This window comes from Harpegnathos saltator, unplaced genomic scaffold, assembly GCF_003227715.2.
Source record: "Harpegnathos saltator strain DR-91 unplaced genomic scaffold, Hsal_v8.6 scaffold100, whole genome shotgun sequence".
In the NCBI taxonomy this organism is placed as follows: Eukaryota; Metazoa; Arthropoda; class Insecta; order Hymenoptera; family Formicidae; genus Harpegnathos; species Harpegnathos saltator.
In genome coordinates this window covers 115,001-349,360 of record NW_020229874.1, presented here as the reverse complement: position 1 = coordinate 349,360, position 234,360 = coordinate 115,001, and the positions used below count along the sequence as shown (strand labels likewise).

At 45.5% G+C, this 234,360-nt stretch overlaps 15 protein-coding genes and 1 pseudogene across 24 annotated transcripts; 10 read left to right on the top strand and 6 right to left on the bottom strand.

The window, feature by feature from the left end:
* Positions 1–547: 547 nt before the first annotated feature.
* Positions 548–43,093, top strand: Ser (protein serrate). Its single transcript, XM_011140746.2, has 6 exons — positions 548–1,018; positions 18,911–19,201; positions 33,549–33,840; positions 39,489–40,107; positions 40,417–41,057; positions 41,269–43,093. The coding sequence occupies exons 1-6, from the start codon at positions 971–973 to the stop codon at positions 42,984–42,986; spliced, it is 3,609 nt and encodes a 1,202-aa protein (XP_011139048.1). The 5' UTR covers positions 548–970; the 3' UTR covers positions 42,987–43,093.
* A 4,176-nt stretch (positions 43,094–47,269) lies between these two features.
* On the top strand, positions 47,270–49,617 carry LOC105182975 (leucine-rich repeat-containing protein 74B). Its single transcript, XM_025298098.1, has 3 exons — positions 47,270–48,476; positions 48,798–49,202; positions 49,323–49,617. The coding sequence occupies exons 1-3, from the start codon at positions 48,104–48,106 to the stop codon at positions 49,529–49,531; spliced, it is 987 nt and encodes a 328-aa protein (XP_025153883.1). The 5' UTR covers positions 47,270–48,103; the 3' UTR covers positions 49,532–49,617.
* Arl2 (ADP ribosylation factor-like 2) lies at positions 49,613–51,065 on the bottom strand. Its single transcript, XM_011140748.3, has 2 exons — positions 50,674–51,065; positions 49,613–50,442 (listed from the first exon to the last, which is right to left on the bottom strand). The coding sequence occupies exons 1-2, from the start codon at positions 50,736–50,738 to the stop codon at positions 49,953–49,955; spliced, it is 555 nt and encodes a 184-aa protein (XP_011139050.1). The 5' UTR covers positions 50,739–51,065; the 3' UTR covers positions 49,613–49,952.
* Positions 51,066–51,885: 820 nt separating this feature from the next.
* On the bottom strand, positions 51,886–58,301 carry HSPBAP1 (HSPB1 associated protein 1). 3 transcript variants are annotated; one of them, XM_025298085.1, is made up of 6 exons: positions 53,659–53,919; positions 53,454–53,542; positions 53,259–53,384; positions 52,748–53,129; positions 52,242–52,669; positions 51,887–52,058 (listed from the first exon to the last, which is right to left on the bottom strand). In XM_025298085.1, the coding sequence occupies exons 1-5, from the start codon at positions 53,860–53,862 to the stop codon at positions 52,319–52,321; spliced, it is 1,152 nt and encodes a 383-aa protein (XP_025153870.1). In that variant the 5' UTR covers positions 53,863–53,919; the 3' UTR covers positions 51,887–52,058; positions 52,242–52,318. The 3 variants fall into 3 exon arrangements, with proteins under 3 accessions (XP_025153871.1, XP_025153870.1, XP_011139059.1); XM_011140757.3 differs by adding an exon at positions 54,022–54,206 and having other exon boundaries at positions 51,888–52,058; positions 53,259–53,542; positions 53,659–53,929; XM_025298086.1 differs by lacking the exon at positions 53,659–53,919 and adding an exon at positions 58,251–58,301 and having other exon boundaries at positions 51,886–52,058; positions 53,259–53,542.
* On the top strand, positions 54,246–55,426 carry mRpL9 (mitochondrial ribosomal protein L9). Its single transcript, XM_025298090.1, has 2 exons — positions 54,246–54,435; positions 54,671–55,426. The coding sequence occupies exons 1-2, from the start codon at positions 54,340–54,342 to the stop codon at positions 55,373–55,375; spliced, it is 801 nt and encodes a 266-aa protein (XP_025153875.1). The 5' UTR covers positions 54,246–54,339; the 3' UTR covers positions 55,376–55,426.
* On the top strand, positions 55,881–58,499 carry LOC105182942 (uncharacterized). 2 transcript variants are annotated; one of them, XM_025298077.1, is made up of 6 exons: positions 55,881–56,067; positions 56,437–56,569; positions 56,696–57,203; positions 57,324–57,533; positions 57,664–57,887; positions 57,983–58,499. In XM_025298077.1, the coding sequence occupies exons 1-6, from the start codon at positions 56,012–56,014 to the stop codon at positions 58,145–58,147; spliced, it is 1,296 nt and encodes a 431-aa protein (XP_025153862.1). In that variant the 5' UTR covers positions 55,881–56,011; the 3' UTR covers positions 58,148–58,499. The 2 variants fall into 2 exon arrangements, with proteins under 2 accessions (XP_025153862.1, XP_011139055.1); XM_011140753.3 differs by having other exon boundaries at positions 56,720–57,203; positions 57,983–58,498.
* l(3)L1231 (zf-C3Hc3H domain-containing lethal (3) L1231) lies at positions 58,342–64,685 on the bottom strand. Of its 3 annotated transcripts, none has more exons than XM_019841329.2 (3): positions 61,494–64,685; positions 61,126–61,311; positions 58,342–58,408 (listed from the first exon to the last, which is right to left on the bottom strand). In XM_019841329.2, exons 1-2 carry the CDS (start codon positions 62,866–62,868, stop codon positions 61,142–61,144), a joined length of 1,545 nt encoding a protein of 514 aa, XP_019696888.1. In that variant the 5' UTR covers positions 62,869–64,685; the 3' UTR covers positions 58,342–58,408; positions 61,126–61,141. The 3 variants fall into 3 exon arrangements, with proteins under 3 accessions (XP_019696888.1, XP_011139052.1, XP_025153855.1); XM_011140750.3 differs by lacking the exon at positions 58,342–58,408 and having other exon boundaries at positions 60,073–61,311; positions 61,494–62,899; positions 63,640–64,684; XM_025298070.1 differs by lacking the exon at positions 58,342–58,408 and having other exon boundaries at positions 60,073–61,311; positions 61,494–64,684.
* Positions 64,686–65,336: 651 nt separating this feature from the next.
* On the top strand, positions 65,337–68,118 carry CaBP1 (Protein disulfide-isomerase A6 homolog CaBP1). 2 transcript variants are annotated; one of them, XM_011140758.3, is made up of 6 exons: positions 65,337–65,553; positions 65,853–66,046; positions 66,143–66,367; positions 66,524–66,730; positions 66,817–67,142; positions 67,500–68,118. In XM_011140758.3, the coding sequence occupies exons 1-6, from the start codon at positions 65,505–65,507 to the stop codon at positions 67,813–67,815; spliced, it is 1,317 nt and encodes a 438-aa protein (XP_011139060.1). In that variant the 5' UTR covers positions 65,337–65,504; the 3' UTR covers positions 67,816–68,118. The 2 variants fall into 2 exon arrangements, with proteins under 2 accessions (XP_011139060.1, XP_011139061.1); XM_011140759.3 differs by lacking the exon at positions 65,337–65,553 and adding an exon at positions 65,560–65,740.
* Positions 68,119–68,310: 192 nt separating this feature from the next.
* LOC105182946 (uncharacterized) lies at positions 68,311–70,169 on the bottom strand. 2 transcript variants are annotated; one of them, XM_011140761.3, is made up of 3 exons: positions 69,931–70,168; positions 69,533–69,744; positions 69,343–69,413 (listed from the first exon to the last, which is right to left on the bottom strand). In XM_011140761.3, exons 1-3 carry the CDS (start codon positions 69,968–69,970, stop codon positions 69,402–69,404), a joined length of 264 nt encoding a protein of 87 aa, XP_011139063.1. In that variant the 5' UTR covers positions 69,971–70,168; the 3' UTR covers positions 69,343–69,401. The 2 variants fall into 2 exon arrangements, with proteins under 2 accessions (XP_011139062.1, XP_011139063.1); XM_011140760.3 differs by having other exon boundaries at positions 68,311–69,744; positions 69,931–70,169.
* A 6,257-nt stretch (positions 70,170–76,426) lies between these two features.
* On the top strand, positions 76,427–101,179 carry LOC105182947 (uncharacterized). Of its 2 annotated transcripts, XM_011140762.3 has the most exons (8): positions 76,427–76,995; positions 91,401–91,667; positions 94,610–94,876; positions 95,327–95,622; positions 96,060–96,361; positions 96,523–96,706; positions 96,809–96,987; positions 97,256–101,179. In XM_011140762.3, exons 2-8 carry the CDS (start codon positions 91,505–91,507, stop codon positions 97,704–97,706), a joined length of 1,842 nt encoding a protein of 613 aa, XP_011139064.1. In that variant the 5' UTR covers positions 76,427–76,995; positions 91,401–91,504; the 3' UTR covers positions 97,707–101,179. The 2 variants fall into 2 exon arrangements, with proteins under 2 accessions (XP_011139064.1, XP_025153842.1); XM_025298057.1 differs by lacking the exon at positions 91,401–91,667 and having other exon boundaries at positions 76,428–76,995.
* Positions 101,180–102,941: 1,762 nt separating this feature from the next.
* Positions 102,942–112,316, top strand: Tango1 (transport and golgi organization 1). 2 transcript variants are annotated; one of them, XM_011140765.3, is made up of 18 exons: positions 102,942–103,169; positions 103,293–103,426; positions 103,594–105,577; positions 105,685–105,852; positions 105,928–105,998; positions 106,665–106,796; positions 106,944–107,060; positions 107,164–107,241; positions 107,314–107,538; positions 107,651–107,671; positions 107,842–108,009; positions 108,123–108,345; positions 108,443–108,581; positions 108,671–108,760; positions 108,930–109,026; positions 109,662–109,785; positions 110,247–110,774; positions 111,407–112,316. In XM_011140765.3, exons 1-18 carry the CDS (start codon positions 103,046–103,048, stop codon positions 111,460–111,462), a joined length of 4,479 nt encoding a protein of 1,492 aa, XP_011139067.1. In that variant the 5' UTR covers positions 102,942–103,045; the 3' UTR covers positions 111,463–112,316. The 2 variants fall into 2 exon arrangements, with proteins under 2 accessions (XP_011139067.1, XP_011139068.1); XM_011140766.3 differs by lacking the exon at positions 107,651–107,671 and having other exon boundaries at positions 102,961–103,169.
* Positions 112,317–112,372: 56 nt separating this feature from the next.
* Positions 112,373–114,403, bottom strand: Syx5 (syntaxin 5). Its single transcript, XM_011140767.3, has 5 exons — positions 113,998–114,403; positions 113,490–113,746; positions 113,121–113,312; positions 112,926–113,047; positions 112,373–112,813 (listed from the first exon to the last, which is right to left on the bottom strand). Exons 1-5 carry the CDS (start codon positions 114,401–114,403, stop codon positions 112,654–112,656), a joined length of 1,137 nt encoding a protein of 378 aa, XP_011139069.1. The 3' UTR covers positions 112,373–112,653.
* Positions 114,404–117,275: 2,872 nt separating this feature from the next.
* On the bottom strand, positions 117,276–148,299 carry LOC105182951 (virus-induced RNA 1). Its single transcript, XM_011140768.3, has 4 exons — positions 147,984–148,299; positions 129,632–129,727; positions 119,564–119,670; positions 117,276–117,646 (listed from the first exon to the last, which is right to left on the bottom strand). The coding sequence occupies exons 1-4, from the start codon at positions 148,048–148,050 to the stop codon at positions 117,422–117,424; spliced, it is 495 nt and encodes a 164-aa protein (XP_011139070.1). The 5' UTR covers positions 148,051–148,299; the 3' UTR covers positions 117,276–117,421.
* Positions 148,300–156,207: 7,908 nt separating this feature from the next.
* iav (transient receptor potential cation channel subfamily V iav) lies at positions 156,208–187,380 on the top strand. Its single transcript, XM_011140811.3, has 13 exons — positions 156,208–157,352; positions 157,622–157,847; positions 164,227–164,342; positions 167,572–167,808; positions 170,930–171,081; positions 179,269–179,485; positions 180,685–180,846; positions 181,177–181,374; positions 182,032–182,141; positions 183,452–183,786; positions 183,982–184,227; positions 184,465–184,801; positions 185,627–187,380. Exons 1-13 carry the CDS (start codon positions 156,531–156,533, stop codon positions 185,805–185,807), a joined length of 3,339 nt encoding a protein of 1,112 aa, XP_011139113.1. The 5' UTR covers positions 156,208–156,530; the 3' UTR covers positions 185,808–187,380.
* A 5,039-nt stretch (positions 187,381–192,419) lies between these two features.
* Positions 192,420–196,511, top strand: LOC109503814 (venom allergen 5.01-like; annotated as a pseudogene).
* Positions 196,512–211,075: 14,564 nt separating this feature from the next.
* On the top strand, positions 211,076–211,972 carry LOC112588398 (uncharacterized). The gene is made up of 4 exons (XM_025298163.1): positions 211,076–211,129; positions 211,254–211,316; positions 211,490–211,531; positions 211,812–211,972. Exons 1-4 carry the CDS (start codon positions 211,076–211,078, stop codon positions 211,905–211,907), a joined length of 255 nt encoding a protein of 84 aa, XP_025153948.1. The 3' UTR covers positions 211,908–211,972.
* Positions 211,973–234,360: the final 22,388 nt, after the last annotated feature.

Sequence of the window (234,360 nt, the reverse complement as noted above, 5' to 3'; positions counted from 1 at the left end):
GCTTCGATTAGTCTCGCGCGCGCAAACGCCATACCGGTATCGAGTATAGAAAATGGCGAACGAGTGAGTCGCGCGAGGTGTCTGCGCGGGCAGAGGTGAACGAAGAAGAAGAAGAAGGAAGAGAAGAAGAAAAAGAAGACGAAGAAGAAGAAGAAGAAGAAGAAGAAGAAGAAGAAGAAGAGGAGGAGGAGGAGGAGAAGGAGGAGGAGGAAGAGGAAAAACAAGAAGAAGCGCAGCGCGAGGATCGTATTCTCGCGGCGATATCGCGATAGCCGCTCGCTCGTAGCGGCGATCGAGGGAAAGGTACCTGTCGACGCGCCGCGCCGCGTCGCGTCGCGAGAGCGCGGCCGAGACGCGTACGCGAGAGCCTCCTCACCTGCCTGCCGTTCGACGTCCTCTTCGAGCACGAGCTCATCGTACTCGCTCTTTCTCTCTCTCTCTCTCTCTCTCTCTCTCTCTCTCTCTCTCTCTCTCTCTCTCTCTCTCTGCCTCTCTCTCTCTCTCTCTCTCTGCCTCTCTCTCTCTCTCTCTCTCTCTCTCTGCCTCTCTCTCTCTCTCTCTCTCTCGCATCTGCTTCGCGTCGAACTCGATCCTAGCGGATGACCCGGGCGAGAAACCGCGGCCAACGACGGTGACGCGCAGCACGGGCGCGTGCTCGCGCATAACCTCCCCCGAGTGTTCACGAGTGTTGAGTGTCGACGGAAGGGGTCGAGGGGGACCGACGCGCGGCGACCGGAGTGGAGCGATATATTCGGTGTTGGTGCGCCGACCGGAAGGAAGATCAGCAAAGTGCAGTGTGCCGGGAAATATCATCGACCGATCGTAATCGTTCGGTAATAATTCGGTGAGAGTGGTGAGAGAGCGACGGATACGCGCGGCAGTTGGAGTGCTCGGGAGAGCGACCGAGGAGCAGCAGCGGCAACGGGGATCGGTGATATGCGGTAGTCGAGGGAATTCCCCAGGGAGAGACATGAGGACGGCCGCCGCCTACGTCCTGTTCCTTGCCCACCTCATACAGGTAAGCGCCCCACCACTTTGTGCTTCCCGCTTCTGCTTCTCGTCAGAGTGGTCTCCCGATCCCCCTGCTTGCTCTAAGAGGCCTGCAAAGAGGATCGGCGGAAACGGAAGTCATCGAGGCATCGATCACATCGCATTGTGACTGATCGCTGTTTTTTAGCTCGCTGTTCATTTCAGTGCAAACTGGTCAAAGTGGACAGGTGGAATAACGCGAGCTATATTTTGTTGTCGAATTTTGCAGAACAGAAGAATAGAGAGTCGGAGATTCTCGTTCTCGACATACTTTATACAAGGTAAAACTTGGTATAACCGAAGAATGTCAGTTCTACTCGTAAAAATTCATTACTCACGCCTGTTCATTGTGATCGCGACTCGAGTCTGCGAAGCATGAATATCCAATAAATTATACGCATAGAATCGCTAAGACAGATAGGAATCTACGATCGATAGTCTTTGATGGTCGGTGACGCAAGTCGACGGGAGAGTATGACGTATTTTTCACGAGATCTATCTCTCTCTCTCTCTCTCTCTCTCTCTTGAGAGAGAGAGAGAGAGAGAGAGAGAGAGAGAAAGACGACTCTACGTGAAACGACGCTTGCGTGAAAGCAACTCGCGCTTCTGTCGCTGCGCGCAGCCTAGAAACGTGAAGACCGCGCTGCTACCGCGGTATCTTTCACTCTAGACATTTAAGCCGGCATTTAAGAGCCGTAAAAAGCACAGCGTGCGAGAAGATCGCGCTGCTATTTATATATATATATATATATATATATATATGTATATACCCGCGATCGCGCGCAGCGCAGACAATCGTATTTTTCGGGGCGGCGCGAGTGCCCGTTCCTCCGCGGTCATCCGCAGGTGCGACACGACCGCGTAACGTCGCGAGTCACTTGTGCTAGTAAAGCACGACGAAGTCGCAAATTTCGTGCGCGACGGGCCCAGCGAGAAATGTCTCGTCTCGTTCCTTCGTTCCTTCGTTGGCGCAGCAATAACGAGTGAGATCGGCAAAGAGTCAATGCAACGGCACGACGAGTATTCGAACACATGTGATGCAAGCACACGTCGGAGCAGCCTGTACGAGCACCCCGGGGCATGTGTGCTATTCACAAAAGTGTACAGTTGCAACAAGAGAGCGATCATTCGCGATACGTTCGCGAGCGGCTGTGAACCCAAGTTTCTTTTAGCTTAAATATTACATATACAATCGAGGAGGCATTCTAGCTCGAGGCAAGTACAACTTGCGCGAATAAACACACCGATTCGTTCACCGATAGATGTGACAGTCTGAGTACGTCTGAGAAAGCTAATAATTGTCTCCAAAGCGTACTACGTACCAAAGCGTAACACACACACACACACACACACACACACACACACACACACTGTGGTGGTTTTAGATATCGATCGCGTTATCGATCGGAAAATTGCCTCAAAGACGAGACAATACGTCTTTGCGCGCTCGCGTATCGTATGTAACCGCAAAGTATGGAAGAAGATCGAGTCTCTAGTCGTATACTCGCGCGTATTTTATCATCTGGAAGCAACAACGCGACACAGAGATCATCCGTTGTCGATCCGAAGCGCGACCGCGCTATCAGTATGATTCGAGCGAGATTTAGCACCCGTGCGTGACGTTATCACGCGTATATCGAACGTTAATTTGCGCGATATCGCGTGCGCGCGCGCGCGGCTCTATTTCCATACCAGTTTCTCGACTATTTATTATATAGATCGCCGCGATCTCTCGGTGCATAATGCTCCGGCTCCTTTCGAGCGTGGAATTCGAGCCGCTCGTTGCATCATCGCGCAAGGTGCTATCGTGCGTGATGCAGCATCTACGCGAGGCTGTTCTCACATATGCGTTTCCATCTCGCGGGCTTCCGCCTTGGGGAACAACTATCGGCGCTACGGAGAGCATAAAGAGTGCAAGAAGAAAAAAGAAAAGAATGGAAACAAAAAGGGAAAATATTCTGTATTACAATTAACAAACTGTCACGTGTGTGTTATATCACAAGCTGTTAATAACGAGCACGGTCGCAGCTGATTCACGGGCGAGCTTGATCAATATGCGTGTATATTTAAATACACGTGTGTAGTACATTTCTATTATTATTAGCATAAATCTAGATGCGCATTCTGTTCCTCGGGACACATAAATTACGTCACAGTCTTGCCTTGGTCGTCGCTCGGTTGTTGTTGTCTTCGCCGTGAGATACCTTCTGTAATCTGTAAATCCATCGAAATAAAGTCACGCATCAAGTAACGATCAATAATTCTCCCCGATGAAGTAATGAGACATTCGCCGCCGACGATCGACACTCCGCGAGGTCTTTCTCTTTTTTTATAGTCTCATTAGAGACTTGTACCGCTATGAGGCCGGCTTTTGCATAACGCACGCGCGCGGTTCGTTACGTACGTAACTTAATTAGCACCGAAATTATTCGCCGATGCGTTGTAACACGTGTCGACGTTCGGCAGCGTAAACTGGAAGGCTGCATTAATTAATTAGGAAAATTAATGCGTCCGCTAGAAACGTGTTCGCCTCGATGCGTTGACGTGGGTAAAAAACGATTATGTATATTAATCGCACACATTAAGACAAATCAGTAGCAAACTGCTGTAAAGTGGAGCGATTAGATAAGTAGCGGCGGCCGCGGGCGATGATTCACCCGACGCGGTTTATTAAGTTATCCGTGCCCTTAGATATTGTGACGCGATAGGAACCTCCCTCGCAGCTTTCCGCCACGATGTACGATGTACGATGTGTGCCGAGGGAAGTAGTTGGGCTCGCCACAGCTGCTCTCGCTGCCATAAAATTCGCGCGTAAAAGACGCGCGTCGTCGTCCGCGGTCTCTCGCGCAAAGTCGCACGTCAGAATCATCCGGGACATTACACGAGACAAGCTCGCAAGAATGAACCAGACACGTTCGCACGAAGTAAGAAAGAAAAAGTCGAGTCTGTTGTCCGTTGTTCGTTTCAGAGGCGGTATTCGAGAGAAAATGCGTGACTATTGACACACTTTGCGGCAGAGGCGCGGTCGGAAATGTAATCGAGTTTTATCACAGCAAAAGACTCGGTTCCGTCCGTTAGATAACGATCCTTACAGTCGGAATTTGCTTCTAATTGATCAGCTCGTCGGCGTCGGCGTCGGCGTCGGCGTCGGCGTGTTTGCCCTCGTGATCCTCGTTTTTCTTCTTTTTCATTTAATTCTTTTTTATTGTCCCGCGCCGTGTCGCGCTGGACGGCCACCGGTCTCTCGCAACTCTCTCGCGACTCTCCCGCGAGTTGCACAAGGATAAGAGAGGGCGGTACTACACACATCCTTCTCCTTGTTCTCAGCCGGGAGGTACATACTTACGGCTACGTAAGTACGGCTTTTTTGCGGATGTTGCCCCGTCACTCGCGCTTTATAATTTTCTTGCTGCGCCCCCCTCCCCCCGTGCCGCGCGTTCTCGCGGCCAGCATCGAGCAGAAGCGGCAATACAATAATACCCCGCGTTCGTCTTCGCCGTCGTCGCGAGCTCGCCCACCGCCGCCCGTCGAATCGTCACCTTGAAGTCTTCCGCAGTACTCACGCGGTACTACTAGTCGGCACTCCGGAACGGAGCAACCACGAAAAACTGAAGCTACCTAGTCGAGTCCATGCTCTATCTGCGGATCGCTTATCACCATTATATTCTGCTAGGAGCGCATGTTAATATCGCAATTAACGTCGGACATGGGCGCCACAGTGCGCGTTCCTCTCTCTTCGCATGAATTACAATATAATTGTTCAGCCATTCATCGTGCCGGAAGCGCGCTGATACCGCGCGGAATCTTAGGCGTTCTATTGTTACTCGCAGACATGCCTGTGAACCCGTATTAATTCGTATTAAAGACCGTTAAATTTTCGTGAACCGTTCGTGAACTCCAAGCGGCAACGAAACAGCAAACTTTCGAGAAGCTTCCGATATGTATCACACACGCGAATGTTTTAGAATACATACATCCGACAGAGAGAGAGAGAGAGAGAGAGAGAGAGAGAGAGAGAGAGAGAGAGAGAGAGAGAGAGAGAGCCAAAGATAGAAATTGAGAGGCAAAGCGCGTATTAAAATTCAAAGTATTACAACTCGTTCTTTAGCCGTCCCGTCTCGTCCTGTAATATCTCTCGGCAAAATAACTGAGATCACGAAAAAATGATTAAATTATAAATATCAAATGTAAATTGCTGGGTTAAAGTACGGATGTGCGCGCGTTCACATGTGTGTGTGTGTGTGTGTGTTCGTTCGCCGACGAGGAGGCAAATCCACGCTTCCGTAACGATCGACAATTTCGGTCCAACCCGGCGAATAATGGGAGCTTAGGAGCCGTAGCGTTCCTCGCCGACCCGGAGTTACCGGGGGTCACCTCTCCTGGCCCTCTCTCTTACAAACGACTTTCGAAGAACGGCCGCGGCAGTAGAGAAGAGGGTTCCCGCGCCGTCGTTCCCTCGATGATTTCGACCTAGTGCAATTAAGCGCGGCCACCGCCGCCGCCGCTGCCGCCGCCGCTGCCGCCGCCACCGCCGCCGCCACCGCCGCCGCCACCGCCGCCGCCGCCGCTGTTGCTGCTGCCGTTCCCGCTGCTGCTGCTGCTGCCGTGTTGCTCTCTTTCAATTACAGTCCGAGCGGGATTACCGTTATAACGCGCGATGCCTCCGCGCGAGCGAGCACCGAAAAAAACTCGCCCGAAAGTGTACCAGAGAAGCGCACCCCAATTTCTTTTACATGTGTGTCTCTTCCGCATTGAAGAATCTCCTGTCCGTTTTAATTCGAGAAGCGCAGCCGCGGCACCGCCTTTCTCTGGTTGTGCGCGAAAATTTGAGATAGAAAGAGAGAGATGCCAGAGAGAAAGGGAGGGAGAAAGAGAGAGAGAGAGAGAGAGAGAGAGAGAGAGAGAGAGGGAGGGAGGGAGGGGGGAGAAAACGCGATCGTGAGAAAGAGAAGTTTATCGCTCGCAGCCTTCCTCACGCGCGTCTCCCGACGTTGCGTCGTAATTTGCAAAGCGATTACGCTCGCGCGCGATTTCTTGCGCGATTGTCGACCTTCCGCGCAGCTGACGCTTCCTTCGACCACGGCGCGGCGGCAGCGATCGATGAGTCCATGATCGAGATCAACCCGGAAGTAGATTTTTCACCGTGTGATTTTTCATCGACCAAAATAGCGGAACCAGTTTACCAGCTCTCCTATGCTCCTGTACACTTGTAAATCGTTACTGTAACATTGTGTAAAGTATGATAAACTATCCCCATTTCCGCAAATATTTATGCGCCTCGCGGCGTTTGTTTGCTTCTTCTCTTCGTGTTAGTTTGTTTCTTTTTCTCTTCTTATCGATCGGTCGTCGAGTCCTTCGGAAACGAGTGCAACGAAATTTCGTCGACGTTCACGTGACTTTCCGCGGATCTTGAATTCGATCTTCGTGCCTTGCGCTCCCGCGTTCCTTCCATCCTGCCAGCGAGCGGTCTTCGCAACGATCCTCCGACGTGGAGATCGCAGCGACGCGATCGGCGAGGAATTTTTATTCGTCGCGGCGCACGGTCGCGGTTAATCGAGCGAGATCGACTCCGGGCCGCGTCTGATTAAAGGTGATTTCACGGGAAGCCGCGGCCGATCGGAAGGTGTTGATGCGGCCTGACTAACGAATACACGAACCAGAGATCGCCGGAACCCTTTGTCATTGCGATTTTTCGCGGCTGGCGCGATTCCGCGCGAGGATGCACGCAGAGCGCGGAGCAAAAGAGCAAAAGGGAGAAAGGAACGCCCGTCTATTAAGCTTGAAATTGCGCGAGGCCTCCGACAATTATCGTAAACCCCCGTTATGGACGGACGCCCGGTGCCGAGAGAGATCGATCTCTCTCTCTCTCTCTCTCTCTCTCTCTCTCTCTCTCTCTCTCTCTCTCTCCTCTCTCTGGTCTGCATACGTGCGGCGGAGCGCGCAGGTTGCGAAGGGATGCGCTTGAGGATTCGCCTCGGCGACTTTTATCGACCGCCTCTCGCCGCGATGATAATTCATCGTCTCCCATCGCCGCGGCTTAATTATCCGCTGAACGTGCCGTGGACTATCGGCTCTCGTTTAATACGAGAAATGCAGTTTATGCGACCGGTCGCGCGGCCGCCGTCAACTTCGATTCCTACCGTTAACACGCTCGCGTCCGCGAGCTTTCCTGTTCCCGCGCAGCGCGGCAGCGGCCAGACGCCCTGCCATGATGATATTCTGTCATTGTTATTACCGCTATTATCACAACATACTTAATGTAAACGCCGTTTTACACGCTGTAACGACGCTGTAGTCGACGTTTCGACCAACTTTGCACGCGCGTATACAATATGCATTACATAACATACAGCTGTGCGCTGTTACTCGCTCATACAGCGACGTGTCTCTGCCTGCGAACATTATAATAATCTTGTCCGGTAATTCGAAGAGCAGGCGCGGCGGTTTTGAAAGCCAACCAACACTCTCGACTCTCTTGTGTAGCCTCGAGCTACCTATTATGCGTAACGAGAAAAATGTTACAGTGGAGAGTATTAATTAAGAGTATTAATTAAAATGTCCAAGCTCACACGACACGATGGAAAAAAGCGATTATTGGCAGACCGCGAGATGGAGAACAAGTAAACGCACTTGTTGGAAACACACGGAAGAAAGATGTTCTTGACGTGTGTTCCCCCCCCCCCCCCTTGACGTGACTTTCCCAGCTACGGTCGATGTTTCCACCGATTTTCATGGGAGACTTTCCATCGATATCTTCTCTCGCCGAGAGGGGAGATCCATCATGAGAGAGAGAGAGAGAGAGAGAGAGAGAGCTCACGTTGCGGATCTTATCTCGGCGAAACACTCGCGCTGTCACAATTTTCTCGCGCACTTCTCGTACGGACCTTCGCCCCGCACCCGCGGGCCGCCGCGGCGCGGGGCGAAGGAACGTAGCCGTACGATCAACAAGAACGCGTCTTGTTCGACGCGCGAACGGGGCATAATTAATCGAGCGTGATTGATTAACCGGCCGATCTCAATCGACTCGCGGAATCTCGGACACGATCGGACCTCGAGACTCGTTTAGAACGCCGGTACGGCGTCACGTATACTCGCGCTTGGACAAGTACAAAGAGCGACTCCACGAATTTTGCGAACCCTCTGGATACGCAACTATATAATCGACACACGCTCGTTAGGATCGATCTGTCGCGCGCGGCTTGATGAAAACGTACGCACGCACGCACGCACGCACGCACGCACGCACGGCGTTCACGGAACTGAATCGCAGCGCAGATCGTTTTCTTTCGTGTGACGGAGGCTTGAGATAAAGCCGAGAGCGGATGTACAATGTCCTAACAGCGATCGCTCTTCTCGCTCTAACTGGCGTCTCCTTCCGCTTTCGTCCTGGGAACCGATCCGCAGCTTCATCTCGCGCATCCTTTTCTCTCTTTCTCTTTCTTTCTCTCGTTTCACGCCTATCAGCATGACCAATTATCGGCGCCAGCAGGACGAGCAGGAATTCACCGCGTCGAGAGTGAAAACGATGGTTAACTAGGAGGCGATGCTCGTTCTCTCGGCGATCTCGACGCTCCTCGATTCACACCGCGGTGCAACGACGAGGAACGTGGAAGGATCGGTAACGACGGGTCGATGCGGCCGGACGGCGAGAGAGACGATCCGATCCGCGGCAAAAGAAAGTCAAACAAAATATTAATTCCCAGCCCGGCTGGAGGATCGAGGAGGTCGGGAAGCGAGAAAGGGAAGAGAAAGGGAAGGAGAACGGAAATAACGCGGAACGCGATGATGGCTGGGGTGAGGTAGGAGTAAACAGGGAATCCTTCCCGAAGACGGGAGAAGAAGAAGAAGCCTTCCACGCGGACGCAAGAGCAGCCGGGCGGAGAAGCAGAGCAACGGCGGCAGCGGGATCGAGGAAAAAGCTGAGATGCTGAGACGGAGGAGAGAGAGAAAGATGGGGAGCAGGAAAAGGGAGAGAGAGAGAGAGAGGTTGGAGGCAGAGATGAAAACAGAAAGCGGGTGCACAGCAGCCCCGAAGTGGAGTCGGGGCGGGTTAAAGCGAAGCGTTTAGCCGACGGTCACGCGAACCTCCTATAAAAATCAGCCCCGAGGCGAAGAAGAGACGAGCCACGGCGAACGCTTCGCAGATAGACAGATAATGCGGTCCGGTGGCGTTGCCCTGTGCAGTGCGGTGCGTTGCGGTGTGATGTGGTGCGGCATGGTACGGTATGGTGTGGTGTGGTGTGGTGTGGCGTGGCGTGGCGTGGCGTGGTGTGGTGTAGTGTTGCGTTGTGTTGTGTTGTGTTGTGTGGCGTTGCGGTGTGCCCGACACGATGCGGCGGTACTCTATGGACCGTGGCGCACAGGTGCGTGCCTGCGAGTCCTTTTTCCCGTCGGCTCGGCATCGCCGGTAGTAAGTGAGGGCAGCGGCAACAGGCGGAGAGGAGAGCTTTTACGAGTTCGTGGAAACGAGCCGCGGACGCTCACGAGTTTCGAAACGCGCCGAGCGTAATGGGCTACCCTGATACGGTACGCGCGGCGCGCGATGGGAATCGCCGAGGAGGAACAGCAGCACGTGACCGCCGTTGCGCGCCCGTGCGCGAGTGCGGATATTAATGTAACGCGCGTTTTACCCCGACGAGAGAGAGAGACAGAGAGAGAGAGAGAGAGAGAGAGAGAGAGAGAGAGAGAGAGAGAGAGAGAGAGAGAGAGAGAGAGAAATCTCAAGGTGCAGCTTAGGCTTTTGGGATTTATAGGCTCCGGACTATTCTGCACGCGTCGCGAACGTTGAGTGTGTATTTGTAATGTGAAATTTTATTTTTACGCAAGAGTCACGCTTGTTCCAACGGGAAGGCATATTTGGTGCGCCTGCGATACGCCGCGCCGCGCCGTCCGGAACAGAGTCCTGGGTATCTCACGATTGGTCGCACGAGCACATGGAGATTGCGATAGAGTAGCGTTGACAGGCTACGCGAGAAAGATACTTTACTCGGCGGTGATCCGTTCGGCTAGATCTCATCGCGAGACGGTTTTTCTTGCCGCGAAGGCTGACACAGTTTCTTCGAGTCCGCGTTAATCGGATTTTCTTCGAGTCGAACGTCTCCGTTATCCCCGCGATGGAGAACCCGGCGAGAAGAACGAGCACGAGAAGCTCATCGGTGCGAGAACGACGCGAATGGCATTCTAGCTCGGAGAAGAAAGATGCGTTCCTTTTTTCACGAATACCTCTGTGCTTCATTGACCACCTCCGCAGTTGTTGTTGCCTCCTCGTCGCCCGCCGACGACCACGAACAAAAGAGTGACGGTGGCCGCGCGGACGCGCGACGTGGGCAAGTGCGACCGGGTGAAATACTGCGGCAGCTTATTAACAGTTGCTGCGTGCTTTCGCGCCGTGTTCCGCGAGGAAACGTCGCCTCGCCTCGCGGATCGTACCGCGCCGCGCCGCGTCGCCGAAGGCAAGGAAAGGCTCGTCGAGCTCCGCGGAACAAATTACACACACGGTGTGACGATACGAGGGGATTTAATAATCCTTTATCTTTCAAGAAGATACACAACCCCGTGGTATCGGTCATTGCACGCGGCATGAATAAATTATCCAGCGCTGGTTGGCTGACCGACCGATCTCGGTGCTGGCTGCCTGCCTGCCTGGCTGGCTGCCTGCCTGCCTGCCTGCCTGCCTGCCTGCCTGCTTTAAAACGATATTACGGTCGACGTGTCAAATCACATATTTGAACTCCTTCTTTACCTCATCTCAAATGCATAGCATGTGCATTTTGCATGCTGCGTTTCGCAACGCGCAACGAATAACGCGCGATGGAAATATGCGACGAGGCCGTTTAGGAGGACGACATAGCGGGATTTATCACCGGTAGTTTGTTTTGTTCGGGAATTTCAATAATGAGACCATCTGAAATTCAAACTGGGAAGCGAGGAGGGACCCGGTCGCGTCCCCAGGGGCCCCGCGTTCGCGAACGAGCGGAGCGGCCGCGGCGGGTACCCTCTCGCAACGTGGCTCGTTGCTCATTTTCGTGTTCACTGAACTCGAGCAGCGGCGCGCCGCAGCGTCGATTATGATTAAGTGCGCGCCTTAACGCTTAGTCGCCATCAACGAGGATGGCGGGAGGGGGGGAGAGGAGGGGGGGAGAGGAGGAGGAGGAGGGACGCCGTTTTTCTTTTTAATTTATTATCGCGTTTCGCCCCACTCGATTTACCGGTATAATCGCCGCGGCCACTGTCGCGCGTACTTACACAACGTGTAATCGGGAATAATCGCTCTCGTAATCTATAGTCCGCTGATTAGAGAGCGCGGCCACCGCTTTCTTTTCGCTGCGCGACGGCCTTTTGTGCTGGCCCCCCAGGCGGTCCTCCACCTTGATTGTTTTGGATACGTTGGACTCTCCTTTATATATATATATATATATATGTGTACCGAGTGGGAAAGAGATGCGAAGTGAGACGAGTGAAACAAGGGGAGGTCACGATTTACGAAGTTACTGTGCTCGCGTAATTGATATTCTTACGGACTCGCGAAGCGCGCGACATTCGAGAATTCGGAGGTACGGTGACGGCGATTCGAACGCGACGAGGTCGATCGGTCGTAATCGTCGCCTCGCGGACTCATTACGCGCAACCGTACGAAATTTCGCGAAATTAATAACACACCGCGCCGCGTCGCGTTGCGGTCACCGACACGGAATTAATCACGGCGGACGTGAGAACGGACTATCTTCCGCTGCAGAGGGTAGGATAGGAGTACGCCGGGCGATGATCGCTCGACCGGAATGAGCGGATCGTTATGAGAGAGATTTTATCGTACGTTGTACACACTTATTATTAGTTAATAGAATAGAACGCGAAACCGATATACCTGCCCGCGCATCTCTCCTCCTCTCCAGACGGACGCCTGGCGTGGAGGCGTACGGGTCACGACGCACACCTGTTCCCGTCGCGTTTCGGTCACGTGATTCTCGTGAAGAAGAGAGAAAAGGAAGGCAAGTAGATGATCGTGAACCGAGAACCGACTCCAGCCTTCGATCGAGTTTCCTCCGGCTGGCCTAACAAAAGCTCATCGACAGCATCGGTCCGTCGCGTCGTTTCCTTACCGACGGGACAAGTTCCCATGAGTCTTCTCGTGGCGAACACGATACACCCACGCATCGATCGCGTCCGACTGGGATCTGGAGTCACTTGGGAGAGCGAGGTGCGGGCGCGTGCATGTGTGTGTTCGCGAAAACGCCTTTTCTCGTCAATGGACGTTCTCGATAGATGATGATAGGACGTACGACAGATGGGGGGAGGAGGAGGAGAGCAGTTGGGCGGGCGGGAATAACAGTTTTACTGTTTTATAATTGTTTTAATCGCATGGGAAAATGTGAGGCATGCGCCTCATGAAAATTTAATCTTGCCGCCAAGTGGCTGCGAAACGAGAACTACCTGTTTTATAATTATCGCAAGAGGCAAGGTATTATCTTTCAAGTTTTATTTGCTCGATCAATGGAGTGTCCTAAACAAGCGACCCTTCACGGCTAAATCGAATTAATAATCCAGTCGCGGAAGAATGTGAAAATAATAGCTCACTTCGGGCTCTCGTCGCTGCGATTAATCTCGGCGTTTCAAAGACCCCCAGCTTACTTAAGCTTACTTCATCTTATTTAATCTTACTTAATTTTACTACTCGTGTAATCACTCGGCTCTACTTCAACGCATTCGTCGGATAAAGAATATTTCATCCGCGACCGCTGGTGGTGATTTAACGAAAGAGAGAGAGAGAGAGAGAGAGAGAGAAGTATTTAATCGGGAGTCAGACGATTTGTATCTCGATTCTACCCACCTGTGTGATGATAAAGGAGCGAACGCGACGCGGATGCAAGACTTCCCACGCGAAGTAAAAGTTTTTAATTATTTCGGTAATTTGCAACCGACCCATGGTTAGAGGAAGGGAAAGAGAGAGAGAGAGAGAGAGAGAGAGAGAGAGAGAGAGAGAGAGAGAGAGAGAGAGAGAGAGAGAGAGAGAGCGAGAGCGAGCTCCGGCAGCCTTGCCGACAGGGCCTCAGAGAGCGGGTAGCAAATAATATTAAGTATAGGTCTTCCTATTCCTCGGTGAGGAAGGAGAGAGAGATATATGGACCGTAGGGACTAAGCTCGCGTACCGGAGCAACACAAGCCCGTAAAACGCGAGCGCGCGCGCGAGCACGCGAAACGCAACGGTGCGCCGTTGCAGAAACGAGACGTACGATACAGGCGACTAGAGACGCGCACACGCGCACAGGAACGCATACGCAGGCACACGGGGGCGATTCGTCGGTGCAGATTCTACGGTATAAAATTAAATGGTGTTCGGTAGGTCTATTTCACTCGGGCAGGTAGCGGCCACCGGTAATTACTACCTACGACTTGGGAGCTCAGAGATAAAATGAAAGGCCCGGACGATTTTCGAAACCGAAATCGCATCGGTCGTCGGCGCGGCGCGGTGCGTTGTTGCTGTTGCCGTTGCCGTTGCCCATCTTGCTTCTCCTTGCCTTGCCTGCTCTTTCTCACACGCGCGTCCCTTTTCCCTCCCTTTTGCGCGAGTCGCGCGATCGATCGCAACATCACTGCTTGCCTCACAATCTGCGATGATTGGCGAGATAAAGGCGGTTAATAAAAAGGAACAATTCACATTCGCTTTTTTTATTAGCGCGCGGGATGCGGGAGAGAGAGAGAGAGAGAGAGAGAGAGAGAGAGAGAGAGAGAGAGAGAGAGAGAGAGAGAGGAAGAGAGAAATCACGTTCGCGTAATCAGTTTTAGAAAATTATTACGTCGCTCTCTATTACGAGTATCCCTTTTCTCTCCGTGCTGGTGCATCGATTATCCGCGTTCAGGCTCGTTCATTGCGCGCTATTTAAAGTAACGCGGATCATACATATGTAACCTGGCCAATTTTGTGTATTTAAATGGAAGATTTTCGTAGTTCGCGCTGCGCCGCGCACTTTCCAATTAGCGTTCGCATCTAACGACAAGATACGGGGCTACTTTTGTCGATGCGTCCCGCTGCGACAGTACGGTAGCAGGTTCGCAGCAATTAAGATATTAAGAACACTTCTTCCGCGGATTTACATAATCATAGCCGGCTGTAATTACGTATTTACATAATTACATATATTCCACACGCGTCCATTTTCCCCGCCTACGTTTAGTCCGCGCTAATGAGATCGACGATAACAATCGACCTGCACGACCCACCTTCTTCTATACTTACCCGCTTCTTAAATCGGTTTATCATCCTCGAGTCAAGTAGCGATGACTACTAACTTTCTGATCGACATCGATACGATATCTGAATCTCTGTTTTCGACTTTTTTCTCTTTTTTTTCTCTTCAATTTTTCTCGTCGGTCGATAAGGGTTACTAATGACGTTGAGACACTCAACTTGTAACGCAACACAGCGCGGGAACGCGTCACGGTCTTCAAACGAGAAGTTTTACTCTTTCATTATTCATTTACTTATTCATTGTATAATCGAGACGCGCGCAACCAGGAGGAATGTGCGAACGGCGGCGCGGGATTCCGCGCGATAATTGCCGCTCGTCCGTCGGCGAAAGGAAAATCGCGCCCGTTCGTCGGCTTCTTTTCGAAAGCGGCGCCGACGGTTTTCGCGAGCGCGGCTCGCGAGGTGAGTTTCCTCGGAAGAGGGCAGAACAAAGGCAGGAGAAAGAGAGGACACGGTAGAGTCGTTCCTCAGTATGCGTTTCGCGGGCGTTTTTTTTCGGCCGGCCGGCCGGCCGTCCGTCCGAGCGAATTATTCGTACTAGCCGCGGCGAAGTTCCACGAGAGTATATAAAAGTAGGCGCACCGAGGTATGGCTCGCTGCACCTTGGCTATGCGGAAAGGAAAGGCTCTTCTCCGGCGAACCGAGCGGCAGCGCGAACGCTCACGCACACACACACACACACACACACACACACGTACACACGTACGTACATTCGCGCTTGTGTTCGAAGCAAACACCAAAGGACGCCTCTTTTGCTCGTCTCCCGTGCACGTAGACGCGTACGTATACACGCCACATACATACGTGCGCACGTACATGGTACGGAGTGCGTTGTAACAGGTTACGAAGGTGTGTACGCGCTGACGGCCACGGTAACACACCCCGCGATGGGGATAAAATGCCCGTAAAACACTCCGCTGCACGTACCAGGTGTCCAGAAATCAATCTCGCAGGCCGAGCTGGACCTCACGCTCTGATCATCGTGGGAACTCGACTCGGGAGAGTCGAGTCCGAGCGCCTCTCTTCGGGAGTGTTCCGCGTCGCGAGCGGTCGCGTTGTCGTCGAAAGCGCGCGATGCTGATTAAAACTCGAAGTCCGCCTTTCTCGTATCAGGGAGATTTTACCTCCCCTGTTGTGGATCGCGTGGATTCGAGGAACAAGTCGCTTGGCTCGCGATATCATTGTAATACACCGGCACCAACGTATGGTTTTAGAAAGGGATGAACTTTCAACCTAATAACCGCGAAAGAGCCGAGTGTCGCTGCGAAAGACGAAAGAAGTGCTCGCTACGAAGTTAGAAGGCGCGGCGCAGGATGGGGAAGTGGCCGCTAATACGAGGTGTCCACCTTTATTACACCTCGACAGCCCCGGGGAACTTCAATTATCGCTGGGTGGCGGTCGGTCGGGTACGACCATGTGGGAAAATACTAGGATAGACAGAGGAAGAAAGAAACACACTCGACACTGGGTCAGGCCTCTTTTTTCAACTGTCGTGAACGTGGTCGAGCGCGAAAGCCTTCGGTCGTGATCGAATTCTGGCGAATTCAAGCTCAAGGAGGCGGGACGCGTTTCTCACGTTTACGAATCGACGCAATCGGCTAGGAATTTGGCGAGTAGAAGAGAAAGAGCTTGAGGAGGACGGTGGGTGGGTGGAGAGGGACAGTGAGTTTTTCCGTTTTCAATATGCGTCTGGTGAAATTATTTAGAATTTATTCTAGTCTGGCGGCGGTTACTTGTATAAATTTGCAACTCGTTCGTGTATATTTTATTGAAAAAACAACGATAGCAGCAAACGACGCAGCTGTTACGCAGCAATCGTTGCGTAACGATACGTATGTTGTAAAGGATATTAACGTATCGTTCTACTTGCGCCAAGAAATGGCGCACCGAACGAAGTCGTTGGCGTGTTATCGAGCATATTTGCGTTATATCTTCTAACTGAGTGTCGAAATTTCATCGGATATTCATGTCGCGTTCGTGCGGGCGATTCCCTCGAAGGTATCTCCCGCCGGGAGAAGGAGAGAGAGAGAGAGAGAGAGAGAGAGAGAGAGAGAGAGAGAGAGAGAGAGAGAGAGAGAGAGGGAGCGAGAGAGAGAGAGAGAGGGAGAGCGAGAGAGAGAGAGAGGGAGAGAGAGAGAGAGAGAGAGAGAGAGAGAGAGAGGGAGAGAGAGAGAGAGAGAGAGAGAGAGAGAGAGAGAGCGCCTCGTGAGCGCCCATCGGCGGCTCCATCGCGGAGAGACTCTTCCGCGTCGGCTCGCTTAAAGTATCTCCGGCAATTTCTCGCCGGCACGTGAGCGGACTGTGCAAAGTTTGCGGAGTGCGCGCTGCTCTCTCGCGGCCCGGGGTCTTCCGCGGCTGGTCGGAGGACCCCGCACGGAGGCAGGAGGTTACCGGCGAAGCGAAAGAGCCTCCAGAATAAGTATGCTCGGCTAATAAAACTCGGTGTACGAGTCGTCGCCGGCGCGTTCGCTTTCCAAATAAACGCGCCTTTACGCGCGGAAACGCTCGTACCGCGGGATTTATCGTCGTCGTCGTCGTCGTCGTCGTCGTCGTCGTCGTCGTCGTCGTCACCATCGTAAACGAACGACGAGAAATGTGACGACGACGTCGACGTCGAAAATCAAGGGAGAAGGGGACTGGGAGGGGGGGAGGGAAGAAAAGCGAAAAGTAAGACTGGCTGCAGTCTGGTCAATCTTCAAACAAGTAGAAAGCGCAACAGTCTCTATTAATTAATGTACATTACGTTGTAGCGATAATTATTGTTGTTGGCGAACAGGGCATAACTCGGGCATAAATCGCGACTTTATTTTTGCGGTGCTAACGAGGCAAGCTCACAGATGGAGGTTGTATATATACGCGAGGCTGCTTCGGCGGCCACCGTTCGGCCACCACCATCGTGAAGCGCGCAAAGTGCTCGCTGAAATTCGCTGAAAGCACGAGTCGAGAGCGTATCGCAGGCGGGAACGGATTACTACGTGCTACGTAAAATCGCGGCGGTTTGCCCTCTTCGATCACTCTCCGGTTTATTCGACACATGATTCGAATCGTGGCGGATTACCTCGACCGCGCGATCCGCTAAAATGTCACTCGCGAGATCGGCGGCCTTATATAACATAGAAGGAAGCGCGTTATGGAAAGCAAAGGCCAGCAGACGATCCTTTGCGCTTTCTACCTTCGATCTTACTCTTACGGTAATTACGTGGGCTCGTGCATGCGCACGAACAGCGCACACGTGTGTGTGCGCACGCGCGTACAAGCATGCCTACCCCGCACACGCACCGGCGCGTGATCGTTGCGATCCCGCATTGCCACTCGCTCGTGTCCTCCTCGAAAACATGCGCTACTGTGACAAAACTCCATTTTTCGAGACAGCGATCTCTCTCTCTCTCTCTCTCTCTCGTACGGCTTCGTATCACTTTCTACGAATAACAAGGCGTATGAAATAATTCAAATTCTGTTGAATCTTACTCAAAATTCGTTAACGAGAAAACTCGCGATTTTCGAGATTTGTTTTCTATTTTGTTCCTTGAAAAATTAGAAAATTAACAATTAGAAATTGCTCTCATTGGCTAATTTTTTTCGCAAATTACGGACCCCTTCTGCTGGTGTTTTCGATCGAGACGGCGTGTCAGCTCGACTCGAATGGCCCGAAGGAGAAGCTGACGTTGCGAAATTGAAGAGTGTAGCAACTTGCTAATTTCGACTTACGCTCATTCGCTCTGCACTCGCGCACATTTATTATTCGGAGATCGCCTCTTATTAAAACCCCTCGAACGAATCGAACCGTCGCGTAAGGATTGCACGTGCATGTGCATGTGTGAGAAACGAAGTAAACCGTGTCTACGTAGAATGTGCGATGTGTATCGCGCGTAACGGCACGCAGTATTGGCGCGGCGAACTCGAAAATTGCCCGGCCGCGATCGTTTCGAAAGCCGCCCGATTTCTTTCCCGAGATTGGCCCGAAGCTACTGCTGCTGTTGCTGCCGCCGTTGCTGCCGTTGCTGCTGCTGCTGCTGCTGCGTTCGGTGCGTTCGCCCGAGGCCTCCGTCTCTCTTTCGAGATATTAACACGAGACTTCCGTTTCCACGATACGCAATAACGAACTGTAACCCGAGGCTCCTCGGGTCTCCGCGCTCGTCGGCACCGAAGTCGAGCCCGAATTTTACGAGAGGATCTTTCGCAACGCATATTTCCCCTCCCTCCGTTAATTACTTTCAGTTCGTTTTCTACGGTTTATGCAATAGCGCAACGCTCGACGAGTCGTCGCGCGGTCGAGCGCCTTCTAAAACTTTGTTTCTTCTTCTTCTTCTTCTTCTTCTTTTTCCTCTTCCTCTTCCTCTTCCTCTTCCTCTTCCCCCTCTTCTTCCCTCTCTTTTTTTCCTCTTCTTCTTCTTCTCCTTCTCTTTCTTTTCCCTCTTCTTTCTCTTTTCCCTCTCCTTCTTCTTCTTCTTCTTCTTCTTCTTCTTCTTCTTCTTCTTCTTCTTCTTCATTTCTTATCTTATGAAACGTTAATTCTACAAATGTTTATCGCATACTAGGATATCTTTTGTAGCCATAATGCAGCGTTCGTATCGATACTGATGAGTAATATGATTATTGCGATTGTTAAAGATATCTTTATTCACACTGTCGCAGGCGACAACCGCGAGCGGATACTTCGAGGTGCAGATCCTCTCGCTATCAAACAACAGGGGCACCCTGGTGGACGGTAGATGTTGCGGCGGAGGAGACGGGGGAGGAGGGTTCCCGCCGTGCACGAAGCCCTGCTCGACGGCTTTTTGGCTATGTCTCAAGGAGTACCAGTCGAATGTCACCGCCATCGGCACCTGCAGCTTCGGCAACGTATCTAGTCACGCCCTCGGCCCGAACACCTTCACCCTCGCCGAACCTGTCACCCTGCAGCTTCCCTTCACCTTCCGATGGACGGTAAGTCGTATCTCTTGACGATCGGTCACTTTATTAATATACTAATTAACTTTCGAAGCTGTGTCCTGAGCTTCTCTCGAATGCTTGTCCGCGCTTCAACTTGTATTTTCAACAAATGTTGATTGACGGACCAAACTCCAAACTTGTTCCCCCCTCCGTACCTGGTTCACACCAGCGCTCTATTCGCCCAAGTACGCGAAGGTCGCGTACAATATCACTGAGCGCGAGACGAGAATCAGACGCTCACATTTAACGCGTAAATGAACGTGGAAAGGATACGAGCCAAAGGCATTCCGAGAGTTGTCGAGTGCCAAAACGTCTCTCTCGTGCGCTCTCTCGCGGCCTGCACCTAATATCCGTGGGAACGCGCCGCGACCGACTCCGAAAATCCCGCCGCCAACCGCCGTTACACGAGAGCCGAGGGACGACGCGCGCTTAATTTGATGTCGCGCGATTAATAACGCGCCGCCGGTGGGACCCGTAATTTTGTTTGGTCACCGGCACAATGGCCGCGTTGCCGGGCGACGATGAAGACGTAACGAGGGAACGACACATTCGGACTCGAATCGGCCGCATGAATCATTTATCATCGACGCCGTGACACACGACGCCAAGAGAGCGTCTCATTAGCGACGCACCGCACCATCCTCTCCTCCTCCTCCTCCTCCTCCTCCTCCCCCCCGGGAGAGCGCCTGTGTTTGCGTGCGTGTACGTGCGTGCGTAGTCTATCGGCGCTCGCAGTTTTGTTCCGAGCTTCCCATTCTCGAAATCGCCGAAAGCCGGCCGAGTGAATCGCGAGCGCGCCGCTCTTCTTTCGCAACGACGATGCTAACGACCGCGAAGGTGGAGGTGGCGGCGGCGACGGCAGCGGCGGCGGCGGCGGCGACGGTAAAAGTCGCCGCTTATAACTTTTCACTTTGTATCCATCCCCGGACGAATCGCGAATTTCTCGTCCCGATTCCTTTGTCGGCGCGAGGCGTCGAGGAGGCTCTCGAATCGCGCGGGATTTCCGGTTCGCTGGTCTCTCCCATCCGCGGAATCGTTGCGTAGAATTCCAGTTCGGTTCCAGTCGCTTGGGGCGCGACTCCCTCTCGCTTCTCCTCTCTTCCCTCTCCCTTGTATTGTGTCCTCGTCTGCATCTTTGTTTCTTCTCTGTTTCTCTCCGCTCCTCGGTGCCCGGTGTGTTCGCGCGCGCGGCGAATTTTTACGGTCATTCGCCCATGTTGAAGTTACCCGCTGCTTCTTCTGTAGTTATGAATCAGCTTGCTCGGCCGTGAACGACCGGCGATTTTATACGCGAATTTTGTACACCCGGTATCTGGAGAAAATTGCCGCCGCTGAGAGAGCACTCGACCGCGCGCGGTTGTTAATCGCGATTCGTTTCCCACATTCTTCACCGACGAAATAACGACGCCCCACGTGTAAGTCTTGAGCGGGCAGGACGCGAAGACCGAAAGAGAAGAGAAAGAAGGAGCAAGAGGAGGAGGAGGAGGAGGAGAAGGAGAAGAAGAAGAAGAAGAAGAAGAAGAAGCAGAAGAAGAAGAAGAAGGAGCAACAGCAGTAACCTCTGCTTCGAGAGGCACCCCCATTTTGACCTCGAGTGTTTACCATTTATCGTTACAACATCGACATATTATAAACCTCGCGCGATGCTGCGGAATATTCAAACACGGTTCGCCGGAAAAGTCCTGTCCTTTTCGGGAGTCTCAAGTATGTCCGCACACTTGTGCCTCTCTCCGCCGAGGCAACGTCAGTACCTAATTAGTAGCGCGCCCACCGCCTACCGTTCGCCGTTCGTGGTCGTCCGACGTAATTACGGCATAATGTACGAGCGATTTCGAGGGGGTCCCAAACAATCCTCGAGAGACGCTGGAGTGCGCACGAGGCGTGCCCTCGCGAGAGAGCGCGCGTACACACAGGCACACCGTCGAGAGTGCCTCCTTCAGGCGACGGTTCGGTGGATGGCTGACGGGCCCCGAAGGGCACCGCGTTTGTTTGACACGCATTCTCGCGAGCCGAGTCCGAAAGCATGCCCGTGTGTTGTGCTCTCTCTCTCTCTCTCTCTCTCACCCACCTCTACCTACCTACCTACCTCTACCTCTACCTACCTACCTACCTACCTACCTACCTACCTACCTACCTACCTACCTACCTACCTACCTACCTACCTACCTACCTACACACGCATATTGTAGGTTGTTTGAAGAGCGCCATGTACAGCTAGCATTTTATGTTTGTATATTTCATAACTCGCTCGCGAGTATCCTCCAACAGAAGAGGAGGCGGAGGACTACCATCGCGACAAAGGACTACGGGTTCTGCCTTCCTTCCCGCCCCTGTTTTCTCTCTTTCTCCCTCACGCGCGCGTTTCTCCAGAAGGATCCACCGCGAGAGACACATAAACAGAAACCTTTAAATTGCTTCCTTTCCGCGAAGGGTTCCTGCGCGTCTTTCGGCCCGCCCGCGCGAGAGCCATCTTCGATCGTTTAGCGCTTCGCCGGTCTAATTCAATTATGCCGCCGCGGGTGCGTAATAAAAAGGAGCGTGTGATATGTGGGAAGCGTACACGTGGGTGCGAGAGTGTGTGGGCTCATTCGTTGTGCGCGACGATGAATAAGGCGACGAAGAGGAGGGCGCGGGGCGTAGATAAAAGCCCGGATGAGCCTCGCTATCTGGCCGCCACGTTCGCCACGTGTAATAACTATATAGAGCCGTTTTCGCGCGGCGCCTGCCATCCTCGAAAAACGGTAAACGCGCCTGACTTTCAACGCTCTTTCGCGGATAATGCCGTCATTATCGTCTCTGCTGATTGAATACGGTATGTATAATCTCGCCGTCGCCGGCGTGCGCGCTCGTCCGCGAGTGAGCGGCGAGCGGCGCACTCTTGCGCGCTCCCTCGCGCTACCGAATGCCACCTGTGTTTAGCGGCTGGCTCGAGAACACTCGAGGAGAGAGTCGAGAGAGAGAGAGAGAGAGAGAGTCACCTTTTCGACGATAGAAATCACCGGCTGATCCTCGGCGAAGAGACTCGGTGAACAGCGAGTCACCGCTGCCTCGATCGCGCTGCGCCAGCCAAGACGTCGCTCAAGACGTTAACACATACGGTATTATATCGTATATTACATGCGTATCCCTCGTCGAGATCGCGAATCAGTATCCGATAAAGTGATTCGCGCGCGCGCGCATTACCGTGAGCATGAAATGCGCAGCGCAACTTGAAATTGCACCCGAAACTCATCTCGTCCCGCTGATTGAATCGTCGAGTTTCATCAGACGCACGGAAAAGCGTGCAATATATCTTTGACATCTCTTGTTACGCCGTTGAAAGAAAGAGAGAGAGAGAGAGAGAGAGAGAGAGAGAGAGAGAGAGACTGTGAGAGAGTCCCCCCCTCCCCCCTTCTCCCTTCGCTCCCGTTGCACGTGTGTAACTTTCGATAAGTCAAACACGCGGATATCGTTCTCGCGCGCGCGCGCGGGGTTTTCTAACAGCGACCTAGTTTACGCGAACGTGATGCGGCGGCGAGAGCCCCGGCCGCGTCAAACGTTGTAATCGTCGTCGACTTTCCCCGCTTCTAATTTCAATACCGATGTAAGGAGGAATACGGCAAGGGATAAGCGCCTCTCTGCCTTTCTCTTCCTCTGTGTCTCTTTCCCTTCGGTAGTGGTATAATAGCACGGGAAGCGATCGGCGAGATGAGAGTACGGCGGAGCTTTTGCACAACCTTCTCTCGATGCTATATGCATCTTCGAACGGCACGTTTCGCGTCTCCTTTCTCTCCAAGTCGGCGTCCTTCCCTCGCGCCCCTCTCGCTCGTTACTGTCCCTCCTTCCCTCTCTCTCTCTCTCTCTCTCTCTCTCTCTGATCCTCTCGCCGCGGCCGGTCGTCTTCGATAATTTCTCTCCCGGCGTTCGACTAATGCCAATGTGTGCTCGCGCGAACCCGAGCGTCATCCGACTCATGCAACGGCGGCAGTCGGGTCGCAGTCGCAGTCGCAGCGCTCATATACGCGCGACTTGTTCGCCGCGCTTTGTATGCACCGGCACGCACGAGCGGCCACTATGTTGACGCGTCGGAACACATATAGACCCGCGCGCGCATAATGTCTCCAATCTGGGCGCCACTATGAATGGCGGGAGACGTCACGAGACTCCGCCGCCGGAATCCACGTGGACGCTGCCGGGAATTGTCATTCGAGGACAGTGTGCGTGCATCCGCGCTTGGTCGGCCGAGCGAGATTCGCGCGCTCTCTCGAGGCTACTGACGACGATTCTGTCGCGCGTTCAGTTTCGCCGGCGGATTCAGTATTCGATCTCGAGTATTCCCCTCGTTATTGCACGTTGCGATGCGCATTCGTTCATCACAAGAGCGCGCGCGCGCGCGCGCCTGTGATCGACGACGGTGCATTTCCACGTTCTCGCTCGCGATCTCACTCTTGGACTTTTGGAGTTCGCTTCTGGAGATTGCTTCTGGCGAACGAACGGCTGCGCCGCGCGCGATACTCGGACGGGGAACAAAAAGGAGAAAAGCCTGCCTGCGGATCGAGTCGGAAACCGTGTCCGTGGCGCGTTTAATCTCCTTTCCCTGGGCACGTGATTAATTCCGACAATCGTACTTTCGATAATAGACGTATAATGATAAACGATGCTCGAGCGAGCGGCATTCATCACGGCAGGCGGTGGCTACGGCGGCAACACGAGAACGAGAGAGGGGAACGGAGAACGAAAATGAAGGAGCCCGTTCGAGAAGACGCGTCGCGCGTAGAACGCCGCGGGGATCGACGTGAGTCAGGGCCGAACAGGTGTACGTCCGCGTCTCTCTCTCTCTCTCTCTCTCTCTCTCTCTCTCTCTCTCTCTCTCTATATATATCTATCTATCTATCTATCTGAAAGGAAACGGGCCCAGCGCGCATAGCCTCGTAAACGTTTTCCATTCCCATCGATATCCACGTTGTGCCTTGTGCCACCGGCGCGTCACGAAACTACCGTTTGCCCTCGCAGCTATACCGCTCCCCCGGCCCGTGTCTTGTGCGTTACTTCATTCTTCCTCTCTGATGTAGGTTTAAATATAAAATTCGGAGGACCGGCTCTCCTCTTTCGCGCGGCTCTCTGCCGTACACACAACCGGGCGGGGGGGGGAGGGAGGGGGGCTGCCGCCATCGTTCACCGGCGGCGGCAGCTTGAAGAAGAAGACAGAGAGCAGCGCTGGAAAGGCGCTGCGCGGTTTGCTGGAAGAATTATTTGCGCCTACGCTTTCTCTTTTTGTGTTTTCGCTTCTTTTCTTCGACGCTTTAACGCTCGCAACGACAGATTAGAAAGAAACGTGAAATTGCGTCATCAATCTCGCGGCAACAACGAGCGCGCTCGTGCCTCGCATTTTGCCACGCTTGTTCAGATACACGGAAACGATTTGGTGGTAATCGCGAGACATAACGAGATCTAATGACAGCTGCGCTTTTCGTGAGGATGGCTTTTTAGCGTTTCACTTGGCCGCTGCTCTCGCGGAACCAAGCGACTGCGCGCGGCTCCACGCCGCGGTCATAGCGCGCGCGCGCGCGCTTTAATAGCGTCATGAATAAACCTCGCTAAGCCCGCGAGCGGCACCTACGGTTGTTCAAATATATTAGCGCCGTTAATACGCGACGCTAACGAATAATGAATAACGCCCGGGGGATTTACATCGCGGACGGACAGACGGACGGCCGTTCGCGTCCCGGCGAGAGTCGCGCGCGCGCGCGCGCGCCGAGGCGCCCTTTTTCTAATCGCACGGCAAATTGCGCCATTTCGAACGCGGAAGCGCGAGCGATTTGTCAAAACTTCCGCGCAAACCGGTCTCCGGGGAACGACGCTCTCCGAAAGTGCTCTCTTTGCAGCGGCGATCGCCCGCGGGGGTTACAATCACGGCGCATCGTACGCCGCCGAGATTTACGTCCGCGCGAATTAAAGATTTCCTGATTGCCGATCTCGGCCGACCGTCGCGCGATCGAGATGGCGGAGTTCTCGCGTCGCGTCGTCCTCAGGACAATCTTCCCGCTGAAAATGGACGATCGCGACGACAACTGTCGCGCGGCGTGACTCCCACACGCCGGCATTAATCTTGATTCCATTAGCGTAAGCATGCAGCGCCGTCGATATAATAACCCGTACACGATTTGTCATCGGCTGTCAAGCGATTCATTTCCACGTTTATTGTCCGATCGTTGCTATTATCGCTACGACCAAACTGGGGAACTCGATCGTGTGTGTGTGTGTGTGTTTTATTTGTTCGCAAATTGCTTTCTCAAAGCGATATCAGCAGACAGGCTGCAAAGGGAACGAAAGATTATACACGGCGTTTGGTTCGTGACTGTAAAGGCAATGTCCGATCCTTCTCCTCAGAAAGACACATGTACAGTCCGAATAGCTCTATGAATTATAATGATATGAATAATTACAAAGTGCATCAGGTGTTACAAAGAGACAGGCGATTGATAGGAAGTTAATACAACGTTTATGCGCGCGGCCGCGCGCATAAACGAAGAGCGTGCGCGCTCGAAAGTCTCGTGCGGTTTATGTCGATCCGTGAAAAACGAAACTCAAGCGGAAATTGCGAAGATGGGATAGAGGCTGCGTGAATTAATTATATACACGGCGATACGCGAAGAAGAAGAAAACAGCTTTTACACGTGCGCATTACGCACGCGGAACGGAGGAGACGAAGAACGTCCGCACGCACGCACGCACGCACGCACGCATACACGCACGCACACGTATGTACACGCGAGCGTACAACCTGCCGCCGCTCGGGAACAAGGGAACAAAGAGATAAGTCTCGCGCACATAGTTTGCACCTTGTTTGTTCCCTTGTTTCTACCGTCTTCCGTTGTTTCGTTTGCGCTTGAGAAAGGAAGGAAGATGCACAAAAGTTGGAAAACTATCTAACTATCGCGCGCACCAACGAAGAAGAAACGTCGTACGTAAAATTCTTTAATGCTCTACCGATTGTTGCACCGTTTTGCGGGACTGTGTCTCTCTTTCCGGAAACTCTCGAGCGCTGCAGCAAGCTTCAAGATTCATCGGAAGGGACTGACTTTGTCATTTGTTCTTCGAAGTCCAGAACTTCTTTTTCGTTTGTATCGGCAGACGCGGCAGGTGATCGCGCGGATCGCGATGACGCGCACGAGGCGAAGCTACTTTTTATCGCGGCTGGAACGAGCCTGCGCACGCGGTTTCCTGCTGACGCCGCCGCGCCGGTAGCTCCCAGATCAACGAATCCTCTCCATTGAAGCGCGATTCACGAGCACCGGGGCGGATTACACCGCGGGCGCACAAATTGCCCCGGTCTCTTAACGCGGAAGCGCGCGGCCGATCCTCGTCGAAAGTTTCGCGCGCGCGCGAAACGATCCTCGTTGCCTCGCCGCGCCGAAATTGCCCCCTTTTATGCCGATCGCCTCGAGGGTGGTTGCAATCACGGCGCTCCCTCTCTCTCTCTCTCTCTCTCTCTCTCTCTCTGTTCTCGCTATAGCTTCCTTCCCTGCTTCTCCACTCGAGAGAGATTTACATTCGGCCGCTCATATTATTAAATACGCAGCTGCGGGCGCGCGTGTCGGCGTCGGTGGACGCGCGTAAACACAGGCAGGTGCACAATACAACAGAATGCACACAAGCGCGGTGGGAGCCGCGAGGGCGGGGGGGGGGCGGGAGAGAATGTCGCCACGCTTTGGGCGATGGTTCTTCGCTCCGATGATTCCCGCGTCTGCGGGGGGCTCGGGCGCGGTAGAGTGAGAAAAAGGGGACCCTGAGGCTCTCTCCTTTGGGCCGGTCGTGTGTGAACCCGCTGCGCGGAGCGCATACCAAACTCGTCTCTCTTTCTCGCTCCTCCCTCTCTCCTTCTCTCCCGCTTAAATCTCCCTTCTCTCGAGAGCCCCTCGATCCGGACGAACACGGCGCCGCGCCGCGCCGGCACACGGAGGAGTGTCTCTCGATTCGCGTTTTCTCCGAGACACGTCGCGATTTCCATGATTCGCCGATATATTTATTTGTTTATTCTTTTTTCTTTTTTTTTTTAATAAACTCCGGAATGCGCGCGAGGGGGAATTTATAATCGGATACGTGTATTCCCGTGGTATTCTCGCCAACGACTGGCATGCCTCCGGTGGAAATCTCGCGTGCACTTTCTCGGGAGTCGTCGAATCGGCGATTTCGGAGCGCGCGAGCGACTCTGCGCGTGGGAAAGCGATCTCCGCTTTCGCGACGATCTTGTTCACGTTTCTTCACGCATCCGACGATCACGACGACAGTGTCGTCGCGACGAGAGAGGACGAGATAACAAACACATCCCCATTGCAGCACGGTGTCGCGCGAGAACCTCGCGAGTCAACTCACGCTCGACGTAAGTACGCGGCCGCGGCCGCGGCCGCAGCCGCAGGCGTCAGTCGAGGAGGTCTGGCGGCGTTTAATGCGAGGCGTAGCGTCTCTCCCCGGGCTCTCTCGCCTTATATTATGCAGGTAACGCACCACTACCACCAGCACCGCGCGATCATCAGCATCGCCGTGACTACGCGACTACGCGGCGTTTCCACTTTGGTTCCTTTAAGCGGGAAGAAGGCGCAGAACCGTGTGTGCACTTGGCCTTGTGCCCTCGCAGATAGTGGACGCCTCTCTTCCACGAGCGTCTTCTCTTCGTCCACCGACGACGGAGGATCCTCTCCCTCTCCCGTCATCGTCCTTTCCTCTCCTCTGCCTCCTTTTTCTCTTCATCCTCTATCTCATCTCCCTCCCGCCTCCTCTCCTCCTTTAGCTCCCTTTTACGCAGGGCTTTACTCTTCCTTCTCCTCTCGTTCTCCCTCACTGGCTTCGAGTCTCTCTCTCTCTCTCTCTCTCCCTCTCCCTCTCCCTCTCCCTCTCCCTCTCCCTCTCTCTCTCTCTCCGCGGAGAGTTCTGGGTACGCCGTGAGATTTATTAGCTACCCGGCTAATTGGGAAGCGAGGACGGTCTCCGGGATACCAGAACGGAGATTTCCGCCGCCGAAGGGAATGCGCTACCGAGAGGTGGACGCGACGCGACGCGACGCGACGCGACGCGACGGCATACCGGACGGAATCTGTTGCGACGAGCGAGCGGAGGAACGAGAGCCGGAGCTGCCGGAGTCGAAGAGCCAGAACCAGAATCAGAACCAGAACCAGAACCAGAATCAGAGCCGCCGCGCGTACCTTTTGCCGCTTCTCTGTTCGCGCCGCCGCGTTCCTCGGCGTCGCAGCGTTTTTTCAATTACGCGCTGTCCGGTGTTCCGGCTCGGTCAATTAGCGAGATTGATTCTCCGTTGCGACGAGCGGTTCGAGCGTTACGCAACGTTACAGCACACACGTACACGTGTCCGACCGATCGATATCCGCGCGCGCGCGCGCGCGAAGAAAGATCCAGCCGAAAAGTAGAGATTTCAGAGAGCGACGGACGATTTTGTTTTCGTCCACCCGCGCATTCGTCATCTCGTCAAGATGCCGAGTTTAATTCTCTGCGTCGACTATGCTGCGCCTTTCAGAGATTTCACCGTCTTCGACGTAGCCATCAAATTGTATTAACCGATACTTTCGACACGACCCGCGGACACTCTGGCACCATCGCGTTACCGCGACCGGCTATAAATCCTGCGTCGGAAATTAAAGGGAATTGCGGCGGTAGCGCGCGAGCGGCGGATCGCGGCGCGAGGAATCGAAGCGCGGGAAGCCTCGATACGCGACCCTCGTTCGAAGGTACGTCGACGGACGATCGTCGGTCCTCGCTTTTGTACGCGTCCTCACGTACGACTCGTTCGATCTTTTCCGCGAAGACCTAAGACGCGTCGTATCTGACGTAGAAAAGAGAGAGAAAGAGAGACTCGCCGCGCTCTATTCGGCGTACGTAAGTACCTATCTACCTGCCTCCGCGCGCGCTTACCAGCGTGCACACACGCATACGTACCGCGCACGTACGTAAGTCATAGTCTCGATAGAGTGACGGACGACGAGGCAAGCAGGCAGGCAGGCAGGCGAGCAAGCAGGCAGGCAGGTAGGCAGGTAGGCAAGCAGGCAAGCAGGCAGGCAGGCAGGCAGGCAGGCAGCTAGCCAGATAGCCTCGCAGCGGGATTCTACGTGCTTCACGTGTCCGCTCGCTTCCGTTGATCCCTTTGGACTCGCTTCGAATCGGCCTCGCAGCGATGCTCTATTACGCCGGATATGCCCGGATTGTACAGATTCCCGACGGATCAGCCGACGACGCTCGGACGAGTAGAGTTTGTGACTGGTGAATGCGAAAAATATTCGCCGACGACGGAAGTCGGAGAGAGAAAGGGAGATTTCTCTCTGTGCAAAATGTCTCTAAACAATCGAACGATAGAAAAGCGTGAAAACCAGCCGATTCATGCCCGTTGCATTTTACAGTTTGAACTGAAACGACGAAATCGTTCGTTGATGACACAAACTCGACGGCCTCTTTTATCTTTGGTTTTACGCTAGATTTTACATGTATATTCATCGGATATTTAATAGTCGGAGAAATTGTCCATCCACAAAGTATGTAGAGACTTGGAACCTCGCGACGATCGCCGCGGCCGGCTCGGAGCCGACTTTGCTCGCGCAGAAAATTAATTAATTGACCATTGCGGGGAAATAGACGTGCATCGACTTATCCGAGAGTACCGCTCGGCTTAATTGATTTCCTACGCCTACGTGACTTGGTCGGCGCGGCAGTATCGGCTATTCTATCGGCATCGCGCGTTCGGTTCGCACGCGCGATCGTCGGCGGCCAACGCTTCGACCAACCGCGGTTGGTTTTACGATTTTTCCGCATTCGTCCTTAACGGCGGAAAGAGGGAGATGATGGTTCCGTCGCGAAACGCGACCGAGCGACGATCCTGCTCCACGATTCTCGCTGCGTTTCGGCGCATTCATACGCGCATTCGCGAATAATGGTTTACGCGTATGTACGCGGCGTTGTACGATTTGAGGAGCAGGATAATTCATGCTACGTACTGCTGCACGACCGTGGAATACGAGATGACGCATTCGACCGCGAAGCAACACACGTATGCGCATCCCACGCTCGTGTCTCTCTTCCGCGTTATACTTATTATATTTCCTTAAAGGGTCAACAGAACGGAATGGGTCGATCGACGAGGCTCTCGGATAAGCGGAAAACAACGCGATGTAATTTATCAATGATGAGACGAAATTGATATCTGTCATTTCACCACGATTTCCCGATTTGCCTTTGTCAAGTATGGTCGTTATTAATTTCGTCATTATAACACCGTCATATCGTACTGTTCGTACTTGTGAGACGGCCTCAATCTCTCCTCTCCATCTCTTATCTTGCTCGTCGATATTTTAGATAGAGACTCGGTCGTTCACCGCCTTCATCCACCGCTTTCCATTCATCGCTCGATTCGAATCGTCGCGGCCAGGACGAGACGAGACGAGCTGTTTCTCGAGAAGAAGTCTACTTGGCTTCCAATTTCCCCGCAGTATTTAACGGTGAAAGGGGAAATTCGTCAGGTCTACGCGAGGCCGCGTGGCTCTAAAGCTGCGAGCTGAGTAGCGAAACACCCACGCGAATTCCTAGATCCACGATTGCGCCGCCTTCGGCGTTGCTTCTCGGCTCTTCTTCGGCGCGCACTACGCACGTTCGTTTCTTTGTTCCGGGACTGCGGGACGCGGTAATAATTCTCGCGGTAACAGTGGACATTTAGAGCTCTCGCTCGCTGTGCAATCCGAAAAGTGAAAAGTGGCAGACCGCACTTGAGGTGCGGAGCCCGGAGCTCTTTCAAGATTTCACCAAAGGTCATTTTCGCGTGAGGCGTACATTAAATTGGTTCGAGAGTCTTTTCCCACCGACAAGTATTGATATGAAGAAGGTTGAAGAACATTTTTCAGATAAAAATATTTATACCAACGAGTGACACGTGAATTCTGTGGGAAAATATTTCTGAATTAATTTAATACTCTGAATTGATTCAATACTATTTTTAAAGAGAATCACACTTTTACGTACAGACTATTTCCACGTCACTGTAACATCGTAAGTTCCGATGTGTCGTATAACTTCAATCAAACGCGACGAGACACGACGACACGACGTTTTATGAGCATGTAGAGTTGCCGCGACCGACTTGATGCATCTATCGAGCAGCAGAGGATCGAAAGATCTAACGCGATATTGGTCACTTCCTTCGACCTTAACCTTAAACCATTTACGTCTCAATTATCAACAAACTCGTCGCGGAGGAATAGAACGGCGCGACAAAGGAAGTGTCACGACGTGAAGCACAAAGAACGTTCTTTTCACGGGGAAACGAGCGCGACGCGGCCGGTCAGTCGCATTAGAATATACATGTAAGATTTACATATATATACGTATACATACATACATACACACATACACACACACACACACACACATATATATATATATATAAAATATAAAAAAGCGAGCACGAAAGTCGCGGGCGTGGGAAAGCCGGCCCTCGGGCGAGCCACCAATTAACACCAATTAGTGCTCATCTGCTCTAGGTACTGCCGGCGAGCAGAGCTGACTTTACGTTTAGCGCGAGACGTCTGACTCGTCGCGGATTGACCACAACATGTTCTTTGTGCTGCGAAGACTGCATCATCGTGGTATATCGCTCTTGTCGTAATGAGATGGGAAAAAAACACGCGACGTTCTTGCAATTTCGACACAGGTCTTCTAGTCATCACAGATAAACGCTTTTTTCCGCTTTTAATTAAATAGACGAGAACGAGAGAGAGAGAGAGAGAGAGAGAGAGAAAGAGAGATTACGCGTGCGCCGCCGAGTGCCGAAGCCGAGACTCCCTCGCGGATTTTGCATTCGTGCTCATTGTCTATCTAATTCCGAGGATCGTCAAGTTCGTTATACCTAGCGCGAGCACGAGCGCGAGCGCAAGCGCGAGCGCACGCGAGACGCCAATGCGCGCGCTGCTGCCTGGTCTTTTTCTCGCGGGACCGGTTCCGTCAGGAACACTTCCAGCTTTCTACCATCGCCGGTCCGACTCCCGTGTTGTAACCCCGTCGAGTGGCAACGCGCGCGGCTACACGAAGCGGACAGCCGCGTCTTCCGCGCGGCCGGTGCGCGCGATTCGAATTTATTTATTGCATTAGCCTGCCGTCACTCTCACGGCTCTTGATTGGTGGTACCGATCGGACTCCCCTGCCTCGCGAACAACTGGGACGCAACACGAGAATGGCGGAGATACATCGGCCGTGTGAAGGACGAGACTGCACCGGTCCTCGTGCAAATCGTCGTAATTATCCCGATCAATAGTGAGCCGCTCTCGCGCGTACATTGTCACCGCGAGCATTACGAGTGTATTTCAATGCGACTCGGCGATCGTCTCGATGTAGCTCACGATAATATTCGAGTCCTACTCACGAGGATGTTGCGACTCTCTCTCTCTCTCTCTCTCTCTCTCTCTCTCTCTCTCGTCGAGCTTAGCCGCGCGAGATTGCGCGCGTGTATGAATTACGCCGTAATTTGTGAAAATGATAACGAGATAATTTACGTGACACGTACCGGTAAACGAAGAAAGCAAGAGAGAGAGAGAGAGAGAGAGAGAGAGAGAGTGAGGGCGACGCGACAAGTTGCGACATTGTACCTTCGTCTTATTTCCCATTATCGAATTTATCGCATCAGAATCGACGCAGGTGTTTACCATGCCGTTTACAACGGAAGTTGTTCTCCACTCGCGCGCAGTTCTGTACGACGGATGCGCTTTCGTGTAACTCTCCCGGTTACATAAGCGTCGGAAATTGGTAACCCTACACTATCGTATAATTTAAACCGCCCCGAAAGGTCAGCAGACGCTGTATAAATTTGCAAAAGCACCAGCTCCGAGGGTCCCACTTAGGGCCGTGTCTGGCGAGGAATTATTCAAGCTGGGCAAGGGTTAATTGCCGCCTTCATCAAACCACCTCCCTTCCTCTTTCGAACGAGCCCTTGTCGTCCGTGACATCACCATTCTGTATTTAATCCGATTCGGTTGCGTCACGACGATCAGTCCGGGCAGTTCCGTCGTGGTGGCGATAATTTTATTCCGGCCGTGATTCTTTGCGCGATACGTGTATCTCATCGATGCAAACATTTATTCGACCAATTATTCAAATGGCTAAAAATGAGATGATGATTTAAGGGAATACAGCTTTGAAGCGGCAAAATGAAATTCAAACTGATCTCACACGTGCAGCGTGTAATTTGTTTTTCTTACAACCGGTCATCCGGTTTGAAATGTATTCGTTACATGAATCTATTATTATCTATTAGCAGATCGTCTCTGTTACGACGCGCCTTGAGAGATCATTCTGGGAATATTTTTCGTTGCAGAGGCAATTCACGTTGATCCTGCAAGCGAGGGATGTGCCGAGTGCCGGCGTGATCGAGGAAACGAGTTACAGCGGCATCGTTTTGCCCGAGTCCACGTGGCACACCCTCAATCATCAAGGTAAAAACGCTCACTTAGCGTACCGGATACGTGTCCAGTGCGACGAGCATTACTACAACGCTACCTGCACCAAGTTCTGCCGGAGTAGAGACGACGTTTTCGGTCATTACAACTGCAGCGAAGACGGCGACAAAGTGTGCAATGACGGATGGACGGGCAACGAGTGTAACACGGGTGAGTCAGAAAGTCCTTCCACCATTCCACTACCAATACCATCGTATCCGTCGCCGTGTTAAAAAAAGAAAAAAAAGACTCGGCAGAGTTTTTGCTTCGCGACATTCTCCAATCCTCTCTCCTGATCGTCGCGGATAATTTTTCGACGACGCGGGAACTCGAGGAGTCGAAGCACCGTCGTGAGAAACCCTCAACGTATTTCAATATTAAAGGCTCCAGGTGCGCATCGACTTAGAATGAATTATCGCCGATTAGTTACCGCTACCACAGCGCGTAACCACGAGCACCATTACTTATAACCCGACGCGATGTAACATGCGCGCGCGTATAAAAGAAATCCGCGCAAATCCGCGTTCTCCCTCTCCTCCTCGTTCTTCCTCGCAGAAAGAGCTACTCGCGAGTAAATTGCCCTTCGTTACGTCACACGCGCGCTCACGCGCTTACCTTTGCATATTATCGTGTCGTGATTTTTAAAGCAGTGCGTGTACGTTAATTACATGACGCGCGAGCGACAACCCCGTCTCTCTGCTCCTTCTTCCTTTACTTCTGATGATGAAAGCCAACCACTTATATAATCTGCGGAGGAAACTTTTACGCGACATTTTTTTACCTCGACGAACATGTTCGGTATCCGATAGAAAAATGTATCTCCCCTGAAAATGTCTAAAAATCAAATTCTCTTATTGGATACCGGACGCGTCGCAAAGTTCATCGACATAAAACCAAAGTGAGACAGAGAGCGAGAGAGAGAGAGAGAGAGAGAGAGAGAGAGAGAGAGCAAAGTTTCTTTCGTTGATCGTGCGACCCAAAGTCTAATTAGGAGAATTCGCTCGGCTAACGAACTCGCCTATAGAATTTCCTGATCCGGAAGAAAACTCGTTCGAAAGATGAGCCCGAAGCTTATCGCAGCGCGAGCCGCTCGCACTGCCTTCCTCTCGTCATTGTTATCATCTCGTTACGCGCGCAAGCATCGATATCGATCGCGGAAGGACGCGCGCACGCTCATTTTTCCACCTTGCCGCCGCGCCGCGCCGCGCCGCGCTGCGCCGCGCCGGAGGAACAACCAGAACCCGATCGGCCGTTGGAGCGTGAAATCTCACGGCTGGGTCAGCGTACGTACCGCCGCGCATGTATGTCGTTTAACTCTATTTCTCACGGGACGCACGCACCTTCGGGCCTAACGAGGCCTTGCGATTCGATTACCGGGCCATTAATAATCGCCGTCGTTCGCCGCGAGACGCTCGATAATTTCCGAAGGGAGGAACGAAAAATTCCGGTTCGCGTCGAGCACCGGCACAAGAAAAGCGAGAGGTTTATCTTGCGTCTTGCTTTCGATGCGTCCACGCGATATCGTCGACGATGTGCATTTTGCAATGTTACTAATTGCAGCGTGTGTCATTTCCGTTTTTCTTTCTAGAAAATAAAATAGACTCTAACATATAGACGTTCCATACACACACACACACACAAAGATAGATTTCCAAGGCGGAAACGGACGGCGTCTCGAGAGAGACGAGCGACACAACGGAAGGTCGAAGGGTCGGGAGCGCTGGCCACGTTCGCGATTTCCATCTCTCTTTTCACCGTTCCGGATTCTCGTGCCCCCAGGCACGCTGCGACGAACGATTCCGTCACGTCCGCGATTTAACGCGCAGGAACGCCGCGTCGGATCAAAAGATGATCGAGCGCTGCCGCTGCCGCCGCCGCCGCCGTCGCCGTCGCCGCCTCCGCCTCCGCCTCCGCCCCACCGCCTCCGCCTCCTCCTCCTCCTCCTCCTCCTCCTCCTCCTCCTCCTCCTCCACTACCATCTCTCTTCTCCGTCGCCTCCGTCGCCCTCCGTACGGTCCCGTACGGATCGTAAAATACGCGAATTATCTCGAAGCGTGCCTCAATGGGCGGACGTTAGACGCATGTCGTACGATCGCACAAAGGTAGCGACACATCACGCCAGGTCCCGTCGCACAATGCTGCGCCGACCAATATAACAGCTCTTTCTTCGCTGCTTAATCGTTACTTCCGCCTCTCCGTGACCCCGCGTGTGGTTACTGTCGTCCTTCCCCATCGCGACACTCGGGGCACAACGCGCATATAAGAGATATATAATCGATCTCAAACGGACCGACGGGACGCGCGCGGAGCAATTCGAGCCGTTAGTTGGACACGTAAGCTCCATTTTCCGCGTCCACCCTCGACGACGAAACCCTCGTTCCCGCTGCGATTTCGCGATCTTGACGCTTCCGCGTGAAAAGTTTCGAGACGCGAAGAGCACAACACTGTACGCGCGTTGTGTGGTACTCTCTTTATAGGTGTCTTCTTGTTCGATCTCCATACGTACGACCCCCTTCAAGTTCTAAAGCTCCTCACCGAAGCGAAATGTGTCGCGAATTCTTCGTTTACGCGACACACTGGAAATGCAAGAAGTTGCACTCGTTTTAACAACGAGCCGTTTTAATTACCGCTCATTTTGATCGCGACGAAACCTTCTGTAACATACATGCAGTATATATCAAAATAATGATGAGTCGATCGGGGGAGGTGGAAAAAACTTGGCCTCTCTGTCCTCTCTGTCGCGTGTACGCCACTCGGAAATAATACCTCTCGCTTGCAGCACAAGGTACATTTCGCGTTTCACAGTCCGCCACGCTTGTGATATTATGCCAATGGAATTCAAATAACACACGGCTGCTCTTCGCGACGAGACTGCTCGTTTTCCTTGGCACTGTGAACTTTACGGTTTTACCATTTGATAAGCATCAGGAGGCATCGACGCGATCGTCTCAAAAACGGATTGACAATTCGCCGACAATTCGTATCATGCACACGTGACACGTGATTTATTCGAGCGCGTTGCGCTCTCAGCTTTGCTCGTGTGAGGAAAATTCCGACAGCGCGCCCCGCGTCGCATCGCAAGGCACGCGGTCGTCTTGATACGCGGGGCGCGAAACGTGAGAAAAGAGCAAGAAGAGCAAGAAAGAAAGTCTCTCTCTCTCTTCCTCTCGCTCGACGATGCAGAAAGTTATCGAGTTATCGAGAGTTTTGAGCACGTTCTACTTATATATATATATAGACGAGGGGAAAAATGCGCGAACCCCAATTAGAGAGACTATCGGCGGAGATCGCGTGCTCGTGAGGCTCGATGAGTCGCGCTCGCTTATACGAGAAGGAGAGAACTGGCTCCGACATTTTTGTCGCGCTTGTGAAAGGTCAATAGGAGAATTTCACTCGTGCATCCTCTTCACACGATGCGCCAACCTGGTCGCGCAGCGCGAGAAGGTAAAATCTCTGCGGGCTCGAGCGCACACATACACACACGTACAATCGCGCGCGTACATGCACACGCGCTGATACTCCGATGAACATCCGGCGACCACGAAAGGATCTCGCGGCCCGCGGGTTCAACGAACGGGTTTCGTCGCGCGCGCGAAATTTGCGCGCGCAGCTCTCTGTGGTGTATTTCGACAAATTGATACGACGACGAATGAAAATGAGAGATTATCGAGTTTCGCGTTCGCGGCTCAAAGCGACTGGCTCCTTCGCGAAGTAGTTGTAAAATTTATATCTCGCGACGCCCTGCGAAACTTTCGACTTTCAACTCGTGACGAGCGGTAGCCATCGGTCGAGTTCCATCGACGAGAAGTCGAACCCGAGCAACCAAGTTCAAGTGAGAGGACTCCTTCGCGCTCCTTGAAAAATCCCGCGTAAAATTAATAACGCAGCGACCCATGTTATTTCGCGTCGGGATAAGTTTGCATCTTGCGCGAGCAATGAAACCATAATTACACTCTCATATAGGGGAGCCGCGTCACGAAGACTCGACGAAGGTGGCGCGGGTTATCCCGACGAATCGGGATTTTTTTCGCGCGACCGACGCGACCGCGGAGCGTAAATTTTCCCGGAAAATGCTTCCGCGTCGAATGACGCAACTCCGCCGTGTAATCGCCGTATACGTACTTATATGCACGCACGCACGCATGTACAAAGTGAAGAGGTCTTTTTGCGCGAAAAATCGCGAAACCGCCGTCCCGCAATCCGCCTCTTCGCGCAGCTGTCCCGTCGTCCTGTCGTCGCGCAAAAAGGATCGCGGGAGAAAGAGTCGCCGAGAGAGAGAGTGAGAGAGAGAGAGAGAGAGAGAGAGAGAGAGTGAGAGAGAGAGAGAGAGAGAGGGAGAGAGAGAGAGAGGAGGCTTCGGGAAGGCTTCGCGAATTGCGCAAGTTAATTTACCTACTGCCGGCGTATTAATCAACCGCGGCCCGTAGGCATGAGTAGCAAAGCGCGTTCGTTTGAGCTCGGCGGATTTATAGTTTCTAAAGTGCGAAAGCCCGCGTAGCGAGTCGACGCGCGAGGATCTCTCCTCGCAGGATCGTAGTAAAAGTACCGGGCAAACGGCTGATTGGCTCGATCGTCCGGCGAGAATGACGGCGGAGGAAGACGACGAAAACGACAATAACGACGACGGGGGCAGTATACATACAACGTGCGACGCCGTGGCCGTGGCAAGAAAAGCCTGTCGCGAATGCGTCGTCATTTAGGAGTCCCCCCGAAGTATCATGCGCGAGATGCGGTCGTATAAATATCCACCGTAAATGTCCGTTTGTTCATGCACGTACGAGAACGCAGGAGAAAGATGGAAAAAGGGGGGGAGAGAGAGAGAGAGAGAGAGAGAGAGAGAGAGAGGGAGAGAGAGAGCAGCGGGGTTATTAATCATTAAGGATGCCGCGGGCGATATGTACATGCACGCACCGTATATACGTGTGTGTACGCGCAAATGTACAATAATTGCGTGTACACACGACGGCGACGTGTACGCGAATATAACGGTAAAGGTGTAAAGGTGCGCACGACCGACAGAAATCCCGAAAGGATACGTACAAACACGCGTGTCGCGAGCGCGGCATGAGTTTTCGTTTCATGGTCATGGGGAGATAATCCTTCTCTCTGTCACTTCTCATCTGTCTTTCTGTCCCACCGGCTAATTGAGTTGCCCGGTCCCGGCGAGATCTCCGTCACGTTTGTCCCGTCCCTTCCTGTCTTGTCTTTTTTCGTCTCACCACGGGGGTGGACGTAGGGAGAGGGGGGAGAAATCGAGTCGTCATCATCGTCGTCGTCGTCGTCGTCGTCGTCGTCATTATCGTCGTCATCGTCGTCATCGTCGTCTCTCAAAGGCAAAGTGCTTTGATCGCACGAAATTCGATTTCGTCAGCCAACCATCTGTACGGAGAGGCGGCCTGTTACACCTGTTGCGCTGTCCGGTTGCTCTTTCCCGCAAGGCGTTACGCACACCTTGGGATGATCCGACGGTCGTGTGACAATCTCCTAGCCGAATCTGTCGAAAGCAGCGTCTTCTTCCGCGTTCGCCGTCTTCGCAGCGTCAGCGTACAGCGTCGTGTGTCTCGTTCATTACCGCACATCTCCGCGCTAATTACGCTTGCTCGGCTCAATGGCTATTACACGTGTCACATGCTGCGCACGGAAGACGGATAAGAGGGACGGCTAATCCGTTCACGTCATCATTCAAATGTCCCCCCCCCCCCCCGCTCGTCTCGCGCTTGTATCGACGCGACCGCGTGTACCGTCGGCGTCGAGATAGACGGATGATGGAACGAATCCAACCCGCAAATAACCGGAGAATGTCCTAAAAATGTGTCCAGCCGTCTGCAAGAAGGGCTGCCATCCGGTGCACGGCTACTGCGAGGTCAGCTACGAGTGCAAGTGTCGGCACGGCTGGCGTGGCGACCTGTGCGACCAGTGCACGCCTTACCCAGGTTGCAAGCACGGCTACTGCAACGGCTCGAGCTGGCAGTGCATCTGCGACACCAACTGGGGCGGCATACTCTGCGACCAAGACCTCAACTACTGCGGCACCCACGAGCCTTGCCAAAACGGTGGCACGTGCCTCAACACCGCGCCGGATCACTACCTGTGCACGTGCCCGGACGGTTTCTCCGGGCCAACCTGCGAGAAGATCGACAACCCGTGCGCCACCAATCCCTGCCTGAACGGCGCGACCTGTCACGAGCACGGGGAGAACGCGCAGTGCGTGTGCGCTGCGGGTTTCACCGGGCCCAGCTGCGCGACCGACATCGACGAGTGCGCCTCGCAACCCTGTCAAAACAATGGCACTTGCGTGGACGGCAAGAACAGCTTCGTGTGCAACTGCCCGTCATCCTGGCAAGGCACGCTCTGCCAGTTTGACGTGGACGAGTGCGCGCTCAAGGACCCACCTTGCAAGAACTCGCTCACTTGCTCCAACTTGGCCGGCGACTACAGGTTAGTATCATCCAACACTTTGTCACACTTGCTCGTACCTCTTCGATTTCGAACAGATTGTGACAACAGGTTACTTCGGAACACGATTTACGAAATTAATCTCCTCTTTTCTCTTCTGTAACGTATAAATTGCATCTGTCGGCCAATGATACGATCGAATACAATCGTCGAATATCTTCATCGTTTTTACATACTCAGAATACATATGCGACACATATTTGTATGAAATAGCGCGCGCACGGGTATTCCTTTTTACCGCCAGTTGTGATTCCATCACAAGCATCTCACGATCTCTCGACGCGTTTGCAGCTGCCGGTGCCGAAGCGGCTTCACCGGCAAGAATTGTACAAGGAACATCGACGATTGCATCGGCCAGTGCCAGCACGGCGCGCTCTGCATCGACCTGGTGAACGATTACCACTGCAGCTGCACCGCCGGTTACTCCGGCAAGAACTGCGACGTCGACATCAACGAGTGCGCGTCCAAGCCGTGTCAGAACGGAGGCGAGTGTCGGGACCTGGTGAACTCGTACAAGTGCGTGTGTCCGGTCGGCTTTACCGGCTACCAATGTGAGATCGACCGCGACCATTGCAGCCCGAATCCGTGCCGGAACTCGGCGCCGTGCTTCAACACGCAGACCGACTACTACTGTCACTGTCCCGAGCAATGGCAAGGCAAGAACTGCTCGGAACCGGCCGTACACAACCCCGAGTACGGCGTGACGGACGAGCAATTCGGCTGCGGCAGTGAGAGCACGCCGTGCGGCGGTCGAGGCCGTTGCAGCGGTGGAAGATGCATCTGCGACCCGGGTTACACCGGCATGCATTGCCACGAGAACATCAACGACTGTCACAGCAACCCCTGCCTGAACGGCGGCACCTGCGTCGATCTGGTGAACTCTTTTCAGTGTATCTGCAGAGAAGGCTGGAGCGGGGATCTCTGTGATCAAGGTAAGAGCCGCTAGCAGAGAGCTGCTTCCTTGCTGTCTTTCTTGCCTTGCACTTTTCACGTTGGGTGTGTTTGTTGTAGCTCAACGATCGACAACAAAGGCATATTGTCTATTGTGTCAGAAGATTATCTCTCTCTCTCTCTCTCTCTCTCTTTCTCTTTCTCTCTTTCTCTCTTTCTCTCTCTCTCTCTCTCTCTCTCTCTCTCTTTCAGACGTGGACGAGTGCATGACGAAACCTTGTCGCAACAACGGCACCTGCATGGACGGCGTGGCGGACTTCAAGTGCTTGTGTCGCGGCGGCTGGAAGGGCAAGACCTGCGCACTGCGCGGCGGTCACTGCGAGCCGGGCACTTGCCGGAACGGTGGCACCTGTCAGGATCGCGGAGATGGCTTCGCGTGTCACTGCCCAGTCGGCTGGGAGGGAGCAGCCTGCCACATCGCGTCGCCGGCGTGCGCGAGCAACCCTTGCGAGAATGGAGCGACCTGCGTGAACACCGCGGACGGCAACTACCGTTGCGTCTGTCGTGAGGGCTTCGAAGGGCCGAACTGCCGGCGTAATGTCGACGATTGTCAACCGCTGCCCTGCCTGAACGGCGGCAAATGCGTCGACGGCGTCAACTGGTTCAGATGCGAGTGCGCGCCCGGCTTCACCGGCCCGGACTGTCGCATCAACGTGAACGAATGCGCGAGCGGCCCGTGTTCGGCCGGGTCTACCTGTGTCGACGGTATCGCGAGTTATTCCTGCATCTGTCCACCTGGCAGAACTGGCATACGATGCGAAATCAGGACCGCCGGCGGGCCTGGCTGCATGGCCGCCACGTGGGATGACGATTGCAACGTGTGCGAGTGTCGAAACGGCAAGAATCAATGCAGCAACGTCTGGTGCGGTCCGGGTAACTGCCTCAACGGTACCTCCTGCTTAGCCCACGAGGTATGCGTTCCTAGTCCGGGCGAGAGCTGCTTGGCACCGCCGTGTCCGGCATGGGGTGAGTGCCGGCCCATCGAAACCGGCAGGAGAGTGGGACCACCGGCGTTACCGGCTCCTCCATCTTGCTGGCCAGGGCAGTCCACACCAGGACCAACCTGCTCGAGACTCACTATACTGCTGAGGAGGGACACCCTGGCGGCCGGTACGTCGGTGGAGCTACTGTGTCGTCGTCTGAGAAGACTCCTCGCTGATCCGCGTAGACCGCAGTCGGTGGTGCTGCTCTGCGATCTGAAACCCGGCGACAACGACACGGTAGAAGTGACCATCTTCTCCGAGGCGGCAGCCGATGCAGCGAGAGACCTCGGCGAAGCCCTCAGCCGTCCACTGGCAAGACCTCTCGCTCTGGCCTCCGTGTTGGAGGTCAAAGTGGAGACGGCTTTGCTCAGCGAGCCCAACTCGTCGGGTGCGAGCAACGCCGGTAGCTACGTGGCCGTTCTCGGCGGCGCTCTAGCGGCGATACTGGTGTTGGTGCTGTTCGGTGGCCTCTGGTACCTCAAATCCGTCAGGCACAGATCCAGTCTGACGGCGACCACCAGCAGCGAGACTTCGTTACACCGACATCGCGGCGATCTGGATGAGAAGTCGAATAATCTTCAGAACGAGGAAAATCTGAGGAGATACGCGAATCCATTGAAGGATCAAGACTCCAGCGAGCCCAGAGTATCGGTCGTGAGACCGTTGTCGGGTCCTTCGCTCGGCAGTCTGACCGCCACCGAGGAAAGCCTGGAGATGGTGTCCGAGGAAGGTAGACACCGCTTGCCGCCGCTCTACAAGCCACCCAGCGCCGAAGCTAGGAACAACACGGCTAGTTTCAGTTACGAGGAGGGCGCACACAAGCCCTACAGCAAGCCTAGACTGCAGGAGCCGTCGTATCCGCATCAGCAACCGGGTACCAGCCAGACCCCATCGGGACCGCATCAAGTGCTGACGGTGCATGTGTGATCGAGTGTTTGAACCGTCCAAGTGGAAACAGTTCCGAGGTTCCGCATGTTCCCCGACGCATGTTCCCCGAGGATTCTCCCGGATTTCTCCCGGCCGGGGGGGGGGGGGGAAACATACGGAGCGTGGGGACCGCGCAACGGGGCGGGGATTCTTCTAGAGCGAGGAAGATCTTTCTGAGGACGTAAGAGATATAACGCTAGAGACGGAGAGTAGATCTACGATACGCCCGAGACTGAGAGGTTTACCTGGACAATTTGATTCTTATGTGATAACGGAAACCGCGACCCGTTTCGATTTCGGGATAACTCCCCGGTAAGTTTGCTCCCCACTGAGATTATCCCTCCGCGGTGGTCGAGACAGCGTGTAGACTATACTAGGGACGAACGAGGGACGAAGAGAGAAAGAAGAATGCGCGACTTGAATCTCTCTCTGCTCCTAAAAGAATCTGCTACTTACTATGCAGTATAACGCTCTGTGAATGCTTCTTCGATTGCGAAGCGAAAAAATGTTCATTGTCTTCGTATTACGATCGGTTTATACGGTTATTCGTTTCCTCTTCGGTCAACGTCGGCCAACGCTTGATCTTCTTGATTAATTATTATAATGATAATTGATTAATAATTCGCGACATGGCGCGAACCTCCAGCTTGTAAATTTAGAAGGTCGCGCGCGCAAAGAAGTCGTTTTCTCTCTCATTGTCCCCCCCCTCCCCCCTCCCCCCCGCCATTCGGTCCTCCCTCTGCGCACTCTTGCGATATGACAATAAACAATCGATAATTATAAATAATTTTAATGAAAAATGACCAGTTGTTATATCGTTGTACATATGTACATAGCTCGTACTTATTAATGTCGCTAAGTCTGTATCTCCTGCTCCATCCTGCCCTTCTTATCCTTCACAGCGTCGCCATCCTTAAGTTAGTCTTAATGTCATATTCGTTTTGTGCTCGATCTTGTACTCGTTTAATGTGCCCGTTTTCACTGTACTCTGCGTTCTTTGCCGCTATCGTCGAAGTTTTCGTCGCACAGGTGACACCGCGACAAATACGAGATGTATGTACGTTAGTCGCGTGACAACATACAATTGTCGAAATGAAGCTGCGCTTCGTTAAAGTGGCCGAAAAAACCGATCGCGGGAGTAAGATCGCGAAAACGCATGATATTATATAACGTGTGTAAATAAATCGGGCAAAGGAAGTCTATTTTTTTTTTTCTTTCTTCTTTTTATTTTATTTTATTTTTTCTTTCTTACTAGACGCGTTGCATTCACGATCGTCGTTACTGTTAACATTGCGCAGTGTATCGTTCGATATCGCATATACGCGAAGGTATATTTTGTATTATATATATAATGTTGGGCTTCGAACGTTCCTTCAGACGATATTATTGTGATACTCATAGAAGAAGAAATGCCGTGGCGTAGGCGTTGACTATGGCACTATTTGCGTGTTCGTCCACTTTCAGCGCTCGATCGAATTTTACTTTCGCGAGGACACGGCACGCGATGAAAGATATCACCACTGCGAGAGGATCTTGCGATCTTGTCCTTTTCAACACGGCGAGAAAACAGCCGGATAACACTTACTTAGTCCGCGTTATTCCGCGTGTCTCGTGCACAAACTATATACACGCCGTTAAGATTTACAACGAACATGAAAGCGACATGGAGTTATTCGTCGTAACTTCAACAACGTCTTTAAATGCAGAAATTCAGTCCAGACGTAAGTTAAAACGTGTCTAAATTTTATTGTCGATTAATTTGTTCTCGCATGAATAAAGTGTTGCTTTAACTTTTGGTTTTTTTTTTTTCTTCATTTACGTTATACGGAATTGTGTGGCATACATAAACACGTGTAAACACATGTCAAATTGTTGTTGCAAATATTACATTAACGGCGTGAATAACGATTTAGAAGATGCGCCTGAACGCAAAAGTGAAGCCGAACGATGCGCAAAGTGACGCTATATCGCATCGTGGAACGATGTAAATAAATTCACGTACGCATGTTACATCCGAATCGTTCTCATCCAACCCTCCCCCTCCCCCCCTTCCCAGTCATTGTCGACCCCTTTGTCTTTATATGATGTGCAATTTATCTTCTCTTCTTCTTTGTCGCGTTGTTTTTAAAAACGTTTCTCACCAAGCGATAAACGCTCGCGTTAAACGCATGTAAACTAGTTTAAACGCTATGGAGAAGCGTAGCTCGCCTTAGATAGGTGTACGTTTGTAGGTTTACAGCAAGAAGGAACAAATCTCCGTATGAAACAAATACTTTTTTATATTTTATAGAGAAAATTATATATTGTAATGTACGAATACGCGCGCGTAGAGAGAAGCGAGAGAGATTTGGTAAAAATATATATATATATATATATAAATATATAAATATAGATATATTATATATTATATATATTATTTTATATTATATATATATATTATGTTATATTTTTTATTTTATATCATCTCGTATATTAAAATTCGTGGATCACAAGCAATAGTTCGTATATTCTTCTATGAGTTTCTTCCTCAGCTCTCACCCTCTCTCTCTCTCTCTCTCTCTCTCTCTCTCTCTCTCGCTCTCTCTCTCTCCCCCTCTCTCTGTCTGTCTGTCCGTCTCCGTCTCCGTCTCTTTCGGCGCGCGCGCTTTCGTTCAATCTCGTCGACGAGTATAGATAGATTATACGAATCGTACCTACGAATAACAATCGAACTAATGCTTCTGGTCTGATCGACGATAGATAGTGGATACCCGCGCGTTGTGATCACCCGTGTCCGACATCGAAAAGTGTGCGAATGAGTGCGTGTACATAATGCTCCTTCCCACCAGTCCTCCCGCCCACCCACTCTCATCCTCTCTCATCCTCTCTTCTTTCCTGTCCCGCATAGGTTTAAGACACACGATGGAAGGTTTCAATAAAAAGTACAACCCTTCGACGTAAGAAAACGGTGTTCAGGCGATTTATTGTTGCACCCGTTGCCCGTGGCCCGAGCCGAGCACCGAGGACGAGAACGGTGTGCTCGGCGCGCCGATTTCTCAATGGCCCGTCGCGATTGTTTCATTAGGGATAATGCCGGCAGGACGATTACCACATCGCGAGGCGCGTCTCAGATTAACAAAGAGATGGCCTCCCGGTGAGGCCATCTCATTGCCGCGACGCGACAACGGCACCGCTGTGTGTGAATGAACGTTCCGCCGAAATTACAATACAATGGCCCAGAAGAGCCACTTGACAGATCGCCGGTGGATGAATCACACCCCGCGACGGACGCGACTGTCCGGCCCGTGTGAAACGCGATATGTGTGACCGCCGATCGGCGACGTCCTCGTAACGTCCTCGTTACCCACGGACCGACGGACAGTCCCTTTCCAGCGCTTTCTTCAACGTATATATTGTATATCATAATCGTTGACCGGGCTACATCGATTTAGGTCGCTCGAAATTTGGGTCGCGTGCCGCGAACGCGATAATGATAATTTTTTTCGGGCACTTCCGGTGGTCGTAGAAATTCGCGTAAGATGTTATTTCCTTCTGGTTTGGATTTCCGTCGTCGCCGTCGTCGTCGTCGTCGTCGTCGTCGTCGTCGTCGTCGTCGTCGTCGTCAATTCGCATTCGCAAGCGGCGATTGTTTCGCTCCCGACAGTGGGGCGATCGTCTCTCCTTCAAGCGAATATTTTGCATTTGGTGCATAAATTCACGGTTGGCTTCGCGCGACTGCTGCAAATGCAAAAGTCGCGTTGTTTATTTCTTGTACATTTATTTTCTCATATATGTTTTGTATATTTTCGAATAATCCCCACACCAGGTTTTCTTCAATGGAAACGTAAATCGATATATTTACGCAAACTTCACTCAAACGATGGAAGACATCGAGAATGTTGTCGAAGCTTTGGATTATTCACACGTGGACATATGGGAGGACTATGATAATTATGATGTCTATACGGAAGAGGAAGAAGAAGAGGAATTGAGAGCAACCGACAAAATTGACGTAGCAACAAAAGCAGTGACGAAAGTCGGAGAGGTGGACATATTGGCGATCAAGGTTGAAGAAGAGGAGGAGAAACCATGTCGTCCGATTGGTGTAATTTGAGTTTAAAACGCTTTAGAACATTCAAACACGATATTCCTCTTACTCTTTCATCTTACTCTTCTTCTTCTTCCAAGTCTTCGATCGGTATATTCCACAATCCTTGATGAGAAAGCACATTGCAAAATCAAGCTGCATGGAATGCGAAATATAAATCTCTTGGATCTTGGTGTTTCGCTCACATTTCATTTTCATTGGTCTACGCGATCTACACGATCGACGCTAGGTAGATCAGCAGGCAAGTGGTCACCACCGAATCCGAGGAAACGTTGATCACGCCGGAGGAAGTCTCCGTTGCGAGCGAGGAGACGACCACCGAGAGCTCGGTCCATCCGTGCCTTCGCGATATAGACATCAGCGATTCCCAGCTGAAACTGGAGAATCCCTACACGGTGTACCAGATCCCACCTGACCCCGGGTTGATACCAGCCTTCTGGACGTTGTACGAGCCCCCTCCAATCTACCAGGACGACTACGGACGGAAATATCACGACGCGGCGAAGCGCACCGGCTCGAGGCCGATCGAATCGTTGAGGCACATGCTCGTGACCGACGAGGTGAACCTGCGCTACTACGGACTCGAGCCGCGAGCAATGAGATCAATTTGCGAGGGCTTGACGGGCAACACCTTCGTGCGAAAAGTGGATCTCAAGGTGCGATAAACGACAAACGTGTAGAGACCCGTGTAGAAACAAAGTTGTGTTTGTTCAGCCTGTTCAGATTTTCGATGGTTCAATCATCAGCTTAACTTTCCTGCGATCAACGACAATCAACGGCAATCAACGACAATCAACGCAGCGACGTGATTAACACACGTCGATCGGCACTTCGAACGTGTTCTCTTTTTGCTTTCTCTTCTCATCGATTGCTCATGCATGCATGATCGTTGCAGGACAACAAGCTGTCCGAGGAAGCGTGCGGGCACTTGAACAGGCTCCTGCTGGAGAACAACGCGATCATCAGTTTATCGCTGTCGGCGTGTCGAATAGGCACGAACGGCGCGAAGAAGTTGCGCAAGGCGATATCGATGAATACGACGCTGAAGGTACTCGATCTTGGCGACTGCGACATCGGGAATGAAGGTTTCGAGCATATTGCGTCCGCCTTATCCGACAATCCAGCTCTCGAGAGCGTTAATCTATCGGGCAATTGTTTGAACGAATCGTGTTCGGAAGATCTGCGGAACTTGCTGTCGAATATGGAGACGTTAAAGCACCTGGACCTGTCCTGGAACTCCTTACATAGCGTCGAGACTTGGAAAGCTCTGACAGATGGACTCGGGAAGAACGAGACGCTGCTTTCCCTGGACTTGTCCTGGAACGGACTTGGATCGGCGTGCGTGCCTTACCTGTGCCAATTGCTGTTGCAGTCGCGGAGCATCGAAAAGCTCAATCTCAATCGTAAGCTTGTTTGCTCCATCTCGTGTATATCCGACTGTATTCTTTTCTTTCTTTTCTTTCTTCTTCTTGTATGATATCAAGATGTGAGCAGAAAAAGATATATATATATATATATATATATATATATAGAGAGAGAGAGAGAGAGAGAGAGAGAGAGAGAAGGCTGTACATATTAGATATCTAATATAGATATCCTTTAAATACTGCTGGTTATTAATAAGGTCGGTTGAAGTAAACCGGTCGGTCACGCGGTAAAAAAAAAACCTTAAAATACAGAGCGCTCTCTCGGCTCTCCCCTTACATCTTTTTCGCGTTCGGCAGGAAATGGTTTCACAGAGAAAGACGCTGTGCACATCGCGACAGCTCTAGCCAAAAATAACACGCTTCAAGAACTACATCTGGGCAACAATCCTTTAAAGGCACAAGGTGCTTTGGTTCTGGTTCACGCGATCACATCGCCCGATGTAGCTTTACGCCTTCTGGACTTGGAAAACGTTTGGGCGAATAAGGATATCCTGCGAGAATTGGAGATGATCGAGAAGCTCAGACCGGGAGTCGTAGTCAAACTGGGCGGTATTCTGAGCAATTACCAGCTCGCTGGGCCGAATGAGAAAAAAATACTTCTGGAAAGAGCGAACTACGAGGCGATGATGCCGAAAAGGAAGAAGCAACGCCGAGACTTCGGGCAGTTTGTGATATCATTGTTAGATAAAGAGATTTCGCGACGTATGTGTAACGATTCTTTCAGTGTTTACTCTGTTTTCTCCAGAATCATGAGAGGAATAATCTAACTATTAATTAGGTACTACACGAGAAAGATTCAAGCACCTGTTTTCTTTCTTGTAGCACGATTCATAGCACTGGTAAAGAAATTTAGGCTGAAACTCTCGAAAACACTCGTCGAAGAAATTATGAATGTGTTCGAAGGGACGAGAAAGAATACTGTCGATCAAGGTCTACTAAAATCGTTTTATCTGAAAGAATATCCGGCAACAAGACCACCAACGCAGAAGAAAAGAAAAGGTATCAAATGGATGGAAGAGGACGGGAATTAGCGAATATACAAAATTAATGTGGAGAAACAAAAGGAAATAAACCGAAGAGAGTATATGTGTAACAATACTCAGTTTACCTTACTTTAACGATTCTTTTAATGTGTAAATTGTTAAACTTCAGAAAATAATAAAGATATACATTGAAATATGTTAAAAAATTACAAGAGTCAATTGCAAAATTTATTATTATCTAATGATGAAGGAACCTTTGTTGTAGTTTAGCAAATGGAGAGATTCCAAATATATGTATGCAAATAAATACGAAATAGCTTCTTAGGTATCTTCTTTAGTATCTCTGCTGTCATGTCTTACTTTTATAATGCAAATTGCAATATTAAATTTTTGCTGAAATACTTTAAACATTGCGCATTTAATGAAGCAAGAAGTACTGGTCGTAGCAGACTCGTGCATTTAATTTAATTTAATCTATATAGAATATTCTCGCTGCAATATCATCCACGATCCAGTTGATACCATCCACCAGATCCTCACCCGTCACAGCAGAGCACTTGTAAATTTGCCAATGATGCGTCTTTATACTAGGTAACTCCAAAATTTCTGCTATATCAGATGCAGATAATGCACCAGGCATATCCTGTTTATTAGCAAACACAAGGAGACTTGCACCCTCTAATCTCTCCTCTTGCAACAGCTTGTACAACTCTGTTTTGCAATCATCCAGTCTTCTTCTGTCTGCACTGTCTATTACCCAAACGAGCCCATCTGTTGACTCAAAATAGTTTCTCCAATATGAACGTAACGATTTTTGTCCACCCACGTCCCATATGTTGAGCTTGTAACCTCGATGTTCCAATGTTTTGATATTGAAGCCAAGAGTTGGTGATATAGTATCTATCGGTTCCCCATTAAGTCTCTTCAACACTGTCGTTTTGCCTGCATTATCCAAGCCCCTGAAACAGTTAAAATCCAATGCTGATATTCAATAATGGAATATGAAATATCTTCTAAGAGAAGTAATAACATGTGTGTGTATGTGTGCGATAATTACTTCTAAATGTCACTGTAACAATGTTAAATCACTTAATCACAAATTTGATTAGTGAAGAATTTATTAACCTGTGAACATAAAAATTAACCACAAACTGAATATATAAAATATATACACAAACGTATATACGTACAGCATCAGAATCCGCATCTCCTTCTCTTTTTGTTTCAATTTTTTCAATACGGTTAACAAGCCCATTATCTGTCGTCTGATACTTTACAACATTCAGAGCATTGACGGATAAATATTTGACGAAGATGTTTCTAACCTTTATGTGCAGGTGATAAAAAATTATTGACGATGAATCGCAATATTCGATTCTTTTTTATTCCTCAATAGCATAATTTATTGGCAAAATCGCAAGAACTTCATATTCTAGTTAATAAATACAAACAAGAGTTCGAAAGTTTATACGATCAGAGAGAAACATTCATTCATTCAATATATGTCTCTGAAGGGCTACAGCACAGACTTCTGTATAACGCATAATACACAACGCATAAGAGAATCAACCAATCAGAGTTCTTCATTTCTGTCCTGAGGAGGGAAATGAAGAAAACTAATTGGTTTATTCTCTTATGCGTTGTGTATTATGTGTTATGCAAAAGCCTGTGCTCTTGCCCGAAGCCTGGTCTACAATACGTGTTGTAAGCTGTAAACCGTAAGAACTGACCAATTACAGCAGATTATTTTTGTAATAATCGACTGTGATTCGCCAATTCTTAGGGCAAGAGCACAGGCTTTTGCATAACACGTAACACATAACAGATAAACCAATTAGTTTTCTTCATTTCCCTCCTCAGGACAGAAATGAAGAACTCTGATTGGTTGATTCTCTTATGCGTTGTGTATTGTGCGTTATGCAGAAGTCTGTCTGTGCTCTGGCCCTTACGGCTTACAACTTACGACATGTATTGTAGACCAGGTCTCAGCAGAGTTATTATACTCCTTCTCTTACGCCAATCACAACGATTTTGGAAATAAAACAACAGGGATAACGCGTACGAAGTCCCCAAGATCAAAAATATACGTAGTTACGGGAACCGCATCCAACCGCCGCGGAGGCGAACAAAAGACTTTTCAATTCAATAAATGGCTCTGGGCAAAATAGGGTACTGCTCCAACGCCACTCTCAACCAAAGACTTTTATCAGAGAGAAACTTGAGAGAAAGTGGCCAATACAGCATTTTCTGCGACACCGACTTTCCGCACTGGGAAAGGACGCCATCTGCATTCATTTTGAGAAGGGAACTACGATGCTACATCCACTTTCAAGTCTCGGTGGTAAAATCTGCATGCGGTGGAAGTCCGTGCTACATCCACTTTCAGGCGGTTTACGTCCGCGTTGCAACTACACTTGCCATCTCTATGCCAGACTATGTCCGGAGGTGTAAAAAGAGCAGGCTGGGGAGCAGGAAAAATAATAACGACAGTTTATTTAAATAATAATAATAACGACAGCTTATTTCGAGCTACAACTTCATATTCCAGCCACGATGTTTCTAAGAGGGTTATAACCTGAAGAAAAAATTAATTTTTTTTATATATAACTGTGTAAATAGTTTACGTAATAAAGTTTTAAGATAAAAGTAAAATAAAAGTTTATTAGATAATCATATAGAGGAATAATGTACGAAAAAGACAGATTAGTTTTTCATATAAATATACATATTTGTAATCTTTCATTTTAATTATCATTACCTCTTATTTTAATTATCATTTTCAGATACGCAATGAAGTAAATATTTCTCTCTCTCTCTCTCTTTCTCTCTCCCTTATTATTTTCTCGTGTCGTGTAATAATAATTCCGCTGCTTTATTAACGACATCTGGATGACATAAAGCATTGATGATAGATTCTAAAGATGTTCCAAGTGGTGGTACTGCTTTAGTATCTATTGATCTTTGAGGCAGCTCTGAAGTGAAATTACTTTTTGGAAATCTTTCTCGTTTCTCTCGAAGAAACTTTTCTAATTCATGATCTTTTAAATCATATAACGGCTTAATATGTTTAGAATACTGCATGACTAAATCTTCCACAGTCCATAGATTATATTTCACTCTTTTTGCAGAAACAAAATCTGATGTACTATCGATGTTGTTTTTACATTCTTGAAGAGCAACATCAATCTGTCGACATAACGATATAGATTAATCAAAGAATTCCTCTTTGAACTTAATCAATAGTATTTGTATGTCTTAAATTACCAGTTGTGTGTAGTAAGACATACAGTCATTTCTATCCTCAGATGTGATATATTTCTGGCCCCCGATCCTAGCTATTGTCAACTTAACAAGAGCTTCCTTAAGCCTTGCTTTATTGTCTTCTTTTAATGGTAACCATATGTTAATACTCATACTTTGATCCAAAGATTCAACATAATGCCACCAGCCCCAAGGCACAAATAAAACATCTCCAGGTTCAAGAATTATTATTTTTGGTTTGTAAGGCATATTCAATACTTTTGTTTCATCCTCCTTACTCAGACAAAAGAAATTAAATTTACTATATATGGTTGATTCCTCATAAGGAATTCTAGTTGGTTCCAAAAAATTGCTGGAGTCTGGTGGAAAAAGCAACCATTCTTTTCTATAAAAACATAATACAAAGTTTTAAAAAGGGCAATGGGATGGATGAGTGTGTGTGTGTGTGTATGTATCTGTAAAACAAATAACTGAAGAGAAATCAGTCAGTTTGTTCTGTTCTATCGGAACAAACCTGCCATGTATTTGAGCTATCAAGTTGTAACCATAGGAATCCTGATGACAATTGGTGTGAGCGCCTTTACTTCCAATCCATAGAGTAGAATCAAATCCATCTTTGTCAATTCCAAAGTTGCGCCAGCTTAATGAAGTCATAATTTCTGGTTTATTATCAAACCACTCATGCATATATTTGTAATCAAAATAATACCACATCTCATCCTTTGAATCTTTCATATTGTCAATAAACTCCCGCAGTGTCATATATTTTACAGGACAATGTCTCTCCCATTGAGGACTCTGAAAGAGATAAGATCCAATCAATCTCAAACAAATCCAATAAAGCAATTATTATAAAGAAAGAAGTGTATTTAAAAAATGACAATTTATGTATAATTTATAATAAATGTTTCTACCATAAGTCTAGCATTATAACCAACTCGAAAGGGTAATTTTAAATCTTTCAATTTTTCTGCAAATTCCATGAAATCCCATTCGAGCAGTTTCCATTCGTATGAACCGTCGGAGTTTCGCAGCATGTTTTGCAATAATAAAGGCTCTCGTAGATACGTGAGAGCGTCTTTCAGTATTTCTTTCAGCATCGGTTCACCGCTGTTCATATTGACTCAATAAGAACACTGATAATGCATTTAACTGCTCGTTTTATTTTCTCCAGTTTTTAATTTGCTAGATGTTCATTAAAGAAATATTCGTTGACATATGTACGTAAATAAATATTCGTCACTACGTATCAGTCATTTCCCATAAGGTTATGTTACCGTGCACAGCATGTTGTTCGTATCCAGATCATAATGGTTTATCAAGTATGATTTTTGTAAGATATTCTCTCTTATTACTATTGGCTACTAGCAAATATAGAAATCTATCGTAGAAGCCAATTATACCATTAATCGCGAGTGATAATATTTTTTTTCTGCCAACAGTGAACTGACTTTAGTGAACTAACCTCTCTACAAATTACTTCATCGTTTGCACGGTGGGCAAACCATTGAAAAAAAAAAAAAAAAGAAACAAAGATTTCATTGTTTAAGCAGTCTTGTCATTGAAATATTTCAAAAGGACAAAAAAAAACAAATATGCTGAATTATCCGAAATTATTCGTAAATCATGTAAGATCGTTGGCAATGCCTTCTCTACTGAGTAATGCAAATTCTTTATTACAACAAACTCGAGTAAGTTTCTTAAATCTCTATTAATCCTTATGTTTTTGTTATACATATAATTAAAACACATGCATAAAATTAAAAATTAAAAGAATGTTGACTGCAGATCTCTAAGTATCTTTACTGTTAACTTTAACAGATGTACTTTATGTGCGCAAATTTATTTGGCTTTTTAAGTAATTGAACAATATAATTTATATTGTATTATACATTTTTCCATTACTCATATATAAAATGCTTGCAGAATACTTTCATCCTCAAAAGGAGATATCCTATAAGACTTCACAAAAAAAATTGCAAGCCCCATTTATTAAAGTCAAGACACTTTATTTACGACCTTGTCGAGGATACAAATGTGAAAAAGAAAGAGCCAATTAATTTGATTTTAACACAATATGTAAAAGGACTTGGTAATGCGGGAACTCAGTTGACAATGCCTCCATACAAAGCATATTATAAACTTTTATTGCCACGATTCGCAGATTATGCTACTCCTGAAAACATTATGAAATACACAAAATTGGCAGAGGATCTAGGAGACCAGACGCCATTTAGCTCTGCCATTGTTGAGAGCACAATAAAATATTTATCAGATATGCGCTTAATGGTCGATATGTCAAAAGGCATACCATGGACATTAGAGAAATGGCATATAAAGGTGAACTTCCTTAAAGCCGGTATCCACGCACCCGAGAATACTATAACAATACCCGAGAAACCGATATCTGGTCCGAATCCGGACATAGAAGGAAAGGAGTTTTACGTGACCCTTACGATTAATAATCGTGAACAAGTGAAGGTGAGATGTCGTCTGAATCATCGGTCACCAAACATGCAAATGGAAGATATTGAACTTTTAAACACACCGGGTGAACCAATATTCCCTGAGGATAAACCAATTTTAGACTCCCTGCCACCCTTCCGGATAATAAAGAACACGAAAACATAGGATTTATTGTATGTTTATTGTATTATAACAGAAATAAATATTTAAAGAGGATATGTATGAACGTGGTGTTTCTTGAATTCTCTGATTCTTAGGATATATCTTGATTTGCACTTAATTATTACATACGATTAATTATCACAAACTGATTACATACATGGCAAGCACTTAATTTTTACACAATTTAATAATAGATCGATTGATCTACAAAGTAAATGTAATAAAAATGTTAAACACAATTGTCAGATATGATAAATGAAACATCGACAAATAATTTCATTGATAATTTTGAATATCAAAGATAACCACGCGTTTCGAGGAAGGTCACGTTGACGAGTGTCAAAATATCACAAAAAAATAACGAAAATCTCGTAATAAGACCGATGAGCAATTGCATCGCGTTTGTACGTTAAAGTAAATATCGCTCAAAACATACATACATTCGTACGCGCGGCTATATGTACCTCTCTAGGATCAATAATTTGACTGTGCTATACCTTCACTATGTACTAGATCAGCAGGAGAACATGTGTCAGTTGCTAGAAATTGATAACCTGGAAATTCTATTATAAAATTGTAAAGAGGGAAAAAGATAGAGAAACAGAACTGTATAACATCTCGATAACATGATACCCGAATATGACCGAGAGACTGTTTACGTGGGATGAAATCACAGAAGGATTAATTCTATTGAGGTAATAAAAGACTTTGCAAAATTCGTTGGGAAAATCTATCTTCACTCGAAACATCGTTCAGAAACATGTTCTTTCATTACTTCTGATACACTTCTGTAATTCTTTTTCTTTCTTTTTTTTTTTTTATGCGATGCAATTTAGTAACTCTCAAAGTGTTTGTGATAAAAAAAGACCAGCTCAACCGGCTCAATGACGGCGGTGACGCGTATTTTTACACATCGACGCAATTTTATTATCGGAGCGTTGATGCAAACACAAGCTATTGGCTTAGTGAATTAGATTATGAATGTGCTGAAAGATAACGTTAATGTAAAGTGAAAATTTGCGACACATTTAATCTACATGCGAAAATCAATCTGTACTTATCAGCGTGACGAAGTCTGAAGATGAGCATGCCAAAAGACGAAAGAAGCAAACTGCCGCTGCTGAAACGTCAACGGTCTACTGTCCGCACGCGTACTTGATCCTTAATTATCAAGAAACGTTAAACGACAACGAGAAGGTGAAGGAGCGGGCCCCGAGCCGCTCAAGCTTTTTCTTAATAATTAATACAAAAGGCAGATAAGATTTGAGAGAGAGAGAGAGAGAGAGAGAGAAAATTAAATGAATTGCACGCTCGTCCTTACAGATTAAATTTCGTAAATGTTATCAGAGGAAGGTGCCGCCGACCGAGGCGGATGTGATCATCCTGCAGGACATAAAGGATCTCGTGCTGTTTCTGCTCGTGTCGCCCATCAGCATCCAGTTCATCAATTTCTTGCATTTGCCGACCGTCGACCGATTCTTGCGGGTACTGATCGTCTACTTTCAACACTACGTGGACATATACGAGGATCTCGTGCGGGAGCGGGCGGCGACCATGAAGAAGGCGCCGAATCCGTTGGCGCGAGGACACAGGACTCGCTACACCGAGCAGATGCAAGCTCTTCGCTGTGTGCTGGGTAGGGAGTACATGGACCTGCTATTGGGTTGCCAGGATGGGCCGCAATATCATCATATGATGACCAGCAAGAAGCGAACGGTGTCGATCATGCAATCGCAGGGCGAGAAGGACTTGAGGATCTTCGAAGCGTTGACAAGCGTGGCTCATCGCATCGTCTGGATAGCGTTAGGTCGCAAACATTACATTTTGATCGGTGAGACCTCTTATCTCGTAAGCCATGCGAGAGAAACAGCGATCTGTCTGTTTGTCTATGTGTCTGAAGGAGTAGCAAAGTACACTCTTGGAGGAAAGAAGTGTCTTTTTTTTTTCACAGAGATAGAGCTGCACAGGCTACTTCGCACCGACGCGTACAATACAGCCGCGTACAGGCAAAGCGGCGGTGAAATCATCCGGGATATGCTGGAGAACGACACTCGGGTGTTGCAGGGTCCTAAAGCAATGCTGAAGAGGAAACTGTTGAGGAACTGCCCGTTGTTGCACGAAATAATACACTCGGACTGCGACTACCGTCTCCTATCGTTAGGTGCGCCTCTCTTATCGTCCGACATGTTATTCTCGACATGTATATTCGCGTTAGGATAGAGCAGAGACAGAGCTGTACGTGCGTTCAATCGTCGACGAAAGCAATCATATCGTATGTTTCTATTCGAAAGGGGTGGTGGACATCGCAGTGCAGGATCCGAAGATCATTTATCTGAGGAATGCTATCCTAGCCGAGGAAGAAACGTTATCCGAATTGGGCATCAAAGTAGGTATATTAGGTCACAATCGCTCGGATTACGATACAATGTTAATGCCGTACGAGGAGCAGATACCGGCGGAGGTTGATTCGCTCGACAAGAGAGCGGTGCGGACGCATGAAGTGGACAAAATTTTGGTAAGTGCTTCGCGTCTTCGCAGCGCACAGAAAGAGGAAACTCCTAACTGAATGTAGAAAGAGACGAATCTCTCGGTTTCTTGACACTTGTTCAGGAATACGAGCTGGCAAAGGAGTTCCCGACGAAAGAAGCTGAAATATTAAACAAGAGATACGACAAGATCCGCAAGGCAGCGCGAAGGAGATGGATTCTTCGAGAAATGAGACGGCACACACGCAAACCAACCGACACCTACTCTGTGGCAACGACGATAGACTGAACGATAGTTCGGATTGAAATACGAATTTTATATGCACACGTTCACAAATTTTTGCACGCAGATTCGCGCGAACATTGACTCGAAGAAGTGAGGATATACTTACGAGAATATCGCTGAAAGATCGCTCCAAAGATAACATGCCGAAAGTAAAAGTATAAAGTCTGCATATAATACTTCGTCAGGTGATAATAACTGATATATACTCTGTCGAGGACAGGTGACGAGGATGGATAAACTCTGTGTGCGTGTGGTGGAGGAATACTGTAACACAATGTAAAAAATATGCTTATTATAATTGGTAATGCCTAATCAAGAGTAATAATGCTGATATTTTACAAGGAGATACACGTATAGGTACATTTCAAGCAATGCGCTTATGTTTACAATTAAATTCGGCATTGTTCTGTCCATAAATAATTCATTATTGTTGTACCTACTTACTACCATTATACATAATAACAATGTTTACGACACTAATTTAATCCCCCAATATGGGTCGATCTGTAAATTATTCTGTTTCCGTGCTTTTTTTTTCATTTACATGTGATAATTTTTTTTTTCTTTTTACTTAAAGTCTCGTCTATGTAATCACTCACATTCAGCTAAACATTCATTACTTAAAGCGCGCTCCTTTACAAACCGTCTCTCTCGAATAAATGACACGTATCACGTCGCGACAAGAAAAAGCAAAAGAGAAAGAATAAGAAAAAGAAAAAAAAAAGAAATGTTTCCCTCTCTTTTGTGTGTGTGTGTGTGTGTGTGTGTGTGTGTGTGTGTGTGTGTGTGTGTGTGTGTGTGTGTGTGTGTGTGTGTGTGTGTACGTGTGTATGTGTTTGGCACAGTAATTTTGATAATAAAAACTAGATTCCAAGATCACATCATCATCAGCCCGTCCATGCATCCGTACGTATCGTATTATGTAAATTGTATTATTTCTCTGGTGAGGAGTTAATCATACACATAATGCACGACACTCGGAGTTTACCGTTTACGCTTTATTACGATATGTATTAAAATTATGATAATCATTTCGTCATCGTACGCCGTACACCGCTTATCTCGCGACAATTTTATACCACTACGTTTCTTCATATGAGGAGACACAGGGACATACTACTATGTATGCACCTGCGGATAGTTTTAAAGTCAAATGGCAGTAAGTAATTCAGCCATCTACACGACGACACCGATCTAGTTTTACTTTAAAAATCCTGTGCCTTTACACTATATAAAAAAACTTCCTTCTCGAATAATTATTGGAAATTACTCCTTTGTAGTGTACGCGATAATGATATATACCCCCGTCACTTTCAACCGATGTATGTGGCGTGTCATCTTTTTGCTAAAGTCGCAAAACATCACATTGCGCATTTAGTAACAACGTTGAAAAATAAAAATTCATTCGGCACTTTTTTTTCGTTAATTTTCATTTTCACTTAAATATTATAGCTATTTGTCGCTGAATATTTGCCTTTCTTTCTCTTCTCTCTCCCTCCCTCTCACTCACTCACTCACTCACTCACTCACTCACTCACTCACTCTCTCTCTCTCTCTCTCTCTCTCTCTCTCTCTCTCTACATGAATATAATACAGAATGGACAAAACTGACAATATCGATCATTATGCACGTATCATTAACAATATATGTGATTATTTTTAGCTGTTATTGCAGCAATCAGACGATAAAAATTAATTACTTCTACACATACATACACATACTTATGTATGCGTATATGTTATGTATGTATGTATTTATGTATTGTAGACATACCTATATGTCTTTCTTATAAATTCAGTCGTGTGTTTGTATAAATATATTCTATGCACAAGGTTTTTCTTCTTTCTGCAATGACAATCGAATTGTGGAAAAAATGTATTTTATCCGAATGATTTTTCCTCTTTTTCTTTTTTCTTTTTCTTTTTTCTTTTTTTTCTCTTTTTTTTTTTTTTTTAACAAATGATGCTGCGTATGATATATCCCTCATTAAATCGTTCGTTCCTTCACGAAACCCACCGTGAAAATAATCTTGCGAATAGACAATGGCCACGATAATTTCGCTTAATGACAAGAAAGGTATTACCAAATCATCTTTCGCGAGTGTTATGTTGTTCAAAGCCCTAGTTATTCGGTACTTTATAATCGGGGTAGCTAAATATTTATAAATCAGAATTTCTATTGTACAACTGCTACATATAGTAGAACTGAGACAACAGATAAAATCATTACAAATCAGTCATACAAAATATTCTTGTACCTATTATTTGAATAATCGGCAATTAGCTAAACATTATCTGTAGTTCAATAAATATGGGAGCTATATTAGTAACGTAATTTAGATAATTCTTTTGTGTGTGTGTGTGTGTGTGTGTGTGTGTGTGTGTGGTGTATATGTGTTCTTCGTTTTTAGTAAAAACAAGTCGTGTATAAAAATTGAAAGTACGTAACTTTTGCGTACTTTTACCTCGTATGTATTGGAACCTAGCCCGAACCATTTGTGTAATATTGTTCGTTTCCTCTACTCTTCTTGCCGTACATCTGCCGTATCCTTAAAAATCATCACATGTATTATTACGACTACAACAATTTTTCTAAGCGAATTTCTCGGGTGCAAGTCAGAATGTCCGCGAATAAGCTACAAATATGTTGCAAGTGTTATGACGATGACAGAAAATGTCCGTGGTTATTTGTCAAAAAGGATGGAATTTTCGGCTTTTTACGTCGCTACTCGTTTCACATAAATCTATCCGTGGTGCTGTACCCCCGATGCTGTTTACGCTAAATTCATAAGAGTTTTGCTACTGCTTCATTTTTTTTTTTCCTTTTACTTTCTGTATGTCGATCACTGTCATTATCTCGGATTTGCGAGGCTACATAATGACAGTCTACAACACAATCTTACATTTTAGCAGCACAGACACGAACAGTACTTGTCTCTACGTTATGAGGAACACACGCGAACTCGTTTCCAAATTATTACATTAAGAATGGTGGGGCTACGAGGCAATGTCCGACATAAGCTGAGCGAGCAAAGCCGGCTCTAAGAGTCCATGCGTTTGCCCCGTTATCCTCTCCAAATTTCGTACGTCTTTATCAACTTCTTCCAGGGCTCGCTCCAATTCCTCCTCTTCCTCTCTCGACGGTTCGTACTCCCCGTTCCTACCCTCTACAAGTTGAAAATAAGAAAACACCCTTTATCTCTGACACAACCCGTGTGAGTAGATGTAGATATATATATATATATATATATATACACACACACACACATATATATAGTCCTAGTCTCGTAATCTCGATATTTACAGGATAGCGCGTATGCGAGAATTACATAAGTATTGCTGCAATTACCAATAAATAAGTCGTTAAAAGCATCGGCGGGTAAGTTGTTGAGCACATTGCCGAAGTCATGCTCAGCGGAATCCAAAGAAGCGAACACTTCGTGATCTCCAAGCTCGACTTTGAGTCCGCCGCCCAGCCCGAGCGAGCCTAATCCCAACCCTAGATTTAAGTTAGACGTATTTGAACTTCCCTGTGGAACATTCAAATTATTTAATGTCTTGGTATGATTTTCACTACAGTTTATTTGGCTCATGTAATGACTCTCCTCGTGCATCAATGCGGAACCCTTAGTCTCTATTTTGTTGCTCGAGGGCGGTCGCTTGCGCTTCTTCGGTCTGGATTTAGGCTTAGGCCTCGGGATGGTGGGCGAGGCTGGCTTTTTACGTGCTTTCTTTGGTTTGGATTCTTGGGCTTTACGGTGATAATTGTCCCTTTTCCTGGCATGCTCCGGACAGAGAGGTAATTCGTGTGCAACGTCAAACACAGGAATACAACACTGTGTGTTGTCACTAAATTTGGCAGTGCAATGCTCGAATAGAAGCTGATCTCCGTTTAGCATGATGTGGCGGGAACAGTGCCGTGTACAAGGCAACGATGTTTGCTGACATCCTTCCGCTCCACATGGTCCACCGACTAATAGTGGTCCGTCGAGCACCTTGCTGGTACCCGGAGAATCGCTCAGAGCCCTCGCGGTAGAAGCGGGATCTTTGCAAGCAGCCTCCAACAAACATCTGACTCGGTGTCGCAGGAGAACCTCAGCGTCCGGTCCAACGGTGTCCAACTGAAGTAATCGTCGTTGCAGCTGCGAACGCACCTGGGACAGTCGGGCTGCGCGATTCAACGTCGTGGAGGATTCGCCGGGGAACCAGTGGCGCTGATAAATCATCATCTCATCCCCGCTCGATTCGCTGTCGGATATCTCGTCCCCAGCTCTAGGATAATACAACAGAGTGTGGTCCCGATTTTGCCTTCTGGATCGTAGTCTCTGCAAATTCTCAATATGTCGCTGCTTATGCTGAACCAAACTTGAAAATTTGTGATCTAGATTCTCGCCGATATCAGCCTCGACGCTCCCCTCTGTCACGGTGTTGACACCGACGGTCGTGCAGTAGCCCGGCTCCGCCGCAGACGCTATCCTCGTCTTCTGCTTCATGCATTTTCCCTTTGACTTACTGTTCTTACAACTTTGCATCACTTTAGAATTTGTAGATGGAATTTGTTGCACTGTGGCATTTCTTCCTGCCGCCGTAGAGAACGGTTCTGGTTCACTAAAAATGTACGGATCTACATCTTGATGAGCCTCGGTTTTCAGCAAAGCCTTCAAGCGCTCCGAAAACTTCAATTTATTGTCCATGTTTGAGTTTTCGGAAATAAGGACCTTCATTGATTGCTGCTTCTGTCCAGACCTGTTCCACCTGCATTCTCAAACCCTCCAAGTCAACCTTCTCTTCCTATCTAGATAAAACTTAGTTCACGCTATGTGCCAAGTATCCAAGTACAAGCTAGATCATCCGTTAAAAATATATAATACTGAGAGTATGAAAATTAAAAAAATATGTATTATTGTATCGTATCACAGACGTTTTTGCTATTATGTTCTCCGAGTAGAAAAAGATCAAAGTCCACTCGCGCGGCTAATACGCTCGACTCAAGCCAGACTGTACAAAGTTGAATAAATTAGAAGACAGTTGTGCGATATTAGTCACATTTCAGTATGTATGTAACGTGTCACTAATATAGTATCTTAACATGTCACCAGAGTACATCTTTCTAATATAATGTCCCTTTCTTTTCTAAACATATATGCATACGTACGATCAAACAAGTCATGGAATTTGTATCGAAGTTGAACAAAAGTCTCGTGAAACTCTACAAGTCCGTACAGAGCTTACAAAACCTTTGCGCTCTCCCTTTCGTTAGTTTAATTAACGCCTCATGTACGCTCACAAAGTACACGTAATACTTTAAATTACAAGTGCGTACGTATCGGCATATACATCATACATTTAAAGCTGTACGTTGCTGTTGCTGCGAGTACTTCGAACTGCTGGGATATATATTGTACGTACATACGACAACAATTAGAGTTTCCCTGTGTTTGAGCAGCAAGCGTGAACTTAGTTCATGGCTAGATCAGGATAAAAACAATCCTTGCCTCGCACAAAATAGTAGTCTACATCGAACATGCCCTACGCATGTTTGGGTAACTGCATAGCGCGCCGGTGCGTAGAAGCGGCGAAAACTGGCAGATTACTTTTCGATAATCTCCACGGGTCCAGAGCCATATCATTGAGCGAGATCTGTTGACACTGTTGACATAAGAGCGCACACACGTCGCCGATCGAAGGTGTGCGTGTTGTGGTTAGGTTCGCTCGTCACATCGACAACGGGACACCTTGCGTGGTTATCGCGACGTGGTTTCTCGGCGACGCAGCCAGTTGAATTCCTCGGACGAAGTCTCACGACATACTTGCCCTCGGCGGCGGCTCGTGAATCGCGATCCTGACGAGGCTGGCTCCGTGTATATCGGTCCTGTGCGCTCTCGCTCGGTCCGAGGTTGGAACAATGGGAATCGCTATTACAACGACAACGACGGCGACCTACGCCCGTCGACCAATCAGACTTGCCCCGATCTTTTTCCCGTGAGAGAACCACTCGTTACGTTACAACCGAGTCTCACCCACAAATTTCAACATTCGTCGATAATAACATTAGAAAGACATGTCAGACGTGCGGGGGAAGCAAAATGGCGACCAGAGCGCACACGGTCAGTTCCTGGACATGAAAAATCCCTGAATACGCCGATACGCTCGCGAATACGACGCTCGTAGCGTTCCGCACGCCATACGGAGAGTCGACTAATTTTAGATGATACCGTAATGCACCGTAAGGAGGAACGTGCTCCGCGCGGACAAAGGACAAACTTGCTCCTTCAGCCGCGACGGTGATGACAAAGACCGTTCCTCCTACTTTCGCGTATTAACGTGACATAACCTATACGCTGATGATTGTTCGTCCTACGTGCACACGACTCAAAATTCTCCTCTCGATGACTTCGTGCACGTATACCTCTCTCTCTCTCTCTCTCTCTCTGTGTGTCGGACACGGGCAGATGCGAGTGCCGGAAAGGGAGCATAGAGAAATTTATGCTAATCGGTGATTATGATTGGTCGGATTCACCGTTATTCCACGAATCGTGATGACGGCTATTGAAATTGATGGTTCTCCCTTAGAAAAAAAGAAGCAAGTTTTCTTCGTCATTGGAATGGATCGAACTGACCGACGTGACGCATATCGCCACTCACGCGTTTGTCTCACGCGTTCACATTTACGTGCATATTTAACGCCAAATATGGGCTTGATTGTTCCCAGTTCGAACAACTACCTACCTACCTACCTACCTACCTACCTACCTACCTACGCTAACTCGCGCGCGTGAGAAAGAAAATTCGCACGATCGCGCGCGCTTTTTCTCTACCCTTGGCCGCGTTCAGTAGAACAAAGTGATCAGAGAGCGCTCAGAGAGTGATTATTGTCTGTGATTGGAGCATTCTTTTAGATTCTTCACAGACCCAGAAGTATTTACCAATCAGGAGCGAGATTCGGTGGAAAATCTAGTAATGTTGTTCAACTCTGTTGAGTCTGCTTGAGAATGCAGCCCTTGTTAATAATCGCGTTCCGATATTCACTGCCAATACTGAAAATCCATAGTCTATGTCACGTATACTATAGATCAGTGTAGATTTCACTACCGCGATGACGACTATCGGAAAGCAGCCAATGAGATTTCAAAGTTTTCTCCGACCCACCTCGAGCGCGTGACACGCAACCCGTGGCCCGTCATGGCTCACCAATCAGAATGATCCACGAAAACTGTCTGTGTACATCCAGGGCAACGAGACATCACCGGGCACGGGCAGCATCCGGAGAACGTCGGAACTTTATATGGAGGCGGTGTAGAGCGCGTCTACGTAAAGGCTTGTGCGTCTTGCTAACGACAGAGGTGAATGACTGTAGACAATGTTGCAGGCAAGCTGCGAGCTCCACGGAAAGATGTTGAGTGTTTTAGGTGAGTGATGAGAGCGTGTGAGATTTTTTTTCTCTTCAAGTCGGCGGCGAGATTGCATCGGCGCCGGCCCCGGCCGCTCCGCACGATCCGCCTTCGTTCATTTAGTGACGTTGCGATCCGGCGCTCTCGAAATTGTCATCGGAATTCTGCGTGGGCGACGCTGCAACAAGTGTTATCTCTCTCTTCCGTTGAGTCTTAATTCTTTATCTTCTCTCCTTGCCAATTGGCTGTATATCGACATACATACGTTATTATTACGAATAATCTTGATTTTATGCTCATTTCTCTGCTTCTCGCAGGTTTTCTTCTGTTAGTCACTGGGGTGAATTGTATGTATGCGGCCAATTCGGCCGTCATTGATCTTAGGCCAAATAATTTTGATAACTTAGTACTCAATAGCGATCATATCTGGGTGGTTGAATTTTATGCGCCATGGTGTGGGCACTGCCAACAGCTGATGCCAGAGTATGACAAAGCTGCCACTGCGCTAAAGGTATGGTATTTCTTTTATTGTTAATCTTCATCTATATATGTGTGTGTGTGTGTGTGCGCGTGTGTATTCTCATTCTTCTGCTACATATGCCAATAGGGTGTAGCAAAAGTCGGTGCTGTAAATGCCGATGAGCACAAGTCCCTTGGAGCTAAGTATGGTGTACGTGGTTTTCCAACCATTAAGATCTTTGGACTTGACAGCAAACCAGAGGATTACAATGGTCAGAGAACTGCAGCTGGTATCGTTGATGCTGCATTGAATGCTGTCAGTCAGAAAGTCAGAAGAACTTTAGGTGGTAAAAAGACAGGAGGTGATTCCAAGGTAAGCTATGATCTCATGAATTAAATAATTTTCAAAATTAAAAAAGAAAAAAAGATACTTGAGTGTAGAAACTAGTAGCAGATCACAAATAAATGATAGAATGATTTATCAACTGGTGTATGATTAAGTAAGATTAACCGAGTTGTTTATTTGCAGAGCAAAAGTTCCAAGGATGTAATAGAGTTGACAGATGAGAACTTTGAAAAAATGGTTTTGAATTCAGAAGATATGTGGTTGGTTGAATTTTATGCTCCTTGGTGTGGCCACTGCAAAAATCTCGCACCTGAGTGGGCAACAGCAGCTACAGAACTAAAGGGTAAAGTGAAATTGGGTGCCCTGGATGCGACTGTAAACACATTGAAAGTAAGATGTAGACGAATACATATTTTAATGATGATGGTTTTGTATAATTTTAATAAACTTATCTTTATTATATTGGCATTGTGCAGGCCAGTCGGTACGATATTAAAGGTTATCCTACTATCAAGTACTTCTCTCCGGGTAAGAAAGATGCTGACTCGGTGCAGGATTACGACGGTGGTCGTACTAGCGGCGATATTGTCAACTGGGCTCTCGAAAAACTGTCGGAAAATATCCCAGCACCGGAAGTCATACAAATTACGTCTGAACAGAGCTTAAAGACTGCTTGTGAGGACAAACCAATCTGTGTAGTTTCTGTTTTACCAGATATCCTGGATTGCCAGTCTGACTGTAGAAATGCATATTTGAAGACACTGAGTAGCCTTGGTGATAAGTACAAGAAGAAAATGTGGGGGTATGCATTAATATACATCTTAATATACATATATATATATATATATATATAACATTGCTGAAACAATTATAAATGATTTAAAATTAAATTCTTGTAATGAGTAGCAAATTTCTTCTCTGATATTTTTTAGTTGTATGATTATGAGTAAGCGAATATTGTCATTTTTGAAAATTCTAAACCTGTGTTGCAAAATTATACTGGTTTTATCAAAGCTATGACAAATCCAGCATCTTACCAATTACTTTTGGTGTAATAATCTAAAGAAGTTGTTGCTGAAAGCTGCAACATATTCTACATCTCACTCAATCATGTCCAATTTTTGTATCGACAATCTTTATAAAATTGCTCCTTTCGCAGTTGGGTCTGGTCGGAAGCTAGCGCTCAACCACATATCGAGGAGGCATTAGAGATCGGAGGTTTCGGTTATCCAGCATTAGCGGCAGTTAACATCAAGAAAATGAAATATTCGTTGCTGAAAGGTAGTTTTTCATACGATGGAATAAACGAATTTCTGAGAGATTTGAGTTACGGCAGAGGCGGCACTGCGCCTTTGAAGGATGCATTGCCTCGCGTCCTCGAGACGGAGCCTTGGGATGGCAAAGACGGTGTTCCTCCGCAGGAAGAAGATGTCGATCTCAGTGATGTTAATTTAGATGAGAAAGACGAGCTGTAATTACCGAAAGCCAGTGTATAAATTCTTTTTCAAAGCATTCGCTATACAAGGTATACTTTTGTGGCAAAAACTGATATTAAGACCATTAAGTTTCATTAGCCTGAAATTATTTTGTATTATACTTTGAACATTAATATCTGTAAAATTCTATCAATTTATTGAGAATTTTGCGGTGAAACTTATGGTTAGATAGTAAAAAGTAATCATCTTATTTTCAATAATCTGTAGAAAAACTTAATATCGGTATGTCAGTATAGTCATTTGTCATTAGTCTGTGTGTCCGAGGTAGGAGTTCTCAGGTGCAGTTATCCAGTTTCATATAAAAAGTAAACACTTAAGCGATTCTTCCATCGAAGCCAACTTTATACAGTTTTGTTACGTTACGCCAGAGAAATTGATAATACATTTTCGATGTATATGTAATATATAATTTGTATATTGTCGTTTAAATCGTTATCCATATGTCTTAAAAGGATAAGTAGTTTGGAAAACGTGTTCCGATATCACAACGCATTTATTAGTCCATTTACTAGGAAAAAACGTTACTTAAGACAAAGTTAATGTGTAAAGTCAGTTTCATATTTGTAATAAATATATATCATACATTTATATGTATATGTTTCTACGAAAGTCTTTTCTTTATGAGTATTGCGACCTTAATATCTATTCTAATAATTGTAAGGAAATTCGGCAGTGTACACTTTATATACAATTGATTAGTTCTCCTTTTAATGGGACCAAATTCAGAAATAACAAGAATCAGTCTATTGTTGTAATATGTGTTAGCATTCTGTAACACTAAGCTTATTACCATCCAATTGATCAAATGTATCTTTTGTGTAGAGTCTTCCATATTGATTAGCATTCATTATATATTAATTACATAAATTAAAACTCATACACACACACACACACACACATGCAGACGCGCACGCATACATATTCACACATAAATGTTAAGTAGAGCTAACATATTTAACACATTGCATATGACGCTTTATTCTTATAGCTTGCATATTATATACATAATTGCATAAAACTTTTTTTTGCATAGCTACTTTTTTCTTATATTTTAACATTCATTTGTTTTGAAATTTATCATCAATGTACAATTGAAGAAATACAATACATATACATCAACAAAATATCTTGTGAACCATAAGCAATGTGTTAACATGTGCTAGCATGTAACACGTGCAAGTGTTTGAAATGCATACTTTTAGTGATATAATTATGATCTGCCTCATAATCGCAATGGTATAAAAAATGGCAATAAAAAAATACTTTATACACATTGCTGTAAATGCTTGTAAAGCTTATAAAAGTTTATCATTTATCTTATAATATTGTGTATAAAAAATATAAAAAGTGCTAATAATATCAATACTTGATATCAATGCTTTTTCCACTCAAATATCTTGAGATAGTCATTAAGATCATATAAAAATATTAATATCCTAAATGAATGTATCATTCATATAACTATAGAATAAAATATATGAAATTACCTTTTTTCCACTTCTCTGTCTCAACGAATTACTGATACATAGCCTGATATGATACTTGGGTTGTGGTACAATGGCATGTTAGGAGTGTCGCTAACAGTACACACAGAATTAACATCTGTCAGTTCCATAGTATCATAGGACTGTCCTTTCTTACACACGTACGGATATAATATAAAAACATAGTATGTTATTGTACTAAGTATAATTACACCTAAAATTATCCCGATTATTCCCCATGCTGAAACATTCATCTTCTGGATTGAAGGAAGATTCAATTTCTCAGACGCTGTTTCTGCCAATTTTGGATTTGCCTTGTAATATTTGGCTTGTGCACTATCGTAATAATCACTTTGAAGATTCAACTGATAATCTTGCTGCAAGACTGGTGAGCGCGCTCCACTTTTAGCTAATGTGAAGGATCCTGTAATTATTTATATTGGAAAGTATTATACTGTTTGTAGTAAAACTATACTTCAATTATTAGAGATAATACGATATAATGAAACAATTATAGATAATACGACGACGATAAAAGTAGAAACACAGAGTAAAAATAAACTATATTTTATCTAGTAGAAGATAGTTATATAGGAAGCTTGACCCTTACCAATAACCGTAATAATGATAAAACAATATAATGTTTTCATATTGCAGAAATTCAATTCCAACTTTTTAAACGTACAAGAAAAGTGTTTCTTGTTATTATAACTATTAACATGAGCAAAAGCACCATTCAGCGTGGATCATAAACAAAAGGGTTGCGTTCTTCCACCCTGTAGACGTAATGGAAAGTTCACATTCTGCGTTCAATGTCCGATTTACAACGTTCAACATCCAATAGGAAAACTTGTCTTGTAGTAGATACGGAATATCGCTAGGTAAAATATCAAGGAAGTAAATTCTTCTATTGGTTATTGGAGCGAACATATGGATTCTTCATAAAGAATTTCACATCTGTTTCATTCATTCATTCAATATATGGCTCTGAGCAGAGTTATTACACTCCTTCTCCTACGCCAATCACAACGATTTTTATTCACATCTGTTTGTCAGATAAAATATTATAGATTTTGACCAACATTCTGAATTTTCTTTCACCGATAAAAATCGCTTATAGCCAATTACAAGACTTGTAAGCCATATTCAGCTTCATTTTTATCGATAAGAAAGTTCAGGGAAGCAATCAGGGAATCTTTTCTTCTAGCGTGAGTTTGTGAAAAATTAACCTTTCCAATTGCTTTAAAATTAGGAAATTTTCACTTTCTCACGAATTTACGCGTTAGAGAAAAAGATTTATAATCGTCTTCCAGAGGACCCACACCGACGAAGACCATGACTTCCAGTTTAAAAAGATCTTCGGAAAAGAAGTTTAGATTTCATTGTCATTAAGGCGCATTCACTGATTATACCATTATCGGCAGCTACTTTTGGTCTGTTCTTTTCAGCTGCACTACTGAACTGGTGCAATAAGTTAAAGTGAGAAAAAATATAGTTGTCTCATTCTAACTTATTGCACCAGTTCCGCAGTGCAGCTGAAAAGAACAGACCATTTATGTAGCTCAGAAATATAACGACCTGTCATTGGCTGTTTTCAAACGCAGTGTGGGGTACGGTGTATCTCATGCAAATGACAGTGCATGTCGCAATGATTTTCTCAGAGGGCGCGACGGAATTCGGCGGAAGAAGCGTCCCAGTGTAATCGGCCCGGTCACCGCTCACAGGGGTTTCTCTCTGCACATAATTTTATTTACAGTGCAGTCGGGTTATAATAGGATGCAATGAAGCGATCCGGTTATTGCATCAGATTGTACCATTACTGTCTTATTACATTGCGCGTAACTCCGAATTAAATCGATCTACCATCGACTGCTTTCACCCGCACTTGGTACACTTTGTGCAGATAAATAGTCTCACTACGGAAAGAAATGAATCACCGCGATTGGCCGACTCAGCTTCCCGAGTATCCTGCTTGTGGCGCTGTTCGCAGTTGCTTTCCCATATAGCTATGGCGCAGGTCACGGGTTAGCTCGTGTGCGAGAAACCGTCGCCCGTGATTTCTTGTAATTTTGACTCGCCGTAGCTGAGTCTCGTGCCTTAAATCGTTACCGGGAGTGCCGAAAGTAAGTTTCGCGCGTGTGTTATGCCGTAATGACGTTCATTCCGCCGCGCAAAGTGAAGGGAGATGAATCGTCGAAATGCCTAGGAAAGTTCAGCGCGCCAGCTGCGTAAGGTTCAGCTCGGTTTTCGCGTCGCGGAGCTTCGTTTTCGACTCTCGTCAGCCGAGTCTCGGCCGCGAATTATCGTTAAACATCGAGATATGGCACAGCTTTCGTTAAATTCGTTGAAAATGTGCATTGTTCGTCGGGAGGGTCGAGTAAAGTTCCGGGAATTTTTTCCGTCATGGCTGCGACTTCTTGGAATATTTCAAACGAAACGGACGGTTTCGAACAGACTATTTTGATTGGCTAGTACGCTAGTGACACGTATTCACCGACATACGCACACATTGCAAATCGCGAGCGTTGTGTTGAGACGCTCAGTGCGTGAATTCCAAAAGCCGACCGTGCGTATTTTCTGCGATTTTGAATTACCAAAGGCGAATATCGGCGTGTATTGTTCCGTCGGGAGTACCGAAAGCAAATTTCGTGCATTTGTTATAGCGAAGTATCGTCAAGTTGAAAATAAGTAATTAACGAAACCGGATCGTCGGGAGTGCTGAATGAAATTACGCGCGTTTGTTGCTTAAGATTTGTATTGTGATCAAGTGCTGTGAAAAAAAATGGCCTGTTATTGTGCAAAGTGAAATTTAGTGTTTGTCTTGTGAAAAATATCAAGTGTCGGAGGATATATTTTATAAGGAGGGACATCAGGAACCATCGAAGGGTAAGTTTATTTTATGTATTTACATCACGCTATATAACAATTCCGGGTAATTATACAGAATACCCCCCTCATCTCCAATATCGACGAAAAAATGTTCACTTTTTACCCGCAATATCTTAGGGATATACAAATGTCCGCTGTTTTAGATCCTACAGATATCCTACGAATATCCCTTTTAGTAACTTTCAATTCTTTTCGTACAAACTTTCAGTTTTTTAAAATTGGCATTGAAAGAGATATCTGTAGGATCTAAAACAACACACATTTGTATATCCCTAGGATATTGGTGTCCTTGAGATAAAGTGTGCTGTGTGCGACATTACCTGTATAATTACCTACATTAAAACCTTATCACCCATATTTCGATAATTAATATTTCGTGACAGGTCATTTTCGAGCTTGTCACTTTTTTATCTTTCGTGGCATGGAACTCTGAAACGCGTAATCACAGCTCGATGCGATTCACGAGGATCTTTCTTATTTTGGGTCTAGATTAATACCTTATTATTATCGATATTTTAATATTTAATATTTCATGACAGGTCATTCCCATGCCTGTCACTATTCCATCTTTCGTGGCTTATAATTCCGAAACGCGTGATCACAGCTCGATGCGGTTTGCACGGATCAATCTTATTTTGAACCTAAATTAATGTCCTATAGCAAATAATTTTGCCGCTTATATCCGGTGACACGTTATTTTCGCTTCGATCGACCTTGAACTTTACGCTTTAATTTCTCGATAACGAATAGGCGCACCTTGTTGTAATTCGTGAGGATCTTTCTTATTTTGGGTCTAGATTAAAACTTTATTATCCATATTTCGACAATTAATATTTCGTGACAGGTCATTTCGCACACTGTCATTTTTCCACTTTTCGTGGCTTATAACTCTGAAACATGTAATCACAGCTCGATGCGATTCACGAGGATCTTTCTTATTTTGAGTCTAGGTTCGAACCTTATCATCCATATTTCAATAATTAATATTTCGTGACAGGTCATTTTCGAGCCTGTCACTTTTCCATCTTTCTTGGCTTATAACTCCGAAACGCGTGATCACAGCTCGATGCGGTTTGCACGGATCAATCTTATTTCGAACCTAGATTAATCTCTTATAGCAAATAATTTTGCAGCTTATATCCGGTGACACGTTATTTTCGCATCAATCGGCTTTGACCTATCGGCTTTAATTTCTCGATAATAGGTGCACCTTGTTGTAATTTGTGAGGATCTTTCTTATTTTGGGTCTAGATTAAAACCTTATTATCGATATTTCGATAATTAATATTTCGTGACAGGTCATTTCGAACCCTGTCATTTTTCCATTTTTCGTGGCTTATAACTCCGAAACGCGTAATCACAGCTCGATGCGATTCACGAGGATCTTTCTTATTTCGGGTCTAGATTAACACCTTATCGATATTTAATATTTCATAACAGGTTATTTCCGAGCCTGTCACTTTTTCATCTTTCGTGGCTTATAACTCCGAAACACGTGATCACAGCTCGATGCGGTTTGCATGGATCAATCTTATTTCAAACCTGGATTAATGTCTTATAGCAAATAATTTTGCAGTTTATATCCGGTGACACGTTATTGTTGCATCGCTCGGCCTTGAACTTTCTGCTTTAATTTCTCGATAACGAATAGGTGCACTTTGTTGTAATTTGTGTGGATCTTTCGTATTTTAGGTCTAGATTAAAACCTTATCTATATTTCGATAATTATTATTTCGTGACAGGTCATTTCGGACCCTGTCACTTTTCCATCTTTCGTGGCTTAGAACTCCGAAACGCGTAATCACAACTCGATGCGGCTTGTACGGATCAATCTTATTTTGAACTTAAATTAATGTCCTATAGCAAATAATTTTGCAGCTTATACCCGGTGACACGATATTTTCGCATCGATCGGCCTTAACCTATCGGCTTTAATTTCTCGGTAACAAATAGGCGCACCTTGTTGTAACTTGTGAGGATCTTTCTTATTTTGGGTTTAGATTAAAACCTTATTATCCATATTTCGATAATTAATATTTCGTGACGGGTCATTTCGGACACTGTCACTTTCCCATCTTTCGTGGCTTATAATTCCGAAACGCGTGATTGCAGCTGGACGTAATTTACTCATATGAGTCTTATTTCGAATTTAGATTATGTCTTATAACAAATAATTTTGCAGCTTATACCCGGTGACACGTTATTTTCGCATCGATTGGTCTTGACTTATAGGCTTTAATTTCTCGGTAACGAATAGGTGCACTTTGTTGTAATTTAGGCTGATCTTTCTTCTTCTGAATGTAGATTAGAACCTTGTTATCCATATTTCGATAATTATTATTTCGTGACAGATCATTTCCGGGCATGTCATTTTTTCATCTTTCGTGGCTTCCAACTCCATAACGCGTGATTGCAGCTCGATGCGGTTTGCTCGGATCAATCTTATCTTTCGAACCTAGATTTACGTCTTATAGCAAATAATTTTGCAGCTTTTGCTTATACGTGGTGACTCGTGATTTTCGCATCGTCCGATCTTTACCTATCAGCTTCAATTTCTCGATAGCGCGTAGACGCACGTCATTGCAATTTATGAGGATCTTGGTTATTTTGTGTAGCAGTTGTGTAGTAGTCTAGTTTAAAACCTTATCACTCATATTTCTTTAATTAATTTAGACGACTTGTCATTTCTGGTCCTGTCACTTTTTAAATTTTCGTGACTTTTAACTTCAAAACTTGCGAGTACAACTCGACGCAGTTTACTCGGATCATCCTTATTTTGAATTTAGATTAATGTCTTATCACAAATAATTAAGTTATAGTAGATGACCCTACATTTTCGCATTGATTTTGAAAATATAAATGAAGAAAATCGAATAAAAAAATGGAAAAATTGTATATAAATATTATAAAAATGGCCACCCCTACCAGCTACCCTACTCATTTTGTGTCATTGCTAGAAGTTTTCTGCGCGGTCTCGAAATATTTCTTCCCGAATTGCGGGCAGTGCGTTGCGTGAGAGGTGAGATTGGGAAAGGGCAAAATGGGAGAGATTTTGACTTAGCGATAAGATATGCCTCTGACTCGCCTCGTGCCTCCTCCTGCCGCGCGTACGCTTATCGGTGGTGCGACAAAAACGGAGAGCAGCGATTGATCGTCTGTGCTTGTCTAACTTCTTTTTTTTTGGTCACGCAGGGGAAATTTTCATGGATGCCCCCACCCCTTGGAGAGGGCGGAGGTTATGTCGCGGACTTCTACCGACTAAAACCCCTGCGGGGTGCCTACCGCTCGGACCGTGGTGGGAGGAGTCAGGGGAACTACGCTTGCATTCCCTCCCTGACACCCCGGCCCCAGGGCTCTCATGGAGCCCCACGCCTAAGTACCGCGCCCCTCCCAGATTGGGAGTCAAGGGCGTGGTGCCGGATGTCCGGCCGGGTTGGCCTTCCGGTGTTAATTAGGAGAGAGAGGACACCCGCCCTCTCTCCTCGCCCCCGCCTTCCCCCTTCCCTACTGGGTGGGTAGGGAGGGGACAGGGGAGCGAGGCTCGGCCCTAATCGGTCTTCGTTCCCCTTCTCCCTACCATCACCGACGCCCGGAGTGGGCGAGAGGGCTTTACCCCCTCTCCCACCCATCCCCACCGGTACGTCGAAGGCGGGCCCGAGGCGGCCGAAGAGGCGGCTTCCGACGAGCCGGTGGCCTCTCCTCCTCGGCCGGCGCCACTTCGGGCCCGCACTTGCTTGTCTAACTTACTATCTCTTGTAAGGGGAAGTAGAATGAGCAAGAACCGTGCACGCTTTGCCGTTACCGTCAGGACGGATGTAGTGTGCACACATTTTCTCAGGGGGCGCGTCGGAATTCAGCAGATAAAGCGTCCCGGCGTAATCGACCCCGGCGGCCGCTTTCAGGTTTCTCTCTGACCGATCAGAGGAAGAAAAAGTCTTTTGTTCGCTTCCATGGCGGATGTGGTTCCTATAATTACGCATATTTTTGATCGTGGGAATTGCGTACGCGTTGTCCCTGTTTTTCTTTTACTTTCGTAACCGTTCCGTACTGGCGTAGGAGATAGAGTATAATAGTTCTGCTCAGAGCCGTTTATTGAACCAGAATTAAAACCGATCAGGAAGATTCTTACTACCGACACCACAATCTACACATTGCTCCGTGTTTCATGGCTTACGTTTCCTCCCCCACCAGTTTGTCGCGAGGAGCGCAGCCGTTGAATCGCGTCGCGAGCGAACGGTCGGAATCGACAAGAGCGGGCAGTCGCGGGGGGGCCTGTGGGGTCAGCGGTTATATTATGTCAAAGCGTTCTGTCGCGGTGTATCGATGAGTGCGATTGCGAGCGCGAGCGCGAGCGCGCGACCCATCGTACACGGAGACTCTTGCGCTTGCACGCGGTAATATCGCAGTCGTCGTCGTCGTCGACGTCGTCGTCGACGTCGCAGTAGTTATCGTCGTCATCGTCGCCGTCGCGTTAAAACGTCGCTACGCTTGCTTCGCGTAGGTCGCGACACACGCAGTGTCAGAGCGAGCGACGTCAGGCGGTGGAGTGCCGGATGCATTTTAAACGCGTGTCGTTATTATCGCCGGCCCGGACGTGAAAAATCTCATCGTCATTTGACACGATTACACGCACAATACAACGCGAACTTCCTAGGATACATTGTCGTCATTGGCCAGGACAGCCACGTATGAATGTGCGCTCTTCACGGTATCGTCTTCGCGCGAACGCACGCGTCCGTAACCCTTTTCCCGAAAGCGCTGCTATGCTGACGCTGCAGCATCAATTGTGAGTACCTGTCTTCTCTCTCTCTCTCTTTCTCTCTCTCTCTCTCTCTCTCTCTCTCTCTCTCTCTCTCTCTCTCTCTCTCTCTCTCTCTCTCACTCTCTCTCTCTCTCTCTCTCTCTCTCTCTCTCTCTCTCTCTCTCTCATCCTGTTCTGTCGTCGGGCGAACGGTCGAGTCTGTCGATACACGCGTATACTACCTTCTTGTTTCGTGTTTGCGACCACACGCGCGAATTCGCACGCATTTGGAAATGTACGGGTGTATGTGGCATCGCGGTTGTCTTTTTTCTGCTTTCGGAGCGGCGGCTCTGCATCGTCGTTTTCTTCGTTATCGTTTTACTTTTAAAGGTTAATCGCGGCCGATCGCGCGACGCGAAGTCAACGCGAGTGCTCCGCACTTCATTGCTCCTGTCGGCGGTTATTTCATTGCTCGTGGAATTGAGCTTGGAATATTTAGCGATTGTAATGTGACGGGGGTTGTCGCGATTAATATCCGCAATATTTGCTAGCATCGGGCAAATGGAACGTATCAGCTGTTGCTGAATATTGATTCACATTTATTTTCGTTCGAGACTCGAATTGTCTAGGTTTGAGAGATGGATCGAAAAAGCGAATTATATATCATTGAAATGTTTCGCTATAGATTTATCGAAGCATCCCATCGTTCAAAGATAATGGGATGTATCTAATCACGCAGAATATGTTTACGTTGAAAAATATGTACGTGGGAAAAGCTGATCGTATAAAAATATTACACGAAGCTATTCAAACGCGCTGAAATATATTTGATACATTTCGGTCTACTTTCATTCTAATATTGATAGATTTTTTAGAGCCTTAAAATTACGTATGCCGTGGACATTATGTCTAATATTCGTGATACTTCATTAACGGTTTGTTGCCAATATAGATTTATATGCGTCAGAACTTGAATCAATCACCAGTATTTGGAAATATTTTGGAAGCGAATAATTATCGTTGAGATCGGACTCGAAATTTCTCGAGAAATTAGCGGCTAAGACGAACTTTGAAGCGCATATTTATTTAGGGCAAATTGCGGTGCTATCAGTTGCTTTTAATTGAACGACATATTTGACGCATTTGTGTATGAAATGGCATTCAACGAGCGTTCAACGAGAGATTCAATTTTCATGCATATTTACCATAGAACATTATACGAGCGCGCTTTGCGCTTTTTCCTGCATGCCTAAAGCAGGCTAAAAATGCGAATACGAAACACACACAGGCCGAATGCGGAAAGGAAAAAAGAACTCGGAAGCTTTACGGTGCATAAACACATAGCCGTCTTGGAGCTACTTATTTTAGGAAAGATTTGACATACTACTAATACTACATCGCGACAATGTAATGCCGTACTATGATAATTTATTTTAATATCAGTATTTTTATTCCAACGGTTGCTAACCGGGTTTCATTGGTTCTAACGCATTTCACTTGACCTCAGCAAGCCAATTATTTTCCACTATGCGGCGAACTACGGTTTACTGCTATTATACGCATTCTAATGACGGATTTTGACTACAAAAGAAACTTCCTACTGCATCTTGCCCAGCCGATCTTTCCCGCATCGCAAGAAATTATCTTGTTATAGTTGAGTTTTTGCTGCTTTGCAGCTCTTGTTTGATACGCGTACTCATTGGCAACTTTTCATTCGCGATTATCTTTTTAATTTTGGCGATGCGTGTAAAAGATGGGATATTAAGCCAGTACGATACATCTCTGTCTTTTTAATATATATCATATCAGTTTAGTACGTGATTGTTTATTCTGCATCGTCAGAATGGAAACGGTTTAACAGAAAGTTGCTACCAACTAACTACCAACTAACGGGCACACGTATATATCGATATAAAGTAGCGCATTGTCATCGTATCGTTAGGAATTGACGTTTTCTCTGGACCAATCTCGATTTCATCGTCTCGTAGTAGCTACATTCTAATCTACGTTCATGAGTACCATCAATCGAAATGCCGATGCGAGCGTATCTGCGTCTGGCAATTCAAACGCGATAAGAAGCGTTTGTAAATCTATTTCGTGACGCGCGAATACGTGAGTACGCGCGAGAGGCAGTACTCTCTCGGCACGGATGGCACGGCTCGGAGACACGAGCGGTCACATATTTAGATTCGTTGCTTACGCGCTCCCGTTTCAGTATCGTCTCACTTAAATATTCATATTACTCGGTAGACTCGAGTTAATTGAACTATTAGACGCCTCTGTCTTGCTCCGTTGTCGTCGCCATCCAATGTTAGCGTCACGCCGCCACCACCGCCGCCTCAACGTGAGAATCGCCAATAAAATTCCCCAATAAAATTTGCACTATATTATCCACCGATATTTATCGAAACATATACGATAATGATTGTCTATGTCCGATAATGTGAGGTCATAATGCTTTGTCGCGCTCAAAATATACTCAAGATATATTCGGAGGCAGAGATCTTACGGAGTGTGATTATTAGGGATTTTCTCCGATGTGAAATGGAGTCTAACTTGGTAATATCGACGAAGAGAGTGTGAAGAAAGCAAACGAATAAAGATTATTACTCTGCTCACGATGGCAGCGGGAATACATTATATCTCCTGCGATTAGAAACTTGGACGGGCTCCTCGCGTTTCTTGATCCGATCGGTCCGCCCACAGCCACACAGCCACAATTAATGCACCAGCGGCGAACACGCTTTAAATCTCGAGTTTCACTTTAATCAATAGTGTCGCGTGTTGTACGCGGAAAGTTCTTACGATTGCCATCGCACTCGCGACGGAGCACCCGCAGGACGCTCGTCGGGTTTCGAAGCGAACAACGAGGGGAGAGTGGTGTATACGTTTAACTTTAGACCGGGTCGCCGTCGCGCTTCTCTCGACAGGACATCCCCCGAATCTCGATAAAATTGTTTTTCTCTCGGACTCTCGTCGCTATACTTTATCTCGAGTTTTTCGTGCAATTTATCCCGAATGAACGCGATAACCGACGCTACGTCTGACGTTACGTCGTGGCGTCGTTTGCTTTTTATTCCCCCTCTCTTCCTTCACCGTCGTCTCGGCAATATAAATGAATATAATCTTCTCTTTTCTCCTATCGCTCAGCTCGGGATCACGATGTGTTGTGTGACTAATGAGCAGTCGGAGATTTCTAGAATAACTCTTCAGGCATTCGAATTTTAGGGAATTAACGACGAACCGATATGGTTTCTCGTCGTCGTTTACAGGCTAAATGAAAAAGATGTCTCCTAAATTAGCTTCAATTAGTCATTTCTACTATATTTTACAGTCGAGTCAAGCGGAATGTCCTGTCTGTCTCGGTGTCGTTAAGATCCGATTAAATAGAAATATTAGTCACGCATCTGAGCAAGGTAGTAGAGGTCAGGTAGAAAACAACCACCTTTCGTTTTCACGAACGTAGGATCCTGTTCGGATCGTGCTCGCTACAATGATACCATACCCCTGAAAATGGAGCGCGATCGCGAGATGCGGAGGCTTCTTCTCAAATTGAACGTCGATCATTTCGGCCAGAACATCGGCACCACGAACCTTTGTCCGAGCGAAAGCCGCGTATCGTTAATGTTCGCGGCGATCAATTTCATCATCTATACCGTAAGGAACTGAAATCGCACACGATAAAAAAATGTAACGCTTCGTACTTCGATAGCGATGACTTCACCCTTTGTCGAGAGATAGATGGATGGAAGAGAGACAGAGGACCTTGGCATTAGCCTTTAATCGAGCGCAAAATGTGGCCGCGCATTATCCTGGCATCTTACTCTTTGTACGCTGTACATGGTGATTCTCACATGAGAACGTGTGAGGAAAACCGCTAGCCTCTTAAACAAGGTGCATCTCTCTCATCCCGCCTACGCGCCTCGGTACGTACCGATTACGGTATACCTATTATTGTTACGTGTTGCGCATTGCGAGGCGTTAAAAATGGTTCAACATGAAAACCTATTCGCGCCGCGATTCTTTCTTTCTTTTTTTCTTTCTCTCTTTCTTTCTTTTCCTCTTTGCTATATATGGGACCGGAAGCGCGCTGATGGTCACATAAGATTTCGAGTATGACCGACTTTTATGCTAACGCATGCGCTCCTAATTACATTCGTAATATCGACACGGTCACGTGTGCGATTGCGGACTCGGGAATTATGATTTCCCTCCGGTTTCCAAAGTCCTCCTTGTCCTCCTTTGATGTCTTTTCCTTGGACTTGCGCAATCGCACCGGCGATCGCCGGTATTACACATTGATGTGTCCGTACAACGCTGTCTGCAAAAAGTAGTTGGTTATTAAAACACACGCATTTACAGTATTGAATATCGTACACAGGGTCTCTCTCTCTCTCTCTCTCTCTCTCTCTCTCTCAAAGCGGTTTGAACTCTTTTTCGATGTTCGACTTCTTTTTCTAAGCGCAGTCAATGGTCGAATGAGAGAGTACTAGTTTCTGATGAAAAATTTCCAGAAGTTTAATTCTCTCATTGGACATTTGCTACGTTCCAAACTACGTCCAAAGAAAATGCACAAAGCGTTTTGAAGCCCGGCGTGTACACCTTCGATACCGGTTCGATATGTTTTTCATTTCTTTTTACGTTGCTTTCGCAACATATCGAAATGTAAACGATGCTGCTTGTGTACAATCGTCAAATTTTTTTCTTAATTTACTCTTCTCTTCCTCTCGTAGTGCCGAGAAGCAAATTTTTATACAGTAATAAGTTATGTTGTCTCACGTAGTGGAGACAATACGACGTGTCTGCCTGACAAACTAACCAGCGATGTTTTATTGTTGGAAACGCGGAAAGGATTAGGTAGTGATACATTTGCAACAGACTGAGCCTGTTTACCATAACTCCGAATAATAACGATAATCCACATCGAATCGGGTTCCCCGCAGAACCGATATTCGCGTAATGCTCGATACATTCGGAAAAACGACGTTCAATAGCGATCCGGAACTTCAGGGGGGAAGAGCGAGCAGCTGGCTTTCCAACGCGATACGCTTCGCTGACACCGTTGCGCGCGTGTAAATTGCACCGCAGATGCTGCCTCCTAGTAGTATATCCGCGCATATTGTACCCACTTAAAAATAATCTGAACCTCCATCGGCAGCGCTCGTCCCCGTTTATTAACGTTTCGCGCCACTGATAGCGGTTCCGCATCCGGCACCCACATCGAAGCCACGAGCAGCTGAAGTATCGACGTTCGAATATTCGCTGCCGAATTTTGCCGCTGTTCTCACGCACGAAACGCATAGACATAGACCGGATCGACTGACTATATACATTGTGTGACAAGGAGGACTTTCTTCTTCAAAGTAACGTTACAAACGTTTTGCCAGTCACGTGTCGTCGTTTTCGACAAATATCGTAATCGACCCTGAAGGCACACTTTTTGATTCTTAAATTTTATCAAGAATAGAGTATGGGTAAATACCGGTTACAAACCGGTGTCGAGAGAACACTATCGATATGTCCGGCTGTTAACAAAGAGTAGAAAAAGTATGTAAAACGAGATGTTATAAATATATCCAAAGAGGTAAGGGATGTGTTATTGCTGCTGCACCTTATGCACAGGACGACGGCATGAAGGACGTGTTGGACGGCCACTAAAATCCAATCGTTAAATCTCCTAGGTTCGACGTGTCGATTACCCGAAACGGGCAGGTCCTTGCGCGACATGCGCTCGTCTATGTCGACGTGTAGGTGCGCAATCGCTATCGGGCATCGGGCGCCCAGGAAAGGCCGTGACATTTTCCCTACCGGTTTTCCACGACGGCCTTTTGTACAAGCCGCGCGAGAGCGTTTCAAAACACGGGAGATACGGCTGGCTGTGTTCCTGGTATACTTTGTGAAAACATTTCGAGAGCGAAGCGCGCTGGAGATGGTTTCGAAGCCCGAAACCGGGACGATGTCGCGCGTCGTTGGAGCCGCCCGGAAGAAGCGACGCCGCGAATCGTAAGCTCGATCGAGAATTCGCGCGATAGACGCGACCGAGCGGTGCAAGATTGATCTTTGCACGGTGTTTGACACGTTAATTGCCAGATTGACTTTTATTGCTTGCTTTAATGCCCAACCCAAGTTTGAATTGCGAGAGATGCGGTAAACAAATATAACTATCGCGATACACACGTCTGTTAGCTCGGAACAACTTGGTTTGCGAGAATGTCGTTGAGTGTGAGAATAAGTGCGTACACCGAGATTAAAAAGAAAATGCTTTTTAATCGATTGAACTCGAGCTAGATATGTCGGTTTATAAATGAACGCATGAGTAATCTTCAGACTTGTGAATCTAGCGAGCACGTAGACAACTCCAGACAATCTGGTTACTAGTCGTTTCGGTGCCGCAGGTATAGATTTTGTCTACATTCTTTGTCCCTCCTAGCGGCTCCGGGGGTCTATTGTTCCTCAGGAACCCGCCTGAGCCTGAATTCAATGTCAAAAGCGAAATGGAAATAGCGCGCGCGCGCGCGCGCGGACGAGTGGCAGAGAAAGTGGTGTGTATCGATCCGCGGTATAGCTGTGGGATTGTATGCAAACAGAAACAAAATTTCCCTCGTCTAGTTTAATGGGTAGAATAAATTCCGGGACAGAGAGAAGGGAAATGAGAGAGATAGTCGCCCGTAATTAACCGGTTATTGAGAGTAACGTGTATATATTTTGTCAGCCGATACCCACGTCCGTATTTTTGACGATTAATAAATTCGCGCGCGCGCCGTGATTGCGATAGCAGTGAGTTTGGTGCGTATAATTAAACGATACAATACGGCCTTTATATAAAATATCCGCTAATAACGCCGACACTTCGTTCGCAAACTTTCATTTCAAGGTTCTCGCATCAGGTGCTCGTTGCTCGCGTTCATTATTTTCTTCAACACAACAGATGCCCCTCCAGCGTAATTTTTTAACATGTTTACTCATGAACACAAAATGAAAGAGAAAATCCTAACGTTTTATTTTTATTGAAAACTCATCGGTGCGAGAGATGCTAATAGTAGGTAGGCGAGAGCGAGTGGAGTGACGCAAGGGACCTACTGCGGTTTTACGTAACAAGGCAAGCGACACGTGTCATAGAACTGGAACATATAAACGTAAGGTTGCATCGACGTCATTATATAGTGTGACGTATAAAAGATATCTTTAACCTTTATCTGTGCGTGGCGAAGGTTAGTAGGGTAGGTGCGCTCAGCTCAAAGGCTCGTGTCTATGAAGTTAGCAATACGTCAATATATTAATAAAAAAAAAGGGGGGGGTAAAATTTCAGTACTTTACTTGCATAGTTTTGCGTAGTTTCTTATAAGCATAAAAACGAGCATAAAAAGCAGCGTAAAACATAAAAAGTAGAATTGACGGAAACTATTGCCAAAAGTGGTAATGTTTGATTGTTTTGTGTATCTCAGGGTGGCTCGCGTAATATGAATACATCCCCCTTCCCCGTAATAGAGGGGTTAATTAAACTTTACTCGTCTGATAAAATTTTTAATTTGCAAATTCGCGATAAAAGCTATCTCTTGGTGAACTTAGCGACAGCGATTAATTAACCGAGATATCATTCTTGAAGTTGCAAGTTTATCAAGGTAGGAGAAGAGGAGGAGGAGGAGGAGGAGGAGGAGGAAGGGAAAGGGAAGAAAGAGAAGCAGTATCTGCGTGTTTAACTCGGGATGACAATTCCACAACGTCGTAATCTTGCGTTTCTTTGTTGACTTAATAGAAAGAAAAAGTGAATTTTTCGAACGTTTCTCAAACGATATTTGTATTTGTAGCGGATTTAAACTCGACTGAAGAACACTCGCGAACTGCATCGCCAGATGAAACCGGAAAAGATAACTGCGCCGTCGTACGTAGTGAACGGAACACCCTTGTGTCATGTGACTATGAAGCCGACGGCGGAACTATGCTCGTGGCCACGGTCGGTCGGTCGGTCGGTCGGTCAGTCAGTCGGCGGCCAGGTAGGTTTGTTCGATATTGGCCCGGACAAAACCGGAAATCTCTGACAGAAAAACCGATACATTTTACGTCATAAGCATTTCCTTGAGCGTGAAGGTCATTACGAGTATCCACGTGTACACCGATGGCATTCTATTCAGTTGCGCGGCGCGGTGAATTTATTTCCAGAACCGCTCTTCTCATTCAATAAACTGATAGGAGATGACGACGAGTCTCTATCCGCGACATGTCCGAACGTCGTCGTCGTCGCCGCTGGAAAAAGAACTGGAGAAATATCCCATTTTTCCCGCGATTATAACGATTGTTACTTTCGTTTCCCTTTAGTTGTCATGACACCAGAGTACGGAAATCCGCGACATACGGAAGGAGACGCGGTTTCTTTCGGAAAAACAGTACGTCTCTCCTCCGATTCTATCCTCAACGTAATTCGTGTAATTCGTTCGCGGAACACGGACGAAATAACAAACAATTACTACCATTTAGTCGTGTGCGCGTATGCGGTACTTGTTTACGGCGAATCATTGGTTGGCCGCGGAAATTATGCGGAACTAGACACGATGAGGGCGCATCCTGCTCCTCTGCCGCTCCGCTGCTAGCTGTTGGATATGGTAGGCTAGCGTTTTATTACGCGTGGCAAATAATCAGAAAGTTTCAAGCGGAAGCGACGCGCAATTCGTTTCGCGAGAGCCCCTCGTTCACTACGCAAGCTCTTCGCCGCCGCCGCCGCCGCGAGATTTATTTCGCTCTTTAACATGCCGCAAATGTTTTTATCCTGCAGTCGACAAATTTCAAGCTTCTTTCTCGGAGGATGCAAAAGTCATAAAAACTAACGCGATCTCGAGACACAGGCGAAAGGAGAAAGGACGTGTGTCTTTCTTTCTCTCTCTCTCTCTCTCTCTCTCTCTCTCTTTCTCTCTCTCTCTCTTCCTCCGTTTTGTAAAAAAAAAATTCATCTCTGCCATGTGCCAGAGAATTCCGCATGCTTCGAATACAACGCAAACGCGATAATCTTGCTCCGATGCGTAACAGTAATTTCTCAAACTGTGACAACTTTTTTTATTCGAGCATATTCTCGATGAAGGAAATATTCTCTTTCGGCAGGAAGCCACGCGTGGGCGGGGGATGCGAATGACGCGTTCCAAGATACAGTATCGTCACAATTTCGATGCTAAATTAATTCACTATAACGATCGTTGCGCGCGTCTCATCGAGCTTTTCTCCGATTCCACCCTACTTCTCGATTTAGCGAGTATGGTGGTGTCGAGCCTAGGTGAAAACGCGTGCGCGCGTCCACGCGGGTCGCGAGTCCTTCCGCGCCGTTTAAGGATAAAGCTGACGTTTCGATCTTGCCTTGTTCTCTCGATTTGGATAGCGCACGGGATACGCGCCCTCGGAACCGGGCGCACCAATTCGGCCGCGCGCGACATTTCTCTCTATTCGCCGCTTAAGACCACCGACCGCGCCGTTACTCTATGCGTTGGTAATTGGCTAATTAAGTCACCATCACGCTCGTGCGTCACCCACGTCGGACTCCTGCTAATTTAGCCCCAGGCCCAGTCTCTCTTCCTTCCTTGCCTCTCTCTCTCCCTCCCTCCCTCCCTCCCTCCTTCCTTCTTTCTCTCTTCCTGCGACACGTAACAATGTAGGTCAATTGGCGCGCGTACCATAAAATGTTGACCAGGCGGATTCATTCGATGCGCATCCGTCGATGGTTTACGCGCCTGACGCGTATATACACCCGATATTGCTGGGCTCGACGTTTTTCCCGCGATTACTACACGAGTTTAATGCGTCCATTTGAAGCACGGGATGTTCTGGACCTACCAATGGCACCTTTTACATCTAAGGACTTGGCTTACTTGGTCGTAAACGCTTCCGTGATGATAGCGTCATTGTATCATCGTTATTCATCGCATGTCGAAGGAAGATAAAGAATAATGCCTTCAACACGAGGCGGTTTAAAGGCGGGCTTTATCCCGTTCGTGAGGGGAAAAAACAGCCCTGTAGATCATGATTTTTCGTGAATAACAGGACAATTTTTTAGAAGAAAAATTCCGAAAATACAAACATATGAGCGAGTCATCATTCATCGTTAAACGGATAGGTTCGTAATTTGAAAACCACTCGACGCTAACTGAGGGTCTACGCCGAGAATATTCAGCGTCGCGAAAACTGATGAAAGCTGGCGTGCGGTGACCGGCCTCGACATTTTCTTCACCAGCTAAGGAAAAATTGATTCCGGATGGATGCGCTCGGTGCATCCATAGGTGAAAGGTGGTTCGCTAAGTTTGGGACGACACGTTCCTTATAGTCAACACGTGAGATTTACGTTCCTCTCGTGTATGAATAGTGAACAGCCGGTTCTCATTTTCTATATCGCAGAAAGCAAACGCGAACATTCTCCGCACAATCTTTTATTCTTTATATCGGCTCGGGATAATAATATTCCTAAAGGAAGGAAAATAAATTGAATAATCGCTTTTCTCAGACAATGGAATGCTATTTTTCTCAATGTAAGGAAAGATAGTGTATTAAAGTCGACCTCTTTGAAGTAGGCGGGACCAAATCGGCAGAATCGAAACGCACCTATTAAACTTTTTAGTACTTATTTTGTGCTAATTTGTGCTACTAATAAAAATGTTGTACCTCGTGCCGTTTTGAAAAAAATCGTGCCGCTGCTACCTTCATATGAAGCCAGCAGGACCACAACAAAAAGTAATTTAAAATTAAAAACAAGTACATAAATAGAAAGAGCATAATTTGTGCTAATTTGTGCCATCAGAAAGAAGTTCATATTTGCATTCAGTTTCAGAAAAACAACACTTATTAAATTAAAACCCAGAAATCAATTTGAAACGTCAGTATCCGCTCTTATGAATAGACTCGAACCGCAACTCTTGCAACAGATACCGTTTATTTTGTGCTACTAAAATATGTAATTGGAGATTTTGTGCCCACGGCATTTTTACAAAAAATCATCCAAGAACCAGCTTACACTCAAAAGTAAAGTGCCACTTGTGGTCAGCAGAATCCAGCCGCGACTTTTGCAAAAGATACCGCTTATTTTATGCTACTAAAATATGTAACTGCAGATTTTGTACCCGCGGCATTCCTATAAAGACCATTCAAGGACCATCTTACGCTCAAGAGTAAAGTGCTATTTGTTATCAGCAGAATCCAGCCGCGACTTTTGCAAAAGAAACCGCTTATTTTGTGCTCCTAAAATATGTAATTGCAGATTTTGTACCCGCGGCATTCCTACAAAAACCATTCAAGGACCATCTTACGCTCAAGAGTAAAGTGCCATTTGTTATCAGCAGAATCTAGCCGCGACTTTTGCAAAAGATATCGCTTATTTTGTGCTACTAAAATATGTAACTGCAAATTTTGTACCCGCGGCATTCCTACAAAAACCATTCAAGGACCATCTTACGCTCAAGAGTAAAGTGCCATTTGTTATCAGCAGAATCCGGCCGCGACTTTTGCAATAGATGTCAGATATTTTGTGACATTTAAGTTTGTAATTAACAGTTTGTAATTAACAGATTGTGGTTGTTTTGTTGTGAATAGGCTATTTAAATTGTGTGGGGGTTTTTAAATAAAGACTTAATTTTGTTAAAAATAGGCAAAAAACTTTTAACTATGTCCAATAAGTTTTAGAAATAAAAATTTATTTTTCTTTCGCATATATTAATAATGCCGGTATAATTTTTATATTTGATTTAATATGTTTTGCTAATATGCGGTATCTTTTGCAAAAGTCGCGGCTGGATTCTGCTGACCACAAGTGGCACTTTACTTTTGAGTGTAAGCTGGTTCTTGGATGATTTTTTGTAAAAATGCCGTGGGCACAAAATCTCCAATTACATATTTTAGTAGCACAAAATAAACGGTATCTGTTGCAAGAGTTGCGGTTCGAGTCTATTCATAAGAACGGATACTGACGTTTCAAATTGATTTCTGGGTTTTAATTTAATAAGTGTTGTTTTTCTGAAACTGAATGCAAATATGAACTTCTTTCTGATGGCACAAATTAGCACAAATTATGCTCTTTCTATTTATGTACTTGTTTTTAATTTTAAATTACTTTTTGTTGTGGTCCTGCTGGCTTCATATGAAGGTAGCAGCGGCACGATTTTTTTCAAAACGGCACGAGGTACAAAATTTTTATTAGTAGCACAAATTAGCACAAAATAAGTACTAAAAAGTTTAATAGGTGTGTTTCGATTCTGCCGATTTGGTCCTGCCTACTTCAAAGAAATTTAAAGTCGAGATACTCGTCACTAATGTGATCTGTTATTCCAAAAATTTTTCTCTCAACATTTGTTTGATTCCTTCGACATTTGTAGCCAGCGATTTAAGCAAGGTGCATTCGTACGTTCGGCGTCTGCAGAACTCTGTAGGCAGCAGCTTCCGTTCGGCCGACTGTCTAGCAGACACAGTCTATGCAAACAATCAACGGAGGCAAGTGCATGTGAGCGTGCAATCGCGCGTAGGTGTGCGATAAAGCGGACAGGACGTTCTTCATCCCACCGCGTGTCTATGGATCATCACGCGTACATTCCGAGAGAGAGAGAGAGAGAGAGAGAGAGAGAAAACTCGGTTAGAGACTCGGCGCAGAATCACCTCTACGTTATTGACGTCGATAGAAATTTTACATCTCCGCGATCGCGCGCGCGCGCGCGCGAGATCCTGCCTTTTCCAAGTTTCGTCACGTCCACAGCAACATTCATTGACCATTCGCGCGCGTAATCTCGTGCGTTCTAATTCAACGTGATTTTCACCGGGCGGCGAGATCTCAAACAAATCGCGGAAAATTACGCGGAGATATGCGGAAGTGTCACGCGGACGCGGACGCATTGAGCAACGATTAACACGGGATCGATGATTGGCGGCGGCCGGTGTTGATTCACCCGCACGCGAGTCGCGAATACTCACACGCGCGATGCAACAATCGCCGATGCGCGTCCCTGTCGCGGCGTGCGCACGTATTATCTCACGTGCAGTTAGGACATCTCACACGCTTTCACACAAGGACGAATACCGTTCGTCGGACGCACCGTCGACGGACACACACACGCGCACTTGCCGATTTATCGGTCGCCTTACGCGCCAAACTGTGTGCAATGTGCATCCGTGCACATTGCACACAGCACTCATGCACGTGGAACCGCGTGGTATGCGTGCGCTCCTCTCGGGAGAAGGACCCGCCAAGCTTTTTGCTGCTCGGTCAAGTCGAGCGATCCCGCTGTTTCAACAGCGGGAGATATACCGTTCACCAACCGAACGCCTTTTCGGACCTGCGTGGGACGCTTAAATTTCATCGGGGATATCGATATCCCTGACCGTCTCGGAACGGTCTGGCTACTGTTCGTACGATCGTTAAAAAATTTCTGTTTCGCGAGAAATCTCTTGGAAGACCGACTTGGTCGCTTACAGAAATTTGCTAGTTATATGCATAATTTGTCACCGAATGCAAATATATTTTTCTATTATATTTTTGTTAACCTAAAATCTTGTACGCGTATGTGCTTGTTTGTGTATGACGAATTGAAGTAAAATCGAAATTATCTCGCATTTCGCGGTAAGGATAAAAATTTCGAAGATTAAAATTGTGTGATGAAAATCGGTGTTATCATTCGAGCGTCCGCTGGATAAAAGTTCCCTTCACGCTGCGAACTGCGAACGTACGGTATCTTAGGATTGAAATTCACTCTCATTACATCGAGTTATCGGCTATCTCGAATCGTAAAGATCGTAATTACTCCTGTATACGTCCTGTATACGGTGTCGGAGAGACGCGTATATAAATAGATATAACGAGTGAATGATCTACGAAGATCTTAAAAGCTCTCTTTTCTTTTTTCATCGGTCCACGGTTTTTGCGCGATTACGTTAACCAATTTCAACGGTATTGTTGCGAGAGATCAAGTAGCGAGCTACCGCGGCGCGAATAAAACGCACTTTTCGGTGCGATCGTGTAAATTGGGACGGCTATTGGTAGAACAAGATCCGATAAAGGGGCGTACAGGTGTTCCTTCGATGTCGCGCGCGTGCGTGTATGTATGTATGTATGTATGTATGTATGTATGTATGTATGTATGTATGTATGTTTTATCCTTTTGTAAAGGTAGCCCTGCATTATGGAGTCGGTGTTATGGTAATGGAAGGCGTCTGGTCTCGGCGATATGCCGAGTTTGTATTGAATACAGCCGGCTCGATAAATATTAAACTAGGCGCGAGAACTTGTACTTTCTCACTCGATGCCCGAGCGAGAGCTCCGCATGCTTAATTTCTCCGTTCCAAACGAAATTTCTTAATAGTTAGCCCCATCCTCTCCTCTGTATCTGTCGTGAGAATTGTCCGATTGCGCATATGGAATTTATCTCGGTGTACATGCATATTTCATGCATTTTTGCACTTGGCTCGTGACTATTCCCATTTCGACCTGGTTTCAGGCGATAGACAATAGCTCGAAAATGGGGCTGAGACGACGGCGTAACAAACTGTATGGGACGTCGATGAAGTAATCAGTCTAGATCTCGTGATAACGCTGAAGAAAATGATGACTGCCATGGCCCGGTTGCCCTGCAAGCAATCATCGCCCTCGCAGCAGCCGAGAGTGAACAATTTCGGAAACAGCCGGAATCCTTACTGGGACATGCAGGCCAGGCATCCTGCACCGCCGTACGTGAGGAATCATCACCGGCATACCGATCATACAGGTGAGGGAACAGCATCGAACGCATCGCGAATCGATGCGTCAAGGCATCCTCGGAGTACGTACTTGTTGTTACTCGGGGAAAGAAAAAGCGCGCGTTTCGAGTCGTTCGCGTTCTTGTCAGATGGCACACGCAGTGTGTCTGACTTGTGTGAATTTACCGACGAATGACTGGTGAATTTCTCTGTTTGCTACCACGCATCATTATTCGTCATCTAAGGTAATGTGACAAAAGCATAGTAAGAGCATATGTTTTTTTTTTTTTTCCTTACGAGTAATGCGATTGCCCTTCCGTCAAAAATAAGAGCGAAGATAAATCGGCAATCTACTTTTCTTTCTTTTTTTTGGGCGGCATAGCCGCTTATCATGGATGATTTCATTTCGATTTCGATGGGCATTTTCCTTTCGTTAGCGACATTAAATAATAAGCAATATACTCGAATTATACTGTTTATTATATTCCGATAAAGCATTATTATATTCAGCTCGGCTTATCTTTGTCACTTATTATTAACGTTCATTGTGGGAGACCGCGTTACAACCGATTAAGGACAAACGTCGATATAGCCCGCGATAGCCTCGTTTCGACAATTTATAGCGAATGCAATGTCGCGCGATTCGAGCCAACAAATTCAACGTTGCGATAACACGTCACGTGTAAATACCCCGCGATATTAGTCCACAATCCCGAAGATCGGTACGTTCCGATTTCTTTTGGTCATCATGGAATCTTTCAATACGAAAAAAAGAAAGGGTTCGCGAAAATACATTAGTATCGACGTTCGATTTGTACGAAATATCTTCACAGCACGATGGGACAATATCGCGACAACCATTTCCTCGCAGTCACGTCACATATCATGTCACCGCTACAAGTTCGAAGCTGTGCCGGTTGTGTGTCTGAAATTATCGAACAGACGGAAGGACGGTATCGCGCGTGTAATTTCATCATCGCACGATCGACCGTTCCTATTTCTACAAGCGGGTTTTGCTTACAAATTAAATGAAATCGATCCTTCGCTCTGTGTAAATTTCTGTTGGAATACTACCGATATTTCGTACATCGCGCAACCGTACGGTCAATCAGAGTCAATCTTTCACAAAAGAGCAATCGCGCGTCGCGCTCCGTCTATGAGCGTGAAACTATCGAAAGTCCGTCCGCTCTTTTTGCACTCCAAGCCGGACATGCAAGATTTCGCCATATGTGTGCTCGTATACGCGGCCTTGACGTAGCTCTTCGTTCTGGTCTCTGAGCTCTTTTCTCTCTCTCTCTCTCTCTCTCTCTCTCTCTCTCTCTCTCTCTCTCTCTCTCTCTCTCTCTCTCTCTCTCTCTCTCTCTCTCTCTCTCTCTCTCTCTCTCTCTCTCTCTCTCTCTCTCTCTCTCTCTTGCTCTCTCTCTCTCTCTCTCTCTCTCTCTTTCCCCTCTTTCTTTTTTATCGCCATGTCCCCGCTATTATCGCAGTCGGTGGTTGTCCCTCCGCGGGGTGAGAAGCGGCGATATCTGTTCTCGCCGCGGGGACGGCATGTGCGTGTCGTCGTCGTCGTCGTCGGCGGCGGCGGCGCGACGACGGGCACATGTGTCGTCAATCAGCCAGCGCGAGCGCGAGAATCCGCGAAAACACAGACGGAGAGGAGAAAAAGGCGCAGATGCTGACGGCGTGCCTCGTCGTTAACACTTGCCCTCTGCTTGGTGGAACGTAGCCCCACGGCACTTGCGCCCGAGATACACCGAGCGTCGCGCACGTGTGTCCCCGCGCCCGCGCCCGCGTCCGCGCGATGACGCGATCGCTCGAAGATGCGCAGGAAGGCTGGATCGCGCAACGAGACACGCGCGAGGAAATATGATGAATCTGTTGTAGCAGAAACTCGGTCGTTAGTAGCAGAAGTACACATGTGTATTCGTCACGCGTAGATACATCCTCGATATAGACTCGACTTTCGACAGGACGAGAACGATCGGACTGCCAGAAGGCGAAGGACCGATTACGATTACGCATCGACGAACGGATCGTTTGATTCCATCCAATGCTCTTCGAACTCCCTCGGAAATATATCGGACGTATATATCAGGAGGAATCTTTTGATTTAATTTCTCCTTGTTTAATTAGGATCCTCGAGTCCTCGTGCGGTATATTTCAAGTCTTTCTCCTCTCTTTCTCACGTCGAGATTGAGCCCGTACATATCGAGAGAGTATCCGGTTTACGGGGAGTTACGCGGAATGTGATTTCATCAAATTGCCAATTAGTATAAGTAAGATTGTACGAAAGCGTTCTAATTGGCGGCAAGATCCTCTTACGCCTATGCAATAACCATCATCCAGCGCATCTCACATTAACACTTCACCGTGTTTCTCGGCTCGAATTGCCTCGAATTGAATATTAAACAGCTATATTTTCTACCGGCAATTATTCTCGGAACAATGAATTTTACTTTCACCGCCGCGTCGCTCTAATCGATCTTATATTTCTGCGCGAGTGTCTCGAAAACTTGCGCGCGATGCTTCTAAATCGTAAATAAACGCAGACAAGATTAAAGTACCGCGATAACGACTCGCTATAACTGGATGACAGATTGGAATGGATGAAGAGGAAAATCGGGTTCGCCCTAAGCCGCCGAGGCGTCCTCAATTAAAGAAAAAGAAACGCGACACTTCCGGCACACCCACTAAACTCACTATAAATATGAGATCAAAGGCTCTGGCCGAGAGAGCTAATATTCTAAAAAGCCAGCCGGGCGGGCGGGCCGCGGTAATCCGAATGAGTTCACTGCGGAGCCTCGTGTTACGCGTCGTCACGCGCGTGACGTTAACCCGACAGATATCGGGTAAAGAAAGAGAGGGATCTGTCTGTTCTGTCGGAAATCTGGTTAGAAGTGGTATTTCCTTTCAGGAAGCGGCGGTTTATTTACGGCGGTTCCGCCTTTTTTTTTTTTCGCGTGTGTCGCAGGGAAGCGGAAGAGCGCCGTCGAGCTGCTGCAGGAGACGAAAGCCTTTTACGTGAAGAGCGAGACCGTGTTGGATCGGAAGCAAGAGCTGAAGAACAGCGGCCACCTACAGGTCTCGCAGCTGAGCGCACCGGGCGCGCCACCCAGATTGTTACGGAAATGCGCCGGCAACTCGTCTACCTGCTCTATGCAGCCGACATCGCCGTCGCAGATGCCAACCCCCTTAACGCCGCCCTGCTGCTGGGCCTCGTGTCACGAACAGGATAGACGTAAGTCGCCCACGTAACGCGAGAGAGCCCTTAAGCCCTTAGGGGATGCCAAGCGCGCGATCTCGCGACATAGTTAACCCCGGACTACACGCCCGAATCCAGTCGTAAAGGATTGTAGCTGTGGAGAGTCTTTGCTCCGAGAGACGCCCGGCCCGGGATTTTAAACCCTTTCTCTTTCAACGAGTCGCTCGAAAGAGAACCGACCGTCAATATCGTGTTTGTTTAACGATTTTCAAAGTGAGTGAATGAAGAAAAATATCGAGCTTTCGCAATGATGATGATATATCGCGTTATTTAGGTGGACGCTTTTGCCCCAGTGCCGCGCGATTTTTGTTTCTCTTTTTATCAATCAATTTACTCATCGTGAATTACATACATATACCAACCACATCTCTCTGTGTGCAAGTGAAGTAGCGTACAATGGTAAAGTTGTCGTTGTTTGTTTTGCAGTAGACGGGATCCTGAGCCCTCAACAAACACTGCCACCCGCGCTGCCACCGAAAAGTCCGCGTTTGGTTCCGGTTCCCCAAAGGCGGACAATTTCAGGGCCCCCGAGCGGTACCGGGGGCGACCAGTTGCAAACGAAGCTGCGCCGGCTATTGAATACCGACAGCAAAGAGAATGTATTCTTTCCGGATAACCCGACGCAAACCACGGCGCAAACTAACGGCGTACCGCGGGAAGAGAAATTCCGATACTCGCCCGGAAGTCTCTCGCCCGGCTGCCGAGACGAGGATCGTGTGCTGGTAAGGAAATCTCGTCGATATCGACCTCTGCCCCGCGTCGTAATGCCACCATCGCTTATCTTTCGCAAAGTCGTGTTTGTACTTTGCCGAAGTAAATAAAGTTAAGAAGTACGAAAGATCCCGGCATCTTATATACCTGAGTGATGATAATGTCGACGGTAAGTGTGTAGCGTGATCTCATATTTCGGACATTCGTGCAATTCAAGTTCCTTGTCTCTCTCACATTATGCGCATTATACGCATGCACGGCGGGATTATTATCATCGACGAACGATGTTTAAAATCGTATCACGAATGCGCACGATATACGCGCCGTTTTTCAGTTTTTATATTTTTATCAAGAAAAACACACACACACACACATACATGCGCCGCGCTTCCCTTCACATTATTAAACGTCACATTGTGACGGTACCGTTGTATTATTTGTTCCGCAGCATTGCGCGCCGCAGGATGTTCGCTTCAAGTTCGGCAGAAGCAATTCGCACTCGCATACATCCGGGAGATCCGGTAGGAAATCAAACAGCTCGCAGTCGGTGGAGAACACGATATGCCACAAGTCCTTGCCCGATCTGCACACGAGCACGCGTCGCCGGGCGTCACTTTCGCCGCGCGCGTCCACGAAATTACCCACGAAGCAGTCTGGTCACCATCAAGCTGCGAATAATTGCCCAGACTGCGAAACTAGTTCAGATTATTCGGATCGCAGTTTTAAGCGTGACGCCGTTTGTTACCGCAGGTAAGGCGTGTCCTTGATTTTCAGCACTGGCGCGAATTGCCACGTTCACATTGCGCAGTGCAGTGCGAACTTTTAACACGACGACGCGGCAAAGAGCAGCGAGAGAGAACCTCCCCCCTCCCCCCTCCCCATGAATAATCAGCGTTGTGAATCGATTTCAGTTCCCGACACATTAGGCGATCCTTGGGATCCGGTGGCGGCGATGCGAGCAGTGTGTTATCCTCCGGTGGACGGACACAAAAGTCGTCGGGTTCCAGTAAATTGAGTCACGGTGCGACAGCGAGGGACTCTGGTGGTTCCTCCGGGCATTGCACGCACCGTAGCGAACCAGCACCTAGGATACAGGTACAAGATAGCTGACTCCTAGGTTAGACAAGAGTGTACGGGTGTTAAAGACCCGGGCGGTTCTCTCTAGGTTCTGACTTCGTAAATGTCTGTTTCTCTCAGGATTGTTGGAGTCACATACGTAGAGATAGTGGCGCGTCCACGCAACATTCCACAGAGAAGGATCGGTCGAGAAAAGGCAGCTATGTCGGCGGCACGCCGCCGTCCGTTGTGAGACACTACAGTCCGGATTCTGAGAGCAGCAACAGTCAGACGGATTACAGTCCAACTTGTAACTCGAGGTACTGCAGACGTTCCTTCTTCTTTTTCAATTATGTCCCAGTTTGAGTGAGAAATTATAATATTGGTGTTTACCGAGACAATAATTCTGTCCATGTGAGACAATTCAGAATGAGAATATCAAGTCCGTCTCTACATCATCTGTCAGTTGATGCAATAACTTGATGATATGATAATATATGATAATGCGTGTGTGATAAATTATTGGCAATATGATACGATGATATATGTTTCTCGTTATAATATACAACTTGTGATTGCAATTGTTAGGTTTTCGGACGGTTGGAAAGAAGGTCGCGGTCGACCGATCTTGAGATCAAAGTCCGACATCAGCGACCGATATTGGCGTCAGGATAACGGCCGTTCCAGCAAATTGTCCTCCCGACCGCCGCGATCGGTCACCCAGCTCGAGAACTTTTTCGACCGTTTAGGGCTGGATTCTGACAACTACCAACGCATCACGGAACCCGACTCGAAGTCATCGTCGCCCGTGTTCTTTGACAGCGTCAGCTCCGTAGACTCGGCACTGGGTCTTTACTCGTGGGTAGGTAATAATCAGACAAGTCAGGGCGGTCAGTGGCAGAACAATAACTGCAGCATCGGCATGGGTAACGATGAATGTAACCAAAGGGTAAACGATCCGCCGAGTATCGTCGAGCGAAATGCACGTATCATCAAATGGCTTTGCCAATGCCGCAAGGTCCAGTTCGGATACAGTTAAACAACGAGTTCCCAGTGTGGATGGATAATCTGTTTCGTCTCTGATAGTATATATACGTTTGAATCAACGAGGTGGTAGTGGTTGTTTGTTCCACAAACAATATATCTGATATTGCAGGAATTTTACAAATTCACTTGTTTCTCGTAAATATGGAATTGATCGATGTCTTTTCTATCCTCCTTTGGACTATACTCGCATAATTTAAGTCGTTCAAGAATCTTGATCGCTCTTGTGTTAGTTGTTGTAAGAGTACGTCTATATTGCCTTTTTAATTTATTGCGCTTAACGATAGAGACGAGTCTGTGCCATTTTACAATTACTTCTTGTTACGGTTATATATGTTGTGCCTTTCGTCGAATTGTTGGTCGTCATAAACGTCAGGGTAACGTTCTTCGTAATGTATTTATGCGAAATGTGAAATGTAGATATCGCGTTAATAATTTACTAATAATAAAAATTCTCAATTTTTGTCGCGCTAAAATCTCTGGGGATAAAAACGTTTTGGTAAAGTCCAATATATATTTTTGAAGGCACATTTAAATTTTCTCGTTTTTATATGTAACGTTTTTCTCGGACGAATTCGTTATTGCGGTTTAACATTATTGATCTTGTAATAAGTCTATGATATGTTACACGCGGGTATTTTTCCTATTTAGCAAAGCAATACTAGATTACTACACACCATATTACTGATGTTTCCTCGGTAAGAAGTGTAAATTTCGTTGCATTTTGATGTAATAAGGTATCGATCCAACGAGGTGATTGTCTCGTCTCCAATCTCGGGAATGGTGATCGATTGATGATCGATCGATATATCGTTTGATTTGTAAAAAGAAAGAAAAAAGTACTCGTATGAAAGATATTCGTCTCGACTTTATGAAAGCTCTTATAGAATCTAATTTCATAAGGAAAAAGATTTTAAAAATGTTGCCTTTACTTGTTGGTTTCTATAAGAACCACATATATTTAAAGTGAAATAAGAGTTCAATTGATGTTAATAATCCGTGAGATTTAGAAGACGATTGATAAGTTACGCAGATAGTTTGGTGTTAAACCAGTAGATAGAAGTATAATTCCAATTTTGTAGCTTGGTAGGAATTGATGTGATCTACATTAATGCCGTGTATAAAGTGAAACGCTCATTCATCATCGTTCTATTTTAATAATAATCTACAAAGGTTTGTGCTAGCTTCACCGTATTCACCTTTTTGCTCATCGACTTTCGTTCTAGTATTATACAATATGAATCATACAAAAAGATATATAGTAAATGTCTATTTTCTGAATTTTCTTGAGAGTAATCTAATAATACGCTATATTTACAAAGACTGTATGGACTCTACAAATGACGTTAGCTCGATATACGAATCTGATATGCGAGTTTAACCCTTTGCTGTTTTACCGTGATTTGGTAATAAATTGTTTGAAAATAAATAAATTATCAAAGTTATATCAGATGTATAATATATCGGATGTGAGGAAAAGTCAATAGGAGTTGTTGCAAGATATAAATTGTGAAACCTATTCACATACTCTATATAAATGAAATAAGAGAGACAGATTATCAAGTGAGTTCCTTTAAGAATTATCTATTGTCAAAGTTTTGGACGGATCCCACTTTTGATATCCCGCTTCTTGTTCTATTTATAGAGTGAATTTCGCAATTTATCTTGCGTCAGTTTTTATTGGTTTCTCTTCGTCTTCAATTAGATGCCTAAAGGTATTATATTTTAGTAGTATGCAAGAATTTATTTGTAAAAACGTTATTGCTCGCGCGAAAATAATGAGACCAATGAGAAATGCACCAAGCAACTCGAGAATGCAAAGGGTTAATCCAGTTTCTATCATTTTCTCAGTTATTGCACAGAGACTCGTTGTACTTAGAAGAGAATATGTAATGCGGACTATGATAAATTGATAATTGCAAGATATTTAATTTAGGGATTTAATGACAGAGTAGAAATTCCATTACTTAATCTTTTCGTACTTTGTGTTTCGAAAGCATTGCAGATCTATTTTAATAACATGAAACCATTCTAATCGTGTGGCAATGGTACTTATCATCTTTTCTTTTTTGGTTGATTAATGTTTATTATACATCATCATATATACCTAATATTTTTGATTGCACTTAACGCATTGTGATAATGCACATTTAGCAAAATGTAATCTCTCACATCTCCGCGCATGTGTACGCGAATTATGTTATTCTGCGTGATCGCTCGCAATTGTAGATACATATGAGCGTGCTAAAATAAAAAAATTGTTAACATTGATACACGCACGCGCAAACACATACACATACATACATATAATTACCTTAATATACGAATGTAAAGATTGCCGTCTGCATTGCTTATCTCTTATTTCTTGTTAAAAGCGCTTCTCACATACTGTGCAATAACTATCGTAATCTTTATTCACACCTAATTCACGCGTAGAATTTAATCGCTGATTTTATTAAACTATTTTCTTTTCCCTACTCCATCGCAATCAAATAGTAGTGTAGGAAAAAGTTTGGATGTTTACAAAGAAAAGTTGTTATAATTACGATGATTCATATATTCTTATATAACACATAATTTATGTAATATAAAGTAGAATTATTCGACCTTATTTCTAATTTCAAGTGGTACGGATGTTTTAAGTGTGTAATTAACGATTTCACATAGTTCGTAATTACAGTATGGATACAGCGTTTCAGTAAAACAGGGAAGGATTACAGAACCATGACATCTATTACATAGTAAAATCTTACGTTCTTTTCGAGGGAACAGTTGAAAGAATCCTTAGATATGAAATGTCTCGGGCATTTTATGCCGACTATAGACACTAGATGTCAAGTTATATATAAATCAAATCAAATAGATCTGTTTCACCGCCGAAGCATTAATAGTTGTTGAGTTATACATAATTGAAGGTCACAGGATTTTGGATTTTGGAGCGTTTTGGAATTTTTATTTCACTGACTCAACTACCAGAATATCTAACGTTGAAGATTGAAAAACTGCGCACATCATAAAGGAAACAACATCAGAATTATACTCCAAGTCGCCAAAGAATCTAAAGTCGAGAGCAACTTTGCGATGTCTGAGACACTAGTGTGTGTATAAGGCATTAGAGATATTGGCATAATAATAGTATGTAATTAGCGTTTACTATACTTGCAATTTCCGATAAGAATATATAAAGAATTTATAAAGTTTATAATCGCTGCTGTAGTAGTCAATTGTAAAGCATTATTGCACAAAATTAGACATGCGACGAACGTATGCTTATAATATATACATATTTCCTAAATTTTGGAGTCGCGTATAATCTTATTTTTCACGATAGAAAGAATGTCTAGTGTAATGTGTAGTGTTATGCAGTGCGTTTGTACACACTTGATGTTAAAGTCGTGGAGCTGAAAATATTGGAATTCGCACACAGAGAGAGGGAGAGAGAGAGAGAGAGAGAGAGAGAGAGAGAGAGAGAGAGAGAGAGAGAGAGAGAGAGAGAGAGAGTCACATGCAAAAGACTAATTTTATAAAAAATATCGAATATACTTGTTAGAATTAGTTATATAGTAATTATTTTTTTATATAAATTTGTGCAGTAAATTCATGTTCCACGATATTATTCTTTGCGAATTATCGTTTTCTTCTTTTAAATTTGAATAAAAATGTCACAGGGAGAATAATGGAAATATGTATAATTAAATAACTAAATACTTAAACACATATGTTCATAATGTATCTCTTATTATATAGCAAGTAATCGATCGAAGAAAAGAAATTATCGTTCTCTTTGTATATTTTCCAGTATTTACGGCTATACATGTATGTTTTAAGAATTAGTCACTTCTTTCTTTTACATGTTTTCTTAAATAATACTCTGCGTTATGTTGTTCAGAGTATATTTCAATAAATTGTTGCAGTTTCTCGCTATGTGTTTCTTAATACGCGTAAAATAAAATTCAAGAAATATAAATATGAAAATAAGTATACTTCACGCATTATAAAGGCATGGGAAAAATTAAATAATTGTGAAGGAATTTGCATAAGATAAGACACTTAAATTTCGCCGTCTCTTGATCTTTCTCCAGCATCTATTACATTTAATATCAGATTATTATGAAAATTCTTTAATACTTCATCATATTAAGGCTTGAATATTTTTGTATATGTGTAAGGATAAAATGAATTGAAGCTTTTTTTGTAAACTTAGGTAAGAGTGCGCACTTGCATTATAAAATTTTAATGTATCGATATATTATTTGTGATGCGTAATATTTAATATTGTTAAATTCATGAATTTTTTTAAATTGCTTTTATAATCTAGTCATGTAGAATGAAATATATATGTTAAACTCCAAAATAATATTAAATTCTTTCTATAATTATACAACTTTTTATTCATCTGCCCCACAAATTCAGAATTTTCATTAAAATTCTGGAAAAAATCTGGAAATGAATTTTAAGGATATACTTTAACTGATAGTTGATGTGCTTTAAAGTTGAGGTGAAAATGCTGTAATAATTATATTTTATAATTATTCAATACGTGTTCGTACGATACAATCGAATTTATTCGAGAGATATCCATAGATTATATACCTCATATATCTTTTTAATATAATTTAAAAAATATTGGGTTTGATCATATAGAAACAAAGTTTTGCTGTTGCACACACATACACATATGTGTATGTATGTATGCGTATGTGTGTGATGTTATACCGATGCGATATACTTCGATAATAATTCTGAAACTTCCGTTATGACCCGCCACTGCCTAGTGAAAAGTTGAGGTCGCCGTAGTACGACTCAACGATAGAGCGGTCGAACTTTACATTTTCATGTGGTACATTGAACAACAAGTCAGACAATTTTTTACTTTTACTTCGTATTTTTTAATGGCGAATTAAAAAACAAACTTTTTATTTTCAACAAGTACAACTTAATGTCAAGTCGAGAAACTTATTTTTTATCATTACCATGTCCTAACATGGTCAAAAGTCTTATTTTTAACTAGTTAGTTATTGGTCAATATCCAATTAAATGAATCTTTTATTATTCAATAGTACAATTGAACAACGAATCAAATTAATCTCTCTCCATTTACTTATCAAGTAGAAATTAAAATTTTCTAGCCTGAAATAGAAAAGATTCCAACATATTGGGGTTCATGTCTGTGGGCCTTGGCCATCCAATAGACACATATATAACCAACTAACTCGTCGTTTGTACATCTCGAATCCGGTGATTCGTGGTTGTAATGTGCGTCTGAGAAAGCAGTGTCAGTGTGGTGTGCTTGTAGTGATCGGTAGTGATGTGGAAGTTTGCAATAGTAAAAATATGACGAAAATAAGCCCGCTTACGAATACATTATTTATACTCGTTGCAATAGTGTCCTGTCTGATATCGCAATCCTTAGCTGCCCTATCCGACAAACAATTATGTTACGACCCCAATTGCTCCGGTAATTGAAGCCGTATATATACCTTAGCTTTAAAACCCACAACACATTTTTGTCGCGCATCTGCACGCTTGCAATAATATATATTGTATTTATATTATATTGCTCTTTTTTTTTTTTATTTAGAAGTGATATCTTTGGCCAAGACGATACTTGCTTACAGAGCAAATGACCGTGAAGTAATGTCATTTGGCATCAACGAAGATGTCAAAGTTTTCAGCAAAGGAGCTGGAAAGCGGATCGATTTATGGGGTGTCGAGGTATATTTTATTATCTCCTTGATTGAATATTTATTATATTATTCTGCTTATTGTGACTAGTACTTTTATATATTTATTCTTCTGTTAATATGTATCGTTATGATTTAGACCGATACTTGTGATTTGATTCTAAGAACACAATCTCCATATGTTTTAATTTTTTTTAGATAAAAGGCAAACGTGGATTTGCACCTAAAACATTTTTAAATGAATATAAAGTCCTACAACGTATCTTGTTGCATGAAGTGCCTGTTTACAAATTTACTGATGAAACCAAGGACAAAGTTCTAACCAAAGCTGAAAAAGTACATAAAATACATCCTCTTTTGAAAGATAAGTTGCCTCGTGATATCAATGAGACACTGTCTCCTTCGGCAAAGTCTCTAGATAAAAGTGTACAGGAGAAAAATGTTGAAAGTAAGAGACTTGAATCTACAGAGGAGATACACTCTTCTGTAGAAGATAATTTATCTTACAGTGACAACAGTGAGGCACTGTCGGCGCAGTCATTAGATAAAACTGTAGCAGAATTTGAAGCAATTAATGTAGATAGTATTTCACCTTCTTATGAAGTGATAGATGGTACTACATTTTATTTTGAGAGTAAACCATCTGTGCAACAAAAGTCAACTGAAGCAATGCATGCTACTGTATTGCCAAATGAACAAGTTTCACTTCCTCCTACCAATCTTAAAACAGATTCTGACAACAATGATGATAAGACCGTATCTATGAACAAAAAAGAAAAACAACATGATATAACTGATGCCAAGAGTCAACCAGAAGAAATCAAATTATCGGTAGATATTTCTGAAGAAATTAACACCAAGACACTGTTAGGAAATTCGGAAGTAATCAGTCCAGTTGTAGATACAGTGGGCGAGGATGATACCTTATCGCATGATGTAAGTGGTAAATCTAAAGATCAACTGTCTAAAGATCTAGAAAGATCTAGTGAAGGGAAATTAATGGATAACAGTGCTGAGAAGATTGCAGAATATAAGAAGGAAGAACTCACTGAAACTATTGAAGATGAGGGCATATTTGCCTCATTTGCAAGAAAGTTTAACATTTTATCTGATTCCCTAGAAACTGCAACCACAGAAGGTACCACCACTAGTCCGAATGCCAATGACGTGTCTACTTCTGAAGTTATTATTGAGAGTAAAACTATAGTCGAAGAAAATATCCCAGCTACTGAAGCATCACTAGATGTAGATTCAGGCATTACAAGTAAACGTGACATAGAAATACAGCAAAAAGTTATAGACGAGAGTATTCGGGGTACGAGAATTTCAGATGAGAAAGTAAAGTTGGAGGAAGAAACAATCGCAGTTCGTCTGGAAGATACTGCATCTCGTGACGTGCCTTTATCCAATAATTTTGTACGTGAAGATGCTTATAAGTCTGCCGAAAAGTTGTCAATAGCATCCTCTGTTTTAGCGGATAATAGCCCTACTTTTAATGAAGCCGATGTTAATAGTCATGCTGAAAATGTCAAAATGCAGGAAACAAGCGAGGAAGAAAAAGTTATAGAAAATATTGAGACTGAAGAGGTAATCGCTTCTCTTGGAGAAGGATCAACAGTTTCACCTGAAGTGCAAGAAACTACAGTTAGTATTACTGCTCAAAGCAATGACGATATTGAGCAGACATCACCAGAGAGTGCTAAAGCATCTTTAGAAGTTACAAAGAAGGACGTTCACGGAGACACTGTCGCCCAAGTTGGTGAAGTAACAGCTGTCAATGAAACTTCAGAGACTAGTAATTTACCGTCTACCGTTGAAAATTCCGTTGAAATTCGCAAAGATATTATTAAAGAAGCGTCTCTTGATAATTCAACTGTCGGGAAAAGTACAGTAATTATTGACGACATATTAAATCGCGATGCTGCAGATGTCCAGCTTAATGCAAAATCTATTGTACATAGTAATGTAAATAAAAATGATCATTTAGTGTACGATGCTAGTTCCGGCAATGTTCCTGTAGAGTCTGACGAATTCTCTAACGGTATAGAATCCAGTGTCGTCGGTCCGAAACAATCTGCAGATTCTAGTCAAAAGAACATGATCTCAGAAAAGAAGTGGACCCCTGACGAATATCTCGGTAATCGAAATTTGGCGAGCAACAAAGATTTTGAACATAAGAACGGTGGGTATTGGTTTGTCAGTATATAAAAGTTTTTGTGCGTTACAAAATGTACTGTGTATTAATATTTATATTAATTATACCTAAACTTAGATGTCTTGTGTGTTTAGTTGAAAATCAAATTCATAGTTTTGCAAAAGGCGACGATAAAACCTTACTTGAACATGGTAATCACATAAGCAGTAAGGACAAAATTTTGCCTAAAGTTGAAGATATCACGAGAAATAGCGAGCAGACGCATGAGTCAGAATCAACGTCTACTTTGCACGGAATAGAAGGTATATACTATTCTACTAATATTTAATAATTATTTTAATCTGTATAAATATATCATCTTCTTACAATGACTTTAGATAACGTTTGCTCACTTGATCATGAATGTGCAACCGAAGATATCATCGAAGATACTGCAGAGTCATTGGAAGTAAGTGAACAGAGAATTATTTACGATAATCGTTTGCTTGATTCTGTTAGGTACGAGATGGAAATCGATCCTTCGCTCTGCAGAGCGAATGAAGAAGAGGCCCGGATTGCTTTGAAAAAAGATTGTCTACATGTCGCTCGCCTCTCTTTTCTCTCTGCCTTTCGCTGTCATCCGATATACTGCTGATTGCTACTAAGAGACGATCGTGCCGTTGCACTATACCTTCCGATTCGTCAATTTTCTTACGTCTATTAACTAAATTTATATATATATATATATATATATATATATAGTTTACAAGACGGTATCGATCCTACTACTCAATATGTTCTGTGTGCACATGAGCTATTGGTTGATTACATTCGATAGTTTGAAAAAAAAAAGAAATCGGTCACTGGGTAAAGTAATGATGAACGTGAAACCATTGAACCGTTCCAACTCGTCGCAAACGGATTCGAAAGAAATACAGCGATTTCCAGTGGTAGCGCTGAGGGTACCATTCTCGTTGTTCACTGAATATGGGTGTCGTCACCCCGCGGTGGCTGTCAAGAGATAATGCCGCCCGATAGCGATCGTCGTTTCCGTCGGCATGCTTGTCGCGCGTGGGAGATGCTCGCTTTATACGGAATAAGTTTTATTATATATGTGTATTAATTTTGTCGACAGAAAGCAGAAAGTGAAGAAGATTATATGTTCGATGCAATAACAATAGATCATAATTATTGGAAAACATTGATATATCTAATGGTAACAGCTTTAACAACACTTGTATTTACTCTCGGATATTATTATATTGAGGTAAAAATATATCATTTTTCTCTGCTTACGAAATACGAGATATAATTTACATAAAACTTATTTTTAATAAGAATTAAATAACATTTAAAGTATTTTATCAATAACGAGTATCGTTGAATAAAATATAAGATATATATTTGCATCTAGAATATAAGAAGAGATGGTCAACTTATAGCGAAAATTAATAAACTCGAGAAAGAGCTATTGGTCTCGACTAAAGAGTGCGAAGTACTCAATGAGAACCTAAAGTCTACCAAGGAAAAGGTGAGGCGATACCTGCAGATATTATTATTTCATATATATTTTCCTTTCTGTTATCCCCGTACCCGAATATATGTTTCATTTTATTAAGATGTAAATATTTTAGTTACGCTGCATAGAAGATGAATCATTTGGTTCTAACGAAATGGTTGTATCGCTAAAAGCTGATTTAGAAGCAGCACAGGTGTGTGTATATTTATTTCTTATTGAATCTGTGTCGAATTGGAGGTCGTATATCCTACATTTTTTGTTGTAGAATACAAAAGCAGAATTGGAGGATCAAGTAGTTATGCTGGAAAAGGATTTAGAAAGTGCAACTGAGGCTGGGTTGGAACTGGAGCGTATGTTAAGGGAATTTTTATCATCGAACAATGAAGTTAATCCTTTAGCTCAATCAGTGGAGGGTTTGCAAGCACGATTAGACGCTCAACAAATCGCGAACGAATCTTTAACAAATGCATTGAATCTTAAGTCTCAAGAGGTAAGAACAGCCTATTTTGAATTTATATATATATTATTTGTAATTTAATTTCCGTCATAGTTTGATTTTTCAAGTAGAAAATTATTCACTTTTCTTATTTTCTGTGATGCAGCACGAATTTGACAAGCTTGAGGTTCGTTAATATTTGTCTTATGTGCATACATAATATACAGTCTCTCGGTAATGTCTCGGAAATATATATTATGTTTAGTAGTACGTCGCTTCTCATATTACTTGGTCAGCTCACTTGAGATGGGAAAGTTTCTACAAAATTGTACAAGACAGTTTCACATTTTATTACAGATTGAGACTTTATCAGCGGATCTTGCAACTGCTAAAAAGAAATGTGAAGAATATGAAGTAGAATTGTCGCGCGTACAGCATGAGCTAGATATTCAGAGAAATTTTAAGAATAACATAGAGGAAACATTAACTGATAAGATACATTCTTTGGAAATGCAAGTGAACGAAGTAAGTCTACAATTATATGATGATATAGATATTATTTATAATTTAATATGTTTAATAACTAATAATTTCATGATATAATATAGTTATTGAATTATATGTGTGTCCTTTTTCAGTTATCTACTGAGAAATCGGCACTATATAAAGAATTGAGAGGCAAGGAGATAGAAGTGAATGAGCTTGTAGAAGTTATCAATCAGATCAATTCGAACAGCTTGGATTTGGAAAAATTATACGAGGTATCTCGTGTTAAAACGGAAGCGGCACAATTACGCGAGGAGAGAAACGAATTAAAAATGCGATTAAGCGATGTCGAGGGTGCTCATCAGCTGTTGGAAGGTATTTGTTTGAAGATGATATTTTGTTGAAAAATTGCCTGATATATTTCTTTTTCTTTTTTTAATTAAATTTTTTATGTAACACTTCCGTACCGTAGAGCATATGAAGCTGGTTAAAGAAGAAATCGCTGGATTAAGTGAACAGTGTAAAATGGCCGAGAAAGAGAAAAAGGATGCAGAGACGCGACTTGAAGTGTTGTCTAAATTCTTCAAGGAAAAAGAAGCCGAACGTCAGAAGTATGCGACAGCTAATTTTAATAAGGACCTCGCGTTCACCCGTTCTCGCGTTCCAGTGTCCAGTCGTATTAATATTATAATAATTTCAGGGAAGAAGCCATTTGGTTGCAAAAACAAGGTGAAGTTGTATCGACGGTAGAGAGGATACATACAATGCAGAATGAGATACAGAATTATAAGTAAGGACATCATTTTAACAAAGTGATTTAACAGTCTAAGCACAATCTAATTTATGGAAATTCGTGTCATTTAATTTAAACTCGTGTTATTTAAAAGCAGTTAAATATTATTTTTACTTTTTTATATATAATTATAAGATATACTTAATTTATTACAATTGTACTTCAGACAACAAACAGAAATGTTAAAACGGGAGATAGTGGATCAGGAGAGAGAATACAAAAATCAAATATCTGCTCTGGAGACGAAATCACACGAACAATGGGTATGTATATATATATATATATATACAGGGTGGGTGATTATAAGTTGCCAACCCGAAATGTGAAGATAGATTGGGTTAAGATAAACATAAAAGTCCTATACCGTTTTGCGAGATTCGCAATAATTATCGAGTTATTATGAATATAGAATGAAAGAAATCTGAAGAATGGGAGCGCGCCGACATAGATGATTGGGAGAAGCGTTGCAGCTACTCTCAGGCCACAGCGCGACCCACTCGACCCAGCAACTGTTGGCGGCGTGCGGCGAGACGTAGGTCCGACGAGATAAAACAACGAATAGCAGCGCATTGTCTTTCCCCTCGCCGCGCACCGGCGACAGTTTCTGGATCAACTGCGGCCTGCGCGCTGCGGCCTAAGCAGCTGCAACGCTTCTCCAGTCATCTATGCCGGTGCGCTCCCACTCCTCAGATTTCTGTCATTAATAACTCGATAATTATTGCGAATCTCGCAAAACAGTATGGGACTTTTATGTTTGTCTTAACTCAATCTACCTTCACATTTCGGGTTGGCAACTTATAATCACCCACCCTGTATATATTATAGATAATCATCGAATCTATGTTTTATTTGCACGTTACCGCCGCTAGAATTCATGAAATGCTTTTTATTTCATAAGGTCATTGCTCGTCAAAATGAACGTCGTATGGAAGAGATGAGAGCCGAAGCTGGCCAATTACGCAATCGACTCACGCTCGTAGAGAAGAACTTAAACGACAGCGATTCCGAGACAAAGTTACATCGTAAGTATTTCCATTATAAAATATTATCGATGTATTTAGCGAATAGTTCGATACTCGTAACGAACATCTGAAAGCGATTCTTAGTAGTCTCAATCGGAATCGGAGTCATATCCATGTTACATTAATAATCCACTCTCTTTCTACATAGAGATGTGTGTATATCGTCGTGTGTACACATGACTTCGTAAGCGAGTAATAAAAAAATTTATCATAAAATCTCGTAGAAACCTGTAATACGTAGCAATGTTGCAGTCTTCATAGAGCAAGACTAGTAGTTGTGCGTACTCTTAGTGAATGATGGTTGAAGCGTGGTCTAGCGTCTTAACGCTACGTTAATTAGCTACGTTAAGTGCTTCAGAGATTGTTCAAGTTCATCCGTGGGTTCATCCAGTGGATAATACATGTGTCACGCGACTCTGCCTTCGGATTCTCTATCTTTTCTTAAACTGATTTCCAAACAGGCCTGGAGGCGAACGGGGAAACGGCAACCTCACCGTTATTCATAGGAGCAGAATCGTCCAGTTCTCCCATAATGTTTAGCTCAGGCGTCCCACCGCCACCGCCGCCTTCCTATCTACATTGTTTCCCGGCGCATCTACCGCCCGTGCTACCTCTCGCTTCTGGTTACGTGCGTACGTCCCAATATGACAGTCTCAGTCAGCGTCCTCCGCCTCTAGGCGGCAGGTTATCGTCACCGCCGCCGCCGATGCCACCGATACATCCTCCCGCTCCCGGGGGTAGATACGAGAACGCGAGTTCTCCGCCACCTCCGATGTCTCCGCATTTACTTCCACCGTTCAACCGTCACAGATCGCCACCGCCACCACCACCGTTCGGTGGCGATCATATCCCACCTCCTCCTCCACCCGGCTCGATAGTACCTCCACCCATCGGTACGGCGCATGCATGGGCGGAGGAATCATCGCCGTTCTTACGCGGTTCTGGTTTCCATCCTCATCAGCGAGAGCAACGTACGCGCAATCATAAAGGTTTGTGGAAACCTTTGTTGTGACGACACTACGAGAAGACACACGCATTCGAATATCATCGATATTTGCAATACATTCGTTGGATCCTGCCTGCCTGGCTCTTTCTACCGTTCTTGCGAGACTTTCCGTATATTTTTGTTATTATTATCATCTGTCCCGTTTTTTTTGTGCATGCAAGGACGCAAACGTTTCTCTAAAGTGAGACAGTTTTGGAGTACCATGGAAGGGGGTAACTCCAAATAGATACCGTGCCCAGGTTAATGAGCTTACAATCATCGATTTTAATTTATGCTAATGCTGCGCGAGCATAACGTTTTTTTTTCTTTCTTTTTTTCTTTCTTTCTTTCTTTCTTTCTCTCTTTCATCATTGATATTCGGCAAGCCGGCTGTTTTTTCACGGATTTTAAGTAAAAATGAATTATCTGAATGAATTCTTCGTTTCTTTTTGCCAATTTTTATGCAATCTTTTATTTGAATAATGTTTATGTAATTTAGCAATCGCATCATTCGTGCATTCTAAATTGCAGCGTAGATATATATATATTTTTTTTTCTTTTACTTGTGCATGCATCGGTATAATTAAGAAATTGTCGAAGAAGAGCGTTCTATACTTAATTTTACATCCATTTCAGGTTCCTTACATTCTTCAGGAGAATCATTGGATAAGGCACATCATGGGAAAGTCTAGGTTTTTGTATCTTGCTATACAACACACTTGTACAAAGGCCAAATCTATCACTGTGACAGTGACAGACTCCTCGCATTGTATAAGAGTTTCAAATAAATATCTAATCATGATGTCAAAGTTACGTTATACTAAAGGAACAAATGTATCGGTACCGTAGCGATTCTTTTAATGCAGTTTATACATTTTTATATCTGTGATGTGTTATATACGATAAATCATTTCATACAGTTTTGTTAAAATGAGATATTTTCTTTTTTGGTCATCATTATTCAGGAGAAATATTAATTTTACTTTACAAGTGGAAACGCATGCGGCAATTTGTAAAGATGGTTAAAATGTTTATACACACAATTTGACTTGTATGCAATTTCAGCTTTTAATTGCTAATTTTAATTGCATAGGGATAAAAGAGAGAAGGTATTGGAAAGTATTTACAAGTCGTGTTAAAAAAATATCTAAATTTTTGGTAATAACGTGCATATTCTAGGAATCAGATATTTGACTTGTACTTTAGTATAAATATAATATTGTAATAAAGTTCTTATAATCGATGTTAAATAAAATGCAAAATGTTGTTACATATGGTTTAAAAAGATGAAATAAATTATAATTTATTATAATTGGACGTGTTATATTAAGAGATTTTATGACACACAGATTTAATTATATTTTTTTAACTTGAGCAGAAAAATATGTTGCTCTTGTAATTTTCAACGAAAAGTAATTGGATAAAAAGTTAAAGTTATATCTAATTCGTACATATGTATCATAACAATACGAACGGTGGGAAAGACAACAATCCTTGTTTTTTTTGCTTTTATTTCGAGTGCTTATATATTCGTTGTAAAACGTTATTCGCTTAAATTATTTGTCCCCCTCCCCCCTCCCCTCCGAACATAAAAATTATATATTCATTTATCTAATAGAAATATCTTCACTTTTTATACATCTTATATTTTCAGCAAGTCGCGATGTACAAGTAATGCCGCACTTAATTAGTACTTACAATATTCACAATTGAAGGGAAAGGGATAAGGAATGCACGAAATTCTTTTCGTTTAGTCTACGTTATTCATTCGTGTCGTAACTTCGTAAAAATTGCCGTTTTGTTTCGCAACTGTTTCTTATTATCACAAATAGTGCGGATATGAATGATAAAAAGTAACGATATAAATAATTATCGTGGTAGTGTTATGCCAGGAACACTACGAAAAATACAAAGAAAAATATCAAAACTGCAAATATCTTTATCATCAGCCACCTATTGTTCGTCACAGACTGAAAGTACCTCAGAATTTCAGTGTGTGCAGCTTCCACGTTCAACTCGGTATCCTCTATATTGCTATCTATCCTGTAATATCCGATAATTTAATAAACATTTTACATCTGTCAAGCCTTAAATATATCATAATATTTCCCTCAAACAACACTCTGTTCTTTTCGCACGAAGACATTTTGTTTACCTCTCGACCATTTCCTCTTGTTCTTGGACCATATGTGCCAGTTGCTGGAAAATGCCACCTAACTCAACTATAGTGGACTCTATGTTTTGCATAGTTTCAGCTCTCGATTGGACATAGGCATCCTTTAAAAATCAGTTATGTGTATATATATTTGTTATTTTATGTTTTCAATTATTTTCTATATGCCGCACTTACAGTGTCATCTTGCATAGCTTGTTGCATCAACTGATGATTCATTGCTGGCTCCAAGTCTATCGCAACTGTATTATTTGTCTCTTCTTGTAATAACAGAGAACCCTGTCTTCCCGAAACAACACTCGGGGGCAGCATAGTCGACAGTGATCCTTGAGTAAATTGTTGTCTCCTACTTTGCTCTTCTCTCATATTCTGTATCCAATAATTGACTCATTAGTTCAAAGCCTAATTTGCATTATCATTTATATAATTGTACAAGTACTGTATATCTGATCCATAGAAGAATATAGGTTAATCAATATTACACTACAATATTCAATCTTTGAAAATATACAACGAATATACTTCAAATATATACTTTAATGATACCTCAGACCGAACTTCTAGAACGTTTTTGAAGTTATTGGACATATTTGCTAGCTTTGATTGCAGTGCCATTACGATCGAGGAAGAATGTGAGGCGATATGGTGGCTTTGAGAATATCCAAAGCCTTCTCTTTGGGATTTTCCGAGCTCTTGTAGCTTTCCAATTTGAATATTCAGACTTTTCAGATCCGTTTTTATTATATTAGTAAGCTCCTCAATTTCCAGTTGCCTATCGTTGAATATGGATTTCTTTTTGGCCACTACAACATATAGCGCTAATTAGTACACACAATATTTCTCACAGCTCTCTTAAAAGTTTCCAGTTCTTCTTCTAGATAAAAGCTGTTGTTTCAAGTGGCAAAAATGAAATTCTAATCAAAGTACAAATTCTTTTGAAACAAAGATTCAGATCAGCTGTTTGTGACATCTTTACATCATGCTCTCCAGTAGGATCAGTTGCGAATCACTGGAACCAAGTTTACAGCGAGCGATACAATGTTTGGATTCTTACATAGGGCAAGCTTCTCCAGCTTGGTGTACGTGCTGGTGATATTTTTGCCTATGTTCTTGGCTGTCATCATAAAGTTCGAGTAGGTCTGTAACTGGCGTGCTCGACGAGGATTCTGCATAGTCGCGCTGGTGGCAGCGGTCCGCGCGGCAGATCTGCTCTGCATCGAGCGGATCGCATTGATGAACTCGTTGGTCCTGTCACGGGACGTCATCATTGTCGTCGTCGTCGTCGTCGTACTGGTATCCCGTGATTGTTTATCCGAAACGGTTCCGCTCAACAGTCCGCCACTCGCATCGTCATCGTGACAATATAGCCGTTGCTGCAGTCGCGAGTCGTTTTCCGTATTCGTGGTCACAGACTCGCGATCAACCTCGTGCCCTAGGACGTGCCGTCTGCGTGCTGGCATCGCATCCTCTCAACCTTCACCATGTGCACGCGTGGACTCCGACCGTCGTAAGGACCAGCAGCGCTCGGTTCAGCGCTCGTCGAGTCAACAGATTGTAGAGGCGACGGACACGTCTGCATGACCCCACATGACAGCTCGCTCGCGCTCGCGCGCGCGACCAGCATACATATATATAGAAATCTGCTCGCTGTAACTGCACTTTCTGTACCTCTATTACGCGAAATTTTTCTTGCCGTCTTTCTTCCGCCAGAGATTTCTGTCAGCTCTGTTCTCAATCTCATTTCGAATTACGAAAGAAAGATGCAACATAGTTTAAATGAGAAAAGAGACGGACCTTGACTCTTTCTTTTCAGCTGCACCTGCACACCTTTTCTGTTCTCGTTCGATTTCCTTCCGTTTTCTTGATCTGGATCTCTATAATGACCTGATATATATTTATTTCATTTCAGGCACAAACGATTCGATTGGAAACGTGAGGTGGTAGAGTATACTTGGGGGTCATAGAAGCAGCATTCTTATGCATGCGATGAGCTTCGAGTTACAAATTAGCTGTGAGGCGACAGTGGCGGTGCGTAGCCTTTAGCGAGCGCAAATTTTTCTGACCGCGCCATTTTTCAACGCGATGAAAGCAACTTGTTACCACTAGTGACTAGTCTAGGTTTATGTAATAGGTTTTTCGCGGCAACATTATACAATTATATAATCACAGTGACCAGAGTAAAATTTTTAACTCCTTTTCCGCTGGTTTCAGATCACGTAAAGCGCGTTTTCTCACTTGTACCAGCTACAACACGCTAAACTTTGCATTTAAAATTTATTAAATATTTTTGGAACGTTTAACATAGTGTTACGTTGCTATTATTTTTAATAGAATCTCTCTTAAATTATTATCATCTCTTAAAATCGGAGAGCCGTGCAAAGGGTATAAAATTATCCACCTTTATTATTTCTAAAGATGAAAGCTTGTTAAATGGTGAAATTAATGCAATTAGCGCGAGCTGGAATTTACGAACGCGTGACTTTTGAACGTAATGAAAATGAAACTTTAACACGTCTTCGAAAATTAATTTAATCGGAGCGAACGGAAATTTGCGCAGACGTGGGTTTTGAACGCGACGAAGATGAAAATTAAACACGGCTTTGGAAGTTAATTTAGTGAGATACGTTGTAGGGAAATATGTTGAAGCGAAAGAAAGCTGCTACTTTTCTAAATGTAAAACGTGCGTCTATCTACGTTAAGGAAAAACGTTTTATTCAACTTTTCTACCGACCGTGATTGCCTACTATCAGATGCAAAAATTTCGCGGGATTGTCGCGTGACATCTCAATTCAAAGACAGAAAGCGAATTGTGCACATAAGAGATTATGCATTTGTTATCGAGATAACAATCATATCAATAATATTATTTTATTATGTCAACTTTTCTCTAACCAGCTTACGATACAATATGACTTACATTATATAAAAGATACAGATCTGCGTAAGTATATTAAAATCCAGAAACGTAGCACTATGAAGAGAGGAACGTACATATTTTTTATAAACATATAAAAGATCCACGGAACCGCCGAATAGTAGAATTTTCCGTGAAACCGCCGCTGCCTTTGTAAATCGTTTACGAACGTTTACTCGCGTAAATACTTGATCGCATAACTGACGCATATTGTCTAACGTTGTGTACTTTGCCGAAGACTCCATTGTCGAAGAAACTGAAAGAGATAGAGATAGAGAGAGAGAGAGAGAGAGAGAGAGAGAGAGAGAGAGAGAGAGAGAGAGAGAGAGAGAGATAGAGAGAGAGAGAGAGAGAGAGAGGATGGAATACCCGAGTATACACGTAGGAGGTGCACGTTTATTAAATATCAGCTACGCAATCGTTTGCAGGACAAAAGTCTCTACGTCGTTGCACAAATGTACGGTAAAGGATGTCGTAGTATGACTGTAAGCAGCGAGTTTGGTCGTCTACAACCTCGTATTCAACTTTAGTCTCGTGTGATACGTAACGAACGTTTATATGAGGAATCTGCCTCGTTGGTTGCCTGCGCGCGAGGATCGAATAAATATTACGCTTGACGAGCGACGGGCGAACGATGCAATTAATTGAGTGTTGTTTCGATATTATTACAAAACAGCCTCTTCTGTATAAATATAATAACTCTCTGCCACAGCGAACTCTATGATGACGCACTTGGTTTCGTGTATATCGACGCTTTCTTTGAGTTGCGTTCGACCATAAGAGAGAATAAGACACAAGTTAGCGTTCTTTCGTACATGTAACATTTAATACATACTTGTTGTATATACCAGTTTCACAATCGTTACAACTAGTTGGTAAAACTTACTAACGACGTTTCGAAATCTGCAGATATATGCAGATCTGTGTAAATAAGCCAGGAAGCAAGCAATCTAGAAGGCACAAAAACTTTGACATGACGTTTTATTTCTAGATCGCTACAATCGAACCTCTTTCAGACGCTAATATCAAAGTTCACTGATATCGCATCCTGTTATCGCGGAATGTACATGTATATTGGATATTAAATCCTACTCTGATGCCCAAGCAATTAATATTTTTCAATCATTTAGTCAGAATTAAACAAAATAATTTTTTTATTTAATTAAAACCAATCACACACACAAGCCCTGTGTTTTCGATGTATATATTATTTATATATATATATATACATACACACACATATATATATATATATCTGTGTATATATTATTTATACATGTTCAGGAACATGTTTTGTTTTATGCTTCTAGCAACGCGGGTAAATGTCGTAAACCGATCGACGATAATGTATCAATACGCGAAAAGATTTAGAAAAACAACGGAAAACAGAAAACATAACTATATATTACAATATATTGTTATTACTTTAATGCTACGCGCTGTCGCGCTACGTGCGGCATGTTACTCCACTACGGTCGTTGAAGATCGCGACGTGGTCCACGTGGTCGTTGCTGGACATGTGTATCGCCGACACGAGCGCTTCCTTGCGCTTCTCTCTCGTGTTTTAAGCGGTCAAAACGTCTCCGTTCCGCGATATCTCGTTCTCGAGCGTCTCGGCGCTTTCCGACACGCCCGTCTTCGGTGTTGTGTCCGCGTCACTGTCGACCAACAGTAGTGTGTTGTTCTGCGGCATCACGTCGATGGTGCGGATGCGGAACACGGTGCCACCGTTTTCGTCGCCCGACGTGTACGTCGTCTCGTTGATCGTTACCACGTGGCCGTCAATAATCTGCAAGTAGGGCATAATAATTTAGACGCGAGCTCGATCGGTCGCTCTAGGTAGCGTGTCGTGTATATTTATGAAAAAAAAAGAGGGCATTGTTCCTCTTATTCCCTAGCTCCTTGCTCAGAAAGATTAAATATTGCTTCTTTCAAGGAGTACGTCATCTTCAAAATACCGATGACACGAATACCTGTCGTAGCACCCAATCTTTCCTAATCGTTATAAAACTTTCAGTTATTTATTGTTAAGTGTTACTTCAGCACTGTTCATTAAAAAGATATTAAATTACTATTAAAATTAAATTGTGAATTCAAATTGTGAAAATTTTAATGGAGGATTTCTTCGACACAATCTATCTCAGCCTTTTCTTCTATTCTCTTTGAAATTAGATCGAATGAATAATTTAAGAGCCGTTCTAGTGATTCTTTCCATAATATAAGATATAAGGCTGCGTATGCGGGCCGGAAATTACCATATCAAAATTAATGCACCTTCATTATCAAAGAATTTGCATCTGTTAGGTTACGTGAATTGACAGCGCTACAGTCGGTATTATACATTAAAGCCGCTCCGTTTAAAGTATGCATATAACTACTTTCTACAACGTTTTCGCATGTGTGAAAGCGTACAGCTAAGACAGTTTAATTCAATATTTATATATTTTTTCTGGAAAAAAGAGAGAGAGAGAGAGAGAGAGAGAGAGAGAGAGAGAGAGAGGGAGAAAGAATAAAATCCGTATATCATTCAATCGCCTTTGTATCATTCCGATATGTTTAAATCTATTATGCCTAGAAGACACTGTTCCCCGGAAAAATTGTTATTATTTTAAGTGTATTGTCCTAGAAAAAGAATAAACTTTCCGCTTCTTCTCTCTTTTTCCCTCTTCGTCCCCGACTGTATTTTGCGCGGAGAATGTCGCGTGCAAACGGCGGATTTTACGCGAGAATAGCGCCGTGTTCGAGAAAGAAGGCCAGGGGAGATAGAAATAGAGAAATATAGAGAGAGGTGAGAAGAGAGGAGAGAAAAAGGGGGGGGAGAGAGAGAGAGAGAGAGAGAGAGAGAGAGAGAGAGAGAGAGAGAGAGAAGGAGGGAGAAGGAGAGAGAAGGAACTTTTCGGCGGGCAGTCATCCGCTTCCGTTAGTCGCGCTTTGTGCCGCAAGTCGCATTTAAGCGTTAAGCGACTTACATATCAGAGATGGCGGCGCGCAGATTCCAAGCGTGTAACAATACGCGACGGGAAATGCAGTAATCCGATCACCAGCGACGCCGCGTACACTTGGCGTTGCCATCCCATTGTTAAAGGGATCCTACCTTGTCTCGCTCTCTCACCCTCGCGTTGTCGCGGTTTACACGTGTACGTAAATTGCTGGCGATGCATTATCTCTGCGCGACGCGCGTCCGGCGGCGCGAGTTTCCTCGCGTGTCGCCGGGATTACTATTTTACTTTGCTCTTTGTGGTATGACGTCATTAACCAGCGGCTCGAGAGATCTAGCGATCGCACCTGCAGTCGCAAAATCCGGATGCGCCGGATGCGGCGGCGCCCTGAGAAGCGAAGTGGGATCGGGCTTTGGGCTTTGGGCGGTGAGATAGGAGGAGAAGGGCGTGATAATTTTATCGATTAACAATGAAACCACGGTCTGCTGCGAACGCGATGAAACTTTTACATTCTTCGCGAAGGACCAATGTTTTGCGCGCTTAAAGCCGATCCACCGATCTCTTAAAACTTTGAAGAATCTTCCTGAAGAAATTACAAATTAAAAAAAGAACACGAGAGAAATTCGTGAAAGGCGAAAGAATGGTCGATCGCGTTTGCTCGATCGACTCGGTCGAGAAGGAAAGAGTGAGAGAGATAGGGAGAAATGGGGGGAGGGGCGGGAGGAGAGAGATCGCGAATTTGCGAAACGCGCCTGTCGATCGCTTACCTTAGTAGTGGAAGTAGTGTTCGCTCCTTCAGGGATCTTGATGTCCGTCAAGTCAGACATGTTCCAGAAGTAGTTGAGTATGTTCTGCCTCATACTGTTGAAAGTATCTGAAAAAGAGTGAGGCAAATATTAAAAGAGGATGGATATATCGTCTATCTATGAGATGTAACGCGCACGAATACGGTGCTTCTTGAACCGGCCGCTCTTTTACTTTGCGGATGTCGATAAGAACGACACGCGATAAAGTGCGCTCGATAATGCATGAATTTAAAAGACGCGTAAATGCCAGGTTGACTGTTAAAAAAGAAAAAAATAATGAAAAGCGTTTGTCAAGCATTCAGGGGTGATGTGGCTTTTTAGGGCCACATGTTGTCGTTGACCCGCGAAATCGCGTTTTCATGATTTCGGTTTGAGAAATGAAGCGTGCTACGACAGGCCCATCGATCCGTATGACGACTTATTGTGAAAAAAAAAAAAAAAAAAAAACCAAATAATTCGTTGAAATAATTCGTGGCAGAAGCACACGCAGTCTCGTCGCTCGCGCAATATATCAATCTATCGATCGCACGTTGGCTTTTATTCAATCATCCATAATAACGTGACTCCTGTGATAGTAATTTGTCGAACGTAATTTCGCGCATACGAAAATTGGACTTTTTGCGATAGCGATCATCGCTCTCGCGATAAGTCTCTCTTCTCTTTGTACTTTCGACCTGCGTCGAAGAGTATTAAATGCAGCTGCGAGCTCTCAAGATCGCTGCGCGCCGTTCGCGAGTATTGCCGGAACTTTTGTATTTCGAGTCGTACATTTAGCGACTGTTCCGTCGTGTTGATTCCGCCTAGTTACCGTACCGTTCCATTTTAACGACCCAATAGCGCTTTATTGCGATTCGGCGTGAATCAGGTCGTGCGCACGCCAGAACGACGAGTCAAGAGTCGAACGACGCATCAAACAACAAATGAGCACGGTAATACGTCCGTGTCTCTTTTAAATCTCGCAAAAAGAACCGTGTACACATCGAAGAATCGTATCTCTCGCGAGCGCGATGCGCGTTAAACGAGACTATTTAGCACGTTTGCGCCACGACGTGTACGATATGAAAGTCGTGGTCTCTAAAGTGTGTAATTCATCAGTATAATTCACCAGTATATTACTCTATTAACGACGCGGTCAATTGGTATTTAATCGCGTTCACAGAAATCGTCGCTGATGAAATTTCCCGCAGCTCTGTCGAGGAAAGTCTCGATTCTTCTGACAAGTGCGTCTCTCTTCGTTATTTTCACATTTTCCTCCGACAAACATTTATATGTCTCTCATGGATATCACATATCCAGCATCTCTTGCAGCGTTGGCGAATTCGCGCGCGCGAGAGAGAGAGAGAGAGAGAGAGAGAGAGAGAGATATAATATCATTATGCAATTTCGGTAGTCTCGCGATAAGACGCGCGGTTGGCGCGCGTTATAAATAAAACGGCGGTTGATCTCGTGACCTACTATTTCGCGAAATGTAATAATAATTTATGCCATGATTGAGTCGCGCGCGCGCGCGCGCGCGAAGGGAGAGAGAGAGAGAGAGAGAGACAGGGAGAAAAAGGCGGAGAGGAGGAGACGCGGGTTCGTCGGTCGCGCCAATAAATTTTGCATACTTTATTGCGCTCACAATGCGGTTGCCGGAGTAAAATAGTCGACTGTATTGGCCGATTATTGCTATGTGGAATCTCAATGAGGGCGCATCGGATCGGGCGTATTGTTCGACGGTGGGGGCTTCGTTTGCATAAAAAAATTTGCAAAACGCGGGGGCAACGACACGGCTACCGGCTACATCGACGAATACCGGCCATTGAAATCGACGCGAAATTACCGGCTCTCTTCGTACGCGATAATTTTAATTAAGCCGGCAGAACGACCGGCTATTGTTAAAAACAGCCGTCCGTAAACGCTTATTTCGAAACGTGCCGACACGTGCCGAATGCGAAGCGCGATTTATCAATGCCCGAATCGGCGAAGGGAAATTTTGATATCGATTTCCGCATTTTAGCGTGAGCACAACAAGTAAACACTTTTATATTAGACTGATCGCGAAACGTGTTGAGTAATTTGCGATAAAAATATAAAAATTGCAAATCTTTGCCATCTATTTCATCGTCAGACAGGAATTTACGTAATGGGTTTTGCGTAATGTTCATTTAACGACGACACGAAACGAACGTCAAGTTTGTGAATCCGAGATATTGACTCTGCAGATCGAAATTTCCGCTGTCTCTCGTTAAAGTCTTATAACATGAATGGAGATCGAAGTTCACACACGCTACCATTATTACTCGCGCCGCTCTGCTTGTCATGCTTTAATTGCGTCGATCCCGCTCCATGCAGCACGTGAAATTACCTACGATAACCAAAGTCTTGTAACTAAGCCGAGCCGAGTCTTTGCATACGGAACTGTTTGTCATCGACTTTCGATGTGACGAATATGGCAACATGATAAATGTGCTGATATATCGTTCCAAGTTCTGAGTCACGAAAGCGAGAACCTGTCGCCGAACCGCCGAACCGCCGAACCGCCGAACCGGCGGTGCGGGGTGCCGATAGGGTTCGATAGAAGGCCGCAACCGGTCGCAAAATTGACGATTGAGATTTTGCTACGTCCGCTTTATTTTGTGTACATATCGCGCGCATATATTATATATACAATATAAACCTCTCTAAAATACCTCTACTTTTAACGCAACTGCGTTGAATTTTCACGCGCAAGGACGCGCAAAGTCATGAGAATGACGGCTGCAAATTGGTCTAAAGATACAACGAGGCGAGTGCAAGAGATAAAATGGATGGAAGAAACGAAAGGAGATGCAAGGTGAAGACTAATGAGAACGAAGTTCTGGATTTTCTACTATCAAAAGATTTCTGCGTAATAATCTGGTTTAGAGAGATACTTGTCCCGTACTCGTACTCGTACGCATCATTATTATTACGAATTGTAAAGTAAAAGACAAAAACAAGAGCTTCCCTCTTGTATTAATCAACAATATAAAATCAATATAAAAAATTTGTTATTGCGTAAAATAATAATTGTTTTACTTTGTATTCACACACACACACACACCTACGTGCACACACGTGGAACTCTTACGTGCCCTTATATAAATGATCAGTTTCATGAGCAGAATATAATCATCCGATGCGTTTCCCGGCGACGACGCCGGAACCACAGTTTCCGGAAACGCCTCCGCGACGCAAATCGTTCAGCGGGCGTGCTTTATTATTAAATTTCAGATTGTTCGCGCGCTAAAATAATAAACGCGGGTGAAATGATCGGAAAATTGGCATCCGTGAGCTCTGCTGGATTGCGGTAACACTCGGTCCCCCGGGCCCCTTTTCCAGTCCGCCAGTTTCCCACGGCGCCGTGTCACGCGGATTTGAATAACGATTCATCGAGTCGCGCAATCAACGATTATTGCTGCAAATTGCCGTCCTATTCGCCGCTTTCGCGGCTTTCAGTCTCCCTCGGATTACGTGCTATACCGGTCGATCGCGACGACCGATTATCTTCATTTTCGTACTTTTGAACGAAAGCGCGCCATGTAATCGACGCTTTAAAATCCCTTCGACGGTGAAAGTGAAGTCGAGTTTGTGCTCTTGTGCGTCGACCTTGGAGAGCCGCGCGCGTGGCGATGTGACCTTTGCGAATGACATTTTCTCATACCTTCCAATCCGCGTGTTGCGAGAGCGCTTTGGCTTTGGGCCGGTAAAGCCGATGAGAGAGCGCTTTCCTCGTGATCTCATTTCGTGATATCTCGTCCTCGGTAGAAAATATTCTTAATAATATAGCGAGAGACAGCGGCGAAAATATGTTTTTAGCCGATCTTGACATACCGATTATACCGATGATAATTTGTGCAATTTCCGCACTTTCGTCATCTATCATCGTCCACGTTGCGAGTGCGCGATGTCGACTTCGCCGCGTGACGGATTGTTTACACAATTGTATGTTACGTAACTGGCAGTGAAAATCCAAATTGAAAGTTGTCATGTTATTTTAGAAACTGCTGCCTCTTAAAATGCGATATCGGACGTGTCGGAAAATTTTCGGCTTGATCGAAAGGTTTTTGCTTTCTTTTATTTTTTGCTAGTCGTACACACACACACACACACACACACACACAGAGGAGAAAAATGCACGGACTTTTCTCGAGCGATCTAACGCGTTTTTAACGCGCCTACCCGGCGGCGACGACTGATTGATCCTCCGGCACTCAGTCGGATCAACTTTCGCTTCTCTCGCTTCTCTCGCTTCAGTCGATCGGCCAAGACAATACAATCAAAGCTTCGAGTCTGACATCGTAGCGACTCGCAAATAGGCATACTAGTGAAACTATCCGCCGCGTGCGCTGTATTCCGCACGAACACCCGCAGAATTTGATGTATGAGATACACGTAAGAGATCGCATGCCGCTCACAGATTTATTCCTCTGTGATTCACGCCGTGGAATCGTCCCGTCAGTCCATCCCTAACGATGAAATCCTCGAATGATCCGGTGCCTCACAACACTTTGTCACGTGTATCTCTTGATGCTCTTGATTTACACACGTACATACATATTGTCACTTGTTAATATTTCCATAATATATATATATATATATATATATATATATATATATATATATCTGTAATATATTTGTATCAATATATATGTATTAATTTGGCTTTGTCATCTTGTCAATCCTGTGAAAACACATCTGTGTGACACACGTCTTTTATGAATATCATCTGGATTACTTAAGTCTTCAGCGCGAGTACGTTTCAAAACGTTGCAATGTTACTATCCGTGTAGAATTTGTATGTATGTATGTATGTATGTGGCGACACTATATTTTTGGTATGAAATAATTCAACAACTGTCAACGGGAAATACTAAAAATTGCAAAATTCATCATCGCCGTCCCTTCATAAATTTTCCGATAAATTACGCCACGCGGGATTATCGCCGAATTTATCTATCAATTTATCAATTCATTAATTTATTAATTTCCCGTATACGCGCGGTCGCACGGCACATACGTATACGTACGGGGGGTGCGCGCGTCCATCCCCCCCCCTCCCCCCACTATCACGCAAAATATACCGGCGCGAGAGAATGGCTCTTCGGAAAATAGCGGAGGTCGCGAGCAGTCGCGCCAATTAATTCTCCTGCGCGACCTGTTAATTTTCCCTGAAAAATTTAATTTTCGGCCGAGCTTTAATCACGCCGCACGCAATATCAAGCGAAATTTCAGCAGAGGGAAAAGCTTGCCTTTCCTGAGAGGCTACGGCGGTCTACAAAGGGGATGATCAACGCTCAGGAGGACCACTCTTGTAATGTGACCTATTACGTTATATAAAATTACTAATATTCCGATACTTTGTGCCGATACTTTTTACGCGCTCGCGGATCGGAAGGATGTCCGTCCATAAAACCAACCAGCGTCCCCACACTTCTTTCCCCGTGCGAAAACCTGACGCAGATAGATCGCGTACGCGCGCGCGCGCGCGCGTTTGGAAATAAAATTTTATTCGCTTTATTGCCGGCATTCGCAATTCGAAGGTATTTTTAACTTAATACAGTCGCGCAGCAGCTGCGCGTAACTTTATCCAGGAACCATCCAGAACCGCGGACAGCCGCTTGTTCGTATAAATATTTTTCTTCGGAATAAATTCCTTTTTTTAAGTTCCTTTTTTTTATAACGCATATCGACATAAATCACCGTATGTTGCGTCCATTATATCGCGCAGATATAATGCAATTTTCTCGCGTCTCTCTCTCTCTCTCTCTCTCTCTCTCTCTCTCTCTCTCTCTCTCTCTCTCGCATTGATCTTGACGCGGGCTTGGTATCGCAAACATCGACCGCGCATTGTCGCGACCTTTACCCTGCCGCGCCGTTTCGAAAGGCCGCGAAACGCGACGTCGTCGCTGCCGCCGCGTGATTTTTCCTGCTCGTCGCCGTGTCGCTTTTCTCCGAGGCCGAGGCGTGCAGCACGTGCCGCAAGCACGCTGCCGGATCTGCCGAAGTCGCCTTGTTGCGAATTCCACGCGATAACACCGTTAATCACGCCGATCGATCACGGCCACCCTTTCCTGTCGCACATTTTTACGGCCGTGCAAAAATATGCATGCATATTATACAGAGAGATATTTGTCACTGGCGACATGCGCGCGCGCGCGCGCGCGCCGAATATCGTGCTTCTCTCGAGAACGCATGCAAGGATCGCACAATGCGCACGTTGACAGCGATAGCGACGGAGATTTAGCCCCCGTGTAATTCCTCCTGTGGCCTTATCTCTTTTGAATGAAGATATTGCATATACGCAACGTCGCGCGCATTTTCGGTCGAAAATTGAACGGTCATGTCTCTACAGCGCTAAATGCGGTGCGCGCACTTCTCGAGCAGATAAAACGGACGTCATATGCGAAAATAAATTTCGTTATGTATGTCTCTCCTTAAATTGAATTAACTTCCTGTGATCGCACAAATATGGAAATGTCGTCTTTACTTTTTTATGAAATCTATATTCGCGTTTTACAAGATCGACTAATGTCATCGATGACTGAAATCATCTAATAAATAGTTTAAGAAATAATTGAAACGTTTTAATTTAATTGGAGAATTGCAAGAACGACACTTTTACGGTATTTCCAAATATCGCATTTCTGTTCTATCAAATCGAAATTCACGGGGTCTTATATCATGGAGTTAAGATCGTCCTATTCGTCGCGCAAGGAGGAAATTCGTAATCCTTACGACGTGACTGAACTAATTAGAACGATGCGTTTTGATATTTGCTAAACCGCCGTCTGTCTCGTCATTCTATAATTATATCGATTAACGGCATGACGGATGTACCGGAACCGGAAGTGCAAGCTTGCAATTGTATTATGTAACGCGCGAGCATGCGAGTAAGCGCGCGATAAGCGTATGGCATTTATATCCGTATGTGCATTAAGGAAATTGCATCGAAGTTGCAACAATTTCGAGGAATTGTGCGAATTTTTCAGGTCGCGGTACCATTCAGCCGATTCCCATGTAAAATTCTTGCTTATTCGGATGCATATTCGACGTTCTGATGCATATTGTTTGCACTCTATAAATATTTATAAAACAAGCGTCGCGTGGGTAGGAGGGCGCACGCGAGACATATAAAAATATTTAACGAAAATTTTGTTAAATATTAGTCGGCAAAAAGAGGTCGAAAATATACATCCAACGTGGATGGCTTTTTCGCGTTGCTTTATTTACCTGACCGCGTGCATCTGGTAGTTTGAGCTGTATTGGAAAAAAAAACTTGTCCGAAGATAACAAATTTTGCGCACGCACTCGGCTAGCATCGGCTATTGTAGCGAGGTTGCGCGTTCACCTTCTCCATAAGTTTCTTTTTCCCCTGCATAATTACGGATATACGGAGGCGGCGCCTCCGTAGTTGATATATTTCTTCCTCGCGTTTATTCTATATCTGGGTACTCCGTCAAAGACGAGACTTTAATATTTAGCTTCTTTTTCCAGGCTTTTAAATACCTCCAGTTTTCTATATTTGATTTTATACGTCATATATATTCTTATCTGCAAAGGTATACATTTATACGTCAGCTTCTATTTTTAGATGCTTTATTCTTATTTTTATTAACGGTTATTTCGTCTCTCTCTTTTCCTTCCCACTCTCTCTCTCTCTCTCTCTCTCTCTCTCGTGCATTTAAATTTTCTACGTTTTCTACGCTGCTTTCACAGATCTTTGAGATTTTAATTCAAACGACTATCTGTGCGCAAAATTCTGCGATAAATGTCTGACGAAAATTTCGATAACGCGTACACTCGGATTACATTAATGCGGGGATCCGATTTCGCATGCGAATTCTCTTATGTGATGAGCAAATAGCGATTGTCAGAGCGAAGGTATGGCCTACGGGCGCGATATTGTTTCGCGATAGATCCAATTCGAATTGTTACGTAATGAGAGTGACGTCTGGCACGCTTGCGCACGCCTACGCACACATACACGACGCACAATACACGAGTCATTATCCGCGAGAGATTATATACGGCCGTATCACATACAGATCGTCTCAAAGCAGCCGAATACCGCTTTTTTATCGCAGATTTCATAAAAGTGCAAAAATACATCCACGGTTTTCGAATCGTTGGAATGATTGGAAAACGAAGTGCTTCTGCTTGATTAAGCTTCGGCAAATCAGAGAAGAAGTCAGTAACAAAATTTCATATTTTCTGATTAACTTTGAGCGGACTTCATCTCCATGGAGATTCAAATTTGTTTACGGAAAACATCTAGCTGATGCTAGAGAGTGAGTCGCATGAAATTTTCATCGCGGCGAGGGAGGAGGGGCCGAGAGAGTTACGGTATCTCTGGTATCTCTGTACGGCTCGGAGTCGAGGCGCTCGCTCTCAATCGTTCTAAAGAACATCCGATTCTGAAGTAACCTGTACATGCATGCAGGTGGTAGGTCCATCCGATCGGCGCACCTCGTGGCTGGCCAAGCTGGTTCGCAGGAGATCGCTGCTCGTCCCAGAGCGCAGAAGAGCGGAAACTGGCTTCCGCAAAGCCATGCGATAACCAACGGAATACGCGTACAGCGCACTGATGCCCCGGGGCTCTATGCACCGGCAAAGCTCAATTGTTGCTAGCCGAAAGAAGGGAGCACTACGTTTACTATCGCGTGTGTTGTAAGCACGACGATATCGTGCGTATCCTGAACATATGCATATCGTAAAAGAGGGACAATGCCTATTATCTTTCTCTGATCTGTCAGCCGGCTAATTAATTTTCCAAGCTCAAACATGTGCGAGGTGTCCTTTCTCCCTTGGAAATTCACGCCGCATTTGCAAACTGCACACACGCACGATTATAATTACTACATAGAATTTCACGCGGGGGGTGAAGAGTTAATTTTGGATATTAATTCCATTTCAAACGTCGCGCGAATCTCACACGATAGAACGCTACGGACGCACGTCGCTCGGGTTATTAACTGCCGTGTTGTCGTGAAAAGACACTCGGTTGTTTGGCGAGCAGTAAAACCCGGCGAAAAATCGCGAACGCTGATCGCCCGAATTGGACGATCGATTCGAGAGCAGGCAGAGGCAATCGACTTTTGAAACGATATATATATATATATCGGACGATCATTGATTATAGTAGGTCAAACATAGGAGCCCGCTTGTGTGATGACCAAGGTCATTCGCCCGGAGCGAATGATGGCGAGCGCGATAATTGTTGCACTATAAACAATACCAAATAGGCGCCCCCATAGGCGCAGACTGAACGAAAGTTACGCTCAGACAAACCGCATGTAAGCGGAACACGAGCCTGATGCAATCAGACGCGCGATGCAATCGCGTGGCCACGCACGATTGTGCGTGCGCGCATGTTTGCGCACGTCTCTATGAGGCGCCACCTGTCAGAGGTCACAATACGCACACTCGTACGTTCAGCGTTTGTGGATTCGCGTTAGAGCGCGGAAATACAGGAACGCTAATTCCCGATACGCTAATGAAAATAATGGGTTTGTATTCGCGTCTGTATTTAAGCGCTTGATTTAACGCGACCATCTAATTTCGACCGGCGCATCCGCCCGCGCCGCTAAAAGCGTCATTTCAATGTGCGTCATCTCGCATTTACGCTAAACGTAGTTTTTATATCGAACGGCTCAAATTGATGTCCGAATGAGCGGCCACGTTTGGCGTTAAACGTGCAGCGAGAGCTACGTGCGCGCATGTGTGTGTGTGTGTATACGTATGCATTTATGAGGATTAGTTTAATAATAGGTCGATACGACGGCATGTAGTTTGCTTTTCCTCTTTGAACAAAGCTCCACGTAACTACTTTCCGTATTCTCTCGCAATTTGGCCTCTCTCTCTCTCTCTCTCTCTCTCTCCTTTTCTCCAATGAAACTTTCGACATATTCTACATTAATGCCATTTTAAGTGCGGAAAGTATAACGCGGTGCAGCCCAAGAAAAAACAAATCAGCTGTATCGGGGAATTAAAGCTCGAGCTGTGAGCGTATTCGAGAATATTACGTACCAAAGAAGGAGTTCGGTATGTTTAGGCTCGGCAGGGAGAAGCGGACATTGACTGCATCCTCGAGTGAATCGTCCTCTAACGAATCGCGTCGTCCACCTGTAACAAAAATCATTATTAAATCATTATCATGTTTACCGTTTACGATATGCTTCGTGCTGCCACGCTGACACGCATACTCTTCTCTTCCTTTCTGAACATGTCTAAACGATTTTCCGATCGACAATCGGCTTTTGGTACGATGCAATGGCTAATACCGATTAATTGTAAACGACGAGAACGATGACCTTCTTCGTAACCGCTGATTACCGCTAATGTGCGGGCGGGGCGCGCTTTTGGCATTTCGGCCATTTTCAAGTTATTTCACTTAAAGTCGCTTTCTATATTTCGCATATTCTGTATTTTGTATACTTCAGTATATATTGCGTGCGCGCTCTTTCGCGTGTTTTATTAATAATGACAGTAATTCGCTTGGATGTGCGGGCGTATTCCGTATTTTATTTGGGACGATGCTATTTAAAACTCCGCCATGGCAGCGCGGCACAACGATGTGCGCGTACGGAAAATCATAATCGCTCGGGCAATTAGGCGCGGAATAACCATTAATTACCTCATACATCACCCTATCCAGATAAAGGTGTGCTCGCGAAGGATTACTAACGAATATTGCTGGCCGGTGTTCAAAATCACGCGGTGAACACAATGAACGGTATATCGTGTGTCCATAGTGCGCAATATTAGGGCAATATCAAAACTCAATAAAATGTAACGCGCAATATTGAAAAATATAATTGAAAAAACGTATCTTCGCACAATGCAAGCTTAGCCCATTGCTCTGCAGCCGGCTGTTACGTAACATACTTTGCGAGTTCCGCTTTTGTACAACATTGCCGTTTGTACAATAGGCAATCCCTTGGGGCATATAAAGCCTACGAGAAATTATTTTTGAGCCGCCGTCAAAGGGATAAAACGGCTCGTTAGTCTCTATCGCGATCATCGCGACAGTGATGTGGAATATAACGCGTGATTAGGAAAAATAGGCTCGATAAAAAAATGTATATAGCGAGGAGTCAGGGATGTCGGGAGTGAGGGCGAAACGTATACGACACGGGGGCCGGGGGGGCCGGGGCGGGGGACGAGGACAAGGGCATGTCGATGCATACGGGGCAAATCGCCACGATCGTGGCGTTTCCACCGATTATCCAATTCGGTCGCCGTCAATTCGCGTTGGCGCACGGTAGGTGTGGGTGTCAATTTCAGTCAATTTATTCCTCTGCCGCGCTGCAAGAAGCGCAGTAACGTAAGTCACGAGACTGCGCAGGCTGGAAAAAGCACGAAAACCGATCGGCAGAGATGAACCGTAAAGGTGACCCTTTCCCTCTCCCTCTCTCTCCCTCTCTCTCTCTCTCTCTCTCTCTCTCTCTCTCTCTCTAGCTGCTTTGACGAATCGCGGAAAAGAGAGACCACCCTCATCGAATTGCATATGATTCGCATAGAAATCGATTCTCTGTACGTCCGATATTGGTTCTTGTCTGCGAGCGGATACGTCGCGAATTAAGTTGTTACGTAATTTCCGTGAGATTTGTGAAACTCACGCGTCGCGTATCATTGGCTCGCGTCGTGCTAAAAGCACAAATTTTCATTGTATAAAAGATTAATAATACATTATGAATTTATGCGCTCACTTTGCATTACCATGCTAATAAATAGTGACGATTAATTATTTACATTGCGATTCAATGTATGAAACACCATACACACACACACACACACACACACACACACACACACACACACATACACACACACACACACATGTGCTATCGTGTCAGTTGCATTTGAATGTTCTACCTATATTGTTAATTATCGCGACGTAGCCATTTTTGCGCGTTAATCGCGCATAAGTGTGCGCTTTTACGCGGAAATTGATCTATCGCAACGATTCATCGCACGATAATGCAGCCCATCGAGGGACTTCCGCGCATTTCCGCATTTTCACGCGAATGATAAAAATTAATATTAATGCGAAACTGATATCCACCGCTCGCAGATATAGCGGGACATATAAATATTTCTACGAATGTATATAGGTATATAGATTCAAGCGCGCACACACACACACACACACACACACACACACGTCGAGCGTTACTTTTCTTATGCCTGTAAATAATTTTCAGTTTACACACGCATTAATAAATCTTGTAGATTCCTTCGTGATTACGTCCTCTATACCCTCTCCGCCGCCGGATGAATATTTCGCCAGTAAATCTAGTTGTCCAGCACGAATGTGCAAATTCCGCGTGATGGATGTAGGATAGCGCCTGAACGGCCTGCGGCAGAGCGCTCACGCTCACACGGGTGTTGTTCCCCTGAGAAATTTCCGCCGGATCGATCTATCGGGCCCGCTCGTTTTTTACCTTTCCGCCTTCTCCCCCCTTCGCCGCCCCTTTTCTCCTCCTTCTTCACATTGCCGCCCCCGTCCGCCGCTTTTCATCCTGCGCTCTTTCTTCGAGTGACATTAGGCAGGCTTAATGCGATACTTGACAAAAAGGAAAACCACGTACGCGGGCACGTTGTGAGCGCGACGCCGCGCCGCGCCGCGACTGCCATTGACTGCAGAATGAAATAGAAGTTTCATCGCAGGAGCGGACGGTGACTTTTCGCAACGTCTAATGTAATTTCCGCTAGTCCCACCGACCGAGGAAAGCGGCAGACGGCGAGGACGTTGAAAGCGTGAAATGCGTTCGTCCCTCACCTCACCTCACCTCCGCGAATGGATACTTTCGGAAAAACTAACCGGAATTTAATTATTTCATACACGAAAGATACGTCTGGGGAGCGCGGCGTCTCGTCGTTGCCGTCGCGCATCTCGTAGATCCGCTCCTGCGTCTCGATGTTTTCGCGGCAGCGAGCATGCTGGCAAAATTCCACTTCTTACAGGTGGACCAGCGTGCAGCTGACAAAAACAGATATCCTCCCGGCGCGGTAGGACTGACGAGTATCGCGTCAGATATTACCCGCATTCTCCTCGAATTATCGCACATTTGGATTCTAGTAGGGTCGGCTGACCTCCGTGAGAATGCGAGCTACGGTCGACGCGCGCGCGCGCGGCAGCGGCATAACTATAATTTTTCCTCTGAACGTCGAAATGTCGAAAAAGCGACTCGCGGTCACTCCATTTGCGGAACCACGGTAAAGAAAACGAGACGAATCCAAAGGATAGGTGCGCGCGCACGCGTTAAATTATTTATATATCGTCGCGCTTTAAACGGATCTTTATAGCATGAACATTTTATTTCTTCAATATTCTCCCACTGGGGATGTGGCTAGTTTGGCGAATAAGTTTCGCGAATTCTCGGCAGTCCGAAAATTTATTCTCAAGGGGCCAAGTGTGCTGTGCAAAACTCGGGATTCCTGTTTTTGTTTTTGTTTCAAATATAATAAATTATCTCCTGTGCGCGCATGCACACACATGCACGCACATGTACGTACATGTATACGAGCAGTGATGAGCATTTGGTAACCTAACCTAACCAATCGTCGGTGGCTTAATTGGAATGCTTGCCGATTCGATCGATTCGACGTACAGCGACAGTTTCGGTATAAGGCAATTACAGTAATTGCGGCAAAGTATCGGTAGCTTCGTGGGATATACGCGTGCACATGACGAACATAGTTGCACGTCGCGATTGATAGTGACGTTACGTCTCGTCATACTGATCGGATTAGCAATGAGCACTTGAACGTCCGTCTTTGAATCCGTCGAAATCCGCCGATCCTGACGAAATTTGATGGCGGAAACGCGCGTATACAGCGCGAGTTCCTTTCCTCTTCTCTCCTCTGCTCACACACATCTTTCCTTTCCTCGCTCGCGATATTTAAAATCTTGGCGCTTCGTTAAAAGCGAAGATAATCAAACGAATTATTAATCCGATTTATCGAATTTTATGTGAATAGATGATGACTTCTATCGTCATTGTGAACGTAAGAAGTGTGAAATATCTCTCTCTCTCTCTCTCTCTCTCTCTCTCTCTCTCTCTCTCTCTCTCTCGTGTTCGCTCTATTATTATGGATATTATCCATTTTTAAACGCGCAGAAAATTTTTCGTAGCGATAGTTCGCGCGATGAAACTCCTGTGAAATGTGCTCGCTACCGACGGCGGTGCATCAAATTAACAACTTTACAAGTTTGCATAGACGACAGTTGGAAATTTCTCCAGATTATAAGCGATAAAATCACGCAGCATTTCGTAAATTTGCGCGACCGCGAGTTTTCACCTTTGTTTTTAAGCGTTAATGTTCGCGTTAATGGTGCGTTTAATCAACCGAGAGAGTCCGACTGTGTCGATTATACACGCGCGATACTTAACAAGGATAGATTCGCCAGCGGTCGCGACACATGTGTGTTTGCATTGAAAATCGTCTCCTCGTCTTGATGCGACACGCGCGTGGAATTCGATGCATCATCAAACCCAACACATCCTGTCCGATCGTATTTCTACATTTACTCTTTTGCTTTCGAAATTCTTTCGTTCGAATAAGCTAGAATGAGATAAATATTTACTCAGAGATATAATTGATGTTTCTGTGGCTGCTTCGTGAAAATGCACGTATCATGTGCGGAATCTGAAAATAATTAATTGACCGAAATCATCTCTTGGTGGTAATGTAATTTTCGTAAAGATTTTAATGTGACAATTGCACAATCGGTTGTTTCCTAAGATTTATAAGTCAGCGTGCGCTAATAAACGGCGCTAGATAAAATGCTCGTCTTTTCAGATTAAGCGTATCTCACAGTGCGCTCTGGCTAATCCCGATTCGATTCGCTTCGCTTCGTAACGAGAAATTTACGCTACTGTTATTTCACGAAGGAAGGTAACGTGACTCTTTTCGCGTTCATGATGGAGACCTTCTTGAGCGAGACAGGTACGGTCTCGTGATCCGATCGTCAGAATAATAATTTATTTAGCCTGTTTGCTGAAAGAGATGTAACCGCATGGAAAAATGCATGCCGTTGGAACGAGAGATTACAGATCGTACGCCGCCGCTGCTATACGTACCACCATAGCGATATGTCTCGTAAAATATGCTTTCCTTTTCATTCTATCGCACGACGTATGTATTTCGCGCGCGCGCGCGCGCGGGATGGAAAAGTATTTGTCAAAGATATTACAATCGCGCGCCCTTACACTTTCTAGAGCCCGTTTCTTAAGTCGCATACGGTAAACGCTCCGCCAATGTTTTATTAAAATTCCTTAAACTTTGCGTTAGCTTCGACGACGCGGAGCGCGACCGACTCCTGCGTTTATTTAAATTTTCAAGCAACTCCCGTTGACTGTCGGTACAGTTCGTATGCTTTTCCGTATGAAAAGACCAAACGCGACGAAAGAGAGACAGACAGATACATTAACGATATAATGTAATGTACAATATATTATGTATGAATAGGTGCCACATAAGAGTGATCAAGTGTTGTCTATTTTGAATGCGTCCTCTCCTCTTTTTCTCGTGTATGCATATGTGAACGTGTGTGTTTCTTCCTTTTCTTATAATAAAGCGTATATAATTTAGTCCGCTTTTTCTCGTTTTGCGTTTTAATGCATCATCGGAGCTATTCCTCATTACTCGAACATCTCGGACGCCTTGAATGTGCTGAAAATGAGTCTGCCGATGCGAGAATACCGCCGTGAAGAGAAAATGCGAAAAATCGATAGCAAATACGCGGGCAGGTAAAAAAGCAGAGCGAAGAGAGAGAGAGAGAGAGAGAGAGAGATAATACCTCGCAGCGCGTATACATCGTGAATTCTAAATAAAAAAAGGCACAGGAGTTCTCCCGAGAAAATCATCGGTTCGTCGTCTGCTTGCTCGTCCCACTAGTAACGTCCTCTACGTCTACAAGTATGTAAGTATGTCAATCCACTCTGTCGTAAAAATTCTTTTATTTCAGAGGATTTTTATCCGAAAAGATATTTTCGAAATTATACAATCAAATGAAGGATAACGACGAGAAAGGTCGGAAGCTCGGAATATCTCGAAAAATAGATATCCTTTGTAAATGAATGTTTCAGACGAAAGTTGTAGGCTTTAAAAATATTCATTTATTCATCTGATCGTAGTTTAACTTTCGATGGCGTCGACCAAGGTCACGGCAAAGTCACCTTGAATTTTGCGAGAAAGAAAGCTCCTGCTCGGAAGCCCGGGATTTTATTTTAGCGTGGGAACGAAGTGAATGGAAGTATAGCGGTGGTTCCTAAATTATATTTCGATGATCCAAGCTCTCGGAAACTGCGAAGACGACATTGCTTTTCGCCGGAGTATCAAAGTTGCAGTTTCAACCGATGAGTTAGCAAGGGCAGACACAGAGGCACCAATCGAGCCGGATGGAACGGCGGCAGGAGTGGTGCGCGCGGCCTCCGCACATTATGAAACTTGGAATCGAAATAGCGCGCGAGCGTGCGCTCGCACCGTACGAGTACGTACTTGATGTCAAAGGCGTAATAACTTGGAAGTACTTGCGCGTCCGTGGTATGGCTCGCCGATGAGATTGTACGGTGTGTTCACACACGGATGCGACCGCACATTACGGAATATACCGTGCGCGCGCGCGCGCGCGCGCATCATCCGTATCCCCGAAGCGAGGAATTATTGCGCGCTGAGTGGAGGCGAGAGAGTGCGTCTCGCGGGGTCGACATGCGGCGGCAGCGTGCGTATTACGCACTCAGGCCCCGTGGCGAGCGAGCGTAATCTCTCGCGCCGATTCCAAGCTAAACTTCGATTTCGACTTTCGATTCGACTTTTAATTAACGCCAGAAATTTCACGACTGCTGCTTATTTTAACACTTTGGCAGAACGGCTGCCGAAGCTGTGAGAGGCCGACGCGTCTGTATCAAGGTTTACTCGCGTCTGCGGCGCTTCGCAATGGTAAATATCAATATTACGTAATACTCTCTGTGTGATTCGCAGGTGCGTTGGTTGAATGAAGCGCTAATGAAGTCTTGTAATTATCGTCACGCGGTCGATGCGCGAAGAAGAAATCAGTCCGATCAGTCGCGTTGGCGCGCATCGTGCGCGTCGCGAGCGTGCGCACAATGCGACTGCAAACTCGAGTGTCGAGTATTTTGACGTGTATAAGCTGAAGCTTTCTTCACGCGTTTCTTAAATCGTGTCGTCTCAAATCACGTCGTTCAACGCGTTTAAACGCGTTTAAACGCGTTTAAACGCGTTGAGTGATATCGAAATGCATCAAATTTTCGTGTGTACTATATGCATTCCCATCTCCAGTTTACACGCGCTCAACGAGAGCGAGTTTATGTAACAGAACATGCAAGGTGAAATCGGACAGCTGCATTCTATGTTGGACGCGCGACATTAGCATTGGCTACAAAGGACCATTGTTACTTTTCGCTGCCTTGTTGCTGCTTTGCCGCATTGGCTTCGTTAGTCTAGCACTGTTTGCCGGCTCTTAATGTGTAAAGTGCTGCTAATCCATTTGAACGAGGAGTTGTGCGTAGCGCGCGGATGAAATTGGTGGCAAAGTGTCGCAGCGACGATTGCTTCTGCACGTTACGAACGAAGACGTCACGATGTTTTCCCGCGATAATTGCTAGCAGTCGTAACCTTTTTTTGCTTGCACTTTCCAAGTGCAAGTCGCGTCTTGCGGATCACAGCCGTGGAGTTCTTTTTTACTCACGCACTAACGATGACGAAGCGCATTACATAACGAGAGAACGTATATTCTAGACGTTAAAACACACAGCCGCTGCTGCTGCTGCTGCTGTGTGTGTGTGTGTGTGTGTGTGTGTGTATGCGCGCGCGTGCGCGTGCACGTAGGTACGTAGGTGTGTTCCGATGAGCGATTCCGCTCGACAGGAAACGTCGTGATTATTGCGACCGAGAGAAAAATTCTATTTTAGATCCGCTCGTGCGTCGGGATTCATTTGTAACGTAACAATTCCCGCTTTCGAGCGAATATACGGTGAGAGAAGAGGAGAGACGTCCTAATGCAGGATACGGACGTTTCCCAATTTGCGCAGTCCTACATTATTGAAGACCGCCGTTATAAATCCGATGTGCGCGCGCGTTAAGCTGGAAAGCTTTTTCACGCAGAAATATAAGCGCTCGTTTCGTTTCGCGGCTTTTCTCCACGCGATTTTGTATCACACACTCGACGATGGTTTTCGGGAATGCGATGATCACGCAAAGCGGGGATTACCAGCACACATACGTGTACGCCGGCTCGCTCAGTAAAGATCAATACAGCGTCTCGGCGATAAATTCCTTCGCGCTCTAACGGCATTAAATACTTGAGACGCTACACGGACTATACACTCTTTGGTACAGTAAACGTTGCGCAAGTATCGGCAAGAAGATCCGACGAGTCGAACATATTTCGAGCCATTGCAATGATTGTTCACGATGCCGTTGCAATGATTGTGACCAGTCTCGTATTCGATAATTCAAAAATATACATGTACGAATGTATATTTTTCTAACATATATATATATGTGTATATATTTATAATAAAATTTTTATACAATAAAAAGTGTCTGTTCAACAAAAAATTATTTTTACCCGATTCGAAAATTATTGAAAAAATTGCTTTTCGGTTATGTAATATTGAGCTTGTTTGAGCCACAGTCATCGATCAATGTGGCTATCCTTGATGCTTTAATGTGTATGTTATTTTTTTCGGCCGATAAAAAGCAACGAATGAAAGCGAATAAACATCAGTCGTCCGAGGAAACCGGTAATCGAGCCACGAACGATGTCTTCTTTCACTTTGGTTGGCGATGCGTAAGCATATCTTCCGTCAGGTAACACAAGTATGACCTTATGCTATTCTGAGAATCGTTAAATACACAATTGACTTGTCGCTAATTAGTCACCGTTATCTCACAGTTTTGCCCATATACGCGATATATTTATTTATACACGCCACGGGACAAGTCGAGGTCACGAGTATGGAATATGCCGAGACCTCGAAAAAGTTTTCTTTCTCATTTCCAGCACGTACAAACTGTCGTTTCACGAGTAACTAACGTACGTTAACATAACGATGAAACATACGTGAAACAGAAAGAGCGAAGTTTCGTACACCTTTTTGTTGTCTTGCGTCCCGACATTAGGCTGGAAATTGCCATTAATCTTCTCCTTCGGATGATTTGTCTAGCAAGTTATTTTCCTCTCGGTGAGATGTTAATATTATTCCGGCTAGTTTCTCGGTCGGAAAATAATCGTACGACCGATTCGGTTGCTCGTTTTATCTTCGACCCCTCGCTGTGCCTTAATACGATCCTTTCGGTTCTGAAAAAGTTCCTTTTTCTCCAGACGCGATGGGACCGCAGTCGTGCAAACAATTCATTTTTAAGAAGCCGCGCTTCCAAAGCTTCCGTGGGAGGATCCTTTCCTCCCACCCGCCAATTGTCCCACGAAATTATCGCAAGCCCCCCCGCAGGAGTTTGCGCGTCTCGTCTTGAAAATCAATGGTACGTTGACTTTTGTTCCCGACAGATTCGCCGAGACGCGAGATTGAATTTCAATTTGTTTCGGCGGTTTCGGAGGGGGAGGGCGGAATATTCGTTATCCTCTATTAGACCTTGGCGAAGGCGGCGCGATGGTCGATATTCCGTCGGCGAGATATACGACGTGGCGCCGCGGCCAAAAAAGCGAGCGACCGAGCGCGCTAATGATTGGTTTCAAACGAATTTCCACTCGGTAGATCCGATTTCGATGTCCGTGCGCGATATGCACTCGCCTATTCATAATTACTCGATCGTTCGCCACCACCGCCGCCGCGCACCTACATCACCAACACCGCGGGGGTCGCACTTTATGGCTTCGCGACTCGCAGCTAATTGGATTGTCTGCCGACTGACCGAGCGACTATTCCATAATTCTTTACAAGACCGACCGAGAATGGTCGCGGTGCCGGACATTTCGTGTTTCGTGCATTCATGCGTCGTCTTCCGTTCCTTTCGCCTGCCCGGATAATTCCCGGCGCCCCTTACATTATGCGAGCCATGTGTGAGCTAGTGCACTTTTCCAATGACAGAGTCACCTTGTCGCTTCCCGTCCGATTTACCTACGAGAATTTCACTTGGCATCTCAAGCCACGCGCGACATTTTATCGGAAGTGTCTGAAATCTTCTGTTTATACGACGTGAGGTTCTCTCATCGAATCGCTTCTCGCGTGCACTTGCGCGATTAAATTTACGATGCAAGCAATAATGCTCGCTTAATCGTAAAAACTTTTCGCAATAATGGATACTTCGAAACTTGCTAAAGGACTATACAGGTGATACGAATGAGGCAGCTAGTTATCATTTTGCGCAGTATTGATAATATATTGCGACGGCGAACTGAAATATTTGCAATATCGACTGCTCGTTAATAACTGGTTTGCGGAACGCGAATGTTCCCTTTCTTGCGAATAAGTTATGGCGCGTTATTTATGCAGATGTATTCTCTGTATATTATAATACTCATTACCATCCTGAGTCACACTAACTGAGTCACACATGATAAAAATGCAAAGCTGAAGATCATAAAATTGCCGTGTCCACTCTGTCCAGTGCAGAACTCGATTTTATAGCCTCGCGAATATCGGCGTGAAAACTCATCTCTTCGATCATTCTCTTTCTCTCGAGGCTACCGTATCTCCTTCTCTCGCTTTTCACGGCGGCGCGAAAGTGCGAAAAGTTTCGCACACAAACAAAGTTCCGTTCAATTTTATTTAATTGGAAAGCTTTCACGTCTCATTAAGTTCCGACTCTCGTTATCCATTTCGAACGGATTCGTGAAATTCGATTTTCGGATACTGCAAAGTACAAAGTATCAGATAACGTATCTTGCTCCAAGTCTAAATGCCCCGACTATACGATCAGCCGAATCGTACGAAAGTTATACGAAGGAAGCGACAAAAGGTCGCGCTCAGGTATAAAAAATTAAGCGGATATAAACTTGATACCGCGCGCGCGCGCGCGCGAGTTCTCTTCCTTCCTTGCAACCTTGCAGCCGAGAAATTCCACACGACACGTCGAAATAACAATTTTCAATTTCATATTTTGGCCTAAAAGCCTAAAAGCGATCGGAATCTTCGAAATCGCGAAGTGAGAGCGTAAACGTCGTAAACAGACGAAACGCGCCGAACGCGCCCTTGAATGTTTCCCTCCTCGAAAACAATCCGTGATCCATCCGCGAATGCGAACTCGATCGATCTGTCCGATCCGAAAGATACGCTCCCCGCTCCCTTGAATATCGTTTTTATTATCTTTAGCAGTTTTATTGCTGCACGGGCGAATGGCGCGATAGGCAAATTACCTGACGGTAAAGACTTTTATGCGTGATGTTTAATGGCGGCGAACCTTTCACACATATGCATAATTGTTGCATCGATATGTGTTGCATTAAACGACGCCGTTAAATCGCTATAACGAGAGTACGGCATCGCGCAGGCTGTTCGTGCTTTTGAGCAAGCTCCAATGTCGATATTATTTCCCGTCGATGGGAGCGACTATAAATACAATATGCAAATCAGCGTGGACACGCGAGTATTAGGATTAAATTGTTTCCCTTTGCAATGTGTGTGTGTGTGTGTGTATGTGTGTCTCACTCTGAAAGATATTAAACGCTAAAAATGCACGCGCGCGCAAGTAACATCGGTAATGACGATCTCGTTGATTATTCCTTTTTTCTCCGGAGAAGATACACGCATTTTCCATACGGACAATTTGATCTCTACACTTTGATCGCGTGGATAATTTGATGCGGATGTTGATATAAATTGCGATTATACTCCGAATCGCCTGTAGCGCAATACATCGTGCGCCTGTGCAAATATTATTACAACAGTATGTTGTTTAGGATAGGAGAATAATACAGGATGCGAGCATACACGTGCGCGGCGAAATGCATCGTCGGGACGCAAAAGTCGCGCACGAGCTGAAGCTAAAGATGCGCTGTTACTTTAATCCTGAAATGTATACTCGTTCCATCTCGTGTCGTGCGTCTAGGACGTACGTATTTCACAACACAACACAAATTGCTCAGAAGAAGGAGAATTTTGCAGAGGCAGGCTCGCGTGTAAAAGCTGATAATTTATTATCGGGTAAACGCTCGACCGAAATTTTAAATTGACTCCTTTTGCGTCCTCCTGCTTATTCGTTTCCTTTTCTTGAAGAAAAGAGTATAACAATAGTGATTTCACATAATAATAAAGATAATAATGTCGAAAAGATTGGTGACATAATGTAATCCGATTTTACGCATTAGTATATACATATATACTTTTTTGACCTTTCTATAGGGGCGGGAAGGGGAAGGGATTCGTATCATCACCAACACAAAATGGTGTATAACACAAAATGGGGTCAATTGATTGTTTTCGTCGCATATAGCTCAAACAATCGAGAATATTAAACGGTGCAACGAAGTGGAGATTTCGTAGTTAGACGACCTTTCTCGACCGTTGGTTTTATCGACCCGCGTACCAAAATTATTCGTTGTATCAGCATACGCGATCAAAGAATGTACAGACGCAGGCAAAATGTCTCTAAAGCGATACTTCGGTTCTCGCTTTCTGAATATATACCGTGTTTCGAAATAAACCAACTAGAAGAATTATATCTGTACCATTAAAAAGGTAAGAGTAAACGCTCTTCACACACATCTTCACACGTCTAAAACGGCACATCATCTGTTGGATTTACGTTTATTATCTTGCTCACTGAGTACGCAACGCAAGAAAAACATTCCCGGCCGGATGAGTCAAGACACGCAACTGGTCCTCGGTGCTGGTCTCCGGTAATTGCGCGCGCGGGATTTGCGATCGAAATATTGACCTCTCTCTCTCTCTCTCTCTCTCTCTCTCTCTCTCTCTCTCTCTCTCTCTCTCTCTCTCCCTCTCTCTCTCTCTCTCTCTCTCTCCCCCCCCCCTCTCCTTGTGTTCTTCCTGTGTGTCTCGAGACGCAAAAGCAAAAGAACAAAAGGAAGCAAGACTCGCCGACAAAACGTTTGCGGTGTACCGTCTTTTTTCATTTAAATGACCGCAAGGCGGTAGCGCGACGCAGACTGCATACCTAATGGCTGCATATTCTGCAGTGCCACTGCCACTCAAGGCGAGCCCCGACACTACGTCAACGGAGCCGGCCTGTTCGCGACAGGAAAATAATATGAGTTGGTCATAATCCGTAGCTGCATTTCGCCTCCAGATACGGAGGTGTACGACAAACTAAGCCGCCGACATGCAAGGACACTCCATGTACGGAATCGCGCGCGAGATACCGAGCGGAGCCTGATAACCGACGCCGTTGTTGCGAGAGAGTGGCTTACAAACATGATTTTTCTTTCCTCAACAGCGGATACAAGAGCAAAATGTCTGTTCGCGTTGGAAAATACTTCAAATATTAACAATGAATAATATACTAATGAAGAGAAAGATACGTTATTTCTGTTTTTATTCTACTTCTTATCTCCTATTAATTGCAACACCTTTTGCTTTCTTCAACTGTTTCATGCAAGTGTATTTCATGCAGTCGATATCCATGTTTGTTGCAATAAGCGTAAATAAATAAGATCTTTAATCATCTACTGATGGTGTCGTGGGAAGGTGTCGTGGGAAGGAGGGTAGAAATAGAAAGAGAATAGGTTTTCTCTCAAGGGGGAATAGGCGCGAGAGCGATCAGAGTCCATTAGTTGTACCCTGCTCGTATCGTATCGTATCGTATCGTATCGTGCGTGCGTGCGTGCGTGCGTGCGTGTCGTGTATCATATAGCGTCCGCATTGCGCGCGCTACGGGCAACACGGGTGACACACACACACACACACACACACACACACGGGTGTGCATCGGGCACGATTGCACGTGTGAAGGGGGCGGGTGAAAGGGAAGCGGCGACATCGAGGCTCGTCGATCGCGATACATAGGAACATAGGAAGAAGAAATAAAGACATTACCGGATTGTGCTGTGTGCGGCACGCACGGGCCTGCATGGACCAACCAATCAAAGAGACGGCATACGATATCAGAAGTAATTACTCACGAGTTCTTTCCCGCTGTAATTGACGTCGAACTGATCGAATGATTTGCGCGACACATTTTTGTGCAAACGTACTCGTATGCGCAAGTCAGTGCAGCGATCGTATCCACGTCCGTAGAAACGCAGTAGTTACGAATCTCACTAAGGTCTTGCCAAGCTACTTTACTTGCAAACGAATTCGTTGTGATAGACCGATAGCAACAAACTAAAATAGATAACAATGCTGGCCTTGCGAAAATCAACTTGCGCTTTTCAACGGGGTGTGCTCTCGACAGTAATTTCAAATGAACGCTGAATCGAACGTTGTATACGCACCAGCTGGTCAAATATATGAATAAACACGCGTGTTACTTGCTTTCGCATTTTATGAAATTATACGCAACATTTGTAAATCGTTTATGTCAGCCTCAGTAATTATTCCTTAATACGTGAACAACACGTATTAATGTAATTGATCGTTAACAAGCATAAATATGCATAACCCCTTTTATCAGCGCGCTTGTAAACCGCGCCGTGTCCGCGAACGCGTCCCTCGCAAATTCGACTATTATCGTATTGGTTTCGATATAAAGTACAATTACTCGCGAATGAGCCAAAGTAACGATGGGGGGAACAACAGCACGTTCGCGATCGCGCCATGTGCGTTTGTCGCACAAGGAAGGGACAAAGGAGAGAGGGAGAGGGAGACGGGGGGGGAGAGAGAGAGAGAGAGAGAGAGAGAGAGAGAGAGAGAGAGAGAGAGAGAGAGAGAGAGAGAGAGAGAGAGAGAGAGAGAGAGAGAGAGAGAGAGAGAGAGAGAGAGAGAGAGAGAGAGAGAGAGAGAGAGAGAGAGAGAGAGAGAGAGAGAGAGAGAGAGAGAGAGAGCGAGAGAGAGAGAGAGAGAGAGAGAGAGAGAGAGAGAGAGAGAGAGAGAGATTTACGATTACGGACGATTGCGCAAGCTTCACCTCAAAGACGCAAAGATGCACGATTACTCCGCGGTGCGCGCGACGATTACGTGTATTCTTAATAGGATTAAGCGCTAAATCTCAAATCTGTTTAAATCCGTCGCGCCACGCCGCGAGCGAGGCTCACACCACATTTGACGGCGATAAACCACTCGTCGCGTACTCGTCGCGTACTCACGCAGACCGGATGACGCAAGACGGGAGTGGAGTTTCCCCACGATCGAAACTCGCCGAAAACTCGATTTCCCAGCTTGTTGGCCGTCCTGGCAAGTCCCAAAAATTACATTATTATCCCGCTGTCACCCGGCTGTCGGCGGGCGTAATGAGAGCGGACGTTCTCCTGCCGGAGACACCGCGCACGGCGCAATCTCACCTCAGCGAAATCTCACGACATGAAAACTGGCAAGTGCATCACATTAAGGGAAACGCTTCAACGGAGAATGCATCGCGCACGTCCAACGCCGACGTAATAACGGACGTAATACTCGCCTTTGTGGCGGAAGAAATTTAATTATACGATTGTACACACTTCGCGCTTATTATACGTCTTCGTGTCCGGCCGGTGAACACCGGCCGCTCTCTGATGGCTCTTTACAATTATAAATTTTATCTCTCCGTGTGCGCCGAACGCTATCATTCGACATTTTTTTTTTTGCGGTAATTGCTAGCGGTACCGTTATCGGTACAGTTGACAATTTGAAGACTTTTGTTACGTATTGGTAACACGCAATTGGTCTCGCGCAATGCCTCGCGCGTTACACACTGCGTGCGTCACGATAAAATATTCGTATCATTTGGCGCTTTGCAACGAATGCGCGCGCGAAGTTGCGGGATTGTTTTACAAATGTTCGTCTCGCGCGGTGCGCAATAACGCGGCATGCATTTATGCATGTACAATTATTTGATCGCAAACTCGTTCATCGTGCCTTCAGACGCGGAGTCGTTCCCATCATCAAAATTATAAACGCTATTTTTTAAGCAGATGCTAAGGATTTTTTCGCATTTTCGAATATTCCGATGGATACAAAGATGCCAAACGAAAATCAAGTAAAATCTCATCGGTACGTACGACTAGAAAAATTATTCCTGAAGTAATGTAACATGCGTTGATTTATTTCGAAACGCGCCCATACGGAACACAATACAAACGCGATGACCGAGAGAGAGAGAGAGAGAGAGAGAGAGAGAGAGAGAGAAAGTTACATTAAAATCAAGAGGAATAAATTGGAGTTCGACGGGAATTCGCTCGGACAATTATCTTGGGGACGAAGCAGCTCCAATTAAACGAGCTTCCTGCCGTTCCGTCTCGCAAAAACGGGGCCGATGCTAATTAGCAAAGTCTACGTTGGAAGTGAATTTCATATCGAGTTGTAATCGAGTAAACAACAGCCTTAAGTAGTTCGAGCGTGCTATCTGCTTCCACGATTTCTTCGTGACCTGACATTCAATCGAGATATTCGCGTCCGGAGTCCCGCTTCGCTTTATAACGACGCATAAATGTCGTGAACCGAGTGCAAATAATCCCAAGGAGGAATCGCTCGATGCGACGCGAACAGAGCCGCGATAAACGTCCGAGTCTCGAGGATATATAGAGAAAATAAGCTACAGCGATAACGCAAATAACATTTTATGTTATCCCCGCGCTGCGGGGTGGCGAAATTTCCAAGGGCTGCGAACTTTGCGAACCTACGCTAATTGATTCTTCTCCGCAGAAAGCGAGTTGGACGGTCGTGACGGCGAAGTGAACGGTGAGTTGATTTAAAAGATTCCATTTTGACGATATGATTGCTACTCGTACATAATCGGGTCTCGTTTATCTCGTTTAAAAAAGAAAGACCACGCGGGAGAAATCTGTTTGCGCGATTGGAGCCTGTGCAACCAAGTCAGTTGAAATGAACTATATTAATTCGGTTCATCGATCAAGTATTTCACTTCTTACGATCGGTGATCGGAGGTCATCGTCATTGATCCATTATCCATTATCCATTATCGTTAAGCCTGAGGATTGTTATTTCTATTCGACTTTGAGTTCTTATTGATTGAACAATAGCATCCGCGGCGTTTCCCGTTTCCCTTTACAATCGAAGGAGCTAATTATTAAGCACATTGGAATACACCACATTGTTTGTTTGACTCTGATAATCCGGTTTTGTAGACCCGGCGTAGATAGGTAACTTTGACGATCGCGAATTGCAATTAGCTCTGAATAGCAATTAAAGGGCAATTTCGAGCCGGAAGGAAATGGAAACTACCCTCTCGTAAACGTGATTATATATATATATATATAATTCCGTCTAACGTATAACGAACAAATTGATAAGATAACAATAGCGCATGCTCGCATGTTATGACAGCTTTGCTCATTTGAAAATTTTATTTATTTTACAGGCCCCAATTCGTTTACGGGTCACACTCGGATCGTCACAAGTGTAGGAATTATTTTACCGAAGAATGATTATCAAAGACACGAATGAAGAGGCTCGAATGTCTTCTGTCTGCGGGAAGAATAATACGAAGTAGTTACCACTAGCGGAAACCTCTCCATGCAGAAACCTTTGAAACTAGAACTTATTGTTAGCCAAGAAACTCAATCGTGATTCAACATAATCGAATTTTAATAAGAGCATAATACTATACTATTATATATGCCAATCTCTGCGTTCTTGCGTTATTTATTAACACTGAACATTTCGAGGAGCTCTCAACCTCGGTTGAGGCTCCTCGAAAAGATTTCAGTTTGAATTACTTACGTACGAGCGTTTGATATTAACAATTTACGCGTATCTATTTATACTGAGAAATATTACGCGTCAACCTCGCTGAAAGGAAAGTTGATTAATTTGAGAGAGACATGCCGCGTGCGCGTATTTCGTATACGTATATACGAGTGTCTTTAGTGTCGAAAGAGTAACCCGGTTTCCCGGCTTTCCCTCGTCCTCGTCCCTTCTCGTGACTTCTCCATCGAGGTGAGCCCGACAGAACCTTACCCTACGACGATCGGCCGCGTATTTTTCCAAACATTCCGCCTCGCGAACAACGCGAGACTGTTTTGTTACGCTCAGCTGTGTCTTCGGTAACAACGTCCGAGCGAAGATGCGAAGATGTACTTAACATCGGCCGGCTTATCTAAATTAATTTGGACCGCGGAAGATCGATAAGGATCGCGCATCGTAGCGTGCCTCGAATACGGTGATGAATGAGCACGCGTCGCGTCGGTGCGTAAGCAAGTGCGATAACCTCGAGGTTTACCGCGATAATTTCTTCGTTATTTGCATTGCAAGTGTGTACGCGTCCGGCATACGCGTACAAACCGCGTGACGATATAAGGACATGCTCGCGAGAAAAGTCGCATCGTATTTTTACTCACCCGGAAGACCGCGCGCGTACGCGACGAGGCACGTCGCAACTAGTAGAATGTGAACGAACGTCTTCATTCTGTCGGCGGAACTCCTGTCTCCGGTTGTCGGTTAACTTCTTCGTTGGATCGCTCGCTCTCTCTCTCTCTCTCTCTCTCTCTCTCTATCTCTCTCTCGCTCTCTCGCTCGCTCGCTCGCTCGCTCGCTCGCTCGCTTGTTGCCTCGACGATGCTCCGACCAACACTGACCGGTCTCCACAGTACGCTAGCGAACGACGATGGCTGTCACGGTACGGCTCGCGAAAGGATCAAGGTTAGCCGCTGGACCGGCCGCGTAAAACACCGACTCTTTGCCCCGCGACGTTCTATATGCGATATCTCGATCGCGGCCGGGCCAATGAGCGGTCGCGCGCGCTACGTCACGTGACGCGTCGGTCAGTGGCCACGTGACCGCGAGCGGGCGGCAGCGCGACGCTTGAGTCACGTTGCGGCTTTTCCCAGTATCGAATGTCCTACGTAATTTTGTCCCGTCGCGGCAGCGATAAACACAGCGCGCGCTAATCACCATGCCTCGGTGATACCTCTTCGCGATGATTCCGTGAACGAGTAATGCGCGGCTGCCATTAATCACATTATCCCGGTGCACACCTGTCGTTACGCGACGTCGTAACGTCTCCGTCTGCTTCTCTCTTTCCGCCAGTCTATCGCTCGCGATAATTATACGAATTGTCGGGCAAGGTGCATAACCGCGTGAGTAATACGACATTCTCGGTAAACGCTTTAAACGTTATCTCGCTGCGCTGTCGGACTCTGTTACAGACGAGAGATCATTATTTCCGAGGAGGCAACTTCTGAGAAAAATGCGCCGAGAAGCTGAGAATGACATTTTCAGTGCGTGCAGATAGTCAATGAATTTTATCGCCACGACAAAGAAAGGAGAGAGAGAGAGAGAGAGAGAGAGAGAGAGAGAAAGTAAGTGTCGTGAAGAAGATTTTTGTCGTGTATACGCGTGTATAAGCGTGCGGTAAGCGAGGCTGGTGTGCGCGCGCGAGTTGTATATACGATCATCATTGTTGTTGTTGTTGTTGTTGTTGTTGTTGAACAACAACCGCCGGGCGGAGGCGAAGTAGCACAGCGGAATAAGATAATTATCGTGCGTCTCGCAACACGCGGGTGTGTACACCCGCGGATAGTGTACGCGTGCAACGCGCATGCATAAGAAATCCACTGCACGAGTCGTCGAGAAACTTCGGAGGCAGGCAAGTTGCCTGGCTGACAAGCCTGGCTTAACCCTGAAACACGAGATCTCGTTACTTTTACGGTCGGGGATGTTACGACAGGGGTGTTTTAATTAATTACTCTCTCTCGTGCAGTCATGATATATTCGAACGGGAACGAACGGGCCTAAAAATTGCCTTCTTCGGCAAATTTGCCGAGTTACTTTGAAATTATTCTGAGATTAATGCGAAACATCGTACGCGCGCGAGTGCGCGAGCCGTAAAATCATCGCTGGGATATCGATTTCCGAATCACGCATTTGCGATGCGACGTTTGAATGTTCGTTCGTTCGTTCGTTCGCGAACGTTTGAAAAAAGCGTATTGAAAGGCCGTTCTCTCCGGCCTGACGGATAAAGTCAGATAAAGCAATAAAGCGATTGTTACACACGAGGAGAGACACACTCTCATTATCCGCGATTGCTTTGCGCTAGGTTGTGTTGTTTGCTGCTGATCGGATAGCTCGGCCGGCCCGGCAAATTCACGTAACCGTGTCATTTTCTAAGAACATCCGATAGTTGTGTGTGGGGGGGGGGATAGCTGTGTTTGCGTTTACGTTAGTAATCAACGTTTCGAGCAAAGTACAAGACACGGAAATGCAGCGTGTATGTTGCGCGCGCGTTGATTGTTTCGTTAGTTCCGCGGATTTTTCCAAATGCACGCGATTCATACGCGAGTTCTGCGCAAAATCGCAGCAGACAATGAATACAACCGATTCATTGTGCAGCGGAGATAAACGGTGTTTTTATTACGGCGACGTCCGTTTCGCCGTCTACCGCGTATGAATTTAACCTTGCACCTATTATCGCTCCAGATATCTTTCATGCTTCCTCTGCAAGTACATATTACGCAAGTATCTACGTCTAACGTTGATTAGAGTTACAGCAGAAGCGCGGTGAATGTATTGTGTTTTCAGAAGTTTTCAGATGTTTTCGAGCAAGACGATTGCAATTTACAAATTGGTTGAAAAGCTCAGCTCATCTCACCGGGGTCATTAGGGATCCAAATTAAGCTCTCCGCGAGTCGAGCGTGTCACGCTACAAATTTCTTCCGTGACAGATATCCGATTAACAGACTTTAACCGATGGGGATTAAGAGAGCGATGATTTTCTCAAAGTTGCGCGTCGAAAGATCTTCCGATCTTTCAAACGTGTGTGATTATTTAAACGTGAAATAATCGCTCTTCGCCTCGGGATTTCTCACGAATCACGACTCTTCATCACGACGACGGATATCTGAATAATTGATTCTAACAATCATAAATTCAGAGGATAATAAGCTTCTGAAAACTACTATATGCACCGCACGATCTTTTGTTTAATCGATACGATTGGAAAGAATCACTTTTGATTTTCTTCGACTTGGATTTCTCGTGAATTGACTTTCCAACGAATCGTAATTCACACACAGACGCGAATACGTCTTGTCCATTTGCGTGGTACGGTCACGCGTTCTAGAAAAAGAAATCGTTTTCGAAGGCGCGATCTTTCGACATCGTGTCATCGAAGAATAATGAGCATTTTCGCTCGTGACAATCGTGGTGCCGACACATTGTTTGCCGATGCACAATTAGTCACAAATGTGTGTGTGTGTGTGTGTGTGTGTGTGTGCGATAGATTAATGCTGGAGAAAGAAAGCGCAAAAGAGAGAGGGAGAGAGAGGGAGAAGATGGCATGGGAGGGGGGGGGGGGAGGGCAGAACACCGTCAAGTCGTGCGTTCAGTGACCGCGCGCATCGACACGACGACGGCCTGCTGTAGACAGTTTGATTAAAAGTAATTGCATATGTAGCCGATGTAGCCGGATTTTGGACGAATTTTCGAAGCGGCCGCGTCGCGCGCATCGTGCTCATTCACAGGCCGCTGGTAATTTCGTGAAAATGCATTTCACGGGTCGATTGCAATGTGGATCACGCTGTTGTTTTCGGCTTCATGCCCGCTTCCTGTGATCCTTCCGGCCTGCGCGCGTACCCGCTATAATTTATGATGCGGAAGAGCCGGCATATAATGGCCGCGGGCCGAAGGCTACTGCTTTCGTCGTGAACTCTTGCCACTGTGAGTGCGAGCAATCGGTTGAATGTATTTAACGGCGCGTCGGAAGACGCAGCGTGCATAATTTAAGTTCCGCATTCAGTTCTCTCTTCGCCTCGAACTCGACTCCCGTGCGCCCGACTTTCCGCAATTCTGCCCGTATTGTGTCGCTGACACTTCGCACTTCGCGGTATGTTGGAAAAAAAAAGATCTTATTAAGAAGAAGCCGTGCGGAATAACAAAGCGCGACACAAGCTCTCGAAATATCCGTGGAATCGTATATCGTCTCCCGTTGTTGTGGCTGTACTCTTGAAGCGTGACAATAATTAAACGCGTTTGTGAAACGACACAAAGTACCGTTATCTTTGTGACATCCCTTTCTCCCTCTCTCTCTCTCTCTCTCTCTCTCTCTCTCCCTCTGCCTCTTGTCATAAATTTATTTGCCACTTATACAGCTTTAATCTAGTGAAAATGTTGCCAATGATAATATTTGCAGGACGATTCGTCGGAGCAATATCACGATAAAGTTTTTGCGTTCTACACTTGACATATTCTTCGTTCTGTGCAAACAACTTTTGAGTTCTGCGTCACAGTGTTCCGTATTTATCCACTTTTGCATAAACGCGACATAAATTATAGCGTAGCAGTTGGAAATAATGTTCACACTCGCTGCTCTCCGTGCGACTCTAACGCGCACATCCTGCAAATCTTAATCGCTGAATATCGACGCGCTATTCTTTTTTCTCCCTGATTCCTGATTACTGATTCTTCCTGATTCTTCCACCTCAACCCTTCCCTGACTTCCCTGACAGCCCTGTACTTGAACTTATGTATATCTCTTGGTTATGAAATGCAGATGAGAACGCCGACTAATCTTATTGCGCCCCGTCAACCGTTTATATAATGTAAATGCCATTATTACAGAAGCGCAGCTGGAACATCGCATACTTCATTACTCGTAAATCCCTAACTAGTAACGACACGTAACTTATTACGATACTCGTGGTTACGTAATACGCAGCTCCGTCTAGAGTAATATTTTATTGGTTAAAGGTAACAACGCGCGCCGTGTCGTCGCGTCGGCGGGCGAGAATCGCAACGTGCTACGAACAAATAAGGCAAGCGGATTAGCCTCGACGCTGTCGACACGATTCTCGAGACGTCTGTATCACACTCTGATAAGTTCATTGTGTAATTTAAAATCATCTCCCTTTATGTGTGCCAAGCCACATGTAGCTAGCGTCGCCAGTGCGATGCTAGATTTTTTACGCAACACTTTTTACTTTCACAATTCCCATCATTCCCTTTCATAATATCCGATCTGCCATCGCGTGTCCGCGATTTTACAAACGCGTCAGTCCGTTATTCGCAAATACAGTTTGCGATTAGACTTTGCGATCCTCTCGCCTTTGAAAAGCTCGCGAACGATAATGAATCACCGACGTAGACATACAATGTCTATTAACGAGGTATGCCTGAGGTTGAGCTGAGCTGTATATAATTCTTCCGTTTTCGTTTTTTAATACACAGAGATAACAGAATGTTGTTTTTCACATTCGTCACCGAGTCAAAGATAAGGCGGCATTAGGTGGGATATTTTCGCAAAAAGATATTTGACACGATATTTGACACCTTCCTCGCTTGACGAAGGCTCGTAGAACACGAGCGTGAGCTCGTTAAAGTCATATTCGAATGAATATTAGCTTTGAGTGTTATCGCGCTCATCATATTAACTTTGTATACGTTGAGCGGAGAAGGCAAACTTATGAATCAGTGATAAATAAATGTTCTCTGTCGAGACTGGTACCCGATGGTAAGATCGACGCGCGACGCAGATGTTGAGTCACTCTGGCGCTGAAAATATCGTAATTGCTATACGTCGCACTGTATAGGTATAGAGTATAGGTATAAGTATGTACGTATGTGCGCAGAGTTTTCTTCGTCGTGTTAGCTAGCGCGCGACGACGGCATCCGTAGAAGATTCTGGTTCTTCAGCCGAGGACTTCAACCGATGACGACGCGTCGGCTCTTTAAAGCCGGTGATTTAAGTTCGCGGTCGAATTACGCTCGCGAATTTGCATGCGGTACTAACGGCACCGAGGAAACTCGTTTTGCCGACAAACATCCGGCGTCCGTGCGTTTAAAATGTACACGCTGGTAAATAAATTGCGCGGTCGTAGCGTTCTCATCGATTCAAATTGATATCCGACGATAATCTTCGTTACATACATATACATACGAGTATATCTATGTGTGTGCGTGTGTGTGTGTGTATACATGCATACACACATGCATACATGTATATATGTACGTATATAGGTATTAAATATATTACGAAATCTCTCTCTCTCTCTCGTGCTTGTCAAACGCGTGACAGTTTGTGAAAATACATTTTATCGTATATATTACGGCGCCCAGATACGGCGGCCAGCGAACGTTATCTCTTTTCGTAGATTCACCGTGGCTGTGTAAATTTGGAAGTTTATCACGTTGAGCAAACTCACGGTATTGTTGCGGTCGCTCCGCAACGAACGGGGGAAAAAAAAAGTGAGTTTGCATATTGAACTGCATAAACAATGTATTAATTGAAAGGGCCAGTGAATGAAAGCGTATGGTTTAACAATATTTTTGGAAATATTTTAATCCCTGCGAATGGGGCTACGCAAATTTTCCGTCCGCGTATGATGTAGAAAAAAGACCGTTTGTTTTTGGGCAACAAATATTTGTAAGAATAATAACGAGAGAGTTTATAAAGATAAAACAGTAACGAAAGCGTCGAAAATATTATGAAAAAAATACAATATTTAAATGGCGCTCCGCGCGAGGTAGGTATGGTCATATTATTTTGCGTTGAAATGTATTCTGAATTTTTTCCAACTCGAATCGTCGACACTCATCGGCGCGGACCGAGAAAGACCGCGTCGCGTCGCGTCGCGGTTCGGCAGTGCGCGCATGCGACATGGACACGACGTCGGAAAATAATAATAATTCGCTTCTCTCGAGACGAGGTAAACTTTCGCAAGAACAGGGCTGTTACGACGGCTCCGCCCTCGGGCACTTGCGCGGATTCTCCGCGCGATTGCGAAAGCGTTAAGTGTGTCCATGCTCCTCGTCTAGGCACGTGAAGTGTCCACTTAGGCTGCACTTACTCCTCGTCAGTATGTGAATCAGATATATTCGTGTTCGTTAAATTACACGCCACCTGCAGTGGCCGCATCCGCTCGCGCGTCGCTGTTGCAGCACGCGCGTTTGTTCGATCCATCCGGTAGCGCGCCGCGCTACGTGTCCAATTGAAAATGTGTACCTTTTTGCCGGTTCGCAGTCGCATTCGGGGAATGACGAGGCATCAATTTACAATAGCGTGACCGGCGTGTAATACGTCGACTATGTATCATGGTCCGCCGAACGAGGACAACGACGACGCGATTCATCCGATGCGATGAAATACGCGGCGCACTGCTGAAGTTATGCGTCTCGTTATGCGCGGGATCGCGCGATTTTTCACGAATACTCGAATCAGCGCGAATCATCAGATTTACCCCGCCGCCGATTTGCCTTGCAACCGCGGTTGTTGCAAGATTCGTCAACCCCGTTGATGTTCCCGCTCTTAATCTTGAGTCAAAGAGCCAAAGAGTCAAAGAGTCAAAGACTCTTGTGTACACACGTATATCATCCACATACGAATCGCGAATCACAGATTCATCATATTGAATAGAATTTTTGCAAAGCAAAAGTTTTCAGTTTCAGTGCAGGCCTGCTGAACGCGGCCATTTCTAATTAACGAACGATCCTGTTGGCGGCGTAGCTGTGCTTGAAACATGGATACCGGATGGCGTGCGGCGATCGTTCAATCCTGCAGCCTCCTGCACGCCCCGGATCTTTTGACAATTTAACATTTTGGCAGTATCGGCTTGACACCGATACTCGATGTAACAATGTGTACATATTATTGTAGCGTCCGAATTCGGGACGGGAATGGAATTCCCGTCCACTGCGCTTCGGTCAGAGGTACGGGTGCACTTTTGCAAACGCAGATACACGTCGTGTGCGGCTGTTTTATTCGAACTTTGAAGGGAGGCGGAGGAGTGGGAAATTGATTTCGCCGTTCCCGTCCCGTAAATATGGGCGTAATGGAGCGAGAAATCAGCCCCAAGCGGACGACTGCGTGCGGACTAATGGAAAAATATAATTAATATTTTTATCTCGATTAAAGTGATTCAACCGCGCGGGACGCGTTTGTGCGTGCACATGTGCGTTAATATTATCGATTTATCCAATTATATGTAACTTTACTCAATAATCCTGATTCCTCTTTCTGTGTTACTTTTGAATTTTTCACATCTTTTCTCTTCTCCCTCTCCCCCCTTCTCTCTATATACATATACATATGTATATACATATATATATTCACCTTTCCGCGGCATTTAATTATGCGCTTTCATTTTATTTGCCTGAAATTTCTTTTCTCTCTATATCGTTGATGATTTTCTCCATATTGTTAATTTTCGGCGCGTACACAGCGCGTCCTTGCGACTGGTCCCAAGAAATATCCGGCGCCAAGAATAATCCGTCCGCCCGGAAAGTGTGTCAAGGTCAAACAATCGACGCGCGGTTTACGACAAGTAAGTCACGGTCTCCATCACTGCATCCGCGATTCGCGTTCGGATCGCGTTCGGATCGAGAAGTGGACTCGTTAAAATTACGCCCGAAAATTATGCTAAATGGCCGGTGGCACGTCGTGTGTGTGTGTGTGTGTGTGTGTGTCATCGACTTGTCTCGCTTGCGTAAAAATCCGCTCGCATGAAAATGCAATTTCGCGACGGTGCGGTGGTGACCCTGCCCGTGTCCGTTCGCACCAGGCACCGTTTATGGATCGGGGTTGGTTGCTATAGCGCGAACACTACAACCTCTCTCTCTCTCTCTCTCTCTCTCTCTCTCTCTTCCGTTCTCCTCCACCTGTGCGCGCTGCACACCCCCTTCCCCCCTCGCAGGGGTAAGAGAATCCCCCGAGTGTTATATCGATGGAGTCAGCCGCGAGTAGCCATACGATCGAGAGTGGCTTTTCGCTCTGAATCGCGATGGAAATGGCGCGTTGTTCGACCTTGAGAAGTGGAAACGCTCGAGAGAATAGTGGAGATCTCGTAGGGCTGACAAGGGCCCGATAAGAGAACGAGAGACTCGGTGGGAGCCGAGAGCTCTCGCAGTCACACAGGTCTCGGCGGAAGGTCTTCGGAAGAAGAGGAGAATATGTCTGAATGGGTGGTGTTTGCTCGTGTCGCGGCCGCGGCAGCCAGGTCAACGCCGGCTCGATCCTCGACCGCGTGATCAGCCAGGCGAGCAACGAGGACCAGTGTTTGTTGTATCGGCTGGCCAACTACAAGAAGGGCGGCGAGCTGATAGAGGCTTACAACCAGGGCGGCCAGCCGGAGGTCGAGAGACTGATAAGAGAGCAATTCGGCATCCTGATGTACGCGGACGGCAAGGGTCAGGTGATCAATCGCGCCGAGTATCTACGCTGGAAGTTTCGCGACCTGGAGCAGGTCGTGCTGCCGATCGAGGCGTCGTTGTCGCGCTTCGACCCGTTGGCACAGTGGTACGACCACGAAGCCTGCTGGCAGATGCAGTACAGAGGCTCGCTGGGAGAGAGCCTGCTGCACGTGCTCATCATATGCGACACGCGTATGCACACGAGGATAGCGCGCACGTTGCTCAAGTGCTTCCCACGGCTGGCCATCGACGTGGTCGAGGGCGAGGAATACCTCGGCGCTAGTGCCCTTCATCTGGCGATCGCCTACAACAACAACGAGCTCGTGCAGGATCTGGTCGAGGCGGGCGCGATCATCTCGCAACGGGCTATCGGCAGCTTCTTCCTGCCCAGAGACCAGCAGAGGATGAATCCCGTAAGGAACACCGATTACGAGGGACTCGCGTATCTCGGGGAGTACCCGCTCGCGTGGGCCGCGTGCTGCGCCAACGAAAGCGTTTACAACCTGCTGCTCGACTCCGGCGCCGATCCTGACGAGCAGGATTCTTTCGGAAATATGATTTTGCACATGGTTGTAGTGTGCGACAAATTGGTGCGTATTGCCACCGTTTACTTACTCTCGCTTACTTATTACGTTATTACGTTCGCGTCGTCGTTTCGTCGCAGATATTATCTATATCCCTCCCTTGTCCCTTGAGTTTATCCCAGAGTGATCTCAGATCACGTTGCACCGGAAACTCGGAAACACCGCCGCACACACACACGGAACGCACGTTTCCGTGTTACTCCCCTCCCCCTCCCCCCTCCCCCTCGCCCCGGTGAAAGCAAGCCTATACAGCGGAGAACCGTTGTTTGACGTAGGACATGTTCGGCTATGCCCTGCGACATCCCAAGCTTCCCACTCGCAACGGAATCGTGAATGCCGCAGGCCTGACCCCATTGACACTCGCCTGCCAGCTGGGGCGTGCCGAGGTCTTCCGTGAGATGCTGGAGCTGTCCGCACGGGAGTTCTGGCGTTACAGTAATATCACCTGCTCGGCGTATCCACTCAATGCTCTCGACACGCTGCTCCCGGACGGTAGAACAAGTATGTCGTAAAGCTAATCGAATTACGGCTCGACTATATCGTCATCCCCGTGGAATCGTCATCCACGATCCATCACGAGCGGATCGAGTGCGCGCGCGCGCGCGCGCGCGCGTTCCCCGATTAATTGCGACGAGTCAAGGCCGCGCCGCGTAGCGCAACGTAGCGCGCGGCAGAATTGCCTCCCCCCCTCCGTATTTTTTTTCTTTCTGTAGCACTCACCCTGTAGCGTTTTCCTCTCTCGCTCCCTCGCTCCTCGCCTCCTCCTTTTAGCCTTGAAAAATTAACTTTTCTCCAGAGACTTGGCTGTCGAGGCTTTTTCGCCCATTTCGCGGCATAGCACAGCTCTTTACTTATTATTGTGAAGAATATCCTTTGAATTCGCTCCTTTGAATTTCTATCTTTGAAAAGTCTCTTGTTGACTCTTTCTCGCGATAATCATCCTGCATTTATGTTCCTGCGATTTATTATCGTCGGCTTTGTGACAATTTCACTCACCGCGCGCACACATTCGTATCTTTTTTTCTTCCCTTACATGATAAGACGCGTAGAGAAATTTACGTTTTACGATATGAAATAAGTCACTTTTCTCTCCCTCTCTCTCTCTCTCTCCCCCTCTCTCCCCCTCTCTCCCCCTCTCTCCCCCTCTCTCGCCTCCCCTTTTTCAATATTGAATATTACTTGAACATGCTTCGAGTCAACGGAAATGTTGTATCTCGACGGAGGACATTTTTGGAATATTCGGTAAATTACGAGTTCCGCGCTGGATGCTTTTTTATGTAAAATTGTCCTCACACAGCCTTTCCGCATACAGGCTACAGGCCACTCGCGGGTAAAGTGTCCCAACGAGAAGCGGGCAAGTGGGGATAGAGCAGAAATTGCGACGTCGCGAGTGTCGGGGCGGGCGGGAGAAAAGGGGATGGACCGATATAGCGAGGACATGAAGGGAGGCCTTGCCCGTAAAATTGGATACGAGAGTAAAATCGAGGGCAAAATCGGGTTGCAAAGTTGCCGGAAAAAAAGAGATTTTACAAAGTTCTCTTCGCTTAGCAAGACGCAGGCTGCTAGTAAGCCATATACCGGCGGCAGCAGCTTCCCTTCGGCACAGCGCGGCGAATAACATTCTCCGGCAAAAACTCGCTGATACTGGCCGGTTATTGCCGACGCGCTCTCGTGTCGATATTTCCATGTTTTGACGGTAATTTAGAGTCGAAGTCGATTTCTCATTTAATTGGAGTCCGGACGAGATAAATGAAATCGTTTTAGGATACGCGATGCAAATTGCAGCGATATAATTTCAGGTCTATGGTTTATACATGGTCGTACGTTTAATTATGTACACAGCGGGTCTCGCCGAAAGATTTGTACACTATTAAGCTTTATTAATGTGTTTCCGATTGCTCGCCGCGAAAGTCACGCCGATCGATCTCGGCCGTGACAACAATATCGCGGTATCGCGGTAATTCACACGGGCGAGATTTTATGCGAAAGAATTTTGTGCGAAAAACATCTTTGTCTTCTTTTCTTCTGTTCTTCATCAGAATCATTCAGACAAACGTCGAGCGTAGATACGCGTTCGATTTGATTTCGCCGTTAATTTCAACAATAGTTGAGGTAGTATACTTGAAATCTGTCAAATGTCCATTCTTGGATTCCGAACGTGTGTTCCTCTGATCTACGCATATACGCGTATACGTGACATACACGTAAGTACGTATATCCCGTAGAATATAATCCCAAAGTTTCTGACCCAAAGTCTCTTATAGAGATTGATTCGATTTGACGAAGCAACGGATTCTTCAAATCCCGAGTGGAAATTTGCCGTCAGCAAGTGCGTGTCCACGGCTAAAACCAGCCCCATAGGATATCCCCGTAGGAGCAAAGGGAGTGACGCAATTCGGTTTCACCCTCGCGTTTGTCATGTCACCGACAAATTTCTCGTCGAAGAGCCGCCGCCGCCGCCGCGAGACGCCGTAGGCGGACGCCGAAGGGAGTGGAAGAAAGGGGCTGGAGGAAAGCTTTTCGCGTTGCCGTTCGCATTTTAAGAGGACCGCCAATCGAACTTGCGTGAAATTCTATCGAAGTTCGCTGGTCGTGCCGAAAGCGTTGCGGAGAAATGGATGCGACCGTCGTCGTCGTCGTCTTAGTCGTTGTCGGCCCGCCGAGTCTTCCCTGGCTGTTCGCGAAGAGCACCGCGAAGCGATGCGGATGCCTGGGTCGTCGCAGGATGCAATTACGGACATTTAACGAAGTTTCGAGATTAGCCGTGGATTCGACGCGGTGCGGTGCGGTGCGGTGCGGTGCGGCGTAGCGAGACGCGACGCGACGCGACGCGACGCGACGCGACGCGAGCTCGCGTTTCATTTAGTTTCGGAATCCATTATCCCTTCGATCCTTTCAGGCTGCCGCGCCCTCATCCCGCCCGTCCAATGTCTCACGGTCGCGGCATAGGCGTCGACCGATTTCGCAAGGGTGGCGCGGTGGCGTCGCGATGACGAGGGAGACGGTGGAGGAAAGTAACCGGGCGAGAACGCGCCGCTACAGCGAGGTGGGCCAAACTTTCGGCACGTCCCTCTTCCACGGACACGCTTAATTACTCTGAACCAAGGCCAGAGAACGATCCAGAGTCGGAGGGATGAGATTGGTGGGAGGGGGAGGAGGGGAGGAGTGGTAGTGGTGACGACGATGGTGGCGGCGGTCAAAGGTCGGAGCGGATTCTACGGATAAGCCATTCCCCTCGCCGGCTTCGCTCCGGTGTTTCTCTGCCTGCCTTAATCCGCACGGTAGTCGCGCGCGCGCGCAAAAAGCGCGGTGCTCCCTGCAAAAAGTTACTAGTTCGCAACTTCCGGTATGATCTTTGCACCGCAAACTGACCAGGATGTAATTCCGAGGCTCGAAGGCGCTCGCTTAAGCGCGATCAATTTCGTATTTCGTAATCGCGGATCGGTATCGTCGCGCGTGGTCGCGCGCGATTACTGTAAGAGAGCGCGAGCGTTTCGATTAATGAAATTTACACAAGGTAAAAGCTGCACGGGGGGGGGGGGGCGGGCGTTGCAGCCTTTGTCGCGCTTTGCAGCATATTTCCGTATGCAGTGGCCACGGCCACGCGCCGTGCACCGTCTCGTGTCGCGCTTGTACTCTTATGTAAATTCGAGGATAACGAGATTAATCCGCGAGTAATCGCGACGTCGCGAGATACGACGTCGTCGGTCGCGTGTGAACGTCACGACGCGCTCACGACTATTTGAGCCGCTTACGATATTCTTGGCTGAGGACAGACAGATTCCTGACGACGCGCGATCGTTAAGACGCTCGCCCTCTTTCAACTCGCGCTCCTATTTCAGAGTTTTCTTTCACACATAAGCGACGACGCCACATAAGAGGACTCCCGGCAGCTTTCGAGGTCGAGTGGAAACGATACAGAGTGCGAAATCCGCTCAATGTACAGGGACAAAAATATTCTACCTGGTGTACTCATAAATCTCTCGCGTTTCTTTCTTCGGTTTTCAGGATCATTTGGCCTGTGGTCTGTGAGACATTTAAATTATCCGGGGAAAATATTTGCACAAATAAAATCTGAGGTGTAACGAAGGAATGCAAGGAATTATATTATACGATATGTGAGAGTACAGTATGATTGTATTATTTGAATGGAACTGTAATTTTAATGTATTATTTTAATACATTCGATAAAATTGGTCGCTTTGATAAAATTTGTAACCGATATTAATTTCCAACGTGTTAAAGCTAACAAGGTCTGCATACATAAATCGATAGTTATTCTGTGTTATTATACAAGTTATACACACACACACACACACACACACGTAAAATGTACATGGGCGGTTTGATTTTGTGTTTGTATACAGAATTATAACATTTTCCTCGAGTTGTAATGTTTCGCAACAGCCTGCGAACACAGTGCTGCGGAAAGAGAAAATCAAATTAAACGAAACGATTTTCTTGGCTCACCTCTAACGCACATATTTGTCGACATTCATATTTGCGAATGAACGATATAATCCTATAGGGCATATATGTGTACTGGAAATATCGGCGGATGTGTCGATAACAGCTACGTACGTAAGGTATACGCGCGATAAAATTTTAATGACAGTTTTGTTTTATCTAAAGTTGCTTTACAAAATTCAATTTCGTCGCGTTACGTTAATTTTTAAAGTCAAACTTTGGCGAAGCGTGATTTACGCGACACAGCAAAGAACACCATAATTTCGTAACTTGCTTACAAACTTTCCGAAGCTTAATTCGCGCACTTAATGAACGCGCATTCAATTTAATCAACATATTTCATTTTCAATAGCTGACATCGCGTCAAATCATATTTTCGACGAAGAAAAATTGCCCTCGAAAACTCAATGTCACCCGGTAGAGGCCAGTATGATTTTAATTATCCATTGAGCCGTCACAGATCTCTCCTTCCTGTTTTATTATTTAACTTGAATACCAGAACGGCTATCGGCTTGTCAACTCGAGAAAAATATCGAGGTTAGGTGCTAATGTTTATTTCAAGAATATCCGACACACACACACACACACACACACACACACACATTCGCACATTGCTACCGCAATAATACAAGACCTTGGAGAATAAATGGTACAAACCCCAGAAAAGAGCGAACTAAATAAAAGTCTCGTCTCGGCGAAATAGGCAAAAATAGGTGAAAAATAAAAAAAAGTTAAATTTGCATTATTTCCTGGATTTTCTGGATTAAAGTGTGGACGACCATGGATGATATTTTATCCGGATTATTCGAATTTAAATCCATCACCACTTACGAATCTTACCTCGTCTGCCCCGAAGATACGCCCTGCTTAGCCTCGCGAACGGTTCTCCGAGATAATTACTGCCGATCGGAGCAAACTACCAAAGTGGTAGTTCGTTATTGAAGCTTGGTTCAATGCCCGGCCGGGGTCACTGGACATAGTCCTGGACTGAGAAAGCTCAGGGAAAACTATCTCATGGCTCTGCGTTCCAAAGTCAGATATAATTACGAGCTGCGGTAACGGACACGCGTTAGTAACTTCGCCGCGGATAGCACGGATCTCATCGGAAGATCAGCAGCCGTCATTCAAAATTGAAGACCTGATGATCGAAGGTATCGCATTAGGATCGGATGCGCGCAACGCGTTTTACCGCTCCACCGGCCGATCCGAAACCGAAACTACCCTCCAGAATTATAAATATGTAAGCGTTTGAAAGCTTTGAGATCGGTAGGAAATTCACCTCGTGTGTTTGAATTGTGCGAACAAACTCACCGTCAGAGTTTTGGATTTCAGAATTCGTTTCAAGATTGTTTTGAATTCCTTTCGGTTTATTAACTAGAAAGAGAGAGAGAGAGAGAGAGAGAGAGAGAGAGAGAGAGACCGAGCGAGAGAGAGAGAGAGAGAGAGAGAGAGAGAGAGAGAGAGACCGAGCGAGAGAGAGAGAGAGAGAGAGAGAGAGAGAGAGAGAGAGAGAGAGAATATTTTGTGCATCTTTTATCAAAAATAAAAGGGAAAAGGAAAAGATACATGTATGTTGAGAGATATTTTCGATTATCAAGTTAATATAACATTGTTCGTAGCGTATTTGACACGGTTGAGACGTTTCGAAACCGAGGAACAATGTTTTTGACGGGTCAAGCTACCGTGTACACCTTCGCCTGAGTCGAGTGGTAATTAAGGACTCCCGAGGATACAATTCTCCAAGTTCCAATTACTTTAGCACTCGCGCCATGCCAGGCGAAGTGCGACGACAGATGCATGCGATCGATACAACCGGGTTTCCCGGTGTGTACATGAACGTTACACTTAATATTTCACTATGCGATTCGGCAGCAAATATATATGTGTGTGTGTGTGTGTACGAATATTGATCGCACCAAGGTAAAATGTTAAAAGTCGCTAACTGTGACTTAAATATTTAAAACTCGACCTCACACGATGAATCCGTTGTTGTTGTTGTCTCGGATTACCCGGTTTGTTGCGGCGATACGACATATACAATACGATGCGACTCCGCCAGATACTTAAACACCGACTCGGTTTCTCGGTAATAACGCGCGCGCACCATCTCTCGCCGATTGCGGCGTATTTTCGAATGAAATGTTCGAATGGCATCGAGGCCACATTGTCCTTTGGTCCGCGCGGATGCGCGACCAAAGGAAAATTTCCGCCTCCGCGACGGGGAAAGTTTCCGCGCTGGATGCGACGGGAATGCCGAAAAGGTGCCGCGCTCGCGCTCGCACCTGCACGGCGGCGGTACGCTACGCCGCGGCGTACGCACGCTCACTAATGCAAAACCCATAATTATCGCGGCGCAAACCCTAAAGCGATGTTCCATTAACCGCAAATGGCTCTCTCCGAATTTCTATTTCAGACTGGAACTCTGCGCTATTTATCATTCTGAACGGTACGAAGGAGGAGCACTTGGACATGCTGGACGGTGGTGTTATTCAGCGATTACTTGAGGAAAAATGGAAGACCTTTGCGCGAGTAAGTGCGTCCACGTGATGGCGTTTCCCGCTCGTTTCTCCCGCTGAATTATATAATATGCTTTATACCGCCACACCAACCACTTTTTCATCGTCTCCCTTCGCTCTCTTTTGACCGGCCACATTCAGCGGTCATTTATAGCGGTCGACGGTGCGACCGTCTGTGATTCGAAACTTTCATCCATCTTATGCAAAAGTCATGCATGCGACGTTGCTTCAGTCAGAGAATCAGACACCGTGGGCTCGCTTTTAGCACTGAGCACGCGTGTGCGTCAGCACACGGCAAGTATCTCCGCCTTCACGCCTGACTTTACTCTGTAACAATGACTCGGGGGTATTCCGTCCGCAACGAGATAGAATCTCGTTACGGACGGAACATACGAGTTGACTGTCCCGCGCGACCTCGTCTTTTATCAAGTCAATTTTCAAGTCAAACCGCCACTTCGCGAGTGCTTAATTTTTTCCTGTACATTGCCGCGGAACGAAATTTTATTAGCCTCGAGGAATAAAATAGCGGCCAGTGCCGCGAAAATAATCACGCTCGTGTAATCACGCGTCTGAGAATGAAACTTCGAAGTGAAACTCGAACTTTGCGTACAATCGTTTCTTCGTATTCGCCGAAGGTGCGCTAGAGGTGCGCTATGCTAATGTGTCTGTCTAACGGTATCTGCTAGGATCTGCTCTTTTCTTCCGTCGAACGTAGAACACGTCCGGCTCTTTTCAGCTTGTAACTCTATTGGATATTCATACGACTACCCGGGTCTTGCACCGAACAAAAGAAAGATTTCTTTTCTTCTCATGTTCCGTACGTAACTCAATGCACCAAAAATGGGAGTTGCTCCTTGCCGCTGCAGTCCTTCAATTTTATACTTTTGTGCTTAATATATATCGTGTACTTTTTTTCTTTCGCGCAGCAAGTAGCACTTTGTATATCGAGAGAACGAGCGTATTTATGGTTGTACAATTATCTATAGACGGACTTGCAAGACGTATTCGCACCGTGTATTATTTGAATGAATAATGCGAGTTATATACCTGGGGGAGAAGGGCGGGGGGGGGAGGCGGGTTCACATCGGATTTATAAAAGATTTAAATCGAGAGATCGTAAGAAGCCGCTCGGAAATTATTCGTTGAGATAAACTGCTACTTTTCTACGTTAATTAATTTTGCAATTGGACCTACCACTTGGAATATTGGTCAATGCAAAAGGAGCAAATCTAAATTTGTCGCAGAATTTATAGCATATATAGAAAAATAGCGATAGTTATGAGATATTCCGTGCACTTTGATACGAGTAAGATATTTTCGACGACACGAAAACATACTTTACGAAAATCGTTGCATCATATCTTTGGAATCCTTCATGCTACTACTAACAAAGCTAGGGGATAGGAAAGAGCAGTTTACGTCACGAGATCAAACCGCATCGTTCGAAACACGAAGCGCTTTCTCGAACGCCGAATATAGCATGAAATTGACAATGCAAGCTGTTAGATAGTAGATATGTAGATGCCGATAAATACACGTTATTTCGGAATCGCGCTATCCGCGATCCGCCGTCACTCGCGACTCGCAACTCGAGCAGTGTTGCACATCTTAATTTTTTGACGCTCGGAAGCTTCACGTTCCGCTAAAACGGGCTAAAACAAATTGATGGAATAAACTGTCACTTATATCGATATTCACACAGCTGGCTTTATGAACATATCGATTCGTGCAGTGATGAAAATATTCAGAAAGCACACGCGAGTTCCTCGGAAGCCCGACTTAACGCGCAGCCATCTCGGATTGATGGAAATAGTATTATATATTTAAATTGTCATAAGCGCGCGCGTGCGAGTGGAATTTATGATTTATGATCCCTCTCAGTGCGGATGCGAGCGCACAGAGCGCATCTATATTTCGAGATATCATCACGGTCCATCCAACGCGACGTCGAGTACGATATCTCTCTCTCTCTCTCTCTCTCTCTCTCTCTCTCTCTCTCTCTCTCTCTCTCTCTTCCTCTCTCGAGTGACTTGGAACGATTAACACCCAGCCGATCAGCCGGTCGAGTGACGTCGATGAGGCTTCCGGCGATGGCGTATAATTGCATCGGTTATTTCAAGTCACTCCGTCGGACTCGCGGTGGCTCAGTGATTTCGAAACGATGGCTATCGAAGTTATACGGGCGGGCTGATTGCAATTACGATCGCATCACGAACGAGCTTCCGTACGTCGAAAGCTCCGACGTCGATCGGACGGGCGTATCGCGCATATTATAACTGCACCGCGTCCATAACGTGTCCCATTTCTGGCACTAATCATGGCCACACACTCGAACCGCACGTAGACGCAGTATTACCGCGTATCCGGCCGCGATGATTCTCCTATTATCCGATCGATCGCGCGGAGTCAATCCGAGTCGAGCGCTTCGTTATAGCGATCATGTCCGTTTAACGGGACGCGCGTGCAACGACCGCTTTACGTACGGGCGGCGTTTGATGACGCTCGCGTTTGAGAAAACGCGAAAGACGCAAACGCACGACGTGTGTTGTATGTTTAGTTCAATTGGATCGTCGCGTGAGACGACGCAGCTAATACTCACGACCATGCGGCGTTGCAGATATTCGCGCGATGTTCTATGATGCGTCGTCGCTGTCGAATCGCGCGACACATTCGTCACGGACACGAGGTGTGTATCTTGCAAATAAATGTAATGTCACTTGGCAATAAATAAACACAAGTGATATTAATTGTGCAACGAGAGAGAGAGAGAGAGAGAGAGAGAGAGAGAGAGAGAGAGAGAGAGAGAGAGAGAGAGAGAGAGAGAGAGAGAGAGAGAGAGAGAGAGAGAGGCTTTACGATCGACGGAATCCGTGATCGAACATGTCCAGATTATCCAGGATCCTGCCGTAAATCACGCCTTCTTCACGCGGTACTTGGTACCATAACCCCGCGGCTTATGAGAGAACGCGCAAGAGATACGACGGACAGAAGCGCGGCGCGACGCGACGCGACGCGAAATGTGCGAGAGGGCCGGAAATCGATCATCTCGAATGCTCGGCTCATAGCCGAAAAACCCCCTCGAGCTTAGCCCCGGGGACCGACGATATTTTCGCAAGAGTCCGCCCGCCCGCCCACCTATATTCGCCCCTATAGTACTCTCGTAAAACTTTCCTCTTATGTTCCGGCCAATCGATGCGGAAAGTTCGTGAGTGCATACGCCGACATCTATTCTCCACGAAAAGTTGCAGTTCCTGAAGCGATTGATTATCTTGGTGTTTCACCTGGCCTCGCTGTCCTTAGCCGTGTACTTCAGGCCCGCGGACATGGACGCCGAGTTGCTGCAGTGGCCCGACGAGATTACGGACGCCGCCCGCATCGCGGCGGAATGCAGTACCGTGCTGGGTGTGCTAAGTTACATCCTGGTGCAACTGGGCGGCGAGATGATCAACATCGGTCCGCTGTCGTTCCTGAAGCAACTGGTTGGTAGGCTTGGATCTTTCTCTCCGTTTACGACGACACACCACGCTGTTCGAGTCTCGTTTCGGACCATAGACTTGCCCGAGGCTTGCCACGCGACACGCAAGTTTTCAGATTCGAGAAGCTCGAGAAATTGCTCAAGTCGCTGAACACTGATACGCACGTTAATCGTAAGCCTTTGTGTCTTTTTGCCCGGAGATTAGATAAAAGCGTGAGACAGCAAGGTTCAACGTCGGATTTCAAGAGGTTTCAAGAGTGCGCTTTACCTAGCTAGTCTAGAATAGAAAGAGAGGTTTATATATAGAATCTATACATATATATATATATTTTTTTTTCTTTTTTCCTCAATTTCCATCTATGCAACTATGCAACTTCAGATGGTTGCGCGCTCGTAAATTTATGTGAAACACTCGATATTAACCGACATAACTTGAAGAATCGGATATCCAATTTCCAAAATCAGATTCAACGCTCGTTCGCGTTCTCTTTCTTTTGTTTTTTTCCTTTAAATTTCCACACTGCGAGCACGAGAACCTTTTAGGGTTCTCGAGAAACAAACGATGAGAAACAACGCTGCTGCATCGTCTTCGTGGTTTCTCCCGATCGTGAAATGCCCCGTTGTTTCGTGACGGCCGCGGCGGCTCGCGATGTCGATGCTGGACGGTGCAATTTCGGTTGCGATGCCGGCTAAGTGCAGCCGGTTGCGCAAATCCGAGGCTAGTGAACTGTAACGGATCACGATGGACGCGCGAGGTATATTCCAGCGGCTGCTGGAAACCGTACGCTCGTGGCACTAATCTTTCACGCATTAATGAGCCCAAAGAATGAGAGAAAGATAGGTCGATGATTACACACGCATTGCGAATAGCGGTATATAGCAATAGCGGCAGCGCGATACCGCGCCGCTATTGCGAGATCCTGTCGGTCTCTTTTCTAATAACTTCATTAACTCACATGCAGGCACTCGCATGTATGTATTATAGTACATATCGCGGTACATGTATCGCGAGATTCGAGGGAGCGAATCTCTGATGACGATGCTTCTGCATCGACATATCGTCAACTAACAAACTCCATTTCTTACGTATAAAGTCACAAGTAAGCAGACGAGCTGATCTTCTTTCGCCTTATTGGACCGATAGTAAGGTAGATTTAACATTGAAAACATGATATCGATAGGATACAATTTATGAGGGACATTTTCTGTTTCTTCCCTCTTTCCAATTTTTATCATCAGGTACTTGCGAGAAGCACGCAAGTATACACATTTTTAGAAATAAAACGAACGTACGTGTGCACGTTGTTGTCTCTCCGAGAGATTAATGCCACGATATCGGATTTAATTATCGGATTGCCTCGAGCGAATATCGCATTATATAGTCGAATATCATAGGAAAATGAAATCTCCGCAGAAGACACCGCCGGCAGCGAATAATTGATTGCGTCTTGCAAGTACGTATTTTTGGTAGAATCGATATTTTGCAATATGCCTCTCCCCCCCCCCCGACCCCCGTAACAAAGACGGATTCTCCTCCTTCTTCTTCAACTCGGAACAAACGCGGACGCGCGCGCGCGCGCGCGTGGGTGCTTTAGTCCAATTAAGATTTCCTTTCTAATCTACATCCACCATATCTATACATACACATGCCGCGAGATTCGAAGAAGGCTCGTCTGATGACGTACCGACGTACCGACTGTATATAAATTCCTCGAGCGTAAAATCTTCTTCCATGAAAATCCATCGCAAATAAAGAAACGAGCTGGTTTTCCCTTGCTTATCTGGCCGATAGTAAGATATATTTTTTCGCTCATCATCAAACGCGAAACGAAGGAAATTTCAGCTGATCGAGACACATTCTGCCATACTTATATATACACATACACACGCGCGCGCGCACACATCACGCGCATACACACGCATTCTACTTTTCTCTCGTCCTGTCTTTCTTTCGGAAGAAGAGGACATTTCACGCACACACTATTCTCTACACATTATTCGCACACATGTGTGTAACTATCGAACACGTACGTGTATGTAGTACATAGTTTGCGCGCGATGATAATATATGCCGTCCGTTTACTTGACATTCTCGCGCGTGAAACATGGAAATGTAGAAAAGGCGCATGATCGTTGACTATCGGTTATCCATCCGGATATCAATCAATTAAGAGAGAATATACGTTTACGCGTATACGCGTATATATATATATATATATATATATACGTCGTTGGTTATCGCTCGCACTGGATCGATACGCGCGCACACCCCCACATATTCATGCTAGTACACCGTACTAGCCCTCCGACAATACAATCGGTATACGACGTAAGCTATATCGTTGCATTATTAAACGCGAGTCCCAGTCCGTGCGCGTCCGTTCCGATTTGCGGGTAATTAATACCGGGGACGATTGAAAAATGCGTTAACGCACGGCCGACCGCGCGTGTACATCTCGTCGTCGCAACGTGCAATTTGCCTGCCGACCCAGGTGTGGTCGAAAATATTTTGCCTAATTTTGCGTAAATATAAACTCAACGTTTCATCACTTAATGTCGAATGTCTATACGTAAAACGCTCGTTCTCTCATTTATTTGGAGTCGTATTTTTCGATTTGCGACGCGCGCGCGCGTGAAAGCTCAAATTTTATTTCCTCGGTACACCGTTATTAAAAGGAAAGGCAAATCCGCAAATCCATTTGCGGATTTTGCAAAAAAAAAAAACCCTTTACTTTTACTCGACCTAAAATTTCACTATCTTTTCCGAAACGGCCGAACGGCCGGACGTGCGAGGAAGCGCTCTTTGTGTCGTAGAAAAATATTTCGGTCCTGTTGTTGATTTCTTCGGGCTGGAAGAACCAGCCCGGTTATCTTCCAGAGTTGAAGTTCAGGCTGATGCGCTTGTTGCTATTATTAATTCGATATCGAAACACAAAGGAGAGGAGACAGAGATCGGTACAAGATACTCTTGTTGCCGCGCGCGCGCGCGATCTCATCGTCGTTACGGGAAGGTATCGAAATTGCACGAAAATATCGATTCTCCTGCGGACGTTCCTGAAACGTTACAAGCGGCAAGAGTGCATGCGGCTGCGCTAACGTTCCGCCTGCGCGCATTTGCATTTCAGAGCCACGAACCGGCCAAGTTGATATTCGTGATCAGCAATCTGCTCATTCTCGCGTGCATTCCATGTCGTATCGCCGGCAATCGGCACGCGGAGGATGCGATACTGGTGTTCGCCGTGCCGGGCTCGTGGTTTCTTCTCATGTTTTTCGCCGGGTAAGTAATAACATACAGAGGCGGCCGCGAAATTAAAGTGCTTGCAATTTACCGGTACGACGGCGAGGCGACCGGGTCACACTCCACCCCCCCCCTCCCCCCCGCCCCCGTTTGTTTTACGTATCATTTTAACGCTCGCTACCACCGTCGCCACTTTCCCCCCCAGGCAGGGGTTAACGCTGCTCTGGGCTCACGTGCGTGCGTGCGTGCGTGCGTGTGTGTGTGTGTGTGTGTAGCCGGCTCGACTTGTGTTGAGACGGCTCGCGAAATTTGTCGGACTGAATAGAGCGTGAATGGATCCTTCCTTCCTTCCTTCCTTCCTCGAGACGCACTTTGGATATAACTAAACGCACCTGCCCTGTCTTTTTATTTATCATTGGAATTACATACGGGCGCGCGCCCGTAGAGAAAAAATAATCGCGATTGGCTATTTTTGAGTACGAGCTAAATATGGTGGATTAACGAGGGAGAGAAAGGATCGTTTCGAGCGCGGTCTCGAGCGGTCTCGAAGCCGTCCCGAGAGCTGTGGGGGGGGGGGGGGGCTGAGAAAAGACCGCTATTTTTATATTTATGAAAGAATGAATTCTACACGCTGTCACGTGTCGTATTTCCCCCTTCTTTTTTCGCTATGTGTTACATCCACTACACCACCACCACGGGTGGGGACCGGGCGACCGGGAACGGGTTTCGGTTTCGGCCGGCACGTGTATTCATAAACGCGTGGTTGTATTTATAACGGGGCGCAGGGCGGGAGATCTTTACGTGAGACTCGTCGCGAAAGTAAATTTTGCGACTTATTGTCCGACATTTTCATCCGATTCATTTTTATACTCTCTCTCTCTCTCTCTCTCTCTCTCTCTCTCTCTCTCTCTCTCTCGTGATCATCGGCATGATCTAAGACTCGTAATTATCGTATATATAGGCTTTTCTTCCAATCTACCGCTTATTTTCTTCCGACCGCGGTCGGGCGTTGTGTAAGTCAGCGCGCAGATCCCCAGAAACATCATCACCTGCGCGCAACGCGTAGGCACGATTTGTCATCTCAGCGACCGGGGGAAACTTTCGCGAGGAGCGCTGCTTCGCGCTATATTAGCGTTAGCGACAACGACTGGATTCTTGTAACACAAACGCTCTCTGCCGCTTAACGACACTTTGACGAACGCCCGTGTCGAGTCGAACGACACACTTCCCGTCGACTCTGGACTCTGGACTCCCAGTGAAGAACGGGACAAATGGTTTAGTCGAGAGGCGAAGACGTGCATTCGCATTCGCGTGCTTATATTCGCTCGCTCCCTAATACGTGATATCATGGCTACGTGACCGACATCGCGAACGGCAGTCGGACTGCAGCTGCTCCTTTCGACAAACTTCTCGGTTTGTTCCGCTGCGGACCGTGTGCGGACACGCAAACATCCCGACGACGACGACGACGACGACGACGACGACTACGCGACATTTCGGCGGATACGGCGGCGGGGTGTCAGGTGGACACCAACAGTCACAGTCGTCGTTTCCGCTTTTCAGCCAGACCCTATGAGGCCAGCTAATGATCATCGTCGAGCAAGAAGTGCGTTTCGGTTCGGCAACACGATCTCGATCACGAACAACATTCGGCCGCGCCGTTTCCTCAACGGTAGAATTAAGAGTTCCGCCGAGTTTCGCGCACACAATTTCGGATATGTGCTTTCACACTTGGAATTGTTTTCTACCCCTCCCTTCTCGCTCGTCTTTCCGTTCCCTCTCCTCATCGCGACCCATTTTTGCGATGCAGAAACACAGGTACGAGCAATTATGCGACTTTTAAGACGGCGGGGAAGGAACGCGCGAAATTCTGCGCCTCTTAGCAGTGTCGGCGTACACCGAGTAAGGTACACCGAGAAGGAGCGCTCTGGTGCAGGAGCGCAATGAGTAAGTATATCGAATTTAAACAGACACCGTAAAACGGCACGGTTCGTAAATGGTACATCGTAAAGCATTTAGGCCGTAACTGTAGAGGCGGTTGTAGAACGGGGCTCTCGCGTGAAATCTTGTGCGAAATTAATCTCAGCCTCAGACTGTGGCTTATTGCCAAGCGAACGACAGCCGTGGTGTACGGAGGACAAGAAACACGGAGCCGAGTGCGCGGGTGCCTTTGAGGAATTATTGTACGTATATGTACTCGAACAAAGTGACGCCGGAGTCTAAAGAGGGTCCTGATGGACAGTAATTACGCACGAGAGAATATCACTCTCTCTCTCTCTCTCTCTCTCTCTCTCTCTCTCTCGCTCCTGCCACGCTCTCTTGTGCGCGCTCCACGTCGCACTAAATAGATAAAATCTATCGCGCTCCACTTTACAAAGATCCGGTAACATATCGAGTTAGCTTTTTACGTCCAAAGTTTCGGGTCGAAGTGTGACCGTTAAATTACGACGTCAAAAATAAGGTTGTAAATTTTTCTCGCGCGGTATCGCTCGCGCTGTTCGACGTCGCTTTTTCGCACGGGCCGTGCTTAACACGCTTCAACATTTCCAGAGTCACACACACACACACACACACACACTCTGAAGTGAAGTATGTATGAAAAATTGCACGCGCATTTTCTCCAAAGGAACTCGGACGCAAACGCGGGTTAACAGACAGACAGACAGACGTGTCTTCTCGCTCAATTCACCAAACATTACCCATGCATGCACGGCGAATGCGAATGCGTAAATTACACGGTAAACGGAGTCGTCGCCTTTTTCCGTGCCGTGCCGTCGTAACGCGTGCCAAACGCGCGTGCACCGCGAGAGCATCACGCATGTGTGTGCCGTGCAACGCGGCAGCTGAAATGTTTACACGCGCGACCTGTAAACCCGAAACGGCCTGCGCTCTCTGTATACACGCTGTATACACGCAAGAATAATATTTCAAGCGAGCCAATTCGAAGCCAGCCCCGTATTCATTGACTCGGCGGTATCGATTACAGCAGCGACAATCTCAACGCGCAACTGCTTAGTTTTAATATCCATCGTCGCGCGAGGCCGCTCGCGACGGTGGCTCATCTGGCATTAATCCGGTATAATTGCCCGCAGCTGTATCGCGCGAGTAGGGAAAAGCGAGCGAGGAGAGCAAAGCGCGCGCGCGCGCGCGCGCCCGCGCGACCCTTCTTCACTCTCGAACTTCACTAAAAAGTATCGGGGAAAAACTCGCGTAGCGGAAACTTGTTTGCCGAGCGGAAGTCGGCGTGCTCTATTGATTTTTCCGAGACAACGTATACGCGCGCGATACCCAGGACAACGACGTTATATCCCTCATTCAAGTTGCATCGCTTATATCGCTATACAGGCATACCGATTTATTATTCGGCCGAGGGTGGAGCGAGGACGAGGGAAGAGGAGAGAGCATTCCCCCCACCGCGGTGGGGGACATTTCTATATATCGCGGCTGTCCCTCCCTTGAACTTACTCCGAGAGAAAGACTGAAGATTTATGGGCGCCGGGTAACCCTTGACAAGATAAGGTCACCCATCGATTAGCGGAAGAGGGTAGGACCGGCAATGGATCGACGACGACGACGTCGTCGGAGTTAATGGAAACTCGATCGATGCTCTCTCTCTCTATCTCTCTCTCTTTCTCTCTCTTCCTCTTCCTCTGTTATTTGTCGATCATGCCGTTCTTTCGTCTGCTCGATCGTTTGTTCGTTCGTTCGTTCGTTCGTTCGTTCGTTCGTTCGTTCGTTCGTTCGTTCGTTCGTTCGTTCGTTCGTTCTCTGCTTCGTTCGTTCGTTCGTTCGTTCGTTCGTTCGTTCGTTCGTTCTCTCGTTCGTTCTCTCGTTCGCTCGTTTACCCGTTCGTTCGTCGCGGAGGCACGTGAGTCTCTTCAATCTTAATCCCGGGCGAATGACGAATCTGAAAAATTTGTCGGCCCGTCGACGGGCGCGGAGATACGTCGGGATTAAAAAGCTTTTGTTTTCCGTTGCCGTACACCCGTCCGGCTGCATCGATTTTAATCGCTCGTCCTACGGTTCCGTCGAGTTCCGGCTCGCACCCATTGTGCTCGCATATGATACGCCGGATGCCGCGGGTCTCGGATTACGGATCGTTTTGATTTTATCGATGCGGACCGCGGCACGTTGTAATCGTATAGCCGCGGACACAACGCGGCAAATTTAACAAGTGCGTTTACTCTCGAAATGCAAAAAAGTTGACAGTTGGAGGGATACGAAGGGTTCGGCGTGAGCGTGTGTGAATTTAATTCATTTCCGTTCAAATTTTTGAGTGAAATTTTCAATTAACCTTCACACTTTTCCAACTGTAAGGCAGCGAGACCGCAGTTGTGATGGATCCTTTAATTCTCTCTTCAATTCGAAGATGTAAATTATATATTTCATGTCGTCACACGTACACACACGCGAAAATTATGATGCGTGAATAGTAGAAATGCGATTGGCAATATATCGATATATCGATCGATATCGGTTGGAATAAATCTTTCAAGGAGCTACTTTATGACAGTGACAAAATGTAGTACATTAATACTTATTCAAAGTCTGCTTTGTATTAGTCGTGATTCCAACTCTGCAATAACGAAAAAGACGTAACTTACTTGTATTGGCATATTACAAAGTTGATGCAATCAACGGAAATTTCCTGCCAGTGAACGAATATAGATACATCAATAGAGAGAGAGAGAGAGAGAGAGAGAGAGAGAGACCTTTAAACATTTTAAATGCTCTACATACCGCGTAATGAATTTTCTCCTTTTTTATTAATTTAATCCCAATATAATTTTATTACGTAATGTAATTTGCACACGCAATATATAATTTTACTATTCCATTGTATCGGAATCCGTTTGTGCACATTTGTACGATATGAATAATTTCGGTTATTTGTCATATTTTTTTTCTTTTTTTGTTAGCCACGATAAGTTAGGAAACCTTTTCTTCTATGTACTATATATACAAATCATTTAAAGTATAAAGTTTACGGGGACGATACACACACACACACACACACACACACACACTAGCGAGAAATGTGCATTCACATACGCATATTATCAATCATTTTCTGGGTTAATCAATAGTGTATTCAAATTTTTCTGTTCTCCCTGCTGGAGTTATTAGCATTTAATTATTTTATACTCGTTATAAATTTTAACTGCGTGTAAGAAGAGTGGTTTACATATACACCCCGAATTGCTGTACAGGCACTTTTCGTGTCTGACCTATTCGAGTTATCGCGGCTACTGAAAACGCGATAACGTGCGATACACTGAACTCCGATATCAAGCGTTCAGAGCCACGCACTTTTTAACTCGTTAACCGATCATTTCGTTATCAAGAGTTTTCCTTGTACATGAGATTTAATGCCGGCGCTGCCGGATAATAATAAATCCAGAGATGATGCAGAGTTTGACTTTATTATAAGGCGCGCGCGCGCGCGTTATATAAAATTACAGCGACGCGAATCGTCGGTCTTTAAATAATTATGCACTACCTTTTTCTACACGTTTTCGGCGCGTTGGACGAGCCGAATGATAATAATTCGCATCAAACGCTCCTATACGCTCTAGCTAATATTGAGTTCACTTAATTGAGCGCGCCAATAAAAAGAAAGAGAGAGAAGAAGAGCGCACGTGTAGTATACGCATATACAGGGTTTGTCAAAAGTGTGGAAACCCTTGAATCATTTTTGTAAAAATAAAAGTATCAAAAAACGGTAAAACACGTATTTTGATTTTTCAAAAAAGCTACCCTATGACATACCGATACCGATCATTCCCCACCCCCTGCATCTACGCGGGGGGGGGGGGTAAAAGGGGGGTTGAAAATTTTAAATTGGACTAAGGGTCGAGTGGGGGCTCATTTGAAAGGTCTTTTCATAGCAAACACATCCTTAAAATTTTAAGTCGCTACGATCCCCCCATTAAAAACGCCATTAAAAATGGCGGCCGTTCAAATTTCGAAATTTCATGCACTTAGTGTTATCCAGGATCATCCGGCTGCTCAAAATCAGTTGCTCTCACGGCTACTTAAAATCAGTTCTCACAGATCTTAGGCAGATTGAAAATTAAACGTTTTAAAAATGGCTGGCGAATTGTCGGGACGTGAAAGAATCACTATCCTCATGATCCGTGATGATGGGGTGATAACGAGCGGTCGTGCGCTGCTGTCGCTCAATTATTTAATGAGACGTATCCGAATCGTCGAATTAATAAGTCCACTGTCTTAAAAACAATGGAACGTTTCAGAGAAACTGGTAGCGTAAACAATCGCCCTAAATCAGGGAGACCTGCCATTAACGAAGAAAAACAACTTGATATTCTGCAGACATTTATTGAAGGTCCCAATTCTACTATTAACAGAGCCGCTCAAACTCACGATATTGCTCCCAAGTTCGTTTGGAGGATTTTAAAGAAAAGCAAGTTCCATCCGTACAAATTACAATATGTTCAAGAATTGCAAGACGGAGATGTGAAGCGTCGTATAGGTTTCTGTGAAAGAATGATGGCACTGACAGATGTCCGGCCCATGTTCCCTTATCAAGTTGTTTTTACAGACGAGGCAACTTTCACGTTAACGGGAGAAGTTAATAATCAAAATTTTCGTTTCTAGTCAGATGAGAATCCGAATTGGATGCGGGAAACTCACACACAATACCTACAAAAGATAAATGTATGGTGTGGAATAATAGATGGCTACTTAATAGGACCGTTTTTTTTTTTTTTTTAAGAAAATCTGAACGCTCAAAGGTATGACGGATTACTCGTAGATCAAATAATTCTAGCCATACGAAATATTTTTCCAAATAATTTCGAAGAAATATGGTTTCAGCATGGTGGAGCTCCTGCTCATTTTGGTCATAGGGCCACGTCAAATTTTAAATGAGACTTTTCCATTACGATGGATAGGAAGAAGGAACAGAAATGAGGGAGGAGAGGATTGGCCACCTCGGTCACCAGATCTAACTCCTCTCGATTATTATCTATGGGGACACCTGAAGAGTAAAGTTTACAAAACAAAACCTGAAAGAGGTCCAAGAATTGATACAGCGAATAAGGGATGAAATAGATTTGATACCTTTTGAGACGAATCGTAGAGCCATTTCTGCACTCTATCAAAGATTGGAAATATTGTCAGGAAGTAAATGGCAGCCACTTTTAGCATTTACTTTAACACACTGAATAAAATTTATTTTAAAACACGGAGTAAAAGGTTTTGAATCATTAAAGAGAGATGACAGTTTTCAATCGTCTGTTTTGCAACCTATCACGACTATACATACAACACATTCACACTTGTTTAGCCACACGCACGCACACAAGAGAACAGATTCATGCCACTTCCACGCTTCCAGTTGATCCCGGATAACACTAAGTGCATGAAATTTCGAAATTTGAGCGGCCGCCATTTTTAATGGGGGGGTCGTAGCGACTTAAAATTTTAAGGATGTGTTTGCTACGAAAAGACCTTTCAAGTGAGCCCCCACTCGAACCTTAGTCCAATTAAAAATTTTCAACCCCCCTTTTACCCCCGCGTAGGTGCAGTGGGTGGGGAATGATCGATATCGGTATGTCATAGGGTAGCTTTTTTGAAAAATCAAAATACGTGTTTTACCGTTTTTTGATATTTTCATTTTTACAAAAATGATTTAAGGGTTTCCACACTTTTGACAAACCCTGTATATGAATTTGTTCGCTGCACGATGACATATCATCGATCTTATCTTTGCCGCGATTGCCGCGTTTGAAGTAGAACACACATCATTTTGGCGGATTAGGCCCGATATAATTATGTATCCCGTGTATCAGGTCGGCAAATGTTTTACGATGGATTTTGTACGCATAATGTTACGCGCATCATACAGGCACGAGATCGATGTCGATGGCGTTAATAGACTGATTTAGCCTGGACTTTGACGCGTGAATACCGCACGTTGAATGGAACGTGGCACCTCATTCATGTAATAGCGATAATCACATTTTGTTGGCATCGCTAATGCGAACTACAGATTCGCAGTAAACCGATGAATAGAGCGAGGAATGCAGGGAATTAAACCGAACTCTGATGTGGGAGGCGCACCGCCAGAAACGTTACCGGGCTACCCTCGTCCTCGCGTCCTCGCGTCCTCGTCACGCGTCGGAATATTAGCTGCTAATTATGAAACCTCATACGTGGAATACCGCGGATTATATTTAATTTCGTTGCTTCTTCTTTTCACAGAGCTATCCGACTGACCGGTCCGTTCGTCACGATGGTGTACAGCATGATAACCGGCGACATGCTGACCTTCGGCATCATTTACACGGTCATGCTCTTTGGATTTTCTCAATCGTTTTATTTCCTCTACAAGGGATTCCCGGGCGTGAAGTCGTCCCTCTACCATTCCTATCCTTCGACCTGGATGGCGTTATTTCAGATAACCTTGGGCGATTATAACGTAAGCTCGTCCGTAGATTAGTGCCGCTTTATTGCGGCGTGACTTCAGTTTCTACCACGTGAAATGCCTTATCTTGCACGCATCCGCGCGCGCACAAGCCCTTTCACCTTTGTATCTTTCTGCTCTTGCTTATACGCACACCATTCTAATGTAATAAAAATTCTCCCGATTCAGGAAGACAGAGACAACTTGCGCGCCGGTAACCTTTCATTTCGTGTAATCATCTCGCAATTATCTAGTGTTTAATGGTGCGTCGTACGGTCAAGAGATCCTCCCTCTAACGTGAAAGTTGAAGTGTCAACGATGACATACAAGAAGGTAGTATATGTTATATTAAATTTTTATAGAGAGGAAATAAACGATCCTTGTTGTTCTTCGTTGTTATCGGATTCGTAGCGCAAAAGCACATTTCAAGTGAAATATTAAAAAAAATATTAAATAGAAATATTAAAAGAAAAAAGAAACACGCGTGTCGAGAGACAACGAGAGAGAGAGAGAGAGAGAGAGAGAGAGAGAGAGAGAGAGAGAGAGAGAGAGAGAGAGAGAGAGAGAGAGAGAGAGAGAGAGAGACGAGGGACTTAAATAAATACTTCATGCTCGAGGCGTATTAGTTCAATTATTACACGCGTCATAATCGCTCAGATGAAATCTTCGCGCTCGCGTTATTCTAAAGATATTTTTCCAGTCGCGACGGTGCGTACATAGCGACATACACTCGCGCGCGCGTGAACGTGCACACAGGACACACAGCGCCGGTCATGAATCTTGAATTTCAATCACGGACAATTCCGCGTCGCGCAAAACACACTGCACAATATGGTTTCCTGACGAAATTAAAGATTTAGCACGCCGCGCGCGTCTGCATGGACGGACAGTGGATGCATAAAATACCGCCTGTCCGGTAAAAAATCATTGCTCGGTTTTGCAGTTCGTATAACGATTAACTCGTTGCACTGAATTAAAAGGAAGGGTGTTGGACGACCGTGGCATGGAAAATACGAGTTTCCGTTCGAAAATTTCACGTGTTTCCGTCGCCGCGCCGCGCCGCGCCGCGCCGCGCCGGCGGCGCACGCTACATCGGGCCACACATCCGCCGCTTGTTTATTAGCACCCCCTATATGTATGTATAATTGCCCGGCGGAATCGCGCATTTGTATCGCGCATTGCGCTTGTGCCATATGCGTGCGTGTATATTGCAGTACGCAGACCTAAGTAACACGACCTATCCCAACTTGAGTAAGACGGTCTTTGCGATCTTCATGGTGCTCGTGCCGATATTGCTGCTCAATATGCTGATCGCCATGATGGGTAATACGTACGCGCACGTTATCGAGCAGAGCGAGAAGGAATTTGTGAAGCAGGTCAGTGTATTTCCCGGATTTTCCGCAATTCAGTACTAGCAGCTCGCTAGGTTTTTTCGATGTGTCAAACGGTGCAAAAGTGATGTAACTTTCCAACAATGCCGCGATGCTCGTATATTCTGTTAAATAAATCGTCGTTGAATTAATGACCGACGCACACGAAAACGCACGCGCAACGAAAGCTATTTAAGTGCAATCAAGCCATTTAACTGCATTGATACAAGATTTAACGAATCGTGTGTGAACCGGCAACGTTGATGAAATTTGAGCGATTGTAGCAGGAACTTCTCGATTAAGAGATCTGTTTGTTTGTCAATTTTCTGTATCAAGTGGGCCAAAATTGTGGTATCTTTGGAACGCGCTGTGTCGCAGAAGGACGCCCATAATTATCTACAGGAATACAGTATCAAGTTGGGGCCGGGCGACGATCCGAATAATCCCGCATCGGAGCAGAGAGGTGTGCTGATTATTAAAAGCAAATCGAAAACTAGAGCGAAACAGCGCAAGGGCGCCGTGGCTAATTGGAAGGTGATTTATTTACTTACATTTATTTACTTTTTCTTTTTTCTTTTTTTTTTACCGTGCGTACGCAAAGCGCGCGCGCTTGCCGGCGCGATGCGTATCCAAAGATTTATTTCGCACTCGCGTGCGCATCAAGCGAGCGCAGAATTTATTTATCGATATCCCATTCGGCTGATATGAGTCCTGGTATCGACTCTCGTAAAATGCGTCCAGCAAATTTTGCTACGGCGTAGTATATAGTCTCGTCGAGGTTCCGGCGCGATCACGCGAAACGTTTGCTTAAAAAATTGCTTAACAAACAAACGGTTTTAATAATACGCAAAACCGCGACAACTTTTTCCACGAGCGAGCGATCCAGCGAGGGTCAACACGAGGAACAGAGAAAAAACTTGCGATGTAAATGAATAGATCGTCGTAAATAGCGCCAGCACATATTTGCAGAGACAAAATTTTGACTTTGAAAAATGTTATTAATATCATTTAAACGTGCTGGGTATCATTTATAAGTAACAAGTGCTAAGAGCACATTCCTCGAATTTCCACTTTCGCCTGTAAAAGTGCCGCGAACCATCTACTAACTACTAACGCGAGCAACCCCCATTGACGTGCGACAGTACGTCGTTATAATTTTATCGCATCGCTTCATGTGTCGTATCTTCGCAGCGAGTCGGAAAAGTCACGATAAACGAGCTGAGAAAACGAGGTATGACTGGCGAGGAGCTACGCCGTATAATGTGGGATCGTGCGTCCATCTCCACTCCTGTGCGAGTCAGGTAATAATACTTTCATCGCGCTCATCATACCGTATTTCTCCAGAGCTACGGAGAGCTACTTGTTTCGTTACACCCTCGCGGTATCATTCCGCGAAATATTTACGGGGATGCATTTGTCCGCGACGCACGCCTCACTTTTTAACGATTAAATTGCTCGTCGTTTCAAATTGCAACATCCTGCATAGCCCAATGTACTCTCTCTCTCTCTCTCTCTCTCTCTCTCTCTCTCTCTCTCTCTCTCTCTCTCTCTCTCTCTCTCTCTCTCTCTCTCACTCTTACTTTACCACAATCATATATTGCTCATTCGTTTTCTCATTTTGTTTCATTTTGTTTGCATTGTAATGCAAAATTCAAAACAAATAGACGAGAATAAAATGTATATGTGATTTTTCGACATCTGTGTTCGCCGTTGTTACATTTTGGTCCTCAAGTATCTCAAATACATATGCAAGGCGAAAACGAGTAAATCTATCTGAATTAGTCGCTGACTAAGTGTCTTGTCTCGACTCGATACGTCGACTGCGTGCGACTGCTCGTGCGGCGCATAGATTTACGAACGCCCTTGCTTGAGAGTGACTCACCATTGTCGGAGAGACACTATTCGAGCGATACTTTTTATCACCTCATAACTCCGTCGAGCCTGCCACCTGCAAGCCGGACATAGCTAACGTCGCGTCGCTGGAAACACCAGAGTCCTTCATGGTATTAGCTATACTTCCACGTGGCGAGCGCGTAACGAAGCCGCGAACGTGACCATATCTCACGGCAGTAATTAAATATTTATGAAGCTCTGCGCGCGAGAGAGAGAGAGAGAGAGAGAGAGGGGTTACATAATCCAGCAGGATGTAAGATGAACCGATCGTGCCTTTAACAAAGAATCACTTATTTTCCAGAAGCAATTCAATTACTCAACATCCTGTTTAACTGCTGACACGTTTGTTCAAAGCGCTGAACTGGCTTTGAACGCGTTCCTGCTCTGCTCTTGTGAATCCAATTTTAATCACACCGTTTTAATTAATACTCGATATTTTAATAAATGATTTAGGTCACTACTTTCTCGCGCTTTGTAATATCGTCGCGTGATTTGCACAATACAGGTAGAGGTTGCGTGTGTAGGTTCTCTTCTCTCTCTCTCTCTCTCTCTCTCTCTCTCTCTCTCTCTCTCTGATTGTATCTAATTACTCATTTAAGAAATAAATACTATTCGCATTGTAATGTAACGTTGAAGTCAATCTTTCTCGATAGAGTTTCTACGCGCGAGACGGTAGAGACGTTTTGCACGCCGCGTAATAATTTCATACGTATTGCAGTCCTAATGTCAACGAGCCACAAGTGTCGGCAGTTACTGCAGGTTTTGGTGACGCGCTAACCGCAGCTTTGGACGTAATGGCCTTTGCGCACGACTTTGACTTATCCACTGCGACGGAAGGCGTACCGAGCAATATCGACACGAGGCAGACGAAAGCCATCCCCGACGAGCAGACGAGAACGGCTCGGAATAATCCAAAGGCGGTGACGGATGTCCAACCGCACAAACAAGCCATCGGGGGGGAGGAGACCAAGTTGTCAGGTCTCACGGATCTAATTGATATGTCCGCCGCCGAACCGGCGCGCGTGGAAGCGATGAACTTGAAGAACGCGAGTCGTGAGTAGCAGTACCTACTACTACGTACTATGTGTGCACAAATCCTCGAGAGAGAGACTGACTTTCGCGTCTGACGTAAATAAATAATATTCGAGAGCCAATGATTCTTCGAGTCGCGAGTGCAAGCGCACACGACTGTGTTGCACAGCGATTAATGGGAATCGCGCGAGAAATCAATTAATGTGTTAAATGTAGAAGCAAAGGCGCACGAGGGAGCTGTCGAGGATCCATTCCTGGAGCTCGCTATCGCCTCCGAGACTACGGAAGATTACGATACTTTATTGCAAATGGCCAAGTCCGCCCTAGCTACCAGTGAGGCTTCAACCACGGTCGACCCACAAATTCTAGCACACTTCACTATGATCGCCCCGCCGCCCGTTGAAAAACCCATCGTTGTTAAGAAACAATACTTGGTGGAGTCCAGTGACAACGATCTCGGTGGTGAATAATTATCGTTCACATTGTTTAAGACCAATGATACTTTTCACGCGGTTACTCGCTTAGTCGGATCTTTCGAATGATTTTGCAACATGCTCTGGCAACGGTCATTTAACATTTGAAACATTTATACGCGTGATTATCGTTAGATTGATTCCAGAGTATAAAAAATTGGCGACACGATCCTTTACGACACGATCCCGTAATTCCCGTAATAATTTATATTAATAACAATCACAGGCGACAATTTGCTCGGTACCGAAGCTCGCATCAGGAGGATAAAGTCGGCGAATGATAGATTCATCAGCACATCCAAACGATCACACCATGACGACGATAACGACAGTTCCTCGTCCGTCACTTCCGTCGACCGGAGTCAGCCGCAGTATCGACCGCTGCTGAATGATTCGGAAGAGAGCCTGGCGAACCGCGTCGAGAACGAAGGACGAAGAACTTCCGACGTCGAAACAATTAAGTCGGAAGTCAAGCAGAACGGCCGCGGCGGCGGCGGCGGCGGTGTTTCCAAGCCGTCGGATAAACGCGTCCAGAAACGCCGGCCGAAAACGGCCAAGAACAGGTAACAACGCTTACGTGTTACGGATTACCGCCGAACCGCGGAATCGCGACTCGTTACTTCTCTATGCGTTATCTCTCTTTCCGCGATAAATTACGTATTTGAGAGACAGCAAAGTCGAACATCGGGAATAGTCGCTCGAATAAAATCACTCTTGCGGAGAATTTTTACGTACATGTATGTATATATTTATTTTATATTTATACATATATATATACGTACATTTTCTATGAATCCCAAAGTACATCACATGTGGCATGCGAAAATTAGGAAGACGCTGTTCGTTTCTCAAACGAAATCGGCCGCATCATAAGTGAAACATGAGGTAAAACGACAATCGAATTTCCCCAAATGCATTCGCACTATCGACGCACTACCTCCATGTTCCATCTCGTCGATCCAACGATCATTCGGCAATCGTGCAGTATCCAAACCAGACCATGGGATCATTCTCTCTTCGTCGTCGTATATTCGCTATGCGAAAATACACGCTAAAATTGCGCATCACCTTGAATTTCTTTCCTGAATTCCTACAAGGAGTTTCAATTTGAAGCTTACTCACAAAGACACGCGCGCAATTTCACTGAAGAGACACGCGAGAGAAGGCGAGAGAGAGAGAGAGAGAGAGAGCGAAGGCCCTCTTCGATATTGCCGCCGCAGAAAAGTCATCTCTGCAAATCGTTGGAACGGATCCATAATTAAGGGAACATCCGCTCTAGCTCCGGGCTAGCACCCCTCAGTCAGGCTCCTAGAACGATATATCGACCGATCAGCTGATCGACTGTTCTTCTAATCGGTCCGTTTCGTTTTTTTACGATGCATGCGCAGGGTATCGCCTAAGGAAATAGAGGAACCGGCGAGGAGACGAGAAGAATCGATTGAGCGGAATAAGGCGGCTCTTTCACCTCCGGCGTCGCCCTCGGATCCGCTCGAGCCATGGAGCACGCGTGGCATTACCGACATGAACACGATATTGGCCTGGCGGGAGAATGCACCGGACAGTCCTTAATATGACTTTATGACATTTCGCACTGCGACCTCCTCCACCTTCCTTTTCCTCCTCGCCGCGTGCCGCGACCGATCACGTCGACACACGTTGGCACGCGCACACACACACAGCCGACGTCGACGCCGTGAGGCGTCGTACACATGGATAATCGCGCACAAAGCGATTTCATGCTCGGTCATGGCCGAGCTTTATTTTGAAAAACGCACGTCTCAAGCCGGATTTGGAAAATTCTGAATTTGTGTCCGTGAGCGAATTTCACACACATACACATTTAACGCGTATTTGAATGGTACGAGTATTTGAATTGTCACGATATTTTTTCAAATTGCTGTATGTGAGAAAGCACACATTGTGTACTTTTGTAATATTGTATGATGACGATACATATGGGAAAAGGTATTGTACAGATTTCTAAATTGGAGAGCAGGTCTCCGATTACATATATCAGAGACAAGATTTTAGACATGAATTAAGATTAACGGAATTCACTGTCCGCGATCGTTATTCGATATACAAGTGTAGTTGATTTATTATCCTTAATTTTCTACCTTTGCCTTTGCGCAAGGAGTGCAAAGAGAGAGAGAGAGAGAGAGAGAGAGAGAGAGTTTAAAGAGTAAAATCGACAACATTTTGTATGTCCAAAGGATCAGCTTATGTATCGTTGTTTTCCGAAACAAACTTTGAAACACAGATTAGCGTTGCATAGATTAGTTTTTGCTGATACCGCGCATGCTGTTTGCTGTAAAAAGCAGCTTGGACTTTTATGAGGGGAGTACCGAGTGTATAAAATCACGCTAAAAAAATTGGTAACGATGTCGCGACAAATCGATTCGCACATTGCGCGGGTTTGTGTTGTTTACCATGTTTACCATGAATATTATTCGATCTCAAATCCACACACACCCGCGTAAATACGCCGTAATATGTCGTAGAGAATATACCGTCAAGCGGCATACTTTTGTGTGATAATTATGAAAGCAAACATGAAAGCGAGCAGGGACCAAAAAATATCAACCCACCATATAATTTCTAAAGAGGTCGCACGATGAGAAATTTTGTACGTACACAGGGTGCGCGCGCGCGCGCGCGCGTGTGTGTGTATATGTACACAAGTATATTTATTAAAATGAGCCACCGAGGAATTTCTCGAAGGCGCAAGAGTAGCTACGTAATGCGTGGCAAGCAGTCGAATACTTTTGCGCTCTCGAGTATAGGTATTTCCAAGTTTGAAGGGGACCTCCGGATTTTACTCTCACAAAATTTGTCAATTATGCAATTAAAGCACGCCGTATAAGCTGTAGGTAGGTAGGTAGGTATAGGAGATACGGTAAACTTTCCGTCCACACAGCGAGATATTATTACCTGCATTCCAGTATCTCCATCCAGCTCGGCTCGATAGCGATTAAAGCGGTATATCTGAGAATCGAAAGTTATCCCCGTTGATCGCATACGTGGCGCGGGCAAAGATATTTCCAGATTCTTGCTACTCAGATTTCTGTGTAAATACTTGTGTGCATACCACGCAGATTTGTACACACGAGAAAGGCGCGCCGAATAAACTATTTTCAAGCGACGCAGTCTCGTCACTTTGTAAAAATCCCACAAATCAATTTTATTTTCTTCCGCGTCTCCCTTCCACGTCGCGTGTTTTCGGCTTTAATTAAAGTATTTGACACGCTATTACACGGATATGTAAATTGCGTCACTGACGAAACAATCAAGCCTTGCAAAATCGAGTTATCGCGCAGCGCGTACTGTTTCCAGTCGAAACGCTAAGCGAGAATTTACAGCACGTTAAACACGTCGTGTAATCGTCATGTATCCCGAAATTTGCTTAAAATTTAACGTAATCCTTTATTAAAATCCAACCTTTTGAGCATTTGCGTATTCATTCGTCCGAAAGATTGCCGGTGATTCCCGATGCATCTCCGGGATCGACCGGTTATAAACAAGCGGTAAATTAAGTATAAAATGCCCAAGGGAAGGGACTGGCGTATCTCGCAGACTTTTTCCAAGTTCTCCAGATCAGCGCCTCGCGCAAAGTACGAGGGCAGTCTGAAAAGTTCTCGGCCTGACACACAGATGGCATTAGAAACTGTCAAGCTATAATTGTATTGGAAAGTGGCATCCCTGATATAAACCTCATGTAAAATTTTATTTCGATCTGTCGAGTCATTCGAGTAGCAGCACCGGTTTCATTGTCTTTTTTAAAATGGAAAAAAAATTGAATATCGCGTAGCGATTAAATTCTTTGTTTTGGATGGTTTAACACCAATAACAGAAATTCATCCGAAATTGTTAAAAGTGTATAAGGATGCACATCATCCTCACTTTTCACTGTGAAAAAAATGGGCTGCTCTTTTTAAATCTGGTCGTACAAGCCTCGAAGATGATCCACGCGAAGGTTGCCGGCAAAAATTGCTGCAACACCACAAAACATTCAACAAGTCCATGATATGGTGTTAGATGATCGGCGAGTGAAAATGCGTGAAATAGCTGAGGCCATAGGCATCTCGAAAGAACGAATTGGAAATATTTTGCATGAAGAATTACGCATGAGAAAGCATTGTGCAAGATGGATGCCGCCGCATTTGCAAACAATTGATCAAAAACGCATTCGAATGCGTATTTCTCAAGCGTGTTTGGATCGTTTTAAGCAAAACGGAAAATGCATTTGGCAAACGTCGTTTCATAACTGTTGATGAAACTTGGATCCACCACTATACACCAGAGCGAAAAGAACAGTCGAAACAATGGACCGAAGCCGGTGGCTCCACGTGCACCAAAGAAGGCAAAGACGGTTCCATCAGCGGGAAAGGTTACAAGGCAACAGTTTTTTGGGATTACAAAGATGTTTTGTTGTCGATCGATTATCTTCAGAAAGATAAAACGATTAACTCTGAATATTATTGTAACCTTTTGGATGCAAAATTGGATGCAAAAATTCGTGAGAAAAGACCTGCTTTAAAGAAGAAAAGAATCGTTTTCCATCAGGACAATGCACACACACATGTGTTCACACAAGTGTTTTGACAATGGCAAAATTCAACGAATTAAAGTACGAATTGCTTCATGAACATCCAGCGTATTCACCAGATTTGGCTCCCTCTGACTTATTATCTGTTTCCAAACCTGAAAAAATTCCTGGCTGGAAAGCATTTTACATCAAATGACGAAGCTATTGCAGCCGTGGATGAATATTTTGCAGACCTTCCGGAATCACACTTTAATAATGGTATTGAATTATTGGAGAAACGTTGGAATAAATGTATTGAAATTTTAGGAGATTATATTGAAAAATAAAATATATTTCACGGCAAAAAAATTTTCTTTCATTGTCAGGCCGAGAACTTTTCAGACTGCCTACGTATTAGTTCGCTCCTATGCTCCTACGATGTGTCGTTATCTTCGCCGACAATCTCCGCCTATTGTCGCGATATAGCGGCGAAAGGAGTTGGAGAGAGAGAGAGAGAGAGAGAGAGAGAGAGAGAGAGAGAGAGAGACTGCGAAATGTTCGTTCTCGCGGGTGCGACGAGGAAACTTGAGAAGTTCTTACCTCCTGCGCGTATTGAAACAGTAATGATATGATGAGGAGGCGGCGGCCTCGGCGGCTACGATAGCGAAATGAAAACACGTGCACCACACGGCAGCGGGCGGCAACGGAACTTGCCGAACAAAAGCTCGTTTACACGCTATAACATCTCCCGCGGGGGAACGATCGAACAAACAAATTTCGAACGCGCCGCGGCGGAAATTCACCGTGCGAATATTACTATCGAGAGCTTTATATATCGCACTTGGGGAAGGAGTTCGCGCCGCCGAATTGTCCGGCGAACCGTACCTTATAAGTCCCTTAAAGGGAGGATCACGCCTTTTATACATTTTATATCAGTTTTATGTTCGCACCAACTGCCATCTTTCTCCTAGCTCTCGTATTGATTGACAGCATTAAGTTTAAGATGATTGTGTTTCTTTCTGTCTTAAATAAGTACAATAATAGTAAAATGTCGTGTAAAATATACGTATATGTATATATATATATATATATATATATATATATATACGATACTACACATTGATATTGAATACTTAATACATATTGATCTCTCTTAGCGGGTCTATATGATATAATAAAATGTTGTTCTTCCAGGATGTTGATGTTGTTGAATTATCCAACTATTCTCGGGTCGAAATTTTACTGTTACACCATCGTGTTGACTTGCACGCTGTTCTTCATTGATCTCGCTTTAAAGCTTGACTATATGTGTAGCTTGAATAATCAAAGATATATAGGCGCGAATAAATGCAATTCGCGCGATATACGTATATCGCTAACAATGTGCATGGTATATATATACCATGCACATTGTTAGCTACGTAGTTTCATTGGCTCTCTATTTGGAGTCGGGTGTTTGTAGTTTTAAACAGTGATGTTGTAAAATTATTCTTACGTATCTCGTGGGAAATCAATGCGATTTGCGAATAAAACAAGCGCTATGTTATAATGATAATGCTTTGTGAGCTTGGAGATTTCACGCTCACCATTTCGCGTCGCGAAATTCACCGCCCTTGTGTGCGCATCGCTATGCATCCGGAACTACGTAGAGACCTTCGTCAAGCCTCCGTTCTGCACCGTCCCATGTCGACCGCACATTTCACTTTACTTCGCTTAATTTTATTCGCGACTCGCGTCGCGATTAATATTTGCGCTTTAAGAATCTTTCGTCGCTAACTAACGATGCACCGATATGCGGTGAAAAGGTTACAATTTATATCGAGAACGGAATGTACGAACGGAATGTGTTTAACGAAAGATGAAATCATAGCCCAAAAGTGTTTTATATTAATGAATGTCTGTCAAGATACACGGGATACACTTTGGGAACAAAGGGTACGCGACTCGATAAATTTCTCGGATATCTCGGAAAAATGCCCGCGTAAAAAAGAAATGACGAATCGAAGACCGATCGCCCCAATTGCGAAATCAATCAAAGTCGTACGCGGATGAATTAATCGAGAGTGGCGTGATGATATTCTCACGCGTACTGGATGGCTTCGCAATATCTCAATAATACTTTTGCGAAGACTGCTTCTCTGCAATTTTGCTGCGAGGATTATTCCACAATTTTGCCGCGAGGACTGCTCCACGATATCCCTGCGAAATTTATCGTCGTAATAATTCTGCGAATTTGTCTTAACGATTTCCTCCGAAGGAAGTTGTTGTAAAATATAACGTAACGTAATTATAAACGTAAAAATTATAAATTGTAATTGGACAGAATCGATGCGAACTCGAGCGTAAAAGATCGCGAACGCGAGGAGGAGGAGAAGAAGAAGAAGAGGAGGAATAATGTAATCGCAATTATTGCAAAGTTTATTAAATGAACTCGTAGAATATAAAATACCTGCGCGAGTACCTGAGATTTCAGTCGTTTTGACAAACACAACTTGACCACCAGTCAAGCGTGCCAGCAGGGGATAAAGATACACGAAAAATATAAAATATTAATCGAGAGAAGTGTGAAAGAGAAGTAAGAATAAAATATATTGTAATCTCAGCTGGGCTATTAAACTCAACATCAACTGATCCGCGAAGATAATCGACAAACGACAGGCAAATCGACGCATGTGCTCGCACACAGATATGACTTGACAGGATTTGACTTGACGTTTTTTTGACGTCGTTAAAATAATCCCGAAATATCGACGCATGATTTCTCAGATCTCAGGTCTTGATTAGCTCGAATTAAATGAGATGAGAGAAATATACCATCCACGAAACTATTGCCGACCCAACGCGAAAAAGTAGGAGAAGAAGATAAATTTGGATATAAAGCAATGTGCCGCGCAAGCAAATAAAAATACGAGCGGCCGAGTGCCGGGCATTCCGCCCCCGCTAGACAATTTATCAGGTCGCTCCGGCAGCGGCAGCGGCCGATGGCGATTTCGTTTTCTTTACACGCGGCAGCGAATTCTCCGGCCGTAATAAATACGGAATTGAAATACTTTTGCGCGCGATGCGTTCGCGTATACGTCCGGTTTCCCGTTTGCGCATCGATCAAGCGCAATCCGATCCAAGTCGGTTCTCGCATATCGCCGATATGAATTTCTGTGCCGCTGCGCGATAAATTTCCTCGCCGAAGCCGGGCATCTCGAACTGTCGAAGTCGTTAAATTGATTCGCGATCTGAAGTTGGGCAACTCGCGGCGAAAAAAAGAGCAGAAAATCCGTCACACGCGCCGTCTTTAACCGGCGCGCGAGTCCCAGCTGCTTGGAAGGCTGCTTGGATCGCGGCTGATGGCGCGCAGTCTGCAACCACTAATCTCGCAACGCCTCCCGACGATGGTCGTTTAGTTTTAACAGACAGTGACAGTTTGCACATTCTGCCTGTTATTGTTCCTCGTATGTTGCTGCGGCGTGGTACGAAGTGGTGATGCAGAAGGGACGACACTGCAGACGTATGGTTGCGAAGGTAGAAATTATCGTTGTGTTTGTCCTGATCGCATCATGTGTTTGTTCCCCGTAAATATTTATGGAAACCGGTTGGATGATACGTGAACGAAATTCGATCAATTAAGATAATATCAACTGTATGACTGTTCGTTCCTAATAATGTATGGCGTGACAGGTATATTTATGAAATTTTCCGTATCCATGTATCTCTCTCTCTCTCTCTCTCTCTCTCTCTCTCTCTCTCTCGATGGATTTCCAATTTTACAATGCTACATAATATTTCGCGTGATATATAACTTGGAATTTAAATTGTGGATTTAAGTACCACTGTCCTTTCACGATTAGATAAATATATACGTGGCTAGCTTAAAGTATAAGCTGATCACTCGTCCTCGCAGGAGTACGAGTACGAGAGCCCGGATTCGGCATCGACACGAAGAACAACGATCTCGACGAGGAGGATATCGAGACGGTACTCGAGGCAATCATAATTTTTATCGCGTCGTCGTAGCAAACGGCAAAAGGAGAACCGTGGCAAGCCCGTCGCGCCCGCACCATGAACGGAATTGGTTAGAAAAATCGACGAAACACGCGATATTTAATCATTTATCCCGGGAGGCGTCTGAGGCGTCATTTGTTTCGACAGATCTGGGACGACGAACTCGCTGTTATAGCGCGTCGATCGGCGTTGCAGTGCAAGCTCTTCGAGAAGGATCAGGGTGCCGAGACGTTGGCAAGTGACTTCGACGGATACATCCCATTTTTCATCCCTCTTCTTTTCCTCCTCCCCTCTCTCTCTCTCTCTCTCTCTCTCTCTCTCTCTCTCTCTCTCTCTCATGTCGCCGTTATTTTTCAATATCCAATAACCCGTGCAGACGCAAAATTTCTCCATCGATACGGCCGCCAAAATACATTCGCGCGTACGTGTGTGTTGGCATTACGTTCGATATCGACTTGATATCGACTCTCACTCCTAATTACGAGAGTTTTCGGATTTCGATTAGAATCCATTTCAAACTTATATTTCCGACGTCACGGATGCGCGAAAATAATCTCCGCGTTTATACGACGACGGGGAAAGAGATAATCGACAGCAGTTGCATTTTTTTGTTAACTGACAAACTATTAAGAGGATAGACCTTTCCGAAATTATAGCGTCTATTATTAACGAGACAGAGTCTAGCGATCAAGCGATCTCGTTGCAGCGAAATCACCTCTTATAAGATCGCACACGCTGTGCGTGTCGCAAGTCGAAACGCACATCTCGTATATCGATATCTCATTGAAACGAGTCGCTCGTTGTACAACGATTTGGAGTGTGGCAGAATGTAAACGTGCTCGACATGGACAGCGTAGAAAGTGGCACGAGCGTAGAACGAATTCACTTTCATATTGCATCGCGATACGACGAGGTGGAAGACTTCGACAATGCGAAAGTTGGGTAAAACTCGAGTACATATAGCGAACGTGGGGAGTTTTATCAGATCAGTTTCGTACTTAGAAAGCCACCTTCTTCATCGAGACCACGGGTCTCGATCGATTCGGAGATAAAATGAACAAAAATCTCAAGAAGCTAATGTCTCGCGAATGATTAAAAATAAATAGCCTAACTCGAGAGTTAAAGACTTCAAAGATATGCAAAAAGAGAGTAAACATCCGTCCCTTCACGAATATCGAGTAGACTTTGAATGGATTTGTGATACACAAGAATTAATCATCGAAACGAAAAAAAAGAAATATATATATATATATATATATATAATAGTGGAAATTGATGGGTTTCTGACTGTGCGCAAATTTTCATCAGATTTTTACGGAGGAAAAATCAATTTTCTAAATCGAAGTGAGTCGAAGTGAGAAAAACTGTCCTGTGGAGGACAGTTTGCCTGTATGAAACACCCTGTATACACAAATCGCGCACTAAAAATTGGTGTGACATATGCACGTTTCTCGCATCTGTGTGTATGTAGGTAAATGGTAACGCGTACGGACCGCAATACTATAGAGAGAGAGCGAGAGAGGGAGAGAGGGAGAGAGGGAGAGAGGGAGAGAGGGGGAGAGAGAGAGAGAGAGAGAGAGAGAGAGAGAGAGAGAGAGAGAGAGAATGGGTACAATAGGTCGAGCCGAGTTGATCGGAACGGCTCCTTTGTGTCGAGAGACTCACCCTTTTGTGAATGGCCAGTGTTCGATCTGGCGTGTAGACATAGCTAACTCAGTCCTCGAATTTTGGGGGAAACTTTGCGGCCACCGCTCTGTCCTTCGTTTCCTTCCATCTCCCTCTTCCTGTCTTCTCGCGTAATCCTCTGTCTATTTCATCCCACATATCTACCCTCGTTTCTGCTTTTGCCCGCGCTTTTGCACGCTATACCCCCCGTGGAAGCCAGTGCTGCTTTTAGGTGCATCGGTACCCCGGTTTACCGGTTTTCACGCGTTCTTTATCGTCCTACCGAGTAAGCCGAGTCAAATTTGGGAAAAACAAGGAAACGCGCAAGAGATAGACTAGAATCATTTCAAATGTTCCCGAGCTTCTTTCTTTACTTGTTTTCGGAGAGGTGTGAATACTTTGCAAGATTTTGTTTTTGCAATATTTTTTATGAAGAACAAAATACACTGAAAGATATATCGAATTTGTAATATATAAACATCGTGAACAGGCATAAAGACAACTGTCTAATCCTAAGAGAAGAGCGAAACGCGTTAAAGTTATTTCTCCGTCTTCTCTCGTTACAAGTATTTATCGCGAGGAAGAAGTTAATAAGTTAGTTAGCTGAGTTGGAGAGGGGAACGACCTCGCCTGTAGAAGAAATGTTTAAATTAGTCCGATGGGGAGCGTCGACCTTTCCTCGGCGCCCCCGAGTCGAGCGGGTCGTCTCGATCACTCTCTAAAGCCGATACTGGAGGGATCGTTGGAGCGTCGGAGGATGAGGAAGGAGAGGGATGAAGCGACGACTTGACCGTCAGAGAAAATGACCAAAGACCGATTGTACGGAACAGAGATGCCGGAGATGGGAGATGGCGAGATAGAGCGGTGTTCTTCTTCTGTCGCCGGGAACAATCAAAATCGCGTATTCTCTCGGTAAATTGGAAATCGAGAGTGCTATTGTACCGGCCCAAATTACTCGTCGATAGTCCTGTATACACCGTTCCCCCGGCAGCTACGAGCACGAGCCGTTGTCGTGCTTTTTTCTCTTCCTTTTATATTCCAGGTTGATAGAAAAAAAATATTTCAATTTCCTATAGAGGATACATTCGTGAAAATGTGATACAATCAGCCGCGCGAGTTTTAACCCCGTAAAGTGCACTCGAGAGAGAGAGAGAGAGGGGGAGAGAGAGAGAGAGAGAGAGAGAGAGAGATGTACGAAAAGATGTATTAACCTCACCTATTTCTTTGTTCCTTTTTATGTATGCAACTACAGAGCACCACGATACACCGCGCATGTGGTTGATTTCGTTTTACTTGCCGTGCAAATTGCCGATGCAGACGCGAGAATTACAGAAACATCAGTTACTTCAAATTTACTTCTGAAATGAAACGAAACGATTGTTGATATCCCGTATATCCCGTAATTTTTACCATCTCGAGCGATGCTGCATACATCCATTTGCTGAGATATCGCGTGCTTTTGACAAACGAGATATTTCAATTTTTCATTGATTTGCCGTGAGGTTCAATCGCGACAATTTTCGCCGGTAATTCTCGAGATGAGCCCGCGAGACACGCGTTAATCTCTCTCTCTCTCTCTCTCTCTCTCTCTCTCTCTCTCTCTCTCTCTCTCTCTCTCTCTCTCTCTCTCTCTCTCAAGTCTCTTTCGCAGGGGTATCTCGAATTATGAAGCGCTCACCCGTCCTAATTCGAATTCAACTTGTGCGTCGATGAGGAGCGCGGGGCACGAGGCTGCCGACGCCCCGACGTCCACCTTCATTCAGTCCAGATAATCGCACCTTTCAGCCTGGTGAACTACTCGGTTCGCGCGCGCGCGCGCGCGCGCGCGCAACTCTCCTCTTACATTCCCCTCGCATCGGCGGCGTTCATTTACGCTGGTTGCGGTCGCGCGATTTACACGCTCGACTTGAACAAGACCGCGACGAGTTACCGTCGCGACTCAGTCACGCCCGGCGGGTTTGGGAATCGGGTCGAGGTACTCGTGTGTAATTACGGACCCGTCGATCGCACCGCACCGCACCGCACCTCGGCAATTCTACAAACTCTGCCAGCCGAGCCTATGTCCGCCCGGGACATAGCCTTCTTAGCGTTAGATCGTTACCGCGACCACCTTTGCAGTAAGTAAAGGTCTCATGAACTTGAATTCCTCAGTGAAATGGGGAACTTGATGCTTCTTATTTACTTTCGTCGATAGGAGGAAAAGGCACGAAAGATCAGAGAAAGAACGAAACAACAACTAAAAAATTGGGATTTTCTTTTTATTATAATTAAAGTTACGGTTACAGTAAAAATATGTTTATTATTATTATTATTTGCAAACTTTGCAAATTTTTCCACGGTTCGCTACCTTGTATCAAACAACGATGATACACGTGGACATATTAGGTGTACAAATGAATAATCCAAATTATTTTAAGCAGTTATGAAATCAATTTTAAATTGAATAGATTTTCCCGCTCTTTTGTGATTATGCAATGTTGACATATAGCTATTAAAAAGAACATATATAGTTTGGCGAGAGGCCCAACATAACCTTGAAAAGTATTCAGTTCAGTACAGTCGCCAAAATGGCAACAGATAAGGTGCATATCCGACACTGCATTCTCTACGAATTCCAACAAGGAAAAAATGCTGCAAGACCGTGCGAATCGATTTGTTCCTTTCTCGGCGAAGGTGTTGTATCGTACGATGTGTGCGCATTTTGGTTTAAGCGATTTAAAAGCGGCTTAAAAATTTCACAAACTAATCGACAAACAACACTTCCCTGGGCCCTGGAGGCCCTCGGGAAGCGCGATAATGATGATTTGGAGCAACTGCTCGCTGAGAATTCGGCACAAACACAAAAAGAGCTTTTTGAACAGTTGGGAGTAACTCAGCAAACGATTTCCAAACGCCTACATGAGATGGGAAAGATCCAGAAAGAAGGAAAATGGGTGCCTAACCGCATGAGCTCACTGAAACCAACAAAAGTCAACGAGTGGCAGCGTGTCTTTTGTCTTCTCAATAAGCAGCGTCGAAAGCAGCTTTCTTGTGGAAAATCGTTACGGGCGATGAGAATGGATACTCTATGACAATACGAAACGCAGAAAGTCATGGGTAAATCCCGGCGAATCGTCAAAATCGCTTCGGAAAGAAGGTTCTTCTCTGCACTTGGTGGGATATCAAGGGCATGCTTTATTATGAGTTGTTGGAACCGGGTGAAACAGTTACTGCGCAGACTGCTACCAACGTCATCAATTAATCTGCTTGAGTCAGGAATTGGAACGAAAACGCCCGTATACTGGCAAAGGAGAACCAGGAGGAGGAGGAGGAGGAGGAGTGAAAGTGTTGCATGACAACGCCAGGCTACACATTGCTTCCAATACAAAAGACACCGTAATGAGTCTTGGCTGGGGCAACCGCCTTGCAGCACTTGCGGCGTATTCGCCAGACATTGCTCCATCCGATTATCACTTGCTCCGGTCGATGCAACACGCCTTGTCCGATCATGCACTTCCAATCGGTGGATGAGATCCGAAAATGGCTTGACGACTTTATCGTGTCCAAAGACGTAAGATTTTTTCCGAGATGGAATTCATCAGCCGCCCGAAAGATGGCTTAAAGTTATAGAAAGCAACGGCGAATACTTTGATTGAACAATTTAATTTACTCTCGTTTCAAAATAAACCTTGAATGTAGCTGAAAAAATTGGATTATTCACTTGTACACCTAATATAAAGGTGGAAACTGCAAACAAACGTCGTAATTCTACTGATTTTAATATATGTTGTGTAAGTCTTGATATATTGACTGGGTATCTGCGAAATATCTTGCCAAGTTTAGCAAACCTTGGCGTCGATACTCCGCAGCGGTACATGTGATTTGGGAAAGAAACGTGAGTAACGGCTTCAAGACCACGCTCGCGAGACTGACGTCTCGCGTCTGCCCATGCACGTTCGTTACTACTTACTTAGCGGGCGGACATTTGAGCGAGCCGGCTCCTGTCCGTCGATTCGTCCCTCCATCGATCGTTACGGGACACGCGACCACTCGGTTATTCCTTAAGCACGAAAGCTCGTTTATCTTTATCGGTGTTCCCCGAGCCTCAGATGTCGGGGGCACTTTTGTGTAAGAAGATTACCTTTTGTCGGCAAAAGTGGAAAGTCTTCTCGGCAAAAGACGCGAATGTGTGCTGACCTGTTTCTCGATTCGTCTTCTTATAATTATGTATTAATATACATATATATACCATATATCTGCCTCTCTCTGTCTCGATGTACGAAAATGTACTTGCAGTTTATATGATCGGGCTAAAGGGAAAGAAAGTTGCTATTCTTTATTATTCCGTATACATATTCTTGGATTCTTGGATCCAAGTATTGTATTACAGACCGTAACCGTGGACGGAAACCAATTTAAGATTGATCAATGCACTTCGACGTTCCCGCACTGACTCTCGTCGACAGTTTAGAATAACGACGAAACCGAAGTTACCGCTGAGTAATCTCGCTTTATTAAAGTATGGAAGGAACGGTAGCTACCGTTTTTGAACGATCAGCTCTGCTCCTGTCGCACGATACATCGCGATTATCGCATCGTCGTAAATACCAAGAGATCCTGACATAAGAATGATGGATGAATCAATATCATCGACGAGGACACAGAGATCGTTCCACGATAATAATTTCGGCATTCCTTTGATCTTTCTAGATCCAACGCGCCTCGTCTCAGAATATGATGTCTCATGAGTCAGTATGTAGATGAATTTATAAGGTAACAGAGCAGTTTCTCATCGAATCTAATGTATCGCAGATCACACACAAATTGAATTATCCAATTATCGATACAAATATATAAAGAAATGTATGTGCCGAATTAACATAAGAATTATTTTGCTTTGACTGTTTACGAATATATTGATGTTTTTTCTTTTCTTTTTTTCTTTATGTTACAAGCACCTAACCGAAGATTACAGAGTTTCGGCAAATTATTTATTATTTCATTATGAACGAATTATAAGCGGAATATTATTCCGACATGAATTCTCCAAGATGTTATTATTTCACAGCTGAGATATCACTTTATTTGGAGTCAGTGGAAGTTTCACCATGTTCCAGATCGAAGTCAGGCATCGAAGAATGCAAGCGAGAGACAAGCAACAGATAAGTAATCGTACGATCGCGCCGCCGTCGTCCACGTTGCTCAGCTCTATTGTCGCTGCTACAGTACGGTGTGACTAGCATACTGCGTGCTGCAGAGACAAGCGGCTAGGTATTATTATTTTAAGATAACCAAAATATCGAGCTGCTGCTCATATATCTGCCGCATTACGACGCAATGATATCGCATGTCAGGTGTATCTAAATTACAATGCGCATACTCTCGTCGTTTCTGTTCGTATTTGAATACGCAATGTCATTGTAATCCGAGTAAATACAGTACGACCGTTACGACCGCAAGCAAATTGTTAAAATCGGCAGCAAGTAGCCGACGTGTGATTTGCCAATTGTCAGTATATAAATTATGGAAATGTGATAAACAGCTGCGCAAATATATCGCATTACCGGATCGAGACCGCAGAAGATTTATCGGCAATTACACACTCGTGTACCATAACAAAACGATCAGTCGAGTTTGCGTTCACGTTGTTTGTGTTTCGCCGCAAATGGTATTAAAAAGCACCTCGTGAAATTCGCACGAACGTAACTTCGATCGATTTAGTTTCGTTAGATTCGTCGGGCGAACGGATATTGAGGAGAAGGTGAATCGGTGATTAAAATTAAAAACTTGCGTTGAAGAGAGAGAGGGAGGGAGGGAGGGGGAGGGAAGGAGGGAAGGAAGGAGGGAGGGAGAGAGGGAGAGAGAGAGGGAGAGGGAGAGAGAGAGGGAGAGAGAGAGAGGGAGAGAGAGAGAGAGAGAGAGGAAGAGAGAGAGAGAGAGAGGAAGAGAGAAAGGGGAAAAACAGAAACAGGGATTAAAACACGGGGGGGACTCTAACTGCCCCTTGATGACGATCTGACGAGTCAGAGGAGTAAGCTGAATGGAAGCGCGAGTCGGTATTAAATCCACGTCCGAGAATGGCATTTTATTGCAAGAACGAGATACGATTACGCGTAATTCTCTCAAATTTCTTTCTCCGACTTGGCAGCTTATCTTTAATAATTTCGATCTCTCGGCAGCACTTTACTCTCGGTAGCACCGTACAGTAATTTACGGATACGATAAATTCTCTCTCTCTCTCTCTCTCTCTCTCTCTCTCTCTCTCTCTCGCTCTCTCTCGCTCTCTATCGTTTTGTTTTTGCACGTCAGCTGCTCGCTGCTGGTTTTTAAAACAACGTAATAATGTATGAAAAGCCGAGACGACAAATTGAATCGAGTCGAATCGACGGAAACTCGACGGAGTCGATTCTACTCCTTAAACCGCAGAAGATATTAGATGGTCGTCAAGGAAACCCAAAGGAAGGCTCTTACTTTCGGTAAGGAGAGATCGATTCGCGTTTTGTGTGTGTGTGTGCCATAGCCTGGCATCGCGCACCAATCTTTCGGACGCTTCTTCCTCGCACCTTTGAAAATATATTACTACGAATTAGCGCGACGGTTTGGTAGTCGCGAAAAAAGCGACGAGATTCAGTTTCGGCACGATATCCAAAACCGCTTGGTCCGCAGGGCGGCGGCCACTTCGATTAATGCCGGGAGTGGCTTTTTGGCTCCGTTGGAATTTGTCCCTTTGACGCGAACGTTGTTCGCGAGATAACGAATTTTATCCGGGGGTTCCTGCTGCGTATATAGAAGTCGGCACTCTGTACCTTCTGCGTCGTACCACCAGTCATGACCCCATGCCTTGGCAAAGATGGAAAAGAGAGTGTACAGTAAAATTCGGTGGGGGAAACGCGGAGAACACAACGTGGAGGAAACGGCAACTATTTGTAGTGTAAAGACATAACAATAACTTATATAGTAGTGTTGTATTTTGAGATTTTCGTCGATCTTCATCGATCTTTCCAGTCCAGACGGTTAACATGGTTAATGTAGAACCACGATTTCGCCTCGAACAAAAGAAAGCAAAAGAAGAGAATCACGATATGCCTTTCAATTGCTCTCTAGTTGTTTTTCCAAAGATTGATCAGTCCCATAATACCATTTTTCATTTCGTAAATGGCTTCTCGTCCCGTCAATCCCAATCTCATCGTCTGCTGCTGATATGTCGGTAAACTGATATGTCGCCTTCGCTCCCGCACAGTGCCACCTTTTGCCCCGTGTCCTCCAAATCTATAAAGAAGAGAATGTCAATGCCTAAAAGATCTTCTATCTGGATACTTTCTAAACAAGAAATATATTTCTTTAATGTGTAATATTTCATTTTTGTATTTTTTCAAATTTATACGGCCAGCGATATTGCACAAACTTCGTAACCGTCCATCTTCACCATCATGCATCGTACGTCTCTGTTTGCATTTTGTCTCGATTGTATATATAAATCCTGCTACTTAATATAATTGACAAGCAATTATACACGATATACAATTCCGCCGGAAAGTAGAGAAATATTGGAAGCAATATTGGAAAGACATGCAGCCAGCTAACAATTTTTACAGTCGAATACTCTACATTCGTAGCGCGTACTTAATATATTAAAGTGCAACCTTTGGAAAATTGGATTTACGCAAAACACCTGGCGGGAGCGCTTCATTTTCAGCCCCCCGCCGCCATCGTCGAAGGTTAATCTGAAGGTTAATATTTATTTGTTCGAGTTGCCGATCGCGCGCGCGCGCGCGCGCGAACCTTTCCTGTCACCGCGTTGACTTCTCATGAACGTCGCGTCGTACCCGAACGGCCGCGATTTCTTCGAGCCACTGATAATCCGCGTTCGATTTTGGCAGGCGAACGTGCACGGAGCCTCTGATAGCGGTGCCAAGATTCGAGCAGGGCAGAATGCGAGGCAGCCGAGTCTCCTTAGTGCCGTCGCAGGAATTCCAATTTCTCCCCGATTTCCTGGACCGCTTTAACGAGTCTCTCGCACACCGCCGCTAGGTTACCATCTCGCTTCGGCGATATCAGACGCGTATGATCCGCCTTGTTGCACCAGTTGCAAGGAAAGCTTTGCCCTCGTTGAAAAATATTTCCACATTATTCGGGGAAGAACAGCGATATAGACGTGGTAATTTTATACACACCTCAAACTCTCTCATAAAACAGGAAGCCGTTCCTCTTTAATCGTGAGACCAGCCCCTTCGACCCGATACGGTTAAGTATTGTGCTATCTCGTCTACTACTCGTCTACTACTCGTGGACTAGCGCTTTTTTGTCGTTGTTGTTGGCGTTGCTACCATATTCGTTGTACCATATTGCAGTAACCAAGTTTCACGTTATATCGCGGTCGAGATGACGGATCGATCGCGAAAAGGCGACGCGCTTTAACCTTTAAGTGAGAAGCATCTTATTTTGCAACACATACTCCGAAAGTTGGGAAACTACATCTCTCTCTCTCTCTCTCTCTCTCTCTCTCTCTCTCTCTCTCTTCCCTCTCTCTCTCTCTCTCTCTCTCTCTCTCTTCCTCTCACGCTCACTTATATTTTCATTTGAATTATTTCGTCGTTTGCGTTTATAATCACATAAAGATGGCTTTATCTCGTTCGAGAATGCTTTATAAAGATAAATTTGCCGCAATCTCGTCGATATTTTGCGACGATCTCGATTATACCGTGCAATCTGCTTGCCGCGGATCTCACTGGTAAACCGGCGTTATTGAATTTAGCACGAGACGCGAGAGATCAATGAGCATCAAAAATTAATTGAAGATCAAAATGGGAAGTTGGGATTAACTCGAGATAAGCGATTTATGAGTCGACGAACGGTGAAATTAATGAGGAACATTTCATGGAATCATATAAGAAACAGCCGAAATGACTAGCGTAGCTGGGTGATAATGCAAAAGTCTAAGATTCAAATGAGTATCGACTGAGAGAGAAAGAGAAAGAGAGAGAGAGAGAGAGAGAGAACGAAAGAAAGAGAGAGAGAGAGAGAGAGAGAGAGAGAGAGAGAGAGAATGGAATGCACTTTGACCAATTAGCGCGCATTTAAAGGCTAGTCTACATTGATTCGACCGACCACGGGTATATCTCTCTATCAAAAGGGAATATAAATCTCTTGGATACGCGATTCTGATTACTCGCGAATAACAAGTAACGGTAATCTCTGTCGATGGCATGAGGTAAATTGGAAAAAGAAATGCAGCGAGGACAATTGGCAATGCAATTGGTATAAAAAGAAATAAGCATGCAATTACATTTGTTCCATAATAGAGATCACATTTTCGCGCACCATATGTTTCATTAATACTAGTGACAATGTCAAAAATACATAGAAGAGGTAAGGTCAACAACGAGAAGACAAAGAGGAAGAAATGGTGGTGGCAGCGGTGACGGTAAAGGAGCAAGAAGAAAGTTATGATGCTGTTTTAATTAAGCATAACTGCTTAACTGCTTAAGATGTGTCCTGCATACACACGGGAAGGAACTCGCGGAAACCTTTTGTTGGCTAGATGGCATAAAGAGAACGCATTTCTCTTTTTTTTTGACGCAGTAGAGTTTCTTTTAGAGTTGTCGTTTAAGTTCTTTAGTACGTAAAACGTAACACGAATTGTCTTACCGCAACTATTGTTAAAATCTACTTAAAACAAGGAAAACCGAGATTGAGCCGGGGAATTATGAAAAGTCCTGAAAATATCTTGCGACCTACTTTTCGCGATGACGAATTAACGATTCGAAACATCACTCACGCTTCGTTAGCACGACTCCAAGTCCCGCTAAAGAAAGGAAACGACAGAGAGAGAGAGAGAGAGAGAGAGAGAGAGAGAGAGAGAGAGAGAGAGAGAGAGAGAGAGAGAGAGACCGAGAGAGAGAGAGAGAGAGAGAGAGAAAGGTGGGAGAAAAAAAGAAATCGATGAAACACATTCGGTTATCTCCAAAGTTCTCTCGGAGCACCACGCCGCACCCTTCTAAGCGTAACGCTAAGCTCTATAATACCCTCTAATCCTTTTAACTCTCTAATCCTAAGGGCGAAGGGATCTTCGAGACCCCATCGTGACGAAAATCATTAATGCAAATTCATTTAATCAGCTACTCACCGCCTGCGTACTACTACCCGCGTAGCTTAGGTACCATAAGACATTATAGCATGGGACATTGTTTACATAGGCATCTCAGAATGTGAGAGGAGGAGTGGAGCGGGGGGAGGGGGAGGGGGATTTGTAATTTAAATGATTATTTAAAATACGCGACAAGACGCGAAGATAAAAATTCGTATCAGAGAGTCGTTTTTAAAAATGCACGGAGCTCCGCTCCGGGGCTCGGCGAGCGTTTACGTAACGCAAATCGTTTCGCCAATTCGTTCTCACATGGAGTCCCGCTTTAATCTCGCTGAAGTTTTGGTTTAATCTTCGTTTCCACATAAACCCGCGATTTAGGGCATTTGGCTTACCGGGGATTAATGTTTTCGTGCTGGCTGAAGGAACTTAAGACATTGTAATTAAATGTTTTAACGGAACTGCCAACTACACGGTCGCATCTCCAAGCTCGATCTCGCGTACGTGGTACATTGTCGTATTTGTGACTTTTATTTTTATAACGTGCAATTAACGAAACTGGGAGGAACATAGTCGGGATGTCGGGATTCGACTTTAACTTTGACCGTACTTCGCGGGCTCCAGTAAGTAATCGCATAAGTAATTTACCGATGTTGCTTTACCGATGATTCATGTTCAATACGTCGGAGTCGAGCTAACTGTCTCGAACGGTGCAAGTCTGATCCATCCCACTCAATCCCACCTCGTGTTGTTCGCTGTTGTCGCAAAAGATCACTCTGTACACCTCTGAACAAAAAACGATCACGTTTCGCAATTGTTAGCGAGTTTGTTTGTCTAATGCTCGGAGCGTGTAACAGGCTCGTTCCTTTGAGCTCGTTCCTTAAGGAAGTTAAAGCTTCCTCCATCTGGACACGGGGCACGGGGCACGGGAGTTATAATCGCGTTATAAAAGCCATCTTCCAGCCTCGCTTTTACACGGCAGCTTTAATTCCCTCCCGTTGCGCCTAAGCGATACAAAACTAATTGCGGGAATCAGTTTTCTGGGGATAATCCGCGCGTCTTTTTTGGGTCTCTGGGCGTCTCTGGGTGGATTTAAGCGCTCTAGACAGCCGTGAACGAATCGCCGCTATCGAACGAGAACGGACAGTTCGCTTTGTGTCCGTTCAGTTTTTCAGTTGTTCACTCGATGAAAAGAACGAAGCGGACGAATTTCAAGCGTGCAAATTATTATTCAACGAAAAGATCCCTCTCCGAGAGAGTTGCTACACTTAAATTGTCTCGTCGCCGGCGTCCTTTCCTTTATTAGTTAATAGATTATTACGAATAGATTATTAAGAGAAAGAGAAAGAGAAAGAGAAAGAAAGTGAAGGGATAGTTATGAATTCGCACGAACACACATCTCGCGGCTCGGATCTCCAAGAGTCGAGTCTTTAAGTATCCGCTCAGGCCGCTTATAAATCCATCGCCGTTCTTTACTTACTTCTCTCTGCTCCGGCTCCAGTTCCGGCTCCGGATCCGGGAATGGTGAGTCTTGCTTGCTTGCTTGCTTGCTGACGGGATTGCGAACAGATAACCCTTGATCGATCTTGCGCAACGAATCCGTGTCGCGGATCTCCCCGCGGGATCGAGATTACCCGGTGGTTCGGCTTCGGCTCGCTTCAATCCAGGTCGGGATGAACATCGTCGGCTGCGAAATCTTGACGCGCGAATCTGCCTCTATCACGGGACCGAACAATGAGACAAAGATATGCATGCCTACGGATGAGTCGAAATCCGTTGGACCACCGGATCTCTTTGTGTGAAAACAGAGCGCTATAATACATCGCGCGATATCACCGGTTCAGTCAGCGCGAGTCGTTGCGATTGTAAAATTAATCGATGTACGGTAGAGGAACGATAATAATCGCGTGTAACTCGCGTAGGCTCGCCTCGTACCTGTGTTGAACGTTAGAGCGCGTTATAAATACGATTGTAGGTTGCTTGTTTAAAAATACAGATTATTGATAGCTTCTTATCGATAACCGTTTGTCAGGTCTCGAAATAGATTATAAATGGCTTACGAATGTCAACGGCTGTAGAAAAAGGCTTTCGTGCGCGCTATTAATAAAAATGTGTAGTTTGCAGGTTCATACAGGTGCACTTGTATGTGTCTTTGGCACATGGATTAGAAACTTTGTCACCTTCGAACTGACAATTTTCACTGACAATTGTCTCTGATTATGTCATTATTTGTCTCTGATATTATTGTATAAAGTTTCGCGTAAAATTTTCCAAAGAGACACGCTGTGTCATATCAATGTAGCGCACCGCAAATTGTTTGCAACGAGTTTTGATTTGGATTTGGGATTGAAAGAAAAAAGAAATCTATTCCAGAACAAGATATACTTTTTTTTATCTTATCTGTTTTTAACCTCTCAAAAATATTTTACTTTACAGAGTCACGTTTCCTTTGAACCTATCGTATCGACCGATACGAATTCATTAATGATATTAACTCTGGAGAACGTACTTTATCCTACTTCATCCTCCGCCTGCGTGAACTTCACATAAGCATCTTCCAACTCTTTCAGTTTGTCATCTTGCAGTCTGCCAACGCTTGCCTCTTTTCAACAAAAGCATCACCGCTTTTCATATATTTTTTCCAACGCTTCCCTCGCCCTTCCTACCCCCCCCTCTCTCACCCTCTCTCTCTCTCTCTCTCTCTCTCTCTTTGTCTCTCTCTCTCTCTCTCTCTCTCTCTCTCTCTCTCTCTCTCTCCCCCCCTCTCTCTCTCTCTCTCTCCCCCTCTCTCTCTCTCTCTCTCTCTCTCTCTCTCTCTCTGTCTCTTTCTATTTCTTTCTCTTTGTTGCTCTCGTCGTGGTTTTCGCTCTCGCTCTTTCGTTTTCTCTCCATGTGAACGTGCTTCTTTTTATTTCTTGCATACTTGTCTTCTTCTAACCCGTCAGCCGCTCTATCCTATCCCCCTGTGTCTATCTTGGTAATTTTCTCGTTTCCTCGCCCTGATTTTCCCGCTCGTGCTCGAGATGCATCACCCACAGCGTTGGATTTTAATTACATATTTTTTCGCGTACCTCTCTCTCTCTCTCTCTCTCTCTCTCTCTCTCGACATTCGCAGCAACGACTACGAGAGCTCTGAGGAACGAGAACGCGAATATTGCGAGATTTTAAGCGACTCGACGATCGTGCCTGCCAACATAGACATCTCGATCGAAAATAGCGGTGTTTTATGCTAATCTCGGTGTCACGAAAGACTCTTTGTATGTCCTGAACTAGATCCTGAATGATACGCATGGTTAGTGTTAAAGAGTTAAACACAAAATGTAAATAGAATCATATCGATATCAACAATCATTGATCAATTTTCTGCGAATCCGATATTCTCCCTCGTTAGAGAAGGAACATGCTATTTTGCAAGGAATTACTCTGATGTAATAATAATAATAATAATACGTTGCAATTTTTGCAACAATAATATTAACGACAAGTAGTAGCGTAAATAGACAAGCAGCGAACTAGTACGTAGGTCGATAAAAGTCGATATTATTGAGGAAAAACCGTCCGCAGCGACATGTTGTATTTTATCCTCGTGCTCGTTTCGACTTCTGATTATATTCTATTGTCCATATCCTACATCTTGAATGCTATTCAAGATTAATCTCAATATTCTCGTCTACCTATAATCTATATCTATATCGTGCCGTTTCCCATGTAGTCGACACACTTCCAAGTTAAGAGTTTCACCGAGACAAAGAGCATATATAATCATCATCGTCGTCGTCGTCGTCGTCGACAATCCTCATTTGATTCCTTTAATATTGTAGTCGAGGAAGCACAATGGTATCGTGCCACGCCGGATCAATCTTATTAAACTCCAAGTTTTACCGTAATTCTACATGTTACATTGATATTGTGTTATTACACTAACATATCGAATACAATCCCAATGTTCGTCTACGTTCTTTAAACTTGATTACTGGCTTCTTCAGTGAGATCGAATCAAAGTGATAAAAAGTTGAGTTATATTTGTATAAAACGCTACCCCTCGCCGCGCCGCCTCGCCGCAACGGTGCAGCGGCGCGTTTTTATAACTTAATAACACATTTCGTGTTGCGTACACACGGAAGCAATCCGGTGGCGCGGGTTATAAATTACAGCGGGAAACTTTGGCGGGAAGAATATCGGTGGCGCACGTAAAACTAAACAAACCTTTCATGAGGATCCTAATGACACGTAACGAAAGCGGTTGACACGAACTATGCTCGAAGTTGAAAACGCGAGGGCGTAGTTCTCGTGTAAACGCGGAAGAAACGTGGAGAAATGCAGGGGGAGGAGTCGATATTCTCCCGACGACGGAATGTATACGGAAATTAATTATACCAAAACTTCGAGCCCCTCGATAGGTCTCACAATGGGTTTTACGAACGACAATGACCCGTGAAATATGAAGACCGCACTCTTCCCTCCTCTCGGTCATCTCTCGACGACATTTCTCTCTCTCTCTCTCTCTCCCTCTCTCTCTCTCTCTCTCTCTCTCTTTCTCTCTCTCTCTCTCCCTCTCTCTCTCTGTCTCTCTGTCTCTCTCGCTCTTTCTATATTTGTGCATTGCGTCTTCGCTGAGATCTGTAAAAACAGAGACTTCAGACTTTGAAGAATTGTTTGTCCGCCATTAATGCGTTCTCGGCAATAACACGTGCTCGAGAACCGCGATTAACATGCGGCAAAGATAACGTCGTTACCAATAATACTTGCGAAAGAGCGTCGATTTATCGTCTGGTTATGTTTGACCACACCACCAGTCACCACACACGACACACGTCAAAGCGAATCGCGATGTTTACCGTCATTTGTTCGCCGATCGATCGTGGTGCGCGTTTCCATCGGAAGACCGTATCCCTCCATATCCCGTCATACGCTCGCGAAATTCGTCGTTTCTCCTAGGTTCCCCGTCCTTCGTCGACCGTTACCGACGTGGCCCTTGACGCGCAACCCTGACAAATTATCAGCTGTTATCCTCACAATGGACGACACTAGGCTGCACAAGTATTATCGGACATCCGGACACGGCTCAAATTCGCTGGTCAGAAACGATCAGGCAGATCGATCAGGTTGGAGACGAAAATGGAGAGCTTCAATTTTTCACTCGAGTCTCTCGATATGTGTTTCAGATGTATTGGTTTCTCACCACAGATTACAGCCTGAAACGTTTCTTCAACTTGAATGCTTACTGCGGAACGGTGACGTTTGTTACATTTGTCCTCGCCGTGATTATGGCCGTCTGTTCGGTAGCAGTGAGTTGAGTGCTAAGAGTAGGAGTAGGAGTCGCATTCATAGAATCACGAAAGTAGAAAGCTCCGTTCTTACGCTTCGCTTTCATTAGTGGCTCGTTATAGCCCCTCTTAACATTAGCTCCGGGTGTGAAATTGACTAGCTGAAAACTAGCCGAAAGATGGATGGAAGATAAAAGATATCTGAGAGGATTAGACTTATTAGCCGTGTATAGATATCCGCGAGAAACTTATTCGTTGATTAATTCCCTCTGCACCGGCGAGCCGCAAAGTTTCTCACTCAATAACTCGCTCGCGGCAGAGAAAATTCAAGTGAGCCTATTATTCTGGCAATTGATTTCACGGCATTCACGATGCCGTATACGATTCTCCGTAAACGGTAATTAAAACATTGGCAAACCAGTGGCAATAATTAATTATCTTCATCAAATTCAATGCGATAATATTATTTCGGCATGTAATTAATCAAGATACAACGGACTGTCGAAATCGAAGCGGGAAATTACCGATATATATATATATATATATATATTCCACGTTACTTCCGCGGCGCGTCTCGCGAGATACGAGTTTAAATACGTAATACTCGCTGTTACCGCGCGAAAGAATACAAGTCACGTATCCTCCGAAAACCTTGCAGCGCCGCTGAACTCTCTTGCCAGCTTAAAGAAAATGTAAACAACTTTGCGAGATAGTCACTCGAATACCGATGTTCTCGCGCACGTGCCATTGTAACAAATATAATCCTTACAAACGCGCGAAGGAGTATACCGAGTATCTTCGATTCCGAGCGGGGGATTTTCGAGTACGCGCGTGCGCTCGCGCTCGATGGAATATCTGTTGTAATCCTTACCGAGGCACGAGCGACATTCGAAAACTGCGCTTTCGAATTTCAAGTACAAGTCGCTTGCAAACTGAGTATCTTCTTTTTCCTTTTTTTGTTTCTTCTCTCTTGACTTTTTGTTCTTTGGAATAAAATCAAAATTTATTCATGGGTAGGACGAATCTGAGAGATAGATAGAGAGAGAGGGAGGGAGAGGGGGAGAGAGAGAGAGAGAGAGAGAGAGAGAGAGAGAGAGAGAGAGAGAACGCTCTTGATAATCTTTGTCGAAATCTTTGCGGATGTTGGCTGTTTACAATGATATTAGACAGATTAGAGGCAGATAACGAGAATACTAGAATATCGAATATGATCTGTAAAAGCTCATTTAATACATGAGGAAGATTGAATTTAGCTTCTTTAATACACCGCTGATTTTTCTGTCAAATAATGAAATCTTTATCCCCGTGTTAGAGTTTGCACATGGTGGTGTCGAACGACACGCTCTTTCGTGAATTGCTCGAAAAAGCGGAAAAGGTAAGTTGGTGTCTCGGTCTCGGCAATCACAGCCAGATTGAAGTTTGATCGGGGGGTTAGAGCGATATTAAAGCGCGCTTTGTGCCGAACACCGCGCGGGACGCTGACTACCAATAATTTATAGAAGTTACCGCGGATGGAGAGCGTCGTTAGCATCATACCGCCGTACAAATGTGTTCACAAGCATGTAAGTTTATCGTTAGTTATTTAAAGTCCGCGAGAGTAAGAGAAAAAGAGAGAAAGAGAGAAAGAGAGAGAGAAAGAGAGAAAGAGAGAAAGAGGAAAAGCGCGTGATGGACAGTATTTACACAGAGAATACACAGGTATATGTGTGTCTTTGACGATAATTCTAATGTTCAGCTGCAGCGTATGAGCGTGTTTCAAGAGAAAACGAAGAAAATGGTGAGTATAGTCAATGGAGGAAAGATCTCCATAATTTTTTTCCTTTCTTCTCTTTTACTTTTTCAATGACTTTCGCGCGACGCATTACTATCCGATAGAAGGGCTTATCTTTCTTAATAATTCTTAGAAGATACGTCCTTCTGTTGAATACCGCGTGTGTTCCGAAGGTAAAAATATCGCTAACCTTTCCGCCATTGACTGTATCTTTGCACTTGCACTGTATTGGCCCGCCGGTCGACCGTTTTCTCACTTCGACTTCCGGATTATATTTGGCTGTCAGCTGTGCAAGGAGCATCTGGAGCTGGAAATAATGAACAGTAAAATGTCTTGCATCGAGAAGCTATTGAAGCCGGAGGTAAATTATTCAACGTGTTAAATAACAAACTGTCCCGCGTGGTCGTTACTCGTAAATGAGAAACCTCAAGACTTGGACGGGGGGCGGTGGGGTGGGGGGGGGGATGGGGGGAGCTACGCGTAAATCCTTTGTCGCGTTTTAATTCAACGCCAACGGATACAAATCATCGGGCCGTGACCTACTTGCGGCCCTATTCAGAATTTACGCGCGATCATCGACCTTAAATAATTTAATAGCCCGCGGCTAAGTGAGTACGATGGTGCTCGCGGGGATTACTTGTACAAAGGGTTACGATAAACCGTGTCGATCGCGAACTCGCTTTTAATTAAAATTTCCTCGCCGCCGAAGAATGAGGGATTTAATAAAACGCATTTATGCGATTTTCCGCGTATGCGCGCCGGATATTGTTGCGGCAGAAAGAGAAGCCCCGTTGCTCTCTCTCTCTCTCTCTCTCTCTCTCTCTCTCTCTCTCTCTCTCTCTCTCTCCTCTCTCTCTCTCTCTCTCTCTCTCTCTCTCTCTCTCTCTCTCTCCGCACTCTAACTTATTTTTCTCTCTTCTCTCTCTCTCTCTCTCTCTCTCTCTCTCTCTCTCTCTCTCTCTCTCTCTCTCTCTCTCTCTCTCCGCAGGAGCAATTTGAATGGCGTCGATTCAAATCACCAAAGGTGTATCATCGTTCTATCAACGCGGAAACAACGAAATAATGACTAACGACGTCGAGGAGGACGATAGAAAACGAGCGTGTATAAGTTTCATGAAATCCCATTGTCAATTTTATAATTAGCAGTGTTGGCGTTAGCAGTTGATGTAAATGTAATAATAGTATAGCCTGATGTCATATTTAACAACAGGGAGTATAAACATCATCTCATGACACACAGTGAGGTGTTTATACGTTTATGTACGCTCTCATCAACTGTAAGCGTTTAATAATGACTGTAATTTGATAAACAACACGAAATTAAATTGAATCTATTAAATTTATTTTCACTCGCGCGTTCATTACGAGTACGAGACGCAAGTCGTAACGCAATATACGCAATACAACTACGCGCGTACAAAACTAACACAGCGTTTTGTGAGTTATATAAACTATTAAAAATATTTCCACGCGGGATTTGAAAAAAAAGAAGAAAAAATGTAAACAAGAGCGCTCGCTACCATGAGTGACATGACGTTATTGATTGTACATTCTTATTCAAACTCGCGTAGTTTCGGTATGATCATATGTGAGACAGCATAAATTGTGACCTGCTAAACACCTGCTTTTTGATTGAACTGTGCGTCCAATATAAGTACATGATTCATGCACAGACATTTCGTCCTTTGCCGAATTGACGAATGACACAGAACGCCGAAACTCTTATTCTTCTTAAAATTCATCGATAAAGAAAAAAGCGACAAAAACAACCTTTTTGAGGTTGAGGTAGACACGAACGACAAGCGCTTGTGCGTTTTGTAAAAAGTGAATGCCGTAACGTCGCATTCCGTTCCGCTCCTCTCTATCTTTCGGTTAGCTTCGACATTCACTTCCCAATATAGATATCTATAATTAATTTTATCTTTGGAGAGAATTCATTGTTATGGGTATGAGTAGCATTATCATCTTACGCCAAGACGATGTATCCATTTGATTGTTCGGGATTATATTGAGATATTGAGTAAGTCATATCGACGATACGTCATCGACGAAAATCTATATTACCAAGCGCGCAAAAATGGCTACCCACTGGAATTAACTGTAGACGTTTCCTAGCCAGGGGAATACAAAAGTCCTCATTTCTCTCGGCATTGCCCGAAACTCTGTTTCACTCGACACACATCTTTGCTGGTAAAAGCAGAATAAAGTTATCAGACATTATTCTCCTTAGTGAGCTGAGAGAGAGAGAGAGAGAGAGAGAGAGAGAGAGAGAGAGAGAGAGAGAGAGAGAGGGGGAGGGAGGGACAGAAAGGAATAATATCGTCTTTATGTTTAAGCAAACTCATTGGGAAGTGAGATTTATTCGAGCGACTCTCAAGATTATAAAGTTGCTTGTTGATACATATATTAGGTTGTGCAATAAGAGCCGTTGCAAACGCAACATTGTCGTTTAAAGGCAAGGTTTGCTGCGAGTACAAAACTGTTATTCAAGTCAGAAATAACGAAAAATAATAATTCAGCATTATTACAATCTGGCAAACTTGGACGTTTATCGTCTAAAGAGAGAATCACGTGCTCGTATCGCATGCAACTGTTGCGTAATATCGCGCGCCGCGCTTACGCAACGATGTATTATCGACGTATGTAATCGCCGATAGCTTCGATCGCAGTAAATCTACGTTGCATAAAAATAAAAGAAGAAAAGAAGAAGAAGGAGGAGGGAGAGAAAGAAAAATCGATTTCCATCGACCCACGATGTAAAGTTCGTTCGATACGGAGAGACCAAAATAACCCGCCCGGTTACATGTACAAATATTCTGCACTTTTTCGTCCTCGCTTCGAGATTATTTAATTCAAATAGATTAATCTGAAAGTCAGACTCGCGTGGAGTTTCCAGAAAATGTATACATTTACATGGAGAAAGCCGAGAATAAGCGACGAGAGAGAAGATTCCAATATTGAAGAGCCACAGGATTTTCAAGAGACTCTCCCTGGACATTTTTACGCAAATCTAATTTAATATACCATGTGCGTGTGTATACATAATATTTTAAATTTCACGTCCTTTCGAGAGAAATTCGATGCCATGCAGCAACTACCTATGTAACAAGCGTGAAAAATCAATACGATGAAATATCCAGCGACTGAATTTACGTACAATCGGCAATCGTTCGAGTAACATTTAAACAAATATTAAACAAATTCGACAGAGTTTATACCCCGCTCGTGTTCTCATCCCTGATTCGAAAGTCGACTCACCCCGTGCGCGCGCGCGCGCGCGCACGAGGTCGTACCCTCCTGCTTTCCTCACTTACGCGCTTACGGATGTCGCCAGCAGTGCGCCGGGCCGGACTACCACGAGACCGTCTATCTCCACTGTGCGCTCCACTATGCCAGCCTGCCGGCAACGGGGGGTGGTGCACTGGCACAGAAATTGAACCGCAGCGGCTACGTGGTACGTACGAGAACAGGGTCTTTGCTCCCGTTTAATATTTTAGCCAGTCCATTGGCTGCCGCTCGAGGCATCGACATGCGCTCTGACTTGTGGCGACTCCTCTTTCTCGCTCCGCACCGAACGGACACCGGCTCGGCACGGCCGAGGCTTTCGCACGCCTCGTTACAACAGGCCGGACTTTCAGCTCCGGGGGTAATCCAACGAATGCGCTACGCGGCCCGATATCGATATGGCGATGAGACGATGGATCGATCTTCCGCCGCCGCCGCCGCCGCCGCCGCCGCCGCTCGCGCGCTCGGCCTGTTTACTCGGCCATCGATTCCCGCCGCGCCGCGCCGTGTCAGCGGCCGCCTACGGTTCGGAAAGTGTTGCATTCCGACCGATCCCGAGAATGGCTTTCGAAAGAGCCTCGTTATAAATGGCGAATGGGGCGAATCGTTACCGTATCGTTAAATTCGGATTTTTCATCCCGTCCGATTTTTGAACACGCGAAACACGTTTAGACAGACAGACAGATGGAGAGAGAGAGAGAGAGAGAGAGAGAGAGAGAGAGAGAGAGGAAAAGAGGAGAAAAAGGCCTTTTTAATTCCCAATCCGTCCGACAAGATGAAGCGGAAACGTTAATTTCAATGTCCACTGCAACAGTGGTCCTTCATCGAACGTTTTCTTAGATTCTCGCGACCGCGACGTCGTTCTTTCTCTCCTCTTCTTTTTTAATACAAAGTTGTCAGACGCAGGAGTAAAATAGCTCCATTTAATGGTACTAGAAACTACGTTCGGGGGACGGGGACGGGGACGGGGACGGGGAGTTTGATGTTTTAAAGTTATGATGTATGGAGTCATGTTGATGTTTGTGGGAACGAACGCAAGGGGAATATTCCACGTTTGCTTGATGTAATGTTGATGAATGGATAATATTCATCCCGGAGTTTAGAACTGACCCCTTAAAGCTAATTCTTCCGTGCGAAATAAACCCGGGCGCCCCGTAGATCATGCGTTAACATCTCGCGCGTGAAATATTTATCAAAATGCACGTCTTAATGCGAGACAGCGGCTCGCAATAAATATTCATTTGCCCGACGAATACTCCGCGGTATCAGGTGTATTCATCTCGAATATATGATCCCCGAAGAAGATCGACGAATCCCGGAAAAAAATTTCCTTCTACCCTCTGTCTCGCGTGCGATTTTAAAATTCGGTTAGAAGGCGACCTACCGTACTCCTCACGATGTACGTACCACGATGTCCGGATTTTTAAGCCTCGTGAAATGGCAACCCTAGTGTTGGCGTTGGGGAATCGGGTATAAAGTAGCTTCTATATCTCCCGTACACTACGTGGTCACTGAACCGTGCGCGTGGGGAATTTTTAAAGTAGAAGAAACCTTACATGAGAGCGTACGCCGCGCCGCGCCGCGCCGCGCCGCGCCGCGCGTAACCGAGCTTGGAAGTATAATTCGCGTGTGCGCTCTAAAGTCGCATGTCCGCTATAGTTAACTGTATCTATCTCAGATAGATGTGTAGAGACACGGAGCCGGCTGGCAGAGGGATTTAATAAATAACCAGATGATAAATGAGACGGCGCTAGAATAAAACCAGAATAGATCGAGAGAAGTGGATGGAGGGGCTATTTTACATGACGTGTGTGCCTCTGCGCGTTTACGTGTGTGTGTGTGTGTGTGTGTGTGTGTGTGTACTGTCCGCTAAAGTTGAAATTGAAATTTGAGAATGACGAGAGAGTGAAATCGATCTATTTTGGCATTTCTAACGCGCGCAATCCGGCTTCGTTTCTTTCGCCGCTTATCAACTATGATCAGTAAAGCCCTATACATGCGGATCGGCATTTTGTGCCGACTGGCATAGATCGATTGACACGTATTCAGTAACAGGCACTACCCAATGAGCTTGTTGATCGGCAAAGCCGATTATAACCGAGGCGCTTTAAGGCCAAACCAATCGCGCAAATTATGCGCGCGAACTGGCGCTTTGGCTGCCTAGAAAAGAACAAGCTGGATGAAGCGTTTCGAGCGTTTCGATGATCGAAACGAGATCATTCGATGTGACCCGCGTTTATATTTATTAACCGTTGCGCGATTAAATATTTCCCGCATTTCTTTCTGCAAGGGATTTCCGCGAGGGATGATTGAAATTAACACGCGGCTCGTAGAGAACAGACGCTCACCGACGCTCGCGATAACGCATTCGCGAACCGTCTGTCCGTTTCTCACTTTATCCGCCCGTTCAATACACATTCCGTTTGTCTAACATCTCGGCCGCGATAAATGCGGCGCATGGCAGGATGAGATACGTACGTGTAAATTGCGTGAGTATAATTATATATTTCGCGCAGTGGGTCTTTCGCAGACGCGGTCGGGATATAACGGCGCGGCGCGGCGCCGCGTAATTCCAGAAGTGTGGCGATACAATTTGGGAATGACTTTGGTCGCGTAGAGGGAATTACACGAAAAGCCCATTTATTCTATGTGTCGATAAGCCTTTGAGAAATCGATCGCACCGCGCAGGCAGGTTGTTTATGCAAGTGTCGGTTACGTTACCACGCCGATAGCCTCGTTTGGCAAGTGTGTCTCGCGTCGCGTCGCGTCGCGCCATGCTACACCGCGAAATAACCCAATAGCTCTGACACGTATCTCTGTATAGCGGGCAACTTTGGAAATTTCGGACACGCGCGGCATTTTCGACAATGATTTCACGTCCATGCGGATGTGGTTTTCGCAAAAGCGGCTTGCAAAGACGGCTTTGACTCGTACTCGTACTCGTACTTGTACCCCTACCTTCCTCTTCTCTCGTAAGCCCACAAATTGGTTGAAACCAAATCGCAGAATGCGGAGCAGCATATCTAACCTAACCGGAGTCGGACTCGAGAGCTCCAGGCTCCGGGAGCTCCCTCCTTCATTCGTTCATTCTCGGCTCGAGAGATATCTTTCTATTTTCGCTTCGGTCAAATATATATATACCCGCCCCTGCGAGAAATGAGAGAGAATGCTGCGAATGAGAGAGAGCTGCGTTTCGCTTTCACGACGGAGGCGAACCGCCCCGTCGCGATCGAGATTAGCCGTGCGAGATTAGCATCTATCAATATAGCGGCTCAAACTCGAATATACGTATTATCACAATATCAGCACGAAGCCTCCGTTCCGAGATGAGAGAGCGTTTTCTCAATGGATTAGTAGCAATGGATTCTCCTATCCTATCCGCGTAAGTAGTAGTATAAGTATATACGGCCCACGCTCCTGACAAATATTCCCCCCTCCCCCGCGCGGGTGACGCTCGGCGAACGAAGAAAATCCGATTCGCCTATGTCGCCGCGGGGAATTTGAAAAATCGATGCTAACTTCTGACAACGGCCCGCGCGCCCACGGTTCTCCTCCCTCCTCTTCTCGGCGTCTCCTCTCTCTCTCTCTCTCTCTCTCTCTCTCTCTCTCTCTCTCTCTCTCTCTCTCCGATCCATTTTGGCACCCGCTCTTCGCCACCCCCGAGGACGCTGTCTACGCAACTATCGACTTTTTCGGGGATGTGGGAGGAAACGGAGGAAGGAAGGGTAAGGGGGCTGTAGGCGGATGGGATATGGTAGACGACAAGCAGCTTCTGAAAAATGCCCCTGGAGCGTGACTACCCTTTGCCTTTTTTTCTTCTTCTTCTGTTGCCGCTGCCACTACCGCCGCTGCTGCTTCTGCTGCTTCGTCCGGCACCCTACCGTGTTGTCCACTGATGGGAGGATTCGGAACGAATGGGCTACACGTGTGCCGTGCACATTTTCTTTTTTCTTTCTTCCTTCCTTCCTTCCTTTCTTCCTTCCTTCCTTCCTTCCTTCCTTCCTTCCTTCCTTCCTTCCTTCCTTCCTTCCTTCCTTCCTTCCTTCCTTCCTTCCTTCCTTCCTTCCTTCCTTCCTTCCTTCCTTCCTTCCTTCCTTTCTTCCTTCCTTCCTTCCTTCCTTCCTTCCTTCTCACTCTTCTGTTCTTCTTTCTTCTTTCCACCATCCGCCATCTAGCCAGCCGACCGATCGGTTTGACCGCCCCATAGCTCGCTATTGGCGAGGGACGAGAGAGTCGAACTCGCAGAGAAGGTCTGCTCTCCTCGGAGTCGTGATTTACACTTGTGTCACGGTGTCGGCCTGCACCACATGTCGCGGACACTTGGCACTTTACTGCCTTTGGATCGGCATTGGGAATTCGAAAGTCGCGCGCGGGGTGCGTCCCCGTCGAGGAGCGTATTAATAAATACTACGAGCTCGAATGGCCGTTGAAGAAAGTATAAGTAAAGGTTAAGATCTCAGTTGGTTAACGTTAAACGCCTCGTTATCTCCATTTTGTCTCCTTGTTCGCCTATCTGCCAACTGCCTATCTGCGTGCCCAGGCGAGATGAGTTAGAAAGGGACTAATCCGGACAAAGGACTAATCCGAGATTAGCCCTCTAATTCGAGTTGCGGACACGATTCAGAGCGGGCCGAGAAGAGAAACCCGCTGGCACACACTAAATGCCCCATCATTTTGTGTCCAGATTTTAAATGGTAAACGCGCTGCCGTTATCACTCCGATATCCGCATCGTAACGTCGTAACGTTGTACGAGATGACACACACACACGGAATGGGATTCGGTACCTCGGTACCTGCTTCAATCATGTTTTACGTGTTACTGTTAATTACTCGCGTTATTCGTCGTCATACAGTCAACAATGACACATCACGGGGTATTTATATTATTTTTTATTATGTGCCACAACGACGCGAAGAGTTCGATAGACTTGCGCGATAGGCTTGTGCAGACTTGCGGAAATTCTACGCCAATTTCTATCCTCTCTCTCTCTCTCTCTCTCTCTTTCTCTCTGTTTCTCTCAGGCGCGCGCGACCCGCGCGTCTTTGAGTTAATTTATTAACGAGACACACGACAGGAACACTCTCGGCTTAAACATGTCTCTTACCTGAGGAAGGAGTAAACTGCAGAATAGTCAATTCGTGTCTCGAGACGAGCGTTCTTCGGAAAATCCTTTCGGCGTGGGGGCGCTTCAATTTCCCTCGGGACGAGAAGGACGTATCTACAATCGGGCTGCTTTAACCATTAATTGGCTTCTTATCGTGAAACTTTCAGAATCGTACTGCATCGACGACTACGGCGCGCGACTGCAATAATAATCAGCGCAGAACACATCGCATCGGCGGAACAAACCAACGTCCGCGGCTGCTTTTAGACGCTACCGTTAGACGCGTCTCTTCTTAGGAAGGAGGATGATGCTCTCTAATCCCCCACGAGCGAGCAGCCGGAAAAAAATCCATCTTCGTCCTTTCCTCTGATTTCGCGTGGAGGAAAGCAACGTCGGCTCCCCGTTGAACCTACATTTACACCGCGGATCCGCCGGGTAGTCTCGAGATTCTCTCGGATGAATAATATCTATAGCGTTTTTCGTTTTGAGACGCGTCCTAGGATAAATCGTTGTTTGAACACGTCATCACGTCCCTCGTCGTGCGCACACACGCGCACGAACGTAGTAGGTGCTACGTTCGAAAATCGGACGGGAAAAGGGCTCTCGGTGAATAAGCAAATTGCAGCTAAACTGCACGTATTACATGTAATTTTGTGGGGACCAATGTGTGGAACCATCCACGCTGTGTGTCTGTGTGTCTGTGTGTGTGTGTGTGCGCTCCTGTGCTCCTTCGAAAGTTTCCGTGTGATAAGTGGCGAAAGATTTATTCATCTCACGACAGAGCGCAGGCAGCGGTACAAATTACGCATCGCGTACAGAAAACCTTCTCGGTACGTGACAGTAATTCATACATCTGTATTAGCGTACGTATACTTTGTATACGGCCGTCGCGGTGCCCCGTGCGGTTCCCCGACGTTCCCCGCGGTCGTTCCGTTCGGAATTTTGAAGTAATTTTAATCGTTTGCGCAAACTTCTTCGACCCGTTAAAGCGCGCCTTAACGCGGCTTAACGCGGCTTAACGCGCGTTCTTTCGGTCGTCCCTCGAACGACATTCGTCTGTCGCATTGTCCGCGCACGACTTTTGTACTTCGATTGTACTTCGGAATGTAACTCGCGATGCGACAAAACAAAATAGATGATTCCTTGTCGTCGCGACAAGGCCGACCGCAGCCGCGACGGTCGTAAACTGCGACTAGGATTAATTAAAAAAGTTAGGTATTAACCGTCTTTCTTTTACTTTCTTCTCTTTCGACGTGCGTTAAATAAATGGTTGGAATTCAACTCGGACGAAACTTAAATATCCCAGCTGCAAATGTAATCGATCAAAATTCGATGTAACAACATAGAAAATTATACACGCTACTTATACGGAACAACGACGTAAACCACCTGGAAGTGATTCCAGTCCACGATCGTATCCGCAGCCGCGAATTCCCGACGCGACCGGCGACGGCGGGGATTGACTTGAAACTTTTCCTCGTCGATCTGGCACGTCACGCCGCGAAGCTGTCACCGAATTTCGGCTGACTAATCGAGCGTATCGACACGCAATCACTTAGAAATTGACGCGATGGATTGACTGGTGACGCGCGGTGATTCGATTTCGGATCGAATCGGCGAACGGCCCGTGGATCCGCGATGTAGTTACGACGTATCAGGGAAAATGGAATTAATCGACCGATCGCGCGATAATTTGGCGCGACGTTAATTCGTATATCCTCGATATATCGAGCGAACGACGAATGCGGAATGTATCTCCCTAAAGAGAGCGGGATTGTAATAATAATTCGCGGACACGCGCGTGTCCTTTGCGAACGTGACGAACGTGCGAAATCCGTATTTGATAAAGACGCCCGCTCGCGCGCGCGATTCCTGCGCGGATCCTAGCAAAAATCCAGTTTCTCTTCTCCTTTTTCCATGGTATGCCCAACGGAGCCATGGTTCACCGCATGAGCACGACTCGGTCGGCGCTATTCTTGCCCCTGCGCGGGAATTTTTGATTAAAGCTTAATTTACAGGCGCAGTTGCTGGCGGACTTTAAAACGAGATTTTTCATCCTTCCACCCACCGCCCACAGTCGCGCACGCTTATCGTCCTTCCGGAAAAAGCTAGGTGCGATGACGTCTGTAAATATCATCCGTGCGTGAAAATAGCGCAAAGTGCATTACACCTACCTCGCATACATATCCACCGCGTGTATGTACATTTTACGAGAGGAACGCTCGTGTACCGAGATGGAGCAACCGCATTTCTACGCCAATGTAATTTTACACGATAATGTGGCCAAGTAATTCGTATTTGCTTCTTCTTTTTTCTTTTCTTTTTCTTTTAATAGTGCAACTTCGGTGATGCGCGACTCGCGAGTTGTAATTGAAATCGTCTGAATGTTATATTCTCGACTCATTAACAATAAAATTAATTACTCGAGGTGAAAATTCAGTTGTACATTAATTCTGTACATTTCATCGTCAAACCTGAAAGGTTAATGAAAAATTTCAAAGTATAAACGACATATAGCCTATATATAGTCTTATCTTAATGCTACAAAAAATAAAAAATTTACTAAATCATCTCTGCATTTATTCGTTGCTCTTAATTTCAACGAGCAATATAACAATAAAATAGCTGTCATTTTCTTACCTGCAGCTTACAGTGCATATGTAACGAGTAAATAATAAATAATTAATATATAGTAAATAATGGAGTATACAACAAACTCTCTTCATTCCCGTAATCCCGTAATCATTCCTCGTAATTATTCCTCGTTATTGATTCCTCGTTGTTGACGATGATTCGATACAATGTATAATAAAGTTGGAGATTTATACGTAAGTGGTGCTTACAGGAAAAAGTTGCCAAGAAGACAAATAATAAGCTGATTTACAATGGTACTTGTACTCAACTCAAGGAGCATCACAACAATAAGCACACAAATGAAATCGGTTTGGTAGAATATTGGAACAATCAAATATCAAATAATCCTAACGAGTCTTTAAATAAAAATTTCGGCTTGAATAAATATTTCGAGTACACGCTCGATGATTTACCGAAAGACATTTGTTTAAAAACTGAAAAAGGAGAAAAGCATGTATGTAGATATCAGTATCAACGTGGTCGCGCGGATTATTTGGATAGCTTATATGTAGCTACGATGTATTTTTAAGCACGGATAAGCACTTTGTGCGTTGAGAAAATACGTGGTATCGGTGGTTCGGTGTCCGAAAAAAGGCGACCTTGACACGAGGAGGCTCGAACGAGCCTCCGTTACCGAGCACCGGTATACACCGTGTAAGTTTCGTCTCTTCGATTGATCTCGGGACGCAAACTTTATCGTATCGCGGGCTTCCACGAGATTTGCGAGTGACTCGGAAGAGGGGAAAGTATTTAAAAGTTATACATGTCCTAGGATAGCACGGCAAACCACGGCGTTTGCCAATTAACGATACTCAAACTTTGCGCTTAAAAACTTGACGGTTTGATTACGCGAGATTTAATTGCAGCGGCGCGGCGCTTCGATCTCATCCGAAAGACTCAGGGAGCGGTTCTCTCGCTGGGATAGATGCGATATCGTTGCGAATCAGTCCGTGCCCAGACTAACCTTAGATTAGTACGGTTGTAACGACTGCGAATTACGAACACGCGCGAATTTAACCATCGGATGATAAAATACGCAAAGGAGGGCTGCCTCCTCAGGTTAGGTCAGCCGAGCAAAAGAAGAAAAAGAAACAAGAGAAAGCCGACCTTCCGCGTTAAAATTTTCCTCCTCTTTTCTCCCGTTTACTATTTCCCTTCTTTCCCTCTTTTCTTCTCCGCCGCTTTTTCTTTTTCTTTTTCTTTTTCTTTTTCTTTCTCTTTCTCTTTTTCTCCTCCGCACGTCGCGATGTGCCCGGCACACGCGCGCTTAATAAAATGAATATCGCCCTCCAAGGATAACCGCGCGTTAGCACGGCGGAGGCCCGGCACGAAATTAAAAGCAAAACGCGGAGGAGGACGCGATATATCAGGAACAGACCCATGGGTAATTGCGCGAAGTAAATTCGAAGCGGCGGCGGCGGGAGACGGCGATGGTTCGAACGAGCACGCGAGAGCGTAAAAGAGAGCGGCGTGCGTAAACAATAATTGCCAGCCGTCCGTGCAGCTCAGCTCACGTCTAATTAACATGAGATCGGCGGTTAATCAGCGAGAATAGCAGCGAGCGATTAAATAGAAAAATGGTCCAACCGTCGCGAAAGGAACGTTTCGTCCATCATAACCGATTTCTCCTCCCTCTCTCTCTCTCTCTCTCTCTCTCTCTCTCTCTCTCTCTCTCTCTCTCTCTCTCTCCTTTCTTCTCCCATTATTCTCGCAAACCTGCTTGTGGTTCATTCCTTGGTGAAGCCGCGCTTTTCCGAACGAATTTGGACTAGCGCAATTATGAGCGTAATTTATTTAAACATTTCCATTAGATTGTAACAACCCTGCATTGCAGGTTACGCAGGTAAGATGAAAAATTTGTTGTTGCTGTTATTTACTTCATCTCTATTCGTTTATTGGATTAATAAAGTATGACGGCAACGCGCGGAGGGAAGTCTCTAAGTCTCATATTAACATGTAAGAAACGAGTGTATAAATGTACTTTTGTTCTTCTTCTTTTTCGAAATATAACACGAATGCGCAGAGATGTATAGGCGTCATTATCCTTGAAGAATCTGACCTAAAATACGGACAAGTAGAGAGAGAGAGAGAGAGAGAGAGAGAGAGAGAGAGAGAGAGAGAGAGAGAGAAGGCGGAAGAAGGAAGAGAGACATCCAAATTGCGGCTAGTGAAATAGCTCAGGGTAGCAGTCGGCTGTATGTTATGGAAACCCTGATACGCATTTTCTGGCCGCGGTTGAGCCCGCATTTGTCGTTCGGGAAAATAATGCGTCGTTTTTCCAGTCTGTCCGACCGCGCGTCCGTTAATTCGTGTGTCTACTCTCGTCAGCTATGTATGCTAAAGCGCAATAATACCGTTTCGAGATGGTTCGCGCTGCGCGTCCAAAGTGTACGCGCGCGCTCGACGGCACAGAAACGACGACGCGGTATGTGCATTTCGGTGGTATGCACTTTTCGTGCATATCTCGCGGCAGAATTGGAATTGCTGCCAAGATCTCAGTATAATGGTAAAGTAGGTAGTGCTTTGTCCAAAATTAGGACGGAGAACGATTAGAATACAACGAGCACATAATGCGGAATATTCGCTGGCGCTATTACGATACCCGGCTTCGTCCGGGACTTAAAAGGGCGAATTAATTAAACGTGTGTTAATATAGATTAATTCAAAAGTGAATTATTACGGTTCACACGCCAGAATGTTTGCGTAATAGAGGGAGAGAGAGAGAGAGAGAGGGGGAGATGGGGAGAGAGAGAGAGAGAGAGAGAGAGAGAGAGAGAGAGAGAGAGAGAGAGAGAGAGAGAGAGAGAGAGAGAGAGAGAGAGAGAGAGAGAGAGAGAGAGAGAGAGAGAGGGTTTGGATACGCCGGTAATTATATTATAATTTCATAATTTTGATAAAACGAACACACGCATTATATTATGTGTGCCGTATGAAATAGCGCATCATTATAATTACTTAGCTCCGTGAGAAATATAGAAATATATGTTCATTGAGGCCAAAGTATCGTTTATCACGATATAGCGCGCGTTCTCACGAGTACAAATACAGGACACGGCACGCGAGTACGACAATATTACGGCTAACACCCGAAACAATAGTTTCTCTGCTTCGTAGAGGCAGATAACGATATTTCTCCGCTAACGCACAATCGGTTCGCGATACATCACGGTAGTATAGAAAATAATAACCGATTGCCCTTTCAAACGATATTGTTTTTTTTTCTCCCGCTTTCTCTTCTTTTTTTCGCTGCCGCTACACAATGGGGTGGCAGCTTTTATACTTGTCGTGCTTTTTCACTTGAAAAAGCACGGATACGCACGATACCAGTGAAATCCGGCGCTAAAACGCGTGCTCACGTAGTCGTATGTCCTGACAACACACATGCGTTCGTCCTGTTAGGATGGCAAAACGAATGAAGGATAACTTTACTGTTCTTGTCAAGATAGGAAGCAAAGGAGACAGCGGGAAACGATGCGCGGGGAGAGGTAGAGAGTGAGAGAGAGAGAGTGAGAGAGAGAGAGAGAGAGAGAGAGAGAGAGAGAGTGAGAGTGAGAGAGAGAGAGAGAGAGAGAGAGAGAGAGAGAGAGAGAGAGAGAGAGAGAGAGAGAGAGAGAGAGAGAGAGAGAGAGAGAGAGAAAGAGAGAGAGAGAACGGGAGGCGGGGCAGGGGGGGGAGAAAGCATCGTGCGGATATATTGATTTTTCGTTACAAATAGAAACGCGGAACAGACGGCGCAGATAGAATGATACCAATCAGGACATTGTTGCTATAACGAGATTGTTGGATATGAAATTTCAGAATGCAACGCCCATGTCGCCGAATGCAATTCGGCCGTTCAGGTTTCAATCAGGTTCATGTGTCGTTTTCGGCCGGGAGTACGAGTTGTACGCAATCTCTCGCGGCTCTTTCTGTGGAATCGTCGGTCCGTATTTGCTTCAAGTTCGCGTTTTAGCGATTTAGGATAATTCCCCCTAGGGATAAGGAGAATGAGATGTGAAATAAATTTCGTGTATTTAATTTCGTGCATCGCGTGGGATCCAGGAAACGCGTGTGCGCACATATGTACGTGCAACGTGGAATTGGAATGGTGTATCTGTAAAATTCGAAATACATGTCCGTTTCGCAGGCAGGACACGCGCACGTGCGCGACGGGTGGTCAGCTACGCGTGGCGAACCGTGTGACAAATCTCAAAGCCATAATCGGAGTCGATTGATAAAACTTCAATTACGTACACGTGACTGGTACGACAGGACGACGTTTGTGTTCCTGCTGTTATTCTCTTGCTCGTCTACACTTTGCGTTTCGAAGAATATCCTCTCGGCGTATCCCTCCTCATATATTACACGTACATTACACGCGCGGCCAGATACCTACTTTCCAATTGAATCCATTTTCATGCGATCCTTTTTACATGATATATACGAAGCGAGACCTATCATAATTTCTCACTTTGACAGATGCAAGCAGATCGATTTGACACGAGATGACCCTCTTCCTATTGATAAAGTGCCGCTTATAATAATGACGGATAGAGGATTCCTCCTCGTCAAACGTCAAGAGCACCATCGCGCCGCGTCCTGCCTGTCTTCGATCTATCTCTCCGCTCTTCGTTCCCGGTCGCTTGTTTGACAGTCGCTCGAAATCTCGTGATCGTTGCTTTGCCCACATCTCGCTCGTAACGTCCGTTTTAACGTCAAAATGGACAAACACAATGATGAAAACAACGTGATATCGCGGTACGTATACGTAGCCCGATTCGCGCACATCAACGGACATTTATGATTATTAATGCGCTGTAAAATAAACATATGAAAATGATTGTAACATTAAATCCGTGAAATATTTATGATGCATACAGTATGCCGGAGATTATCGAGATCTTTTTTTCATATATATATATTATATGCGATAATAATCCACACAATTGCCGTTTCAGCTCGGCTGACTCGATGACGATTCGAATAGTATATTTACAGGGAAAATCTGGAGCTCTGCTGGGGGCGGGGAGGGGGGAGGAGGTGGAATTAGTTAAATAGTCGTTTGATTGAAATGTCGTGAATGATTAGTAGGTAGGTAGGTAGGAAATACCGAAGCGGCTCAAGTCGCAGCGTGATAAATTAGCCAGATAAATAATTCGAGGACAAAAATGCGTGTATCTAGATTTTTTAAACACTCATGCGAGGCAATCTCGCGTTCCTCTCGTTCACCTCATTGGCTCGAAACGCTGCGTGAATGAATGAGCAGCGAATTTTTATTATCTCGCGAGTTCGTCCTGCGTTAGCACGTTACTACTTCAAACGTTGTCAGATGCGATTTCTATTTGGATTCTTTCGGGATTCTTTGCGCATCCATGCAAAGCTCGTCGTAAGGTGAGAGAAACAGGACTGTAGACAAGACTGATCGAAAAAAATTTTATTTCGACAACTGTCGTTATAGCACATGATTTTACCGTACATGTGGATTTATGACAGCATGACTTCCCTTACGCGCGCTCTTTCTCCTTCCCCTTTGTCCCTTCCGCATTTTCCTTCTCGTCAACAATACCTACGTCCGTCTTAAACGCGGTATCTCTGCTCTATCATGTATACCTTCAAAAAAGTGTGTGTAATCTTGGAAATATAGATACGCCTATGAGCGCGCCCACTAAACGACCGCAGTCATACACACACACACATACACACACACACACACACAGACATCCAGTGTACCTCTCTTCTCTCGTACTCGTAAAATAAAAGAAATATTTTTATATACTTTTTTTCTGTTTATTTCTCATTTTCGTCATCATATTCACCGCGCTGCAGACGGATTCTTCCTGCGACACTAAATTACACATTTGTACATCGTTAACATTCTTCATAAAAGTGGTTGCCCCTTTTGCTTAGCGGGCTCGTCCTAAAGGTCGTAAACTAAGTACGATTCTTTTTATATAACGCGTACACGCGAGCATTCACTTCTACATGCACGCACGCACGCACGCACGCACGCACGCACACATATGCATGCACATATTACAACGAACACGATACTTACGCACGCGTACGCGGAATTAAACGCTTTTTGCTAAATTTTGAAGGGTTGCCAACACTTGCCGACACTGTCAACTCGTGCGCTACACTCGATCCCGATCGATTAAAAAATAAGATTCATGTCGCATCGTGATATTTTGGAACTACGATTACATTCGGATATGCTGCCACGTGGATATGTAAATACGTGTATATGTGAAAGATCGATTGACGATCGATCCGAAACTCCCGATAAAACTCGAGGTTTCTGTCAGAACCGGAACCTTCTTTCGGAACCTCGCAAAGCGACTCTGTTGGCAATTTTACGTCCCTTTTTTATCCCACGATTTTAGACTCGTAGTCTTTCCTCCATTCGCTTTCATTTTCAAATTACGTACGATATGCGATACGTGTACGTCGTGCGCGATGATGATGCGCACGACGTACGAATGTTCCCCTTTCGAGAGCATATGCAGGCAATACTATTGTTTTCGAAAGAGTGGCCCTGTCTCCCTGTCGTCGTCTCTCTCTCTCTCTCTCTCTCTCTCTCTCTCTCTCTCTCTGTCTCTTTCACCAGACGCCAGAGATGCTGCATTATATTCAAAAAACTGAACTTTTTATTGTCCGCAATAGAAGCGTAAATATGCGCTTGGCCTCGTGTGACGAGAACACAAGCCCGGGAGGAGGCGCGAATGCACACGACGAGAGATATATAAAGTTGATAGACTAGAAAACGCGGATCCGGATTCGCGCGTGGTGTCCATTCCGGGCGACAAGGATGGCGCATAACGAATGTACTTCCGCACGGGCTATTAACAGAACCAACAACCTGTGACGAGGATTTTTCGCAGACTCGCGTGTCCCGTGCCGCTCGTTGGAGCGGAGCGTTAAAGAGAGTTACTCGTTAATGTTATTACTAGCGTTAACACGGAGCGCATAGCCAGCCGGTTACGAGTCGCGCGGTAACACGCGGTTTATAACACGCGGACTAATTGTACAAAGTGCTGCTTTAGAGGCCGAAGTGGACGCACGTCAGCGCACGTGTCAGCGCGTGTCTCGCGATCTTCCTCCGCGTCCGCGCTTAGGATCTCGTCGGATCTCGCCTCTCAAAACACGGGAATTACGTCGACTCGAAAGGGCCGTCGCATTTATTAAGCAATTTTTGTCTCGAGTTTTTCCCTTTTTTTTTTTCCCTCCTTCTCCGTCTCCTTCTTCTTCTTCTTCTTCTTCTTCTTCTACTTCTTCTACTCCTTCTTCTTCTACTCTTTCTTCTTCTTCTTCTTCTTCTTCTTCTTCTTCTTCTTCTTCTTCCTCCTCTTCTTCCTCTTCTTTAGGCGTAATTGCAAGCTACAAGTACGGATTAGACGCGACAATTCGTAATACGGCGTGCTTCTTGTCCTGAAAACTGGGCCAATCCTATGTAGCACGCCTGTGACCCCTGTGACAACCCTATTCATACTCGAGCGCTTCGAGATTCATTCGAATATCTTCGTCCAATGATGACGTCGCGGGGATTCGTGTACGTTATTTATGCAGCGAATGAGTTTTTACAATTAGACGTGCTTTTTTGCCGGTAGCACACATTGTAATTATCCTTGACGAATCGGTGAAACTTTGACATCTTTATACACACACACACACACACACACACACACATATGTATATATATATATGTATGTCGCGCGTTCGCGAAATTAACTCTTAACCCGGATTATGTGTATCTGGCAGTCACGTACGTGTGTATTAAAAATTGATTGAGTATCTCGAGAGACGCGATTTATAAGATATCTTAAGATATGTAGAGACGTCCTTAAACAGCTAAATGGATCGTATCTACTTTTTTATTTCGAGATTCAACGTTCGTTCGCTTTTACATTCTTTTCCTCTTTTTCTCTTTTGTCCGTACAGGACAGCCACATCTTCTAATTAAGGAGTAAAAAAGGAACACTCTTCGGATTAAATGTTAATCTCGTTACTTTGCACGGGTACAAAATTAACAACGTGGCTCGCTATTATAATATAACGACAATTAATTCGCCGCGCGAGAAAATCTCAAAGACGTAGAAAATACGTTTATCACTCACTCACACACACACACACACACACACACGTGCCCGATCATAGACTCGCAAAGTCACTGCGAACAAGTATCTTTCGATCAATCGTGTATTTGTTCGTCTTGTTTCTTAATTATCAGGTTATCGTTATTATCAGGTGTCACAACATGCACGGTTTCACAATAATTTTCATTTTGTGTCACATTTCACTGTATCTCACATCTCATCGTTTACAAAACTCGCTGTATTACGTCGCCTATATTTTATAAAAATTTATAAAACCAGCAAAATTAATACTTTGTCGTTTAATCTCTCTCTCTCTCTCTCTCTCTCTCTCTCTCTCTCTCTCTCTCTCTCTCTCTCTCTCTCTCCTCTTACACACTCATACTCGTCCTATGCTTCATCGTCTTCATTCAAAATACGCCGCGGTCGATTAGTAGCTACTACGGTTTATTGCTGCCAACTGATAAGACAAGTGGCACTCGTTTATTCACGACGTCAAGGTGTAACAATAAGAGGCGCGCGCGGCACGTCAAATGTTGTGCCTCTATTCCGATGATAATGACACGTAAACGACGGAGAAGAACTTCGGTCGAGATAATAAGGGTAACGAGACTCGAGAGACATCGTTTCGTTCGCATCGACAAGAAAAACGTCGAAAGCAATTTTTTTTCGTATAACTTCAATTTGGAACATTTATAATGAAATACGTACATACACATGTTCTATAAAATTCGTCGGATTTCTTTCTACTCTAACTTTTCGCAAAAGACTCGAAGTACCACATTTTGAACACGAAATGCTCCAGATCCGCCGACGCGGATTTACAATGCGATTGTAAATTAAAATACGACGGTAAGGATATCACGATACGGTACGATACGGAAACTTGAGGTGTATGTGAATTTCACGAACACCCGGTGTCGAACCGTCGCCGTGTTGCGGCCGCGAAAGCATATTTTCACGCCAGGAGCGAAGGACGAGCTCCTTCCAGCGAGCGAAATTACCTTAAGAAGTGAGAAAATATGTGCACAGGGTTGTTTACGCTCGTCTCAGGTAGCGCTTCGCGCGTCCTTTCGGCAGTGTTTCAAATATATTTTCTCACGAAAATGTGTAGCCATGTTATCAGTACGATGAAATTAGAATGGCTAATGTCATCTTGTCGCTTCGAAATAGAAATAGAAGAAAATAATAGGTCATAAACATCACAATGTCTACCACAAAATCGTCTCGAAATGAAATATATCGAAATAATATCGATCGGAACGCGCGTTTTGGAATTAAGTTCGATTGCCTTATCCCATTGAAAATTTTATGCGAGAGTTAAATGGCGAAATGTTACATAATAAAAATAATATCGGCTCCGTGATGATTGATGTTTGTTCATCTTTTCTAATTCTAATTCTATTTTGGAAAGATAACGGAGAATCCAAGTATATAATTCACAATGACACTTAAATTTATTGCATTCCGAGTAATGTCGATCTGTTTGCCTGTTTGTCGTATTAGCCGAAAGTAAAGGAAGTGTGTCATGTGTGCAAAAATTCAGCACTTTGGAACTTTGATGGCAGCCTAACGTATCGGGATAACGCATACGAGAATATTAGAGATGCGCATGTGTGTAATAATTTAAATAGATGTAACATGATACAAATAAATTATTTTGATGAGTGTTTCTCTCTCTCTCTCTCTCTCTCTCTTTCTCTCTCTCTCTCTCTCTCATCAGCAAATATAATCGCCCGTATAACAGACAACACTCGTACACGTGTACACGAGTGTACGAGAGAGTTTCGTTCCACCGCGCAACATCGCACGCCGTGTGCCGGTTATTAATCGTACGGTCGTCCGTTTTGCGAAAGCGGTATTTCGAAATTGAGAGCGTCTGCGCCGCTCTCTTGGATCAATAAGTCGAGAGAAAGTGAAAATCAAAAGTAAATCTACGCGGATCTACGAAACAGCATTATTTCCGAGTGTACGCTCACCAAGTTTTATTATCGAGTCACATTCTCAGATCCCGCAGAACTTTCGAGGAAGCATCCGATAAGAGGTTCACTCTCGCTTTTGTGTCCCCCCGCAACGGAGCCTCATTATCGGAAGTGAGTCGTGTGCGAAATAAAATGTTCAAGCCGATGGTACCGAACGCTAGTGACTCGCTCACTTTGTCTAATACGGACATGTAATTCGTGTACGATGTGATTCTCCGACACATTAATTTCTTGCAGCGTAATTCCGTAAGTTCACGTTGTGAAGCTATTTGCCCGTGCCATTCGGTTCCATTCCGTTCCATGAACAATGAGCGTTTCCACGTGGATAATACCGCGTTTGCGTGATTTCTCGGTAAATAAAGCCATCTCGACGAGCGAGATTCGACGCGATTCGACGCCGCATTCGGTCGCCGCTTCCCGTCCCGAGTAATGATTATTAATTCACGTGACGCGACACGACGTTACACGTATCCCGAAGATTCCGCGCTTCGACTTCGACAGTTGAAGATACGTCACCATTAAATGTGTGCTCGTCTTGCGATGTGCGATTCCTGCGATCCTGCGAATATGACTGTTGTATCATCGAGTTCGCATAAAGGTTCCTTCTCTTCCGTGCCTCACGTGCCTTATGCGAGTCAGACAACGCGCGAGCGCTTATGGACGCGCGCGCTCGCGTTATATTGACAACCGGCACGGTTAGGTTGTGTGCCACGTCGTCGATAGGTATACGTCGAGAGGTATAAAAAAAGGAAAGAAGAAAAAAAGCTCGTGGAATCAGATATAACGAGCTCAAGCTGCTGAGCTGGTGGCACGCAACAGTTGACTCTCGATTACTTTGAGCGATCGACATACCGAGAACGCGACTGACGTGAAGGTGTTTCAAAAAACTCTTCTTCAAACCGACCTCGACCGACCGGCTCTCGATCTCGCGTTCTTCGGAGTTCACTCTTCGACAGAGAGAAGGGTAAGGAGAAACGTGCTGGCCTGCTGGTCTACGTTGAATTTCTTTGCTTAATTATGCTGAGAGATCAACCAAATTGTTGCGGCAAGTTGTCCGCGCAACCGTACTCTTTTGCTACTTTTGAAATTAAAGTCTTGCCCATCAGTACAATGTCTTTCTGTGAGTATATCTTAATCCCTCTATCCCTCTTCTATTTATAAGACACGATCGTGAATTTGCGCGAAAAGTGCTTGTAAACTGCAAAAGATACATCCAACGTTTTGTTACGCTGCGTGTAAATCCTTTCCGACCCTTTTATCCCGCGTCGATAAGCGGGCGACGGGCGCGTGTAAATTGTAAATTGTACTCGAAATTTCTATAACGATCAACAATGTCGGAGCGCGAAGGGATTCGCGAGTGTAAAGCGCAAAATACGAGATTGCAGCTTGTACAACTCGCATGTACACACAAGTTTAGAAGAAGAAAGAATATTTTTTTTCGCGCGATGATTCGGTCACGTGATCAACGCGAACGAGTCGCTGCAGGACAATTGTCGGTAGTTGAGCAACGGCGTACATACACGTTCACATACGTTAAACGTAATTAAATTTCGAGACAAAGTTGCGATTAAAGTGCGTCGCGAGCGAACAAATGAAGTCCTTTGTGAAATAACGGTAAAGAATATGTGTATGTCTATGTCTCTCTTCGCTTCTCCTAGCGCGCGCTACACGCAACCTACATGTGCACGAGAGAGAATTGTGGCAGCCGATTCGTTTCAAAGCAACATGACTGCTGTTGCTCGTTTCGCATCTTTGTGAA

Bases quoted from the DNA above. Each gene is read 5' to 3' on its own strand.
- Ser (XM_011140746.2), top strand. From the start codon at position 971: ATGAGGACGGCCGCCGCCTACGTCCTGTTCCTTGCCCACCTCATACAG. The intron at 19,202-33,548 runs GTAAGTCGTATC...TTTTCGTTGCAG, and splicing joins CCTTCACCTTCCGATGGACG to AGGCAATTCACGTTGATCCT. The intron at 41,058-41,268 runs GTAAGAGCCGCT...TCTCTCTTTCAG, and splicing joins CGGGGATCTCTGTGATCAAG to ACGTGGACGAGTGCATGACG.
- LOC105182975 (XM_025298098.1), top strand. From the start codon at position 48,104: ATGAATACGACGCTGAAGGTACTCGATCTTGGCGACTGCGACATCGGG. The intron at 48,477-48,797 runs GTAAGCTTGTTT...CGCGTTCGGCAG, and splicing joins CGAAAAGCTCAATCTCAATC to GAAATGGTTTCACAGAGAAA. The intron at 49,203-49,322 runs GTATGTGTAACG...TCTTTCTTGTAG, and splicing joins AGATAAAGAGATTTCGCGAC to CACGATTCATAGCACTGGTA.
- Arl2 (XM_011140748.3), bottom strand. From the start codon at position 50,738: ATGGGCTTGTTAACCGTATTGAAAAAATTGAAACAAAAAGAGAAGGAG. The intron at 50,443-50,673 runs GTACGTATATAC...TAACTGTTTCAG, and splicing joins GAGATGCGGATTCTGATGCT to GGGCTTGGATAATGCAGGCA.
- HSPBAP1 (XM_011140757.3), bottom strand. From the start codon at position 53,862: ATGAACAGCGGTGAACCGATGCTGAAAGAAATACTGAAAGACGCTCTC. The intron at 53,543-53,658 runs GTAGAAACATTT...TATCTCTTTCAG, and splicing joins GTTATAATGCTAGACTTATG to AGTCCTCAATGGGAGAGACA. The intron at 53,130-53,258 runs GTTTGTTCCGAT...ATGTTTTTATAG, and splicing joins ATAGCTCAAATACATGGCAG to AAAAGAATGGTTGCTTTTTC.
- mRpL9 (XM_025298090.1), top strand. From the start codon at position 54,340: ATGCTGAATTATCCGAAATTATTCGTAAATCATGTAAGATCGTTGGCA. The intron at 54,436-54,670 runs GTAAGTTTCTTA...AAATGCTTGCAG, and splicing joins CTTTATTACAACAAACTCGA to AATACTTTCATCCTCAAAAG.
- LOC105182942 (XM_025298077.1), top strand. From the start codon at position 56,012: ATGACCGAGAGACTGTTTACGTGGGATGAAATCACAGAAGGATTAATT. The intron at 56,068-56,436 runs GTAATAAAAGAC...TGTACTTATCAG, and splicing joins GAAGGATTAATTCTATTGAG to CGTGACGAAGTCTGAAGATG. The intron at 57,534-57,663 runs GTGCGCCTCTCT...TCTATTCGAAAG, and splicing joins CTACCGTCTCCTATCGTTAG to GGGTGGTGGACATCGCAGTG.
- CaBP1 (XM_011140758.3), top strand. From the start codon at position 65,505: ATGTTGCAGGCAAGCTGCGAGCTCCACGGAAAGATGTTGAGTGTTTTA. The intron at 65,554-65,852 runs GTGAGTGATGAG...TGCTTCTCGCAG, and splicing joins AAAGATGTTGAGTGTTTTAG to GTTTTCTTCTGTTAGTCACT. The intron at 66,731-66,816 runs GTAAGATGTAGA...GGCATTGTGCAG, and splicing joins CGACTGTAAACACATTGAAA to GCCAGTCGGTACGATATTAA.
- LOC105182946 (XM_011140760.3), bottom strand. From the start codon at position 69,970: ATGAAAACATTATATTGTTTTATCATTATTACGGTTATTG. The intron at 69,745-69,930 runs GTAAGGGTCAAG...AAATAATTACAG, and splicing joins TATCATTATTACGGTTATTG to GATCCTTCACATTAGCTAAA.
- LOC105182947 (XM_011140762.3), top strand. From the start codon at position 91,505: ATGATGACTGCCATGGCCCGGTTGCCCTGCAAGCAATCATCGCCCTCG. The intron at 94,877-95,326 runs GTAAGTCGCCCA...TTTGTTTTGCAG, and splicing joins GTGTCACGAACAGGATAGAC to TAGACGGGATCCTGAGCCCT. The intron at 95,623-96,059 runs GTAAGGAAATCT...TTTGTTCCGCAG, and splicing joins GAGACGAGGATCGTGTGCTG to CATTGCGCGCCGCAGGATGT.
- Tango1 (XM_011140765.3), top strand. From the start codon at position 103,046: ATGACGAAAATAAGCCCGCTTACGAATACATTATTTATACTCGTTGCA. The intron at 107,539-107,650 runs GTAAGAACAGCC...TCTGTGATGCAG, and splicing joins TGAATCTTAAGTCTCAAGAG to CACGAATTTGACAAGCTTGA. The intron at 108,010-108,122 runs GTAAGTCTACAA...GTCCTTTTTCAG, and splicing joins TGGAAATGCAAGTGAACGAA to TTATCTACTGAGAAATCGGC.
- Syx5 (XM_011140767.3), bottom strand. From the start codon at position 114,403: ATGCCAGCACGCAGACGGCACGTCCTAGGGCACGAGGTTGATCGCGAG. The intron at 113,747-113,997 runs GTAAGAATCCAA...TATATGTTGTAG, and splicing joins GCTGGAGAAGCTTGCCCTAT to TGGCCAAAAAGAAATCCATA. The intron at 113,048-113,120 runs GTAAGTGCGGCA...TGATTTTTAAAG, and splicing joins AAGCTATGCAAGATGACACT to GATGCCTATGTCCAATCGAG.
- LOC105182951 (XM_011140768.3), bottom strand. From the start codon at position 148,050: ATGAAGACGTTCGTTCACATTCTACTAGTTGCGACGTGCCTCGTCGCG. The intron at 129,728-147,983 runs GTGAGTAAAAAT...TTTTTGTTACAG, and splicing joins GTACGCGCGCGGTCTTCCGG to GTGGACGACGCGATTCGTTA. The intron at 117,647-119,563 runs GTAAGCGATCGA...CCCTACTTGCAG, and splicing joins ACACTACTTCCACTACTAAG to ATTATTGACGGCCACGTGGT.
- iav (XM_011140811.3), top strand. From the start codon at position 156,531: ATGGGTGGTGTTTGCTCGTGTCGCGGCCGCGGCAGCCAGGTCAACGCC. The intron at 181,375-182,031 runs GTGATTTATTTA...GTATCTTCGCAG, and splicing joins GCGCCGTGGCTAATTGGAAG to CGAGTCGGAAAAGTCACGAT. The intron at 184,228-184,464 runs GTGAATAATTAT...TAACAATCACAG, and splicing joins CAGTGACAACGATCTCGGTG to GCGACAATTTGCTCGGTACC.
- LOC112588398 (XM_025298163.1), top strand. From the start codon at position 211,076: ATGGTGGTGTCGAACGACACGCTCTTTCGTGAATTGCTCGAAAAAGCG. The intron at 211,130-211,253 runs GTAAGTTGGTGT...AATAATTTATAG, and splicing joins TGCTCGAAAAAGCGGAAAAG to AAGTTACCGCGGATGGAGAG. The intron at 211,317-211,489 runs GTAAGTTTATCG...TCTAATGTTCAG, and splicing joins ACAAATGTGTTCACAAGCAT to CTGCAGCGTATGAGCGTGTT.